Source organism: Ovis canadensis, chromosome 1, assembly GCF_042477335.2.
Source record: "Ovis canadensis isolate MfBH-ARS-UI-01 breed Bighorn chromosome 1, ARS-UI_OviCan_v2, whole genome shotgun sequence".
NCBI classification, from domain to species: Eukaryota; Metazoa; Chordata; class Mammalia; order Artiodactyla; family Bovidae; genus Ovis; species Ovis canadensis.
Genome location: NC_091245.1, coordinates 50,853,185 through 51,096,977, shown reverse-complemented (window position 1 = coordinate 51,096,977; position 243,793 = coordinate 50,853,185). Strand labels below are relative to the sequence as shown.

Here is a 243,793-nt window from a genome sequence, read left to right as displayed (position 1 = left end):
CAGACTGGTTCCAAATAGGAAAAGGAGTATGTCAAGGCTGTATATTGTCACCCTGCTTATCTAACTTCTATGAAGAGTACATCATGAGAAACACTGGACTGGAAGAAACACAAGCTGGAATCAAGACTGCTGGGAGAAATATCAATCACCTCAGATATCCAGATGACACCACCCTTACGGCAGAAAGTGAAGAGGAGCTAAAAAGCCTCTTGATGAAAGTGAAAGAGAGCGAAAAAGTTGGCTTAAAGCTCAACATTCAGGAAACGAAGATCATGGCATCTGGTCCCAACACTTCATGGGAAATAGATGGGGAAACAGTGGAAGTAGTGTCAGACTTTATTTTGGGGGGGCTCCAAAATCACTACAGATGGTGACTACAGCCATGAAATTAAAAGACGCTTACTCCTTGCAAGAAAATTATGACTAACCTAGGTAGCATATTCAAAAGCAGAGACATTACTTTGCCGACTAAGGTCTGTCTAGTCAAGGCTATGGTTTTTCCTGTGGTCATGTATGGATGTGAGAGTTGGACTGTGAAGAAGGCTGAGCGCCGAAGAATTGATGCTTTTGAAGTGTGGTGTTGGAGAAGACTCTTGAGAGTCCCTTGGACTGCAAGCAGATCCAACCAGTCCATTCTGAAGGAGATCAACTCTGGGATTTCTTTGGAAGGAATGATGCTAAAGCTGAAGCTCCAGTACTTTGGACACCTCATGCGAAGCGTTGACTCATTGGAAAAGACTCTGATGCTCGGAGGGATTGGGGGCATGAGGAGAAGGGGACGACCGAGGATGAGATGGCTGGATGGTATCACGGACTTGATGGACGTGAGTCTGAGTGAACTCCGGGAGATGGTAATGGACAGGGAGGCCTGGCGTGCTGCAATTCATGGGGTAGCAAAGAGTCAGACACGACTGAGTGACTGCACTGAACTGATCTGATGAGAATGATCCAGGGGAGAGGGAAAACCCTTGAAAAAAGAGAGAAGAGAGAATTGCTGGTATACTATCCTTGTTCACCAGCTGGTGTACTATCCTTGTTCACCTCCTTTCTGTATCCTTGAAGGCGGGAGGAGAACAGGACAACAGAGGATGAGATGGTTGGATGGCATTACTGACTCGATGGACATGAGTTTGAGCAATTTCAGGAATGGTAATGAACAGGGAAGCCTGGCGTGCTGCAGTCCATGGGGTCACAAAGAGTCGGACACAACTGAGAGACTGAACTTAACTGATCATTGTCCAAAAGTTTATGAAATTACAAAGAAAGTCTCATTTAAAGATTTTAATGCTAAATGATGGTGATTCAGAAAACTCGACATATATGTTCATTTGAGAGTAGGCAACTTTAGGAATAATATACTATATTCCTAAAACCATTTCAGAAGTCGTAGATTCTTTGGAGTCACTAGAATACTACAGAAAAGACACAGACAAGATTACAGAGCCTTACAGGACATTCTGCTGCTAAGTCACTTCAGTCGTGTCTGACTCTGTGTGACCCCATAGATGGCAGCCCACCAGGCTCCCCCATCCCTGGGATTCTCCAGGCAAGAACACTGGAGTGGGTTGCCTTCTCCAATGCATGAAAGTGAAGAGTGAAAGTGAAGTCGCTCAGTCGTATCCAACTCTTAGCGACCCCATGGACTGCAGCTTACAAGGCTCCTCCATCCATAGGATTTTCCAGGCAAGAGTACTGGAGTGGGGTGCCATTGCCTTCTCCATACAGGGCATTCTAGAGAGTAGAAAATAAAATGCTTCAAGCTCAGTTGATAAGAATAAGAGATATTAGTTTTTTTAGTAAAAAACTCTCCTTATATACTTTTTATAGCATCTTACAAGGTTTCAGCCTCCTCCCATAATCACAGTAAATCAATATCCAAAAATATGTAGCAGTATATTACTTCTAAAAGTTTTATAGTAATAACACGGACTCAGCCACTAAGCACAGGGAGACTTTTTGGTTGTACTAGTTTACCTTATGCTCATACTGTTCATGGGGTTCTCAAGGAAAGAATACTGCAGTGGTTTTTGTTCCCTTCTCCAGTGGACCACATTTTGTCAGAACTCTCCACCATGACCCGTCTGTCTTGGGTGGCCCTTTACGGTATGGCTGATAGTTTCATTGAGTTAGACAAGGCTGTGGTCCATGTGATTAGTTTGGTTAATTTTCTGTATTGTGGTTTTTATTCTGTTGGCCCTCTGATGGATAAGGATAAGAAGTTTATGGAAGCTTCCAGATGGGAGAGATTGACTGAGAGGGAAACTGGATCTTGTTCTGATGGGCAGGGCCATGCTCAATAAATCTTTAATACAATTTTCTATTGACGGGCGGGGCTGTGTTTCCTCCCTGTTGTTTGACCTGAGGCCAAACCATGGTGGAGGTAATGAAGATAATGGCAACCTCCTTTATAGGTCCCATGCATGCACTGCTGCACTGAGTGTCCCCTGGGTGCACTAAGTGGCAGGCCACCGCTGACCCACGCCTCTGGTGGAAACTCCTGGACACTCATGAGCAAGTCTGGGTCAGTCTCTTGTGGAGTCACAGCTCCTTTCTCCTGGGTCCTGGTGTGGACAAGGTTTTGTTTGTGCCCTCCAAGAGTCACAAAAAGATAGGACACTGAAAGATGAAATCCCCAGGCCAGTAGGTGCCCAACATGCTACTAAAGATGAGTGGAGAAATAACTGCAGAAAAAATTAAGAGATGGAGCCAAAACAAAACCAACACCCAGTTGTGGATGTGACTGGTGATGGAAGTAAAGTCTGATGCTGTAAAAAGCAATATTGCATAGGAACCTGGAATGTTAGGTCCAGGAATCAAGACAAATTGGAAGTAGTCAGACAGGAGATAGCAAGAGTGAACATTGACATTTTAAGAATCATTGAACTAAAATGGACTGGAATGGGTGAATTTAACTCAGGTGACCATTATATCTACTACTATGGGCAAGAATCCCTTAGAAGAAATGGAGTAGCCATCATAGTCAACAAAAGAGTCTGAAATACAGTACTTGGATGCAAAAACAACACAATGATCTCTGTTTCCAAGGCAAACCATTCAATATGAGTAATCCAAGTCTATACCTGACCAGTAATGATGAAGAAGCTGAAGCTGAACAGTTCTATGAAGACTTATAAGACCTTCTAGAACTAACACCTCCCCACCCCCCACACCAAAAAAAAAAAAAGATATCCTTTTCATTAAAGGGGACTGGAATGCAAAAGTAGGAGGTCAGGAGATACCTGGAGTAACAGGCAAATCTGGCCTTGGAGTACAAAATGAAGCAGGTCAAAGGTTTACAGATTTTTGCCAAGAGAATGCACTGGTCATAGCAAATACCCTCTTCCAACAACACAAGAGAAGACTCTACACATGGACATCACCAGATGGTCAGTACTGAAATCAGATTGATTATATTCTTTGCACTCAAAGATGGAGAAGCTCTATACAGTCAGCAAAAACAAGACAGGGAGCTGACTGTGACTCAGATCATGAACTCCTTATTGCCAAATTCAGACTTAAATTGAAGAAAGTAGGGAAAACTATTAGACCGTTCAGGTATGACCAAAAGCAAACCCCTTACGACTATACAGTGGAAATGACAAATAGATTCAAGGGATTAGAGCTGATAGATAAGAGTGCCTGACGAATTGTCCAACAGGCAGTGATCAAGACCATCCCAAAGAAAAGCAAATGAAAAGGCAAAATGGTTGTCTGAGGAGGCCTTACAAATAACTGAGAAAAGAAGAGAAGCAAAAGGCAAAGGAGAAAAGGAAAGATATACCCATTTCAATGAAGACCACAAAGAATAGGAAGGAGAGATAAGAAAGCTTTCTTCAGTGATCAATGCAAAGAAATAGAGGAAAACAATAGAATGGGAAAGACTACAGAGCTCTTCAAGAAAATTAGAGCTACCAAGGGAACATTACATGCAAAGATGGGCTCGAAAAAGGACAGAAATGGTCTGGACCTAACAGAGGCAGAAGATATTAAGAAGAGATGGCAAGAATACATAGAAGAACTATACAAAAAAATATCTTCATGACCCAGATAGCCAGAATAGTGTGATCATTCACCCAGAGCCAGACATCCTGGAATGCAAAGTCAAGTGGGCCGTAGGAAGCATCACTATAAATAATGCTAGTAGACATGATGGCATTCCAGTTGAGCTATTTCAAGTCCTGAAAGACGATGCTGTGAAAGTGCTGCACTCAATATGTCAGCAAATTTGAAAAACTCAGCAGTGGTACAGGACTGGAAAAGGTCAGTTTTCATTCCAATCCCAAAAAATAGCAATGGCAAAGAATGCTCAATCTATTGCACAATTGCACTCATCTCACATGCTAGCAAAGTAATGCTCAAAATTCTCCAAGCCAGGCTTCAACAGTATGTGAACCGAGAAAATCCAGATGTTCAAGCTGGATTTAGAAAAAGCAGAGGGACCAGAGATCAAATTGCCAACTTCTATTGGATCATCAAAAAAGCAAGAGAGTTCCAGAAAAACATCTATTCTGCTTTATTGACTATGCCAAAGCCTTTGACTGTGTGTATCACCACAAACTATGGAAAACACTTCAAGAGATGGGAATACCAGACCACCTGACCTGCTTCCTGAGAAATCTGTATGCAGGCCAAGAAGCAACAGTTAAAATTGGACACGGAACAACAGACTCCAACAACAGGTTCCAAATAGGAAAAGGAGTATGTTAAGGCTGTATATTGTTACCCTGCTTATTTAACTTACATGCAGAATACATCATATGAAATGCCAGGCTGGATGAAGCACAAGCTGAATCAAGATTGCTGGGAGAAATATAATAACCTCAGATATGCAGATGACACCACCCTTATGTCAGAAAGCAAAGAACTAAAGAGCCTCTTGATGAAAGTGAAAGAGAAGAATGAAAAAGTTGGCTTAAAACAACATTCAGAAAACTGACCATGGTATCCAGTCCCATCACTTCATGACAAATAGATGGGGAAACAATGGAAACAGTGAGAGACTTTATTTTGGGCGCTCCAAAATCACTGCAGATGGTGACTGCAGCCATGAAATTAAAAAACGCTTGCTCCTTGAAAGAAAAGCTATGAACAAACTAGACAGCATATTAAAAAGCAGAGACATTATTTTGCCAACAAAGCTCCATCTAGTCAAAGCTATGGTTTTTCCAGTAGGCATGTATGGATATGAGATTTGGAGTATAATGAAAGCTGAGCACCAAAGAATTGATGCTTTTGAATTGTGGTGTTGGAGAAGACTCTTGAGAGTCCCTTGGACTGCAAGAAGCTCCAACCAGTCCATCCTAAAAGAAAGCAGTCCTGAATTTTCATTGGAAGGACTGATGCTGAAGCTGAAACTTCAATACTTTGGCTACCTGATATGAAGAACTGACTCATTTGAAAAGACCCTGATGCTGGGAAAGACTGATGGTGGGAAGAGAAGCGGGAAACAGAGGAGGAGATAGTTGGATGTCATCACCAACTTGATGGACATGAGTTTGAGCAAGCTATGGAAGTTGGTGAGGGACAGGGATGCTTGGCATGCTGCAGTCCATGAGGCTGCAAAGAGTCAGACATGATTGAGTGACTGAGCTGAACTGAACCTTACACTCAACTTTCAAAGTTAAAGAAAGCACCTGTATTACAGAGGACAATATCTATTTATATATATAAAACCTTATCAAAGTATATCTTGGAAATGAAAGGCCCTTAGGTTCTGTTAAGTATCCTGACATGTCTGAATATGTGAAGATCAGCATAGCGTTTGGAATACAGTCTGGAGAGAGAAGAACTGGGAAACTTATTAGAATGAGAGGATTCCAGTTCCTGAAGATAATCTATGTGATTTATGTACATAAATATACATATAATGGGGGAAAGGGATTTTTCAGGGAACTGAAAAATATACTTTTTCTAAACTCAGGACAAATATTTATTTTGTATTTAAACAGATTCAGTTGTAACAGGGAAAAAGAGAATTTCCATACTTTATTCCTTCCTTCTTATAGACCAGCTTCCAAAAATAGTTTCTGATTTGACTGGATAATGGTTAATTATAAATGGCATTAACTTTAACCAATTATAATGAGTGATGATCTTTATTGTTAAATGTCATTAAGAAAGATCCCACTGATATATAAGCAGTGAATTTCATAAGTTAATTTATGATCTTGTCAGTACACCTGTATATTTAAATCTGTACTTGGAGCACTTGCTATGATCATAATTATTTCTTTGTGTAGCAAAAGTTTTTTAGCTCTATATTTTTTTAAAAGTGTTTGAAATTTCTCAAAGAACAGCATATTGGTGGGTATAATTTACTTTCTTAGACCCCAAGGCTAAAATAAATAGGAAAGAAACCAATCATGTAAAACTTCATTGAGTGCAACGTTTGTCAATCTGCAAACAAAAGAAACACTTGATTTCCAGAGTTGTGTTTTAAAAGATTTCTGCCTCAAGAAGTAAATGCTTTAATTCTTTTCAGGGCAATATGATACCCTCTTACAATGAAATGGTAAAGCAAAACTAATATGAACCATTTGAATGATCTGCAGAGAGAAAAAGAGTTGATTCTAGTGAAGAAAAGAAATTTAAAATATCATTCACGTTACTTAGGCACAGTGTCGGTTGTAAGCAAAGATATTAAGAGCCTTTAAGGAGGCTGAAGATTCAATAACCAGATTGGTGACACACCTTAAAAGAGTGCCCAAAGAATATAGACATTAGAGTTTTGATTGCCTTAGTGATGCACTGAAGCACAATTGAAGAAATATAAACCTGGTACAGAGAGCTAGGAAATGACAGTTAGCAGATGGATTGCAACAGTCTGCAACAATCAGGGACGAATTGCTGTTTGAATGATTGAATTTTACACTTTGGAAGGCCACTAGATTTCTACAGCCAAAGGTTTCAAAAGATAGACTATTTGTCCAACCATCCCAGAAGAGAACATTAAGTCTGTTAGTTTCAATCATTTACTTACATGGCTTTCACATCTTTAGACACAAATGTCAATAATCAGGATGTGGTACAGGTAGATGATAGCAATGACTAATTCACAGGCATTTTCTGACTTAAACTCTTGCAGGTACAGATACAGTAGGGGATCAATATTTATTATATAGTTATTCCATTTTGAAGTCATTTTTAACTGAGGTATAATAGACAAACATTGTATTAGTTTCAGTAGAAACCTTGAGGATTTAAAATTTTTATATATTATGAAATGATCACTACAGTAAGTCTAGTTAATATACATCACCATATATCAAAAAGAAAAAAAAGTGAAAGTGCTAGTCCTTTGTGACTCCATCAATTGTAGCTCATCAGGTTCCTCTGTTCATGGGATTCTCCAGGCAAGAATACTGGTGTGGGTTGCCATGCCCTCCTCCAGGGGATCTTCCTGACCCAGGGATTGAACCTGGGTCTCTGGCATTGCAAGAAAATTTTTTACCATCTGAGTCACCAGGGAAGCTCATTGCCATAATGAGAACCTTTAACATTTGCACACTTATCGACTTTCAAATATGCAATATAATATTGTTACTTATAGTCATCATGGTGTACATTACATCCCCATGACTTATTTTATAACTGGAAGTTTCTACCTTTTGAATCTTTTCACCCATGTGGCCCACACCTCACAGTCTACCTTTGGCAACTACTAATCTGTTCTCAGTATCTATGAGCTTGGTTTTATTTTTTTATTGTGTGTTGCTATTAGGTTGGTGCAAAAGTAACCATGATTTTGGACCCTGAATTTTAAATCATTATAACTAGGTTCAAACAAATCTCTATTAATCAAAATAGGAACCACTGCAAATCAACACATTTTTGCCAATGAGAAATGTTTGTTTATTCTTGTAGCATAAAAATCCATGCTTTAGGATTTAGCAAACTTTTGGAAAGCATTTTCTGCTTCCTGCTGGTTGTGGAAACATTTTCCCTGCAAAAAGTCAAGATGCTTGAAGAAGTGGTAGTCAGTTGGCAAGAAGTCAGGTGAACATGGCACATAAGGCAAAACGTTGTAGCCCAGTCGTTGAGCTTTTGAAGTGCTGGTTGTGTGACGTGTGATCAGGCGTTGTTGTAGAGAAGAACCGGGCCCTTTCCGTTTATTAGTGTTGGCTGCAGGCATTGCAGTTTTTGGTGCATCTAATTGATTTGCTGAGCATACTTGTCAGATGTAATGGTTTCACTGGAATTCAGAAAGTTGTAGTGGATCAGACTGGCAGCAGACCACCAAACAGTGACCAAGCCCCTTTTTTTTGGTGCAAGTTTGGCTTTGGGAAGTGCTTTGGAGCTGCATCTCAGTTCAGTCACTGAGCTGGTTTTCACGTAAAATCTCCTTTTCCTCTCATGTCACAATCTGATTGAGAAATCGTTTGTTGTTGTTGCACAGAATAAGAAAAGACGACACTTCAAAACGACATTTTTTTTTTTTTTAGCTCATGAGGCACCCACTTATCGGGCTTTTTCACCTTTCTAATTTGCTTCAAATACTTCGTGAGTTGGTGATGGACAGGGAGGCCTGGTGTGCTGCAATCCATGGGGTCGCAGAGTCAGACATTACTGAGCGACAGAACTGAACTGGACCAAATAACCATAGAATGGTTGATGCTGAGTTCTTAGGCAACTTCCCCTGTAGTTGGAAGAGGACCAGCTTCTCTCAATGGTCATTGTCAACTTCCAATGGCTGGACACTATGCTCATCTTCAAGGCTCTCATCTCCTTTGCAAAACTTCTTGAACCACCACTGTGCTGTACATTCATTAGCAATTCCTGGGCCAAATGTGTTGGTGTGAGTTTCTCTCTGCTACTTTATGACTCATTTTGAACTCGAGTAAGAAAATCACTCAAATTTGCTTTTTGTCTAACATCATTTCCATAGCCTAAAACACATATAATATAAACAGCAAGTAAAAGTTCATTAGCAAAAAGTATAAAGCAAGAAATGTGCATACAAGGATGCATAATGTAACCACATTTAAGAATTCATTCCATGAAAGTATTCCAAGAATATATCAAATGGCAAAGTTCAACAATGCAAAAGCACACTTGTGCACCAAGCTAATATTTTTTAAATCCCACATTACTCCATTTCATTATGTGTGTGTGTGTGTATTCTATTTCTCTAACTATTCCTCCATGAATGAAGACTTACATTGTTTCCATATCAACTACTGTATTGCAAACATAATGCTGAAATGTACACGGAGGTACATATATCTCTGAATTAGCATTGTGGGCTTCCCTTTTACCTCAGTTGGTAAAGAATCCACCTGCAATGCGGGAGACCTGGGAAGATCCCCTGAAGAAGGGAAAGGCTACCCACTCCATTATTCTGGCCTGGAGAATTCCATGGGACTGTATAGTCCTTGGGGTTGCAAAGAGTCAGACACGACTGAGTGACTTTCACTTTTCATTTTAGGGGAATAAATACTTCAAAAGGAATTGCTGGATCATGTGGTAATTCTATTTTTAATTTTTTGAGGAAATTTGATACTGTTTTCCATAGTAGCTGCAGCAATTTACATTCCTACCATTGCACAATGGTTCTCTTTACTTCATATCTTTTCCAACATTTATCATTTCCTGTCTTTTAAAATATACCATTTTAACAGATGTGAGGTGATATTGCATTGTGGTTTTGATCTGCATTTCTTTAATGACAATGATGTTGATTATATTTTCACATACCTTTTGTCCATCTGTACGTCTTATTTGGAAAATATCTATTTAGATCTTCTGCCCATTTTTAAATCAAATCATTAGTTTTATGAATTCATATATTTTGGATGTTAGCTCTTATTAGATATATGATTTGCAAATATTTTCTGCTGTTCAATAGGTTGCTTTTTCATTTTGTTGATGGGTCCCCTTGCTGTGCAGAAGTTTTTCAGTTTAATGTAGTTTCTCTTACTCATTTTTGTTTCTGTTACTTTTGTTTTGGTGTCAGATTCAAGAAATCATTACCAAACCTATGTGAAGAAGCTTACTGTCTGTTTTCTTCTAAAAGTTATATGGTTTCAGGTATTACTTCAAGTCTTTAACCCATTTTGAGTTAACTTTTGTGTATAGTGTAGGATAATGTAGAAGTTACATTCTTTTGCATGTTGTCTAGTTTTCCCAGCTTCATTTAAGAGGCTGTTCTTTTCCCACTGTATACCCTTGGTTCCATTATCATAAGCTAATCAACATATATATAAAAAAATGTATATTAACATATATATATATATATATATATATAGTTTTATCTCTCGACTCTCTATTCTGTATCTGTGTGGTGGTTTTTATGCAATACAATGCTATTCTAATTACTATAGCTTTATAGTATAGTTTGAAATCAGGGAGTTCACGCTTCCAGCTTTGTTCTTCTTTCTCAATACTAGGGATCTTCTGTGGTTCCATGTAAATTTTAGGATTGTTTGGTTTATTTCTGTGAAATATGCCATTGGAATTTTGATAAGGAGCACACTGAATCTGTAGACTGCCTTAGGTAGAATAGGCATTTTAACAATATTAATTCTTCCAATCCACAAGCATAGAATCTTTCCATTTATTTGTGTCCTCTTAAATTTCTTTCAATAATGCCTTATAATTTTCAATATATAAGACTTTCAACTCTTTAAATTTATTAGCCATTTTATTCTTTTCAATGCAACTGTAAGTGAAATTATTTTCTTAATTTCTCTGGTAGTTTCTTACTAGTTTATAGAGAGACAGCATATTTTTGTGCTTTGATTTTGTATCCTGCAACTTGACTAATTTTTCATTAGTTGTTTTATTTTTATTTTTCTGTGGAGTCTTCAGGGTTTTCTATATATAGTATTATACCATCTGCAATAGTGACAGTTTTACTTCTTCCTTTCCAATTTGGATGCCTTATATTTCTTTTTCTAGCCTGACTGCTCTGGCTGGGACTTCCAAAACTCTGTTGAATAAAACTAACAAAAGTGGGCATACTTAACTTCTTGCAGTTAGAGGAAAGGTTTTCAGCTTTTAACCACTGTATAGTATAGGTTTTATACTATTCTTTCATTTGGACCATACTTCTCTTTCATTTTGCTTAACTTTCTGTATTGGTTTGTACACAGCAGATGAAATCATCACCTCACTCTGTCTAAAGGAGTGATCTCACGTAAGAGATGAACCTTGTCACTCAACCCACCCTAGCTCTTGTCCTTCAAATCTTTGTGTTTGTCCAATAAGCTATGATATTTTAATAGCTCCTAGAAGATAAAGATGCTCCAAGACCTGTCAATATCTCAAAGGGGAGGATATCATTATCTAGATTCAGGCTGACTGGAAGCCAGACCTTCACTCAGCAGCTTTAAAAGTATGCAAATATATACTGTTTTGTGGGACCACAAACCCGAGTCCCACTAGCCATCAGAAGTCAGGTAATCTAGGTGTCCTATATGTAGCAATTGCAAAAATAGGAGCCCTAGACAAGTCGTGTCTGACTCTTTGTGACCCATGGACAGAGGAGCCTGACAGGCTCCTCTGTCCATGGGATTATCCAGGCAAGAATACTGAAGTGGATTGTCATTTCCCTCTCCAGGGGATCTTCCCAATCCAGGGAAAGAACCCATGTCTCTTTACATCTCTTGCTCTAGCAAGCAGGTTCCTTTACCACTAGTGCCAACTGGGAAGCCCAAGACAAGTGAGTGAGCTCATTTTTTTGGAGATGCCAGAGAGCTGGTCCAAGGAAATGTAGAGTACCAAGGTTGTGTCCATAGCCAATGTTCCTCAACAGCAGTTTGGAAAGCCACAAATCTGAAGCCTGCCCCTCAGGCCAAAGCTGCAGGACAAGCAAAGAAACATGTCTATTCAGATTCTCTGCCCATTTTCCAGTTAGATCCTTTATTCCAATTTTCAACTTAATCCAAAACTGTGGTCTGTTAGAGTATACCCAAACTGGCAAGTCTGAATCATATGGCATATTTGGCTTGTTGTGGCTCATGTAGATAGCTCTGTCAGAGACAGGAACTTGTTGTTTCCCACCAGAAACTGATGCAATTTGCTCCTTATAATATGTTAAAAATAAATGAGCTCGAAATTTCCCATTCTGACAAATGGGAACATGAATACTAGCTTATTGGAATTGAGCTTATCAGTACTGAAAGGAAGGAGAATGTGACTTGTGACAAAGTTCAGTACATGAATTATTAATAATATAAATTCACTAAGTATAAACAAAAACAGTTGTATTCCTCAACCACAATAGAAATCGGCTTTATCTAACCCACTCCAGTGTTCTTGCCTGGAGAACCCCAGGGATGGGGGAGCCTGCTGGGCTTCTGTCTATGGGGTCACACAGAGTCAGACATGACTGAAGCGACTTAGCAGCAGCAGCAAACATATTTTATAGGAACAAAAGATTTAAGTTAAACTATGCTTAAAAATAATGGGCTTCCTTCATGGTTCAGACAGTAAAGAATCTGCCTGCAATGCAGGAGACCTGGCTTCAACCCCTGGATAGGGAAAATCCCCTGGAGAAAGGAATGGCTACCCATTTCAATATTCTTGCCTGGAGAATTCCATGGACAGAGGAACCTGGAGGGGGTGGCTAGCCCATGGGGTCGCAAAGAATTGAACATGACTGAGGTACTAACATGAACAATACAGCTCATGGTAGCTTAAAATATTTCTCCTGAAACATTTAACATTAATCTATAAGAATAGTTATTGACATAGATGAAGACTTGTGTTTCATTTAGCTAAACAAAAAGAGCACCTGAAATGTTTGACAATTTTAAGCAAATTGATAAATGCTTTTCCTTTTTTTTTAACTCTTTCAGATTACATCAAGGTTCCTAAATTTTGGGTCTCTAAGGTGCTCAAGTCCAGAGGATATTTTGGTGTAGGTGAATGGCAGGTGTAGCATGCTAGTTATCAGCCATGAGAGCCATGCATATATTTTGCAGCAGGCAAAATTTGATTTTGGCTCTGTGCTAAATTTGGTAATCTTTAACAGAGATAATACTGTCTAGACTCAGAAGATGAGTGGATCATTGCTTGTGAGAAATGATTCTGGATTCATTCCATCAAATTTTTGTGACTGTCAGCATTACTTGGATTTTTGAAAATTTACTTCCACTTTATATAATTAATACACACTCTTTACTTCTGTTTTGTTTAGTTTGGAAGATAAATGCCCAAGATTGAAGATCATAATCAAAAGTCGCATTTTTTCTATGTTCTTCTTGGTCATTATTAATTCATCAGTAAGTTTACAGAATATATTTACTTACAAATAGTAGTTGTCCTTTACAAACCTTGAAAGCCTATGATTTTATGAAGTAAAAATGATAAAGCAAGAGAAAATGTTCAATTTCTTACTTATTCATGCATGGGATTATCACATTGGTTGAGTTAGGCACAGTGCTAGTGGTACATGTGTGGTACTATACACCAAGAGGTGCATATTAAAGGAGACGCTGCCAAATTCTCGGAACAGATAATATTTCAAAGCAATTTAGCATTCATACATCGTGCAGAAATATGATTAACCTGGTGACCACCAACTTCTCAGAAACCTCCCACTGATATTAAATAGAAGCCGACCACCTTCAAGAGATGTGATTAAGGCAAAAGTGAAACAACTTCATCAAGTAATAAAGCATCAGCATCCAACTTGCAGAACAAGTATCTGGTGGCCATGGCTTGAAGGTCAATCCAGGCAGGAGTGTGGTGGTGGTACTTGAAGAATATGCAGGTTTATCAATACCTTTGATAGCAAAGGTGGTACTAGGTGGAAACACATGGATCAACCACTTTTAAGTTGAATACTGCTTTAGAAAAGTTTGTCTCTAGATGTGAAGCTATGGAAAGTTTTGACTGTTTTTTAATATTTCACTTTTTTGTTTCTTTACATGTATATGCAAAAGGGTTACATAAAACAAATCTATATAAGTGCTTTTCAAAAAGATTTCCAATAAATAAAAATGTCAAGTAATGAGAAAAGCATTGCATCTTATTTTATTGGCAGTAATTCTTTTTCAGTGAAATATGATGATTCTTAATAACTGATGGTACCTTAAATCAATTAGATTAGAAATATAGCAATGAATTTTTAATGAATGACACATAACATCCTGTGAAACCTCTGCAAGTAAATCAGTAATTGGTAAACAACAGCTACCGTATATCTTTATTTTCCTCTTGAGAAGAAACTTGGAAAAAATACACATAAATATAATAATTGAGACTTGCTGATAAATCACTTCTGGTTTATCAAACAATTATTTTCAAACTGATATGCTAATTTTATATTGACATATAAATAATACAGGCACAGACCAGTTCTATTTCAATTTATTCATGTTAAAACACAAAACTCTTGACAAAACTTTTCTCTATTATTAGATTTTGGTATGAAAACATTTCAAATATGTGCCTATACCAAAATAAGAACACAGTGCTCAGAGTTCCAGCCAACTTTTATTGTCTTGAAGCTATTTATCATCTGTATATTTTCACAGTCATTCTATTTTTCTGGCTCCTTCCTGCTGTCTACCTTTTGGCCATTTACTGCTTCTCAGTGTCATTACTAGTGCATGGTCAGAAAATTTAAAAATGAAAAGTAAAAATCTGTCCATCTGGTAATTTTAATACTTCTGTTAAAGGATTCATGAGGGAGGAGGAAGATAATGTCCAAAATGAACTTATATGAATTATCAGGGAATCCCAATTATTCCAAAATTTTCTTATACAGATTCTTGAGTTTTATGTGTATGTATGCTTTCCTATAGATGAAATTTTGGGGAAAATTTTTAAGATACACAAACATGGGTTCAAGTTTATAAGGATAAAACAGCACATATATCCTTTTGGTTTCATTTTGATAAGATTAATAAAAGAGATTTTTATCATCAATTTCAGAACAGTTTGTACTTAAGACTATCACAATAGTTTAAGCACTGATTTTATCTGACTGTCTGCCACAGATTTGTTTCTGCACACGTACTTCTACATCATTTCTACAGTGTTTTGAAGACCCTATAGTATGGCATGCTTATAATAGTTCACCAGAATAGGATTAATGCACTTGAGAAAACTGCCAGTGAATACTTAGAACTTCATTTGAACCAAAGTCCAAAAGAAGATGAAAAACTTTAAAGGTTTATTTATAAAATCACCTTTAAGACTGTTCTACTACTCTGTGAATAAATAACATTCCACAAATCCATCTTTATAAGAAAAGTTAAAATAGTGATAAAACTTTAAAAACTCATTTTTCTGAACTTACAGCACTACAATATTTTTATTAAAAAGGTTTATATTTTTGTTATTAATGTTGTACTACATCAATCATGTTAATATAATTTTCATTAATTCACTTCAATTAAAAACCAACTGTCTACAGAAAACTCCTGCATTTGCAATCTTGCTCAATCAAGAAAGGCAAAGTATACAATATTTGTGCTCAGAAGTTCAGTCTTGTCCAACTCTTTGCAACCCCATGGACTATACAGCCCATGAGGCTCCTCTGTCCATGGGATTTTCCAGGCAAGAATATTTCAGTGAGCTGCCATTTCCTTCTCCAATACAATATTTAATAAGATGTCTCTCAATCAGACTGCTTCCTATTCAAAGTAATTTCTAGAAAAATTTGTTCCCTATAAGTTATCATGTCTTCTATATCTTTGTAGAAAAGCATTTCTTCAATGGACAACAGCTTATAGTTATTCAGGCTGAATGTTGACTTGCTCTGTACAGCATTTAACATCTTTAGGGATGTTGTCACTGAATCACTCAAAGAAGAACAAACTGGGAAAATACGAGCATTCCACAAGCTCAAACATGTCTTGTTTCCAGAGAATAGTTCCTCTGTAACTTTGAGATTCCAAATGTCTAAGCATGACAGGAAACAGACCCCAAAGAATTGAAGTAACTTTACATCTGACAATGTTTTAACATTCTTTTTCAAGTTGTCTTGCACTCCACATGCCATTGTTGAATACTTTAAGTGTCCATTCATCTTCAAGCTTAAGGAACACACAAAAGAATATGCAGGCAGGACAGCTGTTGTTTTGACATAAGCACCACTAATGATGCAATTTTCCCCAACTGAAACATCAGGCCCCAATCTGGAATACTCCACAACTGAGCCAGGTGTCACAGAACATGTTGAATCCAGTATACTTTGGATAATACAGGGTTTGTTAGTAGAATATTCTGGTATCGATGGAAAGAGGCTAAAAGCTATAGACTGTAAGCCAAGCTCTGACTTCAAACTGCTATCTGCAGTAAAATGAAACAAATATTCTTCTGTTGTTCCAATGTGATAAAATTTGGAGTTATTAAGAACAACAACATTTAATGGTGTTCCTTTAAGAAGATGAAATATTCTCTGCCTCATGTCTACCAACTCTGACTCTTCCTTAGTAACATTTGATGTGTTTTTGGTGTACTCCACAGTTGCTCCAGGTCCCAAAGCCTGAAGAAAGTCTCCATAGGCATCTATTTCACAGTGTAGCGTACCTATTTTTTCATAAAAAGCAAGTAACTTTTTTGCTGTTTTATGGTCCATGTAAAATAGGCTGTCTGTGTAGACATACTCAGGCTCTAATTTAAGAGAAGGTATGTCACTCCCAGCAAATTCCTGTTGAAAAAAATTTCTAGGTCTACACACAGCATCAAACTCATACATTTCTTCTATGCTAGGTTTATGAAGGAAACGATGGCAACTTCTGTATTCGAGGTCTCTATATTCTAAATGGTTAAAAGGTTCTAAGACAAACACTCCGTGTGTTGTACCAACAGTCAAACTAGAAGGATGAGCTAAAGCAGTAAAGCCAGGTTTGTCAAACCTAATAAACTCAGATTCTCCAATACTATAAAGTTCAATATCATCTGCACAGGTAATCAGAATCCCAGGATTCATATGTGAGGGGAAATCAATATACATGGCTAGTTTTAATTCCAACATCTGATAAATGGGGCTACCAAAAGGTAAAGCAGTGAAAATTTTCCCCAGAGCGCTTGCACTTGGAAGGCGTTGACTGTAGCCACCTATATAGAATTGAACAAAATAACTGTTTTATAATGTTTATAAGATTGTTTGTAAGATTTAAAAATGTAGGAGCATCAGTTACAACTCAAAATATCTCTAAAGATATTTAAAATATATGCATTACTATACCCTAGGAAAGAATAATAAATTTCAAATTTCAAATTCAAAGAGCAATTCTCCTGTAAAGATTTGATATAATGCAGTTCTAGACTAGGAAAGAATTCTAAATATGCTTCACAGGCTATGACACTTTTTTGAATCAACTATAGAACAAGTAAAAAGGAAAATGAGCAAAAATATGATCTTGTATCTACAGTTTAAATAGTAAATTTCAACCATGTGTAAACTACCATATTAAAAATCCACTCTATGGGAGAAAAATGTCACCAAAAAACCAGTATACATAATTATCTATTAAAGACTAATTTCCAGTTGCAACATTTTTCATCAAATTATTACCTACATTTAAAAGCAGTAAAGGTACATTCATATAAAAGCATTTTACAATATATACTTGTTTTTAATTTAAAAAGGCTTTTCCAACAATGATGAGCCATATGACTTAATTCCTTGAAAAGTGTGTTCTCTTAAATACATTAAATACACTATAATTGGTTACATCATTTTATGTAACTATGTAACTAATTATAGTGAGAGGCAGTAGAAAGAGTCACATAAAAATGGGTTTAAATTCTGGTATACCATTTTTTAATTGTTTGTATTTACTCTAAGACAGCAGATGTGGAATAACGCTTTATCATAATTATTATATAATAATTATTATTATAAGGTCAATAATAGATATAAAGTACTCACCTCAGAGTACATTGTTCAACCAACAAGAGTTAATACTTTCTTTTTCATTTTCCAAATACTAACCAACAGTAAAATTTCGCATTACAAGAATTACCTATTTTTATTTATACTTGACCCTGGAAGAGTAAGGGTTTGAACTACACCAATTCCTTTATATAGGATTTTTTTCAATAAATACTGTAAGACTGTATGACCCCAGGTTGGTTGAATCCCTGATGAGAAACTGTGTATATGCAGAGTGGAACCACCTCTATAGAAGTTCAACTACGAAGTTACATGCAGATTTCAGACTGTGTAAGGGTCAAGACTGTGTAAACCCTGTGTTATTCAAGGATCAATTGTATATATTTTCTGGTGTCTAACTTAATTTTTACTAAATTGGTAATAATAACGTTCTGGAATAAAACTCTAAGCCTTTTTTTTTAACCTTTTAAATTAACCTTAAAATTAGAACTTGGATACTTTACTTGATATCATCTTTAAAAAGAATTGTTCTGTGTGTGAATCATAAGAAATGAAAAGTGCCTTGGTAACCATATGGACAAATGGTTCTAAAATATCTGTAACTGAACAGTGCAGGTCCATGACAAAGTTTCACCAGTCCTCAGTTCACAGAGGGAAAGTAACAGAGGTTTCTATCATATAACCAAAATTTTAATACAACCAAGCTTGTCCAATTTGAAAACTATCCTTTATTCTGAGATTATTTCTTTCTTATATTTCTACCGCCTTATTTGTATGGGATTTCCCCTCTCTTATACTTTGTCAACTCTATGTTCTGCCATCACCTTTTCTTTTGTTTTTAAACTCTTTAAGGATTATAGACTTTGGCGACCAATAACTAGATAAAAATGTGTAAAAGAAGGTTTTGTCTGAAGTCTGGTAATCATAGTACTAATGCAGCCTCTCCCCTAAAGCAAGAATCCTTTCTAAAGCATTATCAAGAAATGCTCATATTTCGATGAGTTCTATCTTAGGGAAATGGAACAATATCCATGAAAAGCTGATAATGTACGTGATCCATAATTTTAAAGTTAAATTTTGTGAAAGATATTATGCTACTAACAACCTAACAATATCAAGAAATACATGAAATATTTGCTTCCAAAGCAGAATTAACTTCAAAACAAAAGAACAAAATGAAAGAAAGAAGTATTGGTATGGGTAAAAAACATCCCTGAGATATCATGGGTAAAATACTAAAAGAAAATGTATATTAGTAAAGTATAACATTACCAGAGTGAATTAATAGGATGGTAAAAGAATTCCATTCATCTCCATAAAGCTTTTCCAAACATCGAAGGGCACAAAGGGTTGATCCTCCATTTCCTTAAAGTTAAAAAGCAGGGTTTATTTTATTACAGTAAATTTAGGTGTTATAACTTTGAGGATAAGATCCTTTGGCTAAAATTAACTAGGCAGAGAGCAAAGGCACAGGCAAAAGAATCAAATTAAATACACATTTCCTGGCAATTAAATAATTAGTAATAAAACCCAGAGATCAGGACTTGGTAATAAAAGTTGAGTTAATCCTTTCATGAAAATAGTAATATAAAGAAAGAAATGATAAATTAGGCACTAGAAGACTATAAATTTGCACATTCATTTGGACTTAAGAACCATAAAATTCATTAAAATAATTCTCCCATATGATCAAATATGTGCCTTAGATTTACTCTCCAAAAAGGTTTTTAGAACCTGATTTCCTAAAAATCATGTAAGTTTCCTAAAAATTTACAAATGTAAGTAAATGTAACTTCCATTTACTCGTTACCTTGGACAAGTTACCTAACATTTTGTGCCTAAATCTCATTCAAACATCAGAATCACAGAAGTACTGGCCACATTTTACAAAGGTTAAAACATTGGCTAATTAGGACATGCCAATATTAAATATAAATACCCTAAATCTGGTATCAAGGGGCTTCCGCTTTAAGTATCACATGGAAAATGGCCCCCAGAAAAATGGCATGTATTTTTATTTATAAGGGAAGGTCAAAAGGCAAAGATGACAACTTATTTTTAAAAGTAAACATCTTACAATAATTATGCAATTAGACTATGCTCTTTCACATTGTGCATTGTGGTCTCAAGAGGCAGTATGTATTCTTCCTAACTTGCTCCCTTCATTTAATTTCTGAACAAACTGTGGAGTTTGGAGGGAACTTAAAAGAGCTACGGATAAGGTTCAAAGAAATGTTTACCATCAAAATACATTTTACTAAAACTAATAAATTTTAACATAGAATATTCTGGAAGTTTTCCATGGTATGTCCAAAATGTGCAAAAACACCTGCCATCCCTTTTATCTTTCTTAAAAAGTGAATTTACATTAAAATTTTTATATTTGTAAAGACTACAGGTGGAAACACACATAGTCCATAAACTGCAAGCCACAGGAAAACTTTTCTTCAATGATTATTCTACCCACAACTTATGATATAAATCTAACCATAAACACATACCAATTTTGGCTCCAGCAGGATCAACAAAAACATGATATTGAACTCCAAGGGGTAACTCCTTTTTTTTCAGCTTTTCTGAAAGCTGTTGCTTATAAGCAAGTTCCTGTTTTTCATCAGCTGCTGTAATTGCAACAATGTCCCAGAATTCTCCAGCTGCCATAGATTTGCCTATGTGCAAAAAGAAAGAAAAGATAAATATTATTAGAATTCTCTGTTACAGGTTTTACCTATTTGGAAAAAAGGAAGAAAGAGGCGACAGTATCTCCAAAAATGTATCTTCTTCTTTTGAGAATTTGGGAATAATGAGTGTCCAGCTAGCAGGATTCAAAATAATTCCAATAAGGATAGTTGACAAATTCTTTTTCTCTTGTAAGGACTGTTGACAAATTCTATTTCTTCCTCTCTTTTAGATCCCTTATTCCTTTTTTGGTCTATCATTCCATTTACTTAGATATTCTGAGAGTTAAAATGTTTCTTGATTAAGAGAAGCACTTTTGACTTGCTAAAGATGAGCTCAATTCTTAAATAAAAAGAGGAGCCAAAGTAATCAATGAATCTCCAGCTTTGAAAATCAATTTTCACATATGGGTAGGACTTAATGTTTGTTGGCTAAGAAATATTAAACCCAGGGATCTACTGCTACAATGCTGGTGTTTATAAATATGGACACATTAATTTTTAATTACCTTAAGCTGAATCATGCAAGCTTACAAAGGTTATTGGAGAATGATACCAAATTCCGGATAACAGAAAAGTTCCCAATTCCTTGAACTCAACAAAAGATAGACTGAACTTTTGGTTGATGGTGAGGTTATCTAAGTACTATTTTCTGTATTTTTAAGAGCAGTAATGTCGATAAAAACATAACCTATTAGATAGTTGTACAAGAAATGACAAGTGGTATAGTCTTTTAAAAAAATTAAAAAAAATTTTTCTAACCCTTTAAATATTTTGTTCATAATTCCTCCATATTGTTTGGCTTTTCTCTTAGTAAGCGTTCACATTATGGAACAAATTGGTGAAATAGGTAGGGACTGGAAGAAAGTTAAAATTGTATTTATAAGCGTCAAAACACTATGCTTTAGATCTTTTAGGTTTATTTGAAGTAATTTTTGTTAATGAACTAACCAAATGTTTAACTTGTATTTATAGCTTCACCAGTCAGGCTAATAAGTGTCTTTCTTCTCCATTCTCCTCACACATATGCAATAAGAAGTAAACTTAAAGGAGGAAAGTAACAAGCACAACGTAAAGAAAGCAGAGTGACAGAAGAATAAAAAACAGGAACATTAGCTCCGCCTGGGCCAGTGTCCTAGGTCCGCAGGTGATTAGTAAAAGGAAGTGGCATTCCAGCAAATATCCCAGCACGTAAAGCACTCCTTCTATCCACTGCAGGGGAGGTGCCAGGGTTCCTCCTTTGGTACCTCTAAGCTCTGAAAACCTCTGCAACCTTCGCTGGGTGGCTTCTCGCAAAGATCGGCCGGCAGGGGCACTTTCAGCTTCCATAGTTTCACCTTTCCCAAGGCCGCCGAGGACTTCCAGGTATGCCGCAGGCAAGCATCGTACGCATGCGCCCTGGGACATAACCTGGTCTTTGGTCGGGTTTCGCGTCTGTCCCGCCCCCTGCGTGCGTCCTTTACGTAACCACGCCCCCGAAGCTCTCTGGCCCGCCTAGGCAAAACGACGATGGGGTCAGCGCAGAGCCTCGCCCCGTTCCCGTAGTAACGGTCTCCGGAACGGAAATGGCCACCTAGAGATTTGTCGGACAGTGCCGGGTCTGGGCCGCTAGTTCCCAACTCATAAGGCATTGCAGCCCGATAGACCCGGTAAGTGGTTCAGTTTGGGCGACGAAATTTCGAGAATTCACCAGTGTAAGGAGAATTCGAAACTACAGCCTATCTTGTAGCTTTCTCTCAAAGGTGATTCGTCCTAAGCGTGGTTTCTTTTAGCCAGAAGCAGTTCCCAAGGATCTCTTGAAAGATAATTCCTAATCCTTGGATCGTCATCTGAAGCCATCTGCTCCATCCCCAGTGTTCAGATACACATTCTGAACTTTTAAAATCCATATTTATTCAGGAGGCTTTGTGGCTTCTTTCTCCTTGCATTACCAGAGAGTGAGCCTCACCATCTCTCTCAGTTTTGAGATCACTTAATAAGCTTTGGGAAATTGTATAAACTTATGCAATGAGGCCCTTAACATTTGTGGTATTTTGGGCTGTTTCTTTGGCATCGTTTCGTGTACGAAGATTAATCTAGAACTTTCAGTTGCATCCCTGGGAATAATCAGTTTTATTGGACGTGTTTCTGTTAGGTACCGATAAATAAGTGTATTCCTTTGTAAAGCACGAGTTTATGATGAGTTTTACAGATTCTTCTTTCATCTTTATACATGAGAAAGCTATGAATCGGAAAGAATAGTGACTTAGTCAAGGTCTCACAATTAGCACTAGAGAGAAGATTTAAGCAGGATATTTCAGTTCCAAACTCAGAAATCATTCTACTGCACGGTACAATTTAAGAAGACTGTCCTCATTAAAGTTTTCATCAGCAACTTAAACATTCAAGGGCTTACAAGTTACTACCACGAATTTAACTTAGTTTTTTCTTCTAAAGTCTTAACCCTGTTATTCAATTCTGTACTTAGAAAGCATTTGAGTAAAAAGGGAAATTACTCTCTTGTCGTTTTATTGTTTAAAAGCTTTCTTTTCTGTTAATAAAAAAATGCATTAAGAATGTTTAGAAAATATAGAATACTTAATGAGGTGAGTGAATGAAAGGAAAAAAATGGCAAGAGAGAAGGTCAGAGAGATGACAACAGCCTAAATAAAAGATTTTCCTTTACTGAGTGAAACAAAGCCATTGCTGGGTTTTTATGCAACTTCCTTAATGTTTGAAAAGAGCATGTAGAAATGTGAAAATAAACTGTAATGGAAGATGAGGCAATGATAGAAACAGGGAGACTTGTGTAGAAGCTTCTCCAGCAAAACATGTGAGAGCTGGTGAAGTCTTGGCCAGTATAGTAACAATGGAGGTGATGAGAACTTGGTTAGATTCTGGATGTATGTTTGAAAGCACAAATAATACAATTTGTTAACAGAATGGCTCTGGAATGTGAAAGAAAGCGGAGTCATGGATAACTGCTTGAAGGCCAGAGGGACAAGTGAAATGGGAAAGACTATGGATTAGGAAGTCTAGAGACAGTTATTGGGATAGCACGGGGAGTTCAACATTTGGTTTTGGGCACATAAAATATACAGATGTATATGTATGCAATGCATATGTAATGGGCACTTGAGTGTGTATGCGTTTGTTTGCATTGTACATGAATTTGGACTTTGCGAGACCAATCTGGGCTGGAGATATAATTTGAGGAGTTGTCAGCAGATAAGTTTAAGTGAAGTCGCTCAGTCATGTCCTACTCTTTGCGACCCAGTGGACTGTAGCCCACCATGTTCCTCTGTCCATGGGATTTTCCAGGCAGGAGTACTGGAGTGGGTTGCCATTTCCTTCTCCAGAGGATCTTCCCAACCCAGGGATCAAACCCAGATCTCCCGCATTATAAGCAAGATGCTTTACTGTCTTAAGCCACCAGATAAAAGGAGTTAATTTTTAAATTATAGAACTAAATAATTATAGCCCTAAGGAAAGAAAATCAGTAGAGCCTATTAGCTGAGGGATTGTGTTAATACTATATCAGCTATGGTTTTTGTCCTTCCTCTGCCTTTTCTATTTTCTTCAAATTTTTACTAATATTAATTTTTAAGTAAAAAATGAAAAGAAATGTTATATACTGTGTGATTGGGAATAAATATCTTTGGCAGTTGATTATACTGGTAAAAAAAGTTAATGGATTTTATTTAAGTTTATGTTTTATATAATCAGACAGTGTGATATAGTTGTTTGAACAGTCATAAGCTACAGTGACCAGAATAAAATAAATCGATAAAAGATTAGCTCAGTTCAGTCGCTCAGTCGTGTCCGACTCTTCACGACCCCATGAATCGCAGCAGGCCAGTCCTCCCTGTCCATCACCAGCTCTGGGAGTTCACTCAGACTCACGTCCATTGAGTCAGTGATGCCATCCAGCCATCTCATCCTCGATTGTCCCCTTCTCCTGTCCCCAATCCCTCCCATCATCAAAGCCTTTTCCAATGAGTCAACTCTTCGCATGAGGTGGCCAAAGTACTGGAGTTTCAGCTTTAGCATCATTCCTTCCAAAGAAATCCCAGGGCTGATCTCCTTCAGAATGGACTGGTTGGATCTCCTTGCAGTCCAAGGGACTCTCAAGAGTCTTCTCCAACACCACACTTCAAAAGCATCAATTCTTTGGCGCTCAGCCTTCTTCACAGTCCAACTCTCACATCCATACATGATCACAGGAAAAACCATAGCCTTGACTAGACGGACCTTAGTCGACAAAGTAAGTAGTAACCCATTATTCTGTATAGAATGGAAATGATGTGATTGATCTTGAGTTCCATATTTTAAAAGGGACATCAGACAAACCAAACCATAATAAGTTGAAAAAAAGATATTCTTTGGGGGCATTTGGGCTTTTTTTTTTCCTATTGGAAGAGAGTATGTGAAGAAGTGCCATAAAAAGAAGTGAAATAGACTTTTGAAGAACTTTTCTGAGTTATAGTTTACATACCATTAACTTTACCTGTTTTAAGTGAGAAGTTTCGTGATTTTCGGTAAATGTACAGAGTTGTGTAACTGTGACCACATACCAGGTACAGAGTTCCATTATCCAAATAAGATGTTTTGCTTTGGCCACCTCATGCGAAGGGTTGACTTATTGGAAAAGACCCTGATGATGGGAGGGATTGGGGAGGAGAAGGGGACGACAGAGGATGAGATGGCTGGATGGCATCACTGACTTGATGCACGTGAGTTTGAGTGAACTCCGGGAGTTGGTGATGGACAGGGAGGCCTGGCATGCTGCGATTCATGGGGTCACAAAAAGTCGGACACGACTGAGCGACTGAACTGAATTGTGCTTATTAACAATAATACCAGTGTACTTATTTTTATCACTATGGGCAAAACTATGAAGGTTGTGTGAAAATTGTTGTGAGACATTAAATTTTTATTCTCCTTCATAAAAAGAAGCTGAATCCAAATGAGGTCTCAGATTATGGACCATGGAGCTCAGGTTCTTGGCTTGGCCCGTTTATGCCGGGGTTCTTATTGTTTCTATTATTTGAGTATCATCTCTCTGTTTAACCACTCTTCCTCCTCTTACTCTTCCTGATGTGGAGTGGAAAGCAAAAAATCTCTCTCTCTCTCTCTCTCTCTCTCTCTTTTTTTTTTTTACTGTTTTCTTTCTTTGGATTTTTTTACTCAGCTAGTCTGGTCTCAACCTATTCACTATTTTTTCCCCACTGTGTCCTATTGAAGAAATCTTCACCTCCTTTCTTTAGGGCAAAGTGAAACCTTCTCCCCTAACTTGCTTTGCTTTCTTTATTTTTTAAAGCAGTTTTAGGTTCATGGCAGAATTTAGAAGATGGTACAGAGGTTTCCAATACACCCCACACAGGCATAGCCTCCCTTATTGTCAGCATACCTACCAGAGTGGTACATGTGTTGAAATTGACGAACCTACAATAATACATCATGATCACCCAAAGTCTGTGGTTTCCCTTACAATTCACTCTTGGTCTTTTTATTTTGTGGGTTTGGACACAGTATAACGACATGTATACATTGTTATAATACTATTCAGAGTAGTTTAGCTCTCCTAAAATCCTCTGTGCTCTGCCTATTCATCCCTCTCCCCAAATCTTGCATCTGCTGATATTTGTGCTTTCATGTTTTCCTTTCTCCAGAATATCATATGGGTAGAATTCTAAGTATATAGCCCTTTTATATTGGCTTATTTCACTAAGTACTATGCATTTAAGATTACACCATGTCTTTTCATTGCTTGCTCAGTTCACTTCAGTTCAGTCGCTCAGTCGTGTCCAACTCTCTGCGACTCTTTGCACGCCAGGTCTCCCTATCCATCACCAATTCCCGGAGTCCACTTAAACCCATGTGCCTCGAGTCGGTGATGCCATGCAACCATCTCATCCTCTGTCGTCCCCTTCTCCTCCTGACCTCGATCTTTCCCAGCATCAGGGTCTTTTCAAATGACTCAGCTCTTCGCATCAGGTGGCTAAAGTATTGGAGTTTCAGCTTCAACATCAGTCCTTCCATTGAACACCCAGGACTGATCTCCCTTAGGACGGACTTGTTGGATCTCCTTGCAGTCCAAGGGACTCTGAAGAGCCTTCTCCAATACCACAGTTAAAAGCATCAATTCTTCTGTGCTCAGCTTTCTTTATAGTCCAACACTCACATCCATACATGACCACTGAAAAAACCATAGCCTTGACTAGACGGACCTTTGTTGGCAAAGTAATGTCTCTGCTTTTCAGTATGCTATCTAGGTTGCTCATAACTTTCCTTCCAAGGAGTATCTTTTAATTTCATGGCTGCAGTCACCATCTGCAGTGATTTTGGAGCCCAGAAAAATAAAGTCAGCCACTGTTTCCATTGTTTCCCCATCTACTTGCCATGAAGTGATGGGACCGGATGCCATGATCTTAGTTTTCTGAATGTTGAGCTTTAAGCCAACTTTTTCACTCTCCTCTTTCACTTTCATCAAGAGGCTCTTTAGTTCTTCTTCACTTTTCTGCCATAAGGGTGGTGTCATCTGCATATCTGAGGTTATTGATATTTCTCCCGGCAATCTTGATTCCAGCTTGTGCTTCCTTTAGCCCAGCATGATGTACTCTGTATATAAGTTAAGTAAGTAGGGTGACAATATACAGCCTTGAGTATATACATACTCCTTTTCCTATTTGGAACCAGTGTGTTGTTCCATGTCCTATTCTAAATGTTGCTACTTGACCTGCATACAGGTTTCTCAAGAGGCAGGTCAGGTGGTGTGGTAGTCCCATCTCTTTCAGAATTTTCCACAGTTTATTGTGATCCACACAGTCAAAGGCTTTGGCATAGTCAATAAAGCAGAAATAGATGCTTTTTCTGGAACTCTCTCGCTTTTTCGATAATCTGGCGGATGTTGGCAACTTGATCTATCGTTCCTCTGCCTTTTCTAAAACCAGCTTGAATATCTGGAAGTTCATGGTTCACGTATTGCTGAAGCCTGGCATGGAGAATTTTGAGCAGTACTCTACCAGCGTGTGAGATGAGTGCAGTTGTGCAGTAGTTTGAACATTCTTTGGCATTGACTTTCTTTGGGATTGGAATGAACACTGACCTTTTCCAATCCTGTGGCCACTGCTGAGTTTTCCAGATTTACTGGCATATTGAGCGCATTGCTTGATAGCTAATTTATTTTTAGTCCTCAATAAATACTCCCTTGCCTGATGTACCACAGGTTATTTATGCATTCAGTTACTGAAGTATTTCTTGATTCTTCCCAATTTTGATGATGAGGGAGGCCTGGCGTGCTGCGATTCATGGGGTCGCAGAGTCAGACACGACTGGGCGACTTTACTGAACTGTACTGAAAGCTGCTATAAATATCCATGTGCCTGATAATATGTTAAATAAGTTTTCAACTTCTCTGGGTAAATACCAAAGAATGCACTGCTGGATTTTATGGGAAGAATATGTTTAGTTTTTTTGAGAAACCAACAAACTCATTTCCAGAGTGGCTATATGATTTTGCCTTCCTACAGGAATGAATTAAAGTTCCTGTTGCTCTGCATCCTTGTCAGCAGTTTGTGTTATCAGTATTAGACTTTTGGCCATTCTAATTAGGTGTGTAATGGTATCTCATTCTTGTCTTAATTTTCTTGTTCCTGATGACATGTGATGAGAAGCAACTTTCATATGATTATTTGCCACTTTTCTATCTTCTTTACTGAAGTTTGTATTAAGATTTGCCTTTTATTTTTACCTAGTTCATTTTCTTATTGTTGAATTTTGAGTTTTTTGTACATTTTTAGTGAGTCCTTTATCACATGTGACTTTTACAAAAGATTTTCTCCCAGTCTGTGACTTGTCTTCTCATTCCTTTGGCATTAACTTTTGCAGATCATGTTTTTAATATTAAAGAACTGTAGGTTATAACATATTTCTTTCATGGATTATGTTTATGATTTATCTAACAAATCATCATCATCCCTAATGTCATCTAGGTTTTCTCCTAAGTGATTTTCTAAGAGTTTTATAGTTTTATGTTTTATATTTAGGTAATATAGTCAATTTGATTTAATTTTCTTGAAGATATAAAATCTGTGTTCAGATTGTTTTTTTTTTCCCCCCATGTGAATGTCCAGCTGTTTCAGCACCATTTGTTGGAAATATGTCTTTGCTCCATTGCAGTTGATTGTATTCATGTCTGTCTGTTTCTTAGCTCTCTATTCTGGTTCCATTGATCTACCTCTTTTCTTGGCAGTACTATTTTGTTTTGATCACTATAGCTTTTAGTGAGTCTTAAAGTCAGGCAGTGTCATTTTTCTAACTTTGTTCTTCTCCTTAAATATTGTGTTTGGGGGATCTCTTGCCACTTTATATAAAATTTAGAATCAGTTTGTCAATATCGATAAATAATTTGCTGAGATTTTGACTGGTGTTGTCTTGAATGAAAAGATAAATTGGGAAACTGACATATTGACAGTACTGAATCAGTCTATCCATGAACATTACGTCTTTCTGCATTCATTTATTCTTCAAATTTCTCATTAGCATTTTTGTTTGTTTTTCTTGTTTTTTTTTTTTTTCATTTACACAGAAATATTTTATTTTTGGTAGTGGTAAATGGAAATGATGTGTTTTTAACTCATTCATTGCTGGTATAAGAGAAGTGTTTGACTTTTGTGTTTTAACCCTCAATCTACAACTTTGATGTAACCACTTAGTATTAATTGTTCCAAGAGTATTTGTCTAGTCTTTTGAATTTCCTACACTGATGATCATGTTATCTGTGAACAGAGATGTTGTCTGCATATTTTTCTTTCTTTTTTTTTTGTGTGTGTCATTCATTGCATAAGCTAGTGCTTTTCAGTACAATGTTGGGAAGTAATGGTGAGATGGGACATTTCTAGTCTTGGACTTTTTATTCGAAAAGCTTATTTTTTCCTGATCACTAATTATGATATTAGCTGTAGATTTTTTTAAAAAACAATGTTTATCAAGTTGAGGAACTTTTTTCTGTTCCTAGTATACATAGAGTTTTATCATGAAAAGGTAATGGATTGTGTCAGATGCTTTTTCTGCATCTGTTGATATAATCATGTGATTTTTCTTTTTACCTGTTGATGTGATAGATGACATTAGTTGGTTTTGAATGTTGTAGGAGTCTTGTATATCTGGAATAAATCCAGCTTGGTGTTTTTGTTGTTGTTCAGTTGCTCAGTCGTGTCTGACTCTTTGCAACCCTACGGACTGCAGCATGCCAGACTTCCCTGTCCTTCACCATTTCCCAGAGTTTGCTCAAACTCATGTCCATTGAGTCAGTGATGGCATCAACCATCTCATCCTCTGTCATCCCCTTCTCCTGCCTTCAATCTATCTTTCCCAGCATCAGGGTCTTTTGTAGTGAGTCAGCTCTTCCCATCAGGTGGCCAAAGTATTGAAGCTTCAGCTTGAGCATCAGTCCTTTCAATGAATATTCAGTAATATTGAATAATCAATATTCAATGAATATTGATTTCCTTTAGAACTGACTGGTTTGATCTCCTTGCAGTCCAAGGGCACCACAGTTCAAAAGCATCAATTCTTTGGCACTCAGCTTTCTTAGGGTCCAACTTTCACATCCATACATAACTATTGGAGAAACACTAGCTTTGACTAGACAGCCCTTTGTCAGCAAAGTAATGTCTCTGGTTTTGAATACGCTGTCTAGGTTTGTCATAATTTTCTTTCAAGGAGCCAAGAGTCTTTTAATTTCATGGCTGCAATCACCTTCCTCAGTAGTAGGTGTATGATTCTTTTTGTACATTGTTGGGTTTGATTTATTATTTTTTTTAAAGGATTTTTATATCTGTTTTCATGAGAAATACTGGTCTGTAGTTTTGTAATGTTTTTGACTAGCTTTAGTATCAGGATAATGGTGGCTCATAGAGTGAGTTAGAAAGTATTCCCTATGCTTCTGTCTTCTGAAAGAGATTGTAGAGAATTCATATAACTTCTTCCTTAGTATTCCCTATTGAACCCATCTGGGCTTGGTGTTCCTGTTTTGGAAGGTTATTGATTATTGACTCAATTTCCTTCTTTGATATACACATATTCAGAATTATTCTTGTATGAGTTTTGTCATTTTTTTTTTAAAGAATCAGTTCATTTCATCAAGGTTATCAAATTTGTGTGCATGCAGTTATTCATAGTACTGTCTGTGGGATCTGTAGTGTTTTTCCGTTTCTCATTTCTGATAGTGGTTATTTCTGTCCCTTCCACCCCCTATCTCTTTCTCTGGCTTGGCTGGAGTCTTATTAATTTTATTGATCTTGACAGAGAACCAGTTTTTAGTTTAATGGATTTTCTGTATTGATTTCCTATTTTCCATTTTGTTGATTTCCAGTCTAATTCATATTATTTATTTTCTTCTCTTTAATTTTCTCTTATTTGTCTAATGTAATATGTTTAGATTGTTACTTTTAGATATTCTTTTGCAGTATATGCATTCAGTGCTAAAAATTACCTTGAAGCACCAATTTTGCTGCATCTCACATTTTGATAAGTTGTATTTTTATTTTCATTTGGTTAAAAATATTAAACAGTTTATCATGTGATCATTTTGAGCTTTGCATTGTATATGAGTTATTTAGAAATGTGTTGTTAATGTTCACCTATTTGGGGATTTACAAGCTATCTTTCTGCTAGTGATGTCTACTTTAATTTCATGGAAATATGGAATGGACATTGTATAATTTTTTTTAAGTTTGCTAAAGTTTATTTTATGATCCAGAATGTGTTCTATCTTGACAGATGTTTCATGTGATCTTTTGGTGAGTGTATATTCGGCTCTTGTGTGATTAAGTAGTCTGTAGATATTAATTACAGTTGGTAGTGTTTTTTGAGTTCAGCCATATCCTTAACTGATTTTTCTGTCTGTTGGATCAGTCCATTTCTCTAGAGAGGTATTGAAGTCTCCTGCCATGATAGTGGATTCATCTGTTTCTACACATTTCTTTCAGTTTTGCTTCAAATAGTTTTACCCTGCTTTTAGGAGGATAAACTTTATCAATTAGTATGTCTTCTTGGAGAAATGACCCCATTGTCATTATGTAATGCCCTTCATTGGGATTCTCCAGTAGCTCAGCTGGTAAATGGCAACCCACTCCAGTATTATTGCCTGGAAAATTCCATGGTCAGAGGAGCCTGGTAGGCTACAGTCCATGGGGTCGCAAAGAGTCAGACACGACTGAGCTTTCTCATTTTCAGCTGGTAAAGAATCACCTGCAATTCTGGAAACCCTGGTTCGATTCCTGAGTTGTGAAGATTTTCTGGAGAAGGGAACAGCTACCCACTCGAGAATTCTGGCCTGGAGAATTCCATGGACTGGATAGTTCATGGGGTAATGCCCTTCATTATCTCTGCTAACTTTCCTTGCTTTGAAATCTGTCTGAAGTTAATAAAGTCACTCCTGCTTTTTTTTGATTAGTATTAGCATTTTATATCTTTCTCAATCACTTCACTTTATATGTCTTTCTCTTTAAAGTGGGCTTTGTTGTAGACAACATATAGTTGAGTCTCATCTTTTTTAAATCTCCTTTGAGAATCTCTTGTCATTTTGTCAATTTCTTGTCATCATTGCATTTTGACTACTAATGATCATTATGATTATTGCTATACTTTGATTAATACCTGTCATATTCACTACTGTTTTTTGTTTATTGCCACTGTTTTTTGGTTTCTGTTTTTGTCTTCCACACTTTTTCTGGCCTGGTGTTAATTGAGCATTGCATATGAATCCATTTTTCTCCATTATTAGTATATTTATTATAGTTCTTATTTTACTTTTTCTAGTGGTTGCCCTAAAGTTTGCAATACACTTTTATAACTAATCCAATTCCAATTTCAAGGTAGTCTGAGTACCTTATAATAAGAAAATAAACCTAATTCGTTTCTTCTGTCTCTTATTATTACTGTGATTAATTTCATATATGTAAGGACTCATAATTTCATGTGTTTGCTTTTAGTATTTTGACAAATTGGTATCTATTAGAACAGTTAAGAAGAACAAAACTAAGAAGTTTTATTTTACCTACACCTTTTTATTTCACAATGCTTTTCCTTGCTTTTTGTAGAACTGAGTTTCTGAACTACAGTATATTGCCTTTCTCTAAAGAACTTCTTTTGATATTTCTTGCCAGTTAATTTTTGTTGTTCAGTGACTAAGTCATGTCCTACTCTTTGTGACCCCATGAACTGCAGCAAACCAGGCTTCCCTTTTCTTCTCTATATCCTGGAGTTTCCTCAAGTTAATGTCCATTGGCTCAGTGATGCCATCCCACCATGTCATTCTGTGTCTCACCCTTCTTCTGCCCTCAATCTTTCCCAACATCAGGGTCTTTTTCAGTGAGTTAGTTCTTCATACTAGGTGGCCAAAGTACTGGATCTTCAGTTTTAGCATCAGTCCTTCCAATGAATATTCAGGACTGATATCCTTTAGGATTGACAGGTTTGATCTCCTTGCAGTCCAAGGGACTCTCAAGAGTCTTCTCTGGCACCACAGTTTGAAAACATCAATTCTTGGACTCAGCCTTCTTTATATTCCTACTCTCAAATTTGTACATGACTACTGGAAAAAGCCTAGCTTTGACTGTACGGACTTTTGTCGACAAAGTGATGTCTCTGCATTTTAATATGTTGTCTAGGTTTGTCATAGGTTTTCTTCCAGTGAGCAGGTGTCTTAATTTCATGGCTGCAGTTACTGTTAGCAGTGATTTTGGAACCTAGTAAAATAAAGTCTGTTACTTTTTCCAGTTTTTCCTTTCTATTTGCCATGAAGTGATGGGACCAGACACCATAATTTTTGTTTTTGAATGTTGAGCTTTAAGCCAGCTTTTTCACTGTACTTTTGCCCTCATCAAGAGGCTGTTTAGTTCCTCTTCTCTTTCTGCCATGAAAGTAGTATCATCTGAAGGTCTGAGGTTGTTGGTATTTCTCCTGGCAATCTTGATTCCAGCTTGTGATTCATCCTGCCCAGCATTTCACGTGATGTATTCTGCATAGAAGTTAACTAAGCAGGGTGACAATATATGCTCCTTTCCTAATTTTGAACCAGTCTGTTGTTCCATGTCATTTTCTAACTGTTGTTTCTTGTCTTGCATATAGGCTTCTCTGGAGGCAGGTAAGGTGGTCTGGTATTTGCATCTCTTTAAGAATTTTCCACAGTTTGTTGTGATCCACACAGTCAAAGGCTTTAGTATAGTCAGTGAAGCAGAATTCTTTTTTTTTAATTCCCTTGTTTTTTCTTTGATCCAATGGATGTTGGCAATTTCTGGCAACTTATTCTTTCAATAATGCTTGTCTGTGAAAGTAATTATTTCTCCTTCACTTTGAAAGGTATTTCAGAGGGTACAGAATTCTAGGTTAGAGAGGTTTTTCTGGAAACACTTTAAATATTTTACTCTCTTTTTGCTTGTGTGGTTCTGAGGAGAAGACAGCTATAATTCGTATCTTCTTATCTGTGTTCTTATGTTAGATATTTTATCTTCTGGTCTCTTTCCAGAATTTTTCTTTATCTTTGATTTTCTGTAGCTCTCTTAGTTTTATTTGTAGATTGTTTCAAATGACTCCTGGGTAGCAAAATCATCTTATACCTATCCCAATATTAGCATGAGTTTTTTTTTTTTTTCTGGGGCATAGAGAGGGCATGTGGTAAAGAAATAAATGAGCAGAATCAGTAACTAAATTTCAGTTTGTAAATATGCTATCTATTATGTTTTTAGAAGTATGTTAATGACCCAACTTAGAATAGTCAAACTCTGTTTCTCGAATGCTAACCAAGGTTTTTTAAGCTACAATAAATATTGCTATGCTAAATATCGCCTATATTTTTATTTTGTTCATATATATTTTTTCTGGGTATTTTATCAGTAATTTTCCTTGTTTTATATCTAACTCTGGCTCATCACAATTTAGTTTTTTTCAGGTTTATGGGTTTAGAGTCTGAGAGTATGGAATAGGAATTGAAAACTGAAATTTTCACAAAAGTTTTTTACTAACAGAAATATATTTAGCTTCCTAAATTTTAGAAAGCAAATGCATTTACAGGGGAAAAATAGCATGTCCTGATTACAAGTGAGTCTTAATTTCTTGCTCCAAATTGTATTTTATGTCATTTGAAATGAAAATGCAATTTTCAAATAATTGAATGTATTTATATTAATTTATAAACCAGCTAAATTTCATTTTCCAGAAGACAGGGAATATTTTGACTATTCAAATAACACCCCTCTTTAGTTTTTAAAGTACATTTTATCTGTGGTGCACAATTATAGCAAGTCTTCTTTAAAACAAGATAAATTCAGTAAATTTACTAGCTAAATTTAAAAAGTATTTTAAAATATAATTACTATATATGTTATGGATTTCAGTCTTCCACAGATATTCTACACTGCAAATAGTTTGCTACCATGATATATATAAAATATTGCTAACTATAATCCTTATATTTTGATTTTCAAAAAAACTTTGTTTTTCTTCTTTTATATGACTTTCTTTTATATACAGAATCTTATCAGCTCTTGTAAAAATTCTAGAATCTATTATCCAGCGTTCTACTTGTTTATAATATCATAACTAATGTTTATAAAATGTTACTGCAACACATCATCAAAACTAATATTATATTTTCTTACACTTTTAACTTAAAATAATGTATCTGTATTTCTAGCATTCAAAGTTCCAGGGAATAAGTGTGATGTCTAAAGGTCGTTGACACAGTTAACAAATAATTTATTTGAAAAATACTTAAATATTTTTATATATACTTTTTTTTTTTTACTTTTCAGCTTTTAACTTAGGTATTCATCAATCATAACCACTTATACTTTCATTATGTGTATTTTCCACCAATTTTTTAAATGGAAAAATTTCATAAAAATGGAATTTATAATTGATATAATATTTATTGTATAAAAACATGGTTTTTATAATTATCTGATTTAAAACATGATTTTTTAATTTATAATGTATGATAACTAAAAAGTTAGTATTGCAATCAATAGAAACTAGTGAAAGCTTAGTGACAGTGGTACTGATATCTTTTTATATATACATACATCTATATATATTTTTTTTTAATGTGTTCTTTATTATTTTTTAAAATTTTACTTTATTTTACTTTACAATACTGTATTGGTTTTGCCATACATTGACATGAATCTGCCACGGGTATACATGAGTTTGCAATCCTGAACCCCCCCCTCCCGTCTCCCTCCCCATATCATCTCTCTGGGTCATCCCAGTGCACCAGCCCCAAGCATCCTGTATCCTGTATCGAACCTAGACTGGCGATTTATTTCTTACATGATAGTATACATGTTTCAATGCCATTCTCCCAAATCATCCCACCCTCTCCCTCTCCCACAGAGTCCAAAGGTCTGTTCTATACATCTGTGTCTCTTGCTGTCTCGCATACAGGGTTATCATTACCATGTTTCTAAATTCCATATATATGTGTTAGTATACTGTACTGGTGTTTTTCTTTCTGGCTTACTTCGCTCTGTATAGTCGGCTCCAGTTTCATCCACCTTGAAACACAATTGATTTACAATAATATGTTAGTTTCAGGTCTATAGCACAGTGTTTCAAATATATTCTTTTTTTGATTCTTTTCCCCCTTATATTGATGCTGTCATTCAGTCACTAAATCATGTCACACTTTTCATGACCCCATCAACTACAGCATGCCATGCCTCCCGATCCTTTACCATCTACCAGAGTTTGCTCAAACTCATGTCTATGAGTTGGTGATACTATCCCAACATCTTTTCCTCTGTCACCCTCTTTTCCTCTTGCTCTTAATATTCTACTGCATCAGAGTCTTTTCCACATTATGTGGCCAGAATATTGGAGCTTCAGCTTCAGCATCAGTCCTTCCAATGAATATTCAGGGCTGATTTCCTTTAGGATTGACTGGTTTGATCTCCTTGCTGTCCAAGGGACTCTCAAGAGTATTTTCCAGCACCACAGTTTGAAAGCATCAATTCTTTGGTGCTCAACCTTCTTTATGGTCCAACTCTCACATTCATACATGACTACTGGAAAAATCGTAGCTCTAGCTATGTGAACCTTGGTTGGCAAAGTGATATCTCTGCATTTTAATATGCAGTCTAGGTTTGTCACAAGTTTTCTTCCAAGGAGCAAGCTGTTTTTTAATTTCATGGCTATAGTTACTGTCTGAAGTAATTTTGGAGCCCATGAAAATAAAGTCTGCCACTATTCCACTATTTTCCCCTTATAGTTTAGTAGAAAACATTGAGTATAGTACTCTGTGCTGTACAGTAGGTCCTTGTTGATTATCTATTTTAGAGTAATGTTTATATGTTAATCCCAACATCCCAATTTATCCCTCCCCCACCCTTTTCCTCTTTGTTAACCATAAGTTTGTTTTCTGTATCTTTTGGTGTGTTTCTGTTTTGTAAATAAGTTCATTTGATATTGATTACTTTTTAATTACAGAGCTTCTTTGAAACTGTAACTAGATGCAGATGCTTTCTCTGTTGTATATCTATACTTAAATTTGCCTTTTAAACATATTTGACATTAATATTATACACATTTGAACTTACTAATATTATTGTTTGAACTTTATATACACATTTGTATATATGTTTAGCAATATAATTTTAAAATGATTAAAGTCTAAAAGGAATTGAAGACGACTTCTTAAATTTTCGTATTTAAAATTAGCAGCACTTGTTACATAGGCTTTTAACTTGGTAAAGTAGGAGCTATCAATTGTAGTACCTACTGAGGTACAGTTGATATATAGCATTATGTTAGTTTCAAGTATAAAAATAATGATTTAATACTTGTATATATTGAAAAATTATCATAACAATAAGTCCAGTTAATATCTATCACCATACCATTCAAAATATTTTTTGTTTTTGGAGAAAACTTTTAGGGTATAATCTATTAACAACTTCCAAAGTAAAACAGTATTATTAACTATAATCGCCATGCTGTATATTATTCCTGTGACTTATTTATTTCATAAATGGAAATTAGTACCTTTTGAACCCTTTACTCTATTTGCCAAACTTGTACTATCCACCTATGGGAACACCAATCTTATCTGTATTTATGAGCCAGTTTTTCATTTTTACTTTTTTTTTAAGACTGCATGTATAACTAAGATCATACAGTATTTGTCTTCCTCTGACTTATTTCACTTGCCATAATAGCTTCAAGTTCCTTTCTTGTTCTCACAAATGACAAATTTCATTCATTTTTATGGCTGAATAATATTCCATTGTACCACACACACATACATCCCACATCTTCTTTATCCATTCATTCATCACAAGACACATAGGCTGTTTCCATGTCTTTGCTCTTTAAATAATGCTACAGTGAAAAAGGGGGGCGTCTAGATATTTTTTCAAGATTGTGTTTCTGTTTCTCTAGAGAAGTACCTTGAGGTAAAATTGCTAGATCATATGGTTTTTCTATGTTTAGTGTTTTTGAGGAACCTCCCTACTCTTTTCCAGATTGTAGCAGTTTACATTTCTACAAACAGTGCACAAGGATTCCCTTTTCTCCACGTCCTTGCCAACCCTGGTTATTTCCTTTGATAACAATTTTGATGGGTGTGAGGTGATACCACTTTCTGGTTTTGATTTGGATTTCCCTGGTGATTGGTGATGTTGAGCATCCTTTCATATACTTGTTAGCCAACTCTATGTCTTCTTTGGGAAAATATCTATTCAAATCTTCTACTCATTTTTTATTGGAATTATTTTTTGCTGTCGAGCTGTATGATTATGTACGTTGACTGTTAATCCCTCATCAGATATATGATTTGCAAATATCCAATAGGTTGTCTTTTCATTTTGTTGATGGTTTTCTTTGCTGTACAGAATATTTTTAATTTGATGTATTTCTCTTTTTTTATTTTTTTGCCTTTTTTGTCTTTGCTTTTGGTGTTCAGTTCATTTCAATCGCTCAGTCGTGTCTGATGCTTTACGACCCCATGGACTGCTGTGTGCCAGGCTTCCCTGTCCACCACCAACTCCCAGAGCTTGCTCAAGCTCATTTCCATTGAGTCAGTGATGCCATCCAACCATCTTATCCTCTGTCTTTTGATGTTAGATCTGAATATTATCACCAAGATCAGTGTTAAGGAATCTGCCTCATATATTTTCTTCAAGGAGTTATATGATTTCAGGTATTACTTTTAAGGCTCTAATCCATTTTCAGTTTATTTTTGTGTATAATGTAAAATACTGCTCAAGTTTCATTCTTTGGCTTGTGTCTGTGCAGTTTTCTCATCACTATATAGTGAAGAGACTTTTTTCTCATTGTATATTATTTTGTTCTTTGTTCTAAGCCAATTGACTATGTATGAATGGTTTTGTTTCTGCACTATCTACTCTGTTCCGTTGATCTATGTGTTTGTTTTTAATGCCAGTACTATACTGTTTTCATTACTATAGCTTTGTAATACAGTTTGAATTAGGGAGTATGATGGCTTCAACTTTGTTCTTTTTTCTCAATACTTTTTGGCTATTTGGGGTCTTTTGTGGTTTCATCCAGATATTAGGATCTGTGAAAAATGCCATTGGAATTTTGATAAGGTTGTTATTGCAACAATCTGCTGGACATGAATTTGAGCAAGCTCCAGGAGTTGGTGATAGACAGGAAAGCCTGGCATGCTGCAGTCCATGGGGTCCCAAAGAGCCGGACTCGACTGATCGACTGAACTGAACTGATACTGAACTGTAGATAACACTGAGTATCTACATGGATATTTCAACATTATTAATTCTTGCACTCCATGATCACAGAATATCTTTCTTGTCTTCTTCAATTTCTGTCATTAATGTGTTTACTTTTTAGTGGATAGGGTTTTAACTTCCTCAGTAATATTTACTCCTATGTGTTTTATTCTTTTGAGACAATTATAAATGCAATTGATTCTGTTTCTGGTAAGTTACTATTAATGTACAAAAATGCATCAGATTTTTATGTATTGAGTCTGTATCCTATAATGTTACTGATACTTTAACAAACTTTAACAGTTTGTGGTGTGTGTGTATGTTAAATCCTCATGATTTTCTATATGTAACATGTTGTCATTTGCAGATGGTAACAGTTTTCCTTCTTTTTTTTTTTTTTCAATTTTAGTACCTTTTACCTCTTATTCTTGCCTCAGTGTTCTGATTAAGACTTCCAAAAGTATGATGAGTAAAAGTGCTAAGAGTGGGCATCCTTGTGTTGTTTCTATTCTTGAGGTAAAAGCTTTCAGCTTTTCAGCATTGAGTATGATGTTAGCTGTGAGCTTGTAGCTTATGGCCTTTATTATGTTGAAGTATGTTCTGTCTATACCAAGTTTGAGAGTTTTTATCATAAACTGATGTTGAATTTTGTCAAATGCGTTTTCTGCATCTATTGAGATGATCATATAATTTGTATTGTTCAGTTTGTTAATGTGGTATATCACATGGACTGATTCATGGATGTTGAACCATCCTTGCTTCTCTGGAATAAATCTCACCTAATATGGTATATAATCCTTTTAAAGTTTTGTTCAGTTCTGTTTGATAATTTTTTGTTGAGTGTTTATATATATATATATGTTTGTAAGGGATATTGATGTATATTACATTTTTCTGTAATATCTTGTTTTATTTAAGGTGGTACAGTCATGCTGGCCTCATAAAATGAGTTTCAGAACATTCCATTATCTTCTATACTTTGGAAGAATTTGAGAAGAATTTATATTAATTCTTCATTGAATGTTTAAGGATTCACCTCAATCATTTTACTTTTATTCTACATTTGTCTTTATGTAAAAAGTGGCTTTCCTGTGAACAACAGCATATAGTTGAACTACTTTCTGATCCACTCTAAGTTTGATCCACTCTGTCTTTTTTTGATGCTTACACTGTTGAAATTTAAAGTGATTAATTACATAGTTGGATTAATATCTATATTTGTTAATCTATCTATTTGTTGTTTTTGGTACACAAATAGCCTTCTTCTTTTCTGCCTTTTATGATTTTCAATAGAACATTGTATATGATTCTGTTTTCTATCTTTTTCTAGCATATCCATTTTACTTAAAAAAATTATTTTAAACCATTTCCCTAGAGATATCAAAAATTCCAATTCAGTCTCAATTAACACTATACTACTTCATCTATGGCATAAATATTTTATAAATATATACCTAATTCCTCTGTCATTTCCTTGTATCCTTACTATTATTCATTTATACATAAACATAGTTACTGATACAAAAATGTGCAGTTGACTTTTGAACAACATGATTATGAACTGTTGGGTCCGTTTCTATGCTTTTTTTTTTTTTTTTTCCAGTAAATGTTCAGCTCAGTTCAGTCGCTCAGTCATGTCCAACTCTTTGCGACCTTGTAAATCGCAGCATGCCAGGCCTCCCTGTCCATCACCATCTCCTGGAGTTCACTCAAACTCACGTCCATCCAGTCAGTGATGCCATCCAGCCATCTCATCCTATGTTGTCCCCTTTCCTCCTGCCCCCAATCCCTCCCAGCATCAGTCTTTTCCAATGAGTCCAATCTTCGCATGAGGTGGCCAAAGTACTGGAATTTTCAGCTTTAGCATCATTCCTTCCAAAGAACACCCAGGGCTGATCTCCTTTAGAATGGACTGGTTGGATCTCCTTGCAGTCCAAGGGACTCTCAAGAGTCTTCTCCAACACGACAGTTCAAAAGATTCAATTCTTCAGTGCTCAGCTTTCTTCACAGTCCAACTCTCACATCCATACGTAACCACTAGAAAAACCATAGCCTTGACTAGATGGACCTTTGTTGGCAAAGTAATGTCTCTGCTTTTCTATATTTACACAATCTGTGGTTGATTGAAACTGGACATGGAACAACAGAGTGGTTCCAAATAGGAAAAGGAGTATGTCAAGGTGGTATATTGTCACCCTGCTTATTTAACTTATATACAGAGTACATCATGAGAAACACTGGGCTGGAGGAAGTACCAGCTGGAATCAGGATTGCCAGGAGAAATATCAATAACCTCAGATATACAGATACCACCCTTATGGCAGAAAGTGAAGAAGAAGAACTAAAGAGCCTCTTGATGAAAGTGTAAGAGGAGAGTGAAAAAGTTGGCTTAAAACTCAACATTCAGAAAACTAAGATCATGGCATCCAGTCCCATCACTTCATGGCAAATAGATGGGGAAACGGTGGAAACAGTGGCTAACTTTATTTTTCTGGGCTCCAAACTCACTGCAGATGGTGATTGCAGCCATGAAATTAAAAGCCACTTACTCCTTGGAAGGAAAGTTATGACCAACCTAGACAGCATATTCAAAAGCAGAGACATTACTTTGCCAACAAAAGTCCATCTAGTCAAGGCTGTGGTTTTTCCAGTGGTCAGGTATGGATATGAGTGTTGGACTATAAAGAAAGCTGAGTGCTGAAGAATTGATGGTTTTGAACTGTGGTGTTGGAGAAGACTCTTGAGAGTCCCTTGGACTGCGAGGAGATCCAACCAGTCCATTCTAAAGGAGATCAGTCCTGGGTGTTCATTGGAAGGACTGATGTTGAAGCTGAAACTCCAATACTTTGGCCACCTGATATGAAGAGCTGACTCATTTGAAAAGACCTTGATGCTTGGAAAGATTGAGGGCAAGAGGAGAAGCAGACGACAGAGGATGAGATGGTTGGATGGCATCACCGACTCAATGGACATGGGTTTGAGTGGACTCCAGGAATTGGTGATGGACAGGGTTCCTGGTGTGCTGCAATTCATGAGGTCGTAAAAGTCGGACATGACTGAGTGACTGAACTGAACGGAACTGAAGCCAAAGATGCAGATCCTCAGATAGTTGTGTGGAGGGCTGATTTTGTGACTTGAGCATTCATGGATTTTGTTATCTGCGGTGGATTTTGGAACCAATTTTCTGTGGCTACTGAGAGACAAATGACTTTTAACTGTGTGAGTGTTTTCACCCCTGCCTCCAGCCGCGTTGTAGAAGCATCAGCTGTACATAGGTATGAGTATATAATCAAATACATTTTTACTATTAATATTTGAATGAACTTTTATCTGTTATATATACTAAAAATAAGAAAAATAAGAGAGTCTTATTTTACCTTCAGTTGTTCCTGCCCCAGAGTTCTTACTTTTTTTTACATAGATCTGAGCTTCTGAACTGTACTATTTTCTTTCTCTCTAAAGAACAAATCTTTTAAGGCAGGTCTGCTGACAGGAATTTTCTTGTTTTTGTCTGTAATTCTTTTTTCTCATTTACTTTTTTAGAATAATTTCACAAGGTATAGATTTCTTCCTCTCAACACTTCAGTCCACTATCCTCTTGTTAGCCTGGTTTCTTAGGGAAAGTTAGATAAAATTCTTATTTTTTCCTTTCTATGAACAAAGGGTTTTCTTCCTATGGCATCTTTCACATTTCTTTCTGTATCCTTCATGAAATTTAAAAATGGTATGTCTAGTTATATATATATATATATATTTTAATCTCTTTCTTGCTTGGTGTTTTCTGCTTCCTTGTCATTGGGTTGTATCTAACATTAATTTACATAAACTCACCAGTATTATTTCTTCAGTATATTTTTATGTTCCTTTCTCCTTTAGCACTTTCTTCTCATTCTGGTATTTCATGTATGCGTATTGAATGCTTTCTGTAATTATCCCACAGTTTTGGGTTATTCTGGTCTGCTTTTCTCAGTCTTAGTTTTGTTTACTTTTCAGTTTTTGATGTTTCTATTGACATATTTTCAAGCTCAGAGATTCTCTTGTCAGCCACTCAGCCATATCCCATCTACTAAACGAGCCCTTAAAAGGCATCTATCAATTCTGTGATAGTATTTTGTATCTCTAGCATCTCTGTATTATTTCTATCTCTCTGCCTTATACTATCCATCTGTTCTTGTTTATGATCTTCTTTTTGTTCATTCAGTTGATTAGCATATAAATCTTCTATGTTTTAAATTTCTAGTCTGGTATTTTCAACATCTTTGCCAAGGCTGATTCTAGTTCTTATGCTTACTCTGTGTTTTTGTCTTTTAGTATAGTATATCTTGCAATTTTTTTGTTGAAAGACAGACATGATGTACTTGTGAAAGGAACTCGTAAAATAATGCTGTTGTGTAGTGACGAGGTGTGGGTAGAAAGAAGTATTCTACAGTTATATCATTAAGTCTTAGTCTTTCAGTGAGCCTGTGCCATTGAGTTGTGGATTTCACATGTATTTCTTAGTTTTCCTACCTCTTAGGTGGGCAAGAGGGTAAGAGTGGTCTAGAGTTGAATATTCCCCTTCCTCTAAATGAATGCTAGAGGGGGATGGAATTGAGTATTTTTCTTCTTCCATGAGACTTTAATAAAATCTCAATCATGTAAGGTCCATTCAACAGTTTTCTTTGAGGACAGGCCTTATTAAGAGCAGAATGCTCTGGTGTATTTGAGAATTATTTATTTTCTCCCCCGTTTTGAAAGCATAAATGGATTTTTCTCCAGTGTTCACTTTGAGGATGTGTGAGAGCTCCTAGGTATTAATCTCACAAAAGCAAGTAGGGTTCCCATCATTGACTCCTGGAGTTTTTAATCTCCTATCAATACAGTTCAGTCATTCAGTCATGTCTGACTCTTTGCAATCCCATGAACCACAGCATGCTAGGCCTCCCTGTCCATCACCAACTTCTTGAGTCCACCCAAACCCATGTCCATTGAGTCGGTGATGCCATCCAACCATCTCATCCTCTGTTATCCCCTTCTCCTTCTGCCCTCAATCTTTCCAAGCATCAGGGTCTTTTCAAATGAGTCAGCTCTTCATATCAGGTGGCCAAAGTATTGGAGTTTCAGCTTCAACATCAGTCCTTCCAATGAACACCCAGGACTGATCTCCTTTAGGATGGACTGGTTGGATCTCCTTGCAGTCCAAGGGACTCTCAAGAGTCTTCTCCAATACCACAGTTCAAAACCATCAATTCTTTGCTGCTCAGCTTTCTTTATAGTCCAACACTCACATCCATACATGACCACTGGAAAAACCATAGCCTGGACTAGACAGACCTCTGTTGGCAAAGTAATGTCTCTGCTTTTGAATATGCTGTCTAGGTTGGTCATAACTTTCCTTCCAAGGAGTAAGTGTCTTTTAATTTCATGGCTGCAATCACCATCTGCAGTGATTTTGGAGCCCAGAAAAATAAAGTCAGTTACTGATTCCCCATCTATTTGCCATGAAGTGATGGGAGCGGATGCCATGATCTTCGTTTTCTGAATGTTGAGTTTTAAGCCAACTTTTTCACTCTCCTCTTACACTTTCATCAAGAGGCTCTTTAGTTCTTCTTCATTTTCTGCCATAAGGGTGATGTCATCTGCATATCTGAGGTTATTGATATTTCTCCTGACAATCTTGATTCCAGCTTGTGCTTCCTCCAGGCCAGCATTTCACATGATGTACTCTGCATTTAAGTTAAATAGGGTGACAATATACCGCCTTGACATACTCCTTTTTCTATTTGGAACTAGTGTGTTGTTCCATGTCCAAGGGAACATTTCATGCAAAGATGGGCTCAGTAAAGGACAGAAATGGCATAGACCTAACAGAAGCAGAAGATACTAAGAAGAGGTGGCAAGAATACATAGAAGAACTGTACAAAAAATATCTTCATGACCCAGATAATCATGATATGTGATCACTCACACTTACCTAGGACCAGACAACCTGGAATGTGAAGTCAAGTCGGCCTTAGGAATCATGACTACAAACAAAGCAGTGGAGATGATGGAATTCCAGTTGAGCTATTTCAGATCCTAAAAGATGATGCTGTGAAAGTGCTGCACTCAGTATGTCAACAAATTTGGAAAACTCAGCAGTGGCCACAGGACTGGAAAAGGTCAGTAGTCACTCCAATCCCCAAAAAAGGCAATATCAAAGAATGCTCAGACTACCTCACAGTTGCATTCATCTCACATGCTGGTAAAGTAATGCTCAAAATTCTCCAAGCCAGCCTTCAGCAATTCTTGAACCGTGAACTTCCAGATTTCAAGCTGGTTTTAGAAAAGACAGAGGAACCAAAGATCAAATTGCCAACATCTGCTGGATCATCGAAAAGGCAAGCGAGTTCCAGAAAAACAGCTGTTTGTGCTTTATTGACTATGCCAAAGCCTTTGACTGTGTGGATCATAATAAACTGTGGAAAATTCTGAAGGAGATGGGAATACCAGACCACCTGACCTACCTCTTAAGAAACCTGTATGCAGGTCAGGAAGCAACAGTTTGAATTGGATATGGAACAACAGTCTGGTTCCAAATAGTAAAAGGAGTACGTCGAGGCTGTGTAATGTCAATACAGAGCATGTCGTAACTTGTCAGTTATAGGTTTTCCTATTGGGAGATACTGTTTTCTTGAGAGACCTTTGCGGGTGAATTTCCACTCCCACAGGTTCTGAATCTCTATATCTGCCTACCTGTCTCTGATTTTGGGGGTATTGATTTTCCCTGTGACCTCCCTTCTTTGATGAATCTAAGAAGACTTGTTGATTTTTCAGTTAATTGTCCTGCTTTTACTTGCTAAGATGGGGTGACACCTTCCAAGCTCCTTACATGAAGGACTGAAAACCAGAAGTGCCCTCACTTACTTTTTGAATAGACATTCTATCTTGAATTGTTAATTCAACTAGATATTTGCTTTATAAGTAATATTCATCTTATAGTGCTTGCTATGTGCCAGACATTGTTCTAAAGCCTTTATGCAGACTCGTTTAGTCTTCATAACAATCATTTCCATCAAATACTGTTACTATCCACATTTTATAGATAAGGAAATTGAGGCACATAATTTTGATACATATGAAACAGAAGATACTTAACTTGCCCAAGGTCACCAAGGTCAGAACAACTTTTATTTTTGTCTTTATTTAACTCCCTTAAAGCTGGTTCAAACCATCAAAATAACTTCCTCTGAGCAATAGAATGTCAAAGAGTTAAAGCTGTGCAAGTTCGACATAAACATTTAGAAGGCCTGACATATTCTATGTTTATACTTTTTGGAGCCCTGATTCAACCATATAAAAACCTTGCTTCCTTATTATCAGAGACAGATGAATATACATGTGAGAAGATGACATCATGAGTACTGCTGTAGTTAGAGAAGCCTTGGTATAGTATGGTGAGAGAGACCCATACATCCCAGCATCCTAGCAAAACCTACCTTCCTGCTGTCCTTGCCAATGTTTCACATATGTAAATTAGCCACCTTGGAGGTATTTGAATGAGTCCCACAAGATTGACTCTCAGGTCAACATCACTTGGAAAAGAACTGCCATTTTACTAAGTCAACCCACAGATCTAAGAAAGAATAAATGTTGATTTTTTTTAAACACAGTAGGTTTTGGGTGCTTTATTACACAGTGGAAATATATGAAAAAAATGTGCACTTTAAAAAAAGACATTGGATATTGGTTGTAGAGAATTCAAACTGAGGGATTTCAAAGAATTAACATTTTAATCTAAATCAGCTAAACACATTAGGAATCTTTACTTTCAGGTTTATTGTGATATAATTGATATATAACATTATACAAGTTTAATATATACAATATGATAATTTGATACACATGTACATATACTTCATGGGAAATAGATGGGAAACAGTGGAAACAGTGTCAGACTTTATTTTGGGGGGCTCCAAAATCACTGCAGATGGTGACTGCAGCCAAGAAATTAAAAGACTCTTACTCCTTGGAAGAAAAGTTATGACCATCCTGGATAGCATATTCAAAAGCAGAGACATTACTTGGCCAACTAAGGTCCATCTAGTCCAGGCTATGGTTTTTCCACTAGTCATGTATGGATGTGAGAGTTGGACTGTGAAGAAGACTGAGTGCCAAAGAATTGATGTGGTTGAACTGTGCTGTTGGAGAAGACTCTTGAGAGTCCCTTGGACTGCAAGGAGATCCAACCAGTCCATTCTGAAGGAGATCAGCCCTGGGATTTCTTTGGAAGGAATGATGCTAAAGCTGAAGCTCCAGTACTTTGGCCACCTCATGCGAACAGTTGACTCATTGGAAAAGACTTTGATGATGGGAGGGATTGGGGGAAGGAGGAGAAGGGGACGACAGAGGATGAGATGGCTGGATGGCATCACTGACTCAATGGACGTGAGTCTGAGTGAACTCTAGGAGTTGGTGATGGACAGGGAGGCCTGGCGTGCTGCGATTCGTGGGGTCGCAAAGAGTCGGACACGACTGAGCGACTGAGCTGAACTGAACTGATACATTGCAAAATGATTACCATGGTAAGGTTCGTTAACACACCTATCACGTCATTACCTGTTTTTTTGTTTGTTTGCTTGTTTATTGGGTACGAGGACATTTAGGACCTACTCTCTAAGTGACTAAGTATACAGTATAGTTTTTTTAAACTATAGTCATGGTGTTGTAGGCTTCCCAGGTGGTACTGGTGGTAAAGAATCTGCTTACTATTGCAGGAGGCATAAGAGACAGCAGTTTGATCCTTAGGTCAGGAAGATCCCCTAGAGGAGGGCCTGACAACCCACTCAAGTATTCTTGCCTGGAGAATCCTTGTGGACACAGGAGCCTGGAGGGGGACAGTCTACAGGGTCACAAAGAGTCAGACACGACTGAAGCAACCTAACACGCCCTTGTGGTGTTCTACATTGTATCCCCCAAACTTGTTCATTTTATAACTGGAGTTTTGTTCCCTTTGTCTTAACATCTTCCCATTTCTCGCACCCCATTTTGGCCACAGCTGGCAACCACCAATTTAATTTCTATTTGAATAAAGTTTAACTGTTTTAGATTCTACATTAAGCAAGATAATATAGTATTTGTCTTTCTCTGTTGACTTATTTCACTTAATATAAAGTCCTCAAGTTTCATTTATATTGTAGAAAATGGATAAGGAGGGGTTACGGATAAATTGGGAGATTTAGACTGACATAAACACACTACTGCATATAAAATAGATAACTAAGAACCTGCACGGGGAGCTCTACTCAATACTCTGCAATGGCTTATATGGGAAAAGAATCTTAAAAAAATGGGTGGTTATGTGTATTTGTATAACTGATGCAGTTTTCTGTATGCCGATAATACAACATTGTAAATCAGCTATACTCCAATAAAAATTTAAGAAAAACTCAAAAATGCTTTGGGATGGAAGATTCTTAAGATTAAGATTTCTAAGATTCTTACTCTTAGAAAATATTATTTTCAGACACATTTATTTGAGAAAAACTCAAAATTTCTCATTTTTCTTAGATGTTTCATGGAACAATCATAGAAGAGCTAACCAATCACAGAGAATGGAGTCACTATAATGAAAATATAATAGAAGATCAAAAAGATTTTGTTTTTGTGAAGTTCAGTGGCCTTCATTTAAAATCTATGGAAAATCTTCAATCTTGTATCTCTCTTAGAGTATGCATCTTCTCAAACAATTTTATTACAGATATTCGTCCACTTCAGAGTTGCATGAAATTAATCAAACTTGATCTCCATGGAAATCAGGTAAGCAATAGTCATTTCACTTGTTTGCATATAAATGAAGCTGATATCTAATAAGTTCGTAGGTTATCTATACACAGTATTTCTCCCAGGTAGTCTTTTTGTGTGAAATATAAATAATTCGGAACTAAATAAAAAAAAATAAACACAAATATAAGCAAACACTTAAATTAACCATTTAATAAACATTTTAAATATAATCAAACATTTGTAATTTAAAATATGTAAACCCAACAGTGTGTGATTTGGTTTATTTTGCTTCTTAAATCCATAGTCTTAAGACTACTTCTTGACTGCTTAATTTTTTTTAATGATATGTACTAGACATACAGCATTATATTAATTTCAAGTATACAACATAATGATTCAGCATTTGTTTATATTGCAAAATGATCACAATAAGTCAAGTTAGCATCCTTCCCTAAAAAATTAAAATTTTTCCCTCATGATGAGAACTTTTATTATTATTATCTATTTTCTTAACAACTTACAAATATATAATCCTATAGTATTAACTATACTCACCCTGCTGAATATTATTGAATATATCCCCAGGACTCATTTATCTTATAACTGAAAATTTGTATCTTTTTAGCACCTTCACATTTCCCCCACCACCTCTGCCTCTGAATCACTGATAGTTCTCTGTAAGAGGTTTTTTTTTTTTTTCTTTCAGATTCCAACAGAGTGTGATCACATGGTACTTGTTTTTCTCTCTTATTTCATTTAGTGTAATACCCTGAAAGTACACCATGTTGTTTCAAATGGCGTGATTTCATTCTTTTTTTATGAGTCAGTAATATTACACTGGATGTGTATATCACATTTTCTTTACTTACTCTTCCATAGACAGCAGGAGACAGACATTTTGGTTGCTTTCATGTCTTGGCTATTATAAATAATACTGCAGTGAACATGGGAGTGTATGTGTCTATTTGAGCTAGTATTTTCACTTCCTTGTAATACATTTCCAGAAATAGAATTGCTGGGTCATATGGAAGCTTTACTTTGAATTTTTTGAGGAACCCCTCCTGTTTACCTAGTGACTACACCAATTTACAATCCTCCAAACATTGCACAGGTTCCCTGTTCTCCACATCCTTGCCAACACTTTATTTTTTGTCTCTTTGATAATAGCTATTCTCACAGGCATGAGAATGGTCCCGTGGTTTCAATATGCATTTCCCTGATGATTGGTGATGCTGAGTAACTTTTGATGTACCTGCTGGCCACCGGTATGTCTTATTTGGAAAAAACATTGTCTTAGATCCTCTGCCTATTTTTTAGTTGGATTTTTTTTCCTATTGTTGTATGAGTTCTTTATGGTTTTTTGATGTTAGCCTCATCTCAGATGTGATTTGCAAATATTTTCGCCCATTCAATAGGTTCCCTTTTCTTTTTATTGATGGTTTCCTTTATGTGCAGAAGCTTTTTAGTTTGACATCATTTCACTGTGTTCAGTTTTGAGTTTTTTGCCTTTACTTTTGGTGTCAAATTGAAAAAACTATCGCCAAGACCCATACCAAGGTGCTTACCACCAGTGTTTTCTTCTAGGAATTTTATGGTTTCAGATTGTGCCTTCAAGTCTTTAATCAATGTTGAGTTTACTTTTCTGTACAGCATAAGATAGTGGTCAAATTTCATTCTTTCACATGTGTATGTCCCGTTTTTCCAACAAAATTTATTGAAGAAAATGCTCTTTTCTTAGTGTATGCTCTTGACTCCATTTTTGTAAATAAATTGATCTTTACTGTAAGTTAGTTTTGTAAATCAATGTGTGGGTTTATTCATGGGCTGTGTTTCTGTTTCATTGACCTTTTTTTAAAAAATGCCAGTACCATTCTGTTTCTTTCTTTCTTTCTTTCTTTCTTTTTTTATTGTAGCTTTATATTATGCTTTGAATTCACGAAGTGTGACAGCGCCAGCTTCATTCTTTCTCAAAGTGTTTGACTATTTGAGTGTTTTGTAGTTTTGTACAAATATTAGGATTATTTGTTCTATATGTGTTAAAAATGCCACTGGAATTTTGGCATGGCTTTTGTTGAATCTCTAGGTTGCTTTGGGTAGTATAAATGTTATAACAGCATTAATTCTTACAGCCCACAAGGACAGAATATCTTTCAGTTTACTTGTATTCTTCAATTACTTTTCAATATGTTTTATAATTTTCACTGTATATGCATATCTTTCACCTCATTGGTTAAATTTATTTCTAAATATTTTTACTATTTTGATGTAATTATGAATGAGATTATTTTATTAATTTCCCCTTCCAATATTCAATAGCTCAGGCATAGAAAGACTGCATAATTTTGTGTATTGATTTTGTATTCTGAAATGTTAATTGATTTTGTTTATTCTGACAGTTATTTTCTCGAGTATTTAGGGTTTTCTGTATACAGGCATACTGTATTTTAGTAGGTATCACTTTATTGCACTTCACAAGTATTACATTTTTTACAAATTGAAGATTTGTGGCAATCCTACATTATCAGATGATGATTAACAAATTCTAGCAATAAAGTATTGGAGTAGGCAATGGCAACCCACTCCAGTACTCTCGCCTGGAAAATCCCATGTTCGGAGGAGCCTGGTAGGCTGCAGTCCATGGGGTCTCTAAGTTGGACATGACTGAGCGACTTCACTTTCACTTTTCACTTGCATGCATTGGAGAAGGAAATGGCAACCCACTCCAGTGTTCTTGCCTGGTGAATCCCAGGGATGGCGGAGCGCGGTGGGCTGCCGTCTCTGGGGTCACACAGAGTCGGACACGATTGAAGTGACTTAGCAGCAGCAGCAGCAATACAGTATATTTTACATCAGATGTATACTTTGATTTTTTTCTAGACATAATGCTGTTTCACACTTAATAAACTGTAATATAGTGTGAACAATTTTAATATGTACTGGGAAACCCAAAAAAAACTCCTTCTTTATTGCAATATTTGCTATATTGCAGTAATCTGAAACCAAATGCACAAAATCTCTGAGGTGTGAATGTAGGTCATTTAATTTGCAAAAAGTGACAGTTTTACTTTTTCCTTTCCAATTTAGATGCCTTTGTTCCTTCTTCTTGCCTAATTACTTTGGCTAGGACTTCTAGCTCCCAGTGCCATGTTGAATGAAAATACAAAACTGGGCATCCTTGTCTTATTCTTGCTGTTAGAGGGAAAGATTTTATCTTTTTACCATTGAGAATGATGTTAGCTGTAAGCTTGTCATACATGGCCTTTATTATGTGGAGGTACATTCCTTCTATACTCTTTGTTGAGAGTTTTAACTATAAATGGATGTTGAATTTTGGCAAATACCTTTCTTGTATCTATTGAGATGACTATATGATTTTTATCCTTCATTTTTGGAGTATCACATTGATTGATTTGACCCCTTACATTTTTCATGTAAGGGAAATATTTTAGAAAAGATTAAAAAGTCTACTTATTACAAAGGAATTTTTATTGAATGGATTATATGTTTGTTTGTTTAATTACACTAGTAATTACAGGTACCTAATGTATTTTAGTTTACCCCAGTCATCCTTTGGATAATTAGAAATTCCATTTTTGTTTACTAATGAGAAATTTGCTATTTGCATTGAATATTGAATTATAGAAGATATTTAATGTTTTTCCTTTTTTTCCATATAATTCAGGGATTATTGGTATTTGTATTTAAAGTATTACTATTATTGCTTCAGATAAAGAGTCTACCAGGTACCAAATTTTGGAGTGGATTGAAGAATCTAAAACTTCTCTATCTACATGACAATGGGTTTGCAAAGTTAAAGAACGTATGTATGTTATCTGCCTGTCCGAGCCTCATTGCCCTCACTATGTTTGATTGTCCAGTAAGCCTTAAAAAAGGATATAGACATGTTCTTGTCAACAGTATATGGACTCTCAAAGCATTGGATCATCATGTGATTTCTGATGAAGAAATAATTCAAAACTGGCATCTTCCTGAAAGATTCAAGACATGTAACCACCGACTTCTCTTTAATTTCTGCTCTGCTTTGAAAAAGGTAGTTGGCTTCATTTGAGTTTCATTTTAAATAAAGTAAAACCTTAACTTCTAATATCTATTACCTAAGTTATATAAATCAGTATTTTTATCACTTACATGAAATATCAGAAACTAGTGAATATATTATCATACTAATGTCTTAACAAAATTTATAAAAGCTTATGTGCCTACTGCTAAAAATTACTGATCATGTGATTATCAAATTGTGGAGAAACAAGTATTTAACATTTTGAGGGGTCTCCATTATGTTTAATAGCTTTAAGAACGTATAGCTTATATGCTATAAAATTTACCCATTTTGCGTTTATGAGTCCATAATTTTGGTAAATTTGCATTAATATATAACTGTATAACTGTCTTCACAATCCAGTGTTAGAAATTTCCACCATTCCCAAAATTCTCCTCCTTCCCATTTGCAATTAACCCCCACTGTTACCTTGGTCTTATGTAATCATTTGTCTATTTCTGTCTCTGTAAATTTGTTTCTCTAAACATTTTATTTATTTTTAATTCAAAAAACATTTATTAAACATCTTTCTACAGCACGCGAGACAGTATAAGGAAATACATACACAAAGATGAATGTAGAATAAAATATTTCCTTACTGGCAGCTGATAGACCACATGGGATGAAAAATAATCACTAAGAAAATATAATAGGGCCCAATTATTGGGCCTGTTATTGAGGATGCTAGAAAGTTTTTGTTTATACAAATTATATACATAGATATTAATGTATTAAAAATTAAAAGAATTTTCAAATATATACTTAAGTCATTTGAAATAACAAACCCATTTTATATCAACATAAACACATTTTATGAAAAAAATATACTTTCCAAAATAAAAATAATTAAAAGAATGACATTATTTTACATTTTTGTACATCTCTTCAATATCTGTCTTAATAAAACAGATATTTTCTCATATCTGCTTCTGCATTCAAACTGTTGTGATATGTTGTTTTGACTGAAGTAAATAAAGAAAATATGGCCTCATACAGATATGTAAGTAGAAAAAGAAGGCCCTCATGGGTTCTTGAAGGGTCTTGGGGCCTCCCAAGGATTCTAAAATCACATTATGAGATTTACTGAATTATAAGAAAAAAACATTCTATCAAATTATGTCAGTTATAATTCTAAAATGAAAGTAGTTAGATTGAGCATCCCCTGTCTGTATTAAAATACTAAATGAGAATTAATCTAACAACTTAATTCTTACACTCAGTAACCTAAATGCCGAAGGATTCTATATCTAGAATCCACAGGATTTTCTTTTCTTTTTCTTTTCTTTTTTAAGTAAAAGATCATCATATAGTACAGTTGTTTTTAAACATGGCTGCTCATTAGAAACACATCTGGAGCCTTTGAGAAAAATATCAATACCTGGGCATTTGTATTTTTCAAAAAATTCCACGATAATTCTGATATGCATCTGGATTTTAAAAAATGATTACAGGATTTGTATTAAATGGTAGAGTTAGTGATATAGAATTCTATTATTTTCTGTTTATCAATCATGATACAATGGTATTAAGCAAATAATAGTTATATAAAAACAATAATAAATTATATTTATCAGTTTTCTTAATCAGTTCAGTTCAGTTGCTCAGTCGTGTCCGACTTTGCGACCCTATAAATCGCAGCACTCCAGGCCTCCCTGTCCATCACCATCTCCCGGAGTTCACTCAGACTCACATCCATCGAGTCCGTGATGCCATCCAGCCATCTCATCCTCGATTGTCCCCTTCTCCTCCTGCCCCAATCCCTCCCAGCATCAGAGTCTTTTCCAATGAGTCAGTTCTTCTCATGAGGTGGCCAAAGTACTGGAGCTTCAGCTTTAGCATCATTCCTTCCAAAGAAATCCCAGGGTTGATCTCCTTCAGAATGGACTGGTTGGATCTCCTTGCAGTCCAAGGGACTCTCAAGAGTCCTCTCCAATACCACAGTTCAAAAGCATCAATTCTTCAGTGCTCAGCCTTCTTCACAGTCCACAGTCCACAGTCAAGCCATAATGGAAACATGATTAACCTAACAATATAAAATAATTGAATACAATTTGGGGGGGGTCTATTGGAGTGATTAGTAAGTGGAAATGCATACGTACACATGTTTTCATCTGCCCAGCCAGTCTATGTCTTTGGGTTGATGCATTTAATCCACTTACATTTAAAGGTGGTTATCAATATATATGATCCTATTACCATTTTCTAAATTGTTTTGGGTTTATTGTTAAGTCTTTTCCTTATCTTGTATTTCTTGTTTAGAGAAGTTCTTTTAGCTTTTGTTGTAAAGCTGGTTTGGTGGTGCTGAATCTCTTAACTTTTGCCTGTTTGGAAAGCTTTTGATTTCTCCATCAAATCTGAGCAAGAGTCTTGCTGGGTAGCATATTCTTAGTTGTAGGTTCTTTCTTTTCATCACTTTAAATGTCCTGACCTTCTCCTCTGACTTGTAGAGTTTCTGTTGATAAATCAACTGAAAACATTATGGAAGTTCCTTGTATGTTACTTGTCATTTTCCCCTTGTTTCTTTTGACATTTTGTCTTTATCTTCAATTTTCATCATTTTGATTACTATGTCTCAGTGTGTTCCTCCTTGGGTTTATCCTGCATGGGACTCTCTGCACTTCCTGGACTTGGTTGACTATTTCCTTTCCCATTTTTTAGGAAAGTTTTCAGCTATACTTCTTCAAATATTTTCTCAAGTCCTTTCTCTCTTCTCCTTCTAGGACCCCTATAATGCAAATGTTGGTGCATTTAATGTTGTCCCAGAGATTGCCAAAGAATTGATGCTTTCAAACTGTGGTGCTGAAGAAGACTCTTGAGAGTCCCTTGGATCTCAAGGAGCTCAAACCAGTCAATCCTAAAGGAAATCAACCCTGAATACTCATTGGAAGGACTGATGCTGAAGTTCCAATACTTTGGCCACTTGATGCAAAGAGCAAGCTCTTTGGAAAAGACTTTGATTCTGGGAAAGATTGAGGACAGGAGGAGAAGGGGATGACAGAGGATGAGAGGTTGGGTGGCATCGCTGACTCAATGGACATGACATTGAGCAACTCTGGGAGATATGGAGGACAGGGAAGCCTGGTGTGCTGTAGTCCATGGAGTTGCAGTCAGACACAGCTGAGTGACAGAACAATAAATCAGTTATAAGGGAAAACAGGAAAATTCACAATTATGTACAGATTAAGAAACTTAACAACAACCAATGTATTGAAAAAAAATCTTAAATGAAAACAAAATGACAACTAATAGGATATAGTAAAAGCTGTTTAGAGGTCATTTTATAGTGATAGATGCCTACATTAAAAAAAAGAACTCAAATGAACAATATAACTTTATACCCCAAGGAACTAGAAGAAAAGAACAAATTAAACCAAATTTTGTGAGAAGAAGGAAATAAAGACCAGAAATAAATGGAATAGACATTAAAAAGACTACAGAAAAGATAAATGAAACCAAGAGATTTATTTTTTGAAAAGATAAACAAAATAGATAAACTCTGTTATACTTGAGAGAGAAGATTCAAGGAAGTAAGGTTAGGAAGAAAGAGGAAATATCACAGTTGATACCATACAAATAGAGAAGATTATGAGAGACTGCTATAAGCAATTGTATGCCAACAGACAACATAGAAATGGATACATTCCTGGAAACATACAACTTACTAAGACTAAATCATGAAGAAAAAAAAAAACCACAAAAAATCTAAGGCACTAATTAGCAGGGAGATTGAATCAGTAATCAAAAGTCTCCTAACATAGAAAAGTTTAGAACCAGATGGCTTCACTGGTAAATTCTATCAAACATTGAAGGAAAAACTATCAATTTTCTCATACTTTTCAAAAGAAATAGAATCTAAAGGAACACTTAACTGAAACCAAAACTATATGAGGACACTAGAAGAAAAATACAGATCAATATCCATGATGAATATGGATACAAAACCCTCAACAAAATGTTAGCAAACTGAGTTCACTAATATATTGAAAAAATCATACATCATGATGAGGTGGGATTTATCCCTGGGATAAAAATATCCCTAGTGAATATAAACACAAAATTCTTTAACAAAACCTTAGCAAGTGTAATTTAGCATATGTAAGAAGAATTATATACCATGAGGAAGTAGAACTTGTTTCAGGGATTCACAGCTGATTCAATATTTGAAAATGAATTAATATAATCTCCCATATCAGAAGACTCAAGAATGTTTTCTTCCTAAGACTGGGAACAAAACAGATGGCTGTTCTTATTCCTCTTGTCAGCATGTTGCTGGTAAGTCTAGGTGGTGCAAAAAAGTGAGACAAGGAAATTAAAAAAAAATACCGATGAGAATAGAAGAAATAAACTATTTGCAGATGAAATGATCACCTATGTGGAAAATGCCACAGAATCTACCAAAAAATTTCTTAAAACTAAAAAGTGAGCTTAACAGGGCTACAGGGTGCTAAGTAAACAAAAATCAATCCTATTTCTGTGTACTAACAGTGAGTACATGGTCAACAAAATTAAATACATATTGTCATTTATAATCACTCAAAAATGAAATACTTAGATGTAAATCTAACAAAATATGAACAATTGAACTTGATGGAAAAAATATAGCTTTTTCAATAAATTTTACTTGGAACAGTTGGACATACATACACAGAGACACACACACACACAAGAAATGAACTTCCTTAAGTTTTACAACTCAAAAAAATTAACTCAAATTGGTTCTTGGAGTTAAATGTAAAACTGAAAACTAAAAAACAAAACAAAAAAACTTTTAGAAAAAATAAAATTGAAGGAAATCTTTAGGATCTAGGCTGAGGCAAAGACAGATCTGATACTAAAAGCACAATCTTTAAAAGAAAAAATGGTGACGTGAACTTCATCAATTTTTAAAAATACTCTGTAAAAGACCCTATGAAGTGAATGGAAAGATAAGCTCAGAGTCAGGGAAAGCATTTGGAAGTGAAATTTTTACAATGACAATAGGGGTGGTCCTAAGATGGCAGAGGAAAAGGACGGAGAGACCACTTTCTCCCCCACAAATTGATTGAAAGAACATTTGAACGATGAGCAAATTCCACAAAACAACTTCTGAATGCTGGCAGGGGACATCAGGCACCCATAAAAGCAGTCCATTGTCTTCGAAAGGAGATGGAGAAGTCTTGAGACTACTGTAAGAATAAGACTGAAATCCAGGGGCAGGAGGCTTAAGTTCAAAACCTGAGAACACCAGAGAACTCTTGACTCCAGGGAACATTAATCAATAAGAGCTCATCCAAAAGCCTCCATACCTACACTGAAACCAAGCACCACCCAAGAGCCAACAAGTTCCAGAGCAAGATATACCATGCAAATTCTCCAGCAATGCAGGAACATAGCCCTGAGCTTCAATATACAGGCTGCCCAAAGTTACACCAAACCGACTGACATCTCAAAACTTGCTTCATTGTACTCCAGAGAGAAGATATCCAGCTCCACCCACCAGAGCACCAACACAAGCTTCCTTAACCAGGAAACCTTGACAAGCCACCTGACCAACCTCACCCACAGTGAGAAACCTCCACTATAAAGAGAAAGCAAAACTGCCAGAATATGGAAAGGCCACCCCAAACACAGCAATCTAAACAAGATGAAAAGGCAGAGAATTACTCAGCAGGTAAAGGAACAGGATAAATGCCCACCAAACCAAACAAAAGAGGAAGAGATAGGGAATCTACCTGAAAAATAATTCAGAACAATGATAGTGAAAATGATCCAAAATCTTGAAAACAAAATGGAGTTAAACAGCCTGGAGACAAGGATTGAGAAGATGCAAGAAATGTTTAACAAGGACCTAGAAGGAATAAAAAAGTCAATATATAATGAATAATGCAATAAATGAGATCAAAGACACTCTGGAGGGAACCAACAGTAGAATAATGGAGGCAGAAGATAGGATAAATGAGGCAGAAGATAGAATGGTAGAAATAAATGAAGCAGAGAAGGAAAAAAAAAAAGAAATGAGGACAACCTCAGGGGCCTCTGGGACAATGTTAAATGCCCCAAAATTCAAATCATAGGAGTCGCAGAAGAAGGAGACAGAAAGACCATGAGAAAATCCTTGAGGAGATAATAGTTGAAAACTTCGCTAAAATGGGGAAGGAAATAGTCACCCAAGTCCAAGAAACCCAGAGAGTCCCAAACAAGATAAACCCAAAGCGAAGCACCTCAAGACACATAGTAATCAAATTAACAAAGATCAAACACAAAGAACAAACATTAAAAGCAGCAAGGGAAAAACAACAAATAACACACAATGGTATTCCCATAAGGATAACAGCTGATCTTTCAATAGAAACTCTTCAGGCCAGGAGGAAATGGCAGGACATACTTAAAGTGATGAAAGAGAAAAACCTACAGCCCAGATTACCCAGCAAGGATCTCATTCAGATATGAAGGAAAAATCAAAAGTTTTATAGACAAGCAAAAGCTGAGAGAATTCAGCACCACCAAACCAGCTCTCCAACAAATGCTAAAATATCTTGTCTAGACAGGAAACACAGAAAGGGTGTATAAACTCAAACCCAAAACAACAAATTAAATGGCAACGGGATCATACTTATCAATAATTACCTTAAATGTAAATGGGTTGAATGCCCCAACCAAAAGACAAAGACTGGCTGAATGGATACAAAAATAAGACCCCTCTATAGAATGGATACAAAAATAAGACCCCTCTATATGCTGCTTACAAGAGACCCACCTCAAAACAAGGGACACATACTGAAAGTGAAGGGCTGGAAAAAATTATTCCACGCAAATAGAGAGCAAAAGAAAGCAAGAGTAGCAATACTCATATGAGATAAAATAGACTTTAAAATAAAGGTTGTGAAAAGAGATAAAGAAGGACACTACATAATGATCAAAGGATCAATCCAAGAAGAAGATATAACAATTATAAATATATATGCACCCAACAGAGGAGCACCACAATATGTAAGGCAAATGCTACCAAATATGAAAGGGGAAATTAACGATAACACAATAATAGTGGGAGACTTTAATACACCACTCACAACTATGGAAAGATTAACTAAACAGAAAATTAACAAGGAAACACAAACTTTAAATGATACAATAGACCAGTTAGACCTCATTGATATCTATAAGACATTTCACCCCAAAACAATGAATTTCACCTTTTACTCAAGCGCACACAGAACCTTCTCCAGGATAGATTACATCCTGGGTATAATCTAGCCTTGGTAAATTCAAAAAACTATGAAATCATTCCAAGCATCTTTTCTGACCACAATGCAGTAAGATTGGATATCAATTACATGAGGAAAACAATTAAAAATTCTAACATATGGAGACTGAATGACATGCTACTGAATAACCAACAAATCATAGAAGAAATCAATAAAGATAAAAATATGCATAGAAACAAATGAAAATGAAAACACAACAACCCAAAACCTATGGGACACTGTAAGCAGTGCTAAGGGGAAGGTTCATAGCACTACAGGCTTACCTCAAGAAATGAGAAAAAAGTCAGCTAAATAATGTAACTCTACAACGAAAGCAACTAGAAAAGAAAGAAATGAAGAAGAACCTCAGGGTTAGTAGAAGTAAAAAAAATCTTAAAAATTCAGTTCAGTTCAGTTCATTCACTTAGTCGTATCCAACTCTTTGTGACCCCATGAACCACAGCACGCCAGGCCCCCCGTCCATCACCAACTACCAGAGTTCACCCAAACCCATGTTCATTGAGTTGGTGATGCCATCCAACCATCTCATCCTTTGTCGTCCCCTTCTCCTCCTGCCCTCAATCTTTCCCAGCATCGGAGTCTTTTCAAATAAGTCAGCTCTTCTCATCAGTGGCCAAAGTATTGGAGTTTCAGCTTCAGCATCAGTCCTTCCAATGAATATTCAGGACTGATTTCCTTTAGGAGGGACTGGTTAGATCTCTTTGCAGTTCAAGGGACTCAAGAGTCTTCTCCAACACCACAGTTCAAAAACATCAATTATTTGGCGCTCAGCTTTCTTTATAGCCCAACTCTCACATCCATACATGACCACTGGAAAAACCATGGCCTTTATTAGACAGACCTTTGTTGACAAAGTATTGTCTCTGCTTTTTAATATGCTTAGTTGGTCATAACTTTCCTTCCAAGGAGTAAGCTAAATGCAAAGAAACAAAAGAGACCTTAGCAAAAATCAACAAAGCTAAAAGCTGGTTCTTTGAGAAGATAAGTAAAATTGACAAACCACTAACCAGACTCATCGAGAAACAAAGGGAGAAAAATCAAATCAATAAAATTAGAAATGAAAATGGAGAGATGGAAACACAGAAATATAAAGGATCATAAGAGACTACTATCAGCAACTATATACCAATAAAATGGACACTTGGAAGAAATGAACAAATTCTTAGAAAAGTATAACTTTCCAAACCTGAGCCAAGAAGAAATAGAAAATCTTAACAGACCCATCACAAGCATGGAAATTGAAACTGTAAGCAGAAATCTTCCAGCATACAAAAGCCGAAGACCAGACGGCTTCACAGCTGAATTCTACCAAAAATTTAGAGGAGCTAACACCTATCCTACTCAAACTCTGCCAGAAAGTTGCAGAGGAAGGGAAATTTCCACACTCATTCTATGAGGCCACCATCACCCTAATACCAAAACCTGACAAAGATGCCATAAAAAAAGAAAACTGCAGACCAATATCACTGATGAACATAGATGCAAAAATCCTTGACAAAATTCTAGCAAACAGAATCTAACACCATATTAAAAAGATCATACATCATGATCAATTGGGCTTTATCCCAGGGATGCAAGGATTCTTCAAAATCTGCAAATCAATGTAATACACCACATTGACAAATTGATAGATAAAAGCCATATGATTGTCTCAATTATCATATGCAGAGAAAGCCTTTGACAAAATCCATCATCCATTTATGATAAAAATTCTGAAGAAAGCAGGAATAGAAGGAACATACGTCAACATAATAAAAGCTATACATTACAAACCCACAGCAGACATTATCCTCAATGGTGAAAAATTGAAAGCATTTCCCCTAAAGTCAGGAACAGGACAAGGGTGCCCACTCTCACCACTACTATTCAACGTAGTTTTGGAAGTTTTGGCCACAGCAATCAGAGCAGAAAAAGAAATAAAAGGAATCCAGATTGGAAAAGAAGTAAAACTCTCACTGTTTGCAGATGATATGATCCTCTACATAAAACCCAAAAGACTCCACCAGAAAATTACTAGAGTTAATCAATGAATATAGGAAAGTTGCAGGATACAAAATCAACACGGAGAAATCCCTTGCATTCCTATATAGTAATAATGAGAAAATAGAGAAATTAAGGAAACAATTCCAGTCACCATTGCAATGAAAAGAATAAATAACTTAGGAATGTATCTACCTAAAGAAACAAAAGACCTATATATAGGAAACTATAAAACACTGGTGAAAGAAATCAAAGAAGACACAAATAGATGGAGAAATATATCATGATCATGGATCGGAAGAATTAATACAGTGAAAGTGAGTATACTACCCAATGCAATATATAGATTCAATGAAATCCCTATCAAGCTACCAACGGTATTTTTCACAGAGCTAGAACAAATAATTTCAAATTTGTATGAAAATTCAAAAAACCTCAAATAGCCAAAGCAATCTTGAGAAAGAAGACTGGAACTGAAATAATCAACCTGCCTGACTTCAGGCTATACTACAAAGCTACAGTCATCAAGACAGTATGGTACTGGCACAAAGACAGAAATATAGATCAACAGAATAAAATAGAAAGACCAAAGGTAAATCCAAGCACCTGTGCACACCTTATCTTTGACAAAGGAGGCAAGAATATACAATGGAGAAAAGACAATCTCTTTAACAAGTGGTGCTGGGAAAACTGGTCAACTACTTGTAAAAGAATGAAACTAGAACCATTTCTAACACCATACATAAAATAAATTCAAAATGGATTAAACATCTAAATGTAAGACCAGAAACTATAAAACTCCTAGAGGAAAACAGGCAAAACACTCTCCAACATAAATCGCAGCAGAATCCTCTATGATCCACCTCCCAGAGTAATGGAAATAAAAGCAAAAATAAAAATATGGGGCCTAATTAAACTTAAAAGTTTTTGCACAACAAAGGAAACTATAAGCAAGGTGAAAAGACAGCCTTCAGAATGGGAGCTAATAATAACAAATGAAGCAACTGACAAAGAATTAATCTCAAAAATATACAAGCAACTCCTGCAGCTCAGTTCCAGAAAAATAAGCGACCCAATAAAAAAATAGGACAAAGAACTAAACAGACATTTCTCCAAAGAAGACATACAGTTGGCTAACAAACACATGAAAAAATGCTCAACATCACTCATTATCAGAGAAATGCAAATCAAAACCACGACGAGGTACCATTTCCCTCCAGTCAGAATGGCTGCCATCCAAAAGTCTACAAGCAATAAATGCTGGAGAGGGTGTGGAGAAAAGGGAACCCTCTTACACTGTTGGTGGGAATGCAAACTAGGACAGCCACTATGGAGAACAGTGTGGAGGTTGCTTAAAAAACTAGAAATAGAACTGCCATATGACCCCGGAATCCTACTGCTGGGGATACATACTGAGGAAACCAGAATTGAAAGAGACACATACCCCAGTGTTCATCACAGCACTGTTTATAATAGCCAGGTCATGGAAGCAACCTAGATGTCCATCAGCAGATGAATGGATAAGAAAGCTGTGGTACATATACACAATGGAGTATTACTCAGCCATTACAAAGAGTACGTTTGAATCAGTTCTAATGAGGTGGATGAAACTGGAGTTTATTATACAGAGTGAAGTAACCCAGAAAGAAAAACATCAGTACAGTATACTAGTTCAGTTCAGTTCAGTCACTCAGTCGTGTCCGACTGTTCGCGACCCCATGAATCGCAGCCCGCCAGCCCTCCCTGTCCATCACCAACTCCCGGAGTTCACTCAGACTCACGTCCATCGCGTCAGTGATGCCATCCAGCCATCTCTTCCTCTGTCGTCCCCTTCTCCTCCTACCCCTAATCCCTCCCAGCATCAGACTCTTTTCCTGTGAGTCAACTCTTTGCATGAGGTGGCCAAAGTACTGGAGTTTCAGCTTCAGCATCAATCCCTCCAAAGAAATCCCAGGGTTGATCTCCTTCAGAATGGACTGGTTGGATCTCCTTGCAGTCCAGGGGACTCTCAAGAGTCTTCTCCAACACCACAGTTCAAAAGCATCAATTCTTCGGCGCTTAGCTTTCTTCACAGTCCAGTTCTCACATCCATACATGACCACTGGAAAAACCATAGCCTTGACTGGACGGACCTTTGTTGGCAAAGTAATATCTCTGTTTTTCAATATGCTGTCTAGGTTGTCATATATATATATATATATATATATATATATATATATATATATGGAACTTAGATAGATAGTAAATTTAACCCTATATGCGAGACAGCAAAAGAGCCACAAATGTATAGAACAGTCTTTTGGACTCTGTGGGAGAAGGGGAGGGTGGGATTGTTTGGGAGAATGGCATTGAAACGTATATTATCATATGTGAAATGGATCACCAGTCCAGATTCAATGCATGGGATAGGGTGCTTGGGGCTGGTGTACTGGGATGACCCAGAGGATGGGGAGGGAGGTTAGATGGGGGTTCAGGAAGGGGGGAAAATGATAATAGATACTTCAAGTGGTGGAAATTTGTGTAAAGTTTTTTGTTCTTGTACTTTCATCTGTCCTAAAAATTTTAGTGTTTTATTATTATGCTTCTAAATTTTTTTTGGTTATTTAATGTTATTTAATTCAGGTGAAATTTTTTAATTGGTGAATTGTCTAAAGTTTGTTCCCAAAGTGTTTACCAGTGATCCTAAGAAATGTTGATTTAAAATAATATAAAATCTTTCTAGCCTTTGTGGGGAGTTTCAGAGATACTCACCATTTCATGTGAGTGTTAAAGTGAATATATTACAGATAGAATAAAAAGGTGAATACTGCATGTTTTTATTCTATGTGAAATACATACTTCTGGGAGTAGCATAATTTACATATTTCAGTTATGCTGAGACGAATGTGTCAAATCAGTAAATTCTGATGGAATAAATTACAAATAGAATTTTAAAAGAGTATAGGGAATAGATACATATGAAAGAAATAAAAATGGGGAAAAGGAAGAAAATATAAGTACAGGTGTATTTAGAATATCAGATTAATTGGGAATCTTTGTGTAATTATATTTACAATCTGAGAAGAATGTAGTTTGAAAATTTGTTTTTTAAGCTACGCTTTGTGTTAGAACACAGAGCACTATCTTCCATACGAATCATGTTTACAAAATTCTTCCCTTTCTTGGAAATGCCTGTTATGCTTTATGCAAGGATTTGCAGTAGCCATTTTTTCATTCCAAGATTACAATGGCAAGTGGGAGAGTACAGATATTTCATTATTTTATCATCTGTTTTTTTGATTCTTGATAATATTTTCTGTAAATGTGTGTTGTCCTTTGGCAAGCTTTTTACTATAATTCTTTAATTCGTTTTATTGAGTTGAAAATATTAGTTTACAGTTAATTTCTTAATTTTGTTACGTTTGAGTAAATTGCTTAGTAAATTCCTGTACTAATTTGTTAAATATCAAATAGAATAAGGTATACAGAAGTCCTTAAGCTGTTGACAGATGACCTTATTTGGTTGCTTTAAATGTTTTAGCACTGTTCTATGTGCTTTACAAATATTTTCTCACAAAACCCAAATGACGTTTTCTCTATTTTACAGATGATTAATAGGGGACAGACGGGTTACTTACCCTAGATTGCATAGTTAGCAAGTGGTAGAAATGGAATTTAAACGTAGGCAGTTTTTCTTTAGAGTCATCACTCATGTAGTATAGGAAATATGCATTAGTTTCCCTTAGAAAATACATCCATTTGTCCTCAGCTATCAAATGGTTTATGGCATTTGTACAAGTTTGCAGTGATGTCTTTTTTTTTTTTTTTAAAATTTGGAGTGTAGTTGCTTTATAATGTTGTGGTAGTTTCTGCTGTACCTCAAAGTGAATCAACCACACATATACATATGTACCCTCTTCCTTGGATTTTCTTCCCATTTAGATCACCACAGAGCATTGAGTAAAATTCCCTCTAGTGTACAGTAGGTGATATCCTTGTTGGCATTTTACAGCATAATTGTTTTAGGACATCATAAATCTTGACTATTTTCTAGAGGTTACTTGTTTTTTGGCAAAGACTCCTATGCTACCCACAGCTGATGATTTTCTTTATTGCTTAAAAGAGAGGGATTATCCATACCTTGGAGGGAAGCAAGACTCTGCTGTAAACTGCAGTGTGAGCTTGATGGTTCTCTGCTGGTGAGAACTGCAGAGTCTGACCAGGACCACTTAAACCTAGCCATCTAAATTCTTTCCTGTATTACTATTCCTCACTTTCAAACTAGAGGATGAAAAACAATTTTCCCTCTACCCTTCTGAGCTCTTGGCTGAGACCCTGTAATATAAGACTGGTTAACAAGAGAAAAACAAACAGAAGCTTATTAACATTTATATCTCATGAGTACTGAGAAGATGCTAAGGGAGAACTGAGTATCTCCTTGAGATGGGAATTCATTCTTAATACCATCTAAATAGGGGGAAAGGGAGGGAGGGTATAGGCCTCTTATGAGACAGTAAATTATTTTTAAGAAAGACAAATGGATCTCTAGAAGAATAGATGGGAATTTGTGACAAAATTCATTTGGTTGTAATGTCTTCTAATTTTCTCCCCTTCTAATCACCTGATCTCCTTTCTTGTGATAAGACTCCTTTCCTGGTTGATAAAATATGACAATTGAATCCCTTTGGGGGAATCTGTCTTTAGAAAGATAAAGGAAGTTCAGAGAGTGCCTCTCCCTGCATTTTCTGTTTTTCAAATGTCTCTGACTCAATAATCAGTATACGGAGCATGTTTGAGGCGGCATACTTTATTACTCTAAACACACATGCACATACACACATACCATGAGCTCAAATGCAATGAACAAAAAACTCAATGAAGACTGGAGGAAATCACATCTTTACTAGAAACCAGTAAAGGATAGGAATTAAGTAATAGATTGTATCACAGAGGTACTTTTATACATAATGAAGAATTTTTGATATGAGATATGATTGAATTAAAGGTAGGGAATGGGTCAGCCTGACTTTGAGCTATTCTTCCTGACATGTAAAACAAAATGACAGGAATTAGAAGAGATTCTGCAAATCTCCCTATTTGTCACAGTTGATAGTAGACTAACAGATGGAATCTCTTGCTAGAAATCAGAGGATACATGTCATGGAGAGGCCCTCATACAGGCAGGGTTATAATAGCAAACTGTTATAGTTTGTGGAGGGACTCGTCTGTGTTAGGGCAGACAGGAGTTTCAGAAAGGAGCTTAGGCTCAGCCACATAACTGAAGTAGTTGACAAGCTATTAAAAAACCTCAGTATGAGAAAGCTAACCTTTGACAGCATGGCTTCACCAAACTGAGAAAAAATAACTGAAAATGATGAGAAAAAAATGTAAAACATCGAGGTGAGCTCTAGAATACCTACTACACATGAATAGGAATTAGAGTAGAGAAAATAAGGAAAATTAAGGAGAAGCACTAATCAAAGAGATGGGAATACCAGACCACCTTACCTAACTCATGAGAAACCTGTATGTGGGTCAACAAGCATCAGTTAGAACTGGACATGGAACAACTGACTGGTTCAAAATTGGGAAAGGAGTGCCACAAGGCTGTATATTGTCACTCTACTTATTTAACTTGTATGCAGAATGCATCATGTGAATTGCCAAGCTGGATAAATCACAAGCTGGAATCAAGATTACCAGGAGAAATACTAACAACTTTAGATATACAGATGACAAGCACTCTGATGGCAGAAAGTGCAGAGGAACTAAAGGACCTGGTGATGAATGTGAAAGAAGAGTGAAAAAACTGGCTTGAAACTCAACACTCAAAAAACTAAGATTATGGCATCCGGTCCCATCACTTCATGGCAAATAGATGGGGAAAAAAGTGGAAGCAGTGAAAGATTTTATTTTCTTGGGCTCCAAAATCACTGCAAATGGTGACTGTAGCCATGAATTTAAAACATGCTTGCTCCTTGGAAGTAGAGATATAACAAACCTAGACAGTGTTATTAAAAAAACAGAGACATCCCTTTGCTGACAAAGATCCATATAATCAAATCTATGGTTTTTCCTGTAGTTGCTTATGGATGTGGGATTTGGACTGTAAATTTAGGCTGAGTGGCAAAGAATATTGATATGTGGTGCTGGAGAAGACTCTTGAGAGTCCCTTGAACTTCAAGAAGATCAAATCATTCAATCCTAAAGAAAATCCACCTTGAATATTCATTGGAAGGATTGGTGCTGGAGCTGAAGTTCCAAAATTTTGGCTACCTGATGTGAAGAGCTGATTCATTAGAAAAGACCCTGATGCTAGGAAAGATTGAAGGAAGAAAAGAAGGGGGTGGCAGAAGATAAAACTGTTAGATATCATCACAGGCTCAATAAACATGAATTTGAACAAACTCCAGGAGATAATGGAGTACTGGGGAGCCTAACATGCTGCAGTCCATGGAGTTGCAGAGTTGTACATGATTTAGCAACTGAACAACAGCAGCAGTAATCCAAGAAATAATGAGAAAAAAATATAGATCTGAATATGGGACAAAATCTGTGAAAGATCTACATATATTTTCTTTAAATTTTTGCACTTCATACCTATTGTCGTGGAAAAACAGCAAAATCAAAAATATTTATACTTCAGATGAGTTTTTTTGAAAATAAGAAGTAAAGTAGGTAGAGATGTTGGCAATTGTGGAATGTTGAGATAGAGTAAAAAGCATGGCAAAGGCACAGAGGTGACGCTAAACGCAGTTAAGTGACAACAAGTGATTTAGTGTTCTTGGGGTTTAGAAGACATGCTTGAGCATGACAAAAGATGCTGGAATCAAAAATAGGATTAATAGAGCAAAGGGAGTTATGTGTAATACTAAGGATATAGCACAGTATGTTGTAAGATTTGGGGGAGATATTTAAGGATTTTAGATGACCTGATTTTCATTTTAGAAAAAAAGTCTTATATTCTGTAATTTTGGAGTGGAGGGAAATTGAAAATAGGGAAATTAGAAGAAAGTCTATAGGTCGGACCCTAGTTTATAAGAGCTGATTTAATAAATTGGTAGTACATATAGATTATAGTGAACAGATTGAAGAGAGATGTTTTTGATAGAATTAAGTGATTTAGTAGATGGAAAGGAGAGAGAAAGAAGAGTGTGAGTTTATTTGGTTGATAAGGTAGAAAATAATTTTAATGACTCCATCTGTAATGTGGTATGAAGTATAGATTGTGGGTGTTTTCAAATGGGAAGAATTATTTCAGTTTTTGACATGTAAATAGACAAATGGAACTAGAAGTTCCATTGGAATTAGATAATTCCAAGAATTATCTCAGAGATAATTCTTGCTAGGAGATATATAGGATAATCAGCATATGTGAAATAGTAACATATAGCAAAGAAGGTGCTCATTCAAAGAAACTTAGCACAGAGAAGTGAAAAAAGAAGCAAACCTAAAATTATATTCTATTTAAATAGTTATAGAAAAAGAGCAAACAGGAAAACAGACTGAAAAATAAAAATCCAAAAGGTAGAAAAATTAGTATGTTACTACAGCCAAGTAAGAGTTAAGTTATAAGAACAGACTGACATTGCCACAGCAAGCTTGGAGACCAATATGAAGGTGTACAAGTGTCTGTTACTTAGTGTTTTAATAGTCGACTGATATTTGAATGCCAGTTACAAACTAGATAGCTTACTTACTCATAGAGATTCAGTATAAAGAAAGAGGTGTTACACTTGATGAGTTTATGTTGCAGTGGGAAGGACAGACCAATAATTACTTTATAGCATAAGCTTATCAAATAAAATAGCAAATCAGGACTTAAGAGACTTTTTCAAAAGGATTATCTCAGTGGAGGGATAAGGGCTATTGCAATAGGCAAATGAATATTATTGCAATAAGGAGAATACTTCTGTTAAGGTCTGTAGCATCTTAAAGGTGATATTTTGCCTTAAAGGCTAAAAAGAAGTGTTCTTTTAGAGGAGGGATTAAGGCTAGAAAGAAATGGTGTGGCTAAGTAGAACGGAAAGACCCTGATACTAGGAAAGATTGAGAGCAGGAGGAGAAAGGGGTGACAGAAGATGAGGTGGTTGGATGGCATCATTGACTTAATGGACATGAGTTTGAGCAAATTCTGGGAGATAGTGAAGGACAGGGAGGCCTGGTGTGCTGCAGTCCATAGGGTCACAAAGAGTCTGACATGACTGAGCAACTGAAGAACAAAGTAAGGTGAGGGAAAGTGGCATGATCTGACAATAGAACAGAAAAAGAGAGCCTGGGATGGTTCAGGGTTTCTGGATTAGGTTTGTATGGGCAGTACCACCATTCACTAAGAGCATGTGAGAAAGCAAGTTAGGGAGGAGGACTCATATTTGGGCAAGTTGAGTTTATAGGCATATCTCATTTTATTGTGCTTTTTGATCACAAATTGAAATTGGTGACAACCCTGCGTGGAACAAGTAATAAGTGCCATTTTTGGGGGGTGGCCAGCATTTACTCACTTCATGTCTCTGTGTTATGTTCTGGTAATTCTCACAATATTTTAAAATTTTTCATAAGTTATATTTCATTATTGTATATTTATGAGAATATAGGAGTCTGTGGTTCCAAAATCTAAAAATATGCAGGACCAAATATCTTAGAGATAATTTCTTTAAAGATAATATAGAAGTCTTTACCCCAGGGAATGTACTGTCTTCCTGTAAAATATCTAGTTAAGATGCAACAAAATTTTGAACTGCTGCAAGTTGTTATAAATCCAACATATATAAGTTTCATCTATGATGATTCACAGAATACTTTTAAGGGTCTTTGGATATCTATTCATGCCCCTACCTTTCAGAGATCAACATGATTATGGACAAAATTTTATACCTGTGATAGCAGATAGAAGAATCTAGAAAGGAAAAAGTTATCCTCATTGATCTTGAATTTTGTGTAAAGATTTGAAATTATTTTGTGCTACTAATTCTTGACCTTATGATCTAATAAAAATAGATTTGAAAATGTATATGTTACTTAAGTATTATGTATATAAGACAGCTGTGAATGTTTTAATAAATAGTTTATACCATCAGACTAGCAAGTTAAAATATCTTCTGGAAATACTTTCATGAAATATGATTACTAAGTAATTTTCTTTATACAGGGATCAACCTATGAAGATGAAATTGATAATATCAAACACATTATTTCAAAAGTTAATGAAATTCTGGCTCATAACTCACCAGTTTTGATTATTCAAAGATGGACACGTGGTTTCTTAGTTAGGAAAAAAGTGAGGTATGTTTTATTTTATTCACTATTTCAATATTAAAAGATAATTGACAAAAGTCATTTCTGTAATAATATGCATTTTTGTATTCCCTATCAACCTGGTAATTTATAGACTATTTAAGTTTGAGAAAAACATCACAGACTCTATAATACTATAATATTTAGTATAATCAGTTGATTACCTTTTTTCTTTTAAAATGGCTGTATAAATAACTAATCAATAAAGTTTTTATTAATCTTGAGTAATTCTGACAGTGTTATAAATTAAACTTAAAAGCATTAGTAGAAAATGTAAATTAAATTTCTCTATGTAATGGGACATAATAGAAATATAAGCCATGTACAATATAAGAAAAAAGTACAAGCCATGAATATATGAGGATTTTGTTTTTTGTTTGGATATGAAGATAGTTTTGCCAAAACATCTGCTACCACCTTAATCTACATTATCCTTTGATTAATACTTTTCCCTCTCTCTTTGTTCCGTGCATCCCTTTTCAGTAGCAGACATTTTACAAATACAGGAAATTTTTCCCTGTAAGACTCAACATTGTATCTGGAGAGGGAAGATAGTATACTGTGTCATCAGTGTATTTGTGTTAGTCATGCAAAACACTAAACACATGAGAAAAGAAATGAGCTTTCTCCTAAAGCTTATTTTCAGATGCTAAATGGTAGAGTTCATAAAATAGAAACAGAACATGGCCCTGAAATACAGGTAGGATTAAATAGATCTGGAGTTGGGAAACAGACATTCCTTGAGAAAGAAAGATTAGGAAGTATCACTGAAATGATATTCAACATTCTGTGGTAAGGCAGAGACAGTGTTGTCTTGTGTTAGCCTGCATGTACTACATCATAGATGGCAATAGCCCTGATAGAGATCAGTATGGAAGACAAAACTGAACATAATACAGTGCCTGCAACTTCTGAAGATGAGATTCCATATACTTCTCTAACAAAGGCCAAACTGTGGGAGAGACTGGGCTTATGAATGAAGAAAAGTAAAGTGGTTTGGAGTAAAAGATGTGAAAAGAATCAGGCAGTTGCTAACACATACATATTTATTTAAAATATTTTTTCTATCTCATGTTTTAGTTAAATTGTATGTATTTGATGTGAAATAAACATTTAATTAAATGGATTTGTCTTTAATTTGTGCCCCTGGGATTGAGTTTTTCTCTCTTAGAATCAAGGTTTCCTTTGATATTCATGTACCATGAGATAATAACCTTGTACATGGAAACAATCTGAAAATTCAGCAGGCAAGAAAAGGGTCTGAATGAGCTTTGTGGGGAGAAATGTCAGTAGTAAAAATATATCACAGTGCTTCAAGACAGACTGATTTTAATTCTTTTTCTTTTTAAAATGCTGTTCCATTAGGTGTGTTACTTACCTACTGTGGGCGTGAGTTTCCTGATAAATTACTAATAAATGGTAGAGAGCAGGGGCTAATAGCAGTACTTAATTTTCTACTTGCTTGTGAGAATTGAGGTCATGAATATAACCTACATAGTATCAGGCAAATGTGAATATTCCATTCTTAATAGCTGATTTTTTATATATCATTATTATTGTTGTTCTATCTCATATACTCTGTGCTATTTGTTTGCATGGGAAACAATCTTTCCTTGAATTTCTTGCTCCCTTCCAATTACATTTACTACAGCATTCACAGAGTAATCTTTTAAAATTATAAATCAAATCTTAAAATCCTCCAGTTGCTCCTAATTTGCTTAGGGCAAAGTATTGGGATATTGGCCTCTACAACGTACATCACATACCTGCATTATCAACATTTGGAATACTGTATTGAAGTTGTCTATATAATTATTTATATCTTATACCTACAGATATGTTCAGTTCAGTTCAGTTCAGTCGCTCAGTTGTTTCCGACTCTTTGCGACCCCATGAATCGCAGCCTGCCAGACCTCCCTGTCCATCACCAACTCCCGGAGTTAACTCAGACTCATGTCCATTGAGTCAGTGATGCCATCAGCCATCTCATCCTCTGTTGTCCCCTTCTCCTCCTGTCCCCAATCCCTCCCAGCATCAAAGTCTTTCCCAATGAGTCAACTCTTTGCATGAGGTGGCCAAAATATTGGAATTTCAGCTTTATATCAGTCCTTCCAATGAACACCCAGGACTGATCTCCTTTAGGATGGACTCTCTGGATCTCCTTGCAGTCCAATCAGACTCTCAAGAGTCTTCTCCAACACCACAGTTCAAAAGCATCAATTCTTCAGCACTCAGCTTTCTTCACAGTCCAACTCTCACATCCATACATAACCACTGGAAAAACCATAGCCTTGATTAGACAGACCTTTGTTGACAAAGTAATGTCTCTGCTTTTGAATATGCTGTCTGGGTTGGTCAGAACTTTCCTTCTAAGGAGTAAGTGTCTTTTAATTTCATGGCTGCAATCACCATCTGCAGTGATTTTGGAGCCCCCCAAAATAAAGTCTGACACGGTTTCCACTGCTTCCCCATCTATTTGCCATGAAGTGATGGGACCAGATGCCATGATCTTCGTTTTCTGAATGTTGAGATTTAAGCCAACTTTTTCACTCTCCTCTTTCACTTTCATCAAGAGGCTTTTTAGTTCCCCTTCACTTTCTGCCATAAGGGTGGTATCATCTGCATATCTGAGGTTATTGATATTTCTTCTAGCAATCTTGATTCCAGCTTGTGCTTCTTCCAGCCCAGCGTTTCTCATGATGCACTCAGTTCAGTTCAGTCACTCAGTCATGTCCGACTCTTTGTGACCCCATGAATCGCAGCACTGTAGGCCTTCCTGTCTATCACCAACATCCAGAGTTCACTCAGACTCACGTCCATAGAGTCAGTGATGCCATCCAGCCATCTCATCCTCTGTCGTCTCCTTCTCCTCCTGCCTCCAATCCCTCCCAGCATCAGAGTCTTTTCCAATTAGTCAACTCTTCGTATGAAGTGGCCAAAGTACTGGAGTTTATACCCAAAGAGAGTAAAAGAGAAGGGATAATAAAAATAGTATCAAAAACTGATGAAATATAAAACAAGGATACAAAGAACATGAGAAAATTTGCAGGAATATCAATAAAGCCATGAGTTGGTTTTTTTCAGAGTAATACATTGATAAAGCTCCAGCATGACCGCTCTAACAAAGAGACAGAAGGAAAATTTTACCATGATAAGGGATGAAAAAACAACATTACTGCAGATCCACAGAAATTAAAGGGAATACAGTGAATAAATTTATGCCAAATAATTTGATAATGTGTGTGAAATGGACAGATTCTTTGAAGGAACACAATTTTCAGTCTGACAGAAGAAATCACAATGCTGAATAGTCATTCATACATTAAAAGAACTGAATCCATTATTAAAATCCTTCCCATGAAGATACTTCAGTTGTAGGTTACTGATGAATTATCCTGGACATTTAAGGAATGTTTAACACCGTCTTAAACCAAAATTTCCAAAGAGTGGGAGAGAATACTTTTCAGGTTTTGAGAGATCAGCATAACTTTAAAAGCAAAACCTGACAAGAACGTTATAAGAAAGGAAACTTCAGGCTGTCTTATGTATGCCCATGTAAAAATTGTAAGTAAAATATTAGAAAATTAGATACAGAGCTATGCAAAGTGGTTAACATCCTATAACCAACATAGGTTTATTCCAGGAATAAAAGTTAGTTTAACATTAGGAAACCAATCACATTAATACAATATGAGTGAGGGAAAAACACCTCAGTGTTTCTCACTTTGTTATCACATTAACTAAAATTTGTGCATACTTTGAATGTACTCTCATTTTTCAAGCTTCTAAAGTAACTGAGATTTGATCTCATCTAATTTGTGATAGGCAGAATTCCAAGATGGCCCACGTGATCTTTGTTCCCTGGTGTTACTCCCATGATCATGTTATATTGCAAGGCAGATGGTATTTTGCAGATGTCACAAAGTTCTTTACTAATAAGCTGACCTTAAGATAGATTTTCTGAGTTAGTTTAACCTAATCAAATGGCCTCTTGAAAAACAAGAGTGTTTTCTGACTGATAGCAGAACAGGATATCAGAGAAAGTTGAAACGCAAGTAGGATTTGATATACTGTTGCTGTGTTAAAGGTAGAGTGGACCACATTCAAATGACCTGAGAGTGACTTTATGAGCTAGGAGTAACCCTCCACCAACAATCAGCAAGAAAATGGGGACATTAGTCCTACACAAGGAACTGGATTCTACCAACTACTTGAATGAGCTTAGAAGCAGATGTTTTCCCCTAAGCTTCCAGATAAGAAAGAACACAGATTGCTCAGTTTGTGCAATTTGTTACTCAGTAATAGAAAAAATAACATGCAGTAGAACTGTGCAAAATGACAGTATATTTCTGATATGCACAGGGATTAATTAACGTAGTTCTGTGTAAAGTGAGGACTGCCTGAATACAATCATCTTAATGTCTACACAAAAAATATAAAATTCAGCACTTATAAAAGGTTAAAAAAAGAAGAACACTTTCAGCAATCTAGGATTAAAAGGAAACTTTCTTAATCTAATTATATGTATTTTAACACATTTGTTAATACTTAGCAACATCTTGAAATTATTTCCCTGAGATTAGCGAAAAACGACAAGGGCGTCAGCTGTTAGCACTTTTGTTTAGTATTGCTCTGGAACTAAGTGGAACTGTCCTGGAACTATTGCTAGTGAAACAAAGTAAGGAAAATAAAAAGATAAAAGATCAGATAGGAAAAAAACAAAATTATAATTTCTTATAGCTGTTATGATTTGAATGTGATAGCTAATAAAAATACAAAAATCAATATTATTTAGATATGTAGTACCAATCACCAACTTGAAATTAAAATCTACCATTTATAATAGTATAAAAACCCCGCTACTTGTTGGATTGATCTTTAAGAGGCAGACACATAAACTAGATTAAGTGTACAAGAAATTTATTGCGAGTAATAACTTTGACAAACAAAAGAGGAGGAAGTGGGAATAGGCAGGGAAACATATTCATGCTTTTATGCTAATCTGTGAAGGGAGAGAGAAAATGAATTGGGCAGAAAGAATTCAGCATCACAACTCTGAAAAAATCTAGGCCAGACCAGTGGGGGATCCCTGAGCAAAGCTTGACCATTTTAGGAATCCTCCATCAGGTAGAAATGGGCCAGTTCTATTACAATTCCTCAGTCAATGACTGGGAATAGCCTTGGCAAAAGTGTAGTGATGGATCTAAAAAAAAAAGGCAAGAGCTAGGGCTGTCAGCTGTGCTCCTCGTGGTGGGTCTTCTTCAAGGAGATCTGAGCAGTACACTTCCATAGCTGTCATTAAACATGTACTAAGGATACATGAAAGGCAAGATGTGAATTACCTCTAAAAAGAAACCTACCAAACATTACTGATAGAACAAGATGGAAATAAATATAAGACTATATCATTTTTATGACATTGAATGAATCAGTGTAATAAAAATGTCAGTTTTTCCTAAATTGATTTGTATGTGCAGTGCATTCCTAAACACAATTGTAGGAGTTTTCCTTTAAAACACATACTTTGAAAAATAATATCATGCTGGCCTTTCAGTTTGCCTCTGCTCACTCTAAATCCCATTTAACTGATAATGTGAGGATTTAGAAAGGCAAAGGGCAAGAGAAGTGTGAAGAGAAAGATGGCAACAAAATTTTGCAAAGTAAGAAGCAAATAGGTATGTATAACTGACTTTGCAGATCTTAGAAGTCTACAACTAGAGATCAGAAAACTATGGTTCCTAGGACGGCAGCCTGATTTTGTAAATAAATTATATCAGAACACAGTCACACCCATTCTTTTATATATTGTCTGTCAATGTGCTTTTTAAGCTATAATGGAAAAGCTGAATAGCTAAGATACAGACTGTAGTGGCCACAAACCTAAAATATTTACTATCTGAATTTGGCTCTTAAAGGAAAAATTTGCCAACTTCTGCTATAGCTTATCCTGACTATATCAGAAGCCCAAGAGTAAAGCTGTGATTCATATTGCAAAACACAGGCATAATTAGAATTTAAAGATGTTAGAAACCAGTGCTGCACGAATAGGAACATTTATTAAATCCCTGTTTAGAATCAGTTAAACTCTCCTAATTTTATTCTAAAGTAAGTTATTTAGTGTTTTATTCTAGAGATGAAAGTATAGCTGACCATCACTAGACATTATTTAATCACTCTAAAATTATAGACTAAAACAAACAAAAGCATAGGGAAATTTTTTTCCTGTGTGAAACTTGATATATACTTTTGAGAATTCTAATTTTATGCTGATAGATATTTTCCTTTAGCTCACTGAATATATTTTCACTATTTTTGGCTTTCATTGTTGCTGTTGAAAAGTAAACTATCAGACTAATTTTTCATTTACAGGTTATCTTTCTTTTCCCTCTTACTACTTTTAAATCTAAGGTATTTCTGATATTTTTCTGAAGATGTTTTCTTTGACAATTCTAAAAATCACTTTATTTTTATTATGCAGCTTAATATTTATGCATCTAGGGATTGGTTTCTCCTTTATCAGTTCTGGATGATTTCCAGCCATCATTTTATTTATTGATAATCTATTCAAAATATCTATATTTCCCATTTTTCTTATGATGGAAAGTTACCCTCTTTACAGTGGTGTCTGTAAGTAAATTAACAGGTAGACTGGAACAGAGGTCGTGGTCACAGACTAACTTGACATTTGGTAACGCCATTGGGCTTAGGATTTCTTCCTATTGATCCCAGAGTCTAATTGGAGATAATAATCAGCCCTCCACTGAGTTTTGTTCTGGTTTTATTTTCTAATCTCTAGCTCAGTTTCTTCTCTACTCTGTATTATGGGTAAATTTTAGTGGTTCTTTTATATTGCTTTGATTTGATTTGTGAAGCAAGATCTTTCTCTTATAATTTATTTAGGATGCCTTTTAATTGTATCCCATTCTCATTGCCAGCTGTAATGGTGGAAAGTTACCTAGATGCTATGACAGCCTCCAAGTAAGTTACCAGGCAGTCTGTTTCAGAGCTCACAGAATAAAAAACCTCAGAGATCAAATTAAGATGCTTGAATCAGGTTATTTAATCTACTTAAAACATATAGCAAGAAATGGGGGAGAAAAATGGAACAGAAGTGAGTACAAGTAGGGTGAAATGACCATGTTATTTGAGTCATGTATTATGCAGTGATCATGTATCCTGTTTCTCACTTTGTTCCATCAGGCTTTCTCTGATGGTTGGGTTATAAGAACCAGAGTAGAGGTGAGTGAAGGTCTTCAACAGCCAGAAAATGATTGGAGCCGCCATACTCTTGACTTTTTAGAGAGGTGTAGGAGCAAGTGTTCCTCACCATAGCTATGAACTAAGTAACTGACAACCTGCCAAGAAGTGATCAGTTTTATTTGCATGTTTTGGGTATAGCATGCATGAGGTTGTGTTAGGTTACTGATGGATGATTGATTTGGTGGGAGCCATAGCTGTGCCTCTGAAGATAATGTAATAAATGCTTTATGAATGTTCTAAAATGTTAATTTAGTCCTTCCATGCTTTATTCCTTCCTTTATGACAGTATTCTTCACACACTTGCTTCATTTATTACATAGTGTTTTTCAGGTTGCTACCTTACTATGTATACCTGAGACACCTTATGAATCTTACCTGTATCTCTCATTTGCTTGTTCAGTATCTATACTTGGCATCTTAAGAGGTTTGCCTGTTCTAAGTGTTTGTATTCTTTCCCTTTATAATTGAATATTCTTAAATCATACAACAAATACAAATTTACAATGTCTATTAATATTTATTTTATAATTATTTCTATTCTACATCCTATACAGAAGATCGTTAATCTTCTAGTTGAATAATTTTCTCCTCAGTGATATATAATCTGCTATTTAGCCATTGAAATTTTCATTTTAAGTATTATATATTTTAATAGGTAGAAGTATTGTTTGGTTCTCTTTCAGATTTTGTTTTCTTAATAGCTCTTTTCTCCTATTTTTAATATCCCTTTATTTAAAAAAAAACATTAAGCATACTTATTTCAGTAGTTCATACCTCTAGTAGTTGCTGTCTTTATGGATTTGATTCTGCTATCTGCTTTTACTATGGATTTCACCTACTGCGCATCATTCCCTTGTCCACTCTTAATTTTGAAGGTCAACTCATATTCGTTGGAACTTTTTCTAAAGTCTTTGATACTCTGTTATGAAGATTGGTTTTTCCATAGAGGATGTTTTGGTTACTTTTAAGTGTCTATTGAAACTGAAAATGATCATCTCCAGTTTTTACAGATTACTCAGGTCATGTGAGAAATACATTGATTTTAAAACTTTTCAATAAAGACTGTTTTCCTTTCTTTGGACAAAGTAGGTCCGTGATGGAAACTTTCTTCTGGAAATTTTTAGAGTGAGGGGAATAGTGATGTTGGTGCACTGGAAGTGCACTTCATATGATCCTAGATTTTTTGTGAAAGTTTCTCATTATAACCACCTTTCTGATGAGATGCTACACTCTTTTCTATTTGTAATACCCAAGCCTATGAGTAATACCAAATGTCAAGATTATCTGAGTGAAGTAAATGTCCTGAGGTTGAAAGTTGGGTTTGAGTTTACTTTTTATCTCTTTGCACTGAGGCTTTCAGTTCAGTTCAGTTCAGTCTCTCATGTCCAACTCTTTGCGACCACATGAATTGCAGCAAGCCAGGCCTCCCTGTCCATCACCATCTCCCGGAGTTCACTCAAACTCACGTCCATCGAGTCGGTGATGCCATCCAGCCATCTCATCCTCTGTCGTCCCCTTCTCCTCCTGCCCCCGATCCCTCCCAGCCTCACAGGCTTTTCCAATGAGTCAACTCTTCACATGAGGTGGCCAGAGTGCTAGAGTTTGAGCTTCAGCATCATTCCCTCCAAAGAAGTCCTAGGGCTGATCTCCTTCAGAATGGACTGGATGGATCTCCTTGCAGTCCAAGGGACTCTCAAGAGTCTTCTCTGACACCACAGTTCAAAAGCATCAATTTTTCAGTGCTCAGCTTTCTTCACAGTCCCAACTCTCGCATCCATACATGACCACTGGAAAAACCATAGCCTTGACTAAACGGACCTTTGTTAGCAAAGTAATGTCTCTGCTTTTGAATATGCTATCTAGGTTGGTCATAACTTTTCTCCTTTTGTGTTTAAATTTGAAGGAGTGTAAGAATTTTTTAAAGTAAGTAAAATTTAAAAAAGTAAATTGACATAGATTTCTGCATTATGAGAAAGATAATGGCCACATAGTTTACCTCTCTACACTTTACTTAACAGTAAAGAGAATCTTATCAAGCATCCATTCTCATGCATTCTATATTCTTAAAATTTAATATATGTTTCTTAATAATATTAAAATTGATGCTTTTGAACTGTGGTGTTGGAGAAGACTCTTGAGAGTCCCTTGGACTGCAAGGGGATCCAACCAGTTCATTCTGAAGGAGATCAGCCCTGGGATTTCTTTGGAAGGAATGATGCTAAAGCTGAAGCTCCAGTACTTTGGCCACCTCATGTGAAGAGTTGACTCACTGGAAAAGACCCTGATACTGGGAGAGATTGGGGGCAGGAGGAGAAGGGGATGATAGAGGATGAGATGGCTGGATGGAACCACTGACTCGATGTACGTGAGTTTGAGTGAACTCCGGGAGTTGGTGATGGACAGGGAGGCCCAGCGGGCTGCGATTCACGGGGTCGAAAAGAGTCGGACACGACTGAGCGACTGAATTGAACTGAACTGAATAATATTAAAAATAAACACATAAATAAACAGATTTTGGTAATTCCATCAATGTTAATGACCTATTGTGAAATATTTTATAGTTGACAAGATTTAAGGAGTACTCATTTATACAAGTAACACCAGTGTTCCTATATATTATCAACCTTTTACTTGTGTCCTCTATATTTAACTGTTCCCAATATGTGTAATATGATTTGGGCTGATTTGACTATACACATCACACCCAGATGAGTAATTTCTGACATAAGGAAGTTTGTTTTTTATTAATACTAAGATTGATTTGATTATCTTAATAAAAGAAGTAGAAGATCAAAAACATTTTGTATTAGGGTATAGCCAATTAACAATGTTGTGGTAATTTCAGGTGAACAGTGAAGGGACTCAGCTATACATATACATGTATCCAAAATAGTTGAACAGAGGAAAAAAAAAGAAATAAAAATATCCAAGACAAACTAGTATAAACAATAAACAGGTATATTAGTTTATGTGAATGAGCAGACCTACGGATATTGATTTGGGATCCCAAATAAAACCTGAATCCCACCCTAACCCTGATATTACCCTTGAAGTTTGTACCAGTTTGAGCTTTTTACTGTTATGTGTAAAAAGAAGTTGATACTATAAGGAAGAGATTTCAAATTGTAAAATTGGCTAAACTGAAAAGAGAATGGTGATAAATTGTTTGTCCTGAGCTGGGCAGTTGGTCTTTCTTTTTATGTAGTTGAGAAATAGTTGGTTAAATTTTTATTTATATTATAGATTGACCTTTGCCTACAGAAGGTATGAAATTAGGATGATTAGTTGGAAAAAATAACATATATTGAATATTTTGATTACTTTTGGGGTCCTATGTATCATCAACATTTTGCTTATCTCTTCTCTAACTCTAATAGTATATTATTTTAAGAAATATGCATATAATAATTAACTTGAAATGGATATAAATGAAATCAGTGAAGGAGGAACATACAAATTTGATAAGAAGGGTCTTTTTTGCCCATGATCTGGGATTCAATTTGATGAAACTTTTGCCATTTGGGAGTCTTATCAAATAAAAAGGAAAATGTATTTTCCCCAAGATAAAGTTAGGATTTGGAAAGGTAAGACATTAGAAGAAACTAGTATCTTCTGTAAAGCATTCTCTTTCTGAGTCAAAGACTAGTAAACCTCACTAGAAAGGTAGAACCTTTGATGATAAAGAAATACTAGTCGACCCCCAGGCAGAGCTTAGCTGAAGTAAGTTGTTAAACTTAATCCTGTTGGGAGGGCAGAGAAGAATGTCTTCATGCTGACAGAAAGGTTTTTTTTTCCATCTAGAAAGTTGTTTGTTTTCAAGGGTGGGCATTAAAAATATGAACTTGCTTACTGAGTTTTTAGGGAATGGAGTGACCAGATAAATCTAGAGCTATTTTATTTATTTATTTATTTTTTTAATGTTAAGACTGCCTGGTCTCTTTCAAGGCAATTTTATCATCCTATTTTTGCTTTGACTTTTTTTAAATTTTATTTTTACTTTATTTTACTTTACAATACTGTATTGGTTTTGCCATACATCAACATGAATCTGCCATGGGTGTATACGTGTTCCCAATCTTGAACCCCCCTCCCACCTCCTTCCCCATACCATCTCTCTGGGTCATCCCAGTGCACCAGCCCCAAGCATCCTGTATCCTGCATCGAACCTAGACTGGCGATTTGTTTCATATATGATATTATACATGTTTCATTGCCATTCTCCCAAATCATCCCACCCTTTCCCTCTCCCACAGAGTCCAAAAGATACTTCTATACATCTGTGTCTCTTTTGCTGTCTCGCACACAGGGTTATTGTTACCATCTTTCTAAATTCCATATATATGTGTTAGTATACTGTATTGGTGTTTTTCTTTCTGGCTTACTTCACTCTCTATAATCAGCTCCAATTTCATCCACCTCATTAGAACTGATTCAAATGTATTCTTTGTAATAGCTGAGTAATACTCCATTGTGTATATGTACCACAGCTTTCTTATCCATTCTTCTGCTGATGGACATCTAGGTTGTTTCCATGTCCTGGCTATTATAAACAGTGCTGCGATGAACATTGGGGCACACGTTTCTCTTTCAATCCTGGTTTCCTCAGTGTGTATGCCCAGCAGTGGGATTGCAGTTCTATTTCCAGTTTTTTAAGGAATCTCCACACTGTTCTCCATAGTGGCTGTCCTAGTTTGCATTCCCACCAACGGTGTAAGAGGGTTCCCTTTTCTCCACACCCTCTCCAGCATTTATTGCTTGTAGACTTTTGGATCTCAGCCATTCTGACTGGCATGAAATGGTACCTCACTGTGGTTTTGATTTGCATTTCTCTGATAATGAGTGATGTTGAGCATCTTTTCATGTGTTTGGTAGCCATCCGTATGTCTTCTTTGGAGAAATGTCTATTTAGTTCTTTGGCCCATTTTTTGATTGGGTTGTTTATTTTTCTGGAATTGAACTGCAGGAGTTGCTTATGTATTTTTGAGATTAGTTGTTTGTCAATTGCTTCATTTGCTATTATTTTCTCCCATTCCGAATGCTGTCTTTTCACCTTGCTTATAGTTTCCTTTCTTGTGCAGAAGCTTTTAATTTTAATTAGATCCCATTTGTTTATTTTTGCTTTTATTTCTAGTATTCTGGGAGGTGGGTCATAGAGGATCCTGCTGTGATTTATGTCAGAGAGTGTTTTGCCTATGTTCTCCTCTAGGAGTTTTATAGTTTCTGGTCTTACATTTAGATCTTTAATCCATTTTGAGTTTATTTTTGTGTAAGTTTTCTTTCTTTTAATATATTTCACCCTAACTGTGGTGCTGGAGAAGACTCTTACGAGTCTCTTGGACAGCAAGGAGATCCAACCAGTCCCTCCTAAAGGAGACCAGTCCTGGGTGTTCATTGGAACAACTGATGCTGAGGCTGAAACTCCAATATTTTAGCCACCTCATGCGAAGAGTTGGCTCATTGGAAAAGACCCTGATGCTGTGAGGGATTGAGGGCAGGAGGAGAAGGGGACGACAGAGGATGAGATGGCTGGATGGCACCACCGACTTGATGCACATGAGTTTGAGTGAACTCTGGGAGTTGATGATGGACAGGGAGGCCTGGCGTGCTGCAATTCATGGGTTTGCAAAGAGTTGGACACGACTGAGCAACTGAACTGAACTGAACTGTTTTATTCTTTTAATGTATTTCACCCTAATTTTAACTCATCAGTGAAAATATTTAAGTGAAGGAATAAAGTGATAGAGCCCACTTAAAACATTTCAGAAATGGAAAAATTGCTTTCCTTGGTTAATTTTTTCTTTTGCTGTTTAATAGTAATGGTAGCAGTAAGCTTCCTACCTGTTTCATGATTTTAGTTCAAATGATTTTGCTCTTTCATCACATGTAATAAATATTACCAGTTTTTGGTGATTGTCTATATGATATTGAAGTAGCTTACTTTTATATCCGCTCTTCAAAATTTTTGAATAATGATTGGTTATTGAATTTTATCTTGTGCGTTTCTGCATCCATTTATATATTTTCACATTTTCTTTCTATTATTTATGTAATGAGCTTTGTAATAGTTAATCATATTGCTCTTATTATTGTTTGCTTACATTGCTGAATTCTGTTTACTCATGTTTAGAATTTTTACATCTGTTCTCAAAGATTAGATTGGGTATGATTTTCTTCTTATTGCCTCATTGGACTGAACAGGGCTTTGAGTACAATGTTGAATGTGTTGAATAGGTTGGGTGAGAGATGTTATCCCTTGTTTTTGATCTTACAGAACTAATGTTTATTATTTTATTATTATAATATTAAGTTATTTATGTCATTTATCTAGTAATATTTTGAATACATTAAGTTAAATAAAACATAATATAGTTATCTTTTTATCTGCAAGAGGTTGGTTTCAGGACCTGCTGCAAGTACCAGAATTCGCAGAAGCTCTAGTTATTTACCCTTGGTCCTGTATACCTATGGTTTTCACAGTGTGATAGATTAAACCCACCACAGGTACTATAGTACTTTTTTTATTGAAAAAAAAAAATTCATGTATAATTGACTCATGTAGTTCATACTTGTGGTGTTCAACTGCATTAAAATTAATCTCATCTATTTATTTTCACTGTTTTTTAGTGTAGCTAATATAAACTTTTAAGTTATTTTATGGCATACGTTACATTCTCTTGGACAGTGTTGCTGTAGAGTCGTATTCCGAGGTGGAAATAAGGTATTTCATAAATGGAGAAAGAAAGTAAGAAGAGCTCACATTGGTTATCTTATATCCCTATAGATAATTTAGTCATGTTCTAACATTATATTATAAAATGCATAGCCAGGTGTAGTTTGATAATTGTTTGGGCATTCATATCACCAGAGGTTTCTTAGCACTCATTCATCCCTTGATGAATGTTGATGAGAAAGTCCTAGAGTACCTAAATAGTTTTATATAATAATAATATGAAAACAAGTATATTAAATTTACCACTATGTTTTCTAAAATGTAAGTGAACTCAAAAGTAGTTTTCTCCCACTTTTTTTGGTGAAAAGACTAAACGGGAATTCCATCTTCCTTATATTCAGCCACTTGTTCTTGTATAAAAAACGTGAAAAATCTATTAGTGAATGTGAAAAAAGATGGATTTACAAGCACAAAGGATTTGATGATAAACTCTTTAAGGAACTCTTTTTTCAGCCTGGAACTAATATAACAGAAAAGTTTGCACGCTGGAAATATGTAAGTACAATTATTTTATTATGTTTCTCTTTTATTACTATTTTTATTTCTTTATTTTTTATTATGTTTCTTTGAAATACTGTTAAGATACTATAGTTATAGTTCATATTATATTAATAATTTCCTTAATCTCTTTTAATATCTTCTATTATCTTGTTAATATTCTTCTTGATATTTTTGTGATGTGATAAAAGTCATATAATATAGTATAAATATAATTTTTGTGGTATATTAATCACTCAAAAACTAATTTCTGCTTTGTATATATGTTTTCTCTTATTATTACAAGTAATTATTAATAGTGATGTAAAATCTCTTCTCAGTAGCTGAAAACATAAAGAAATATTTAGTTTATTAAAAACTGCTAATTATACATATAGCAAAATATTCACTGAGTGATTTATGCTAAATTATGTATTGCTTTAAGGACACAATAAAAATAGAAAGAAATTTGTGTTTATTGAGTGCCTACTATGTACCAGGCACTGTGCTAGATATTTCGCATGTGGTAGGTAGTTTATACTTCACAATACTATAATATAGGTACTTTTACCTCTTTTTTTATGAATAGGGAAACTAAAGCTCAGAGGGGTCAATTAACTTGCTAAAAGCCAGACAGTTAAGTGACATTGCTGGGACTTAAGTCAGAGATCTTCTGACCTCAAAATTTGTGCCTTTTTAATTTTTTAGAGTTTTGCTTTGAACCCTAAGGTTAAAGCGTCTGCCTGCATTGCAGGAGACCTGGGTCTGATCCCTGGGTCAGGAAGATCCCCTGGAGAAGGAAATGGCAACCCACTCCAGTATTCTTGCCTGGAGAATCCCATGGACAGAGGAGCCTGGTGGGCTACAGTCTATGGGGTCGCAAAGAGTCAGACACGACTGAGTGACTTCACTTCACTTTATTTTTTAGAGTTTTGCTTTGAACACTAGGTAACTGTAAAAATGAAAACTTGGCATTATAGTATAATTAACTGAAATGAACTTTTTGTGAATTGTAAAGCACTGTTTTTGTATGTAAACTCCTTCGTATTTGCAATTGTACCTGAGTAGCCTGAGCTACAAATGTTTCTATTATATTAACATAATTAGAAGGAAATGCATAATTAGAAGGAGTGCAATTAGTCTGATTTCAGTGTAATTGAGGACATGTGTTCTAGACACAGTAGATATAGTAATGTCCTCAATCCCTTAAATCCCACCAAAGTTCTTCCATTGAATAAAAGGATAGGTTTTAAAAAGCAAATTATCCTATTCAAAACATTTTCCTCACTAGCACTCAGTGCCAACTGTATTAATTTACTCCAGATGATAGTATGCACTGTAAAGATTATATGAAACATCTTTTGGCTCTCTTTGTAGAATATATATTTAGTAATTTCAGCATGTCCCATGCTTTTTAATGTGCTTTATATAGAGAAGACTTTCACTGATGTTGTATAGTGATATCCAAGTTGGATATGGATGTGTTGTATACTGATAATCAATTTAGGTATGCCAATATCTAATAACCATATGTAAATACAGATCCATATATACATACATTCATATATAATATGTTGTATTATAGCAAGCAACTATTACAGATACATAAATAGGAATAGGATATATTATAAAGGTTATGTTATTTAATACCTATGAAGATATGTAAAATATACAATTTTGGATCTTTGGAAGTATTTTGAATACTACAAATATTTTGCTAAAATATATTAATTATAAGGAGTTTTCTAAAGCTCCTTGATGTTAGTAACACTATTAACCACATCACTACTAATGTCATTTATTAAAGCTATTCTTTTCTAGTCTTATGTTTTTTCACTGCTTATAGCTACCATTCATGGAGCATTATTCATAGAACATTATTGAAGTTGTCTCCAAAGCTCAATTTCTTTTTTAAATTTATTTTTTGCTGTGCTGTTTCTTCATTGCCTTGTTGGCTTTTCTCTACTTGCGGTAAACCAGGCTACTCTTGCTCGCAGTGTGTGGGCTTCTCATTGCGATAGCGTCTCTTGTTGGAGCGCATGGGCTCCGGAGTGTGTGGGCTTCTGTAGCTGTGTCATGTGGAATCTTCCTGGATCAGGAATCAAACCTGTGTCTCCTTACCACGGAGCCACCAGGGAAGCCCAAAGCTCACTTTCTGAAAGTAACTGAAGTAATTTTTCTCTGTAAGATTCATCTTTGAATCTATGCCTTTTATATAAAATTGCCATTCCATCTTATGTTAGTTTCATTTTTAGTCTTTTCTTCAGCTCACTCTGTTGATATATTATTCTTTTATTATTTTTACTACTCACTTGTCTAGTCTTTATTGACTTGGTTTGTTGGAAACTATAGTGAGAATAATTAATACCCTAGATGCCTAAGAAAACCTAGGGTCCAGAAAACACTAAAGAAGTTAGGGAGGAGAGAAGGGGAAGGCTTGAGAAAATATCAGCATTTAATAATGGAAGCTCATTAGAAAAATATACTGAGAGCAAAGTAATGGAAAGGGTTAAACAAGAAAGGAATTCAGGTTTCAGTAATTAGATAAAGTAATCATTGTCTGAATCTCCTCCTGTTTTGAGATGAAAGATCCAGAGGAGTGAGTTCAAGACACATTCATTTAGGAAATGTGTTTTAAAGCCAAAAGTCCCTATGAACATCCAGAGTTTATGGTGCAAGAATAAAGTGTAAATGAGATGCAGAACCAAAAATCAGAAGCCATGATGAAAGACTCTGAAAAAAAAAAAAGTATCGACATAGAAGAAACTGAGAATCTAAAACAATTGCTATGGACATTATTTGTCCCTGACTTACAGATTTTCATCAGAGGTGGTTTTTCTCTTGTTACTGAATCAGTTCAGTTCAGTTCACTCGCTCAATCGTGTCCGACTCTTTGCAACCCCATGAATCGCAGCACGCCAGGCCTCCCTATTCATCACCATCTCCCGGAGTTCACTCAGACTCATGGCCATTGAGTCCGTGATGCCATCCAGCCATCTCATCCTCTGTTGTCCCCTTCTCCTCCTGCCCTCAATCCCTCCCAGCATCAAAGCCTTTTCCAGTGAGTCAGATCTTCGCATGAGGTGGCTAAAGTACTAGAGTTTCAGCTTTAGCATCATACCTTCCAAAGAAATCCCAGGGTTGATCTCCTTCAGAATGGACTGGTTGTATCTCCTTGCAGTCCAAGGGACTCTCAAGAGTCTTCTCCAACACAACAGTTCAAAAGCATCAATTCTCCGGCGCTCAGCCTTCTTCACAGTCCAACTCTCACATCCATACATGACCACAGGAAAAACCATAGCCTTGACCAGATGGACCTTAGTCAGCAAGTAATGTCTCTGCTTTTCAATATGCTATCTAGGTTGGTCATAACTTTTCTTCCAAGGAATAAGCGTCTTTTCATTTCATGGCTGCAGTCACCATCTGCAGTGATTTTGGAGCCCAAAAATAAAGTCTGACACTGTTTCCTGTGTTGCCCCATCTATTTCCCATGAAGTGATGGGACTGGATGCCATGATCTTCGTTTTCTGAATGTTGAGCTTTAAGCCAACTTTTTCGCTATCCTCTTTCACTTTCATCAAGAGGCTTTTTAGCTCCTCTTCACTTTCTGCCATAAGGGTGGTGTCATCTGCATATCTGAGGTGATTGATATTTCTCCCGGCAATCTTGATTCCAGCTTGTGTTTCTTCCAGTCCAGTGTTTCTCATGATGTACTCTGCATTGAAGTTAAATAAGCAGGGTGACAATATAAAGCCTTGACTTACTCCCTTTCCTATTTGAAACCAGTCTGTTGTTCCATGTCCAGTTCTAACTGTTGCTTCCTGACCTGCATACAGATTTCTCAAGAGGCAGGTCAGGTGGTCTGGTATTCCCATCTCTTTCAGAATTTTCCACAGTTGATTGTGATTCACACAGTCAAAGGCTTTGGCATAGTCATTAAAGCAGAAATAGATGTTTTTCTGGAACTCTCTTGCTTTTTCCATGATCCAGCGGATGTTGGCAATTTGACCTCTGGTTCCTCTGCTTTTTCTAAAACCAGCTGGAGCATCAGGGAGTTCACAGTTCACGTATTGCTGAAGCCTGGCTTGGAGAATTTTGAGCATTACTTTACTAGCATGTGAGATGAGTACAATTGTGTGGTAGTTTGAGCATTCTTTGGCATTGCTGTTCTTTGGAATTGGAATGAAAACTGAGCTTTTCCAGTCCTGTGGCCACTGCTGAGTTTTCCAAATTTGCTGGCATATTGAGTGCAGAACTTTCACAGCATCATCTTTCAGGATTTGAAAGAGCTCAACTGGAATTCCATCACCTCCACTAGCTTTGTTCGTAGTGATGCTTTCTAAGGCCCACTTGACTTCACATTCCAAAATGTCTGGCTCTAGATGAATGATCACATCATCATGATTATCTGGGTCATGAAGATCTTTTTTGTACAGTTCTTCCATGTATTCTTGCCACCTCTTCTTAATGTCTTCTGCTTCTGTTAGGTCCATATCATTTCTGTCCTTTATCGAGCCCATCTTTGCATGAAGTGTTCCCTTGGTATCTCTCATTTTCTTGAAGAGATCTCTAGTCTTTCTCATTCTGTTCTTTTCCTCTACTTCTTTGCATTGAATGCTGAAAAAGGCTTTCTTATCTCTTCTTGCTATCCTTTGGAACTCTCCATTCAGATGCTTATATCTTTCCTTTTCTCCTTTGCTTTTCACCTCTCTTTTCACAGCTATTTGTAAGGCCTCCCCAGACGGCCATTTTGCTTTTTTGCATTTCTTTTCCATGGGGATGGTCTTGATCCCTGTCTCCCGTACAATGTCATGAACCTCAGTCCACAGTTCATCAGGCACTTTATCTATCAGATCTAGGCTCTTAAATCTATTTCTCACTTCCACTGTATAATCATAAGGGATTTGATTGAGATCATACCTGAATGGTCTAGCGGTTTTCCCTACTTTCTTCAATTTAAGTCTGAATTTGGTAATAAGGAGTTCATGAGCTGAGCCGCAGTCAGCTCCCGGTCTTGTTTTTGTTTACTGTATAGAGCTTCTCCATCTTTTGCTGCATAGAATATAATCAATCTGATTTCGGTGTGACCATCTGGTGATGTCCATGTGTAGAGTCTTCTCTTGTGTTGTTGGAAGAGGGTATTTGCTATGACCAGTGCATTCTCTTGGCAAAACTCTGTTAGCCTTTGCCCTGCTTCATCTGCATTCCAAGGCCAAATTCGCCTGTTACTCCAGGTGTTTCTTGAATTCCTACTTTTGCATTCCAGTCCCCTATAATGAAAAGGACATCTTTTTTGTGTGTTATTTCTAAAAGGTCTTGTAGGTCTTCATAAAACCGTTCAACTTCAGCTTCTTCAGCATTACTGGTTGGGACATAGAGTTGGATAACTGTGATATTGAATGTTTTGCCTTGGAGACTAACAGAGATCATTCTGTCGTTTTTGAGATTGCAGCCAAGTACTGCATTTCGGACTGTTGTTGACCATGATGGCTACTCCATTTCTTCTGAGGGATTCCTGCCCGCAGAAGTAGATATAATGGTCATCTGAGTTAAATTCACCCATTCCAGTCCATTTTAGTTCGCTGATTCCTAGAATGTCAACGTTCACCCTTGCCATCTCTTGTTTGACCACTTCCAGTTTGCCTTGATTCATAGACCTGACATTCCAAGTTCCTATGCAATATTGCTCTTTACAGCATCGGATCTTGCTTCTATCACCAGTCACATCCACAACTGTGTATTGTTTTTGCTTTGGCTCCATCCCTTCATTCTTTCTGGAGTTATTTCTCCACTGATCTCCAGTAGCATACTGGGCACCTAATGACCTGGGGAGTTCCTCTTTCGGTATCCTATCATATTGCCTTTTCATACTGTTCATGGGGTTCTCGAGGCAAGAATACTGAAGTGGCTTGCCATTCCCTTCTCCAGTGGACCACGTTCTGTCAGACCTCTCCACCATGACCCGCCCGTCTTGGGTTGCCCCGCAGGCATGGCTTGGTTTCATTGAGTTAGACAAGGCTGTGGTCCTAGTGTGATTAGATTGACTAGGTTTCTGTGAGTATGGTTTCAGTGTGTCTGCCCTCTGATGCCCTCTTGCAACACCTACCATCTTACTTGGGTTTCTCTTACCTTGGGTGTGGGTTGTCTCTTCACGGCTGCTACAGCAAAGCACAGCCACTGCTCCTTATTTTGGACGAGGGGTATCTCCTTACCACTGCCATTCCTGACCTTCAACATGGGATAGCTCCATAGACTAACAGACATATAGAATTTGGTGGTAATTAGATCAAGCTATAGGGACATTTATATATTATTATGGAGGATTTTTTTGGAAAATCTAGCTATTATTATGATGAATTTTGGTGGGGTACCCAAAAATATTTGAAATCTGCTTTGGCACAGTCAATGTTTTTACTCAAAAGATTACTCAAAAGTTACCAAGGAGAATCTGTGTATAGAAAGTAATAACTAACAAAACAGTTCCTAACTGGGGCTTTGTTCTAAAATTAAATTGCAATATTTTAGTAACCTGGGCCACGCTATGAGATATTTTTTGTCACCTATGCTTTTTTATCTTGAATAGTTATTTTCTATATTGCAAACATGAATTTTAGAAGGGATATAGTATAAGAGAAAGTCACACTCATTCTAATCTAAAGGATAAAGATTTGGAGTCAGGGAAAGGAACTTGTCATGTATTTCTTTCAGAGTAGCTTTGTTTGTGACTGAAAGACTACTCTTTCAGAGTAGTGACTCTTTGTGACTGGATGGACTGCAGCACAACAGGGTTCCTGGTCCTTCACCATCTCCTGGAGCTTGCTCAAACTCAGGTCCATTGAGTCGGTGATGCCATCCAACTGTCACATCCTCTGTCATCCCCTTCCTCTCCTACCTTCAGTCTTTCCCAGCATCAGGATTTTTCCAGTGAGTCAGCTCTCCCCATCAGGTGGCCAAAGTATTGAAGCTTTAGCTTCAGCATCAGTCCTTCCAATGAATATTCAGGGTTGATTTCCCTTAGAATCGACTAGTTTGAGCTCCTTGCAGTCCAAAGGAATCTCAAGAGTCTTCTGTAATACACCATTTGAAAGCATCCATTCTTCAGGGCTCAGCCTTCTTTATGATCCAGTTCTCACATCCGTACATGACTACTGGAAAGCCATTGCTTTGACTATTCAGACCTTTGTCAGCAAAGTAACGTCACTGCTTTTTAATATGCTGTCTGGGTTTTCAAAGCTTTTCTTCCAAGGAGCAAGCATCTTTTAATTTTATGGCTACAGTCCCCATCCAGAGTGATTTTTGAGCCCAAGAAAATAAAGTCACCATGTCCGTTGTTTCCCTATCTATTTGCCATGAAGTGGGATGGGAGCAGATGGGACGAGAAGATGGGACCAGATGCCTTTTCTTAGTTTTTTGAATGTTGAGTTTTAAGTCAGCTTTTTCACTCTCCTCTTTCACCTTCATCAAGTGGCTCTTTAGTTCCTTTTTGCATTGTGCCATAAGATGGTGTCACCTGCATATCTGAGATTATTGATATTTCTCCTGGCAGGTTTGACTCCAGCTTGTGCTTCATCCAGTCCAGCATTTTGCATGATGTACTCTGCATATAAGTTAAATAAGCATGGTGACAATATACAGCCTTGATGTACTCCTTTCCCAATTTGGAACCAATCTGTTCTTCCATATCAAGTCTAACTGTTGCTTCTTGACCTGCATACAGTTTTTTCTCAGGAGATGAGTAAAGTAATCTGGTATTCCCATCTCTTGAAGAAATTTCCGCAGTTTGTGTGATCCCCACAGTCAAAGGCTTTATCATAGTCAGTGAGCAGAAGTAGATTATTTTCTGGAATTCTCTTGCTTTTTCTATGATCCAACAGATGTTGGCAATTTGATCTTTGGTTCCTCTGCCTTTTCTAAATCCAGCTTGTACATTGGGAAGTTCTCAATACACATACTGTTGAATCCTAGTTTGAAAGATTTTGAGCATTACCTTATAGCATGTGAAATGAGTGTAATCATTTGGTAGTTTGAACATTCTTTAGCATTGCCGTTCTTAAAGTTTGGAGTGAAAGCTGACCTTTTCTGGTCCTGTGGCTGAGTTTTCCAATTTTTTTTGGCCTATTGACTGCAGCACTTTAACAGGATCATCTTTACAATTTGAAATAGTACAACCAGAATTGCATCACCTTCACTAGCTTTGTTCATAGTGATGTTTCTAAGGCCCATTTGACTTCACACTCTAGAATGCTTGTCTCTAGATGAGTGGTCACACCATCGTGGTTATCTGCATAATGAAGATCTTTTTTGTATAGTTCTTCTGTGTATTCTTTCCACCTCTTCTTAACGTCTTCTGTTTCTGTTAGGTCCTTCCTGTTTCTGTCCTTTATTGTGCCCACCTTTGCATGAAATGTTCCCTTGGTATCGCTAATTTTCTTAAAGAGATCTCTAGTCTTTCCCTTTTTATTGTTTTCTCTATTTCTTTGCATTGTTCATTTAAGAAGACTTTCTCATCTGTCCTTGCTATTCTTTTGAACTCTGCATTCAGATGGGTATATCTTTCCTTTTCTCCTTTGCCTTTTACTTCTCTTCTTCTTTTCAGCTATTTTTAAAGCCCACTCAGAAAACCATTTTGCTTTTCTGAGTTTCTTCTTCTTAGAGATGGTTTTGATCACTACCTCCTATTCAGTGTTATGAACTGTTCCATCCGTAGTTCTTCAGGCACTCCGTCTATCAGATCTAATCTCTTGAATCTATTTGTCACTTCCACTGTATTATCGCAAGGGATTTGATTAGGCCATACCAGAATGACCTAGTGGTTTTCCCTGCTTTCTTCAATATAAGTCTAAATTTCGCGATAAGGAGTTCATGATCTTAGCCACAGTCAACTCTCGCTCTTGTTTTTGCTAACTATATAGAGCTTCTCCTTCTTTGAGCGCAAAGAATATAATCAATCTGATTTCACTGTTGACCATCTGGTGATGTTCATGTGTAGATTCTTCTTTTGTGTTGTTGGAAGAGTGTGTTTGCTGTGACCTGTGCATTCTCTTGGCAAAACTCTGTTAGCCTTTGCCCTGCTTCATCTTGTACTCAAAGGCCAAACTTAAGGCCTATTACTGTAGGTATCTCTTGACTTTCTACTTTTTATCCCAGTCTCCTATGATGAAAAGAATATCTTTTGGGGGGGGGAGTATTACTTCTGAGTTCTCGTAGGTCATCACAGAACCATTCAACTTCAGGTTCTTTGGCATTAGTGGTTGGGGCATGTACTTGGATTACTGTGATGTTGAATGGTTTGCCTTGGAAATTAACCAAGATCAATCTGTCGATTTTTGAGATTGCACCCAGGTACTGCATTTTGGACTCTTTTGTTGACTTATGAAGGCTAGTCCATTTTTTCTAAGAGATTCTTGCCCACAGTAGGAGATATAATGTTCATCTGAATTAAATTCACCCATTCCAGTCCATTTTAGTTCATTGATTCTTAAAATGTCAATGTTCACTCTTGCTATCTCCTGTTCGACCACTTCCAATTTACCTTGATTCATAGGTTCCTATACAGTATTGTTCTTTACAGCATTGGGCTTTACTTCCATCACATGTCACATTCACAACTGGGCATTGTGTTTTCTTTGGTTCCATCTCTTCATTCTTTCTGGAGCTATGTCTCCAGTCTTCTCCAGTAGCATCTTGGGCACCTACCGACCTGGGGAGTTCATCTTTCAGTGTCATATATTTTTGCCTTTTCATACTGTTCATGGTTTTCCCCAGTCAAGAATACTGAAGTGGTTTGCCATTCCGTTCTCCAGTGGACCACATTTTGTCAGAACTTTCCACCATGACCCATCCATCTTGGGTGGCCCTACATGGCATGGCTCTTTGTTTCACTGAGTTAGAAAAGATTGTGATCTATGTAATCAGTTTGATTAGTTTTCTGTGATTGTGGTTTTCATTCTGTCTCTTCTCTGATTGATAAGGTAAGAGACCTGTGGAAGCTTCCTGATGGGAGGGATGGGCTGTGTGTAGAACTGGGTCTTAACTTTGGTGGGTAAGGCCATGCTCAGTAAATCTTTAATCTAATTTTTTGCTGATGGGTGGGTTTGTGTTCACTCCCTGTAGTTTGGCCTGAATGACCTCCTTCAAAAGGACTTATACTGGCAAGTCCTACTCAGTCTCTTGTGGGGTCACTGCTCCTTTTTCCTAGGTCCTGGTGTGCACAAGGTTCTGTTTGCGCCTTCCAAGAGTCTGTTTCCTCAGTCCTTTGGAAGTTTTGTAATCAAAATCTCATTTGCCTTCAAAGTGTAATTCCCTGGACATTCTCAGTCCCTTTATCAGATCCTCCAGTTTGGAAATTTCAGTTGTGGGCTTACAACTTTCATAGCAGTGCGAGAACTTTCTTTGGTATAACTATTCTCCAGTTTGTGGGTCACCTGCATGGCGACTCTATGGTAGGGCTAATGATGACTTTCTCCAAGAGGGCTTACATCATACTCCGCCTCTACCAGGACTGCTGCTACCTTGAGAACCCCTGTGGTAGGCCACGGCTGACCTGTGCCTCTACAAAAGGCACTCAAATACTCAAAAGCAGGTCTGGTTTAGTCTCTTGTGGAGGCCACTGCTCCTTTCCCTGAGTCTTGATTCTCACAAGGTTTTGTTGTGCCCTTCGAGCAGCTTAGTTGCCTCCTTTCCTGTTGCCCTCATAAACTCACCTCTGAATCTTCCTTGAGCTGATGTAGTAATATGTTGTTTGGTATGAAAGGAATCACCTAAGAGGTAAGAAAACGTGATGGCCTGGAACCTTTACTGTTAAAACCTCCTGGAAAGGAAGAACATTCTATGTGTTGTGGATCTCTATCTTCTTTGGCAGCCCAACTCCTAGAATCATATTCTAATTTTTTCTTAGGACTTCAGTAACAGTCTCCTGTCTTGAGGCACTGATATTGGAATTTCACACCCTTTATCTTGACTCATCTTCTGGAGAGGGTACATATGTTCTCCCTAGTTATCAGCAAATGAGGAAAAAGATCAATAGGGCAATCCAATCAGTTTCTCTGAAACAAATTTCTTACTTTGAACTACTTCTAACACAATGAATGTTCACATCTTGTTCTCCTTTATGGCATTATATAGTTCCTGGAAACATAATATAATATAGGAATCGTCTATACTAAAGTAAGATTTGCTTTAGAACTGCTAATTTGTTTGAATTCTAGGATACTTTTATTGATTTTCCTTTGCTTCCAAAGATTTATTTTTATCATAGCTAATACAGATAAAACTATTACATTTCATGTTGAATACCATTTCTGTAAAATAAAATAGAGCAAAGTATACTCAAATTTAATCCTTCTGTGAACCCTTTCCATTGATCACTGTTAAATGCAACACACACATACACATACACACACACACCCCTGAGGTTGTTTGATGTAATATTTAATAAGATTCAAAAATATAAACTGACTTTTTAATTATATCATATGCATTCAAAATACATGAAAATCCAAACCATCAATATGTTAATTGTGGTTATTTAAGAGGCAGAATGTTATTATTCCTTTCTTTCTGACTATTTTGTATATTCATTTTTCTAATGGAAATCATGTTTTATTTATATAATAAAAACAAAGTTTTTGCATTGTGGATAAAAACATTTTTCCCCATTTTTTATAATATAAGTATATAAATATTGGAGAAGGCAGTGGCACCCCACTCCAGTACTCTTGCCTGGAAAATCCCATGGGTGGAGGAGCCTGGTAGGCTGCAGTCCATGAGGTTGTGAAGAGTAGGACACGACTGAGCGACTTCACTTTCACTTTTCACTTTCATGCATTGGAGAAAGAAATGGCAACCCACTCCAGTGTTATTGCCTGGAGAATCCCAGGGATGGGGGAGCCTGGTGGGCTGCCGTCTATGGGGTCGCACAGAGTGAGACACGACTGAAGCGACTTAGCAGCAGCAGCATATAAATATTGCTTTCAGGAACCTCTATTTTGTGTTATATTCCACATTAACTATTCTCTTTTTTTAGTTAAACATTCTCTTTAGAGCACTTTTAGGTCCCTAGCAAAATTAGCAGAAAGTAAGGAGAGTCTCTATGTACTGCCTGTCCCCACATATGTACAGTATCCATTATCTACATCCCATACCACAGTGGTATATTTGTTACAATCAATGAACCTACATTGACACAACTCTATAATATTATAAGCCAAAAAATGCTGAAAGTACTTTTGACCTTTTCTTTGTTTAGTTTAACAGTAAATTATATTAAAAAGTATTAAGATGGTTGATCTTATATCAGATTTAGAAAATATGGAATGGGTCACTTTATTTCATTAAGTGGGTTGTTTAAAAAACTTGTGGATAGATATTTCATTTTTTGCATTTCATTGTTTTCTGAAGAGACATTCCTTACACTAGGAACTGACCTTTGTTATCATGAGCTTCTGGGATGTTGTACTAACTCATCTAAGTCTTAAGAAAAAAGCTTTGTAGTAACTTCCTTACATCTTCTCTAAGAATTGCTCTTTTTTATTGCCTATTAGTCATTTTCAGGCCCCGTCAGCATAACAGCTCATTTCAAATGGGAATTTTTTGAATACTTAGAATGCCCTTAGCACTATAACAAATTCTAAGACCTTAAAAATTGCCATCAAGCAGTTACTATCTGGAACTTTTAGGGAGATGGGGGGAAATAGGAGAAACTTACTGGGTAGGGACTGATGATATAATATGTAATTGAAAGGTGTAGGCAAATTCAAAGCAAGTTTCATCAGTTGCCTGACTGACGTCTAAGGGTCTGATCAGAGGAGTTGGAGTTTTGGGAAATAGTGGCTTTTAGGGTAAGATAGAAATATGAGATATTTATCAGAAGAGTCTCTTAAAAGTAGATACTTGGGCTACCAGGAGTTAAGGACAGTTTAATTCACCCTTCTTTTGGGACCCAAAGAAGGAAAAATGATAACTTATAAGTGAAGCTATAGCTTACTGACTTAACACATAGGGGCTAACTTTTATCTTTTTTTTTTTTCTTTTTTCAGTGAAATATTTATTTAAATATATAGATTTATTGAAGTATAGTTGACTTACAATGTTTCAGGTGCACAGCAAGCTGATTCAGTTACACAAATACACATATCTTATTGAAATTATTTTCCATCATAAGATTACTAGATATTGACTATAGATCCCTGTGCTATACAGTAAATCTTTGTTGCTTGTTGCATATCTATTTTTTAATTAGAAATCTAGCATTCTAGTTATACTAAGTCAAATAAGTAGAATCAAAATGTCATAATATTTTAATCAGGCAAAAATTCATGTTTTCTAAAATATATATATTTACATATTTATATATATATGTGTATATGAAAGTTCTTCTACTACACTTGATAAAGACTTAAAAAAGAACATCAAAAAAATGAGATGGAGAAATTTTAGAACATAAGCTAAATGAAATGGGAGCACTAAATATGAAATAGAAAAAGTGAAACAAACTAAATAAAAGTGAAAATTATCATATAGTCCAGCTTTTAAACATGACTGCTCATTAGAAACATATCTGGAACTCTAGAGGAAAAAAAGCAATACCTGAGCATTTGTATTTTTCAAAAAATTTCAATATAATTCTGGTATGCATCTGGGTTTTAAAAAGTGATTACAGGTTTTTCTGTTAGAGCCTAATTTTGATGATATAGAGTTCTATTATTTTTCTGTTGACCTATCATGATACAATGGTATTCAGTGAGTAATAGGTACATAATCACATTAGTAAAAGATGTTTATCAGTTTCCATAATCAATAGCCAAACAAAAAATAAAAGACAATTACAATTACAAGCCATAAGGGAAACCTGATTAACAGTATCAATGGTTACATACAATTTGGAGGGGGGTCAAGCAGAGTGAAGTGGTGAGTGGAAGTGCATACATGCACACGTTTTCATCCACCCAGTCAGTCTATGTCTTTTGCTTGGTGCATTAATCCATTTACATTTCAGGTAATTATCGATATGTGTGATCCTGTTACTGTTTTCTTAATTGCTCTTGGTTTTTTTTCTGCAGGTCTTTTCCTTCTCATGTGTTTTCTGTCCAGATAAGTTCCTTTAGCATTTGTTGTAAAGCTCATTTGGTGGTGCTGAATTCCCTTAATTTTTGCTTATCTGGAAAGCTTTTGATTTCTCCATCAAATCTGAAGGAGAGTCTTGCTGGGTAGAGTATTTTTTGGTTGTAGGTTCTTCCCTTTCATCACATTAAATATATCATGCCATTCCCTTCTGGCTTGGAGAGTTTCTTTTGAGAAACCAGCTGATCAACTGATGGGAGTCCCCTTGTATGTTATTTGTCATTTTCCCCTTGTTGCTTTTAATACTTTATCTGTCTTTAATTTTTGTCAGTTTGATTACTATGTGTCTTGGTATGTTCCTCCTTTGGCTTATCCTTCCTGGGACTCTTTGTGCATCCTGGACTTGATTGACTATTTCCTTTTCCATGTTAGGTAAATTTCAGCTATTATCTCTTCAAATAATTTCTCAGGTTCTTTCTCACTCTTTTTTCCTTCTGGGACCCAAATGTTCATGTGTTTAATGTTGTCCCAGAGGTCTTAGGCTGTCTTCATTTCTTTTCATTCTTTTTTCTATATTCTGTTCTGTGGCAATAATTTCTACTGTTTTGTCCTCCAGGTCAATTATCCATTCTTCTGCCTCAGTTATTCTGCTTTGGCTTCCTTCTCATATATTTTTCATCTCTGTTTATTTGTTCTTTATTTCTTCTAGGTCTTTGGTAAAAATTTCTTGCATCTTCTCAATATTTGCCTCCACTCTTTACCCACGATCCTGGATCATCTTCGCTATCATTGTTCTGAATTTCTTTTTCTGGAAGGTTGCCTATCTCCACTTTATTTAGTTGTTTTTTAGGGGTTTTATGTTGTTCCTTCATCTGACAACTTTCTACTTTTTCATCATGATTAACTTTATGGAATATGGTTTTTGTTTTAGCTGCTGTGGGATTGTTCTTCTTGCTTCTTCTGTCTTCACTCTGATACATGAGGCTAAAAGTTTCCTGTAAGCTTGTTTATGGGAAGGACCTGCTCTGGTGGGCAGGGCCTTGTTCAGTAAAACTATTATCAGCTGATGGGTGGAGTTGCACTTCCTCTCTGGTAGTTGTTTGGCCTGAGGCAATCCTGGGGCTTAGGGGCTCCATGATAGGGTTAGATGTTTCCCCATCTATTTGCTATGAAGTGATGGGACTGGACGCCATAATCTTAGTTTTCTGAATGTTGAGTTTTAAACCAGGTTTTTCACTCTCCTCGTTCACTGTCATTCAGAGGCTCTTTAGTTCTTCTTCACTTTCTCTCATAAGGGAGGTGTCATCTTTGTATCTGAGGTTATTGATATTTCTCCTGGCAATCTTGATTCCAGTCTTGATTCCTGGAATCAATTCCTCCAGCCCAGCTTTTCCCATGATGTACTCTGCACATAAGTTAAATAAGCAGGGTGACAATATATAGCCTTGACATACTCCTTTCCTAATTTGGAACCAGTCTGTAGTTACACGTCCGCTTCTAACTGTTGCTTCTTGATCTGCATACAGATTTCTCAGGAGGCAGGTAAGTCTGTTATTCCCATCTCTAAGAATTTTGCAGTTTGTTGTGATCTACTCAGTCAAAGGATTTGGCATAGTCAATAAAGCAAAAGTAGATGTTTTTCCAGAACTCTTTTGCTTTTTTAGATGAACCGGCATATGTTTGCAATTTGATCTCTGGTTCCTCTGCCTTTTCTAAAACCAGCTTGAACATCTGGAAGTTCATGGTTCATGTACTGTTGAAGCCTGGTTTGGAGAATTTTGAGCATTACGTTGCTAGCATGTGAGATGAGTGCAATTGTGTGGTAGTTAGAACAAACTTTGGCATTGCCTTTCTTTGGGATTGGAATGGAAACTGACCTCTTCCAGTCCTGTGGCCACTGCTGAGTTTTCCAAATTTGCTGGCATATTTAACAACATCAATTTTGGGGATTTGAAATAGCTCAACTGGAATTCCATCGCCTCCATTAGCTTTGTTCATAGTGATGCTTCCTAAGGTCCACTTGACTTCACATTCCAGGATATTTGGTTCTAGGTGAGTGATCACACACACCATCATGATTATCTGGGTCATGAAGATCTTTCCTGTGTAGTTCTTCTGTGTATTCTTGCCACCTCTTCTTAATATCTTCTGCTTCTCTTAGGTCCATACCATTTCTGTCTTTTATTGTGTCCATCTTTGCATGAAACTTGGTAGAATAATAATTAACAAATAGTGTAGGAATAATTTAATTGCCATATATAAAAATGTAAAGGATTTTTCTTGTAAAATTAATTTTTTTCAAAAAATTTAAGTATAGTTAATGTATAATATTAAGCTAGTTTCAGGTATACAGAATAGTGATTCAGAGTATTTTTGCAGATTATACTTCATTATAGGTTATTAAAAGGTAATAGATATAATTCCCTATGCTAAATAGCATATCTTTATTGCTTATCTATTTTATATATAATAGTTTGTGCCTGTTAATCCTATATCCCTAATTTGTCTCTCCTCCCTTCCCTCTCCCCTCTGATAACCACGAATTTGTCTCTGATAACTATGGTTTTGTTTCTGTTTTGCATATATTTTATTTGTTTTAGTTTTTAGATCCGATATATAAGTGATATCATATAGTATTTGTATTTCTCTGTATGACTTACTTCTCTAAGTATAATATTTTCTAGGCCCATCCACATTGCTGCAAATGCCAGTATGTCATAAAAATTATATATATAAAGTTATATCCTTATTACAACCCCAAACTAAATAATCTCTAAATGGAATAAATATTTAAAAGTAAAAATACAAAAGCAATAATGTCAGAATAAAATGATTCATCTTTTTATAATCCCAGAGTTGGGAAGAGTTTTTTTTAGCATTGTATGAAGAATAGAATCCCCAAATACTCACTGGTTTGATCACTTTAGAATTAAAATTTTATGAACAGAAAATGACACTAATAAATAAAAGTAATACACAAATGATAAGCTGGAAAAAAACATGATAAAGAAAAATTCACTGAAATTATTCCTTCCAAATTAAATGGAGTAAAATTCTATATGGCAAGTCCATACCTACAGAATAATGTAAAAAGAATATGAGCAAAGAAAAAGATAATAAAGATAAGTCACAAAGTATAAAATAGAAGTGGTCACTGTAAAGAAGTTATCTTTTATTAATGATAAATCTAAGTCAAATTTGCATGTTTCATAATACAACTATATTATCTTATTTGTTTAGACATTTCCAAAGAGTTTAAGGTTTACAAAGTCATTTAAGTTTATAAATTTTTAAAGTTAATTATCAAACTGTGACATAATCAGAGGTAAGAGCAAATGAGCCATAGGATATCATTTAGAAGGGGATATTAATAATTTTGTAGCATAATGGAAAGAAAAATTACAGTAATAGGTCGGGAACTTATCAGGAAAGGGGCCTGTAGCAAATTTAGCTTACTTCAAGTGAAGGAGAGAAGAAGCAAAAGGACAGCTGTCTGAAAGTGTACAATAAGACTGTGGTTTCAGAATCACAGCAAAAACCATGATCATGCCAGAAAACCTATCCTAAGAAATGGTGGTATAAGTGCCTATAGTATGGAAAATGAACTGGATGAAAATAAATTAAGGACATAAACTTGAGCCAGTTTTCTTCTTGTCATAAAATCAGTATTCACCTCTGAGTCAGTTGCCAAAAAAAAAAAAAAAAAGGGAGGGGGACTAAAGAGAACTGAGCTGAAGAGTGTGTGTTCTCAGCTGCTTAGTCATGTCTGATTCTTTGTGATCTCATAGACTATAGCCTGCCAGCCTCCTCTGTCCATGAGATTTTCCAGGTAAAAATACAGGAGTGGATTGCCATTATCTCCTCCAGGGGATCATGCCAACCCAGGGGTTGAACCCATGTCTCTTGCATCTCCTACAGGGTACCAGGTATATTTCTAGTCTTTCCATGATATAATTCAGAGAGGAATACTCCTTTCAGTCCTTGGAAATGTGGACACAGTATCTTTATACACAGAGCAAAAGGTAAATTCCACATTGTATATTTTAACCAAAGAAGTTCTGTGGTTACAGTGCCAGCTGTTCTCTAACTAGTGCCAGAGGGTCAGGATAACATGAAGATATATGAATATGAACTGCTGAGGTGGAAATATGATTATGAAAAACATTTTTCAATAAGAGAAAAATGGACACTTCACTGAATAATATTAACAATAAAGGAGTTTTTACTTACATTTGTATTTCTATTTGTCTTATACCCTTATGAGAAAGTCAACATATTGTATATTACAGTTCTTAGGTATGCATGTGGAATCAACAGAATTGACATTTGCAAGGAGATGTTAAATCATGCCAAGAGAGTTACCATCTCTTATAATTTATAGGTATCTCCCTTATAAGTTTTTCCTAATTTCTATCTATCTCAGGTTTAAGTCACCTCATTCTCCTTAATTAACCTCAATATACAAAGTATTTGCTGAGCAGTACGGGCTTCCCAGGTGGCCCTAGTGGTAAAGAATGCCTGCCAGTGCAGGAGACATATGAGATGCAGGTTTGATCCCTGGGTTGGGAAAATCCCCTGGAGAAGGAAATGGCAACCCACTCCAATATTCCTGCCTGGAGAATCCCAAAAGAAGACTGTCAGGCTACAGTCCATAGCATCGCAAAGAGTCATACACAACTGAAGCGACATAGCACACATAGTCTGTCATGAGCACTTCATAGTTCTAGTCCCTGTGCCTTTTCCACAGGTATTATGCTCTTAGGTAAACCATCTGCTCAGTTCTCTCATTTCCTAGTGAGCTCTCTGGTGACTCAGGCAACCCTCACAGTTTCACAGCTGAAATTATGTATTAATATAGCATTCACTTGCTACTTTTTAAAAATAATTCTGAAATTTCTGGATTTAAAAAATTTTCTCATCATGTCTGTGGAGTCAAGCACAGTTTGTGATGTCACAGGTTTTTCCAGAAAGGAAGTACTGTGGCAGTTAAGTGTACAAAAGTTTTAATGGGAAGTAACACTCTTTAAGGGCTTCCTAGATGGCACTAGTGTTCAAAGAGCCCACCTGCCAATGCAGGAGACATAAGAGACATGGGTTTGATCCCTGGGTTGGGAAGATCCCCTGGAGAAGTACATGGCAACCCACTCCAGTATTCTTGCCTGGAGAATCCCACGGACAGAGGAGCCTCGCGGGCCATACTCCATAGTGTCACAGAGAGGGACATGACCGAAGAGACTTAGCATGCACACAGAAAACACTTCAAAGGAAAATGGAAGAAGTGGAGAGTCAAAGTTTCTGCCAACCAACCAGGAGCTCTGAAGCAAAGTCTGTCTCTATCTCAAAGTCTAATAATGACCAGTAATGGCCAGGTCCTTGTAACACTGCCTTAATCAGTAATCACCTAAAGCTGGCCCAGAGAATAATATGACCTCAACTTGAAAGCAGGGGTGAACACTGAACAGCTGACAGCTGGAGCTGTCAGCTAGCCACACCCCTTGCATCTGAGTAGCTACAAATGTTGTCTAATATTACCCTACTGTGACTCTGTCCTCAGTTCAATTCAGTTCAGTCACTCAGTCATGTCTAACTCTTTGCTATTCCATGGACTGCATGACATTACTTTGCCAACTAAAGTCCATCTAGTCAAAGCTATGGTTTTTCCAGTAGTCATGTATGGATGTGAGAGTTGGAATATAAAGAAAGCTGAGCCCCAAAGAATTGATGCTTTTAAACTGGTGTTGGAGAAGACTCTTGAGAATCCCTTGGACACTAAGGAGTTCCAACCAGTCCCTCCTAAAGGAAATCAGTCCTGAATATTCATTGGAAGGACTGATGCTGAAGCTCCAACACTTGATCACCTGATGTGAAGAGCTGACTCATTGGAAAAGACCCGGAAGATTGAAGGTGGGAGGAGAAAGGGATGACAGAGGATAAGATGGTTGGATGGCATCACTGACTCGGTGGGACATGAGTTTGAGGAAGCTCTGGGAGTTGGTGATGGACAGGGAAGCCTGGTGTGCTGCAGTCCATGATGTCGCAAAGAGTTGGACATGACTGAGCAAGTGAACTAAACTGATTTAATTATGTGAACTTATGTGCGTATGTATTCACTTATGATGCTTATGTGTAAATCTCGAACTAATGACAGCAATGATACAAAGCATAATTAGCATAAGTAGAAATTAGAATTACTTTCTTATTAAATGGCACTTAATTGTACCTGTGAAGCTGTATAGTGTTAATTTCAGTGAACTTGGATGAGTTAGAAGTTTATATTGCAAACTGTGACAACAATTTAAAAGATTTTAATAAAGGATTAATGATATTCTAAGAAAGGAGAGAAAATGGAATTATATAAAAAATGCTCAATTAAAATTACAGAGGTCGGAAATAGTATAGAATACAAGAATGAGAACAGAAGAAGAAAGGAATTCAGTAACAATTAGGATAAATATTAATCCAACTATATATAGCCACTTTAAATGATGATCCAAGTACATGTTATATATAAGAAACTTACTTTAATTATTAAATACATATGTAGATTAAAAGTAAATGGTCAAGGAAGGATATACCATGTTAACATTAATCAAAAGAAAATGGAAATAGCTATGTTAAGTTCAGAGAGAGCAGACTTCACAGCAAGGGAAGTTGTCGGGCATAGAGGAGTATTTGTTGTTATTGTTCAGTTGCCAAGTCATGTCATGTAGACCCCATGGACTGCAGCATGCCGGGCTTCTGTGTCCTTTACTGTCTCCTGGAGTTTGCTCAGACTCATGTCCGTTGAGTCACTGGTGCCATCCTCTCATCCTCTGTTGCCCCCTTCTCCTCCTGCTCTCAGTCTTTCCCAGCATCAGGGTCTTTTTCAGTGAGTCGGCTCTTTGCTTCAAGCGGCCAAAGTATTGGAGCTTCAGCTTCAGCATCAGTCCTTTCAGTGAATATTCGGGGTTGATTTCCTTTAGGATTGACTGGATGGATCTCCTTGCTGTCCAAGGGACTCTCAAGAGACTTCCCCACAGTTCGAAAGCATCAGTTTTTTGGTGCTCAGCCTTCTTTTTAGTCCAGCTCTCACATCTGTCACATGATTACTAGAAAAGCCATAGCTTTTACTATATGAACCTGTGTAGCAAAGTAATGTCTTTACTTTTTAATACACTGTCTAGTTTTGTCATAGCTTGTTTTTCAAGGAGCAAGCAACTTTTAATTTTGTGACTGCTGTCACTATCTGCAATGATTTTGGAGCCAAATAAAATAAATTCTGTCACTGTTTCCATTTTTCCCCCCTGTCTGTTGGCCATGAAGTCATGGGATGGGACTGGATGCCATGATCCTTGTTATTTGAATGTTGAGTTTTAAGCAAGATTTTTCACACTCCTCTTTCACCTGCATCAAGAGGCTCTTTAGTTCCTCTTTGCTTTCTGCCATTAGGGTGGTCTCATCTGCATATCTGAGGTTATCGATATTTCTCCTGGCAGTCTTGGTTTCAGCTTGAGCTTCATCAAGCTGGCATTTCACATGATGTACTCTGCATATAAGTTAAATAACCAGGGTGACAATATATAGCCTTGATGTACTCCTTTCACAGTTATGAACCAATCCATTGGTCCATGTCCCCTTCTAACTGTTGCTTCTTGACCTGCATACAAGTTTCTCATGAGGCAGGTAGAATCATCTGGTATTCCCATCTATTGAAGAATTTTGCAGTTTGCTGTGATTCACACAGTCAAAGGCTTTAGCATAGTTAATGAAGCAGAAGTATATGGTTTTGTTTTATTTTTATTTTTTAATTTCCCTTGCATTTTCTATGATCCAATGGATATTAGCAATTTGATCTGGTTCCTCTGCCTTTTCTAACCGATTTTGTATATCTGGAAGTTTTTGGTTCACGTACTGTTGAATCCTAGCTTGAAGGATTTTGAACATTATCTTGTAGCACGTGAAATGAGTGCAATTGTTCTATAGTTTGACCATTCTTTGGCATTGCCCTTCTTTGGGGTTGGAATGAAACTGACCTTTTTTAGTTCTGTGGGTATTCTGCGTTTTCCAAATTTGCTGGCATACTGTGAGTGCATCACTTTAACAGGATCATCTTTTAGGATTTGAACTAGTTCAGCTGGAATTCCATCCTGTCCACTAGTTTTGTTGGTAATAAGGCTTCCAGTGGCCCACTTAACCTCACACTCCTGCACGTATGGCTTTGGGTGAATGATCACACAATCATGGTTATCCGGGTCATTTAAATCTTTTATGTACAGTACTTCTGTGTATTCTTGCCACCTCTTCTTAATATATTCTGTTTCTAATAGGTTTTTACCATTTCTGTATTTATTGTGCCCATCTTTCCAGTAGACTTTGCATTTTCATTCCTAATTGATACAAATTTACTCAGCTTTTTTGTTTCTTTTCCAAACTTTCCATTTTATTTTTTCCGTTTTCTTTTTTTCCTGTAGCTGTGACAAGCTTGATTTTTCTTTTTAAAAACCTAGTAAGCAAAGTAACTCTATAGCCTACATCAGTTTAAATAACTCAGGTCTTTTGTACTGGTCACTGTATTTGAAATTTTATTTTATGGAATTTTGGACTCTAGAAGGAAGATATTTTCCTCCAGATAGTATTTCCATTTGCTCTCACCAAGTTCCATCAATACTGGTCTAGCTGAAATTTCAAAACTTGAGATTTTATGAATTATTCAAGTTTCATTTTTGTTTACTACTGTTCACTTACATTTTAGCATGTAGTCTTTTGAATTCCCAGTTAAATGTGGACAACATCCTCTCCTTGGGTGGACATGGGCTTTGATATTTGACTCTCAACCTCCTGAGCCACCAAATCTGTACTTTAGTTTAAAAGTTGTTTCTCCAGATAATCTCAGAACAAAAGCTGCTTTTAGTGCTGGGCCTACCGTGCTGGGGTTTTCCCTTCTCTTAAATTTTGACCTGATAAATCCTGACTTTCTTGATAAATCTCTCCTGCTTTTCAAAATAATTTTAAAAAATTCTTTTATCTAGATTTTTTAAACTTCAGAATTGGCCCAAATTTCTGTTCTATCAACTGCGAGTGTGTCTTGACTCTACATATTCCCTTTCTGTTATTAAATAACTGGAACAGGTTTTTTTTTTTTTTTTTTGTCCCAATAGCTATTATCTTATTTTCTTAGAGTGTGTTTTAAATCTCAAATCTAATTTACTTTACATTGATTTTATAATTTAAAGGGTTAACTGTATTACTCAGTGTTTCTTTTTGGAGTCACTGCCACAATAGTCTGTATCTTACACATTATTGTTTGCTATGGAGTAACTATTATGTGTTTGGTGGAATATGTACCCAATAATTGTCATTATTCTTTTATTTTACAGTTGAATTCTAATAATGTTTTATCTCAGCCTTAAAATAAATGGTTTTATAGGTTTCTCTCTCAGTTTTAAGTAGTATAGCTTGAAACTTGATTCATTATAACTTTTTAAATGCCACTGATAATTTGTGTTGGAGATTCAGAGTAATAAAACATATTAAAATTCTATTAATGAGTTCAAATGAAAATTCTTAAAGTGTATATGCTTCAGTTCAGTTGTTCAGTCATGTCCAAATTTGCAACCCATGGACTACTACACGCTAGGCTTCCCTGTCCATCACCAACTCCTGGAGCCTACTCAAGCTCATGTCCATTGAGTCAGTGATGCCATCCAACCATCACATCCTGTGTTGTCCCCTTCTCCTCCCACCTTCAATCTTTCCCAGGATCAGGGTCTTTTGCAATGAGTCAGTTCTTTGCATTAGGTGGGCAAATTATCAAGTGTCATCTTCAGCATCAGTCCTTTGAATAAATATTCAGGACTGATCTCATTTAAGATTGACTGGTTTAATTTCCTTGCATTTCAAGGGACTCTAAAGAGTCTTCTTCAATGCCACAGTTCAAAAGCATCAATTCTTTAGTGCTCGGCTTTCTTTATACTTTCACATCCATACATGACTACTGGAAAAACCATAGGTTTGACTAGATGGACATTTGTTGGTAAAGTATTGTCTCTGCTTTTTAATATGCTGTGTAGTTTGATCAAATTTTTCTTCCAAGGAATAAGTGTCTTTTAATTTCATGACTGCAGTCACCATCTGCAATGATTTTGGAGCCCCCCAAAATAAAGTCTGTCGCTGTTTCCATTGTTTCCCCTTCTATTTGCCATGAAGTGAAGAGACAAAACATGGTCCCCTGGAGAAGGGAATGGCAAACCACTTCAATATTCTTGCCTTGAGAACCCCTTGAATAGTATGAAAACACAAAAAGATAGGACACTGAAAAATGAATTCCCCAGGTTGGTAGGTGCCCAATTTACAACTGGAGATCAATGGATAAATAACTCCAGAAAGAATGAAGAGACAGAGCCAAAACAAAATACCCACTTGTGGATGTGACTGGTGATGGAAGTAAACTCTGATGCTCTAAAGAGCAATATTGCATAGAAACCTGGAATGTAAGGTCCATAAATCAAGGCAAATTGGAGGTGATCAAACAAGAGATGGCAAGAGAGAACATGGACATTTTAGGAAACAGTGAACTAACATGGACTTGAATGGGTGAATTTAACTCAGATGACGATTATGTCTACTATTGTGGGCAAGAATCACTTAGAAGAAATGGAGTAGCCATCATGGTCAACAAAAGAGTCCGAAATGCAGTAACTGGATGCAATCTCAAAAACGACAGAATGAACTCTGTTCATTTCCAAGGCAAACCATTCGATATCACAGTAATCCAAGTCTTTGCCCCTTCAGTAATGCTAAAGAAGCTGAAGTTGAATGGTTCTATAAAGACCTACAGGACCTTCTAGAACTAACACCCCAAAAAGGATGTCCTTTTTATTATAAGGGACTGGAATGCAAAAGTAGGAAGTCAAGAAACACCCGGAGTAACAGGCAAATTTTGCCTTGAAGTAAAGAATGAAGCAGGCCTAAGGCTAATAGGTTTTGTCAAGATAACACACTGGTCATAGCAAACACCCTCTTCCAACAGCATAAGAGAAGACTCCACACATGGACATCACCAGATGGTCAACACTGAAATCAGATTGATTCTATTCCTTGCAGCCAAAGATGGAGAAGCTTAATACTGTCAGCACAAACAAGACTGGGAGCTGACTGTGGCTCAGATCATGAACTCCTTATTGCCAAATTCAGACTTAATTGAAGAAGTAGGGGAAACCATTAGACCATTCAGGTATGACCTAAATCAAATCCCTTACGATAATACAGTGAAAGTGAGAAATAGATTCAGTGGATTAGATCTGAAGGACAGAATGCCTGAAGAACTATGGATAGAGGTTTGTGACATTGTGCAGGAGGCAGGGATCAAGACCATCCCCGAGAAAAAGAATGCATAAAGGCAAAATGGTTGTCTGAGGAGGCCTTACAAATGCTGTAAAGAGAAGTGAAAGTGAAAGGAGAAAAGGAAGGATATACCCATTTGAATGCAGAGTTCCAAAGAGTAGCAACGAGAGATAAGAAAGCCTTCCTCAGTAATCAATGCAAAGAAGTAGAGGAAAACAATTGAATTGGAAAGACTAGAGATCACATCAAGAAAATTAGGGATACCAAGGGAGCACTTTATGCAAAGAAGGCCACAATAGAGGACGCAAATGGTAAGGACCTAACAGAAGCAGAAGATATTCAGAAGAGGTGGCAAGAATACACAGAAGAACTATACAGAAAAGATCCCTATGACCCAGATAATCACGATGGTGTAATCACTCACCTAGAGCCAGACATCCTGAAATGCAAAGTCAAGTGGGCTTTAGGAAGTATCACTATGAACAATGCTGGTGGAGGTGATGGAATTCCAGTTGAGCTATTTCAAATCCTAAAAGATGATGCTGTGAAAGTGCTGCACTCGATATGCCAGCAAATTTGGAAAACTGAGCAGTGGCCACAGGACTGGAAAAGGTCAGTTTTCATTCCAGTCCCAAAGAAAGGCAATGCTAAAGAATGTTCAAACTAGTACACAACTGCACTCATCTCACACGCTAGTAAAGTAATGCTCAAAATTCTCCAAGCCAGGCTTCAGCAATACATGAACCATGAACTTTCAGATGTTCAAGCTAGATTTAGAAAAGGCAGAGGAACCAGAGATCAAATTGCTAACATCCACTGCATCATCAAAAAAGCAGGAGTATTCCAGAAAAACATCTACTTATGCTTTATTGACTATGCCAAAGCCTTTGACAGTGTGGATCATAACAAACTGTGGAAAATTCTGAAAGAGATGGGAATACCAGACCACATGACCTACCTCCTGGTAAATCTGTATGTAGGTCAAGAACCAACAGTTAGAACTTTACATGGAACAACAGACTGGTTCCAAATTGGGCAAGGAGTACATCAAGGCTGTATTTTGTCACCCTGCTTATTTAACTTACATGCAGAGTACATAATGCGAAATATCAGTCTGAATGAAGCACAAGCTGGAATCAATATTTCTGGGAGAAATATCAATAACTGCAGATATGCAGATGACACTGCCGTTATGGAAAAAATCAAAGAACTAAAGATCCTCTTGATGAAAGTGAAATAAAAATGTGAAGAAAGTGGCTTAAAGTTCAACATTCAGAAATCTAAGATCATGCCATCCGGTCCCATCATTTCATGGCAAATAAATGAGGAAACTGTGGAAACAGCAGCAGATTTTTTTTAGGCGGGTTGGGGAGGGGGGGCTCCAAAATCACGGCAGATGGTGACTGCACCCATCTAATTAAAAAATTTTGCTTCTTGGAAGAAAAGCTATGACCAATCTAGAGAGCATATGAACAAGCAGAGATGTTACTTTGTCAACAAAGGTCCATCTAGTCAAAGCTATGGTTTTTCCATTAGGCATGTAAGGATGTGAGAGTTGGACTCTAAAGAAAGCTGAGCACCGAAGAGTTGATGCTTTTGAACTGTGGTATTGGAGAAAACCCTTGAGAGTCCCTTGGACTGCAAGGAGATCCAATCAGTCCATTCTAAAGGAAATCATTCTTGAATATTCATTGGAAGGACTGATGCTGAAGCCAAAACTCCAATACTTTGGCCACTTGAAGCAAAGAACTGACTCATTGGAAAAGACCCTGATCCTGGGAAAGATTGGAAAAGGGAGGCAAAGGGGATGACACAGGATGAGATGGTTAGATGGCATCACTGACTCAATGAACATGAGTTTGCGCAAGCTCCAGGAGTTGGTGATGGACAGGGAAGCCTGGCGTTCTGCAGTCCATGGCGTTGCAAATAGTCGGACACAACTGAGTGACTGAACTGGACTGAACTGATGGGACTGGATGCCGTGATTCTCATTATTTGAATGTTGAGTTTTAAGGCAATTTTTTCTCTCTCCTCTTTCACTTTCTCTAAGAGAATCTTTAGTTTTTCTTTGCTTTCTGCCATAAGGCTTGTGTCATCTGCATATCTTAGGTTGTTGATATTTCTCCCAGCAGTTTGATTCCAGCTTGTGCTTCATCCAGCCCAGCATTTCGCATGAGGTACTCTGCATATAAGTTAAATAAACAGGGTGACTATATGCAGCCTTGATGCATTCCTTTCCCACAGTCTGTTGTTCCATGTCCAGTTCCAACTGTTGCTTCTTTACCAGCAAGAGATTTCTCAGGAGGCAGGTCAGGTGGTCTGGTATTCCCATCTCTTGGAGAATTTTCCATAGTTTGTTGTGATCCACACAGTCAGAGGCTTTGGCTTAGTCAATAAAGCAAAAGTAAATATTTTTCTGGAACCCTCTTACTTTTTCAATGACCCAGTGGATGTTGACAATTTGATCTCTGCTTCTGCCTTTTCTAAATTCAGCTTGAACATCTCTAAGGTAACGGTTCATGGTTAGTTTTTGATAAATGTGTTGTTTTGCACAGGTAGTTTGCATTTCAGTTTCAGGGAATACTAAAAAAAAATGATTCTGCATGTTTATTTGACTTTTTATTTACATTCCTTAACTATAATGAAGAACACTTCTATAGTTTTTTGAAAACTTGAATCCTAAACACCTGGAAAATCATGTCTCTTAGTATTCTGTTAAAAATGTTGATACTTTATAATTTAAGCATTTCGTTAGAATTCTGACAAGCACTACTGGATCTATTCTCTACAGTTTTTTTTATAACATTTCTACTGAGATATGACTTACATAACACAAAATTCATCCTTGTTAGGTATATAACTCAGTGGATTTTAGTCTTTTCACAGACATTCCCAAACCCACTATCCAATTCCAGAACATTTCGTCAAAACCAAAAATATCCCACACCTATTAGCAGTACTCCCAACAGGCCTTCAGTTCATTTCAGTTCAGTCGCTCAGTTGTGTCCGACTCTTTGCAACCCCATGAATTGCAGCATGCCAGCATCCCCGTCCATCATCAACTCCCGGAGTTTACTCAAACTCATGTACATTGAGTTGGTGATGCCATCCAACCATCTCATCCTCTGTTGTCCCCTTCTCCTCCTGCCCCCAATCCCTCCCAGCATCAGGGTCTTTTCCAATGAGTCAACTTGCATGAGGTCACCAAAGTATTGGAGTTTCACCATCAGCATCAGTCCTTCCAATGAACACCCAGGACTGGTCTTTAGGATGGACTGGTTGGATCTTCTTGCAGTCCAAGGGACTCTCAAGAGTCTTCTCCAGCACCACAGTTCAAAAGCATCAGTTCTTCGGCACTCAGCTTTCTTCACAGTCCAACTCTCACGTCCATACATGACTACTGGAAAAACCATAGCCTGGACTAGATGGACTTTTGTTGGCAAAGTAATGTCTCTGCTTTTGAATATGCCATCTAGGTTGGTCATAACTTTCCTTGCAAGGAGTAAGTGTCTTTTAATTTCATGGCTGCAGTCACCATCTGCAGTGATTTTGGAGTCCCCCAAAATAAAGTCTGACACTGTTTCCACTGCTTCCCCATCTATTTGCCATGAAGTGATGGGACCAGATGCCGTGATCTTCATTTTCTGAATGTTGAGCTTTAAGCCAACTTTTTCACTCTCCACTTTCACTTTCATCAAGAGGCTTTTTAGTTCCTCTTCACTTTCTGCCATAATGGTGGTTTCATGTGCATATCTGAGCCTTCAGTTCTGTTCAGTTCAGTCTCTCAGTCGTGTCTGACTCTTTGTGACCCCATGAATTGAAGCACGCCAGGCCTCTCTGTCCATCACCATCTCCCGCAGTTCACTCAGACTCACGTCCATCTAGTCAATGATGCCATCCAACCATCTCATCCTCTGTCGTCCCCTTCTCCTCCTGCCCCCAATCCCTCCAAGCATCAGAGTCTTTTCCAATGAGTCAACTCTTCGCATAAGGTGTCCAAGGTACTGGAGCTTCAGCTTTAGCATCATTCCTTCCAAAGAAATCCCAGGATTGATCTCCTTCAGAATGGACTGGTTGGATCTCCTTGCAGTCCAAGGGACCCTCAAGAGTCTTCTCCAACACCACACTTCAAAAGCATCAATTCTTTGGTACTCAGGCTTCTTCACAGTCCAACTCTCACATCCATACATGACCACAGGAAAAACCATAGCCTTGACTAAACGAACCTTAGTCAGCAAAGTAATATCTCTTCTTTTGAATATACTATCTAGGTTGTTCATCACTTTTCTTCCAAGAAGTAAGTGTCTTTTAATTTCATGGCTGCAGTCAACATCTGCAGTGATTTTGAGCCTTAGCAACCATTAATTTATTTTCTAGCTCCTTGAGTGTGCCTCTTCTGACAATTTAATATAAATTGGATATAAAATATGTGATTTTTGAGTGGCCTCTGTCAGTTAATATAATATTTTAAAGATGTATCCATGTTGTAACATATATTAGTCCTTTATTTTTATAATTTAATAATATTTCACTATAAGAATTTGCCACATTTTAAAGTCATTCATTATTTGTATTGCTTCCTGTTTATGACTGCTATTACTAATTCTGCTCTGAATAGGCATATACAAATATTTGTGTAGACATGCTTTTCCATTTTATTGTGTATATATCTATTAGTGGAATTATAAGATGATGCAGTAATTATGTTTAACTTTCTGAGGAACTGCCAACTATTGTCCACAGCAACTGCACCATTTTACATTGATATCATCAATATACAAGACTTCTAATTTCTTCAAATACTCACCATCACTTATTGTTTTCTGTATTTTTAATTATAGATATAGTGAGTACGAAGTAGTACACTGTGACTTTTATTTGCATTTTGCTAGCAGAGACATTACTTTGCCAAATAAGGTCCGTCTAGTCAAGGCTATGGTTTTTCCTGTGGTCATGTATGGATGTGAGAGTTGGACTGTGAAGAAGCCTGAGCGCCGAAGAATCAATGCTTTTGAAGTATGGTGTTGGAGAAGACTCTTGAGAATCCCTTGGACTGCAAGGAGATCCAACCAGTCCATTCTGAAGGAGATCAATCCTGGAATTTCTTTGGAAGAAATGATGCTAAAGCTGAAACTCCAGTACTTTGGCCACTTCATGCAAAGAGTTGACTCATTGGAAAAGACTCTGATGCTGGGAGGGATTAGGGGCAGGAGGAGAAGGGGACGACAGAGGATGAGATGGCTGGATGGCATCGCTGACTCGATGGACATGAATCTGAGTGTTTCCGGGAGTTGGTGATGGACAGGGAAGCCTGGCGGGCTGCGATTCATGGGTTGCAAAGAGTTGGACACGACTGAGCAACTGAACTGAACTGATCTGAACTGAACTGAGTGGCTAATAATGCTGAGAATCTTTTCATATATTTACTGACCATTTGTATATCTTCATTGGAGAGCTATCTATTAGAAAATCCTGTGATCATTTTATTATAACTTGTCTTTTCATTGTTGAATTATAAAAATCCCCTGTATATTTTTGGATACAAGTCTGTTATCGTACATATTATTTGAAAATAGTTTGCCATAATGTATGTTGTCTTTTCACTTCCTTAATGGTATCCTTTGACGCACATAGTTTTTAACGTTGATGAAATCCAATTTACATGGTTAATTTTGTCACATATTTTTCTGGTGACATCTAAGAAACCATCTTCTAAACCAGAGTCTCAAGGATTTATTTTTATGGTTTTTCTAAGAGGTTTCTAAATTTAGCTCCTAAATGTAGGCATATGATTCATTTGAGATAATCTTTATATAGTATGAGATAGAGGTTCAAAATCATTTTTTTACATTAAATATCCAGTTGTCTCACACCATGTTTTTTGAGGGGAAAACAGAGAAAAACTTCCCCTCCTCCTATTTAATTATCTTGGTACCCTTGATTGACTATATATAAAGATTTATTTATGGACTGTAAGTTTTATTTCATTGATCTGTATGTCTATCCCCCACAATCAGTTTTTACTCTGGAATTTTTAGTATTTAAATAATATGCAACTGTAAAAAGAAAGTCCAATGTCTTACGCATATCTAGCAAATCTCTAACTATTTTGTTATGCTTAAGATTTAAATTTATATCCTCAGATTTGTGTTTGATATCACCATAATCAAATTCAAAGATGAATCAATATGGAAACTCCTCTCATGTGTTCCAATGATATATTACTTACTTCCAAGTTTTTAAAAAGTTTTGCAATCTTAAGATTCATGGATAGATAGAAAATTTGATGTGGGGAGAAAGTTTCTATGAATTGACAAGTGGAAAGAATATTCAAAGACCTTAGAGACAGAGACTTCTTATATCCATAGAATTTTTGTTTATCCCACTGAGAGGCCACAGTGTATATTACAAATTTTGTGGCCTTCATAATACAAAATCAACTTTGCCTGCATACTTTAAATATAACTGATATATATTAGCATACTTATATATATATATATTTTTTTAATATGAATGTTAAAACCTGGTTTTATTTTTATCAATTTTCATTGGATTTTACCTGGAGAGGGAAATGGTAACCCAGTCCAGTATTTCTGCCTAGAGAAATCCTTTGTGACAAAGGAGCCTGGCAAGCTACAGTCCATGGAGTTGCAAAGAGTCAGACATGACTGAGGAAGTAATCATGCATTGGATTTTAATTGCCTAACAATGTTGTGGTAGTCTCTGCTGTACAGCAAAGTGAATCGGTTATATATACACTTGTCTCTACTCTTTTCTAGATTCCTGTCCTATTTCAGTTCAGTTCAGTTTAGTCGCTCAGTCATGTCTGACTCTTTGCGACCCCATGAATCTCAGCATGCCAGGCCTCCCTGTCCATCACCAACTCCTGGAGTTCACTCAGACTCACTTCCATCCAGTCAGTGATGCCATCCAGCCATCTCATCCTGGGTCGTCCCCTTCTCCTCTTGCCCCCAACCCCTCCCAGCATCAGAGTCTTTTCCAATGAGTCAACTCTTCGCATGAGGTGGCCAAAGTACTGGAGTTTCAGCTTTAGCATCATTTCTTCCAAAGAAATCCCAGGGCTGATCTCCTTCAGAATGGACTGGTTGGCTCTCCTTGCAGTCCAAGGGACTCTCAAGAGTCTTCTCCAACACCACAGTTCAAAAGCATCAATTCTTCGGCACTCTGCCTTCTTCACAGTCCAACTCTCACATCCATACATGACCACAGGAAAAACCATAGCCTTGACTAGACGGACCTTAGTCGGCAAAGTAATGTCTCTGCTTTTGAATATACTATCTAGGTTGGTCTTAACTTTTCTTCCAAGAAGTAAGTGTCTTTTAATTTCATGGCTGTAGTCACCATCTGCAGTGATTTTGGAGCCCCCCAAAATAAAGTCTGGCACTGTTTCCACTGTTTCCTCATCTTTAGGTCACCATAAAGCATAAGTTTCAAGTGCTATGCTCTAACTTTAGTGCTTATTTTCACCTCAGCATACTGTGGGAACATCAGAGGGGTGGAATTTTTTGTTCTTTAGGAGATTGTCATTTATATGGGGTTATAGAAAATGACCAATACATCTATATAAATAAACACAACGTGATAGAAATATTAAAAAATGAACATCAAAAATGAATAAATCAAAGGTTCAGTTTAGTTCAGTCACTCAGTCATGTCTGACTCTTTGCAACCCCATGAACTGCAGCACACCAGGCCTCCCTGTCCATCACCAACACCTGGAGTCCACCCAAACCCATGTCCTTTGACTTGGTGATGCCATTGAACCATCTCATCCTCTGTGTCCCCTTCTCCTCCTTCCCCCAATCCCTCCCAGCATCAGGGTCTTTTCCAATGAGTCAGTTCTTTGCATCAGGTGGCCAAAGTATTGGAGTTTCAGCTTCAACATTAGTCCTTCCAATGAACACCCAGAACTGATCTCATTTAGGATGGACTGGTTGGATTTTCTAGCACTCCAAGGGACTCTCAAGAGTCTTCTCCAATGCCACAGTTAAAAGCATCAATTCTTTGGTGCACAGCTTTCTTTATAGTCCAACTCTCACATCCATACTTGACACTGGAAAAACCATAGCCTTGACTAGATGGACCTTTGTTGACAAAGTAGTGTCTCTGCTTTTCAATATGCTGTCTAGGTTGGTCATAATTTTCCTTCCACGGAGTAAGCGTCTTTTAATTTCATGGCTGCAGTCACCATCTGCAGTGATTTTGGAGCCCCAAAGAATAAAGTTAGCCATTGTTTCCACTATTTCTTCATCTGTTTGCCATGAAGTGATGGGACTGGATGCTGAGATCTTAGTTTTCTGAATGTTGAACTGTAAGCCACCTTTTTCACTCTCCTCTTTCACTTTCATCAAGAGGTTCTTTAGTTCTTCTTCACTTTCTGCCATAAGGGTGATGTCATCTGCATATCTGAGGTTATTGATATTTCTCCCGACAATCTTGATTCCAGCTTGTGCTTCCTCCAGCCCAGCATTTCTCATGATGTTCTCTGTGTGTAAGTTAAATAAGCAGGGTGACAATATACAGCCTTGACATATTTCTTTCCCAATTTTGAAGCAATCTGTTGTTCCATGTCCTGTTCTAACTGTTGCTTCCTGACCTGCATACAGATTTCTCAAGAGGCAGCTCAGGTGGTCTGGTATTCCCATCTCTTTCAGAATTCTCCACAGTTGATTGTGATCCACACAGTCAAAGGCTTTGGCATAGTCACTAAAGCAGAAATAGATGTTTTTTCTGGAACTATCTTACTTTTTTGAAGATCAAAGATTAGACTGAAAAAAATGTGAACAAAATTGTGGAAGTGAAAAATAGCTTCACAAATGTGTGAATGGGAAGGGAACTATGAGAGGAACTATGCAAACTGAAGTTGGTTAGGGCTGTTAATGGACATTTTAGTCTTCACTTGAGTGCTTAAAATTATTATTTGGCAAAAAAAATGTCTCTCATACCTTTTAATACCATATGTGCAGCTATATATCTATTGAATTACTTAGAATTAATGTTACCTTTACTGTTCAACTTTGTATAGGATAATGGGCAATGAAATCTTAGAATGATTATTTAATTATTTATGTTGTAAAGGAGAGAGTAAAGAGTGAAATCTTATAAGCCTAAACTTGTCTACGTGTTAAAATGTCACAGAGGGCAAGAGAATGTAGAAAGTTTTCCAGAAACTGGATGAAAGAGCCTTGTTGTTGAGTTGCTCAGTCGTGTCTGACTCTTTGCGAACCCATGGACTGCAGCACCCCAGGCTTCCCTGTTATTCACCATCTCCCAGAACTTGCTCAGACTCATATCCATTGAGTCAGTGATGCCATTCAACCATCTTATCCTCTGTGGTCCCCTTCATCTCCTGCCTTCAATCTTTCCTAGCATCAGACTCTTTTCTAATGAATCAGCTCTTCATGTGAAGAGCACAATACAGGCCATTGATTCCAGTACTTTATGGGAGTTTTATAATTTTTTATCCATTTATGCTTACTCCTTGGAAGAAAAGTTATGACCAAACTATACAGTATATTAAAAAGCAGAGACATTACTTTGCCAACAAAGGTCCATCTACTCAAAGTTATTGTTTTTCCAGTAGTCATGTATGGATGTGAGAGTTGGACTATAAAGAAAGCTGAGCACTGAAGAACTGATGCTTTTGAACTGTGGTATTGGAGAAGACTTCTGGAAGTCCCTTGGATGGCAAGGAGATCAAACCAGTCAATCCTAAAGGAAATCAGTTCTCAATATTCATTGGAAGGACTGATGCTGAAGCTGAAACTCCAGTACTTTGGCCATCTGATATGAAGAACCAAATCACTGGAAAAGACCCTGATCCTGGGAAAGATTGGAAGCAGGAGGAGAAGGGGACAACAGAGGATGAGATGGTTAGATGGCATCACCGACTCATTGGACATGAGTTTGAGTTGGCTCCGGGAGTTGGTGATGGACAGGGAAGCCTGGCGTGCTGCAGTCCACGTGGTCGGAAAAAGTCAGACACGACTGAGCGACTGAACTGATGTTTTCATTGCTTCTTGCTTCCTATTCTATTATACACAATATATTTCAAATGGCTCAGTCTCCTCACCTTTCTATTCAGTCTCCTGTTTGCCCCCATGCTTTCCTTATGTGAATTAAGCATTATCACTTATTGAACATATGCCTGATTCATGTACCCAGTTTCTTCAAGATGCTTTCCAATGAGCTCAATCTTATAATATTTCATGTTCAAAAATACCATTCAGATTTGAACTTTAACGTGCATTTAAATGGCATATTAATTAAAGCAAAATTGTATAGGCTAAGAAAGAATTTGGACTTGGCCACTGGAGCAGGATGGTTATAGTGCTAGGAACTAGCAGAGGAGGGTCAGTCTGGTAAGTAGCTTCATATCTAGTGAGCTCTATTCACTGTCTACATGACTAGCAACAAATGACCTACTGATATGAAAAAGTTTAGCAAAATGAAAATTGAGTCATGTTGAGAAAAAAATCGGTATTAATGAAGTCTGTCATTAGGTATTAAAGCCTAGACAGTGCTCAACGACTTTAAAAAACAAAACAAAACAAAACAAAAAACTGGTACTTAAGACTGCATTGCTCAAATGGAGTCATGTTAAATTGTCCAAGGCACGTGTCACGTTAGAACTAGGAAACATTTCAAAGGTAGAAGGGAATGGTGAAGGCTTCAGAATGATGCAAAATACAAATTAGCATAATATTGTGTAGCTATGAGCAAAGGTAAATTAATAGGAAATTCCCAAGTATTGGTCTGAAAGACTGTCTTATTGTCTTATAGACTTCAGTCTTATCTCCTATGTTAGTTAAGTCCTAGAATTGAAAGGAGAATGGAGTCTGTATATTGGAGATTTAACTTCAAAGCAGGGAAAGGATGCTTACAGAAACTGAACATTATATCTCACCAGCACCTTTTCCTTCAGAAGAGAGCCATTTCTGCATTTTGTATAAGATTAAAATTAAACTCAGCAGAATTAACATTTGATCCTGGCTGCTGTGAATCAGCCAGTTATTGAGAGCAAAGTCTTTTTCAGAGATAGATCTAATGTATAAAATATTGCTATGTATTTCCTCCAATTCACCCCCATTTCAGCACATTGCCTTCTTTCTACAATTACACCATCATACAGCCTTCATCTCAAAGTAGGGACTAAAATGCTTTTGTTCATTCACCTTAAGGTTTTGGTGGCAAACCCAAAGCCTCCTTCCTGGAATCTCATCTTTACTTCCTATTAAGAATGAGATTATTCCCAGAATTGTACCTCTTATCTATTTCTCTCTTCAGTTTACAGCATTAAATAAAATAATAAAATCCCTGATGTGGTCCAGAACAGAGATTTCTTCTCTTTTCATATCAGAGGAAATTCCTTTCTCTCAGTTAAAATATTGTTAGTAATATTTTTCTTATATCTACTTCTATGTAAAGTTATCTACACCATACTTCCTTAGAAGGTGACTATTTTATGTAAATGTCTTTATTCTAGGAATATAAGCCACTTTATGGCAGATTGTAATTTATTTGTTTTTCCACCTTTTACCTAGCACAGTAATATGCACATAGGAGGCACTCAACAAATATTTACTGATTTAAAATTCTGTTATATGCATTTACAAGAAGTTTGAACTTAACTCATATTTTGAGTCATAATTTATAACTCATGGCATGGTTTTGGTATATTTTCTGAAAATATTAATGCACTGTGCTAACATGAAAAGAGTAGCTAATAGAATTCTGCTTATCACTGAGATCTTTGTGTGGGACAGGAATAATTAAGGTTACCATTGAAAGAAGATAGATTAAAATAAGATGCAAGTCAAAAATAAAATATAGAGTGCAAAAGGATCTAACAAAGTTTTGAACTATGTAAATAAAGCAGATTTTCTTGCTGGGCCTGTTAACAGAAGAACTTAGAACACCTTTCAAAGACAGAGAAGGAAAAGGAATACCGTACTGTGATAATTATAATAAAACTCATTATTCTGGAAATGCTATAGGCCAATGATATAAACAAACTAAGTTATATAGATAAATTAACTAATAGTAAATCCTTAATGACTTGTTAAAGTAAGTGAAAATACTCTGTTGGATAGCCTTGACTGTTCACAGCATTTCTTTTTGCTACTGTTAGAGGTAGGATGTTTGATTTAGGGGCAATTGATCTGACTTACTATACCATGTCATTTCTCCCCGAAACCTTAGGAATGCTAATATAATTTTGAAAATACAAAAAGATCCACACATTTTTAATTTGGTGGCTAGTCTTTATGTGTAAAATCACATATATTTTCCACCACTAAATATTTATAGAAAATACATACACTCATTTCATAAGAAACATCTTAAGGGAGAGTAGAGGTAGAAGAAAATGTTTAAAAATTATGCCTTTTCTTTTTAGTTTAAACTTTTGAGTTCACTGAAATGTGAAAAACCTATCAGTCATATTTTTAGATTTATTTCTATCATATAGAAAACCATGATTATTAGAATTCATGAGCACCTGAAACCAAATCTGGAGCTCACAGTCCTCAAGGCAAAATATGATGTTTGCTGACTATTGTTAAATAATGGTGCACCTCAAGAGTTTTAACTGTATTTTTTTTCCATCTTTAAACTTTATTACCTGTATTTTTCTTCAGGGTAAAAAAAAATTATGGGTCAATTTTCACTGAAGTGGGCTGGATTTATGTATTCACCTCTCATCAGTGTCAAAGGAATTGTGCCCATCATTCCCTGGACAACAGGATGAAAACCTGTCTCTGATTGGACACTAGGGATATCAGCTATACACAGAAGATAAGTGTAAAGTTGAAAAGAGAAATACACTTAATAATCATCCAAGCGTGCATGTTTTAGCTATTTGAAACTTGCATAAAAATGTTCATGAAATTATTTACTTCCTCATGCAAGAAAGCTAATATTACCATTTTTAAGTCCAGTGAAATGTACTAGCAAAAAAAAAAATTGGCTTTGCAAAGACTGCTAATGCAAAACTTCAAGCTGTCCATCTTTTTATAATAAAAAGAAGCAAAGTTAATAAAATGACCTTTCTTTACCACTTACTTAAAATGAATTTTTATTTGTTCATGGTAAGAGAGAGTAGCTATTTCAGTGTATTTTAATATTGGTCTAAGCTTTGAATGACAAAGATTTGTGTATTATGGCTCATCTGGACATTGATAGGACAAAATTTTCTCAAATCAAATTTAACACCATGACTTGGAAAATATTAATTACTGAATCACATTGCTGCTCACAGATCTATTAAGATATTTTTAGAGACATTCCATCTAAGCATGGATTTAGCTGATTATATCCATCTAGAAAGCCTGTAGAGACTCATGGTAAATTGCAGGCATTTCTTTATATTTAAGTTTTTGCTTTACAAATTATAATGATTCTGACAATACCTACTTTATTAGCTTAAGAACTGCAAATAAACCTGTTTGCTTTTGAAAGTTTTAGTAGCTACAGTTTTGAGCCGTTTACCTAGCCACAGGAGCATTTGACTTCCTGTAAATAATAAACATTTGGACCATGGCTGAAATATTTTCTACTGGAAATAAGAGCAGTAGAATTGAAGTTGTTTAGGAAGCTGTGCTGAATACATTGTGAAGTTGAATAGACTGAGATTTGTACTGAAGCTGTAGAACTTACAGGCTGGCAATTCAGAGTTAATTAAAGCACTTGGTTGAGCCTTTCTATTTATCTGTCTCAGGAGTGTGTGTACATATACTGTTTTACACACACACTAACATATTTAGACATATATATTATAAATCCTGACTATTATATAATCCACTTTTTGCTCAAAGCAGTCCCCGTAGTTTATTTTATATATATGTGTCATTTGGAGGGATGAAGCATGATTATACTGCATTTAAAACAGTTGTTTTAGTCCTTGGTATAGTAATAAAATCTTATATGAAGCAACATTTATAAATATTCTGAATTCCCCAAATGAGTATATCACTGCCAGGTACAGAAGTCTAAATCCTCAATTCTAGAAAATATTATCCAAGTAGTTGTTACCAAGTCAATTTAATATTTTATGAATATGTGTTTATAAAGCACATTTGAGTTGTACATAGTATGCTTAGCTCAGTTGGTAAGGATTCTACCTGTTATGCAGGAGATTGCGGTTCAATGCCTGGGTGGGAAAGATCCCCTGGAGAAGGAAGTGGCAACCCATTCCACTATTCTTGCCAGGAGAATCCCATGGACAGAGGAGCCTGACAGGCTACAGTTGATGGGGTCGCAAGAGTCACACAATTTAGCAACTAAACCACCACCACTTTAAAACACAATTATATCTATGGCTACTATGTTAATTTATTGAGATCTTTATGGTAAATATAAACACTTTCTCAGATTCTAAACCAATTTAAAACTTTCTATAATGTTATATCTGCTTAAGGTGTGTAGGTTAAGGACTTCCCTTGTGGCTCAGCTGGTAAAGAATCCGCCTACAATGAGGGAGACCTGGGTTTGATCCCTGGGTTGAAAAGATCCCCTGGAGAAAGGAAAGGCTACTCACTCCAGTATTCTGACCTGGAGAATTCCATGAACTGTATAGTTCATGGGATCGCAAAGAGTCGGACATGACTGAGTGGTATAGGTTAAAGAAGAATAACTTAAACATCATAAAATATTGGCAGTTTCAATTTTTGCTCTTTTTTCCTTTTTTCATAAATACAAACTTTGTTCAAATATACCTAGAAATATAGATTCTTGAGCTATGTATTTTACTGTTAATGAAATAGGTTTTTTTTTTTTCCTAAAAAATATTATTTCATTGCCAGTCATTACATTTTTCCACCAGCATGTTAGTGATCTCATTTGGGGATTACTGAAGGAAACGGCAGTCCACTTCACTACTATTGCCTGGAAAATCCCATGGACAGAGGAGCCTGGTAGGCTACAGTCCATGTGGTCGCAAAGAGTTGGACACGACTGAGCGACTTCACTAAGCAGTATTAACTTATATTACTAATGCATAGTATGTCTCTTTTCATTTCAAAATGATTAGATTTAAAAATTATTTATTTACTAAACATTATTTTAACCAATTGAATTAATACTTGGGGTGTAATAAAATGCAGATTTTTAACAGGAATGTGTTTAGCAGTCAGCCTCTGCTTTCTACTATGCTTTTTCTCACTTTCAGTATTTTTATCTTGCTTCTGATGTTTTGCATATCTATATAGAGGGTTAATAATTAAATCATGCCATATTTTGAGAAGTATATAATTTAAATATTCATGAAATAAAAACTTTGTACCTTTGCCTAGCATGGTACCATGGATATAGCTGGCACTCGATTCATATTTGTTGAAACACTAATCAAATGTCTCAATTTTTTTTTGTTGTTTGTGAATTGATACTGCAACACAGGTTGAAGAATCCAGTCAAAGTGGTGCAGGGATATTGAGATAAGTAAACTATGGCCCCAGTTCTCAGAGAGAATAATGTCTTCTAGGGATGAAAAATGCACTTAACTATTATATGAGGTAGAATGCAATAAGTGCTTGAAAGATATAAAAAATGATATTGGTTATATAGAGTTACATACTTTTTAAAATGTGATCCTTAGGTAAATCAGATACAGAATTATTTTCAATTACTACTATATAATATGTTAGCTATTAGACAATGTAAAAATGTCTTAGAAAAAAAGGATCATGAATAGAATTGCATTGTCATGTGAATAGTAATTAATCAAACATATTTCTGGAGAGATTTTTCAAAGAAGCATAAACCTGTATACTCTGAAATGTCCTCATGCTCTTCTGTTCTATAGTATCAATTATTATTATTGAAGAACTACCATTGTATTCTCTGAACTTGAAATTATAACTTACTTTGAAATCTGGAAGTTTGCAACATCTCTTTTTACTGAGTTTTTGACAACTGCTGCTACCAAGCAGTTGCTATATTGCCAGTGTCATATAGCACACTTAAGAGTGGGCCTCAATGATTTGCTTATTGGCACCCCTGATCTTGGTAAGGATAGACCTTATCCTTTAATCATTCTTCAATTGAGGGAGCATAACTTCCTATGATACTTTTTTCACGTGTTCTTTAACTGGACAATTGCAGCAAAATATAATTTCAGCTATCCTTATTTCTGTGGCTATTTTCTAAATAGACGAGAAATGTCGCATTTCATTTTATATCTACTAGGTTTCTCCTGTATTTGTTTATCCAGGTTTGTGAAATCTCTTCCCCATTTATCAAGAATATTATCTCTACATTTCTAGTCTTTTTTTTGTTATGATAAAGTAAGATTTGGATCAAATATAAGATAGTAGCATTTTTCAACTAGCAGTTAAACCTGCCAGTTGCTTAAGGGGAATATCTTAAAAAGTAACTTTTTATCATAAAACTTTTATCTTAAATCATGCCCCTTCCTCAATGGCTTTTCCTGTTAACCAACACATTGTTGAAAGCCAAAGTTAAGTGGAACTCGCCATGCATGGATCATTATCCTTTGCATTATCAAAGGTTTTGTTTGCTAAGTTAGTGACAGGATGTATAGCCAAACACTAGAGCTACTAGTTATCATTCAGACAAAAGAGAACAACATTTTTAGTTTGGATTTAGGCATATTCCTAAAGTTTTCTGAATATTATATAGAATACCTAAGATCTGGATTAGCACTTTTAAAAATCATGTTTTGGCTGAGAAGAGGAAAGGCAACAGAAATAACAACAAATGGGGTAGGACAACAGGGGCTGGTATCTAGGCTGTGTTTCTGAAGAGGTTTTTAGAAGCATCGTTAAAATGGAGACTACTTACAATGAATAATAGATAACATAGTCAAAGCAAATGCTTGTTAGGTATACGATACTACAGATAGTATAGGCATAAATAGATAACATACCAATGAGTCTTCATTAACAATCTGCTTTAATTAAAAACATAATTTCCTTTAAAGTCAGTTCAGTTCAGTTCAGTTCAGTCACTCAGTCGTGTCCAACTCTTTGCGACCTCATGAATCACAGCACGCCAGGCTTCCCTGTCCATCACCAACTCCCGGAGTTCACTCAGACTCACATCCGTCGAGTCAGTGATGCCACCCAGCCATCTCATCCTCTGTCGTCCCTTTCTCCTCCTGCCCTCAATCCCTCCCAGCATCAGAGTCTTTTCCAATGAGTCAACTCTTCGCATGAGGTGGCCAAAGTACTGGAGTTTCAGCTTTAGCATCATTCCTTCCAAAGAAATCCCAGGGCTGATCTTCAGAATGGACTGGTTGGATCTCCTTGCAGCCCAAGGGACTCTCAAGAGTCTTCTCCAACACCACAGTTCAAAAGCATCAATTCTTCGGTGCTCAGCCTTCCTCACAGTCCAACTCTCACATCCATACATAACTACTGGAAAAATCATAGCCTTGAATAGACAGACCTTAGTTGGCAAAGTAATGTCTCTGCTTTTCAATATGCTCTCTAGGTTGGTCATAACTTTCCTTGCAAGGAGTAAGTGTCTTTTAATTTCATGGCTGCAGTCACCATCTGCAGTGATTTTGGAGCCCCTCCAAAATAAAGTCTGACACTGTTTCCACTGTTTCTCCATCTATTTCCCATGAAGTGATGGGACCGGATGCCATGATCTTCATTTTCGGAATGTTGAGCTTTAAGCCAACTTTTTCACTCTCCACTTTCACTTTCATCAAGAGGCTTTTTAGTTCCTCTTCACTTTCTGCCATAAGGGTGGTGTCATCTGCATATCTGAGATGATTGATATTTCTCCTGGCAATCTTGATTCCAGCTTGTGCTTCTTCCAGCCCAGCATTTCTCATGATGTACTCTGCATATAAGTTAAATAAGTAGGGTGACAATATACAGCCTTGACGTACTGCTTATCCTATTTGGAACCAGTCTGTTGTTCCATGTCCAGTTCTAACTGTTGCTTCCTGACCTGCATATAAGTTTCTCAAGAGGCAGGTCAGGTGGTCTGGTATTCCCATCTCTCTCAGAATTTTCCGCAGTTGATTGTGATCCACACAGTCAAAGGCTTTGGCATAGTCAATAAAGCAGAAACAGATGTTTTTTCTGGAACTCTCTTGCTTTTCTGATGATCCAGTGGAGATGTTGGCAATTTGATCTCTGGTTCCTCTGCCTTTTCTAAATCCTGCTTGAAAATCTGGAAGTTCACTGTTCATGTATTGCTGAAGCCTGGCTTGGAGAATTTAGAGCATTATTTTACTAGCGTGTGAGGTGAGTGCAATTGTGCAGTAGATTGAGCATTCTTTGGCATTGCCTTTCTTTGGGATTGGAATGAAAGCTGAGCTTTTCCAGTCCTGTGGCCACTGCTGAGTTTTCCAAATTTGCTGGCATATTGAGTGCAGCACTTTCACAGTATCATCTTTCAGGATTTGAAACAGCTCAACTGGAATTCCATCCCCTCCACTAGCTTTGTTTGTAGTGATGCTTTCTAAGGCCCATTTGACTTCACATTCCAGGATGTCTGGCTCTAGGTGAGTGATCACACCACTGTGATTATCTGGGTCGTGACGATCTTTTTTGTACAGTTTTTCTGTGTATTCCTGCCACCTCTTCTTAATATCTTCTGCTTCTGTTAGGTCCATACCATTTCTGTCCTTTATCAAACCTATCTTTGCATGAAATGTTCCCTTGGTGTCTCTAATTTTCTTGAAGAGATCTCTAGTCTTTCCCATTCTGTTGTTTTCCTCTATTTCTTTGCATTGATCGCTGAGGAAGGCTTTCTTGTCTCTCCTTGCTATTCTTTGGAACTCTGCATTGGCCTCCTCAGACAGCCATTTTGCTTTTTTGCGTTTCTTTTCCATGGGGATGGTCTTGATCCCTGTCTCCTGTACAATGTCTCGAACCTCCGTCCATACTGCAGATAGTATAGGCATAAATAGATAACACACCAATAAGTCTTCATTAACAATCTGCTTTTATTAAAGACATAGTTTCCTTTAAAGTCAAAGGACTCTTATTTGCATAATATATATTGTGAAAACAAAGCCAACAATCTTCAGAACATGTAACTACACTAAATTTAGAACTCAGACCACTAAGGATTGGAAATGAATCTTGATTTTCAGAGACAGAAAGTTTAACTTAAAATATTTACCCTTGATCTAGAAAGAAGACTGAGGAAATTGTTACCACTGTCACCATTCTTGGGAAGAGGAATTAAATTACTAGTACAGTCAGCCATCTGAATTTTACAACCATGTACTTATATGGTTTGTCAATTACAAGGAACTCCATGGATCCTCAGTTAATCTATTCTAATTTTCCTTAACACTCTTGAGTTTTTTTCCTCATTATAATTGAATGAGATTTATTCATATACAGATTATCTCTCCCTATTTTAACACTACTTACCGATGATTTTTTTTTTTTCTTGGCTTCTCTACTCAGTATTTTCAAGGAAGAACTCTTTCATTGTGATTTTTGTTCTCTGGCTTATTGTGATGTAGAAATCAAAAGAACAGGTACATAGAGAGATGTACCTGAATCATATATGTGTGTGTGTGTGTATAAATATATATATATATCATAATTGTTTTCACCAGATGGTTATGTTTTTCTGTGGGTAGTACATTGAGAAATGGTAAAGTTAAAGAGCCTTCAGGAAATTTAGAGAGTCTCTGTTGATGTATATGATAAAATGCTTAGAAGAAAGGAATAGGAGAATTGTAAAGGGTTGCTCAGTGAAATGCTTTGGAATAGACCTAGAGTAGGAAAAATTTCAGGAATTAAAGAACTGATTATTTTAAAGTGTTACTTGGGTTCAGTTCAGTTCAGTTCAGTCGCTCAGTCGTGTCTGACTCTTTGCGACCCCATGAATCACAGCACGCCAGGCCTCCCTGTCCATCACCCACTCCCAGAGTTCACTTAGACTCACATCCATCGAGTCAGTGATGCCATCCAGCCATCTCATCCTCTGTCGTCCCCTTCTCCTCCTGCCCCCAATCCCTCCCAGCATCAGGGTCTTTTCCAATGAGTCAACATTATTTGGGTAGAGTCTTTTAAAAAAATAAAATAAAAATTAAAAAAACATAAAAAATATAAACTAGCAATTTAGGAAAATGGCATTTTTCATTTCAGTCCCAAAGGCAATGCCAAAGAATTTTCAAACTATCGTACTGTTGTACTCATTTCACGTACTAGCACGGTAATGCCCAAAATCTTTCAAGCTAGGCTTTCACAGTATGTGAACCGAGAACTTTGAGATGTTCAAGCTGGATTTAGAAAAGGCAGAGGAACCGTAGATCAAATTGCAAACCTATGTTGGAGCATAGAAAAAGCAAGGGAAACACCATCCTCTTATGTTTCATTGACCATGTAAAAGCCTTTGACTGTGTGGATCACAGCAAACTATGGACAATTCTTAAAGAGATGGAAATACCAGACCATGTTACCTGTCTCCTGAGAAACTTATTTGCAGGACAAGAAGGAACAGTTTGAACTGGACATGGAACAATGGACTGGTTCAGATTCGGGAAAGCGTTACATCGAGGCTATATATTGTCACTTTGCTTTTTAAACTTCTATGCAGAGTAAATCATGTGAAATCCTGGGCTGGATAACTCACAATCTGGAATCAAGATTGCCAGGAGGAATATAAACTTCAGATATGCAGATGATATCACTCTCATGGCAGAAAGTGAAGAATTAAAGAGCCTCTTGATGAGGGGAAAGAGGGGAGTGCAAAAAGTTGGCTTAATACTCAGCATTCAAAAAACAAAAATCATGGTATCTGGTCCCATTACTTCATGGCAAATAGATGGGGAAAAACATGGAAGCAATGACAGATATTATTTTCTTGGGCTCCAAAGCCACTGTGGACATTGACTGCAGCCATGAAATTAAAAGATGCTGCCTCCTTGGAAGAAAACCTATGAAAAACCTAGACAGCATATTAAAAAGAAGAGAATTCACTTTGCTGACAAATGTCCATCTAGTCATAGCTATGGTTTTTCCAGTAGTCATGTATGGTTATGAGAGTTGAACCATAAAGAAGGCTGAGTGCCAAAGAATTTATGCTTTTGAGTTGTGCTGCTGGAGAAGACTCCTAAGAGTCCCTTGGACTAAGGAGATCAAACCACTCAATCCTAAAGGAAATCAGCCCTGAATATTCACTGGAAGGACTGATGCTGAAGCTGAAATACTTTGGCCACTGAAGTGAAGAGTCAGCTCATTGGAAAAGACCCTGATGCTGGAAAAAATTGAGGGCAGGAGGAGAAGGGGCAGCAGAGGATGAGATGGTTGGATGGCATCTTTGACTCAATGGACATAAGTTTGAGCAAACAGTGGGAGACAGTGAAGGACAGGGAAGTCTGGCGTGCTGCAGTTCATGGGGTCACAAAGTGCTGAACAAGACTTAGCGACCGAACAGCAATGTCTAGTTGTTAGACTATTTCCAAAAAACTGGAGTTTGTGTTATGTTAGCCAATGTTCCTAAACCTCCACTCATTGCTTCTAGCACTTCTCTTTAATGCTATTCATTCCACATGTAATAAATAATTATTGAGTATGTGCTGAGTGCCAAGGGCCACTCTTTACTTTGAGTAAACAAGATAAGCAAAGTTCATAGTACTTTGTGGACTAGATTCTAAGAAAAAATAGATAACCTTAGTAAACAAATACAATTGTGATAAATGTTATGAATTAAATAAGGTGCTGAGATAGAGAATAATAGGAGGATGCCTACTTCTCATAAGATTTTCACAAAATGTTTTTTTTCTGAGGGGATAATATTTAAAATTAAGACATAAAGGATAAGAAGCTAGTCATGAAAAGTATAGGAAGGAGAGTGTTCTAGGCAGAGGAAAGAGCTTACACAAGGAACTGAGGCATGTAGTAGCTTGTTTAGTTGGATTGGGTTCAAGGGACTGAATGAAATCCATATACTAGGAGTATAATTAACCATGTTGAGTAGCACAAGATAGTTTGATTGTGTATTTGAGAGCCATATTTTACTGAGTTTTTGTGTCTCATAATTAGGATTTGGACATAGTAAGGACCTTGGAGAGACATTACTTTGCCGACTAAGGTTCGTCTAGTCAAGGCTATGTTTTTTCCTGTGATCATGTATGGATGCGAGAGTTGGACTGTGAAGAAGGCTAAGCACCAAAGAATTGATGCTTTTGAACTGTGGTGTTGGAGAAGACTCTTGAGAGTACCTTGGACTGCAAGGAGATCCAACCAGTCCATTCTGAAGGAGATCAGTCCTGGGATTTCTTTGGAAGGAATGATGCTAAAGCTGAAACTCCAGTACTTTGGCCACCTCATGCAAAGAGTTGACTCATTGGAAAAGACTCTGATGCTGGGAGGGATAGGGGGCAGGAGGAGAAGGGGATGACAGAGGATGAGATGGCTGGATGGCATCACTGACTCAATGGACGTGAATCTGAGTGAACTCCAGGAGTTGGTGATGGACAGGGAGGCCCGGCGTGCTGTGATTCATGGGGTCGCAAAGAGTCGGACATGACTGAGCGAATAAACTGAAGGACCTTGGATGGCCGTTATGGGATTTTAAAGCCAAAGAAAAACAATGCTCAGAGTTACCTTTTGACAAATGTAAATATATCTTGTGAGAGCAAGGCAGAGACCAATAGGAAACCAGTGATATTTCTGTTTGGAAGAGATGATTATAGATTGTACTAGAAAAGTGAAGTGAAGTCAGAGAGAAGCAAACAGATTTGAAATAGATTTAGAAAGTAGAATTGCCGAGATTTGCTGATGACTTAAAGTGTTTCAGAAAAAGGATAAAATAGAGATGAAATTCTAAATTTCTATGATTTGAAGAAGAGAATGGTATCCTTTTAGAAGATAAGGAAGATCGAAGTTGGAGGACATGAGAAGCCTGGATCTCTATTACCTCTTCTCTACACTTATGCATAGCTTATTTATGTAGGTCTTATTTTAAAAATAACTCAGTAGGTAGGCTCCTTTCTTTTCATAGTCCAGGGTATCTTTAATCTGAAAATCTGTTGCCCTGACCTGACATAGTACTTTGCTATGGTTCTGATCAGAAATAAATATAGTAAGACTTTCATTTCCCTCATTCTAGATAGAATGCTTAATACAGCATAAAAGTCATCGCACAATAGACTTTTACTATAGTCTTAATTAAAATATTTTTACCATTCATGTTTTCAATAATATTATTTTAGTGATTAAATGTATTTTCCCAACTGCAATATTTGTTCCTATTAAAATTCATCTATTTCAATTTGACCCATTGCTCCATCTATCTGTAATCTTTTAAATTTGTCTGATCTTAACTGATTTTGTTCTTTTACCCCCTCTTTTGAAAATTTGATAAGAATTTTCCTTACAGTTTTAGTCACATCATTCAGATAAATATTGATCAGCATAGGGCTAAGAATATGTCCATGTATCATGACATTAGAGAGTTCCCTTCATTTTATTAATCCATACTCTTTTCCATATGATAACCCGACATCTCTGATCTGTATCTAATCGTATTATCTTTCAATAAAGTAGTGAAAGTATTTATCAAACGTTGTTGGGTCTATCTTATAAAGGGTATTTGAACCTGATCCTGACTCTGTTTAAAATTATACCTGATGTAATTAGTTTGTTTTCAATATATACTGCTCCTTGGTGATTATTTCTTTTCTAAATGCTACCAAAAATCCTTAAAATATTTCCCTAAGTTATTGAAGACCAGTGTAAGGTTAAGGCACTTTAGTTAATAGAATATCTTTTCCATTATTGAAAACAAGATACTTATTAGATTATCTCCAGTGTTATCATGACTTGCTTTCTCTGTGATTTTGAAGATCAATCAATAAATGGGTACATCCTTCCTTTTTTTAATTGTAGTATATAAAACAAAAATCCAATTTTATTTATATTAACAGCTTATATAAATCTCAGTTCATTTGAAGTTTTAGACTCTGATCATCTTTCTATGGATTTGTTTCACATTACATATGCACCCTGTGTCATGGATTCTTCTTTTATAAAATCCAAGGAAGGAAAAATTATTTTAAATGATGACAAACAATGATATGTGAATTATATATTAAAAAGTATAAGGGGGCAAACGAATATATATATTGATTTGACTTGAGGGCTTTAAAATTACATGATTCTGCAAATAAACTTTATTTTTAATAGAGTTTGGCTACTCAAATTTGACAAATATATACATTTAAAATTTTTTCTATTCTTCTGGAGGGGTAAAGGAATAAGTACTAGTAGAAAAAGAATTGTTAAATGTACCATTTCATTCTACTTTTATTATTTTCTTATAAGGAGAATGTAAGTGTGAGATCGTAAAGAAAGAAACAGTCCATTTCTATCACTGAATTAGAATTTGAATTGATTTTTAACATATGATGAGTTGCATTGTTAAGAGGGAGAGACAGAACGTGGTTACCAAAACAGAGCAAAATTCATAGAAGTAAAAGGATACAAGAATGATATATGTCATGAAGAAGATTGATGGACAAATTTGAGATTGAAAAAGCCTTTGAAATTGATTGTTAAGATTTGGTTGCAAAACAGTAGTCTACATTTTTCTGTCATACTTTGTTTAGTGGAGAGAATTGAGCCCAAATGAAAATAGAACCAGCATTACTTAAAATATTGCCATTCTTTGATAATGTGTTACTGTGTATTACTATAATTATTCTTGATAACCTTAAGAAAAATTTCTAAATATAGAGAGAATAGGTGAGCTCAAAAGTAGCTACCTATTTGTCTTTCTAGCAAAAAGTAGTACTTTTGTCATGTAAGAAACTAAAGTAGTGTTGAGTAAAAGTTATTAAGGAAGGATTTTTTAGAGCAGAATAAAAATTGAGATTCATTCCAGGACCAGATAATACAGAGTACCTAACACAAACATTAAAAAGAAAATTCCTTGCATAATGAGTCACTACATAGAGACTGTGCTTTCAAAAAATAATTTAGAGGACATATAAAATTTTAAAGATAAAAAGAAATTCAAGGATATTTAATTAAATATGTCTATTATATGGTACAGAAATTTGTTCATAAAATTGTGAATACAGGGGACTAGAACACATATCCAAGTGTTCCTTCTAAACTGTAGAGTAAAAGAGGTTTTGACAACTGGAAAGTTAAGGCAAGGGGACTATGAAAAAAAAATCTGTTTAAAAATTCTATCACCTATCATATATTAGAGAATTTCTGTGAGTTTCTCCCCTTGGATGAAGGTACTATTATTCCCAAGAACTAGAAATAAGTACTAAAAGGTTTAGAGGAAAGATATGACATCAAAACTCTTGAGTATGTTGTGTCTGTGAGATTTTCAAAAGAGCTCAGTTAATAATGGTTCTGAGTGTTACATAAATTAATATCTATTAAGAGCGTAAGATAATGGCAAATATGATAAACACTATACAAGTATTTGATAAACAAATATACAGAACCAAATTTCAGAAAAGAGATCTTCCTGAGGACACACACATACACATATATATGTGTGTGTGTAAATATATATATATTTACAAATTCACAAATATATTTACAAATTACAAATATATTTATGATTCACAAATATATATATATATATACACACATACACATATAAATATATATGTCTAATCAAAATTTAGACCAATGAATCATCAAAATTTAGACCAGTGGCTCTCATCAAGGAAAGCATAATATCCTGGAAAGGTTTTTCCTAATACAAGCGTTTGTCCCTTCCTAAAATTCTGATATAGATATGTATATATATATATATTTTTTTTTTTTTTCTGTAGCAATGTGTTAGTTGTGTACGAATGTCTGTCCTTCTCTTCTTTTTTGGTAACAGACCCACCATTTTACTCCAGGAAGTAAAGTCCATAGCACAAAGGCTGCATTTCTTGCCTTCTCAGTTTCAGTTGTGGGAAGTCAATGAGATGTGAACAGAAGTTACTGGAAGGGCCTCTAGGAAAGTTCCTTAAGACAACATGGCCTGTGCCCTTTTATCATTTTATCCTTTGTTCCATCTTGCTGACTGAAATATAGATATGATATTTGATGCTCAAGTAGTTATCTGTACCAATCCTGAATGGACTGTGAAGAAAGAGATAACACAGTATCAATTATTAAATCATTCCCAACCAGTTTACAGGGATTGTATGGTTTACATCTGCTCTCCACAGAGCTCCTTATCAGCATGCTACTTATTATCCTTTCCACATATACTTTTAAGGCTTGTGATAATTCTGGCCCCAGTTATTTCTTCCTGTTTTACTGTCTTTTAGTGTTCTGTGAAATAATTTTGTCCCTTCTTTCTTAGAATCTTCCTTCAGGCTCTCTGAAGGAAAGCTTCTTGCTTCTTTTGTTTATTCTTATTTCTTCTCCCTTCGAGTTCCTTTGTCATGTCACCCTCCTGACAGATCCCCTTTCCCTTCCCCTCAGTCTCTGTTAGAACATTGTCTTAAGTATATCATCAGCTCTTAATAGGCGGGCTGTTTATCAGAATCATACAAAATGGAACTCTTTTCATCCATTTTAAACTCTGCCTACCTCACAGAGGTTTTGATGTTGTTTTTTAAAATAAAAGTCAATCATGATAATGTATTATAATACATGTGAGAGTTCTTTGAGAACTCTAAAACATATATGAGATATTATCATTGTTGTCATTGCTTTTATTTTGTTTCCACAGAGTATATATTCTCCTGTTGATTTAAAATATTCTACTGAACAGAGAAAACATGTTTCTTCTATTTTATATGAATTAAAAACAAGAAAACCAAGATATCTCATTCAAAAAGGTTAGTTATATGAATTTTTAAATTATATTTAATAAACATATTTTGATGAAGAGTAATTATATTTGTTAAACATTGGGCATGTTAATTTGAACTATAAATATAACTCCATGAAATATATGTTGAGACTTCTAAATAGAATATCTATATTTCATTTAATATTCTATAAATATATATATATATATATTCAGAAAGTTGTTTCATGAATATAAAAGCCCTGATTTTGACTAGCAGTTGGGAATTAGAAATAAGTATTATCAAGAAGGGCTCCCTCAGTGGGTCAGCAGTAAAGAATCTACCTACAATGCAGGAGACGCAGAGATGTAGATTTGTTCTCTGGGTCAGGAAGATCCCCTGAAAGAGGGCATGGCAACCCACTCTACTATTCTTGCTGGGAAAATCCCATGGAAGAGGACCGTAGCAGACTACAATATGTGGGGTTGCAGAGTTGGACTCACTGAGCAACTGAAAACACACACACACATTAGCAAGAACCATATTGATTTTTTTGGTTACTGTATAACTGTGTCAGCATGGTACATCCTTCAGGAAATCTGTCAATTATCAGATTAATATAAATCATTTAAATTAAAAATGATATAAAATATCTTTTAGACTTGAAGATAATTATTTCTTATTACACAAAAACTTTTATCTTAATAACATTTTGGTCATCATATCTGTGCATGCATGCTAAGTCGCCTCAATTATGTCTGACTCTTTGCAACCGTATGGTCTGTAGCTCACCAGGCTTCTCTGTCCATTGGCTTCTCCAGGCAAGAATACTGGAGTGGGTTGCCATGCCATCATCTAGTGGATCTTCCCAACACAGGGCTCGAACTCTTATCTCTTATTCTCCTGCATTAGCAAATGAGTTCTTTACCCCTAACGCCACCATCATATGTGTACTTGTTTTTATTTTGCTTTTACAGAATTTCATCTGGTAAAATGTTGCACTTTCTTTATCTCTGTCTTTCACAGAAGACTGATAAAACCAGTTCTGTAAAATAATTCAGTTCAGTTCAGTTCAGTCGCTCAGTCGTGTCTGACTCTTTGTGACCCCATGAATTGCAGCACGCCAGGCCTCCCTGTCCATTACCAACTCCCAGAGTTCACTCAGATTCACATCCATCGAGTCAGTGATGCCATCCAGCCATCTCATCCTCTGTCGTCCCCTTCTCCTCCTGCCCCCAATCCCTCCCAACATCAAAGTCATTTCCAGTGAGTCAACTCTTCACATGAGGTGGCCAAAGTACTGGAGTTTCAGCTTTAGCATCATCCTTCCAAAGAAATCCCAGGGCTAATCTTTAGAATGGACTGTTTGGATCTCCTTTGGGTCCAAATTAGAAGGGCATTGCTTTTTTTTTTTTTTCCCTCAAAGTTTCTCTTCAGTTCAGTTCAGTTCAGTCACTCAGTTGTGTTTGACTCTTTGTGACCCCATGGACTGCAACATGCCAGGCCTCCATGTCCATCACCAACTCCCAGGGTTTTTTTCAAACTCATGTCAATTGAGTCAGTGATGACATCCAACCATCACATCCTCTGTCTTCCCCTGCTCCTCCTGCCTTAAATCTTTCCCAGCATCAGGGTCTTTTCAAATGAGTCAGCTCTTCTCATCAGTGGCCAAATATTGGAGCTTCAGCTTCGACATCAGTTCTTCTAGTGAACACTCAGGGCTGATCTCCTTCAGGATTGACTGATTAGATCTCCTTGCAATCCAAAGGACTCACAGGAATCTTTGCCAATACCACAGTTCAAAGCATCAATTCTTCGGCGGTCAGCTTTCTTTATAGTCCAACTCTCACATCCATACGTGACTACTGGAAAACCGTAGCCTTGACTAGACAGATCTTTGTTGACAAATAATGTCTCTGCTTTTTAATATGCTGTCTAGGTTGGTCATACTTTCCTGTCAAGGAATAAGTGTCTTTAATTTCATGGCTGCAGTTGCCATCTGCAGTGATTTTGGAGCCTCCAAAAATAAAGTCTGCCACTGTTTCCACTGTTTCTCCATCTATTTCTCATGAAATGATGGGACCAGATGCCATAAACAGTTTTCTGAAAGTTCAGCTTTAAGCCCACTTTTTCACTCTCTTCTTTCACTTTCATGAGGAAGCTCTTTAGTTCTTTTTCACTTTCAGCCATGAGGTTGGTGTCATCTACATATCTGAGGTTATTGATATTTTTCCCAGCAATCTTAATTCCAGCTTGTGCTTCTTCCAGCCCAGCATTTCTCATGATGTACTCTGCATATAAGTTAAATAAGCAGGGTGACAATATATAGCCTTGTCGTACTCCTTTTCCTATTTGGAACCAGTCTGTTGTTCCATGTCCCACTCTAACTGTTGCTTCCTGACCTGCATACAGATTGCTCAAGAGGCAGGTCACGTGGTCTTGTATTCCCATCTCTTTCAGAATTTTCCACAGTTTATTGTGATCCACACAGTCAAAGGCTTTGGCATAGTCTTTAAGGCAGAAATAGATGTTTTTCTAGAACTCTCTTGCTTTTTTGATGATCCAGCACATATTGGCAATTTGATCTCTGGTTCCTCTACCTTTTTTTTTTTCAAGGTACCCACCTGCTTTATTTTTTATTCTTTTACTTTACAATACGGTATTGGTTTTTGCCATATCCTCTGCCTTTTTAAAAGTAGCTTGAGCATCTGGAAGTTCAGGGTTCATGTATTGTTGAAGCCTGTCTTGGAGAATTTTGAGCATTACTTTACTAGCGTGTGAGATGAGTGCAATTGTGCAGTAGTTTGAGCATTCTTTGGCATTACCTTTGTTTGGGACTGGAATGAAAGCTGAGCTTTTCCAGTCCTGTGGCCACTGCTGAGTTTTCCAAATTTGCTGGCATATTGAGTGCAGCACTTTCACAGCATCATCCTTCAGGATTTGAAATAGCTCAACTGGAATTCCATCACCTCCACTAGCTTTGTTCCTAGTGATGCTTTCTAGGGCCCACTTGACTTCACATTCCAGGATGTCTGGCTCTAGGTGAGTGATCACACCATCATGATTATATTGGTCATGGGGATCTTTTTTGTACAGTTCTTCTGTGTATTCTTGCCGCCTCTTCTTAATATCTTCTGCTTCTGTTAGGTCTGTACCATTACTGTCCTCTATTGAGCCCATTTTTGCATGAAATGTTCCCTTGATACTTCTAATTTTCTTGAAGACATCTCTAGTCTTTCCCATTCTATTGTTTTCCTCTATTCCTTTGCATTGATCATTGAGTAAGGCTTTTGTATCTCTCTTTGCTATTCTTTGGAACTCTGCATTCAAATGGGTATATCTTTCCTTTCCTCCTTTGCTTTTTGCTTGTCTTCCTTTCACAGCTATTTGTAATACCTCCTCAGTCAGCCATTTTGCTTTTTTCCATTGATCATTGAGTAAGGCTTTTGTATCTCTCTTTGCTATTCTTTGGAACTCTGCATTCAAATGGGTATATCTTTCCTTTCCTCCTTTGCTTTTTGCTTGTCTTCCTTTCACAGCTATTTGTAATACCTCCTCAGTCAGCCATTTTGCTTTTTTCCATTTCTTTTTCTTGGGAATAGTCATGATCCCTGTCTCCTGCTGAATGTCACAAACCTCTATCCATATTTCATCAAGTACTGTGTCTACTATCAGATCTAGACCCTTAAATTTCTTTCTCACTTCCACTCTATAATCATAAAGGATTTGATTTAGGCCATACCTGAATGGTCTAGTGGTTTTTCCTGCTTTCTTCAATTTAAGTCTGAATTTGGCCATAAGAAATTCATGATCTGAGCCACAGTCAGCTCCCAGTCTTGTTTTTGTTGACTGTATAGAGCTTCTCCATGTTTGGCTGCAAGGAATATAATCAGTCTGATTTCAGTGTTGACCATCTGGTGATGTCCATGTGTACCGTCTTCTCTTGTGTTGGTGAAAGAAAGTGTTTGCTATGACCAGTGCATTTTCTTGGCAAAACTCTATTAGCCTTTGCCCTGCTTCATTCTGCATTCCAAGGCCAAATTTGCCTGTTACTCCAGGTGTTTCTTGACTTCCTACTTTTGCATCCCAGTCCCCTGTAATGAAAAGGACATCTCTTTTGCATGTTAGCTCTGAAAGGTCTTATAGGTATTCATAGAACTGTTCATCTTAAGCTTCTTCAGTGTTACTGATCAGGACATAGACTTGGATTACCGTGATACTGAATGGTTTGCCTTGGAAACAAACAGATCATTCTGTCGTTTTTGAGACTGCATTCAAGTATCTCATTTTGGACTCTTGTTGACTATGATGGCTACTCCATTTCTGGGATTCTTGCCCACAGTAGTAGATATAATGGTCATCTGAGTTAAATTCACCCACTCCAGTCCATTTTAGTTCGCTGGTTCCTAAAATGTCCACATTCACTCTTGCCTTCTCCTGTTTGACCATTTCCACTTTTCTCTTAAACCCTTTAAAAAGTATTATGATAAGACCACTTAGCATTAGGCTTACCCTCTTAACAGATTTTTTAAGTGTACAATACATTTAGCTATAGGCACAGCAGATCCTTCCAACATTTTCATCTTGTATAACTGGATATGTATAATATCTAAACCTAGTTCCCCATTTTTCCCTCCCTCCATCCTTTTAATTCTTAAATATTTGATTATTTTTCTTTTTAAAAATTCATGGTGATGTCTTTATCCTTCCTGTTTTTTTGTCTTCTGTGTACGTGAACTCATCAAACTCTACTATATTCTTATTTGTCAATGGCTTTGTTATTTCATCACTTCTCTATTAAGTTCATGTAGTTTATATATTTCCTAAAGCTCTGCATCTTTTATTTAAAAGTAATGTTATTTTAATCCAATTATTTAAATCCTAGGTTTACAAGCCAAAATGAAATGAAGGACATATAGTGGTCCCATGCTCCATTCCCTCCTACTTACTTTTGTAGCTTCCCCAGAGCAATAAACTTTAATAATTTTTGATGACTCTTCTGTTACTCACTTTCATATTTCCAAGTTATATATTTATTCTGGTAAAATTTCTTTTTTAATTTTAGAATTTGTATGCAATTTCTACTGTAATAGATGAAGATTTATTTATAATAATTTATTTATAATTTATTATTTATAAATCCTCTCTAATACACATTCTTAAAATATCCCCTCCACTTTTCTCCTAATAGAATTATATTCTCACTATTTGGGGATTAATTAATAATTAACATTTTAATTATGGCTATATAAATAACTACTTACAGCTGAGTCACACAATATGGTAGGCTATGTTTGCTTTCTTATACTATTATTTAAAAGCTTGTTTGGAAACCTCGTAAGAGTCAACTCTCACCAAGCACATCCATGCATATATATTTTTTCAATATACTTCTGCTTGAGACCTTAATTTGCTAATTTAATCAGGACTACTTGCTTTCTAAACTTGTTTTTAACAGCTGTCATCTTGGTACATCACTTCATCCTGGTGCATTCATTCAGTACTGTGATCCTGAGAATTCATTTGTCTCGTATACTGTGTTATGACCTGTTTACAGGTTCCTATATCTTTTTTTCTTGCTTTATTTTCTTATATTAATACAGTACTTTCTTACTAGTTTATAGAGAAATTATACATTAGAAGTAATTTTAAAAAGCTTAAAAGCCTAATATTTTTATGCTACATATATATTTAATTGATGATTTAACTGTGCAGTATCTTCATAGTTTTCTCAGAATTGCTTCATTGTCTTCTACCTTCCAGTGTTACCTTTGAGAAGTCCATTGCCATGTTATTCTCATTCTGATGTGTGTGAAGTTCTATGTGTTGTTTTTGTCTTCTGACTAGAAACGTATAGCAGTTTATCTCTGTACCAAGTATTCTGCAATTTTGCAGTGATTTGGCTCAGATATTTGTTTGTTGGTGAAGATGTTCTTTTTTTATTGTGACTTTTCAATCTGAAAATTTATATCCGTCATTTGTCAGTATTTTTCTTGTCTTATTTAAGATAATACGTATATTAAATATAACACAGAATATAGCATTGTAACCATCTTAACTGTACATTAAGCATATTTATATTGTACAACCATCATGACCATCCATCTGCAGGAGCTTTTTATAAACTCTTTCAAGTGGAATGTTATACCCATTGAACACTAACTTCCATTCCTCCCATCCTCCCCTTTTCTGGAAATCACCATTCTACCTTCTGTCTCTAGAATTACTATGAGTGTGATTACTACAGGTATTTTTATATAAGTGGAATTATACAATGTTTGCCCTTTATTTACTGGCTTATTTTAATTAACATAATATTTTTAAAGTTCACCCATGTTGTAACAAAATTGTTTTCCTCTTAAGGTTGAATAATGTTCCATTATAACTAGGTACCATGTTTTTATCCATTCATTTGTCAATTGGCACTTGGGTTGCTTTCACCTTTTAGCTGTTATGAATAATGCTGCTATGAACGTGGATGTACAGATATCTCTTTGAGACCCTATTTTCAGTTGTTTTGTGTGTATAACCAGAAGTGAAATTTCTGGATGATATAATTTTTTTTTTCTTTGAGGAACTACCATACTTTTTTCCACAATGATTATACCACTCTACATTCTCAATATTAGTGCACAAGAATTCCAATTTTTCCACATGCTGACCAACAGATGTTATTTTCTGTTGCTGTTGTTGTTACTGCCATCGTAGTGGTTGTGAGGTCATATCTCATTGTGGTTTTGATTTGCTTTTCCATAATCATTAGTGATGTTGAGCATTTTTATTGTGTTTATTTATTATTTGTGTATCGTCTTTGGAAAAATATCTATTCACATCATTGCCCATTTCCTTGTTAGTTTGTTTGATTTTTGTTGTTGAGTTGTATGATTTATATATATTCTCAGTATCAATCCCTTTTTGGATATGTAATATGCAAATATTTTCCCCCATTCTGTGGATTGCCTACTTTTGATGCACAAAATTTTAATGAAGTTGAGGTATTTAGGTTGTTTTGGAATATAATTACTTTGCAATGGTATGTTAGTTTCTACTGTACAACAGTGTGAATTAGCTGTACCTATACATATATCCTCCCCCTGGGCTATTTGTTTTTGTGTGTGTTGTATGTGCTTTTGGTGTTATAACAAAGAAACCATTCAAAATCCTGTCATGAAGTTTTTTGCCCTGTGTCTTCCTCTAAGAATTTTATAGTTTTAGTCCTTATATTTAGACTGTTAATCCATTTGAGGTTAATTTTGCATACTGTGCAAAGTAAGGGTCCAGTTTCACTTTTTTACATATGGAATGCAGTTTTTCCAACATTTTGTTGAAAGGTTGTCCTTTCCCCATTGAATGGTTTTGATACCCATGTTGAAAGTCATTTGACCATACCTGCAGGGGTTTACATCTGGGCTCTTATTCTGTTCCCCTTAATTTGTGTGTCTTTTATATCAGAGCCATGCTGTTTTGATTACCAAAGCTTTGCAGTAAGTTTTAAAATGGGGGCTTATGTGTGGGAAAAAGTGGATTTTTATATGGATTGCATTGAATTTGTAGATTACTTTGAATAGTAGCCTAACAATATTAAGTCTTCAAGTTCATAAACGCAGGATGTCTTTCCACTTACTTGTGTCATCTTTAATTTCTTTCAGCAATGCATTAAGATTTCAATGTACAGTTTCCTCACCTCTTTGGTTAAGTTTATTCTATGTATGGTAGTCTTCTTGATACTATTATAAATGGAATTTTCTTAATTTCCTTTTTGGATTCTTTGAGAATGTGTAGAAAAACAAAAGATACTTGTGTATTGGCTTGTATTCTGTAATTTTGCTAAATTTGTCTATTAATTCTGATAGGATTGGGGGCGTGTCAGAGTGTGTGTGTGTGTTTAAAATCTTCAAGATTCTTCTAAATATCAGATCATGTCCTCTATGAAGAGAGATAATTTTATTTCTACATAATTTGCATGTCTTTTAATTCATTTCTTTGCCTAAATGGTCTGGCTAGGACTTCCAGTACTATATTAAATACAAGAGACAAAAGTAGGCATCCTTGTCTTATTCATGATCTTAGAGGAAAATTTTTTCAGTATTTTACATTGACTGTGATGTTAAGTATGTTATTTTCTTGTTATTTTCATTTGCTAAGTTTTGTCTGACTCTTTTGTGACTTAGTGGACTGTAGCACATCAGGATCATTTGTCCATAGGATTTCCCAGGCAAGAATACTAGGGTGAGTGGATTTTTCCTTCTCCAGGGGATCTTCCAACCCAGGAGTCAAATTGCTTCTCTTGCATTGGCAGGTGGATTCTTTACCACTGAGCCGCCAGGGAAGCCCTTATATTTTCCCATATGATGTAAATTATGTTGAGGTTTGTGCATACACACGTGCTCAGTCATGTCTGACTGTGACCCCATGGACTGTAGCCCACCAGGCTCCGCTGTCCATGAGATTTTTCAGGCAAGAATACTGGAGTGGGCGGCTATTTCCTTCTCCAGCTGATCTTCCCAAACCAGGGATTAAACCTTCATCTCCTGCATTGACAGGTGGATTCTTTACCACTGAGCCAACAGGGAAGACCTTGTTGTTACCCTCAGTTCAGTTCAGTCGCTCAGTCATCTCCAACTCTTTGGGACCCCATGGACTGCAGCACACCTGGCTTCCCTGTCCATCACCAACTCCCAGAGCTTGCTCAAACTCATGTCCATCGAGTCGGTGATGTCATCCAACCATCTCATCCTCTGCCGTCCCCTTCTCCTCCTGCTTTCAGTCTTTCCCAGCATGAGGGTCTTTTCCAATGAGTTAGTTCTTCACATCAGCTTCAGCTTCAGCATCAGTCCTTCTGATGAATATTCAGGACTGATTTCCTTTAGGATTGATTGGTTTGATCTTGCAGTCCAAGGGACTTGCAAGAGTCTTCTCCAACACCACAGTCCAAAAGCTCAGCTTTCTTTATAGTCCAACTCTCACATCCATACATGACTACTGGAAAAACCCATAGCTTTGACCAGTTGGACCTTAGTCAGCAAAGTAATGTTAATTTCCTATACTAACTTATGTTGAGATGTGTACATGCATGTGTTCTCAGTGATGTCTGCCACTTTGTGACCCCATGGACTGTAGCCCACCAGGCTTCTCTGTCTGTGGGATTTTTCAGGCAAGAATACTGGAGTGGGTTTCCTCCTCCAGGGGATATTCCCAACCCAGGAGTAGAACCCAACTCTTGTGTGTCTCCTGCATTGACAGACAGAATCTTTATCACTGAGCCACTTAGCAAGCAAGGTAGTTTCCTTCTGTTCCCTGTTTGTTGGGTATTTTTTATCATCAAAATTTGTTGAATTTTGCCATTCTTTATCCTGCACCGACTGAGATAATTGTGTTTTTAAAATTCATTCTGTTAATGTATATTACATTGATTTTCATATATTGTACCATTTTTTGGATTTCAAGAATAATTCCCACTTGGTTTCAGTGTGTAATATTTTAAATATGCTGTTTAATTGAATTTTGTTGAGGATTTTTATATCAATATTCATAAAGTATATTCATTTTCATTATTTATAGTTTCTTTGTCTGGCTTTGGTATCAAGCTAATATAACCTCATAGGAGTTAGGATATAATCCTTCCTCTTCAATTTTTTGGAAGAATTTGAGAAGTATTGTTGTTCATTCTTCTTCACTAAGGGAGCCATCTGGTCTTCAGCTTTCTTTGGGAAAATATTGGGATGTCTTTGATTATTTTTCAATCTCCTTGTGAATTATAAATCCATTTAGAATTTCTGTTTCTTCATGATTCATTGTTCATAGTTGCATATTTCTAGGAATTTGACCATTTCTTCTAAATTTTCCAATTTATTTGAATATAACTGTTTATAGTACTCATAATATTTTTTATTTTTGTAATGTTGATTAGTCCCTTTTGATTTCTGATTTTAGCTATTTGATCCTTATCTATGTTTTTCTCTTAGTCTTTCTAGATAAAGTTTTACAAACTTTGCTTACTTTTTTGAAGAAGCAAATCCTATTTTCTGTGGTTTTTTTCTGTTGTTTTTATAATTCTCTTTTGTTATTTCTATGCTAGTGTTTAATATTTTCTTTTTTTCTGCTAGCTTTGAGTTTAGTTCATTCTTCTTTTTCTAATTCCATAAGCTATATAGTTTGTTTACTTCCAATCTTTCTCTTTCTGTAATATGATCACTTTACACTTTATTCTTGCTTCTTGGCACTAATTTTGCTGCATCCCATAAGTTTCAGTATAATGTGCATGCATTTTTATTTGCCTCAAGATATTTTATACTTTCCATTGTGATTTCTTCTCTGACTTACTGGCTCTTTAAGAGTATGCCATTTAACTTTCACAGATTTATGAATTTTCCATTTTTCCTTATGCTGTTGATTTTTTCATTCCCTTATGATTTCAAAATACATTTGGTATGATTTCAGTATTTTAACATTTTTTAAAACTTGTCTTATGGCCTTACATATTGTGTATCCTGGATTATGTCCCATATACACTTGAGAAAAATATATATTCTGCTGTGATTGACCGAGTGTTTTGCATATGTCTGTTAGGTCCAGTTGATCTATAGTTTTGTTTGAATCTTCCATTTACTTTTTGATCTCTCTGTTGTTCTATCCTGTATTGAAAGTGAGGCACTGAAGTCTCCTACCATTTATTGCAGAGATGTTTATGTCTGCTTTCAATTCTGTAAATGTTTGCATCATATATTTTGTGCATCTGAAGTCTGACACATGTGTGTTCATAATTATTATGTTTTGTTGGTTAACTCACCCTGTTTTATGTAATGCCTTTATTTTGTTATACAATATCTTTATTTTATTATATAATGTCTTTCATGTCTTTATTTTATTATAGAATATCCTTACTCAAGGTCTACTGGTTAAGTGTTAATATTGTCCAGAATTTACCTTCACAGAAACATCTGGAATAATATGTGACCAAACATCTGAGTACCATGGCCTAAATTGTCATATAAAATTGACTGTCAAAGGTAGTTTTACTAAATATAAAATTCTCAGTGGACACCTTTTTTTTTAAATTTCAGCATTTTAAATATATCATCCCACTGCCTTCTCAATTGTAAAGTTTCTGCTGATGCATTTGCTGGTTGTCTTATTGAAAATCCTTTGTATGTGATGACTCACTTTCTCTTTTGGCTTTCAAATTTCTCACCTAGTTTGGGACTTTTGATAGTTTTTTTATTCTGTCTTTCAATATGAGTCTCATTTTGTTTATCTTCCTTGGGATTCATAGAGCTTCTTTGATTCGCAAATTCATATATTTCCTCAAATTTGAGAGTTCAGCCAATTTTTCTTCAAATAACCTTTCTGCTCCATTCTCTCTTCTTTTTCTGGGAATTCAGTAATGAATATGTTAGAACATTTTATGGGATTTTATAAGGTTTTTAGTCTCTGTTCACTTATCTTCATTCTCTTTTCATTTTGTTCCTTAGGCTCAGTTATTTCAAATGACATCTTTAAATTTTGCTGATTCTGCTTTCTCTTTTAAAGGTCTATTTTTTAACCCTTCTCATAAACTTTTTGGGCTTTCCTGCTGGCTTAAAATGGTAAAGAATCCACCTGCAATGCAGGAGACCTGAGGTCAGACCCTGGGGTGGGAAGATTTCCTGGAGAAGGGACTGGCAATGCATTCCAGTATTCTTGCCTGGGAATGCCCCATGCACAGAGGAGCCTGGCAGGCTATAGTCCATAGGCTTACAAAGAGTCAGACATGACTGAAGGACTAACCACTGCACAGTAAACTTTTCAGTTTGGTTGTTTTATTTTTCTGCCCCCTCCAATTCTGTTTCTTTGATTACTTCCATGCCTTCATTGATATTTTATTCATGGATTGTTTTCCTTATTTCCTTTACTTCTTTGTCTATATTTTCCTTCATATCTTTGAGCGAATTTTAAAAGTGTTGTTTTAAAACTTTTGGGGTCCAATAAAGTTGATATGAATGTTTCTTTGGGGAAAGTTCCTGAATATTTATTTTTTGTCCTTTGAATAGGCCTTGTTTCCCCATTTCCTTTGTATGCCTTGTTGAAAATATGACATTTGTAAAATAGTCATATGTTCCAGTCTTTGCAGACTTGCATGGAAATCTCTTACTAGTTGCTACTGCTGCTGCTAAGTCCCTTCAGTCGTGTCCAACTCTGTGCGACCCCATAGATGGCAGCCCACCAGGCTTCCCCATTCCTGGGATTCTCCAGGCAAGAACACTGGAGTGGATTACCATTTCCTTCTCAAATGCATGAAAGTGAAAAGTGAAAATGAAGTCACTCAGTCGTGTCCAACGCTCCACGACCCCATGGACTGCAGCCTATCAGGCTCCTCCATTCATGGGATTTTCCAGGCAAGAGTACTAGAGTGGGTTGCCATGGCCTTCTCCCTCTTACTAGTTAGTGAACCCGTTAAACTTGAGTTTAACCCAAGGTGAATATCCTTAAGGCTTTTTTGGGTCTTTTCTGGACATGCATCCTGTCTGGGTCAGTGAATCCCACCTCTCCCACCCTTTTCCCTTTGGTAACCTTAAGTTTGTTTTCTATGTCTGTGAATCTATTTCCATTTCCTAAATAAGTTCATTTGTGTCGTTTTTTTAGATTCCACATATAAGTGATATCATTTGCTGTTTGCCTTTCTTTGTCTGGCTTGCTTCATTTATGATAATCACTAGGTCCATCCATTTTGCTACAAATCACATTATTCTATTCTTTTTTACAGTGGCACCCCATTCCAGTACTCTTGCCTGGAAAATCCCATGGGTGGAGGAGCCTGGTAGGCTGCAGTCCATGGGGTCTCTAAGAGTCGGATACGACTGAATGACTTGACTTTCACTTTTCACTTTCATGCATTTGAGAAGGAAATGGCAGCCCACTCCAGTGTTCTTGTCTGGAGAATCCCACGGACGGGGGAGCCTGGTGGGCTGCGATCTATGGGATCGCACAGAGTCAGGCATGACTGAAGCGACTTAGCAGCAGCAGCAGCAGTATTACATTATATATAATATTATATATATATATAAAATATGCATGCCACATCTACTTTTCAATTCATGTGTTGATGAACACTTAAGTTGCTTCCATGTCATGACAATTTTAAATAGTACTTCCATGAACATTGGGTTGGATGTATCTTTTCAGATTATGTCTTTCTCCAGATATATGCGTAGGAATGGGATTGTGGGATCATATAGTAGCTCTATTTTTAGTTTATTAAGGATCTTCCATACCATTCATTGTGGTTTTACCAGTTTACATGCCCATAAACAAAGTAGTGGTTTGTTTTTTCTCCACACCATCTTCAGCATTTATTATTTATAGACTTTTTTTATGTTGGCTATTCCAACTGGTGTGAGATGATACCTAACTGTAGTTTTGATTTGAACTTCTCTAATAATTGGCAATGTTGACTATCTTTTTAGGTACCATATGGCCATCTGTATGTGTATTCTTTGGAGAAATGTCTATTTAGATCTTCTACCCATTTTTTTTTGCACTCTAATCCTAGGTTTATTCAACACAATTATTTTATTCTACACAACAAAATGGAAACACGGCATTATCTAAAATGCTGCAAAGTTAAAAAACTCAAAACAGAAAATTAATAATACTGACTGTACAAGAAAAGCCAGAAAAGAATGTACATATTGCCAAGGTAACTTGCACAGCCTCCGTGAATACCAAAACCATAGGGGGTTTTGTGATGACCTATCGAGCTGGCTTGCAACTCACCATTTCAGAAAGAAAGGGAGATGTGGGTGTGTTTGTGTGCACACATGTGTATACACATGAGTACATGTGAAAAGAATCATTTTGGGCAGATAACAGGCAGTATTTGACCCTAGAGATCAGAGGACTCAAGCAGGGAAACAGGGTCAGGCTAACAGGAAAGGCAGTTGTGTAAAAGCATTCCGTTTCCCGTAGAACTCTGCAGGCCAGCAGGTTAGGGCCTGACCAGACCACCAGAGGGGCCCCAGATCATCTGTGGAATGGCAAAACAAGCTCCCACCTGGAGCTGTAACACCACTTGAAGCCCTCTGTTCATCCCTGCTGACTTTGCCGTTGAACTAACTCTCAGGAACTGGAAGTGTAGAATCTTTCTAGCCAGAAAATTAGAGGTCATCCTTATAAGCACAACCCCAAACCAACAACATGCCTGCAACCCAAATCATGCTGACAGAGGAAATATCTCAGTTGGTTGCTTCACCTTTGAAGCCTGCCTCCAAGTGAGGGATTTCTTTCCTGGCAATACTCCTTTGGCTAGAAAAGTGACAAGAGTGTGTTGGATGGGATACAAGTCACAGGGGCAGGACTTCAGTGGCCCTGCTTATAGGGAACAGTCGGAGCTGGAGTGCCTCCTTTGGCGGGCCACAGGAGGAGCAGGCTTGCCTTTGCAAAGAGGCCCTGTGCCAAGGGGAAAGCGACCTTCTCCTCATCCATGGGAGTGACCTGTGCCATGTGGGAGGTGGTAGTAGCATTCTCCTGAGAGGACTGACTGGAATTGCCGGTGGAGCTGGCTGAGGCCAGGGGACCAGCACAGCGGTGGCAGTGCTCTCCTGACCATCGATTTGTCCTCCATCCATGTGCTTCAGTGTCTTTTCCACCTCATCTGGATTCTCAAACTCCATTTATGTGTTGTCTTTAGACAGATGGGGGTGCATCCTTTCCACAGACATGTCAGTCATCAATTTTCCCAGAGTTGGAGTGTATCTGCATGGTGTGATCCTTGGTCACGTTCATGGTGAGCCTCCTGATGTGCACTTTGGTGGGTTTGGGGGAAGGTTTCTGCCTTTTCTTTTCATTTTCTTATCTTTTGGGAGGTTTGAATTTGGAGGGGGAGCCCCACCTGTTGTCATATTTGCCCTGAGAAAGACTCTGAGACCCAGAGGTGCTGCTGGAGCTGGAGATGCAGGATATGCTGGAACTTCTGAGAGGCTGGAGGCTGAGGATGAGCCGGAGCTGCTGCTGGAGGCCGTGCTGGGGCCCAAACTGGAGATGGAGCCAACTGAGACCTGGTGCTGCTGCTACCACTGGAAGCACTGCACCACTTTTGAGTTTCATACCAGTCATGATCCTTCTCTCCTGACTCCTTGGTGGTCACTGTATCTCTAGAGCAATCCTTGGAGTTTTATCAGAGTGATCTTTGCACTTGGTAGGAGAAGGAGCAGGAGCCCTAGTGCTGGACCTTTTATTGTCTTTGACTCATAGCAAACTTCTCTTTCACCTCTAATAAATCCATTCTCCCCTTCCGAGGTGTTAAAAGCAGCAATGGGGACCTCCCTTATCTGAACTCTCACTTCTAACTTGAATCTGAGAAATGATCCCTGATCAAGTGAAATTTACACCAAAGTGCAGAATCTTCCCACCTCCATAACCTCCTCCAGCTATACTCAGCCTCTGAAGCAGACGTTTCTCTGTTCTGCCCATTTTTTGATTGGATTCTTTTACTTGTTTGTTTATTGAATTGTATGAGCTGTTTGTATATTTTAATTTGAGATTAATCTCTTGTCAGTTACATCATTTGCTAATATTTTCTCTGATCCTATAGGTCTTTTTGTTTTATAGTTTCCTTTGCTGTGCAAAAGCTTTTAAGTTTAATTAGGTCCCATTTGTTTATTCTTGTTTTATGTCCCCAGGTGAAATGTCTTAATTTCCCAGAGTTTCTACCCAGCTTTATTTTGGGATCTCAGATTTTCGATTTGTATTTCTCAGTCCACACTGCTTTCCCCTGGGGTCTGTGGATCAGCAGTTCCCTGCAGTTTTTACAGTGTTCACCACTGTTTCTTTGGTTTCTAGCCTGGAATCTTTATTTCCATTTCTCTTCTGATCTCTAGGTCAGATGAGAGACAAACTAGTCAATCAGGCAGCCCCAAAACAAGCTGGAACATTCCAAACAAATTCTACTCTGTTCCTTCCAACGAAAGTAAGAGAACTGACAGTGGGTTGATTTCTACCAACTCTGCTTCACCACACTGGGAAAGGAATCAGTTCAGTTCAGGTCAGTTAGTTGCTCAGTCATGTCCGACTCCTTGCTACCCCATGAACTGCAGGAGGCCAGGCCTCCCTGTCCATCACCAACTCCTGGAGTTCACTCAAACTCATGTCCATCGAGTCAGTGATGCCATCCAGCCTTCTCATCCTCTGTCGTCCCCTTCTCCTCCTGCCCCCAATCCCTCCCAGCATCAGAGTCTTTTCCAATGAGTCAACTCTTTGCATGAGGTGGCCAAAGTACTGGAGTTTCAGCTTTAGCATCATTCCTTCCAAAGAACACCCAGGACTGATCTCCTTTAGAATGGACTGGTTGGATCTCCTTGCAGTCCAAGGGACCCTCAAGAGTCTTCTCCAACACAATGGTTCAAAAGCATAAATTCTTCGGCCCTCAGCTTTCTTCACATTCCAACACTGACATCCATACATAACTACTGGAAAAACCATAGCCTTGACTAGATGGACCTTTGTTGGCAAAGTAATATCTCTGCTAGTATGCTATCTAGGTTGCTCATAACTTTCCTTCCAAGGAGTAAGCATCTTTTAATTTCATGGCTGCAGTCACCATCTGCAGTGATTTTGGAGCCTCCAAAAATAAAGTCAGACACTGTTTCCACTGTTTCCCCATCTATTTCCCATGAAGTGATGGGACCAGATGGCATGATCTTCATTTTCTGAATGTTGCACTTCAAGCCAACTTTTTCACTCTCCTCTTTCACTTTCATCAAGAGGCTTTTTAGTTCCTCTTCGTTTTCTGCCTTAAGGGTGGTGTCGTCTGCATATCTGAGGTTATTGATATTTCTCCCAGCAATCTTGATTTCAGCTTGTGCTTCATCCAGCCCAGCGTTTCTCATGATGTACTCTGCATAGAAGTTAAATAAGCAGGGTGACAATATATAGCCTTGCCGTACTCCTTTTCCTATTTGGAACCAGTCTGTTGTTCCATGCCCCGCTCTAACTGTTGATTCCTGACCTGCATATAGGTTTCTTTAAGAAGCAGGTCAGGTGGTCTGGTATTCCCATCTCTTTCAGAATTTTCCACAGTTTATTTTGGTCCACACAGTCTAAGGTTTTGACATAGTCGATAAAGCAGAAATAGATTTTTTCTGGAACTCTCTTGCTTTTTCCATGATCCAGCGGATGTTGGCAATTTGATCTCTGGTTCCTCTGCTTTTTCTAAAACCAGCTTGAACATCTGGAAGTTCACGGTTCACGAACTGCTGAAGCCTGTCTTGGAGAATTTTGAGCATTACTTTACTAGCGTGTGAGATGAGTGCAATTGTACAGTAGTTCGAGCATTCTTTGGCATTGCCTTTCTTTGGGATTGGAATGAAAACTGACCTTTTCCAGTCCTGTGGCCACTGCTGAGTTTTCCACATTTGCTGGCATATTGAGTGCAGAACTTTCATAGCATCATCCTTCAGGATTTGAAATAGCTCAACTGGAATTCCATCCCCTCCACTGGCTTTGTTCATAGTGATGCTTTCTAAGGCCCACTTGACTTCACATTCCAGGATGTCTGGCTCTAGATGAGTGATCACACCATCGTGATTATCTGGGTTGTGAAGATCTTTTTTGTACAGTTCTTCCTTGTATTCTTGCCACCTCTTCTTAATATCTTCTGCTTCTGTTAGCTCCATACCATTTCTGTCCTTTATCAAACCTATCTTTGCATGAAATGTTCCCTTGATATCTCTAATTTTCTTGAGGAGATCTCTAGTCTTTCCCATTCTGTTGTTTTCCTCTATTTCTTTGCACTGATCGCTGAGAAAGGCTTTCTTGTCTCTCCTTGCTATTCTTTGGAACTCTGCATTCAGATGCTTATATTTCCTTTTCTCCTTTGCTTTTCACTTCCCTTATTTTCACAGCTATTGGTAAGGTGTCCTCAGACAGCCATTTTGCTTTTTTACATTTCTTTCCATGGGGATGGTCTTGATCCCTGTCTCCTGTAAAATGTCACAAACCTCATTCCATAGTTCATCAGGCACTTTATCTATCAGATCTAGGCCCTTAAATCTATTCCTCACTTCCACTGTATAATCGTAAGGGATTTGATTTAGGTCATAGTCATACCTGAATGGTCTAGTGGTTTTCCCTACTTTCTTCAATTTAAGTCTGAATTTGGCAATAAGGAGTTCATGATATAAGCCACAGTCAGCTCCCGGTCTTGGTTTTGCTGACTGTGGTTTCCATCTTTGGCTGCAAAGAATATTATCACTCTGATTTCAGTGTTGACAATCTGGTGATGTCCATGTGTAGAATCTTCTCTTGTGTTGTTGGAAGAGGGTGTTTGCTATGACCAGTGCATTCCCTTGGGAAAACTCTATTAGCCTTTTCCCTGCTTCATTCCGTATTCCAAGGCCAAATTTGCCTGTTACTCCAGGTGTTTCTTGACTTCCTACTTTTGCATTCCAGTCCCCTATAATGAAAAGGACATCTTTTCTGGGTGTTAGTTCTACAAGGTCTTGTAGGTCTTCATAGAACCATTCAACTTCAGCTTCTTCAATGTTACAGTTGGGGCATAGACTTGGATTACTGTGATATTGAATGTTTTGCCTTGGAAATGAACAGAGATCATTCTGTCGTTTTTGGGACTGCATCCAAGTGTAGCATTTCGGACTCTTTTCTTGACCATGATGGCTACTCCGTTTCTTCTAAGGGATTCCTGCCCACAGTAGTAGATATAATGGTCATCTGAGTTAAATTCCCCCATTCCAGTCCATTTTAGTTTGCTGACGTTCATTCTTGCCATCTCCTGTTTGACTACTTCCAATTTGTCTTGTTTCATGTTCCTATGCAATATTGCAATATTGCTCTTTGCAGCTTCGGATCTTGCTTCTATCACCAGTCACAAACAACTGGGTATTGTTTTTGCTTTGGCTCCATCCCTGCATTCTTTCTAGAGTTATTTCTCCACTGATCTCCAGTAGCATATTGGGCACCTATTGACCTGGCGAGTTCCTGTTTCAGTATCCTATCATTTTACCTTTTCATACTGTTCATGGGGTTTTCAAGGCAAGAATACCGAAGTGGTTTGCCATTCCCTTCTCCAGTGGACCACATTCTGTCAGACCTCTCCACCATGACCTGCCCATCTTGAGTAGCCCCACACAGCATGGCTTGGTTTCATTGAATTAGACAAGGCTGTGTCTGTGTGATTAGACTGAATAGGGAGCTGCAAATAAAGATGTTATGAAATGTCTTACTTTTCTGTCAATTTATTAATACATATTTTCATTAAATATTAATAAGTATCTTTCTGATAAAATATATTTTCTGCCATATGTTTCTACATCTAAATGATCCCTTGCAATATCTGACTCTTTTGAATGTGGCTTTTTCTGAATTGAATGCTTATTTAGTTGCTGTAAATTATTGACTCATTTCCAGAGCTTGTATAAAGCTGTTTTAGCCATTCTGTAGTTATTTATTTGATTTCCCTGTGAAAGATTGAGGATATGGGTGGTACTCTCTTAGATTCCTAGTCTACCATCTTTCTGACGCATTATTCTTGTATTTATTTCATCCATTTTATCTTTCTAGAATCCCTATTATTCAGACAGACCTCTTGGACTGATCCTCTTACTTTCCTACTTTTTATAACCTATTTCCTCCTTTCTTAATTTTCCCTCTTTTATGGAATATTTACTGAGTTTTTCCTTCTAACTCTTATTTTTTAAATTATGTAATCAAAATTCTAAAATACACACTAAAATACACAACAGTTCGTAGTTAATAGATGCAATTTAGTTAATAGATGCAATTTATTCTCCTTATCCTAGAATACTAATATCACATAGATTTGATGTTTTTTATTGGAATATAGTTTCCTTACACTTCTGTGTCAATTTCTGCTGTACAGCATAGTAAATCAGCCATACTTACACATATAGCCCCTCTTTGTTGGATTTCCTTCCCATTTAGGTCACCATAGAGCACTGAGTTCTCTGCAAAACTTGATATGAGGACCTTCATTCCCCAATTTTTCAGTCAGGTACCCTGGAATCCTTAGCTGTACTTATGTCCCTGAATATAGAATCTCTCTAGTTTAACTTTTCTGCAAAATGAATCTTTAATCTCCCATCTCCTACAAAGGGATGGAAGAGTCACTTGGTTACATATGGTTGCCAAAAGTTCTGTTGACATAATTATGCCTTTAAAACAATTATTTAAGTCATGTTTCCAATTCTCTGCCTTTTTAGTGTTCTGTATTGTGAATCAGCTTTCTTCTTGTTTCCTTGCAGTAAATTTAAACTTTATAATATTTATTGTCCATTACCTTTTATTCATCTGCTTTCCTGCTTCCAATTTTTTTAATATGTCACTGCTATTTTCTTTCTTTCTTTCTCATTGTCTTTACATGTTTTTTTCATTTTTTTATTATGGTACTCAGCTGCAGGGAGTAAGCAAAAAGTAATATGTTGAAACAATTTAACTTATTCTTTTAAATCTGAAATCAACATTGATATTTTAAATTGAGCTGACTAGTATTCACAATTTATATTAGATATGTGAAAAGAAGGTAAGATAAGAATGTGAAAAGGAGGGAATATGAAGTTTTGGAACATATATTCTGTTAGAGACAAGGGAGTTTTAACCCTTGGTAAATGTCAGTTATAAATTATGCTGAATTCTGATTGACTTCCTTCTCAAGTGAATACTTTTTGTAGCCGTCATCAGCGGATCATGAAGATTAAAATGTGTTAACCATCCCAGATAATGTCACATTGTAACATTTAATTTAATTTATTGTTTCCCTTTTATAGATGAGGAAAGTGAGTTTAAAGAACTAAGATAGTTTACTCAAGGTCAAATAATCCATAAGTGCCAGAGCTTTGCTGTTCCCAGGCTGTTTCCTGATTCAAAGTCTAATGGCTTTTCTATTTCACCATGATGCCTCCTGAGGACCATAAATGTATCTCTATGAAATAATTAAAATCACATGCATCGGAATATGGTTGTATTAGATTAAGCTATCTGAGTCCATGAGGCCTAATAAAATCTGTCACTCCCTCTGTCATTCCAAATATTGTGGGACCACCCATTTTGTACAAAATTCTATTAATTGTTTCCTATTTATTCTAATATTCCTGATGTTTAAAAAAAGCCATGAGAGTTAAAGAGTATCTTACTTCTCTAAAATCATGATACTTATCTAAAAACATCGGAATTAGAGTAAAAAATAACATTTCTCCCTATATTTTTAAATTTAAATCACAGACAATTACCTTATACTTGCTTTAACAAATTGGTCAATTTTAATCAGCTAGAAATTATACTGATCTTACTTCAACAGTTTAGTATTATTTTTTTGCATAAGATTTTATCAATTCAGTATTAAAGATCACTTTTATTTTTTTAACTAAGTATTTTCTGTTGCTTTCCAATTATTGCATTTTTATATTTAGGATTATCTTAAACCATTCTACCAATTTCTATACAATAATATATTCAAATATATAATCAAAGTGATATAGGATGAGAAATACTTTTCTACTGAGCAGTGTTTCTTCTTTCTTCACTATAAAGATTTCCTTTCAGAATGATTGGTATAATTTCTTTCTCTGACCATATTCAAGTGTGAGTTCAATAAACCTTAGTTTGAAAGATTAGGAAGTTTGACAGTTTCTTTCTACTATTTAGTTAATATCAGGTAATACCATTGTGTTTGTGATGCAAACCTTTCTGCACTAGTTAATTCATTTCCTCTAAAATGAAAGATGAGCAATTCTGGGAGTACTGAGTAAGAAGAGTGCTTTTGCAATACCACAGGAAGCAGCGTCTTTTAACTTTCATGATTTTCATAAGAAGAACCTTTTTCAATCCCAGCTTATACCTACTCTTTGATATTTGTAAAAAAAGTAGTTATGACAAATTCTTAAGTCCATTGGATCAAACTTTGTATAGTTATCCAAATATTCTATTTTTATTATCCAATTACTTCTGCCTGCTGATTTTTCTTTTGTCTACTTAACCAAGAATTGAAAGAGATATATTGAAATCTTCCACTATAATTGTGAATTTGTTTGCTTCTCCTTAATTCTGTCAAATTTTGTTTTCCTCACTTTGAGGTTATTTTATTAAGTACCTACCTGATTATAATTGATACACATTTTTGGTAAGTTGAACCTTTTATTATTATCTATTTACCTTCTCTCTTCCTAATAATGTTTTATTCTTCGTATTTTGTTGTCTGATGTTAGTATATATGCTCAACTATATTTTAGTTTAAATTTTCCATATATACTTTTTCATCCTTTCATTTTGAATTTATATATATATATATATAATGAAAATAGGAAATTGCTCGTCCAGTTCTGTAGTCCATTTATTTTTACTATATTTATTGAGATAACTGGGCCTATTTCTAGCTTCTACTTTTTTCCAGTTCTAATCTTGTTTACTTTCTTGTTTTTTCATAGTAAGTATCTATATTTTTCCTTTCCTTTGACTTATTATTTTGAAATAATTTCGAATTGCAGAAAAGACACATATATTACAAGTTAATCCTAAATACCCTTCACCTGTTCCCCAGATGTTACCATCTTATATAATCATAGCACAGTTATCAAAACAGGAATTTAATTAACATTCATACCATACTGGTGGTTCAGATGGTAAAAAATCTGCCTGCAGTGTGAGAAACCCAGGTTCAGTCCCTCCAGTCAGGAAGATCCCCTGGAGAAGGAAATGGTAACCCATTCCAGTATTCTTGCCTGGAGTATTCCATGGACAGAGGAACCTGGCGGACCGTCCATAGGGTTGCAAAGAGTCTTGCAGGACTGAGTGCCTAACACTTTCACTCTCATACAATCCTATTAATTTATCTGTGAACCATATTCATGTTTTAACAGTTGTGTAATGTTTTTGATTTGTCTAAGATCCAGTCCTAATATTGCCTAGGTTTTAGTTGCGTCATTTTTGTTTAATTTTAATTTTGAAATCTTTTTTTAAGAAACTACAAATCTTGTTATTTGTTGACCTTACTTTCCATATCTTTTGCAGCATCTCCTTGATTTATTTCTTAACTTGTTGCACCTCACTTTTCTTCAGAAGTATTTATTACGTGAGGCTATAGTAGAAAACCTTTCACCTTTTATCCTAGACACTAATTTTTTACCTCACATTTGAACAATAATTTGACTAAATTTTTAAGTCTATGTTTAAGATTATTGTCTTTCTATATAAGCATACCTCAGTTGTTGTTGTTTTGTTTTGTTTTTTTTTCCCACTTTGTGAATGTGCATTTTTACCAACTGAAGATTTATGGCAAAACTACATCAAGCAAGTCTCCTAAACATGGTTTTTCTAACCACATTTGCTCTCTTTGTGTCTGTTTCACATTTTGGTAATTCTTGCAGTATTTCAAACTTGTAATTATTAAATTTGTTATGGTGATCTGTAATTATATTTGATCTTGCTATTGTAATTGCTTTGGGACACCACAAACCATGCCCATAAAAATGGCTAACTTAATCAATAGCTGTCATATGCATTCTGACTCCTCCACCCACCAACCGTTCACCCGTGTCTCCACCTCTCTTTGAGCTTCCCTTATTCCTTGAGACACAAAAATAGTGAAATTAGGCCAATTAATAACCCCACAGTGGCCTCTAAATGTTCAAGTAAAGGAAGATTCACACATCTCTAACTATAAAATCAATAGCTAGGAATGATTTAGGTCGCCACAGAGCATTGAGTAGAGTTCCCTGTGCTAGGGAACAGTAGGTTCTAATTAGTTCTCTATTTTATACATAGTATCAAGAGTGTATATACATCAATCTCAATCTCCCAATTAATCCCAGCCACCATTTCCCCTTTGGTATCCATATGTTTGTTCTGTACATCTGTGTCTATTTCTGCTTTGCAAATAAGATCATGTATGCCATTTTTATAGATTCTACATATATGCGTTATCCAAAAAAGAGGCAATATGCACATATCCAGAGCAGTTTCGCTTTGCTGTATAGCAAAAGCACAATGTTGTTAAGCAAGTATACTCTAATTAGTTTTAAACAGAATATGAAAAAGATATCTGTGGGGCTTCCCAGATGGTACTAGTGGTAAAGAACCTGTCTGCCAGTGCAGGAGACATAAGAACTGTAGGTTCAATCCCTGGGTAGGGAAGATCCCCGGGAGAAGGAAATGGCAACTCACTCCAGTATTCTTGCCTGGAGAATTGCATGGAGAGAAGAGTGTGGTGGGCTATGGTCCATGGGGCCACAAAGAGTCAGACACGACTGAAGCAACTTAGCAGCAGCATCTGAATAACTTTGCTACATAGCAGAAACTAACACAACATTGTAAATCAATTATATTTCAGTTAAAAAAATTTAAAACTAGAAATGATTAAGCTTATTGAGAATGGCAAGTTTTGCTGGGCATTTTGCACCAGTTAGCCAAATTGTAAATGCAAAGGATGCATTTTTGAAGGAAATTAAAAATGCTGCTGGAGAAGGAAATGGCAACCCACTGCAGTATTCTTGCTTGGAGAATCCCATGGACAGAGGAGCCTAGTGGGCTACAGTTCATGGGGTCTCAAAGAGTCGGACACGACTCAACAACTAAAACACCACCACCACCAAAAATGCTACTCCAGTGAACACATGAATAATAAGAAAGTGAAACATCCTTACTACTGATAGTTAGAAAGTTTTAGTGGTCTGAATAGAAAATCAAGTCAATAACAACATTCCCTTAAGCCAAAGCTTAATCCAGAGCAAGACTGTAACTCTCTTCAATCCTGTGCATGACAAGAGAGGTGAGGAAGCTGCAGGAGAAAAGTTTGAAGCTAGCACAGTTTGGTTTATGAGGTTGAAGGAAAGAAGCCATCTCTGTGAAATTTAAGTCGAAGATGAAGCGCCAAGTGCTGATGTAGAAGCTGTAACAAGTTATCCAGAAGATATTTCCAAGGTAATTAATGAAAGTGGCTACACTAAACAACGGATTTCTAATGCAGACAAAACAGCCTTATATTGGAAAAGGATGACCTTGAAGACTTTAGTAGTTGGCGAGGAAAAGTCAATGTTTAGATTCAAAGGTCAGGATGACTCTTTTATTATTGGCTAACATAGTTAGGGACTTTAAGTTGAAGCCAATGCTCAAATACCATCCTAAAAATCCTAGGATTCTTAGAGTTGCAACCTTAAATCATCTCTGTGTTCTTTTACTAGAACAATAAAGCTTAGATGACAATAACATGTTTTCCTGAATATTAAGTCTACTGTTTAGACCTACTGCTTAAAAAGGAAAAAGATTGCTTTCAAAATTTTACTACTCATTGACAGTGTAGCTGGTCATGCAATAGTTCTGACTGAGATGTACAGTGAGATTAGTGTCACTCTGATGCCATAATATTCTGTGGTCCATTTATCAAGAAGTAATTTTGACTTTCAAGTCTCATTTTCAGAAATACATTTTGTAAGGCTGTAGCTACACTGGTTAGCAATTCCTCTGACTGATCTTTTCAAAGTAAATTGAAAACCTCCTGGAAAGGATTCACCATTCTAGATGCTCTTAAGGACACTTATGATTTATGGGAGGAGGTCAAAATACCAACATTAATAGGCATTTGAAAGAAGTTGATTCCAACCCTCCTCGATGACTTTGAAGGGTTTAAGACTTCAGGGAAGAAAGTAACTGCAGATTTTGTGGAAATAGCAAAAGAATTAGAAGTGGAGACTAATGATCTCACTGAACTGCTTCAATCTTACCATAAAACTTGAACAAATGAGGAATTGCTTCTTACAGATGAGCAAAGTGATTTATTGAGGTGGAATCTACACCTGGTGAAGATGCTGTGAAGATGGTGGAAATGACCAAAAAGGATTTAGAATATTACATAAACTTAGTGGCTAATGCAGCAGCAGGGTTTCAGAGGATTGATTTCAATTTTGAAAGTTCTACCGTGGGTGGCTCAGACATAAAGCATCCTCCTGCAATGTGGGAGACCTGTGTTCGATCCCTGGGTTGGAAAGATCCCCTGGAGGAGGGCATGGCAACACCACTTCAGTATTCTTGTATGGAGAATCCTCATGGACAGAGGAACCTGGCAGGCTACAGTTCATAGGGTTGCAAAGAGTCAGACATAACTAAGTAACTGAGCACACAGATCGTGGGAAAATATGTTATAGAGAAATTGTTTGTGAAAGGAAGAGTAGATTGAAGAGGTAAATTTCATTACCATCTTATTTTAATTGCCACAGCCACACTGACCTTTAGCAACCACCACCCTCCAGCCAACAGCCATCATCGTCAGGGCAAGATCCCCTGTGACTTGCTGAAATCTCAGATAATGGTTAGCAGTTTTTAGTAATAAAGTACTTTTAACTAAGATATATACATTTTTCAACATGATACTTTTGCACACTTAATAGACTATACTATAGTGTAGATATAATTTTATATGCACTGGGAAACCAAAACTTGGTGTGTCTCACTTTATTGTGATGCCTGCTTTATCATGGTGGTCTGGAACTGAACCTATAGTATCTCTGAGTTATGCCTGTACTTCCAAACTATCACTCCATTGCCTTCTTGCATTCAGTGTTGCTGCTAAGCAGTGTGATGTCATTTTATTCTTGTTCCTTTAGAAGTTTTTAAAGTTGTCTGACTTTTGCCCTTAAATTTTACTATAATATGGTTATATATATATATATATATATACACACACACACAAGCATATATATGAAATTAAAAGTAAACATGGTTATATGTATATTTTACTCTTTCTCCCTTCTACTTAGCATATCTTACATTTATTTGTTCATATATTTTCTGCTCTCCATTTTTCTTTTTCTCATCTTCTAGGAAACCAGTTACCTCAGCACTTTTACTTCTCTATATCTTCCCATTTCTTTTTAATTTTATATTTCTCCATCCTTCCCAGAATTCTTTCAGAAAATTGTTCAGTCTGATCTTCAAGCTCATGAACTATTCTTTAGTAACATCCATTTTACTATTTGTATCATCCACCTACATAAGATTTTCACTTCTAAACTTTATTACTCTTTTTTCTCATTCTTATTTTATTTTATACTGTTTTTATTCCCCCTTTTTTGGTAAGTTTAATGAATTGAAATTCTTATTCTGTCTAATATTGCTTCTTGTAGCATCTTTTGTCCAGCTTGTTATCTTTCTTGATATAGTTTTATTTTAACCTGTGAGGACGTATTCCCAGAGATTCTCTGCTATCTCAGTACTTATTCTTCTTACCGGGTCTATGTTGTAGTTACATATAAAGTGCTACCTACAATTCCAAGAATATAACATTTTTCCTGTGCTTATGTTTTTTCCTCCAACTGAAAATATGTCCATTTTTGCCTTTTGAAATCCGCTTGTTCTGCAGTACCTTAATTACATTTGTTTTCTACACTAAGTTTTTGTTCTCCTTAATAATAACAATTAATGCCTTCATCTTATACATTCCATAACACTCTATTTGTACTTTTTATTGTGGTTGTTTTGAGCAATCTTCCCCTTGCCAAAATATGAATTTATTGAAAATGATGGATTTTCTGTCTCTGTGTCTTCCTTAACATTTGGCAGCTTATCATATCCACATGGAGTACTCTTAAGAGATCTCAAATAAATATATAAATGAAGTTTATATTTATCTGAGCAAGGCAAATTACATGGCAACAAGTATGCAAATGGATAAATAGAATGTGGGTATGCAACCTATCCATAAGGATAATATATGATTTTTTAATGTTTAATTAAAAATGACACATAATTATGTCATACTATGATTTTTCTAATCCTTATATTGTTACTGTAAGGCCAGCCAGAATAATTCATATTTTATATATGCTGAGTATTTTAACTCCTACATAGGGCCATATTTTCCTGTTTACTTTCTCACTGTGATATTTCAAGTAGCCAAAACTTGTAAAATATTTACCAGATAAACAAATAGAGTAGTGAATGAATGACCCATGGTTGTTTGTACCATGACCATGTACTTATTGCTCTATAAAGTCTCTATTAGTGCCTGCTGTGTTGGTATAATTATTAATAATATTGCCTTTCAATCTTGAACATGTTCTAATTTGAATAATATATGATTATATAAGTTAAATGTCATATTGTTTCTGTCATCAAGAGACCAATTAAAACGTTACTAATAATTCCAAGGATACAAATAATTGTGAGGTTCAAATGAGGCAGGGATAGGTCTGGGACATCAGACATGGCTTTCCAGGTTTTTTCTTCCCTTGAAGAACTTGCACCTATGGCCCAGCAAAGTAGATGAGATCTCTATGAGTTTTATCAGTTTACCTCACACAGAGGCAAGTGTTTATTTACATTATGAAATATTTCTGTTTTCTTTTTCAGAAAGTTGTATAGTTTCTATGACTTTCTCCAGAGAGTGTAACCTTATAGATTCTGAGTTTATTTAATACGAGCAATCCTTTAGCCAGGCATCATCCTGCTAAGGGCATTTGATAGATAAGATCTCTTCCTCCTAGAAAATATCATTTGTCTTTTTTTTTTTTTTTGAGTTCCATTTGACATGGGGATTAGATCAGATCATGCGTATTCTTCCTTTCCCCCTGGGCACTTTACAAACAGAATGACTGGATCACCGTCCAAATACTTTAACTCCGTCTTCCCACACCTCCAACAGGTTTTGAAATTTAGAGAGCATTTTATTACACTTAGTTTTTTTTAACTACACTTTAGATTATTATTACATATATATTGTTAACAGCTCTAGGTATTCAGGAGGAAATAAGAGTAAATAAGGCATATAAAACTCTATCCTCATGAAGCTAGTGTGTTAGTGGTAAAGATGATATTATATATGTCTGGAATTTCTGTAAGATTATGGTTATAACATATGCTTAAGGATATATACTATATTGTTTCAATTTTATTAGCAAATAAATCAATCGAATTACACATGACAGCTTAACTACTGATCATTTTTGTTGTAAACATTATCCAAAATTCCTCTTTCTAGTTATTAACTTGTAATAAATATATGTTTTACATAAATTAAACCTGTTACCCCTTCTAGTTTTTATTCTAAATTGCCTAACCAAATATTTTATTTTTTCTTCATGAAATACTGCATGTCAGATATTTTAAAGAGATATGATGTTTCAGGAATACTTATTCTATCTTGTATTTTGAGTTTTTTCCGTTATTTGAAATTAAACATATAAATTTCTTGATTTATACTGAAGGGATATGGCACACCAAGCAGACATTGCAACCCTACAAGTATGTGCTAGTGTTTTCTTAACCTTCTGTTATAAGTATAGCTGAAAGATGGGACAATTGCAGTTATTTCAACAAAATTTATACAGATGCAGTTATGAAGAAGCAAATTCAGATGTTTTTCACAAAGTGCCAGCTGTTATATAAAAGACATTTCTGAGAACAAAACTGCTATTTTCAATTCAGAATATAAGGTCACAGGATTAATTATTTGAGGGTCATTATTATATCCAAGTGCCTGTGATCAGATTTATACAATCTTTAGTTATTTTATCTCCATTATGTACTTTGTCTTTCTCTAAATCCACTTATGAGTCTGAAATGAAGACTCTCAAGGAGATTTTACGGTTTCCATTGAAATGCATTACATTTTCTGCCTCCAACATTTTTCTTCCAAATTCATCCAATTTATCATATCTTGCTGATTTCAATCCACTTGTGCTTTAGGCAGTTCTATCAGTGCTTTTTTTTTTTTTTCCCCCCTCCTAAATTGTTTGCTGGAATGACTGAATTTTAGTCCAGGATATAAAACAGTATAAACTAAATTACTTCAGATGACTAATTAGAGCATACTCATGCATGTAAAGCTAGAAACGTTTGTTGCTGGATTTAAAATTGAAGGCAAACAAAATTTATTTTGTATCATTATAATAGTTCAAATTGCTTATTAAGTAATTTTAATATTCTTACTACCAGGAATAGAGAGGAAGAAGGTTAAATACAAATGAAAGTAAGTATAGCTTGATGGAAAGAAAATAGGCTTTGAATCAAATATATTGGTTTTACTTTCTAATTCTAAGCCACAATACAATTATATTCCAGTCCAGTATTCCATATACCCCTCTGCATTGTCCAGCTTCCCATGCACTAAGAGATTATATGATTACTTCTGCATACTTGACTGTGAGCAAAAGTGAAACTTATCACTTCAGAGAAAAAGCAATTAAGAGTATCATTCTCTTTCCCCTCTTATAGATCTTGGAGGCCATGTGTTCCATTAGCATATTTAAAAGGTACTGCTGACACACATTGGTTATTAGATAAGAAATGGATAAATCTTTACTAAGCTACTGGGTTTATAGAGATAGAAGAAATTAAGATTAATTATGCTGATAAATACAGAAATTGATATATAAGAAAAACCTTAAATATGGCCTCATTTAGTGACCACATGTGAAAACTGTTAGAGATTGGGAAAAATTGGCAGTCTAAGTTTTGTAGTAGCAAAGCATTTCCCTGTTATAACTTGGAAGGCAAACTGTGTGTCCACTAACTTAACAGCTTTAGGGGAAAAACAGAGTATTGATTTTGTGTGTTGGTTGTACTCTACTGTGTTTGGAAAGTTACCCTATAGAAAAAAAGAGTTCAACAAAGTAGGGGCTTCCCTGGTGGCTCAGAGGTTAAAGTGTCTGCCTGCAATGTGGGAGACCCAGGTTTGATCCCTGGGTTGGGAAGATCCCCTGGAGAAGGAAATGGCAACCCACTCCAGTATTCTTGCCTGGAGAATCCCATGAAGAGAGGACCGTGGTAGGCTACAGTCCACAGTGTTGCAAAGAGTCAGACACGACTGAGCTACTTCACTTTCACTTTCAGCAAAGTAGCTGGTTTTCAAGGCCAAATAAAAGAGAATGAAGAGTTCAAAACTTTAAGGCTTTGGAAAATCTGTCTGCTTCTGTAATCCCAAATAGTAAAACAAAACAGGAAATTAAAAAAGGCTTTGAGACAAAGGCCCAAACCTCTTAGTTGAAGATGATGACTTAGCTGAAGCAACTGACAAACAACTAATCTCAAAAATATACAAGCAACTCTTGCAGCTCAATTCCAGAAAAATAAATGACCCAATCAAAAAAAGGGCCAAAGAACTAAATAGACATTTCTCCATAGAAGATATACAGATCGCTAACAAATGCATGAAAAATGCTCAACATCACTGATTATCAGAGAAATGTAAATCAAAACCACAATGAGGTACCATTTCACGCCAGTCAGAATGGCTGTGATCCAAAAGTCTACAAGCAATAAATGCTGGGGAGGTTGTGGAGAAAAGGGAACCCTCTTACACTGTTGGTGGGAATGCAAACTAGGACAGCCACTATGGAGAACAGTGTGGAGATTCCATAGAAAACTGGAAATAGAACTGCCTTATGACCCAGCAATCCCACTGCTGGGCATACGTACCAAGGAAACCAGAATTGAAAGAGACACGTGTACCCCAATGTTCATCGCAGCACTGTTTATAATAGCCAGGACATGGAAGCAACCTAGATGTCCATCAGCAGATGAATGGATAAGAAAGCTGTGGTACATATACACAATGGAGTATTACTCAGCCATTAAAAAGAATACATTTGAATCAGTTCTAATGAGGTGGATGAAACTGGAGCCGATTATACAGAGTGAATGAAGTAAGCCAGAAAGTAAAACACCAATACAGTATACTAACGCATATATATGGAGTTTAGAAAGATGGTAATGATAACCCTGTATGTGAGATAGCAAAAGAGACACAGATGTATAGAACAGTCTTTTGGACTCTGTGGTAGAGGGAGAGGGTGGGATGATTTGGGAGAATGGCATTGAAACATATATAATATCATATATGAAATGAATCTCCAGTCCAGGTTTGATGCATGATACTGGATGCTTGGGGCTGGTGCACTGAGATGACCCAGAGGGATGGTATGGGGAGGGAAGAGGGAGGAGTGTTCAGGATGGGGAACATGTGTATACCTGTGGCAGATTCATGTTGATGTATGGCAAAACCAATAGAATGTTGTAAAGTAATTAACCTCCAAGTAAAATAAATAAATTTATATATATTTTTAAAAAGATGATGACTTAGGACAGAGGTTAGATTAAGTGTATGGGCTTCCCACCTACTGTTGTGGATAGCTTCATAGTAACTTCCATTAGATTGGTAGAGTAAGAGAGATTGGAAGAAAAAAAAAAAAGCAGATCTGAACACTATATATGACTCCAAACGACTTTTACATGTGATTACTGATACTTAGAACTGAGAGAAGAAATAGATCAACAGCTGAAAGTTTCATGGAAAGATATTACAAGAGTATCTTAGTCTGAAGTTACTTTGAGCATTCAAGACTTAAATATACACTTGAATTCCAATCTTTAGCAAGCAAGAAATACACTGAGAAAGCTGTTATACCCTTCAGAGTAGGCAATTCACCCCATCTGAGATGTGACCAAGAAGGATAATGAAAGACAGAACTTCTCACAGAAAGCAATATGAGAGACTAATCCAGGAGCCATCCACACCTAAAGGTAGGAGAAGTTCACAGAGAAAACCAGTAACTAGTGTGTCCCTCCTGTTCTCCCCATTTGTAGTTGATTTTTCCCTATACCAGTATGTGTCTGGGTGGGTGATTCAGGAGATGACTTGTCTTTGTAATTCATGTCTTTAGACAAAACCTTATTCAGGCCTGATTGATAGACTGTTAAAAACATCTAGAGATTCTGGACTTGATGGGACTTTCAGTTGTTTTTCTTCAGGAGTATGTTCTATATTTAGGGGAAAAAGGATCAAATGATCTGTGATGACTTGTGGCAAGGATTTTGTGCTTATACAATATTCCAGTTGTTTGTCTACAATTCCAAGCCTCTCTCAAAATTTGATTGGGAGGCCATAGTTTAGTTCTAGTTGATAGATTGTGACTCAAATTAAGTATATTACTTTAGGATAAGGTATTTAAGCATACCTTTCCCTCACTTTTTTCCTGTGGAGTCCTTGGAGAGCTCATGTTTTCAGATGGTTTAGCTACATTATAGAAGATGGCTATCCTATCTACTTTAGATTTACATGGGCAAAATCAACATTTATGAGCAAAATCAACCTTTGTTAACCATTTGACTTTGTTTTTATCTGTTACTATATTTAGAATTAAGGGCCTCCCTGGTGGCTCAGTGGTAAAGAAACTACCTGCCAATGCAGGAGCCACAGGAGACACGGGTTCGATCCTTGGATCAGAGAGATCCCCTGGAGGAAGAAATGACAACCCACTCCAATATTCTTGCCTGGAAGAATCCCATGGACAGAGGAGCCTGATAGCCTACAGTCCGTGTGATTGTAAAGAGTCAGACACGACTGAGCGAGAGCATGCACACATGTGCAGTTAGTGTTAATTATTCCAAACATAGTGATCCCATTTTACTTAGTCAAAAGGGTATACTAAAAGGATGCACTAAGAGTATTCCACAAGTTTAGTATAAAAATTAAACAATAACATATGTATAGTACTTAGCATGAAGCTTATCACATGGCATATACCCATACAGTAAAATGTCTAACATGTAGTAAATGTTCAGTAAATGTTAGCTGTTATTGTTATTATTATTATTATGCTGTTATTATTTCTGTTGTTCTCGCTAGACCTCATGTGCCCACAAGTGTTAAAGCAATAATAAATAGATAATGTCTATACAGTCTGTCTTGATTTCAGGAATATCTTTGAATTAAAAAAATTCTCATAAGAACATTTAGGATAAAGTGGGAAATATTTAGATGGTGGCTCAAGTGGTAAAGGATCGCCCGCAATGTGTGGGACACAGGAGATGTAGCTTTGATCCCTGGGTTGAGAAGACCACCTGGAGAAGGCAATCCCATGGACAGAGGAGCCTGGGAGGCTACAGGCCATAGGGTTAGAGTTGGGCATGGCTGAAGCAACTTAGTATGCATGCATGCACTTCCCGGCTACTAGTCTCTGGCTTCAGTTCAGTTCAATTCAATTCAGTGGCTCAGTTGTGTCTGACTCTTTGCTACCCCATGGACTGTAGCATACCAGGCCTTCCTGTCCAACACCAACTCCCGGAGTCTACTTAAACTCATGTCCATTGAGTTGATGATAATATCCAACCATCTCATCCTCTGTCGTCTGCCAGGGTCCAGCCCCGGTGGATCCAGGGTAATTCGAAGCAGGGATGGAGTCAGTGTCTTAGGAATTAATTGCTTAATTAAAGATATAGAGGGAGATTAGAAAGGAATAGTGTAGTAGGAAAATTAGTGGAGAAAAGAGGCTGAATAACTTGGTATATGTGGAATACCAATAAAGCTTCAAGACAAGAAGCTTGCACCACCCACGTAGGCCACCGGCGCCCACTTGAATATCGGAGGGTGCCCCACCTTGGGCTCCCTCTCGCGTGGAACTTAAAAGCCAGGGCAAAATCAGCAGGCTTGATGAGCACCCATGCTCCAGATGGGAATCCAGCCAGAAAAACGGAGAACAAGAAAGAATGACACAGGGGAAACAGTCTTTCCAGAAACTGATCCGTTTTCTTTATTTTCAGGTTTGCTTATATACCTTTTGTTACACATAGAGACAAGTGGAAATTTTAAAGTCACGTGTGGGTCAGCAGTCCTGACCTTTATCAAAATCAGGTGCTTCATATAAATGTATACAAAAAGGTCTTAGGGGTTCTACATCATCTTCTGGCTATGAGGCCTGCTGACATTTTATGATCCTTTCTTTCTGATAATGGTCAGTCAACCAGAAACTTATTTTCCAGGGGTGATTTTTCTTAAACCAGGCACCACCCTCCGAAGGTACCAGATAAAGTTGCATTCCTATAGGGTGAGGGTATAGTGGGTTACAATTAAGAAAGGAAATTACTTAGCCTAAGGTTAACATGATTAATCTTAAAGGTTAATACTTATTTCTTCTATATGCTAGTTATATTCATTATAAGGGCAGAGAATATGGAGACTTAGCAGCAAATATTGGCCCAACAAATGAAAAACCCTTAACCAATATAATTTCTAATCAACCCACTATACTATACTAATAATTTTCTTTTTTTTTTTAAGTTAACAATATAACATTTTTATGGCAAGTTTATATAATTGAGAAATGTATAACTTCTGGCACACTGACTTTTAAAATTGTTAAATCACTCAATTAAATGCATGAAATATCTACCTTCATCTATTTGAAAAACACATGAACAAGCTCTTTTTTAACAGTCAGATATTTTCCATCATTTATGTTCCTTGCACTCACATTTCCATCTGTGTTACCTGCAGAATCTTGCTTTAGTACAATATACTTTTTTTTTTAAATTTTAAAATCTTTAATTCTTACATGTGTTCCCAAACATGACCCCCCCTCCCACCTCCCTCCCCACAACATCTCTCTGGGTCATCCCCATGCACCAGCCCCAAGCATGCTGCACCCTACGTCAGACATGGACTGGCGATTCAATTCTTACATGATAGTATACATGTTAGAATTCCCATTCTCCCAAATCATCCCACCCTCTCCCTCTCCCTCTGAGTCCAAAAGTCCGTTATACACAACTGTGTCTTTTTTCCTGTCTTGCATACAGGGTTGTCATTGCCATCTTCCTAAATTCCATATATATGTGTTAGTATACTGTATTGGTGTTTTTCTTTCTGGCTTACTTCACTCTGTATAATTGGCTCCAGTTTCATCCATCTCATCAGAACTGATTCAAATGAATTCTTTTTAACGGCTGAGTAATACTCCATTGTGTATATGTACCACGGCTTTCTTATCCATTCATCTGCTGATGGACATCTAGGTTGTTTCCATGTCCTGGCTATTATAAACAGTGCTGCGATGAACATTGGGGTACATGTGTCTCTTTCAATTCTGGTTTCCTCGGTGTGTATGCCCAGCAGTGGGATTGCTGGGTCATAAGGTAGTTCTATTTGCAATTTTTTAAGGAATCTCCACACTGTTCTCCATAGTAGCTGTACTAGTTTGCATTCCCACCAACAGTGTAGGAGGGTTCCCTTTTCTCCACACCCTCTCCAGCATTTACTGCTTGCAGATTTTTGGATCGCAGCCATTCTGACTGGTGTGAAGTGGTACCTCATTGTCGTTTTGATTTGCATTTCTCTAATAATGAGTGATGTTGAGCATCTTTTCATGTGTTTGTTAGCGATCCGTATGTCTTCTTTGGAGAAATGTCTATTTAGTTCTTTGGCCCCTTTTTTTGATTGGGTCGTTTATTTTTCTGGACTTGAGCTGCATAAGTTGCTTGTATATTTTTGAGATTAGTTGTTTGTCAGTTGCTTCATTTGCTATTATTTTCTCCCATTCAGAAGGCTGTCTTTTCACCTTGCTTATATTTTCCTTTGTTGTGCAGAAGCTTTGCTACCAGCCACATTTGTCACAGAACTAGAACAAATAATTTCAAGATTTGTATGGAAATACAAAAAACCTCGAATAGCCAAAGCAATCTTGAGAAAGAAGAATGGAACTGGAGGAATCAACTTGCCTGACTTCAGGCTCTACTACAAAGCCACAGTCATCAAGACAGTATGGTACTGGCACAAAGACAGACATATAGATCAATGGAACAAAATAGAAAGCCCAGAGATACATCCACACACATATGGACACCTTATCTTTGACAAAGGAGGCAAGAATATACAATGGAGTAAAGACAATCTCTTTAACAAGTGGTGCTGGGAAAACTGGTCAACCACTTGTAAAAGAATGAAACTAGATCACTTTCTAACACCGTACACAAAAATAAACTCAAAATGGATTAAAGATCTAAATGTAAGATCAGAAACTATAAAACTCCTAGAGGAGAATATAGGCAAAACACTCTCAGACATAAATCACAGCAGGATCCTCTATGATCCACCTCCCAGAATTCTGGAAATACTAATAATTTTCTAACTTCTCAAAAGAATCTGTATTTAGAAAGTTTGTAGCACCTCATGCCTCTCACGGTTGGGAGGCTGTAAATAATCACATGTGGCTGGATGAACCTGTACAGGCAGGCTAGATAACCTTCAGAGGAGTTTGTAAGTTGAAACACTCTTGTCATACCCAGGAATTTTTATTAACTGGAGCTGTAGGTTAACTCCTTCTCTGAGAGAGGTGATGGGGGAGAGCCCCCGTAAAGTCAGAGGTATAGGTGAGAGCATAAAACAGTAAAGTAGGCAGACTGTGGTTTTGGGGGTAGATGCTTGGGAATGGGGTTTCCTGAGGCTCGATCCCACCTTTGCATATGCTGAAGCCTCCTTCCTCATGACCTTTGCCATGGGCAGAGTTCCTCACGCTGGCTCCTGGCAGTCGTCCCCTTCTCTTCCCGCCTTCAATCTTTCCCAGCATCAAAGTCAGCTCTTCACATCAGATGGCGAAAGTATTGGAGCTTCAGCTTCAGCATCTGTCCTTCCAATGAATATTCAAGACTGATTTCCTTTAGGATGGACTGGTTAGATCTCTCAAGAGTCTTTTCCAATACCACAATTCAAAAGCATCAATTCTTTGGCACTCAGCTTTCTTTATAGTCCAACTCTCACATCCATACATGACCACTGGAAAAACCATAGCCTTGACTAGACAGACCTTTGTTGGAAAAGTAATGTCTCTGCTTTTTAATATGCTGTCTTGGTTGGTCATAGCTTTTCTTCCAAGGAGCAGGTATCTTTTTATTTCTGCATTCACCATGTGCAGTGATTTTGGAGCCCAAAAAACTAAAGTTTGTTACTATTTCCACTGTTTCCCCATCTATTTGCCATGCAGTGATGGGACTGGATGCCATGATCTTGGTTTTCTGAAGTTTTCTTAGATTTCTTAGTCTCTGGCTCAACACTCGTCAAAAGCATATATATATATATATATATATAAATTATGATAGCAGTCTCCAAAACCACACACACACACAACAGTAAAATTTAAAAACCTTGATTGGATAAGGGGATAAACACAGTCCTTGATTGATAAGTGGCTGTGCTGAACCAGAGGCTGAACTTGACTAGGTGGCTGAACTAAAAAAAATTGGAAAAAGAGGAAGAGCACCTGACCAGGAACGTGCGACTTTGCACTGAGAGGGAAATAGACTTCAAAGAGGTACTTCAGTCCTGTTATTGAATAAATTAGAAAAATGACCAAGCAAACAGCATCAGCCCTTGGTGGGGATGGGTGGGAATCAACATCCTGAGTTGCTACCATATACTATATTGAAATGTCCAGATTTCAGTGGAAGATTATGAGATACACAAAGAAGAAGAATGTGTAACTCATACACAGGGCAGAAAAAGAAGCCAGCAATAGAAACTGAGTTTAAGAGGATCTGTTTTAGTTTCCTTTGCTGGAATAACAAGTCACACTAAAAAGAAACAAAAGTATATTATCTTATAGTTCTAGAGGCCAGAAGTCCAAAATTGACCTTAAAGGCTGAAACTGAGATATTGGCAGGACTACTTCCTTCTGGAAGTGCCAAGGAGGAATCCATCATTGCCTCTCCTAGCTCCTAGAGGTTGCCAACAGGCCTTGGCTTATCACCATAGTCCTTTCCCTATGTCATCACATTTCTTTCTCCAGTGAGAACCAGTGAGCAGAAACCTCTGAAGGAACCAATGCCAGAGTAGGAAAACCTGAAATCTAATTAATGGATTGCTAGAGGCACAGTGGTACTGGAGAAGACTCTTGAGAGTCCCTTGGACTGCAAGGAGATCCAACCAGTCCATTCTGAAGGAGATCAGCCCTGGGATTTCTTTGGAAGGAAGGATGCTAAAGCTGGAATTCCAGTACTTTGGCCACCTCAGGCGAAGAGTTGACTCATTGGAAAAGACTTTGATGCTGGGAGGGATTGGGGGCAGGAGGAGAAGGGGACGACAGACGATGAGATGGCTGGATGGCATCACTGATTCGATGGACGTGAGTCTGAGTGAACTCCAGGAGTTGGTGACGGACAGGGAGGCCTGGCATGCTGCGATTCATGGAGTCGCAAAGAGTCGGACACGACTGAGCGACTGAACTGAACTGAACTGAACTGAGAGGCACAATGTGGAGAAGTCTGAGCGATAGAAGTGATATGGGGACCCATTCATTGAGGGCTTCCTACATTTTTGTGAGTTTTACCTCCTGGAACATTAAATAAGTTCTCGTACAGTGAATATTGGGGAAATATCCTTTCAGGTTTCTGACAAGTGTGGGGTGAAAGGAATCACTTTGAAATACATAGGCGCATTCTATTCCTCCTATGAGAAGTTTTTTTTTTTGTGTGTGTGTGTGTTTTTTTTGACAAAAATCAGAATGGACTTTGTTGTTGTTGAAATAAAGTTAATGTGCAATAGTAAATAATTTAGAGGTGTACAATATAATGATTCACAATTTTAATGGTTATACTCCATTTAGAATTACTATAAAATTTTGGCTATATTTCCTGTGTTGCTTAATATATCCCTATAGCTTATTTTATACAGTATATTAATAGTTTGTACCTCTTAACCCCCTACTTCTTTATTGTTCCTCCTCCCTTTCCTCTCCTCACTGGTAACCACTAGTTTTTCCTCTATATTTGTGAGTCTGTTGCTTTTCTGTTTTATTTACTAATTTCTTTTATTCTTAGATTCTACAAATAAGTGGTATCATTCAGTATTTGTCTTTCTCTGTTTCAGTTATTTCATTTAGCATAATACACTCCAAGTCTATCCATGTTGTTGCAGATGACACAGTGTCATTCTTTTTTTTTTAATTTTTTTTTAGTTTTTTATTTTTTAAATTTTAAAATCTTTAATTCTTACGTGCGTTCCCAAACATGAACCCCCCTCCCACCTCCCTCCCCATAACATCTCTCTGGGTCATCCCCATGCACCAGCCCCAAGCATGCTGCATCCTGCGTCAGACATAGACTGGCAATTCAATTCTTACATGATAGTATACATGTTAGAATTCCCATTCTCCCAAATCATCCCACCCTCTCCCTCTCCCTCTGAGTCCAAAAGTCCGTTATACACATCTGTGTCTCTTTCCCTGTCTTGCATACAGGGTCGTCATTGCCATCTTCCTAAATTCCATATATATGTGTTAGTATACTGTATTGGTGTTTTTCTTTCTGGCTTACTTCACTCTGTATAATCGGCTCCAGTTTCATCCATCTCATCAGAACTGATTCAAATGAATTCTTTTTTACGGCTGAGTAATACTCCATTGTGTATATGTACCACAGCTTTCTTATCCATTCATCTGCTGATGGACAGATGGACAAATTTCAAGATTTGTATGGAAATACAAAAAACCTCAAATAGCCAAAGCAATCTTGAGAAAGAAGAATGGAACTGGAGGAATCAACTTGCCTGACTTCAGGCTCTACTACAAAGCCACAGTCATCAAGACAGTATGGTACTGGCACAAAGACAGACATATAGATCAATGGAACAAAATAGAAAGCCCAGAGATACATCCACACACATATGGACACCTTATCTTTGACAAAGGAGGCAAGAATATACAATGGAGTAAAGACAATCTCTTTAACAAGTGGTGCTGGGAAAACTGGTCAACCACTTGTAAAAGAATGAAACTAGATCACTTCCTAACACTGCACACAAAAATAAACTCAAAATGGATTAAAGATCTAAATGTAAGATCAGAAACTATAAAACTCCTAGAGGAGAACATAGGCAAAACACTCTCAGACATAAATCACAGCAGGATCCTCTATGATCCACCTCCCAGAATTCTGGAAATAAAAGCAAAAATAAACAAATGGGATCTAATTAAAATTAAAAGCTTCGGCACAACAAAGGAAAATATAAGCAAGGTGAAAAGACAGCCTTCTGAATGGGAGAAAATAATAGCAAATGAAGCAACTGACAAACAACTAATCTCAAAAATATACAAGCAACTTATGCAGCTCAAGTCCAGAAAAATAAACGACCCAATCAAAAAATGGGCCAAAGAACTAAATAGACATTTCTCCAAAGAAGACATACGGATGGCTAACAAACACATGAGAAGATGCTCAACATCGCTCATTATTAGAGAAATGCAAATCAAAACGACAATGAGGTACCACTTCACACCAGTCAGAATGGCTGCGATCCAAAAATCTGCAAGCAGTAAATGCTGGAGAGGGTGTGGAGAAAAGGGAACCCTCCTACACTGTTGGTGGGAATGCAAACTAGTACAGCCACTATGGAGAACAGTGTGGAGATTCCTTAAAAAATTGCAAATAGAACTACCTTATGACCCAGCAATCCCACTGCTGGGCATACACACCGAGGAAACCCGAATTGAAAGAGACACATGTACCCCAATGTTCATCGCAGCACTGTTTATAATAGCCAGGACATGGAAACAACCTAGACACAGTGTCATTCTTTGTTATGACTGAGTAGTATTCCATCATATATATACTACTGCTTCTTTGCCATTCATCTATCGGTGGACACTTAAGTTGCTTCCATAACTTGGCAATTGTAAATAATAATCTATAAACATTAGGATACATGTATCTTTTCAAATTCATGTGTGATTTTTGAGGGGTTATACACCCAGGAGTGGAATTTCTGGTTCACATGGCAGTTCTAATTTTAGTTTTTTGAGAAACCTCATACTGTTTTCCACAGTGGCTACACCAGTTTACATTCCCATAAACAATGTCTGAGTGTTCCCTTTTCTCCATATCACCACCAATACTTATTGTTTGTAATCTTTTTGATGATAACCATTTTAGCAAGTAGGAGGTAATATGTCTTTGTGATTTAAATTTGCAATTCCCTGATGATTACTAATGTTGAGCATCTACTCATATAATCACTGGCCATCATTGACAATCTGCATGTCTTCTTTGGAAAAATGTTTTCCAGTTCAGTTCAGACCCCATGGACTGCAGCACACCAGGCTTCTCTGTCCATCACCAACTCCCAGAGCTTACGCAAATTCATGTCCTTTGAGTTGGACATGAATCCCATCCCTCTGTCATCCCCTTCTCCTCCCGCCTTCAATCTCTCCAGTTCTTCTGCCAGTTTTTAAATTGAGTTGTTTTTTGATGTTGAGTTATATGAGATGATTATGTATTTTGGATATTAACCTCTTATTGGCTATAACATTTGCAAATATTTTCTCCCATTCAGCATGTTGTATTTTCATTTTGTCAGTGGTTTCCTTTGCTGTTTGAAAGCTTTTAAATTTAATTAGGTCCCATTTGTTATTTTTATTTCCTTTGCTTTAGGAGACAGGGCCCCTCCTTTCCCCCGCCCTCCCCAAAAAATTACTGTTGTGATTTATGTCAAAGAATGTTCTGCCTGTGTTTTCCTTCAAGAGTTAAACTGGTAACTGTTAAACGTACTTTGTGCATCTATAGATTTGTGTTTCTTAGACATTTCACATAAATGTAACAAGAAAATATGAGGTCTTTTGTGTCTGCTTCTTTTATATTGTGATGTTTGCAAGGATCTTGCATGTTGTAACATTTTTCAGTATTTCATTTTTATGACTGAAATTCATTTTATAGATATAATATTATTTATACATTATATAGATACAACATATTTTGTTTATCAGTTGATACTTTATTTTTTAAATTTTAGAGCTATGATATTTTTTTCATATATGAGTTTTTATGTGGACATATATTCTCAGTTCTTTTGGGTATATAGCTAGGGGTGGTATTGGTGTGTCATATGGTAAGTCAGTGTTTAACGTTTTGATGAATTGCTTTCAAAAGTGGCTGTATCTTTTTTATAGACAGCAAGGTATGGGAGTCTATCAACAATACATGAGGCTTCCAGTTTCTTCTAATTCTCACCAACACTTAAATACTGTTACTTAATGATAGCCATACAAGTGGGCATGTAAAGGAACTCTCACTGAGTTTTATTTGCATTCCCTTGATTACCCTTTGGTTGAGCATCTTTTTAAGTGCTTATGGCCATTTGAATATCTTCTTTGGATTAATTTATTTTCAAATACTTTGCTTATTTTGCAACTGAGATATTTTCCTTTCTATTATTAATTTGTAAGTGTTCTTTATATATGCTGGATGCAAGTCTTCTAGGAGATATGCATATATTTTGCATATATTTTCTCTATGTCATTAGTTGTCCTTTCACTTTTTTGTTGGTATCATTAGAAATACAAAGCTTTTTTAAAAAAATTTTAATATTCAACCTCTCTTTCTCCTGTCTGTCTCCCTCCCTGCATCTTTCCTCCCCTTTCTTTTCCTTCTCTCCTTATTTTAATTTTAATTTTAATTGACTTGCACTTTTTGTTTGATAATTAAAACATCATTTCCTGAGCCAAAGTTATGAAGAACTACTTCAGTGTTTTCTTCTAAAAGATTTTTAGCTTTAATTTTTACACATTTGTCTATGATCCATTTGAATTAATTTTTACATTTGGTGTGATAAATAAGGATCCAAGGTCACTTTTTAGAATGAATTATTTAATTTTCCCATCACCATTTATTGAAAAGACAATACTACTATTCCCCTATTGAATTGTCTTGGCACTCTTGAAAAAATCAATTGACCATAAATGGGCTTATTTTGGGATTCTCAATTCTATTAAACTGATGTTAATTGATGGACAGGGAGGCCTGGTGTGCTGCAATTCATGGGGTCGCAAAGAGTCGGACACAACTGAGCCACTGAACTGAACTGAACTGAACTGAATGTTTATCTTTATGCCAGTATCACCCTGACATAAATACTGTAGGTTTGTAGAAAGTTTTTGAATAAGGAAATGTGAGTCCTCCAAATTTTTATTTTTCAGATTGTTTTGGCTATTCAGAATCTCTTGCAATTTTGTATGAATTTTAAGATATCTGCTTTTTTATTTCCTCAAAAAAAGTTCCTTGGGATTTTATTAGGGATTATTTGACTGTCTAGATTTGTTTGGGTATTGTTGCCATTTTTAACAATTTTAAGTTTTCTGATGCAAGAACATGATGTTCTTTCCATTTATTTAGATCATCTTCAATTTATTTTAGCTTTTTTTTTTTTTAGTTACAGTATACAAGTCTTGCAGACTTCCCTGGTGGCTCAGTGGTAAAGAATCAGCTGACAATGCAGGAAATGTGGGTTTGATCCCTGGAAGATCTCCTGGAGAAGGTAATGGCAACCCACTCCAGTATTATTGCTTGGAAATCCTATGGACTGAGGAGCCTGGGCTACAGTCCTTGGGGTGGCATGTAATCCTTAGATTTTCCATACAGTATATTGTATAATCTACAAGTGGAGGAAATTTTACAATTCCTTAGTAATTGTGACCCGTTTTTCTCTTTTTCTTGGTGATGTGTGTTGGCTAGAGCCTCCAGCACAATGTTGAGTAGATGGAGAAAGAAAAGACATCTTTGCCTTGCTCCTAATCTTAGAAAGAAAGCTTTAAGTACATTGTTAGGTGTAGGATTTTTGTAGATAATGTTTATAAGATTGAAGTCGTTACTTCTGTTCTGAATTTATTGAGTCAAGAAAGGTTGCTGAAACTTTACTTTTTCTCCATTTATTGAGATGATCATGTAGTTTTTGCCCTATATTCTATTGATTTGGCATACTACATCAATTACTTTTTATGTTAAACTTTGCTTTCCTAGGATAATTCAACTTGGTCATGATGTATATAATACTTTAATATAAGGCTGGATTCAGATCACTAGTATTTTGGTGTTGGTCTATAGATTTTTATTTTGTTGTCTTTGGTTTTGGTATCAAGGTACTACTAGCCTCTTAGAATAAAATGAATTGTGCTCCTTCCGCTTCTGTTTTTTGAGAGGGTAAAATTTGTGAATAATTGGCATAAATTCTTTTTTAAATATTTGGAATAATTCCCCAGCGAAGGCATCTGGTTGAATGGTGTTCCCTAAAATATCAGGGTCTAATCACTGTAATCTATAAATGTGACCTTGTTAGAAAAAGGGTCTCTGCAGTTGTGTTTAAGTATCTGTAAAGTCCCTGGATGCCATCACAAATGCCCTTATGTTAAAAAAAAATGTAGCAGGGGATTCCACATACACACAAATGTGAAGAAGAGAAGATAATGTCAAGATGGAGGCAGATAAGTAAAGGAATGCTGGCAGCTATCCGGAAGTTGAAAGAGGCAATAAACAGATTCTCTCCCATAGCTTCTGAATGGAATGCAGCTCTGCTGACATCCTGATTTCAGCTTAACAAAGGTAATTTTGAATTAATGGCTTCCAAAGCTGTAAAGAGAATATTTTTTGTTGTTTTCAGCCAACAAGTTTGTGATAAGTTTTAAAATAGTCACAGGAATCTAATATACCACCTGTACCTAGGGTTTTATTTGTATGAAAACATTAAACTGCTGACTTGATTTCCTTAATTGTTATAGGATTATTCAGATTTTCAGTTTCTTCTTGGGTCAGTATGAAAAGTTTTTGACTTTATAAGAATTTATTCATTTCATCTAAGTTACATAATTTTGGAATTTGTTATTCATTGTATTTCTTTATAATCCTTTATATTTCTATAAATTTGCTTATGTACTTTCATTTTTTATTTTAGTAATGTGAGCCCATTCTTTTTCTCTCCCTCTGGCTTTTTTCATGGAAAAATCAATCTAAAATTTTCTCAATTTTGTTGGTCATCTCAAAAAAATCAACTTTATTTTTGTTGATTTTTCTCTATTTTTCTATTTCCACTTACATTTACAACTACTTTAATCTTTATTACCACTTTCTTTCTTCTGGGTATCAGTCAGTTCAGTCACTCAGTCATGTCTGACTCTGCAACCCCATGGACTGCAACATGCCAGGCTTCCCTGTCCATCACCAGCTCTCAGAGTTTGCTCAAACTCATGCCCATCGAGTCAGTGATGCCATCCAACTGTCTCATTCTCTGTTAGCCCCTCTACTCCTGCCTTCAGACTTTCCCAGCATCAGGGTCTTTCCAATGAGTTAGTTCTTCTCATAAGGAGGCCTAAGTATTGGAGCTTCAGCTTCAGCATCAGTCCTTCCAATGAATACTGAGGACTGATCTCCTTTAGGATGGACTGATTGGATCTCCTTGCAGTCCAAGGAACTCTCTACAACACTACAGTTCAAAAGCATCAACTTTTCGGTGTTCAGCATTTTTTATGGTCCAACTGTCACATCTATACATGACTACTGGAAAAACCATAGTTTTGACTATGTGGACATTTGTGGGTAGTGTAGTGTCTCTGCTTTTTAATATGCTAAGTTGGTCATACCTTTTCTTCCAAGAAGCAAAAGTCTTTTAATTTCATGGCTGCAGTCACCATCTGCAGTGATTTTGGAGCTCAAGAAAATAAAGTCTGTCACTATGTCCATCGTTTCCCCATCTATTTGCCATGAAGTGGTGGGACCAGATGTCATGATCTTAGTTGTTTGAATGTTGAGTTTTAAGCCAGATTTTTCACTTTCCTCTTTGACTTTCATCAAGATGCTCTTTAGTTCTTCTTCACTTTCTGCCATAAGGCTAGAGTCATCTGCGTAACTGAGGTTATTGATAGATCTCCCAGAAATCTTGATTTCAGCTTGTGATTCATCCAGACCAGCATTTTACATGATGTACTCTGCATATAAGTTAAATAAGCACAGTGACAATATACAGCCTTGATGTACTCCTTTCCCAATTTGGAACCAGCCTGTTGTTCCATGTTTGGTTCTAACTCCTACTTCTTGACTGCACACACAGTGTGACCTGCACACTACCTTAGTCAGCTAAGGTAGTCTGATCTTCCCATCTATTTAAGAATTTTCCATGGTTTATTGTAATCTACACAGTCAAAGGCTTTGGTGTAGTCAGTGAAGCAGAAGTAGATGTTTTTCTGGAACTCTCTTGCTTTTTCTATGATCCAGCAGATGTTGGCAATTTGATTTCTGGTTCCTCTGCCTTTTCTAAATCCAGCTTGAACATCTGGAAGTTCTTGGTTCACATACTGTTAAAGCCTGGCTTGGAGAATTTGAGAATTTGCTAGATTGTGAGATGAGTGCAATTGTGCAGTACTTTGAGCATTCTTTGGCATTGCCTTTCTTTGGGATTGGAATGAAAACTGACCTTTTCCAGTCCTGTGGCCACTGCTGAGTTTTCCAGATTTGCTGGCATTTTGAGTGCAGCACTTTATTTTTTTTTATTTTTATTTTTACTTTATTTTACTTTACAGTACTGTATTGGTTTTGCCATACATTGACATGAATCCACCATGGGTGTACATGCGATCCCAAACATGAACCCCCCTCCCACCTCCCTCCCCACAACATCCCTCTGGGTCTAACAGCAGCATCTTTTAGGATTTAAAGTAGCTCAACTGGAATTCCATCACCACTAGTTTTGTTTGTAGTGATGCTTCCTAAGGCCCACTTGACTTCACATTCCAGGATGTCTGGCTCTAGGTGAGTGATCATACAATCATGATTATCATGATGTATTCTTGTTACCTCTTCTTAATCTCTTATGTTGCTGTTAGGGCCTTTCTGTTTATGTCCTTTATTGTGCCCATCTTTGCATGAAATGTTCCCTTGATATCTCTAATTTTCTTGAGGAAATCTCTACCCTTTCTTATCCTATTGTTTTCCTCTCCTTCTTTGCATTGGTCACTGAGGAAGGCAGACTTATCTCTCCTTTCTATTCACTGGCACTCTGCATTCAGATGGGTATATCTTTCCTTTTCTCCTTTGCCTTTCACGTCTCTTTTCTTCTCAGCTATTTGTAAGGCCTCCTCAGACAACCATTTTACCTTTTTGCATCTCTTCCTCTTGTGAATGGTTTTGATCATTGCCTCCTGTACAGTGTTATGGACCTCTATCCATAGTTCTTCAGGCACTCCTATCTCTCAGATCTAATCCCTTGAATCTATTTGTCACTTCCACTGTATAATCGTAAAGAGTTTGATTTAGATCATAGCTGAATGGTCTAGTGGTTTTTCCTACTTTCTTCAATATAAGTCTGGATGTGGCAATAAGGAGTTCAAGATCTGAGCCACAGTCAGTTCCCAGTCTTATTTTTGCTGACTGTATAGAACATCTCCATCTTCAGCTGCAAGGAATATAATCAATCTAGTTTCAGTATTGACCATCTGGTGATGTCCAAATGTAGAGTCATCTCTTGTGTTGTTGGTACAGGGTGTTTGCTTTGACCAGTGCGTTCTGTTGGCAAAACTCTGTTAGCCTTTGCCCTGCTTCATTTTGTACTCCAAGGCCAAGTTGCCTGTTACTCCAGGTATCTCTTAACTTCCTACTTTTGCATTCCAATCTCTTGCGATGAAAAGGACATTGTTTTTTTGCTGTTAGTTCTAGAAGGTCTTGTAGGTCTTCAGAGGACGGTTCAATTTCAGCTTCTTTGGTGTTCGTGGTTGGAGCATAGACTTGGATACTGTGATATTGGAAGAGTTTGCTTTGGATTTACCTTGGATTACTGTTATATTGAATGGTTTGCCCTCTGTTGGGTTTTGATTACCTTATTTTACTAGTTTGTTGAGGTGGAAGGTTAAGTTATCTATTTGAGAACTTTCATTTTAATATAGGTGTTTACAGGTATAAATTTTGTTTTGACCAATGCTTTTGCTGAATCCCATGATTTATTTTTCTTTTCTGTCATCTTATATTTTTCTAATGTCACAGGTGATTTCTTCTTTGATCTATTAGTTATTTGGAAGTGTATTTCATTTCCACATATTTCTGACTATTCAAAATTTCTTTCTACTACTGATTTCTAATTTAATTACATTGTGATAAAGGGCATGCTTTGTATGATTCAGTATTTCTAAATTCATTGACTATTGAATATCATTGACTATTATTTCATAGCCTAGAAAATGGTCTATTCTATAAAATGTGGGAACTTGAGAAGAATATGTTTTACTCTGTCATTGGGTAGTCTCTTAGGATTGATTAATTTAGTGTTAGTGAAGCCTTGTATACAATTGTAGATCTTCTGCCCAACTCATTTCTTTTTGTTGTTTTTTAGTCACTAATTCGTGTCCAGTTCTTTGCCACCCCATGGGCTATTACCCACCAGGCTGCTCTGTCCATGGGATTTTCCAGGCAGGAACACTGGAGTGGATTGCTATTTCCTCCTTCAGATGAGCTTCCTGACCCAGGGATCAAACCTCCATCTCCTACGTTGGCAGGTGGATTCTTTACCACTGAGCCACCTGGGAAGCTTCTCTGTATATACACTATTTACTTATCCACTCAGTTATGAAGGACATCTTGGTTACTTCTAAGTGTGGTGGTTATAAGTAAACTTGCTATAAATACTAATGTGCAGGGTTTTGTGTGGACATAAATTTTCAGTGTATTTGGTTAAATACCAGGGAGCATGATCACGAGATCAGATTGCATAGTAAAAATATGTTTGGTTTTGTAAGAAACTGCCAAATTATCTTCCAAAGTAACTGTCATTGTTGTTCACTTGCTCGGTCATGTCTGACTCTTTGTGACCTCATGGACTGCAGCCCTCCAGGCTTCCCTGTCCTTCACTTTCTCCTGGAGTTTGAACAAACTCATGTCCATTGAGTTGCTGATCCCATCCAATCATCTCATTCTCTTTTGCCCCCGTTCCTTCCTGCCCTCAGTCTGTCAGAAAATCAGGGTCTTTTCCAGTGAGCTGGGTTTGCTTGTACATCTGAAAGTTCTCAGTTCATGTACTGTTGAAAACTAGTTTGAAGATTTTCAGCATTAATTGCCTTGCTTGCATGTGAAATGAGGGCAGTTGTGCAGTAGTTTGAACATTGTTTGGCATTGCCCTTTTTTGGGATTGGAATGAAAGCTGTACCATTTAATATTTCTGCCAGCAATGAGTTAGATTTCCTATGCTCCACATCCTCCCCAGCATTTGTTATTGTCATTGTTTGGATTTTCACCATTCTGATACGAGTGTAGTATATCTCCTTATTGCTTTTATTTCCATTTCCTTAATGATATATGGGGAGAAATATCAATAATCTCAGATAGGCAGATGATACCACCCTTATGGCAGAAAGCGAAGAGGAAGAGCCTCTTGATGAAAGTGAAAGAGGAGAGTGAAAAAGTTGGCTTAAAACTCAACGTTCAGAAAACTAAGATCATGGCACCTGGTCCCATCATTTCCTGGTAGATAGATGGAGAAACAGGAAACAGTGATGGACTTTACTTTTGGGGTCTTCAAAATCACTGCAGATGGTGACTGCAGCCATGAAATTAAAAGACTCTTGCTTCTTGGAAGAAAAGTTATGACCAACCTAGAAAACATTAAAAATCAGAGACATTACTTTTCCCACAAAGGTCCATCTAGTCAAAGTTAGGGTTTTTTCCAGTAGTCATGTATGGATGTGAGAGTTGGACTATAAAGAAAATTAAGCACTGAAGAATCAATGCTTTTCAACTGTAGTGTTGGAGAAGACATCTAGAGAATCCCTTGGACTGCAAGGAGATCCAACCAGTCCATTCTAGAGGAAATCATTCCTGAATATTCATTGGAAGGACTGATGCTGAAGCTGAAACCTCAATACTTTCACCACCTGATGCAAAGAACTGACTCATTGGAAAAGACCCTGTTGCTGGGAAAGATTGAGGGTGGGAGGAGAAGGGGACGACAGAGGATGAGATGGTTGGATAGCATCACCAACTCAATGGACATGAGTGAGTAAACTCCAGGAGTTGTTGATGGACAGGGAAGCCTGGTGTGCTGCAGTCTGTGGGGTCACAAAGAGTTGGACACAACTGAGCGACTGAACTGAACTGAACTGAATGATATATGGTATTGAATATCTTTTCAGAGGTTTATTTGCCATCTATATATCTTCCTGGTTGAGGTGTTCATTTTATGTTTTACCAGTGTTTTTATCTGGATTGTTGTTTTCTTATTGTTCACTTTTAGGAGTTTTTCTATATTTTGAATAATAGCTGCTTATCTGGTATGTGTTTTGCATGTTTCCTCCCAGTTTGTAACTTGTCTTCTCATTCTATTAGTGTCATCTTTCTCAGAGCAGAAATTTTTGATTTTAATAATGTCTAATATATCAATTTTTTTTCAAGGATTGTGCCTTTGGTGTTACATCTGTAAAGTCATTTCTTCACCCAAGGTAATCTAGGTTTTCTTCTGTGTTTCATCTAAGAATTTTCTTAGTTTTATTTTTTACATTTAGGTTCATGATCCATTTCGAGTTTTTTTTAAAGGGCATAAAATCTGTGTTTAGATTCATTTTTTTGCTTATGATGTTCAGCATCACTGGTCAAAAAGACTATTTTGATCCCTTGTGTTGCCTTTGCTCCTTTGTTAAAGATTAGTCACTGTGTTTATGTGGATCTATTTCTAAGCTTTTTATTCTGTTCTGTTAATATATTTGTCTATTCTTTCTCAATACCACACTGTGTTGATTACTGTAGTTGTACACTGTAAAATATATATTCTTTGGTATGTGAATTATATCTTAATAAACATGATTTGAAAAAACATCAGAAAGAATAGTTAACAAGTAAATGGATAAACAGTTTTCTTTGAAACTTAATTGCAAACCTGGATTAATAACTGTTTTAAGATTCACACAATCAAGAATTTTGTTTTAAGACACCCAGGTGTGACAGATATATGAGACTAAAATAAGTGTAGTTCAAGTATAAAGAGAGAACAGTTCGAGAAAAGATTTGTAATCATTGTATAATAAAAGGTTAATCACAGTTTATTATCTCACATATAGTAAATGTGTATCAGTTCATAGTGTACTCTGATTAATTGTAGCAATCTGCCTAAAGTACTGTTTTTAAATTCTGAAAAACATCTGGGAGTGTGAAAAAAGGCTTTTGGGTAAATCAGTAATGTTTGCCATCATCAAGGAAGTGAGAATTTATAGTGTTCAAAATGAAATTAATAGTTGAACTAATAAAATTGAGATTTAACAAATTCATCCTATGCACAAAATGTTTCACTCAACAATAATATTTCACAGCTAATCTATAAAGAAAACACTATTGCTCTTCAGTTTTATAGATGAAGAAACAGTGGCATAGGAAATTAAGTGTCTTGCTTAAAGTTACTTTCTGGAATGCTAGAATATTCCTAGTTCCTGTTTTTATATTCCTAATCACTATCCAGTAGTAGCTGTTATTGTCCAGTGATTCAAAATCAACAGAATGGTAGAGTCAAAGCATTTTTTCAATAGAATTGGACTAGTATGATCTGTGTGATCAGTATGGTCCAAGTTAAACACATATTTGACAGATTTCAGGTTAAGAAGTTTAGATCCTCAAATTAAGATAGGGTAGTTGGAGGGAAAAAAAAGAAGAGCCATCATGTTCCTTAGAAGATTACAGAAATGGTGAACCTGAGTAAAGGGAAGTAATATAATCATCAAAAGACTGAAAGAAATTGAAAGCATTAGTTATTCAGTCATGTCCAACTCTTCGCTACCTCATAAACTGAAGCCTACCATGCTTTTCAGTTCATGGAATTCTCCAGTCTAGAATATTGGAGTGGGTTGCTGTTTCCTTCTCCAGGGGATCTTACCTTCAAACCCAGGTCTCCTGCATGACAGGCAGATTCTTGACCATCTGAGCCACCAGCAAAGCCCATATATAGAAAGTTCGCTGATCCAAAATTTGTGGATAATTGATTGTGTTTTTCACTGTTTATGGCTAGGTGTGGAATTGGTTTGAATATTTTGTTCTATCTAAAATTATCACAGAAGTAGAACTATATAAAACTATACAAAAGGCAAACTTAAAAAGGAAAGAAATCTTAAAGCTGCAACTGACTTCTTTGAAATAATGAAACTCATCACAAAAGGCCATTTTATGATCTATCTGTAATAAATGTTGAGAATACAGTCTATAGGGATATGATGTAGATAAGCCATTGGCTAGGGTTGGGGAGATGGTGGAGGCTGGGGGATAGAAAGTGACTCTAATAGTTACAGCATTTATTTTTGGCATAATAAAAAATGTTCTAAACATGGTGATGGAGGCACAACTCTGCATGTGCCATTGTGTTATACACTTTAATGTTTTAATGGTTAATTAGTATGATATGTTAACTATATCTTAATAAAGATCTTTTAAAAAGTCACTGTGAACATTTTTAAAACGCATGAATGTCAACAATGGTGATGTTTATCTGAGATTTTGCTGTCATTAACAGGAGGAATTGAAACAGTTATTTGTAACCAGCCTTACTAGTTTATGACAAAGTAACAATATTTTATTTATTTTACTTATTAGTATGTAAGGTGCTTGTAAATATGTTTTTTTTTTTTTACTGCTATCATGTTTAAAGAATTTCGGGGGTAGATTATAAGGTTTTGTATTTAACTCATAATGCATTATAGTTTCTTCCATGTAGAATATACAGATACAGTTTCTTGGATAGCATTTCCGCATAGAATGTCTAGTTTCAAGAAATATATTCATGGTATTAAGTGAAGAGATGATTTCTCTGTATCTATCTTTCTATCCTATTGTAATCAGTTTTCAGTATACCTCTGTTTCATTTGAGATTTACGATTTTTGGTAACATTCATTATTATGGCAATCGTGAATCATACACAGGCTGTCTATGTGTGAATGTGTAATAGGATAGATAGGGTAGGGGAAGCCCTCAGACACTTTTGTATTGTTACCAAGAAAACTGATGGCCACTGTAATTTCAGTGAAGTTTATATGCCTAACAAATCAGGAGAAATTCAGTGCATGACAGAAGTCAGTGTCACTGCTTTTTCCTTTACATTTACTTTCTCTTTCCCTCTCCCTCCTATTCTTTGCTATACCTGAACTCAAAACTGCCTCAAAGCTTGTTTACTGTGAAAGCCATCCACTTGTGCTGAGATATCAGACACTTTTGTTGAAAAGAGCAGCTGCTTCAGACCCATTTTTGACCATTCAGATCATAGCTACACTGATTTTAAATAGTCTTAGACCATTTGTTTCTTCAAAGATAGCTCATAAATCTATAATCCATTTAGAAGGACCAGACAGGCTCTGTTGACTGCAAATGGTACTACTGGCTTCTGTGTTCCTATTAAAGGTTCATGTGACAGTAAAACTATCTATTGAGACAATTGAAAATAAATGGATTATAATGTGGTCTAGTTGTTTTGTTCTTTAATAGAAAATTTCATATAAAGTACAAATATAAGGATAATTTCCTTTTAGCAAATAGTTATTATTCATATGATAAACTATAGCTAAAGAAATTATATCACCCTTTGTTGAATAATTCAGTTTCTGGACATTATAGCTGTACCTCAAAATTCCCTAGTATTATTAAATAAAAAGTATTAGTTCAGTCGCTCAGTCATGTCCGACTCTTTGCAACCCCATGAGTCACAGCACGCCAGGCCTCCCTGTCCATCACCAACTGTTCATCACCATCTCCTGGAGTTCACTCAGATTTACGTCCATCGAGTCAGTGATGCCATCCAGCCATCTCATCCTCTGTTGTCCCTTTCTCCTCCTGCCCCCAATGAGTCAACTCTTCGCATGAGGTGGCCAAAGTACTGGAGTTTCAGCTTTAGCATCATTCCTTCCAAAGAAATCCCATGGCTGATCTCCTTCAAAATGGACTGGTTGGATCTCCTTGCAGTCCAAGGGACTCTCAAGAGTCTTCTCCAGCACCACAGTTCAAAAGCATCGATTCTTTGGCACTCAGCCTTCTTCACAGTCCAACTCTCACATCCATACATGACTACTGGAAAAACCATAGCCTTAACTAGAGGGAACTTAGTTGGCAAAGTAATGACTCTGCTTTTGAATATGCTGTCTAGGTTGGTCATAACTTTTATTCCAAGGAGTAAGTGTCTTTTAATTTCATGGCTGCAGTCACCATCTGCAGTGATTTTGGAGCCCCAAAAAATAAAGTCTGACACTGTTTCCCCATCTATTTCCCATAAAGTAATGGGACCGGATGCCATGATCTTAGTTTTCTGAATGTTGATTTTCAACCCAACTTTTTCACTCTCCTCTTTCACTTTCATCAAGAGGCTTTTTAGCTCCTTTTCACTTTCTGACATAAGGGTGGTGTCATCTGCATAACTGAGGTTATTGATATTTCTCCCGGCAATCTTGATTCCAGCTTGTGTTTCTTCCAGTCCAGCATTTCTCATGATGTACTCTGCATATAAGTTAAATAAGCAGGATGACAATATACAGCCTTGACATACTCCTTTTTCCTCTTTGGAACCAGTCTGTTGTTCCATGTCCATTTCTAACTGTTGCTTCCTGACCTGCATACAGATTTCTCAAGAGGCAGTATAAAAAGGTGTAATTTTCCTCAATTTTTGAGTATTATTAGTAATCATGTAAATAGAAACAAACAATATGAGTTCAAAATATTTTTCTTCTTTTTAGAATAAAATCTTAAATGACATTGTATAGCAAAAATGATGTTTTAAATTGAAGAATTTAAATGTGATCTTATTAAGGAAGTGTTAGCTTGTGTTTGAGTATGAAAGCTGTGAACTTCAGAAAGAATAATATGTATAAGCATATTTAATCTAGTTCACCAAATCTGATTTTCCTCCTGTATTTCCTGTCTCAATACATGGCATCACTATCTATCTAGCCCCTCAAGCCCAAATGCGAGCATTCATCCTTAATTACTTTTCCCCCTCTCCTCTATGATCTGATTTATTGTCGAGCCATATTGGCCTTGCTTTTAAAACATATCCTAAATCTTTCCTCTTCTGTGCAACTTCATTGCTTTCACTCTAGCACTGCTGCTGCTGCTGCTGCTGCTAAGTCGCTTCAGTCGTGTCCGACTCTGTGCGATCCCATAGACGGCCGCCCACCAGGCTCCCCCGTCCATGGGATTTTCTAGGCAAGAGTACTGGAATGGGGTGCCATTGCCTTCTCCGTCACTCTAGCACTACCTGCCATCAAATCTTATTTGGGCCACTACAGGAGCCTTGTAAACAAGTTTCCTTCCTTTACCTGCTTGTGGTCCACATTCAGATCCATTTTCTTCATGGTAAAATCACATATCATCTCACTCACCTACTTAAATGGCTCTGAATCTCAGAATAATATCCAAGCATTCCATCCAGTTATTCTATGACCTGTATTGTCCCATTTAATCTGACTCCTGTCTTACTTCTCTGACACATCGCACACCACCCTCCTTTTGCTCACTGTGTTCTAGCAAAAGTGGCTTTCTTTCTGTATCCCCAACAGACCATGTGTGTGTTCCTGCTTGGTTTCCTTACAATAGCTGCTCATTTCTCCTACCATATGCTTTTCCCTAAAATTCTGCCACTATGTATCCTTTATTATCTTTCACATTTGAGATGAAATTGTATTTATTTTAAAAAATCTTGTCTACCTAATATAATTACTAGACTTGCTGTCGTTTTAACCTGATTGATTTCCACCAGAGAACTTATTTCCTGATATTTTCTTGTTTACGATTTTGTTATGTATTTCTCCCACTAGGAGTTCAATGAGACTGTACCTTTCATAGTACTTCTGCTCCTTGTGTTTAAGTGTCTTACACGTAGCAAATGTTCAATGTTAAGTTTATAGTTTTTATACATATTGTATGTTATCTGATTGCTTTGTTTAGCAAGTAAAAACATTTTTTATTAAAGAAAGGTTGAAAATATACATAGAAAATAAATAATTCTCAAACTATTCAAAATGAAAATAAAATTTAGAGGAAAATCTAAGAAAATAAGACCTGGAAGGAGTTTCAATAAGAACTTTCATACTTGTGTTTTCTGAATTTCAGTTGAATTTTCAAGCTCCTAAAATATGAGTGGATGGATGGAGGAATGGATAGATAGATGAATTAATAGATAGATAAATCAAAATGATTTCAGGAAGCTTGAAGCTATTAAATTCTTCATTGAGACCATATGTAATTTTAAGTAGCTGCCATTGCGAGAAATTGGTGTCTATTACATTAATAAAACACTGAAATTGAGAGTTGAGATCTGAGGCTGGATAAATGTTCACAGAAGTTTGGACTTACTAGGTCAATTATCCAAAAAGAAATTAAAATAAAAAAATCATTAACATATCAGAATGAATTATAATCAAAATGAAATAGAAATTAATAATTTAGGAATGAGAAAAAGAGAAAAATGGCTTCTAATATGACCACAAGCAACAATTAAAATCTTAAATAGCTCCATTGTAGTGGAGTGTATTTAGTCTCTGAAGGTTTTTTAAGGTTTCTGACATTTCATTTCTGTTTATTGATTTATAATTTGAAGCTTGTATCATTGGAACTTATAAAATTAGATCCTTTAGAGGTTATTCTAAGAATTACTTAAAGGGACTTATTTAAATAACACTTAAGGTCAACTGTTCTGGCTTCTCTAATTGCTGTACTGGAACTTGGCATTATCTTTTGGTCTCTACATGTTTAAAGTGAAGAAAGATATAAAAGAAAGGGTGAAAGCAGGGAGTGAGGAAATATATCTCTCATTGTTTGTATTACAGACACTTGTTAAATTCAAGGTGGAGAGGTGCATTTGTGGATTAGGCCTAACTCTATATTTTTATTAAAAATTCTTTTTGGTATGGTAAGAACTCTTAACATGAGATCTTTCCTCTTAACAAATTTTAAGTGTACAATACAGTATTGTTGACTACTGATACAATATAGAAAAGTCTCCTCTCCCCCCAGAACATTTTTCAATATGTCTGCTGGCCATTTTGTATATCTTCTTTGAATAAATGTCTGTTCATATAAATGTCTGTTCATATCTTCAGTACATTTTTAAAATTGGAATATCATTTTTTATTATTGTGTTGTAGGAGTTCTTGATTTGTTATAATTTGCAAATATTTTCTCCCATTCCATAGGTTGTCTCTTTATTCTATTGATTGTTTGCTTTGTTGTGCAGAATTTTTTAGTTTGTTGTAATCTCTATTTTTTTTTTTTTTTGCTTTTGTCGCCTGTGCTTTTAATGCCATGTCCATTAAATCTTTGTCAAGACTGATGTCATGACATTTTCTCCTATGTTTTCTTCTAAGAGTGTTTCAGAATTAAGTCTTTAATCCATCTTGAGTGATTTATTTTTATATTATATGAGATAACTTTTCAATTTCATTCTTTTGCATGTAGAGATCCAAATTTATATACTTGGCACTCCTGTCAAAGATCAGTTGACTGTATATGCGTGGGTTTATTTCTGGCCTCTATTCTATTCTCCTTTGGTCGATATATCTGTTTTTATGCTATTACATTAGTGTTTTAATTAACTACTGTAGCTTTGTAATATATTTTAAAATCAGGAAATGTGATCCTTCTAGCTGTGTTCCTAAGATTGGTTTGGCAATTTATGGTCTTCTGTGTTTTCGTTTCAAGTGTAGAGCTGTTCTTTTTCTGTTTCTGTAAACAATGCCTTTAGAATTTCACTAGGGATTGCACTGAATATGTAGATCACCTTGTGCAGTATGGACATTTTACTAATACTCTGCTGGTCCTTGAACATGAGGCATCTTTGTGTCTTCATTTTATTTTATCAGTCTCCGTGTTTTCAGTTTAGAGCTCTCCCTTAACTGCTTGATTAAATGTATTTCTTAGTATTTCATTGTTCAGTAAATGTAACTGTTTTATTAATTTCTTTTTCACATAATTTATCATTAGAATATGGAAATGAAACTGATATTTGTATGTTGATTTTATAATTTGCAACTTTATTGGATATATCAGTTTTAATCATTTGTGTGTGTTGGGGGAAGTCTATAGTTTTTTTCTAGATATAAGATCATGTCTTGTTGCAAACAGGGAAAATTTTACTTCTTCCTTTCTGATTTTAGGTGCCTTTTATTTCTTTTTCTCTTCTAACTACTCAAAGAACTTCTAGTATTGTTTTGAACATCCTTGCTTTTTCCTGATATTATAGGTAAAGTTGTGTGACTTCATTACCCGTAAACCTGCCTACAGGAAAAAGGCTAAAGGGAGTTCTTTAACTTGAAAGAAAAGAATACTAAAGAGCAAATGATAAACTATCTATTTTTAAAACAAATAGTAAGACGTTCTAAGACACTAAGCCAGAGACCTATTTTATGCCCTCTATTATCTACCAAAACAGTATTAAGCATTTCATCATTTTGTCTGTATGTACACTCTGTTTACCCTCTGCTTAAGAAACAGCAAAAAGAAGGAAAAAACAATGAAACAGAAAAGTTTCTGAGTATATTTGTACCATAAGTGTTTTTTGCTAATTTATTTTTTTTTTACCTGGAGTGTTTGTGTTAGATATAAAAGACTTCTTTGAAATGGAGTTTCTCATTCTAAGTGTGGAGGTCTTCAGGCCATTTTACAACATATTTTCAAACAGAAATCATTGGCAAGGATGACATCCAAACGTGACTGCATTATTTTACTCAAAGATTGTTTAGTGAACAAATTACATTTTTTAGTAGCAACGTTAAAAAGAAAGAAAGAAAATCAACCTAACATGAATTTTGCTTGGGTTTCAGAATTTCATGTTATTTGCTTAACAGTTTCAATTTGTTAAACATCTCTTTTTGTATTCAGGAAGTAGAAATAATCATTAATTTCTTGGTAAATGTTAAAGAGCTTCTCAATCTCAGTCTCAGTTCAGTCACTCAGTCGTGTCTGACTCTTTGTGACCCCATGGACTGCAGCATGCCACACCTCCCTGTCTATCACCAACTCCCAGAGCTTACTCAAACTCATGTCCATTGAGTCGTGGTGCCATCCAACCATCTCATCCTCTGTCATCCCCTTCTCCTCTCGCCTTCAATCTTTCCCAGCATCAGGGTCTTTTCCAATGAGTCAGTTCTTCGCATCAGGTGGCCAAAGTATTGAAGTTTCAGCTTCAGCATCAGTCCTTCCAGTGAATATTCAGGACTGATTTCCTTTAGGATTGACTGGTTGGATCTCCTCGCATTTAGAAATTCAGCCTAAGGTTTCCAAGAACACCTGTGTATGTACCCAATTATGATTCTAATAGCTTGCTCTTGTCTTTCAGATTAAATGTGCAACTGGAAGCTATGTTAACACCTTATTTACTTCCATCTTATGGCAGCTCTTTAAATCAGTGACCAAGTAATTGTCATTTCTAAGCCTACAATTCAAGTAGTCAATTCTATGTGTGTGTTTTTTTCCTGCAAATTTTTTAAAAAATGCTATGCAAAGGAAGAGTGTTAAATAGGATTATATAAATTATTTTCTTAAGAGATTCAATAGTTTAGGTAAAGAATTAATTTCATAATAGTGTCAAGCAATGTTTGGGAAATATGCATCAGTCCATCTGTTGACATTTTCCTATGGTAAGCTTGGATCAGAGGTGCAGTATCAAAACTACCTCATGTCACATTTTTCCTTTTCTATTTGAACAGTGTTTTGTTTGCAATATTTTTATGTCAATGCCCTTCATATTCAAAGGTGATGCTCCTTATTGTATTGCTTACCTCGTATATATAGATAGGTGACCTTCGGGACTTTTCATTTGGATTGCATTTATTGTCAATTCCCAGTTCACAAAAAGGAATGTCATTTTGGGGCCTATTGTTATTGAAAAGTTTTTGCCAGATATCAAGTCACTCCAAGTCATACAGAAGCTGCTTACATATCAGATCAACAAGCTACCTGAAAGATTTGAACTTGTATAATGAAGGAGACTTTGTGATTATTATTTTTGTTTTATAATATAAAAGAAGCAGAAAACAATGTCACCAATACAAAACAGTTATACATGTAGACCTTATACTTGCTTGTATAGAAAGTTCACTTTGCAACCTCCTAGATTATTAAAGTCACTGTTTTGATCCCTAATGTTGTCAACTAGATCTGATTAAGACCCTTGATACCATTGTCAGGAAACACATAGTTGAAGCAAAAAGACTGTTAATTGGGAAAAGATGCCAGTAGAAGGGAAAGTGGAATGAAAGTATAAGTTAACAGGATGAGGAAAGTAAATATCAAATAAATCAAATTGTCCATCCATCTACTATACTTAAATCTTATAGTGGAACTCTTTGATTTCTTTAGGAAACACAGACTGCCTTTGAGAAAAATTAATATATTTAAAGTTCATTTCACACATATATATTTTTTTAATTCCAGTTTTATATATGAATACTTATATTCAATAAATAGCTGTTTTTAAAATCATATACCAAAAGTGTAAAATATGATTTTAACTATAGAAGATAGAAAGAGATATGAGACATAGTCCTCATCCTTTAAAATCTAAAACTTATAGAATGAGTTAAAATGGATAGTTATTGCACAAGCAGAATTCTCTATGAACCATATGAGTGGATTTTGTCACAGTTTTATAGGATAGTGCTTCCAGTTATGGCACAAATTAATAATAATAATATTTATGTTGTGTTAAAATGAGAGAATTTGTAATTAGTAGAAAATGTGTTGTTTATATTATAAATTACCATCATAAAAATAGAATATAAATGATTAGATATCAAATTTTAAATTTATATAAAACTTATAAGTAGTCTTCAGAACCATCTCATTGATGGACTTGAGCCTGAATCCCATGAACATAAAACATTTACATTAGATGTAGTGATTTTTAAAATGTCCACAGACCCACTGATACTCTTCCCTTCAAAAAGTAGGCCCTAATTCTCCTCCCTTTGTGGAGTAGACTTAGTAAATTAATTATAATGAGCAGAATATGACAAAGAGATGATATGTGACTCACTGTGTCCTGCTCTGGGCTCTCTCTGTTAGATCACTTGATCTGGGCAAAGTCAACTGCCATATCACGATACATATATTTGGATACATGCTACAACTGTTGCTTAGTCATTCAGTTTTATCCAACTTTTTGTGACCTCATGGACTATAGCCTGCCAGGCTCCTCTATCCATAGGATTTTCCAGGCAAGAATACTGGAGCAGGTTGACATTTCCTCCTCCAGGGGATCTTCCCAACCCAGGGACTGAACCAACATCTCCTCTGTCTCCTATATTGCAAGCAGATTATTTACCCTTGAGCCACTGGGAAAGCCCACACATAAGTGTACCAAGTAATTATTTTGAAAGGCTCACAGACAAGGAACTGAGGCTTTCAGCAAACAGCCAGTAAGAAACTCAGACCTTTGTCAATAGCCATGTTAATGAGCAAGCTTGGAATGGAATCCTCCAACTCCAGTACAGCCTTTGATTGTCTGCAACCCTAGCTGACATCTTGATTATAATATTGTTGGGAAACTGAGCCACAACCACCCTGCTAGGCTACTCTAACATTCTTAACCCAAAGAAACTGTGAAAAAATAAATATTTATTGTTTTAAAGCGTCTGTGTTTTAGAGTAATCAGCTAAGTAATAGTAAGCATCTAATATACCAATTTTTAATGATAATCATTTTTAAGTCTTCATAGTCTCCAACAGGAAGTAATTTAGGCTGAATAACTGATAAAAATATAAAGTTTTTCTATAATAATTTAGGCATTTCCAATAGTTGAAATATTCTGTGCAAGAACTTATTTTCCTATTTCTTTAATTGACAGATATAACCTTGATTGTGTATGTATGTATGAAAATGTGGACTTCAAATATAGTTGAATTTGTATATCATCTTATATTTCAAAATTATGATGAAATTCTAATTTACAGAAGAAAAGCCATTTTGCTTCTAGGAAATATATCATTAAATATGTATATCAACCAAGAATGGATTGAAGTATCTGATATATCTGTACAGTCACCCCTCTATATCTGAGGGTTCCACATCCACAAATTTAACCAACTGGATCAAATATATACAGGGAAAAAAAAATCCAAAAAGTTACAAAATACGAAGTTTGAATTTGCTAGTCACAAGCAACTATTTTCATAGCATTCACATTGTGTTAGGTATCTTAAGTAATCTATATATGATGTATTATATACAAATACTATACCATCTTATATAAGGGACATGAGCATCTGTGAATTTTGGTAACCACAGGGCCAGGCAGGGTGGGGTGGGGGGTTGTCCTGGAACCAACCCCTTGTGGATACCAAGAGATGATTAGCCTGGATTTGGAAGGCCCTACCCCAAATCAGCCACAACTTGCACTATGTGCCATGTTAAGAACCTATTTCATGAGTCTCTTGTCAACAGTAAACAGCACCATACACAGTAACTCCTGCTCAAGCACATTTTCAAGTGACAGAAAGCCTCCTCAGCCACCTTCTATTGCCGTGACTGTAGAACAGTGTCAGACAACACATGAACTCAAAAGACTCTATATAAAATTTATGACAAAAGGGAGCATAATGGCTGTAGAAACTCCAGTCTCTACCAGGGTGACCAGTGGACCATATCTAGTGAGACCTCTCACTCTGGTTTGTACATGTCAGCCATCTTGCTGTGTGCTCAGTGTGGCCCTTTTTGAGCATGTGTGCAAGGAGAAGTGGTGAAAGCAAGCTCTCTGGTGTCTCTTTAAGAACAGTAATCCTGTTAGAGTGGGCTTTCCACCCATTTTATTTGTTATCTGCTCTGTTTTGTATGTGTGTGTTAGTAGCTCAGTGGTGTCCAACTCTTTGCGACCCCATGGACTGTAGCCCACCAGGTTCCTCCGTCCATGGGATTCTCCAGGCAAGAATACTGGAGTGGGTTGCCATTTCCTTCTCCATGGGATCTTCCTGACCTAGGGATTGAACCCAAGTCTCCTACATTGCAAGCAGATGCTTTAACCTCTGAGCCACCAGGGAAGCCCATTTTTTGCATTGGTCCCTAGTTTTTGTTTCTGTTTTCTTTTTTCCTATTTTCTTTTTGATTATTCAAATAATTTTTAATACATTTTAATTTATCTGTTGGATTTTTAGTTGAACCTCTTCACATTATATATTTATTTTCTTTAGAGATTATAATATAAATACTAAATTTAGCACAATCTATGTAATATTGTACCCACTTCACAGAGACTACAGAAAGAAGGAATCTAAATAGCATATATGGTTGCATGAGTTCTGTATTTTATTTGAACTGCTACCTTTCATGAATCTTTCATAGTATAATTTTTATTAATACTATGTGTTTTGGGCTTCTTTAGTGGCTCAGATGGTAAAGAATCTGCCTTCAGTGCAGGAGACCCAGGTTCAACCCCTGGGTTGAGAAGATCCCCTGGAGAAGGGAATGGCAACCCACTCCAGTATTCTTGCCTGGAGAATCCCACGGACAGAGAAGCCTGGTTGGCTACAGTCCGTAAGGTCGCAAAGAGGAGGATACGACTGAGCAACTAACACTTGGGTTTTATTTTTGGCATTGCAAATATTGTGTTTTAATTCTCTGGATTGTGTTTTAAGAGTGGTAATATTTTTGTTTTAACATACTCTTAAAATCTACTTGCTTCTGATCTTTTTCCAAAGTCTTTTTTTTTTTTGCCAGATATTAAGTTCTTACTCCAATGTATTGACTACTTCTTTAAGCCTCAGTTTCTTTACCTGATAATGGGAATAAAAATAGTATAGTACTTACCTCATAAGTACTCCAGCTGTGTGGTGCTGGATCAGCTGTGAGGAGATACCCCACTTCCAAGGTCAGGATCAATGGCTGTGAGGAGGTACCCCACATCCAAGGTCAGGAGCGGTGACTGTGCTTTGCTTGCCTGGCTGTGTGGAGACACCCCGCGTCCAAGGTCAGAGAAACCCCAGTAAGATGGTAGGCACTGGAGCAGCTATGAGGAGATACCCCGCATCCAAGGGCAAAGGAGAAGGGGCAAGATGGTAGAAGGGGCGAATTCGCATTTAGAATCAAACCCCTTTCCTACCGGAGATGCTCAAGGGCTCAAACAAATCTTCTGTGTACCAGTACCTAGGGACTCCACAGAGACTGAGACAGAACCGTGTTTGAGCATCTCCTGTGGAGGTACAGGCAGTGGTTTTCCACAAGGACAGGAGCTTTGGGTGTGGATATGGCATAAGTAAGTCCTCTTGAAGGAGGTCGCCATTAACCCCACCATAGAGCTGCCAGAACTTACACAGGACTGGGAAATAGACTCTTGGTAGGCACAACAGAACCTTGTGCACCTGGACCCAGGAGAAAGGAACAGTGACCCTACAGGAGACTGACCCAGACTTGCCTGTGGGTGTCTGGGAGTCTCTGGCATGGGTTGGTGGTGGCCTACTGCAGGGTTGGGGGCACGGATTGTAGCAGTGCATGCATGGGATCTTTTGAGGGAGGTCACCATTATCTTCATTACCTCCACCATAGTTTGGCCCAAGGTAAATAGCAGGGAGGGAGCACAGCTCCACCCATCAACAGAAAATTGGATTAAAGATTTACTGAGCATGGCCCTGTCCATCAGAACAAGACCCAGTATCCCACTCAGTCAGTCTATCCCATCAAGAAGCTTTCATAGGCCTCTTATCCTAATCCATCAGAGGACAGAGAGGCTGAAACCACAATCACAGAAAACTAATCAATCTAATCACATGGACCACAGCTTAGTCTAACTCAATGAAACTATGAGCCGTGCCATATAGGGCCACCCAAGACGGACAGGTCATGGTGTAGAGTTCAGACAAAATGTGGTCCACTGGAAAAGGGAATGGCAAACAACTTCAGTATTCCTGGCTTGAGAACCCATGAACAGTAGGAAAAGGCAAAAAGAAAGGACACTGAAAAATGAACTCCCCGTCAGTAGGTGCCCAAAATGCTCCTAGAGATCAGTGCAAAATAACTCCAGAAAGAATGAAGAGACAGAGCCAAAGCAAAAACCAAACCCAGCTGTGGATGTGACGGGTGATGGAAGCAAGGTCCGATGCTGTAAAGAGCAATATTGCATAGGAACCTGGAATGATAGGTCGATGAATCAAGGCAAATTGGAAGGGATTGAACAGGATATGGCAAGAGTGAACATTAACATTTTAGAAATCAGCAAACTATAAATTGGGTATTATTATATCCATTCACAGTTATCATACTGAAGTCCAAAGAAGTAAATAACTTGCCTACACCTAGTAAATCCTTGGTGGCTCAGACAGTAAAGTATCTACCTGCAATGCAGGAGACTTGGGTTCAATCCCTGGGTCAGGAAGATCCCACTCCAGTATACTTCCTGGAGAATTCCAAGGACAGAGGAGCCTGGCAGGCTATGGTTCATGGAGTCACAAAGGTTCAGACATGACTGAGCCACTAACACACGCACACAATTTCATAGGCTAGAAGTGAGAGGATTACTACAACTATTTGGGGGGAGGGGAGGAAATTTCCAGAAATTGGGTCACCACTCACATTTTGGCCTTTTATGATCAGCCTCAGAACCGTCATGGTGTCTGCAGGAGTGCCATTTAGCTTATTGATGTATTACAGTGAAAGTATAATGAGGCTCAAGGTCTGCTGAAAGTCGAATCTTCAGCCATCTTGGGCCTAGTACGTTCTAACCAGTTTTTATGTTTCCTCATGAGCTATGTCATTATTTTAAAGATTGTTCCCTGCCCCTTTCTCTCCTGTGATAGACTTGCAATCAGTGTCCAGAGAGGAAAGGGGGCAGACAGCCTGGTAGAACTGAGCTCATAACCTGTGGAATCTGATCCTATCTCTAGGTAGATAGTGCTAGAATTAAGTTGAATTGTAGGATACCCAGCTGGTGTCAGAGTATTGCTTAGGAGTATGGGAAAACTCCACCACACACAAATCAGAATTGGTAACCAGAACCTTTAGGAACATTGTGTTTTCTAGCCCTGACCTTTAATTCTTGGCCAACTTTCTCGTGTCAAGCTATCCATATAAAATTAAATTTTTACATAAGAGTGCCTTTTCTAGGTAGTCATTCCAGACTATATCCTGTTTACTCTAGACTTGAAATTCTGGCTTTCATCCCTATGAGTCTCTAGTGCCTTGCTATGGACTCAACCCTTAATACTTATTTCTGGACACTTTGGCTTTGTATCCTGGTGGATTACCTTTTCTACTTGCTAGCTCTAGAATCTGCTTCCTTTTCTAATGTTAATATTCCTGAGGTCTTTAGTGATAATCCTACCTGTCCACTTCTTTCCTACTGCCTGATTAGCCCACAGGCTCTGCCATTCTTCATGGCTACCTTAATGTCCATGTATTTACTCCACCATAAAATTTGGCATTATGACATATGAAACTTTAAGAGAATCTTCTATTAGAAGATTAAAAGATTAGAAAAGATAGAACCGTCATGGATGAGAGTAAGCAGCGATGCAGTTTTAATAGCAATAATCAATCAATTATGGAAAACATTTTTTCTGAAGATTAATCAGTATATTTTTTCACCTGTATTTGCCACCTGAGCCTCACTTCATCCACCGGCTTGTCAGAAAATAAATAATTAACAATAACGTGATTCATTTAGATTGCTATATTGGATGGGTTGTCTATGATTTAAAAAAAAAAAAAGCCTAGAAATGTATGTTGATCAAATATAATTGCCTTTTATTTCTCGCTTCCGTAAGAATCCAAGTTGGTTAATCCTGGTCACTGAGTACTTTTATGAAAAATCAGGGATTCAGGGAGCCAGAGTCCATCGATCTACCATCTTCTAGCACTTTATGTCAGAAGCAGAAAGAAAATACAGAAGAAGCACATTTGTGTCTTAATAGCCTTGGTCCAGATATTACCCATATAACCTCTATGCACACTCTCCTGGAGAAGACTTAATCTCATGGCCACACATAAGAATAGAGGAAGCTTAGAGATTTTGTTTCTTTGCGTGTTCAATGAAGAGAAAAACAATTTTGATGGCAGCTATTAGTTCTCACTAGAGTTAAGAAAAATAAGGTAAAATGAATTACAAAGTCTTTTACAAATGTGAGATAATAATTGTTTAGTTGCTAAGTCGCATCTGACTTTGTGTAATCCCACAGTTGGCAGCCTGCCATGTTCCTCTATCTATCTGCCATATTCCTCTATCTATGGAATTCTCCTGACAAGAATAGTAGAGTGTGTTGCCATTTTCTTCTCCAGGGGGTCTTTCTGACCCAGGGATTGAACTCATATCTCCTGCATTGCAGGTGGATTCTTGTACTACTGAGCTACCAGGGAATCCCAAGATAATAATAACTATATGTAAAAATGATATGTATAATTACATACTTAGTATAAGATAAAATGCTGCTACTGAGTCAGAGCAAGTTAAATAATTGTGAGAAATAATAAAGGAAATAAAGTAATCTGTGTATTTCTTTGTTAAAATGTTCCAATAGTGATTTTTCTCTCCAAAATCATGATTAAATCACAAACTGAAAAGGAATATCAGTTGGGAAAATGTTTCTTAATAAGGTAAATAGTAGGTTCTTGTCAACTTTATTAATGTAGCTTTCAAAACAATTGGGACAGAAAATAAACTGTGCTTAACACTTGTGTAATGGATTATATTTGTCTGCTGTGATGTAGGTCAGAAAGAGTCTGAAGATGAAACTGAGGATGAAGAATTGGATGTCAATTTTAGGATATCAGTGTTCAAATTACCCATACATACTTTAGATTCATTGAGATATGCTGCACCATTGAGAGCAAAAGAACAAGATTATTTTCCTATGTATGCCAAGCCATTTTCTCCTGCTCATCAAAAACCAATAGTTAAAATAGAAGATGTGCCGATGGAAAAGAAAATAAGAAGAGAGTTTTTGGCAACACACAGAGCTGGTATGAAACTCCAAGCACTTTGTGATGTTGATAAATATTTCTCAGAACAAAAGAAGCAGGAAAGCAGTAAAAATAAAGTAACAGCTGTGAGCATGGCACAAATAGCCCAAGAACGAAGTAGAATAACTATTAGAGAAAATTCAAATAATAAAATACATGCTACACATAAACTGACTGCAAGAGATGATGAGATAATTCAGGATGGTTTACAACAACTTTATCAGGATAGATCCAGCTACCTTGAGAAAGTTAAAGAGAGACGAGCTCAGTTCCTGAAAGAAAAAAAACAAAAGGCTAAAGACCGTTTATTAATTCAGAACCTAAATAATGAGCGCACTCTTTTGACCAAAGGAATGACTGCAATTGACAGACTGAAGAATAAGCAGGCTGCCTTGAAAGAGAAAAGTCTGATTGTTCAGCAAAAACTGGCAACCGAAAAGTACCAAAGGGATTTACATAAACAAATGAAGGAAATTAGGTAGGTACAGTTTTTATATAATAGTAGCTTTCAAGTTGTCAGGGAGGAAGAAATTTGCCTCTGCCTTCTAGGTTCTCCTGGCTGGTTTAAGAATTAAACTGATATAAGACAGAGTAATGGGAGAAAATCAAACAAAAGTTTAATAACATCTATACATGGGAGAGACCCAGGAAAACTGAGTACCACCCCCCCCCCCCAGTAGCTGAAGCCATCACCATAAATATCATTTTCAGCTAAATATAAAAGGAGATTTGGGGAACAGAGAACCAATTATGAGAGGTTACCAGGAAAAGCACAGTAGAAAAGGTAAGGTTGACAGATCTCAGTCATTGTCTTCTCCATCAAGTTTCTAGAGGTTTGGTCATCCACCTCTCCCTCAACTTAGAGTTGTAGGAAAGCTCAAAGAGATGGAAAGACACACATAATACCAAACGGTACACTAGACAGGACCCCAGTAATTTTTTTACCCTTTTTTACCCTTGTGTGTTCTTCACACAGGTTTGTTCATTTGCTTTTTCTGATATTAGAAAGCCATTTTTATCTTCAATTCAGTTCAGTCAGTCAGTCAGTTCAGTACTCAGTGGTGTCCGACTCTTTGCGACCCCATGGATCGCAGCACGCCAGGCCTCCCTGTCCATCACCATCTCCCGGAGTTCACTCAGACTCACGTCCATCGAGTCAGTGATGCCATCCAGCCATCTCATCCTGGGTCGTCCCCTTCTCCTCCTGCCCCCAATCCCTCCGAGCATCAGAGTCTTTTCCAATGAGTCAACTCTTTGCATAAGGTGTCCAAGGTACTGGAGCTTCAGCTTTAGCATCATTCCTTCCAAAGAAATCCCAGGATTGATCTCCTTCAGAATGGACTGGTTGGATCTCCTTGCAAGAGTCTTCTCCAACACCACACTTCAAAAGCATCAATTCTTTGGTGCTCAGGCTTCTTCACAGTCCAACTCTCACATCCATACATGACCACAGGAAAAACCACAGCCTTGACTAGATGGACCTTAGTTGGCAAAGTAATGTCTCTGCTTTTAAATATACTATCTAGGTTGGTCATAACTTTTCTTCCAAGGAGTAAGTGTCTTTTCATTTCATGGCTGCAGTCACCATCTTCAGTGATTTTGGAGCCCCCCAAAAATAAAGTCTGACACTGTTTCTACTGTTTCCCCATCTATTTCCCATGAAGTGATGGTACCGGATGCCATGATCTTTGTTTTGTGAATGTTGAGCTTTAAGCCAGCTTTTTCACTCTCCTCTTTCACTTTCATCAAGAGGCTTTTTAGCTCCTCTTCACTTTCTGCCATAACGGTGGTGTCATCTGCATATCTGAGATGATTGATATTTCTCCCGGCAATCTTGATTCCAGCTTGTGTTTCTTCCAGTCCAGCGTTTCTCATGATATACTCTGCATAGAAGTTAAGTAAGCAGGGTGACAATATACAGCCTTGACGTACTCCTTTTCCTATTTGGAACCAGTCTGTTGTTCCATGTCCAGTTCTAACTGTTGCTTCCTGACCTGCATACAGATTCCTCAAGAGGCAGGTCAGGTGGCCTGGTATTCCCATCTCTTTCAGAATTTTCCACAGTTTATTGTGATCCACACAGTTAAAGGCTTTGGCATAGTCAATAAAGCTGAAATAGATGTTTTCTTGGAACTCTTGCTTTTTCCATGATCCAGCGGATGTTGGCAATTTTTATCCTGGTGACATATTAAGTGGCCAAACCATGAACACATATGTTTAAGGCTTATCTGGAAATACATAAAGATCATGACAGTGAAAAGTGAAAGTATTAGTCCCTCAGTCATGTCTGACTCTTTGAGACTACATGGGCTATAGCCCGCCAGACTCCTCTCTCCATGGTATTCTCCAGGCAAGAACTCTGGAGTGAGTTGCCATTTTCTTCTCCAGGGGAACTTCTTGACCCAGAGATCAAACCCCAAGTCTCCTGCATACCTGCTTATTTCATTTACATATTTAAATGCTATTGTTTTAAAAAGTAGTCTGTACTACAAAGAAGTATAAAATAAAAAGAAAGCATTTGTCTTTTCCTCAGTTCAGTTCAGTTCAGTTGCTCAGTTGTGTCCGACTCTTTGTGACCCCATGAATCACAGCACGCCAGACCTCCCTGTCCATCACCAACTCCCAGAGTTTATGCAAACTCATGTCCATCAAGTTGGTGATGCCATCCAGCCATCTTGTCCTCTGTTTTCCCCTTCTCCTCCGCCCACAATCCCTCCCAGGATCAGAGTCTTTTCCAATGAGTCAACTCTTTGCATGAGGTGGCCAAAGTATTGGAGTTTCAGCTTCAGCATCAGTCCTTCCAATGAACACCCAAGACTGATCTCCTTTAGAATGGACTGGTTGGACCTCCTTGCAGTTCAAGTGACTCTCAAGATCTTCTCCAACACCACACTTCAAAAGCATCAATTCTCTGGCGCTCAGCTTTCTTCACAGTGCAACTCTTACATCCATACATGACCACTGGGAAAACCATAGCCTTGACTAGACAGACCTTTGTTGGCAAAGTAATGTTTCTGCTTTTGAATATGCTATCTAGGTTGGTCATAACTTTTCTTCCAATGAGTAAGTGTCTTTTAATTTCATGGCTGAAATCACCATCTTCAGTGATTTTGGAGCCCCAAAAAATAAAGTCTGACACTGTTTCTACTGTTTCCCCATCTATTTCCCATGAAGTGATGGGACCAGATGCCATGATCTTAGTTCTGAATGTTGAGCTTTAAGCCAACTTTTTCACTCTCCTCTTCTTTCACTTTCATCAAGAGGCTCTTTAGTTCCTCTTCACTTTCTGCCTTAAGGGTGGTATCATCTGCATATCTGAGGTATTAACTCCCGGCCGTCTTGATTCCAGCTTGTGCTTCTTCCAGCCCAGCGTTTCTCATGATGTACTCTGCATATAAGTTAAATAAGCAGGGTGACAATATACAGCCTTGACGTACTCCTTTTTCTATTTGGAACCAGTCTGTTGTTCCATGTCCAGTTCTAAATGTTGCTTCCTGACCTGCATACAGTTGTCTCAAGAGGCAGGTCAGGTGGTCTGGTATTCCCATCTCTCTCAGAATTGTCCAGTTTATTGTGATCCACACAGTTAAAGGCTTTGGCATAGTCAATAAAGCAGAAATGGATGTTTTTCTGGAACTCCCTTGCTTTTTTGATGATCCAGCAGATGTTGGCAATTTGATCTCTGGTTCCTCTACCTTTTCTAAAACCAGCTTGAACATCTGCAAGTTCACAGTTCTCGTATTGCTGAATCCTGGCTTGGAGAATTTTGAGCATTACTTTGCTAGCATGTGAGATGAGTGCAATTGTGTCATAGTTTGAGCGTTATTTGGCGTTGTCTTTCTTAGGGATTGTAATGGAAACTGACCTTTTCCAGTCCTGTGGCCACTGTTGAGTTTTCCAAATTTGTTGGCATATTGAGTGCAGCACTTTCACAGCATCATCTTTTAGGATTTGAAATAGCTCAACTGGAATTCCATCACCTCCACTAGCTTTGTCTTTTCCTAGTTATAAGCAAATTTAAAACTATTTACTGAGGTACTTTATATCTTTTTAAGTATGAAAAATATTTTATATTTTCTCCTCCAAAGTTTACAAATATTTTCCTTAATGTATACCATGTTGGGGAGGGGGAGAAAGATTTTGGAAACAAATTTTTATAATTTAATAGAAAATATATTTTGGAGGAGCGAATGAAAAGAGAATGACAGCTAGTCTATTATATCAAAATACAAGTCTAGCACAAATCAGTGTTAAAGAGAATTTAATCAACTTGGTTTTATTATAGCAAATTGAATATCTGCCCATCATCAATTTGTAGAAGATACAGAGTCAAGTAAGCTTCCTGATGTGTATTAACTGAATTATCTCTTCTTGTAAGCTGCTACAAAGATATCCTTGAAAGCACACAGGAATAAGGCAATGTTCTGATTATGTCAGTAATGTTTCCTAAAAGGCATTATGAGTCTTATTATAAACATTTTCAAATAAAGATTGAGTATCAATGTGCAGAAAAGAGCTGTGACTCAAAAAAGTAAAACCTGTGTAAAAACTTCAGAAGTTTTTCACTTATTTTTTTGCCAGTTGAGTCTTCATTAATGTATCAAACACTACTAAAAGCATTCTAATGAATCTCAATAGCTAGTGAACTCATTACCGAGAATATAGCTTCATGATCCTGTTCTGGAATGAGGGAAAATGAATGAAGAAAGGGGAACTGCAAAGCTCTAGCTTAGGAAGTTGATAAAATACCCACAGGAGTGTTTAAAAATGAATTTAAAAGCGTCTTTAAAATGAAAGAAGTTCTATATCAGGTAAAAACCTGATCATAACTTTCCCCAAATATTCTTGTGCCTACTCTAAAAAAATGATGACAGTGCTAAGTATTGTACCCATTTTAGAGTAGAGTATCATTTAGCTTGGAAGATCTGGCGCCTAAGGCAATTATCCAGGTACATCATCATCTTCTTGTCCTTAATTTTTGTCATCAGTTGACCTCCTGTCATTCCCTGTAGTCTTTCTATGTTGATGCATGAAGCTTTCCTTTATCCAACTTCTGCCTTTATCACAGTTAACTTCAGAATTCATAAGAACAATTCTCTTAATTGCCTAACCTAAACATTATTGAATCCCAACAGCCTTTTAACTCATTTCCACAATCATACAAGTGACCCCTTATCTCTTGGAACTGCCCCACCTCTTAAATTTTAAATCCCTGTATATTTATTTATGACTAAAATCTTTTATATTTTCAATTCTTTTTTTCCTTTCCTTTCCCCACATGTATTCTTCAAATATATTATGACACTCATCCCTCAAATAACCCTTTTTATAGACTTTCTAATGTAGCTTCCTGGAATCTTACATTGAATTATTTTTCCCATTTCATCCAGTGTCTCTGAAGTCCTTTCCTTTCATTGCCTCCGTCATGCTAACCACCTCAGCCCGTACATTGGAACAGTTCAATTATGTTTCTTCATTTTTTGTATTCAGGTAAAAATGGCTGGTAGGCATCAGTGATTTGTAAATTTATGCTGATTTTAACTCTGGCATCCAGCTTTAGCAGTTCTCTCTCTCAAGTGCTTGCTCTTTCATTACCTACAAAAGATTTCAACTTCATCAGCTATAGAGCTTCCTATGCAAATACCACCTCTGACCTTTCCTCCTCAGCAAGTCATTCACTTTATCCCAAAGGAATTTTAGTCCTTCAAGCTTGAATTTGTTTCACTTCTCTTGCACTATTTATAAAATTCTGTGTGCATGCGTGCTAAGTCACTTCAGTTGTATCACAACTCTTTGCAACCCTATGAACTGTAGCCCACCTGGCTCCTCTGTCCACAGGAGTCTCCAGGCAAGAACAATGGAATGGGTTGCCATGCCCTCCACCAGGGGATCTTTCCAACCCAGGGATCAAACCCACATCTCTTAAGTCGCCTGCATTAGCAAGCAGGTTCTTTACCACTGGCACCACCTGGGAAGCCCATAAGATTCTACATATCCTATATTTATCATTTCATTTTCTACTGTCTCAAGATTAGGTTCCTATTTTCCTGTTAATAATGCCTCTGTTTTTGCTCTTAGTCTTGAAATGAGTAATGCAAGACCTCTGTGCTAGGCAGATTTATGGCCCACAAGAAGATACCATACCCTGATCCCTAGGACTATGAATAAGATAAGATTACGGGAGTGGGTAGCTATCCTCTTCTCCAGGGGATCTTCTCAACCCAGGTCTCCTGCATTGCAGGCAAATTCTTTACCATCTGAGCCACCAAGGATGTCCACTGTTGGGGTTGGAGATGGAATTCCTCTTTCCCCATTAGTTCCTTTTGGCTGGCAATTAAAATAGCATAAGACAGATTGACAGAAGAAAATCTAATTACATGTACAAAGGGAATCCACATAAGTATGAAGAATTCCAAAGACATCAAGGCAGATACACCATAACTTAGCTAGGTTATTTAGGTTACCTTTGCTTGTTTCTTGAGGTATGCATGTATTGCTATGAACTTTCCCCTTAGCACTGTTTTACAGTCTCCCACAGGTTTTGGGTTGTTGTGTTTTCATCTTCATTCGTTTCTATGCATATTCTGATTTTTTTTTAAATTTCTTCTGTGATTTATTGGTTAGTCAGCAGCGTATTGTTCAGCCTCCATATGTTGGAATTTTTAATAGTTTTTCTCCTGTAATTGAGATCTAATCTTACTGCATTGTGGTCAGAAAAGATGCTTGGAATGATTTCAACTTTTTTGAATTTACCAAGTCTAGATTTATGGCCCAAGATGTGATCTATCCTAGAGAAGGTTCCATGTGCACTTGAGAAAAAGGTGAAATTCATTGTTTTGGGGTGAAATGTTCTATAGATATCAATTAGGACTAACTGGTCTATTGTATCATTTAAAATTTGTGTTTCCTTGTTAATTTTCTGTTTAGTTGATCTATCCATAGGTGTGAGTGGGGTATTAAAGCCTCCCACTATTATTGTGTTATTGTTGATTTCCCCTTTCATACTTGTTAGCATTTGTCTTACATACTGCAATGCTCCTATGTTGGGTGCATATATATTTATAATTGTTACATCTTCTTCTTGGATTGATCCTTTGATCATTATGTAGTATCTGTCTTTGTCTCTTTTCACAGCCTTTGTTTTAAAGTCTATTTTACCTGATATGAGTATTGCTACTCCTGCTTTCTTTTGGTCTCCATTTGCATGGAATATCTTTTTCCAGCCCTTCACTTTCAGTCTGTATGGGTCCCTTGTTGTGAGGTGGGTCTCTTGTAGACAACATATATAGGGGTCTTGTTTTTGTATCCATTCAGCCAGTCTTTGTCTTTTGGTTGCGGCATTCAACCCATTTATGTTTAAGGTAATTATTGATAAGTATGATCCTATTGCCATTTACTTCATTGTTTGGAGTTCAAGTTTATACACCCTTTTTGTGTTTCCTGTCTAGAGAAGATTCTTTAGCATTTTTTGGAGAGCTGGTTTGGTGGTGCTGAATTCTCTCAGCTTTTGCTTGTCTGTAAAGCTTTTGATTTCTCCTTCATATTTGAATGAGATCCTCTGGGCTGTAGGTTATTTTCTTTCATCACTTTAAGTATGTCCTGCCATTCCCTCCTGGCCTGAAGAGTTTCTGTTGAAAGATCAGCTGTTATCCTAATGGGAATCCCCTTGTGTGTTATTTTTTTTTTACCCCTTGCTGCTTTTAGTATTTGTTCTTTGTGTTTGCTCTTTGTTAATTTGATTACTATGTGTCTTGGGGTGTTTCGCCTTGGGTTTATCTTGTTTGGGACTCTCTGGGTTTCTTGGACTTGGATGATTATTTCCTTCCCCATTTTAGGAAAGTTTTCAACTATTATCTCAAGTATTTTCTCATGGTCTTTCATTTTGTCTTCTTCTTCTGGGACTCCTATGATTTGAATGTTGGGGCATTTAGCACTGTCCTGGAGGTCTCTGAGACTGTCATCATTTCTTTCAATTCATTTTTATTTTTTCCTCTCTGATTCATTCATTTCTACCATTCTATCTTCTACTTCACTAATCCTCAGTTCAGTTCAGTTCAGTCACTCAGTCGTGTCTGACTCTTTGCGACCCCATGAATCGCAGCACGCCAGGCCTCCCTGTCCATCACCATCTCCCGGAGTTCACTCAGACTCATGTCCATCGAGTCGGTGATGCCATCCAGCCATCTCATCCTGGGTCGTCCCCTTCTCCTCCTGCCCCCAATCCCTCCCAGCATCAGAGTCTTTTCCAATGAGTCAACTCTTCGCGTGAGGTGGCCAAAGTACTGGAGTTTCAGCTTTAGCATCATTCCTTCCAAAGAAATCCCAGGGCTGATCTCCTTCAGAATGGATTGGTTGGATCTCCTTGCAGTCCAAGGGACTCACAAGAGTCTTCTCCAACACCATAGTTCAAAAGCATCAATTCTTCAGTGCTCAGCCTTCTTCACAGTCCAACTCTCACATCCATACATGACCACAGGAAAAACCATAGCCTTGACTAGATGGACCTTAGTCAGCAAAGTAAATGTCTCTGCTTTTGAATATACTGTCTAGGTTGGTCATAACTTTTCTTCCAAGGAGTAAGCGTCTTTTCATTTCATGGCTGCAGTCACCATCTTCAGTGATTTTGGAGCCCAAAAAAATAAAGTCTGACACTGTTTCCACTGTTTCCCCGTCTATTTCCCATGAAGTGATGGTACCGGATGCCATGATCTTCGTTTTCTGAATGTTGAGCTTTAAGCCAACTTTTTCACTCTCCTCTTTCACTTTCATCAAGAGGCTTTTTAGATCCTCTTCACTTTCTGCCAAAAGGGTGGTGTCATCTGCATATCTGAGGTTATTGATATTTCTCCCATCAATCTTGATTCCAGCTTGTGTTTCTTCCAGTCCAGTATTTCTCATGATGTACTCTGCATATAAGTTAAATAAGCAGGGTGACAATATACAGCCTTGACGGACTCCTTTTCCTATTTGGAACCAGTCTGTTGTTCCATGTCCAGTTCTAACTGTTGCTTCCTGACCTGCATACAGATTTCTCAAGAGGCAGGTCAGGTGGTCTGGTATTCCCATCTCTTTCAGAATTTTCCACAGTTGATTGTGATCCACACAGTCAAAGGCTTTGGCATAGTCAATAAAGCAGAAATAGATGTTTTTCTGGAACTCTCTTGCTTTTTCCATGATCCAGCAGATGTTGGCAATTTGATCTCTGATTCCTCTACCTTTTCTAAAACCAGCTTGAACATCAGGGAGTTCACAGTTCATGTATTGCTGAAGCCTGGCTTGGAGAATTTTGAGCATTACTTTACTAGCATATGAGATCCTATCTTCTACTGTTTGTTGCCTCCAGAGTGTTTTTGATCTCATTTATTGCATTATTCATTATATATTGACTCTTATTTATTTCTTCTAGGTCCTTGTTAAAGCTTTCTTGCATCTTCTCAATCCTTGTCTCCAGGCTATTTATCTGTGATTCCGTTTTGATTTCAAGATTTTACATCATTTTCACTATCATTATTTGGAATTCTTTATCAGGTAGATTCCTTATCTCCTCCTCTTTTGTTTGGTTTGGTGGGCATTTATCCTGTTCCTTTACCTGCTGGATATTCCTCTGTCTCTTCATCTTGTTTATATTGCTGAGTTTGGGGTGGCCTTTCTCTATTCTGGCAGTTTGTGGAGTTGTCTTTATTGTGGAGTTTCCTTGCTGTGGGTGGGGTTGTACAGGTGGCTTTCAAGATTTCTTGGTTAGGAAAGCTTGTGTCGCTGTTCTGGTGGGTGGAGCTGGATTTCTTCTCTCTGGAGTGCAATGAAGTGTCCAGTAATGGGGTTATGAGATGTCAATGGTTTTGGTGTAACTTTGGGCAGCCTGTATATTGGAGCTCAGGGCTGTGTTCCTGTGTTGCTGGAGAATTTGTGTGGTATGTCTTGCTCTGGAACTCGTTGGCCCTTGGGTGGTGCTTGGTTTTAGTGTAGGTGTGGAGGCGTTTGATGAGCTCCTGTCAATTAATGTTCCCTGGAGTCAGGAGTTCTCTGGTGTTCTCAGGATTTGGACTTTAGCCTCCTGCTTCTGGTTTTCAGTCTTATTTTTACAGTAGTCTCAAGACTTCTCCTTCTATACAACACCATTGATAAAACATCTAGGTTAAAGATGAAAAGTTTCTCCATAGTGAAGGACACCCAGAGAGCTTCACAGAGTTACATGGAGAAGAGGGAGGAGGGAGCTAGAGGTGACCCGAATGAGATGAGGTGGAATCAATAGAGGAGAGAGTAAGCTAGCCAGTAATCACTTCCTTTTGTGCACCCCACAACTGGACCGCTCAGAGATGTTCATGGAGTTATACAGAGAGGAGAAGAGGGAGGAAGGAGACAGAGGTGGCCAGGAGAATAAAAGCGGGGAATCAAAAGGAGAGAGACAGATCCAACCAGTAATCAGTTCCCTAAGTGTTCTCCACCTTCTGGAACACACAGAGATTCACAGAGTTGGGTAGAGAAGAGAGGGGGTAGGGAGGAGACAGGCGACCTGGTGGAGAAAAAGGAGAATCAAAAGGGGGAGAGAGCAGTCAAGCCAGTAATCTCGCTCCAAAGTAAAAATGGGTACTGAAGATTGGGTTCTTAAAGGTACAAAATTGATAACAAATGCCAAAAAGCAAAGATTAAAGATCTAGAGTTTGGAATTTCAAAAATACAATATTAGAGAAAAGAAGAAAAAAAGTCACAAAAATTATAATATATATATATATGAAGTTTGCTTTAAAAAATAGGGTCTTTTTTTTTTTTGCAAAGTAATAGGTTATAAAAGTGAAAATTAAAGGAGTAATAGAGGACTTAAAAATTTAAAAAATTTAAAAAAAAAGAATGATCATAAAAATAGTAAAACTATATCTAGGACTTTCTCTGGTGTTGTTGTGGGTATTGTGGGGTCAGTTCATTTTTGGATAGTTCTTTGGTCCGGCTTATATTTCTCAAGATCTATAGGCCCCTTCCTATGTAGTCGTGCTAACAACAGGGTTTTAATCTATTGCACCTGTCCCTTCCAAGGCAGTTCCCTCTGTTTTAGCTTCTTCTGTTTGCTGGTCTCTTCAGTGTCTGATTTCCGCCCTGACACAAAGTGGGTGGTGGTGGACACTTGTTTTAGGCTCACTTGTTCAGTCGCACTGTGCGGAGGGAGGGACGCTGCAAACAAATAACATTGGCGTGTGCTAGCAGTGCCTCAGCCACACTGGGCCTGCCCCCGCTCACAGTGCATGTGCCTTCCCTGCCCACACTGCTCAGGCTCTAGGTTGCTCCACTGGGAACCATCTGAGGTCAGCCCTGGGCTGCACGCACCTCCCAGGTCTAAGCCACTCAGGTTCAGGCACTTGGGTAGTTCCCAGAGGCGCAGACTTGGTTGGGCCTGCGTTTTGTGCCCTTCCCAGGTCCGAGCAGCTCAGGTGATGAGGTGTTTGGTGAGCATGGTCTCTGCGACTTATCACCTTCCCTGTCCCCGCCGCTCGGTTTTCTGGGTGTACAGCTGGCGCACCTTCTCAAGCAGATGTTGACTGTCTAGAACCCCAAGAAGTCTAGTTAGCAAAGAAGCCTGCTGGCAGTTTGTTAGATAATGTTTCTCTGGGGCTGCGACTGCCCCCTTCCAGCTCTGGCTGCCTGTCACCGGAGGGGGATGGTCTGCAGCCGGCTAGTTATGTTCAGTCCTTTGTTCTGTGCCCCGGTCTGGCGGTGTCTTAGGGCTTTTTGTGTTGTAGCTATCCCACAGTCTGGTTTGCTAGCCCAAGTTAGTTTGCTCAGATTGCCCTCGGGGCATTCAGGCCAGATCCTTACTCTAAGCAATGCAGCCCGCGCCCCCCCCATACCCAGCCCCCACTTGCTAGTGGTGGGTGCAGGCGTCTTTGCTGCTTCTCCGCTGGGGCAGTTACCGTTGGGCTTATAATCTGTGGGTTTTAATTATTTATTTATTTTTCCTCCCTGTTATGTTGCCCTCTGTGCTTCCAAGGCTCGCCACAGACTCAGCAGTGAGAGTGTTTCCTGGTGTTTGGAAACTTCTCTCTTTTTAAGACTCCCTTCCTGGGATGGAGCTCCATCCCTCCCTCTTTTGTCTCTTTTTGTCTTTTATATTTATTCCTACCTCCTTTTGAAGACAATGGGCTGCTTTTCTGGGTGCCTGATGTCCTCTGCCAGCATTCAGAAGTTGTTTTGTGGAATTTACTCAGCATTTAAATGTTCTTTTGATGAATTGTGGGGGAGAAAGTGGTCTCCCCATCCTATTCCTCCGCCATCTTAGGACCGCCCCCCTCTCATGAGTCTTTAAATGCAGAAGCAGAAAGTCAAGAGACTCAAAGAAGAAGGAAGATTTGACACGACATTGCTGACTTGAAAATGAGAGGAGTCATGTAGGAAGAGTGAAAAGGAAATGAATTCTTTAGCAATCTTGGAAAGAGGACCCCAAGACCTGAATGAGAACCATGGCCATGGTTAACACCTTATTAATTGTTGGCTACACCAGGATTTTAAATACATTAACTCATTTAGTCCTTCACTAAATCCTATGAGTTGAATTATTCCCTTTTAAAAGATAAAGAAAATGAGATAGAGAGAACTTAAGTAACGTTCAAAATCATGTAGTCAATAAATTGCAGACTTTCTAGACTTAGGCCTCTCTTCCACTCCCCAAATCCACATTTCTGAGTATACCTAAATACAAATGTATGTATAATAATATATAGTTCATTTATATATTCATATACCTTTATTTCTCTTTACCTTCTATAAGTGTCTCATAATTATACCTTATTTATCTTTGTTTCAAGCATCTAGGGATAGTGGCAAACATTATAGTATATAACTCTTGAATGAATGAGTATTTATGAAATAATTCTCCTAAAGCCTATGGCATTTCTCAGGTTTGCCTACGTAATCTGGTTCACATTTCTCTAACATAGTAAGAGTTCATTGGTCTGCCGATGGCACCCCACTCCAGTACTCTTGCCTGGAAAATCCCATGGGTGGAGGAGCGTGGTAGGCTGCAGTCCATGGGGTCGTGAAGAGTCGGACACGACTGAGCGACTTCACTTTTACTTTTCACTTTCATGCATTGGAGAAGGAAATGGCAACTCACTCCAGTGTTCTTGCCTGGAGAATCCCAGGGACGGGGGAGCCTGGTGGGCTGCCGTCTATGGGGATGCACAGAGTCGGACACGACTGAAGTGACTTAGCAGCAGTAGCAGCAGCAGGGCTACCATAGCAAAATAGCACATATTCGGTTATTTAAGCAACAGAAATTTGTTTTCTCAAGTCGTGGAGAGTAGAAGTCCAAGATGAAGATGTTTTTAGGATTGGCTTCCCCTGAGGCCTTTCTCCTTGGTTTGAAGATGGCTACCTTCTCACTGTGTCCTCACATAACCTTTGTTTTATGTGTGTGTATCATTGATGTCCCCTCATGTTCTTATAAGGACACCTCTGAAAGACCTTTCTCCAAATACAGTCTCAGTCTAAGGTACTGTGGGTTAGTATTTCAACATGTGAGTTTGTGGAGTACTGTCCACAGATATAGTCCTAGATAGAGCTTGGATTTAGTGAGGCTTAAATACAAATTCTGCAAATCATGGCAGAGTCTGGTTTAGATGCCACTTTGGGAATCTAAGCCAGTGTTTTTAAGAATTCTCAGTTACAGCTAATAGAAAACTTAGAAATATTAGCCAAAGATGAATATTATTTAATGATATAATAAAATTTTATGCAGTAAGTGGAGCTTTATCTTTCTCTCATTTGTATGTATCTATTTTGATGACATCTAATTATAGTTACAGTTTAATTGATTGTTATGGTTTTAGCTGTGTAAAAGTATCTCCTTCTGTTACCTTCCTTTGTTCTTAGGGCTCAAGAAATACATAAAAGACACTATGAAGAAAAGTTTGTTAATGATATGATTGCCTTTGAGAAAGCTTGTGAAAGACTTCAAGATGCTAGAACAAAAGCTGCAATTGTGAAAAAGAAGTTAGTCACTAAGGTTCCTGATGGAATGATAAAGTGAACTGAAGCCAGATCACATTCTGTGGTCATTTTGAATTATGGCCATTGTTTAGTTAAAGGACTTTGAAATAATACTGTGAAAGAAAAAGTACTCTATGTCACAAGATTGATTTGTAAATATATCTTCTAAAATATAAAGGATAATTAAAATGTATATCTTCTTGATCATAATTTAACTTAAATCAAGTTGACTTGGCACACCTAAAGATTCCTTATATATCTAGATACCCAGGGAACGATGAAAGCTGACTTAATTTAATTCAGGAATTATTGCAAAGCCATTACTTTTATTGTTTCATATTATGAGTTCAGCAATTTGTAATCTATTTACAGCTTCTATGGCAAACTTTGAATAGTTTTTGTGGTCCCAACTGTTGACTTTTATTGAGACACTGTGTTCATTGATCAGTTTCATAGCCTGCTTTCATATATTTAATTATATTTCATGTTTATTTTATTAAAACTTTCTTTTTTCAAAATAAAAGTTTCACCATTATATTGGTGACTTGTGTTCTTATAAGAATTCAGAAAATATAAATTGAAAAGGAAAATTAAATATTTGTAATAACTTCCTAGAAGACTGTAAGATTTTGTATATTTACTTTTGTTGTGTTAGCCTTCACTTATATAGGGAACAGAGGAGAGAGTTAAGAGAAAGGACACATATAATCAAGTAACTGTGATTATAAAGTATCCAGAAATGGTATATAATCATTTTAAGTCTATGTAATATATCAAGATTGCCAGGAGAAATATCAATAACCTCAGATATGCAGATGACACCACACTTATGGCAGAAAGTGAAGAGGAACTAAAAAGCCTCTTGATGAAAGTGAAAGAAGAGAGTGAAAAAGTTGGCTTAAAGCTCAACATTCAGAAAATGAAGATCATGGCATCCAGTCCCATCACTTCATAGCAAATAGATGGGGAAACAGTGCAAACAGTGTCAGACTTTATATTTTTGGGCTCCAAAATCACTGCAGATAGTGACTGCAGCCATGAAATTAAAAGACACTTACTCCTTGGAAGAAAAGTTATGAGCAACCTAGATAGTGTATTGAAAAGCAGAGACATTACTTTGCCAACAAAAGTCTGTCTAGTCAAGGCTATGGTTTTTCCAGTAGTTATGTATGGATGTGAGTGTTGGACTGTGAAGAAAGCTGAGTGCCAAAGAATTGATGCGTTTGAACTGTGGTGTTGGAGAAGACTCTTGAGGGTCCCTTGGACTTCAAGGAGATCCAACCAGTCCATTCTAAAGGAGATCAGTCCTGGGTGTTCATTGGAAGGACTGATGCTAAAGCTGAAACTCCAATACTTTGGCCACCTCAGGCGAAGAATTGACTCATTGGAAAAGGCTCTGATGCTGGGAGGGATTGGGGGCAGGAGGAGAAGGGGATGACAGAGGATGAAATGGCTGGATGGCATCACCGACTCCATGGACATAAGTTTGAGTAAACTCCGGGAATTGGTGATGGACAGGGAGGCCCGGAGTGCCGTGATTCATGGGGTCTCAAAGAGTCGGACATGACTGAGCAACTGAACTGAACTGAACTGAATATATGGTATAGAATTTAAAATGTAAAGAACAATATAAAAATACATGAAAAGTCTTTGTAAAATTTTGGATGATTTTCAATAGTATTTTCAATCTAGAAAAATAAATGTCTCACTGTTATTATGACATTGTTCACTTTATACAGTAAAGCTAATATCATTCAAAATTTCTCTTTACTGCTCATCAGTTATATATGCAGGGTTTGTGTTTCTTTTTTTAAATTCTCTAATTTTCTTAATCTATGCTAAAGTTCCAAAAATTAAGTATTTTGCAACAGCAGTTATGCATTGTGCTTCTTTGCTGGACTGCTAAAAAAATCCTAGTAGCATTTCCCTAATTTTCTGTAAAATCGTAACTTTCTATTTAAATCATGGCTCCAGCTCTCTGTTTTCTTGTTAATTTGCAGAAAGCTAATGAGCAAGTCATATTGGTATTTTTAATTATCCTTCAAAAAGAACAAAGGGGGATACTGTGATGTGGTAAAAGTATGACAGATGTAGAATTCCATAACAAATTAGATAATCTCTTTGTTACCCCATTTTTCTGTTCTGTATTTAGAAAAATACATATCTTCTGGGGACTTATTTAAAAATAATAGTTCATGTCACATAGCATTGTTATGAATTGAATGGAAAAAAAAACATAAAAAGCAACTTATTGCATTCCACAGAGTAAGCACTTAATAAAGGTAAGTGTATAGTAGTGGAGGTAGGAATCTTTTCTGTGTAGTTGTAGGAGGATTTGTCAACTATGCAAGTAAGAGCTGTGAGACCCTTTATCAAGGAATGGTAGAATTTTGTATCATATATTTGAACATAATTCATTCAGTATTTACTGAATGTTTGTTACCCTTCCTATATGCTCCCATTCCATACTACAGATCTTTCATAACATTTATCACACAAGTAATCATTAACTTCCTTCATTTCCACTCAACTGTGAGCTTTTTTAAGGCAAAGACAATTTTAATCTTTTTGTTTCTATTTATTTGTAAAAATGCAGATACATATTATATTACACACAATGCTTTTTCTGTCTATAGCTCTGTTTTCCTATTTATGTGTAGTCCCAAGTCAATCTCATGACTTTTACTGCTGCTTACTATTTATATTTTGAAGAATCAAAATTCTGTGTCCCTGGGTTATATCTTAAATTTAATATAGCTCCTATATGTCCAAATGCATGCTAAATACTTCTGCTTTGAAGGCCTAAAATCTTTTGAAAATCATACATTGAAATGGAATTTATTTATTTTTTTATTTGCTTCCCTCCCTTTCCAATGTTGCTTTTCTTTTTACATGCCCAACCTCCCCTAGGTTCATAACCATCTGAAGTTTCCCATATTAAAATTTTTGAACATATCTTTGACTCTTTTTTTCTCTTACCTCACCACATCTTATTTGATCTCCAGCCCCAAAACTTTATCTGCAAGGTCTCTTTGGCAGAGACAGGCTCGCTTTTCACCAAACCCATTTTCTGTTTCTTCAGGACACAATTAGCCTACGTTTTCCAGCCTCCTTACTCAGTTAATTGAAGCAAAAGACTGAATTTTGATCAGTGGAATCTGGGGAAAAGTGATTGGCAGCCCTTCCAGGTACATACCATGCAGTAAACTCTGTGATTTTCCTCTTCTTTTGCTATCTTGGAAAACACATGTTAAAGATGGCTGAACCATAAGATGGTTCTGGTTGGGAACCAGAGTCCTGACCAAATCATGGCGGTAGGGTGAACAAGAACACACATTTTGTTCCTTGGCAAATTTTTTCACTAAAGCCAAGATAGTAAATATTTAATATTTTGTGGACCATATGATATCTGTTGCAACTGCTCAATTACATGTTGTAAAACAAAGGGAACCATAGATAAGATGAAAAACAAATGAGTATAGTTGTGTTGCAATAAAAACTTATTTACAAAATAAGAAGTTGGTCAGATTTGGCCTATGAGTGATAGTTTTCCATAAAGAATTAGACTTGCAGTTTTTTAGACCTTATATACACAAGGATGCTAGATTCTTCTAACCCAAAACAAATGTTAGACATGACAAATTTCTCACATAAATACTTATAACATTCCTATATAAATAAGGCTACTCTAAAGCATTGTTACAGATTAAAATAAAATTGTTTACACATGGTAATAATACTGAAGTACTTCAAAATAAATCACCACTAAAACTAATATACAAACACCAGGACAAAATTTGCTTAAATAGGAAAGTGCTATACCAAAGCCAAGGTTAACAGGAAGAAATAGCGGAAGTTTATGCAAAAAAGGTGATGGAAAAAAGTGGGATTGGAGCCAAGAAGTGACATACTATGAGCCCTTTCTTTGAGTAGTGAGATACTGATAGAAGAAGAGCTTTCTTTTGTCTTCTTCCCAGAGATTTCTTAACAGAAGCAGTGACCACCAAGGATTACAGGAGCAACATTTCATCTTAAAAGAAAATTAAGAGGTCAGTTAGCAACTTTTCCTTCTTTATATTTCTTAGAATCAGGAGTAAACTTGTATTTTCTGTCTGATAATCAATCCACTAGTCCAAATTGTATAGTAAGAGAGTACAATGTTTAAGGTCACCAACTTTGAAATAAAAAATATTTAAGCTTAAATCCTTTGTCATTTTATTAATTGCTTGACATAAAGTTATTGAAGCTCAGTAGAAATTTCGGTTTCTTCATAGATGAAGTATGCAAAGCATTTAGGATGTTAGTGTATCACAGTAAGCACTCAGTTTATGGTAGTGATACTTATGTACAAAGACAATAGAGATTCCATGAATTCACAAGGAATGACTCATTCTCTTGAAATTCACCTGATGTCTTTTTCAATACCTTTGTATTGTGTTTTGAAGAAAATATTTCCTAAAGTTGCACATTTATCTGCTAATAGGAGTGAGCCTTGTAATTACAGAAGCTAAAAATGCCTATCATTTGCTGGGAAGGTGAAAAGGATGAACAGAACAGAAGCAAGAGAAAGGAGCTATTATGCAGATATATGTTCTTTCACATAATCACACAAGGGCAAGCATAGACAGAGACTCAAAGTGTTCCCAGATAAATTTTATGCATATTATTTTGACTATTATTAACTACAATGATTTGTTATTGGATACACAATATTAAAAAGATGTATTTTGTAATATCAATGACCTAAAATGTAAGTGAAGGGGCAGGTATAGTTTCTGTATGTTATCAAAGTTAAGCTGTTATTATGTTAACATGTTAGCATAACATATTATAACTATAATAGATTTTATGTTAACCTCATTGTAACCACAAAAGTAAAACCTGTAGTAGATACACAAAAGATTAAAATAAAGAGATCAAAGTATACCACCACAAGAAGTCATCAAATCAAAAAGGAAGACAGCAAGAGGAAAAGAAAGGAACAGAGAAATTGTGAAACAGTGAACAGTTAACAAAATGGCAATAGTAAGACCTTAACTATCAATAAGTACTTTAAATGTAGATGGATTAAATTCTCCAATGAAGAAATAGAAAAACTGAATGGATTAAAAAATAATAGACTCACTTTAGCTTTAAGGATAAAGTGAAGGAATAGGAAAAGATATTATAAGTAAATGGTAATCATAGAGAGCAGAAATAGTGACATATATATACACTGTAGACTAAAAATGGTGAAAAAAGACAACAAAGTCATTAAATAATGATAAAAGATCAATTCACAACAAGATATAATGATGTTAAATATTTATCCACCTCACACTGAAGGACCTAAATGTATAAAATGCAGAACTAAAAGAAGAAATAAGCAATAGTACAATAATAGAAGACTTTAATACTTGACTCACAGCAGTGGAAAAGTTATAAGACACAATAAGAAACTATATTTGAATATTTTAGACAAAATGGACCTACCAGACATATATACAACATTCCTTTGAGTCACAGAAGAATATGCATTCTTATCCAGCATATATGGAATATTCTCCAGGATAGATCATGTGTTAGGTCACAAAACCTGTCTCAACAAATTCAAGAAGATACAAATTGTATCAAGTATCTTTTCCAAACACAATGCTACAAAACTAGACATGAATAGCAGGAGTAAAATAGAAAGTCATATTTTCCCATACCAACTAGCCAAAATGGGTAACCAATATCTCTTAGACTCTCTCACCCTCTGTCCCTCTCTGCCCCCCTCTCTCCATATATGTATGTATTGTGCATGTATGTAATATCCGTTTGACAGCTAGAGAGCTGTAAATGAAAAGAAAACTAGAAAATTAATTCTTAATAAAAAGAAGCCGTTCCTAGGTAAGCAGAAATGCCAAAATCTGGGATGGTAGGATGAAACTTGGGCTTCTCTGGCAGAGAGATTTTACTGGGGTAATTGAAAATTTATAGTTTCATAAGTTATAAATTTACAAAGATTTGTGGGCTAATGTGATGGATTAGAGTCTTTAAAATCCTCAGATAGAGAACTAGTTCTTGCTAAATTTCTCCAGTGGAACTTCTGCTGAGTTTTTAGTATTTCAGGAAGTTGGAAGGCTATGATTGAAAGCAGAGAGAGAGAGAGCAATTTATAACCATCATGCTTAGATTCCAAAGACCTGCTAGAATGAGGAATTGGTAATATGCATAAGGTTGATTTCACCCTCAAAGCCATAGAACAAGAACCTGCTAAAGCCTCCACAGATTCCTTCATCCAACTCAATCTCTAATTGGACAAAAGTGATCAATTCCTTACTCTTAGGGTCCTGAAATATCTTGCCCTCTTTAAGGGAAAACAAAATGTACTCTATTCTCTCAAGTTATTTTAAACACATTGTCTTATGTATAAAAAAGAAAGCTGTGAGACATATGAAACAGAAAAATATGGCCACAAGTGCCCCAGATGTTGCAATCATTAGATAAGAAATTTATGTAAAATAAGTGACATAAATATTTAAAGAAATTAGATGGAAAATCACTTAAATAGATTAAAAGATGGAAAATTTTAAGAGGGAAATAAAACATCTAAAAGAGAACCAGATCAATTTCTAGAAGTTAAAAAATGCCATATAATGACACCAGTGCAAGATGGTGGAGAAGGATGTGAGCTCATCTCCTGTGAGAGCATCAAATTGCAACTAGCTGTTGAATAACCATCAACAAGAGGACACGGGAACCCACCACAGATGATACCCCATGTCCAAAGACAAGAAGCTGCAGCAGGACAGTAAAGGTGCAATCATGATAAAATCAAATGCCATACCCACCATGTGGGTAACCTTCAAACTGGAGAACAATAACACCAAAGAAGTTTTCCCACTGTTGTGAAGGTTCTTCCCAGCCTGCTGATCCAACAAAAGGACTGGGAATCCCCAGGGAATCTGATCTTGAAAGCCAGTGGGATTTAATTATAGGACTTCTACAGGACTGGGGAAAACAGACTTCGCTCTTAGAGGGAACAAAGTCTCATGTGCACTGAGACCCAAGGGAAGGGAGCAGTGACCCCACAGGAGACTGGACCAAAAATACCTGCAAGTCGAAGAGTCTCCTGTGGAGGCATGCGTCGGCAGAGGCTCACCACAGGAAGTGGGGCACTGGCAACAGCAGTCTGGGAAGGCCCTCCTTGGTGTATGCCTTGGAGGTTGTCATTAACCCTACCATAGAGCCCTTACACCCCCGGGCTGTTGACTCAGGCCACAAACTACCAGGGAGAGAGTGCAACCCCACCCATCAGCAGATAATTGAATTAAAGTTTTACTGAGCAAGGCCCTATCCACCAGAGCAAGACCCAGTTCTTCCCAAAACCAGTCCCTACCATCAGGAAACTTACACAGGCCTGTTAGCCTCCTTCATCAGAGGGCAGACAGAAGCATGAAAAACCACAGTCCCACAGGGCTAAAACAAAAACCACGTTATAGAAAGTTAATCAGGATGAAAAAGCAGAAAGTTATATCCCAGAGGAAAGGACAAGATAAACCCCCAGAACAAGTAAATGAAGTGGAGATATGTAAATCCAGGAAGCACAGAGAGTCCCAGGCATGATAAACTCAATGAGGAACACACTGAGACACATAGAAAACAAATTGACAAAAATTAAAAACAGATAAAATATTAAAGGCAATAAGGAAAAATGACAAATAACATATAGGGGGACTCCTTCCAGGCTATCAGTTGATTTCTCAACAGAAACTCTACAAGCCAGAAGGGAATGACAGGATATATTTAAAGTGATGAAACACAAACTTTAAATGATACAGTAGAACAGTTAGACCTAATTGATATCTATAGAACATTTCACCCCAAAACAATGAATTTCACCTTTTTCTCAAGTGCACACAGGAACCGTCTCCAGGATAGATCACATCCTGGGTCATAAATCTAGCCTTGGTAAATTCAAAAAAAATGAAATAATTCCAAGCATCTTTTCTGACCACAGTGCAGTAAGATTAGATCTCAATTACAGGAGAAAAACTATTCCAACATATGGAGACTGAACAACATGCTGCTGAATAGCCAACAAATCACAGAAGAAATCAAAAAAGAAATCAAAATATGCATAGAAACAAATGAAAATGAAAACACAACAACCCAAAACCTGTGGGACACTGTAAAAGCAGTGCTAAGGGGAAAGTTCATAGCAATACAGGCATACCTCAAGAAACAAGAAAAAAGTCAAATAAATAACCTAACTCTACACCTAAAGCAACTAGAAAAGGAAGAAATGAAGAACCCCAGGGTTAGTAGAAGGAAATAAATCTTAAAAGTTAGGGCAGAAAAAAAAAAAAAAAAAGGGCAGAAACAAATGCAAAAGAAACAAAAGAGACCATAGCAAAAATCAACAAAGCCAAAAGCTGTTTCTTTGAAAGGACAAATAAAATTGACAAACCATTAGCCAGACTCATCAAGAAACAAAGGGAGAAAAGTCAAATCAATAAAATTAGAAATGAAAATGGAGAGATCACAACAGACAACACATAAATACAAAGGATCATAAGAGACTACTATTAGCAATTATATGCCAATAAAATGGACAACTTGGAAGAAATGGACAAATTCTTAGAAAAGTGCAACTTTCCAAAGCTGAACCAGGAAGAAATAGAAAATCTTAACAGACCCATCACAAGCACAGAAATTGAAACTGTAATCAGAAATCTTCTAGCAAACAAAAGCCCAGGTCCAGAGAGCTTCACAGCTGAATTCAACCAAAAATTTCGAGAAGAGCTAACACCTATCCTACTCAAACTCTTCCAGAAAATTGCAGAGGAAGGTAAACTTCCAAACTCATTCTATGAGGCCACCATCACCCTAATACCAAAACCTGACAAAGATGCCACAAAAAAAGAAAACTACAGGCCAATATCACTGATGAACATAGATGCAAAAATCCTCAACAAAATTCTAGCAATCAGAAGCCAACAACACATTAAAAAGATCATACACCATGACCAAGTGGGCTTTATCCCAGGGATGCAAGGATTCTTTAATATCCACAAATCAATCAATATAATACACCACATAAACAAATTAAAAAATAAAAGCCATATGATTATCTCAATAGATGCAGAGAAGGCCTTTGACAAAATTCAAAATCCATTTATGATTTAAAAACTCTCCAGAAAGCAGGAATAGAAGGAACATACCTCAACATAATAAAAGCTATATATGACAAACCAACAGCAAACATCCTCAATGGTGAAAAATTGAAAGCATTTCCCCTAAAGTCAGGAATAAGACAAGGGTGCCCACTTTCACAACTACTATTCAACATAGTTTTGGAAGTTTTGGCCACAGCAATCAGAGCAGAAAAAGAAATAAAAGGAATCCAAATTGGAAAAGAAGTAAAACTCTCACTATTTGCAGATGACATGATCCTCTTCATAGAAAAGCCTGAAGACTCCACCAGAAAATTACTAGAGCTAATCAATGAATATAGTAAATTTGCAGGATATAAAATCAACACACAGAAATCCCTTGCATTCCTATATACTAATAATGAGAAAATAGAAAGAGAAATTAAGGAAACAATTCCATTCACCATTGCAACGAAAATAATAAAATACTGAGGAATATATCTACTTAAAGAAACTAAAGACCTATATATGGTTTAGTTGTTAAATCGTGTCCGACTCTTGCAAGCTCGTGATATGGTTTAGTTGCTAAATCATGTCCGACTCTTGCAACCTCATGGACTGTAACCTGTAAGGCTCCCCTGTCCATGGGATTTTATAGGCAAGAATACTGCAGTGGATTGCCATTTCCTTCTCCAAAAGACCTATATCTCTCTCTTTCTAAAGACCTATATATAGAAAACTATATGACACTGTTGAAAGAAATCAAAGAGGACACTAATAGATGGAGAAATATACCATGTTCATGGATCGGAAGAATCAATATAGTGAAAATAAGCATACTACCCAAAGCAATCTATAGATCCAATGCAATCCCTATCAAGCTACCAGCAGTATTTTTCACAGAGCTAGAACAAATAATTTCACAATTTGTATGGAAATACAAAAAAAAAAAAAAACCAACCTTGAATAGTCAAAGCAATCTTGAGAAAGAAGAATGGAACTGGAGGAATCAACCTGCCTGACTTCAGGCTCTACTACAAAGCCACAGTCACCAAGACAGTATGGTACTGGCACGAAGACAGAAATATAGATCAATGGAACAAAATAGAAAGCCCAGAAATAAATCCACACACCTATGAACAGCTTATCGTTGACAAAGGAGGCAAAAATATACAGTGGATTAAAGACAATCTCTTTAACAAGTGGTGCTGGAAAAACTGGTCAACTACTTGTAAGAGAATGAAACTAGAACACTTTCTAACACCATACACAAAAATAAACTCAAAATGAATTAAAGATCTAAATGTAAGACCAGAAAATTTAAAACTCCTGGAGGAGAACATAGGCAAAACACTCTGACATAAATCACAGCAGGATCCTCTATGACCCACATCCCAGAATAGTGGAAATAAAAGCAAAAATAAACAAATAGGACCTAATTAAACTTAAAAGCTTCTGCACAACAAAGGAAACTATAAGCAAGGTGGAAAGACAGCCTTCAGAATGGGAGAAAATAATAGCAAGTGAAGCAACTGACAAACAACTAATCTCAAAAATATACAAGCAACTCCTGCAGCTCAATTCCAGAAAAATAAATGACCCAATCAAAAAATGGACCAAAGAACTAAATAGACATTTCTCCAAAGAAGACATATGGATGGCTAACAAACACATGAAAAGATGCTCAACATCATTCATTATCAGAGAAATGCAAATCAAAACCACAATGAGGTACCACTTCATGCCAATCAGAATGGCTACGATCCAAAAGTCTACAAGCAATAAATGTTGGAGAGGGTGTGGAGAAAAGGGAACCCTCTTACACTGTTGGTGGGAATGCAAACTAGGACAGCCACTATGGAGAACAGTGTGGAGATTCCTTAAAAAACTGGAAATAGAACTGCATTATGACCCAGCAATCCCACTGCTGGGCATACACACTGAGGAAACCAGAGTTGAAAGAGACACGTGTACCCCAATGTTCATCACAGCACTGTTTATAATAGCCAGGACATGGAAGTAACCTAGATGTCTATCAGCAGACGAATGGATAAGAAAGCTGTGGTACATATGCACAATGGAGTATTACTCAGCCATTAAAAAGAATACATTTGAATCAGTTCTAATGAGGTGGATGAAACTGGAGCCTATATACAGATTGAAGTAAGCCAGAAAGTAAAACACCAATACAGCATACTAATGCATATATATGGAATTTAGAAAGATGGTAATTATAAACCTGTATGTGAGACAGCAAAAAAGACACAGATGTATAGAACAGTCTTTTGGACTCTGTGGGAGAGGGAGAAGGTGGGATGATTTGGGAGAATGGCATAGTAACATGTATAATATCATATATGAAATGAATCACCAGTCCAGATTTGATGAATGATATTGGAATATTCGGGCTGGTGCACTGGGATGACCCAGAGGGATGGTACAGGGAGGGAGGGGGGTTCAGGATGGGGAACATGTGTATACCTGTGGCGGATTCATGTTGATGTATGGCAAAACCAATACAATATTGTAAAGTAATTAACCTCCAATTAAAATAAATAAATTTATATTTTTAAAAGTGATGAAAGGGAAGAAACTGCAGTCAGCAATACTCTACCCAGCAAGACTCTCATTCGAATTTGATGGGGAAATCAAAAGCTTTCCATACAAGCAAAATTTAAGAGAACTCAGCACTGCCAAACCAGCTTTACAACAAATGCTAAAGAAAATTCTCTAGGCAGGAAACACCAGAGAAGGAAAAGACCTGCAGAAAATAAACCCAAAAGAATTAAGAAAATGATAGTAAGTTCAAATGCACCACCCAAAAGACATAGACTGGCTCAGTTCAGTCATTCTGTTGTGTCCGACTCTTTGGGACCCCATGGACTGCATGCAGCATGCCAGTCTTCCCTGTCCATCACCAGCTCCCAGAACTTGCTCAAACTCATGTCCATTGAGTCAATAATGCCATCCAACTATCTCATTCTCTGTTGTCCCCTTCTCCACCTGCCTTCAATCTTTCCAGGCATCATGGTCTTTTCCAGTAAGTCAGTTCTTCACATCAGGTGGCCAAAGTATTGGAGTTTCAGCTTCAGCATCAGTCCTTCTAATGACTATTTAGGATTGATTTCTCTTAGGATTGACTGGTTGGATCTCCTTGCAGTCCAAGGGTCTCTCAAGAGCCTTCTCTAACAGTACAGTTCAAAAGCATCAATTCTTCAGCACTCAGCTTTCTTTATGGTCCAACTCACATCCATACCTGACTACTAGAACAGTAGACTAGACAAACCTTTGTTAGCAAAGTAATGTCTCTGCTTTTTAATATGCTGTCTAGATTGGTCATAGCTTTTCTTCCAAGGAGCAAGTGTCTTTTGATTTCATGGCTGCAGTCACCATCTGCAGTGATTTTGAAGCCCAAGAAAATGAAGCCTGTCACTGTTTCCATTGTTTACCCATCTGTTTGCCATGAAGTGATGGAAACAGATGCCATGATACACTGGCTGAGTGAATGTAAACGTATGCATGGATGCACTTCCACTTACCAATCACTCTGCCTGACTCCCCAAATTGTATGTAATTATTTTACATTATTGGGTTAATCATGTTCATATTATGGTCTGCAATTGTAATTATCTTTTTTGTCTGGCTATTGATTGTGATAAATTAATAAACATCTTTTATACTGTGATTAAAAAAAAAAAAAAAAGGAATCAGTCTTGCAAGGGGACACCAGTTCTATCCCTGGTCTGGGAAGATCCCGCATGCATCAGAGCAACTAAGTGCCTGCACCACAACTGCTGAGCCTGCACTCTAGAGCCTGAGAGTCACAGCTACTAAGCCCACATATAGCAGCTACTGAAGCCCAAGTGCCTTAGTGCCTGTGCTCTGCTACAAGAGATGCCCCAGCAACAAGAAGCCCTTGCAATGCAGTTATAGAGTAGCCCCTGCTCACCACAACTAAGACATAGCATAGCCAACATAAATAAATAAACAAATATATATTTTTTTAAACTATACAATAAATTGAGAGTATACTGGAAGGGCTTAATAGCAGACTGGTCAGAGCAGAAAAAACAATTAGTAAACTTGAACAGTTTACTAATTTACTAATTTGAAGAGAAACTACTAATTTACTAATTTATTAGCAATTACTAATTTACTAATTTCAAGACAAATTGGAAATTACTCAAACTAGAGCATAATTAAAAATTATCCAAATTAGAATTTACTAATTTACTAGTTTACTAATTTCAAGAGAAATTAAAAATTACCCAAACTAGAGCATACAAAGGAGACTATATGTGTGTGTGTGTGTGTTGGTGAAATATTTGAGGCTTTGAACTGCAAGGAGATCCAACCAGTCCATTCTGAAGGAGATCAGCCCTGGGATTTCTTTGGAAGGACTGATGCTAAAGCTGAAACTCCAATACTTTGGCCACCTCATGTGAAGAGTTGACTCATTGGAAAAGACTTTGATGCTGGGAGTGGTTGAGGGCAGGAGGAGAAGGGGACGACAGAGGATGAGATGGCTGGATGGCATCGCTGACTCGATGGACGTGAATCTGAGTGAACTCTGGGAGTTGGTGATGGACAGGGAGGCCTGGCGTGCTGCGATTCATGGAGTCTCAAAGAGTTGGACATGACTGAGCTACTGAACTGAACTGAACTGAACATCTAAAAGTAATGAAGAATTCATAACAAACACCATCAAAAATAATTACTGAAAGCCATGTGTTACTGGTGTCACTAGTGTTTGTGTTACCAGTGTTAGACCCCTCCCCTGCCTTTGAATCTCAGTATTTTCAGATTGCTTTTATCTAAAATCAACAAAAAGTTTTTCTCAAACTGAAACAGTAATATTGCATATTATATATGGAAATGTAAATAATATATATATATATATATATAAATTTTCCCTACTTCACTCTTTCACCCAGTTCATTTTTTAAAGCTTCTTAGAATTCTGTTGCAGTATTTCATAGAATAACTCTTTTTTTAAAAAATTTTTTTTACTTTTTAAATTTTAAAATCTTTAATTCTTACATGCGTTCCCAAACATGACCCCCCCCTCCCACCTCCCTCCCCACAACATCTCTCTGGGTCATCCCCATGCACCAGCCCCAAGCATGCTGCACCCTACGTCAGACATGGACTGGCGATTCAATTCTTACATGATAGTATACATGTTAGAATTCCCATTCTCCCAAATCATCCCACCCTCTCCCTCTCCCCCTGAGTCCAAAAGTCCGTTATACACATCTGTGTCTTTTCCTGTCTTGCATACAGGGTCGTCTTTGCCATCTTCCTAAATTCCATATATATGTGTTAGTATACTGTATTGGTGTTTTTCTTTCTGGCTTACTTCACTCTGTATAATCGGCTCCAGTTTCATCCATCTCATCAGAACTGATTCAAATGAATTCTTTTTAACGGCTGAGTAATACTCCATTGTGTATATGTACCACGGCTTTCTTATCCATTCATCTGCTGATGGACATCTAGGTTGTTTCCATGTCCTGGCTATTATAAACAGTGCTGCGATGAACATTGGGGTACATGTGTCTCTTTCCATTCTGGTTTCCTCAGTGTGTATGCCCAGCAGTGGGATTGCTGGGTCATACGGTAGTTCTATTTGCAATTTTTTAAGGAATCTCCACACTGTTCTCCATAGTGGCTGTACTAGTTTGCATTCCCACCAACAGTGTAGGAGGGTTCCCTTTTCTCCACACCCTCTCCAGCATTTATTGCTTGCAGATTTTTGGATCGCAGCCATTCTGACTGGTGTGAAGTGGTACCTCATTGTGGTTTTGATTTGCATTTCTCTAATAATGAGTGATGTTGAGCATCTTTTCATGTGTTTGTTAGCGATCCGTATGTCTTCTTTGGAGAAATGTCTATTTAGTTCTTTGGCCCATTTTTTGATCAGGTCGTTTATTTTTCTGGAATTGAGCTGCATAAGTTGCTTGTATATTTTTGAGATTAGTTGTTTGTCAGTTGCTTCATTTGCTATTATTTTCTCCCATTCAGAAGGCTGTCTTTTCACCTTGCTTATATTTTCCTTTGTTGTGCAGAAGCTTTTAATTTTAATTAGATCCCATTTGTTTATTTTTGCTTTTATTTCCAGAATTCTGGGAGGTGGATCATAGAGGATCCTGCTGTGATTTATGTCGGAGAGTGTTTTGCCTATGTTCTCCTCTAGGAGTTTTATAGTTTCTGATCTTACATTTAGATTAACTCTTGCCTTCAATGTAAATTCTAGACTTAATCAGGATGATATTTTTAAATCTCTACCCATTCACAGATACAGATCCCATATATGTGCATGCATAGAAAAAATAAAAAAATCTTAAAGAACAATATTTGACCTCTGCTAGAATTCTCTCTTTAGAAGTGCTACCAAATTCCCTGATTTGTTTTCTGTATTTACCTTCTAATACTATTCTTGGTTGCTTATGTTCCAATCATGCTGAATACCACTGATTCTTGAAAATGCCATGATTTTCTGCTTTCCTCCTTTTATGTCAATATTTCTCCCTCCCAGCTACAATACTCCATATTGCAAACACTACCAGAATAATTTCTCAAGAAATATCCCAACATTGTGGTCTATAAAAATTTGACTAATTCTTTCAATTGTTGATGTTCAGGAACTAAATTGTGTCCAATTATTTGAGATCCCATGGACTACATTCCAGGTTCCTCTGTCCTCCACTATCTCCCAGAGTTTGCTCAAATTCATGTCCATTGAATTGGTGATGCTATCCAACCATCACATCCTCTGCTGCCGCCTTCTCTTTTTGCCTTCAATCTTTCACATCATCAGAGTCTTTTAAATCAGCTGACTCTTCACATCAGTAGCCAAAGTATTGGACCTGCAGCAACATTCTTCCAATAAATATTCAGGGGCTAATTTCTTTTAGGATTGACTGGTTTGATCTCCTTGCAGTCCAAGGGATTCTCAAGAGTCTTCTCCAGCACCACAAATTGAAAGCATCAATTCTTGGGTGCTCATCTGTCTTTATGGGCCAACTCCCACATCTGTATAACACTACTGAAAAACCATAGCTTTGACTATATGGGCCTTTTTCAGCAAAGTTGTGTCTCTGATTTTTAATACACTGTCTACTTATGCCAGAGCTTTCCTTCCAAGGAGTAAGGGTGTTTTAATTTCATGGCTGCATTTACCATCTGCAGTGATTCTGGAGCCCAAGAAAAGAAAATCTGTCACTGCTCCCACTTTATCCCCTTCTCGTGATGGGACCAGATGCCTTGATCTTAGATTTTTGAATATTGAGTTTTAAGCCAGCTTTTTCACTCACCTCTTTCACCCTAATCAAGAGCCTTAGTTCCTCTTTGCTTTCTGACATTAGAATGGTATCATCTGCATAACTGAAGATGTTGTTATTTCTCCTGGCAGTCTTGTTTCCAACTTGTGATTCATCCACCCCTGCATTTCACATGATGCACTCTGCATAGAAGTTAAATAAGCAGGGTGACAATGTATAGCCTTGTCATACTCATTTCCCAATTTAGAATCAGTCCATTGTTCCCTGTCTGGTTTTAACTGTTGCTTCTTGATGTGCATACGAGTTTCTCAGAAGACCAGTAAGGTAGCCTGGTACCCCTATCTTTTGAAGAATTTTCCATAGTTTGTTGTGATGCAAACAGTCAAAGGCTTTAGAGTCATCAATGAAGCAGAAGAAGCTTTTATGGAACTCCCTTGGTTTCTCCATGATCCAGCCAATATTGGCAATTTGATCTCTGGTTCCTCTGCGTCTTTAATACTCAGCTTGTACATCTGGAAATTTTTGGTTCATGTACAACTGAAGCCTAGCTTGAAGGATTTTGAGTGTAACATTGTTGTCATGTGAAATGAGCACAATTTTAAAATAGTTTCAATATTCTTTGGCATTGCCCTTCTTTGGGATTGGGATAAACACTGAACTTTTCCAGTCCTGGGATTAACTCTGAACTTTTCTAGTCCTGGGGTAATAACTGACCATTTCCAGTCCTGTGGCCATTGCTGAGCTTTCCAAATTTGCTGACATATTGAGTGCAGCACTTTGACACATCATCTTTTAGGATTTTAAATAGCTCAGCTGGAATTCAGTCACCTCGTGTAGCTTGTTCACTGTAATGCTTCCTAATGTCCACTTGACTTCACACTCCAGGATGTCTAGCTCTAGGTGAGTGACCACACCATTATGGTTATCTGGGTCATTATGACATTTCTTATAGTTCTTCTATGTATTTTTGCCACCTCTCCTTAATCTCTTCTGCTTCTCCTAGGTCCTTACCATTTCTGGCCTTCATTGTGCCCTTCCTTGCATGAAATGTTCCCTTGATATGTTCAGTTTTCTTCAAGAGATCTCTAAGTTTTCCCATTCTATTGTTTTTCTTTATTTCTTTGCATTGTTCATTTAAGATTTTCTTTTCTCTTCTTGTTCTTCTCTATAACTCTGCATTCAGGTGGGTATGTCTTTCCCTTTTCCCCTTGTATTTTGCTTTTTTTTTCTTTTCTCAGCTATATGTAAAGACTTGCATTTCTTTTTCTTATGGATGGTTTTTGTCACTGGCTCTTGTACAATGTTAAGAACCTCCATTCATAGTTCTTCAGGCAATCTGTCTATCAGATCTATTTCCTTGAATCTATTCACCACCTCCACTGTATAATCATAAGGGATTTTATTTTGGTCATACCTGAATAGCCTAGTGGTTTCCCCTACTTTCTTCAGCTTAAGCCCAGATTTTGCAATAAGGAGTTCATGATCTGAGCCAGAGTCAGCTCTGGGTCTTTTTTTTGCTGACCGTGTAGAACTTCTTCATCTTTGAATGCCAAGAACATAATCAGCCTGATTTTGAAAGTGATCATCTGGTGATGTCCATGTGTAGAGGTCATCTCTTGTGTTGTTGGGAAAAGATGTTTTCTATGACCAGCATATTCTGTAGAAAAAACTCTGTTAGCCTTTGCCTTGCTTCATTCTGTACTCCAAGGCCAACTTGCCTGTTATTCTGGGTATCTCTTGACTTCCTACATTTGTATTCCAGTCCCCTGTAAGGAAAAGGAGAATCTTTTTTTGGTGTTAGTTCTAGAAGGTGTTTTAGGTCTTCGTAGAACCAGTCAGTTTTAGCGTCTTCAGCATTAGTTTGGGGCATAGACTTGGATTACTCTGATGTTGAATGGTTTTCCTTGAAAACGAAATGAAATCATTCTGTTGTTTTTGAGGTTGCACCAAAGTACTACATTTTGAACTCTTGTTGACTATGAGGGCTACTCCATTTCTTCTAAGGGATTCTTGCCCACAGTAGCAGATATTATGGTCATCTGAATTAAATTCGCTTATTCCTGTCCATTTTCATTCACTGATTCCTAAAATGTTGATGTTCACTCTTGCCATCTCCTGTCTGACCATGTCCAATTTACCTTGCTTCATGGACATAACATTCCAGGTCCCTATGCAATATTGTTCTTTATATCATTGGAGGTTTTTTTTTTTTTTTTTTTCACCACAAGACACATCCACAACTAAGCATCATTTTTGCTTTGGCCCAGTCACTTCATTCTTTCTGAGCTTTTGGTAATTGCCTTCCACTCTTCCCCAGTGGCTTCATTAGTGCCTCAGATAGTAAAGAATCTCCCTGCAATGCAGATTCAATCCCTGGGTTGGGAAAATACCTTGAAGAAGGGAATGGTTACCCACTCCAGTACTTTTGCCTAGAGAATTCCACGGACAGAGGAGCCTGGTAGGATACAGTCCATGGGATTACAAAGAGTCAGACATTACTGAGTGACTAACACTTTCTTTTTTCTCCAGTATTGTATTGGACACCTTCCAACCTGGGGGGGCTCATCCTCTGGTATCATATCTTTTTGTCTTTTCATTCTATCAGTGGAGTTCTCCAAGCAAGACTACATGAATGTATTCTCATTTCCTTCTCCAGTGAACCATGTTTTGTCAAAACTCTTCACTATGTCCTATCTGTCTTGTGTGGTGTGCATGGCATGGCTCATAGCTTCATTGAGTTATGCAAGTCCCTTCACCCAAGTCTGTGATTCATGATGGGAAATTCTTTCAATTATATGTATTCTGTTCCTTCTTCTGAAACACCACAGTACTTAAAATATCGTATTTCAATTATAAAAGCATTATCATGATTTAAAAATAAAAAATACAGTGAAACAAAATTAATAGCATTTAAAATATGCAACCTGTAGGTAATCACTGTTAAAATTTTGATGTTTTTCATTTCACATTGCCAGGCATATATGTGTCCTTCTCATCGATGTCTCTTCCATGCTTCCCACCCAACCCCTCCACCCCACTTTCTGAGTCATGCATGATTGTTAGCTGAGCTCTTCTTGTCTTTGACCACATACCTATCCCTGTGGTAACTAGGTCTAATATGAGCTGCTATCAGCACTACCCAAGACATCCAAGCATATCCTCCCTCTGACCAATGTTTATTATAATTCATGTATCATAAGTGGTGAATATACAGAGTCATTCAGCAGAATCTAATATAAATAGTCGCACTTGCACAGATTGGGAAAGAATTATCCCATTTTTATGCTTCTATAGATCCAGAGTTTGAACCAGGAGGCAGAAGTGGTAGCAGGACAATCTATGTTCCTACTTTAAGAAAGTGAAGTCTTTTCAGCTCCACTGGCAAAGTGGAGGCAAAGTACTGATAGACTAGAGAATTTTTTCTCAGTTTGGTGGGTATTTAACCTTGAAAAAACTGTATTGCAGCATCCTTATTATATTTGCAGACACTTCTCCCACTTTGTAGGCTTTTAAAAGAAAAAACAGATCTGTCAACCACAGTGGAGGGGGGTTTATATTTTAACTATGGCCTCATAAATACGTACAGAAATAAAGATTACAACTTCTACTCATACTGTTTCCATAGTTGTGTGAGGAACATATTTGTATAGTTTAATTAATATCTTTTTCTTCCTCTCCATTTTTCCAAGTCCTTATATGTATATTATTAATGTAATCATAATAGAACTAAAGAGGAAATGACGTTGCATAGTGATCCTGAGCTCAATGTAAGATATAGTAACTAATGAGATTTGAATTATTCCCTTTATGGAAGTAGATGCATTTTCTTTTTGTTGAATAAAAACATTTATGCTAGAATTGAGTCACTTTGGGGGATTGAGAAGTGTTAGAAGAAAGATGTAGCTGCGAATTTGTCAAGGTTTTTTATTTTTGTCTCTATACCATCTGAATGCCATTTCTGGGGAACATATCCTTTAGTTAGATCATATTTTGAGGTACAAACCCATGTCCCAACACAAAATTTAAAAGGATCAAATAATTTTCACCCCAACTTCTGCCAGTCATTTTATGTCCGTGCTATCACTTTTAATCCTAAGAGAGTAGTACAAAGACCATTAAGAAGTTAAAAACAGACCTATGGACATGGATGGAGGGGTGGAGGGAGAGAATGAGATGTATGGAGAGATTAGCATGAAAACTTAACAATACCATATGTAAAATAGAGGCCAATGGAAATTTGCTGTATGACTCAGGGAACTGAAACAGGAGCTCTGTATCAACCTAGAGGGGTGGGATGGAGAGTGAGACGGGAGGGAGTTTCAGGAGGCAAGGGACATGGGTGTACCTATGGCTGATTCTTGTTAATGTTTGTCAGAATACAACAAAATTCTGTAAAGCAATTATCCTTTAATTAAAAATAAAGTGGCAAAAAAAGAAGTCATTCACAGTGACATTAAGAGTTCAATAGTGGCAGCATCAAATTTCCAGCATTAGAAATCCCAAAGTTGATCATTTCTGTTGTATTGCCCAATCTGGATTCCTGCTACCTAGCCTCCCTTGGTTTTAGCCTATTTTGTGAGCTTTGTGCTCCTGTTGATTTGAGTTACCTAATATCCTTCCAGTGAGCACGTTTATTGTTTCACTAGCAATGTTCTCAGTTGCATGCAAGAACAAGAATCTCATACACTTAGTTTGTCTCAAGTGTAAATTATATCTTTTCTGAAACTGTAACAGTAGGGTTTTTGCCTTAATCATTTGTCAAAGATTATAATAACATAATTATTATATAGTGTATATATTCTATAATTATTATAAAATAATGAAGACTTTAAATGTAGTGGATACAATGCACCCGGAACAGTGCCAGGGCTGAGAGAAATGCTATAATAATGTTATTAATCATTGTATTAATTTATATTAATAAATTATTATTTTAATCATTTTCTATGCTGTAACTATTCAGCTTTTAGGGAAATTGGAAGGGGATGCATCAGAGGTTGATAATGAGAAGGCATATATTGAAAGTAAGTCATGGTACTTTGAGGCTACAATCCTGCAACACTCATCTTTCCTTGTACTATGGTCACTTGTCTTTTCGTATAACGTCTCTAGTTAGGGTATAAAATCCTTGGGGTCAGGAATATGTGTCATCATTTTTTTGTTCCCAGCTGTCTCTTCCAAAGTCCTGTACACTATAGGTGGTCCTCAGTGACCAATCATTAATGTTTTTCTCAACTGTGATTTAGTCAGTGCTCACTTCAATAACTAAGTGGAAAAACTTTTCTTAAAGCCTAGATCCAAATAAAAGAGCAGAAAAACTTCTTTTATATGTTTATTTTTATTATAAATGTGTATACTGAAATACACATATCAATTCTGTAAAATCAGATTTCCATTACCTTCTATGACACACTAGTGAAAAAACCTTTAAAAATATCATTAATGATCTTCTATGGCTAAATTAAATCAACATTTTTTAGTTCTTATTTTTCTGGAGTTTGTGGAAGCATCGGATAATGTTGATCTCTTTCTTCCTCTTTGCTGCATCTGCTCTCAAAATTCTCCATCTCTGATTCTCCAATGACATTATCTAATTCTTACTATTTCTTTTCTCAAATCTACCTTGGATATCATCCTAAAATGCAAATCCACTCTTTGGTTGTGTCTTTCACTTATAGGAGACATGGAGGATGGAGTCAAAAACCTTTTCATTTAGCTGAAAAAAAGAAAATCTTTAGTGATCTTGATAACCTCTATCTTTCCAGCTCTCTCCAGCCATCAGAACTCTCAATCCCAATGTTTCAGCTATTGGACTAGTCACAATTTTCAAATTCCTTTGTCTGAAGTTGCCTTATATTCTGGTCTGCTTGGAGAATTTCTTGATCACAGCAAAGTTGATTACATAATGTTCCACTCATTTGACTAGTCCAGTACAATCGCTCAGTTGTGTCCAGCTATTTGTGACCCCATGGACTGCAGCATGCCAGGCTTCCCTGTCCACCACCACTCCAGGAGCTTGCTCAAACTCATGTCTATTGAATCGCTCATGCCATCTAACCATCTCATCCTCTGTCATCCACTTCTCCTGCCTTAAATCTTTCCCAGCATCAGGGTCTTTTCAAATGAGTCAGTTCTTCGCATCAGATGGCCAAAGTATTGGAATTTCAGCTTCAGCATCAGTCTTTCCAATGAATATTCAGGAATATTTATTTTAGGATTGACTGGTTTGATCTCCTTGCAGTCCAAAGGACTCTCAAGAGTTTTTTCCAACACCACAGTTCAAAAATGTCAATTCCTTGGTGCTCAGCTTTCTTTATAGTCCAACTCTCATATCCATACATGACTTCTGGAAAAACCATAGCTTTAACTAGATGGACTTTTGTTGGCAAAGTAACATCTCTGCTTTTTAATATGCTGTCTAGGTTGGTCATAGTATTTGACTAGTATTGCATTTATTTTGGTTTCCCTAGTGCTAAAAAATGAAAATAGGATTTTTTAAAGAAATTTTCTGTGTATATTACTTAGTCCTTGGAATAGTTTCAAGACCAAATGGTTGCCTTTAATATATTTTGTTTTCATTAAAATATTTTTCATCAATGTAGGGAAAACAGATTGATGAATATATAGACTAATAAAATTGAGATAAGGACATTAAGTGCCACTAAAATTTCAAGAAGTAAACTCAGTTCTATCTTATTCTTTGAATTAACTATCTCAATTGTTCTGCTGATGAATCAAATTTTAGGTTAAAAGCCCCATTTTTAGTAATTCCAGAAACCTCCTACTCTCCCTTCTTTCCCACATTTAGAGGGGAAAAAACAAACTTGAAAACTGAAAACTGATCTTTTTTTTTTTTTTTTTTTTTAGAATTTTGCTTCTTCTAAAAATGTGG

The 243,793-nt window shown here is 36.8% G+C and overlaps 2 protein-coding genes and 1 pseudogene across 7 annotated transcripts; 1 reads left to right on the top strand and 2 right to left on the bottom strand.

Moving 5' to 3' along the window:
• Positions 1 to 14,297: 14,297 nt before the first annotated feature.
• Positions 14,298 to 21,920, bottom strand: FPGT (fucose-1-phosphate guanylyltransferase). 2 transcript variants are annotated; one of them, XM_069594733.1, is made up of 4 exons: positions 21,720 to 21,920; positions 20,296 to 20,463; positions 19,067 to 19,159; positions 14,298 to 17,013 (listed from the first exon to the last, which is right to left on the bottom strand). In XM_069594733.1, the coding sequence occupies exons 1-4, from the start codon at positions 21,877 to 21,879 to the stop codon at positions 15,569 to 15,571; spliced, it is 1,866 nt and encodes a 621-aa protein (XP_069450834.1). In that variant the 5' UTR covers positions 21,880 to 21,920; the 3' UTR covers positions 14,298 to 15,568. The 2 variants fall into 2 exon arrangements, with proteins under 2 accessions (XP_069450834.1, XP_069450842.1); XM_069594741.1 differs by having other exon boundaries at positions 14,298 to 16,482; positions 21,720 to 21,918.
• A 34-nt stretch (positions 21,921 to 21,954) lies between these two features.
• Positions 21,955 to 220,692, top strand: LRRIQ3 (leucine rich repeats and IQ motif containing 3). 5 transcript variants are annotated; one of them, XM_069594697.1, is made up of 8 exons: positions 21,955 to 22,121; positions 48,732 to 48,980; positions 52,675 to 52,998; positions 71,359 to 71,492; positions 85,836 to 85,989; positions 138,010 to 138,118; positions 206,271 to 207,000; positions 220,383 to 220,692. In XM_069594697.1, exons 2-8 carry the CDS (start codon positions 48,732 to 48,734, stop codon positions 220,537 to 220,539), a joined length of 1,857 nt encoding a protein of 618 aa, XP_069450798.1. In that variant the 5' UTR covers positions 21,955 to 22,121; the 3' UTR covers positions 220,540 to 220,692. The 5 variants fall into 5 exon arrangements, with proteins under 5 accessions (XP_069450798.1, XP_070148200.1, XP_070148260.1 ...); XM_070292099.1 differs by lacking the exons at positions 206,271 to 207,000; positions 220,383 to 220,692 and adding an exon at positions 171,199 to 171,740; XM_069594703.1 differs by lacking the exons at positions 21,955 to 22,121; positions 48,732 to 48,980 and adding an exon at positions 50,122 to 50,212.
• LOC138428488 (RNA-binding protein with serine-rich domain 1-like) lies at positions 152,389 to 156,331 on the bottom strand (annotated as a pseudogene).
• Positions 220,693 to 243,793: the final 23,101 nt, after the last annotated feature.

Bases quoted from the DNA above. Each gene is read 5' to 3' on its own strand.
- FPGT (XM_069594733.1), bottom strand. From the start codon at position 21,879: ATGTCCCAGGGCGCATGCGTACGATGCTTGCCTGCGGCATACCTGGAA. The intron at 20,464-21,719 runs GTACCAAAGGAG...TTTTGCACATAG, and splicing joins GAGGTTTTCAGAGCTTAGAG to GCAAATCTATGGCAGCTGGA. The intron at 17,014-19,066 runs GTAATGTTATAC...AATTCTATATAG, and splicing joins CATCCTATTAATTCACTCTG to GTGGCTACAGTCAACGCCTT.
- LRRIQ3 (XM_069594697.1), top strand. From the start codon at position 48,732: ATGTTTCATGGAACAATCATAGAAGAGCTAACCAATCACAGAGAATGG. The intron at 48,981-52,674 runs GTAAGCAATAGT...TTATTGCTTCAG, and splicing joins TTGATCTCCATGGAAATCAG to ATAAAGAGTCTACCAGGTAC. The intron at 207,001-220,382 runs GTAGGTACAGTT...CTTTGTTCTTAG, and splicing joins AAACAAATGAAGGAAATTAG to GGCTCAAGAAATACATAAAA.